At 49.2% G+C, this 265,220-nt stretch overlaps 2 protein-coding genes and 4 long non-coding RNA genes across 11 annotated transcripts; 2 read left to right on the top strand and 4 right to left on the bottom strand.

The window, feature by feature from the left end:
- Positions 1 to 8,954: 8,954 nt before the first annotated feature.
- On the bottom strand, positions 8,955 to 172,250 carry COL26A1 (collagen type XXVI alpha 1 chain). Of its 2 annotated transcripts, none has more exons than XM_072752960.1 (13): positions 171,674 to 172,250; positions 125,107 to 125,229; positions 98,146 to 98,243; positions 30,691 to 30,752; positions 23,871 to 24,027; positions 21,987 to 22,085; positions 21,221 to 21,373; positions 19,469 to 19,552; positions 18,142 to 18,194; positions 14,608 to 14,643; positions 13,278 to 13,325; positions 11,176 to 11,260; positions 8,955 to 10,410 (listed from the first exon to the last, which is right to left on the bottom strand). In XM_072752960.1, the coding sequence occupies exons 1-13, from the start codon at positions 171,829 to 171,831 to the stop codon at positions 10,250 to 10,252; spliced, it is 1,317 nt and encodes a 438-aa protein (XP_072609061.1). In that variant the 5' UTR covers positions 171,832 to 172,250; the 3' UTR covers positions 8,955 to 10,249. The 2 variants fall into 2 exon arrangements, with proteins under 2 accessions (XP_072609061.1, XP_072609060.1); XM_072752959.1 differs by having other exon boundaries at positions 98,146 to 98,249.
- A 1,639-nt stretch (positions 172,251 to 173,889) lies between these two features.
- LOC140598271 (uncharacterized) lies at positions 173,890 to 177,280 on the bottom strand. The gene is made up of 3 exons (XR_012000522.1): positions 177,146 to 177,280; positions 174,898 to 175,077; positions 173,890 to 174,027 (listed from the first exon to the last, which is right to left on the bottom strand). It is a non-coding gene; the product is annotated as an uncharacterized lncRNA (long non-coding RNA).
- A 29,608-nt stretch (positions 177,281 to 206,888) lies between these two features.
- IFT22 (intraflagellar transport 22) lies at positions 206,889 to 213,521 on the top strand. The gene is made up of 5 exons (XM_026019671.2): positions 206,889 to 207,026; positions 211,371 to 211,447; positions 211,564 to 211,653; positions 211,934 to 212,136; positions 213,023 to 213,521. Exons 1-5 carry the CDS (start codon positions 206,988 to 206,990, stop codon positions 213,169 to 213,171), a joined length of 558 nt encoding a protein of 185 aa, XP_025875456.1. The 5' UTR covers positions 206,889 to 206,987; the 3' UTR covers positions 213,172 to 213,521.
- LOC140598272 (uncharacterized) lies at positions 212,082 to 220,714 on the bottom strand. The gene is made up of 2 exons (XR_012000524.1): positions 220,580 to 220,714; positions 212,082 to 218,947 (listed from the first exon to the last, which is right to left on the bottom strand). It is a non-coding gene; the product is annotated as an uncharacterized lncRNA (long non-coding RNA).
- On the top strand, positions 220,348 to 238,294 carry LOC112935700 (uncharacterized). Of its 5 annotated transcripts, none has more exons than XR_003238212.2 (4): positions 220,348 to 220,418; positions 221,676 to 221,898; positions 226,520 to 226,783; positions 231,137 to 238,294. It is a non-coding gene; the product is annotated as an uncharacterized lncRNA (long non-coding RNA). The 5 variants fall into 5 exon arrangements; XR_012000523.1 differs by lacking the exon at positions 220,348 to 220,418 and adding an exon at positions 220,720 to 220,817; XR_003238209.2 differs by lacking the exon at positions 220,348 to 220,418 and adding an exon at positions 220,747 to 221,065.
- Positions 238,295 to 240,520: 2,226 nt separating this feature from the next.
- On the bottom strand, positions 240,521 to 245,813 carry LOC140598273 (uncharacterized). The gene is made up of 3 exons (XR_012000525.1): positions 245,693 to 245,813; positions 242,930 to 243,026; positions 240,521 to 240,932 (listed from the first exon to the last, which is right to left on the bottom strand). It is a non-coding gene; the product is annotated as an uncharacterized lncRNA (long non-coding RNA).
- Between the last annotated feature and the right edge of the window lie 19,407 nt (positions 245,814 to 265,220).

Here is a 265,220-nt window from a genome sequence, read left to right on the forward strand (position 1 = left end):
CAAAGCATTTGTTCTCACAAAGTGGAGGGCTGGTGCCCAGTAGGGCTCAGGCTAGCCTCCCTGCATGTCCTCCCTAATTAAGATGCACCTTTTTGGTTTTGACTTTTCAAAAAATTCTCCTTTTATCAACCACCATACGGAAGGAAAATTAAGGCCAAGGCCCTTGGTGTCCCATCTGTTAAGAGCCAGACCTGCCAGAAGGTTTGGAGCTGAGGAGGTAGGCAGTGAGGGGAGAGAGTAGTCAGTGATTTGGGCCTGTTATGTCCCAAGCACCTGGAGGAACGTCATCATGATCCTTAAGTAGCTGGAGGGTGGGGACAGCACGGCCACGTTTGAGAACGCAGCACTTATGTAACACAAAGCTGAGCCTTCTCTGTTGACCCAGAGAGAGCTGCTGCCACTGACAGACAGCAAAGCCACACTTCTGTGCTCTCTGAGGCTTCCAGCTTAGGTCCCAAGGGTCCTCCTTCCCTTTTTAAAAAATATTTTATTTATTTATTCATAAAAGAGGAGAGAGAGGCAGAGACATAGGCAGAGGGAGAAGCAGGCTCCCTGTGGGGAGCCCAATGTGGGACTCGAACCCAGGACCCCAGGATCACACCCTGAGCTGAAGGCAGATGCTCAACCGTGAGCCACCCAGGTGCCCTGAGCATCCTCCTTCCTGATCAGGTATTTGTGTCCAGCCTGGAGGGATGAGACCTCAGCCTGGGCTCATTTGCCAACAAAGAGGAGGAGTCCTACCTCTGGGAAGGCCCTGTGGAGCCTGAGCACTGGCAGGGTGAGGGGGTGGGGAGGGGCAAGGAGGTACTTGACAACCACTTTGAGCGCTGGATGACTGCAAAGCCACCAGCTACATGGGGAGAGCAAGTGGCCATGGTAGCTGTGGTAAGATGCAGAAGTCACGAGCAGATGGAAGCGGTGAGCAGAGATGGGACAACCCATCTCTGAGAACAGGGATGGGCACAGGACAGAGCCATGGGAGTCAGCAGCCTCCTTCCACCACTGAACCCCAGCTTAGATCTGGCACAGCTCCCCCCACCCCCACCCTAGTGTCCCCTGAGGTCCCTGTAGCCTTGCAATAAGCCCCTGTCACTTGAAGCACTTGGACCTGGGTGTGGTACCCCTGGCCTTCCACTGGGCACGTCTGTAGGCTGCCCTGCTGGCTCTGGCCTCCAGCCTCAAGCACTCACCACCCCTCCTCCCTGCTGTTCCAGGTTCAAGGACTCCTAGAGCCCCAGTGCAGGGGTCTTTCCTCACTGGTCCTGCCTGCCCACCTGAACCAGTGGCAGAGTGGTCTGGGGGGTTGGTTGGTGAAGAACCGAGTCTGCCCACCCATTCCCCAACTCTTTGCAACTGTCCTCTCCTCTCTGTTGCCACCATTCAGGCCTCATGTCCTTTGGCTGGAGGGCTTCTTCCATACAAGTGTCCAACTGTGTCTCTCCCCTGCTGGAAACTTCCATGGCAGCCCACTACCATGAGGACAAATCTTCACCTTTCCTAATCTGACCTTATTTTCCCTCCTCCTCCATCAGCTCCCAGCCCCTTTCTGGCAACTTCCCTGTGCTTCTAACACTTCCTTTCTCCTTCTCCTTCTCACACTGATGGGCCTTTGCACATGCTGGGCTTGCCCTGCCCCCTCCTCCACCTGGGTAACTCTACTCAATCTTTCAGGTGCCTTAGCTGTGTCACCTCCTTGAGAGGATGCTCCTCCCCCCAGGGGGTCTCCAGGCTCCTTCCTGGGGTCCCCTCACTGCTCTCCTTACTTTCCACACTCTAGAAGGCAGGGACTGGCTTACTCCAACCTAGGGACTGACCTATCGATGGGCCTGTCGGCGGAGGGGAAGGCTGGGGCAGGCTGGGGGCATCCTCCACCCCTACCCAGGGTATGCTGCTGAGTAGTGGTACTGGCAGGTGAGGCAGGGCTTTTCCTGGCAACCTGGCTTCTAATGAGGCCATGTCTATCCCCAGGGATGGATCAAGATGGGCTTCTACTACTTCTAACGCTAGGGGCTGCTGCACTCCCAGCACCCCGGAGACTGGCCCTGGACAGAGGCCAGGAGTGTTCACAAGTGCAAGTTAGTAAATGGGGGCGGGGGAGGTATGGACAGGCTGCAGCTGACCCCTTGGATGGAAAAATCTTGGAGAAGGTGCAGCCATGCCAACTCCTGCCAGGAACTCTGGGGAGGGAGCAGTGTTCGGCAGAAACCCTTGAGCAATAGAGCCCAATCCCCATAGTGTCCCCAGTGAGGCCAGGGAAGGTATGGGTCCCTCAACAGCATACAAGAAGCTAGGTGCCATGTTAGAACTAGAACTTAAGATTCCAGGGTCCCTTCTGCTATTCCGAGCCGCACAGGCAAGCTCTGGGTGAAGGGGGGCCTCTTGGCAGCAATCTCCCCCTGCCCCAGAGTCCTCAGCAGCTCAGACAAGGCTTTCCTAGAATGGCCCCCTGCAGAAAAATACTTCAAGCCAAATCGGGGAGCATCTTGACACCTGAGACCAGAGCTTCCCACCTTTGCTACGGATGTGTGTATCAGGTGGGCTCAGGTGATGGCCTTGGGAAGCTAGCAGAGGAATGCTGGGATAGCCAGAGACCCCAGGTTAGGCGTGGCCACCAGGTGCAGCCCCGATCATTTATCCCTAGAGTTGTACCAACATCATCCCATTCTCTGTGAGCCATGATGTCAGAAAGGTCAGGAGCTCGGCCTCAGGTGAGGGCAGAACAGCTCCACTTCGGGGGCAGCCAGGCCCGACGGCTGGCATTCTAGCACACTCACTGGTGCCTGGTATCCCTGGGGTCTTGCTGTGTCAGGAATCTTGTAAAGAGAAAACAGTGCTGTAAAGAGAGAACAGTGAATCTTGTAAAGAGAGAGGGTGAAAGGTTCTATCCCCCAACTCCAGCAGAATCCTTGAAGATCAAGCCTCAGGGTTTGGTGGAAATTTCTGGAATGTGCCAATCCTACAGAAAGGTTTTCAGAGCTGCCAGGGACGGACCATACAGGTCAACGCAGTAGTGAAGAGTGCAGGCTCTTGTTTAGCCATAAAGAGAAATGAAGCTGAGACACATCCACAACATGGATGAACCTTGAAATCATTATGCTCAAAGAAGCCAGAAGAAAAAGGCTTACATACCAGTAGGATTCTGGTATGTGAAATGTCCAGAATAGGCAAATTCATAGGTAGCACATTAGTGATTGTCTAGGGGTGGGAGGAATGGGGGCATTGGGGTACTGCTCGAGTGTACTGGCTTTCTTTTGGGGGTGATGAAAGTGTCCTAAAATTGATTGCACAACTCTGAATACACCAAAAGCCACTGAATTATACACTTGAAATAGGTGAGTTGAATGGTATGTGAGTTATAGCTCAATAATAATTTCAAAAACTCAGTTATGAGAAAGGGAATGTAGGCTGCAGGGTCAGATGGCCTGGGTTCAAATCCTGGCCCCACCACTTCCGAACTGGGCAACCTTGGGCCAGTCACTTAACCTCCTGCCTGAATTCGCTCACCTGCAAAATGAAGGTGACAACGTACCTGTTTTGTCGGGGTGGCGTGAGTCAATACGTGTGACCATCAGGGCTGTGCCAGACACATGGTAAGGCATCTGCTCCAAATAGTTCAGCCCTTTGATGTGGTGGAAGATGTAAGCCCCAAGACGTGAACAGACGTGCCCTAGGTCATTGTCGTAACAGCCTCCACACGACAAGTCCAAGTCCTCATCCCTGGAACCTCTGCATGTGACCTTATTTGGACAAAGGGTCTTTGAGGATATGATTGAGTTAAGGATCTTAAGACTCCCAGCTTGCCAGATCACCCAGATGGGCCCCAAATCCAATGACAAGTCCTTGTAAGAGATACAGAGGACGAGACAGAGGGGAGGAGGCCATGTGTGACGGCCAGCCCCCAGCCAGAGGGATGCCCAGAGCCACTGCAAGCTGGAAAGGGGAAGGAACGGATTCTCCCTGAGAGACCGAGAGACTGCCTTGGGAGCACAGCCCTGCCGACACCTGGATTTTGGACTCTAGCCTCCACAACTGTGACAGCAAGCATTTCTGGCAATCTGTTATGGCAGCCCTAGGAGCTGGTACAGCGACCCAGCCTGTAGTGTCAGAGCAAGAACTTTCAACTCCACTTACCACTTGGGACCCCCTTTGTTGCATTTACCTGCAGATTAAAAAAAAAAAAAAAACAGCTTCAATCCCAGACACCATGAAGGTTCTGGAAGTAGCTTCTGTGATCCATCCTCCTGATGAGGACACGGAGGCCCCACTGTCTACTTGCCCATGCCACACACCCATCGACAAGGAGGGAGGCGAGGCTAGAACATGTGAGCCCCGCTGTCTGCTTCAGGGCACACCGGCTCATTAGATTTACCAGCCACTGCCTGAAAAAGTATTTAATTTGCCTTTTACAATGCACCAATTGCAAGTTAATTAACTGGCAATTGAAAGTTATAGGTGACATTAGAATTTATTAATAACATTGGAAATAAATCTCCCTGGAATTCAAGTAATTGAAAATCTTATGAAATTCTCTTTTTTATCATCCATAAAATGGGTCTGGGAGAGAGGTGTTCCAGAAACTTCAGAGGGTGGCTGGGACTGCAGGTGTGGGATAATTGGGTGAGAGGGGACTTCTGCTCTGACCTGAGCCCATGTCGGATGCCTGCCTGCCGCCCTGTGCACCACCTCAGTCACTAGGGTCTCCTAGTGCCTAGAGCCTCCTAGGGTCGAGAAAGGGATCAGTCTCCTTTTGGGAATGTCCTGTGACTCACTGCAGTGATCAGAGTGGGGCACTGGGGACGCAGATGTGACCCTGCCCACAAGAAGGTCACAGCCTAGCGGGGTCAGCAGAGCCGTGAGGGCTGGGGCTGGGGCCCAGGGCCAGAGTCAGGCAGTTCCTGCCCATCTGGCAGAATAGCCCCTTGAGGGTCTTTAGACTTGCCAAGTGCAGAGTGAGAAGAATGTGCCCCCCAAATACCCTTCCTGCCCGGCCAGGAGTAGGCTTCCCAGTGCATCTTGGGAAGGGAGATGCTCAGAGGTGACCCCAGAGCCCCCAGGGGTCAAGCTAGTGTCTGGTTGACTTCCAGCCACACCCTGGTTCCCTCTCAGTCCCAGGAAACAAGTTGTACCATGTTTTTTTTTTTTAAGGATTATTTTTTTTTAAGATTTTATTTATTTATTCATGAGAGATAGAGAGAGAGAGAGAGAGAGAGGCAGAGACACAGGCAGAGGGAGAAGCAGGCTCCATGCAGGGAGCCCGATGTGGGACTCGATCCTGGGGCTCTAGGATCACGCCCTGGGCCGAAGGCAGGCACTAAACTGCTGAGCCACCCAGGGATCCCCAAGTTGTACCATGTTGTCTCGGGTTCTAATCCCTAGCATGTGCGGCAGGGAATGTGGGGTCCTATTGGAATGCCCTGGAGGAACCCCAGCCTGGACGGAACTAGGTTTCTGACCTACTTCCAAGATTTTGACCAAGGCCATCCAGCACCTCCTGTGGGAGCTCCCACATCTCAAGGCTTCATGGCAGCTGCGAATTTCTGCCTGAGACCGTCATGTGTCCCCAGGCAGAGGCAAAGCACACCCCCTTACCCCAAGCATTTACCTGCCAGTGGCTTCTCGCCGCTTGTGTCAAGAGGCACGTTACAAATATTTTACAACCACATAGCAACGATACTTAACAGCCAGATCTGGCTCTTCGTGCTGGATCAGGGTCCTGGATTCCAAGGGGTCTACAAGAGGGGCCAGGATGATGGGGGGCCCGGGGGTCAGCGCAGGGGTGTTTACCAGTAGCTTTGGCTGACCAGCCCAAGACCCTCACCATGTTGGGGCACTTGCCAGAAGTTACCCACTGACCAAGGGGGTCCTAAATTTCTGCTCTGGCAGGTGGCCGACTGAGGGTAGAGCAAGCAGGAGTCCCTGGCTGTGGGCCCCACACCTGCCTTGCCCAGGAGGCCATTGGGGGACACCCCCCCAAAGAGAGGAGACCTGAGTGAGGAGGCTGCCTCAGCGTGCGCCTTTTCAGTTGCCTTGCTCCTACCCAGCTGGGCCAAGGATCCCACAAGCCAGACAGGGCAGTCCCAGGCCAGGTCCCCCAGGACAAGAGAGACCATGGCTATTCAGGACCCAAGGGGAGGAGGCCTAGAAGGGAAGGTGTTAGTAAGATGCTGTTGTCCCCTGTGCTACCCCCCAAAATCTATATACCCACTAGAACATATGCACGCTCACAAACACATGCACACGTGTGTGCATACTCAAGCACATGCACACGTGTGTGCCCCTGAGTACATTTGTACATGTGCACACACTCATGCATACACACACATACCAGGGGCTGGAGCCTGTCAGTGTTTGAGAAGAAATGTCGGGTTTGATCTAGACGCAGGAGAGAGGTGCATGCAGCAAGCGGTGCCTGGAGGGCAGAGAGCAAGAGCAGACATAGGGAGCCTGGGGTTTGGGGTGAGGTGAGGTGAGGTGAGGTGAGGGCGTGGGCCAGTGCTAATTCTCCCTTATTAACCCCCTGGGTGGCTGGCAGGGGTAGGAGCTCCTTTCCCTCCCTCTCCTCCTGCACTGGGCTGACGCTCACAAGCCCCTCCCCCAGGGTGGGGGAAGAGGGGGCCGTCGCAGGTCCTGGAGGCCCAGTAACAGCATCCTGGCTAGGGGCTCTGGGTGGCTTGCTTCTCCATTCTGAGACAGAAGAGAGGACCAGAGAGGCCCAACTGGTCCCGTTGGACTACAGAGGAGGTGGAGGAGGTGATGCTCTGAGGATTTTGTCCAAAGCCAGGAGCCTGGCGTCCCTCAGGGCTGGAAGGGCGAGACCACACCCCCTCCGACCTGTTCTCCCCCTCATCCTGCAAGCACCAAGGGCCCCCACGTGGCTGGGCAGCCAGCACCCACAGGCCAGCCAAGGAGAGAGGCTCAGGCCCTGTTCCTGGGCTGCTGCCGAGGCACATGCAGCCTGCAGCACGGAGGGCGGGACCCTGGTGACCGGCCCATTTGCGGAGCCTTGGCTCAGAGCCAGCACCAGGGCAGCCACAGCTGATTTCTGAGCAGGGGGCAGCGCAGGCTGGCTTGCATCTCAGTAAGAGGCTCTACAGGCCAGAAGGAGGGAAGGGGCCAGACTGGCCATGAGAGCCTGCTGGGGAGCCGGTCCCCTAGAGGTCAGCTTCCTTCCCCTCCAGCATTCGAGATCCTCCAAGATCTGGCACCTGGCAGCTACTTCAGTTCCCCTGTGAGGGTTCCTTCACTCTGCTGCCCCCCCCCCACCCCGAATCAGTTCTGCTCCTCCTCTGGCGCCAGCCTTTGCTCACACTTGCCCCTCCTGGCAGTGCTGTTTCTGTCTCCTGGTTTATGTGCACCCCACTCTGCCTTCCAGAAGCACAGCAGCCAGGGGCACGGCCTCCAGTCTCCCACCTGTTCGGAAGCCCGGCTTCACCACCACTGGCTGTGCGACCTTGAGCAAGTCACTCAACTTCTCTGGGACTTACCAGACCCTCCACAAAATGAGAAAGATAGCTCTGAAACAGAAGGGAGGCGACATATGCCGCGTGTTTGGCACAGTGCCTCGCCTCATCCTTATGAAGGATTAGCTTGTGACCACTTCCCCCAGGGAGACCCTGTCCCACAGCCCTGGCCCTTGGGGCCTAGGGCCTCCCACCGGAAGCTGGTTCCCTCTACTCCCTTCCACACCCGGGAGCCTGGGGGCACCTGGGCACCCAGTCCTGCCTCCATGCTGGAGACACTCTCTCCAGACTCTGCTAGCCCCCCAAGGCTGGCCCCAGACAGTTGTGCAATCCAGGGCCAGGGTACCAATGAAGGCATCCCAGGTATCTACAAACTGAAAAGTTACGTGTTGAGTTAACCAGCTGATACAAAATATGCTCTATGCCCGACTTCGACAAACATCCTTTACAAGGACTGGGAAGGCCAGGCTGACTTCAGAATCCTGACCTCTCAGGGCTCAGCACTAGAACATGATGATCCAGGGAGAGCCAGGCCCTGGTCCTTGGAACTCGCACCTCCCTGCTCGCCGCTGTCCTGCCCCAAGGGGCTTTAGGTGCCCCTGTGGACACCTAGCCCTGCCCATGCTCAGTCTTCACCCTCCAAAAGTGGCAGCCCCCTGGTTTAAGAACGCAGACGTCAGGGGCACCTGGGTGTCGAGTCTCACATCGGGCTCCCCACAGGGAACCTGCTTCTCCCTCTGCCTATGTCTCTGCCTCTCTCTCATGAACGAATGAATGAAATCTTAGGGAAAAAAAAAGAATACAGATGTCAGTGGGGAAGTGGTCTGCCCTCGAGACATCCAGAGGGAGAGGCCTACATGGAGCCTGCGCTGACGGCCATGGGGGCAGCACACCTCAGGGTCCTGGGCAAAGCGGATCATCTCCCTTCCAGTCTCATCTCCTCCATGGGGCTGGGAGAATGAGAAGGGGTGGATGGCTCAGCTTGTCAGATGGGGTTCAGTCCTGTGGTGGCCCCAGGGGGTGAGGATTCCCCCAATAGAAGTGGGGTGCTCAGGTCAAGGGGTGGGGGCTCCAGTGAGCCAAAGGGGCAGCCTGGAGAAAAAACGGGGGCTCAGTCTTCCAGGGGAAAGCACTCCCGCTGCTGCCTGGCCAGCCTCCCGCCCCTGGGTGTATGCTCTGTGCACGGGGGTCACCGATGAGCTGTCCTCCTCGGCCCCTCCGAGCCTTCCCCGATGCCATTCTCCTGCCGCAGCACCCTTTCCTGTCGAGCCGATTCCCGCTGACCCCTGAAGCCCTTCTGAACCTCAAGGCTCCTCCCCTGGCCCCTGGTGGGTTAGCTGTCCCCTCCGTTGTGTTGCTGTGTTGACATGTCCCGTGCCGTGTGTGTGGCACCACCCAGGACGTGCCTGTCCCCACATCCAGCCACGTGGTCACTACATGTGAACTTCGGGGGCCGGCCTTCCTCAGTACCTGCGTCACAGGACACCAGACCCCCAGTGGGGAGAGCACCTTTATTGTCAGAGCATTATAGACTTCCCGCCCGCCTCTGACCACCACACCTCGGGCCCCAGGCCAGTCCTGCCTCTCACGGGGCACCGGGGCCTGGACGGCAGGGGGAGGTCACCAGGGCCTGGCAGGACCAGGCCACCCACTCCGGGGAGCACCATGGACACTGGGGACAGACGGCTCCTGCCCTGAGGGGAGACATGAGCCAGGGTAGCACCAAAATCTCTGAGTTTGCTGTGGAGACCAGGTCCTGGCCCAGCAAGAGAGGAGCACCAGGGCTGGCCCGGCTCACAGGGGACCTGTGGCCTGGGGTTTAAGCTGCTCTGGGGTCCCTGGCCTGGGCCCACAGCATCTCCCCCAGCGGGGCCTGGGACTTGGGCGGCTGTCCTATCTCTAGTTTGTCAAGGGGACATGGGACTTGCTGTACGATGCCAGAAATGGCCAACCCTATAGATTTCCAGAGAGGGCAAGGCTGCAAGGGATGGCCTTCCCAGTAAACCCTCCCTGCTCTTGGCTCAGGGGCAGGCCTGGGTGGGTTCTAAAACTGGGAGGCACTGGTGGGCGATGCCCATTTAGTATGAAGGCCTCTGCACCCCAGTGCTCCTCTCTCACTGTCCCCAAGTCCGTGGGACTGTCACGGGTTTATTCAGGGTCTCCCAGGCCTCTGAGAGCAGCTGCAGGCCACACACTGCCAGATCCTGGAGCAGACCCTGAGCCCCGGGGAAGGGGTCGAGGAAGGAGGCCCAGGACCCTGCCTTTCTTCCCTGTGGACCGGTCCAGCCTCCCCATGGCCCTGCGCCCACTCAGCTCCCCTGTGAAGACAGGAAGCTGGCAGGGTCGAGGGTTAAGGAACCAGGGGGCCTCGGCAGGTGATTTAAACTCACCGGGCTCCGTGAAAAGTGGGGATAACAAGCCTACCTCCTAAGGGTTAAATGAGACAATGCAGGGAAAGCTCCTTGGACAGGCCTGGACTCAGTAAATGATGAGTATTAGGATTATTCTCAAGCCCCACCCAGCCCACCCAGATCCCGTCTCTTGCAGAAAGTGAGGGTGGGGAGGGCAGGGACCAGGAAGGGGCCCCGCCAAGGGTGCTAGGGCCCTCTGGACTCTGCCTCTGGACTTGCCATCTGTCTCCAAGTCCCCCCTGGGAGCCAGTGTCCCACACAATCGTCGGTGCCTGGAGCCCAGTCCCGCTTGGGGTGTCTTCAGGAGCCAGCACGCCAACACAGGCCTCAGGGTTGGGTCTCTGGCAGAGCCGGGGCTTGTCCTGGAGAGCCGGCCTCCTACTGCCCGCCGCCGGCCCGGCCAGCGCTCCTCTGCCCAGAGTCGGGGCCAAGCAGGGCCGCGAGGGGGCCGTCGGGTGTGGAGCCACCACGCTTCATCTTCAGGTTGGCTCTCAGGGCAGCGTCTTGGCCAGAGCCCCCCTCGGGGGAGGCCAAGGGATCTGGAAGGACAGGAGGCGGGTGGGCTCATGGAGGGCCTTGAGAGCCCTCAAAGGCCCCTTTGCTTCTGGTGCCCAGCCCGCGGGGGAGACCACAGGCCCAGCGAGGACAGGGAAAGGCAGCAGCGGGCTACCTTGTCACACGGGTACCCACTCACTCATGCTTTCTCCCACTCATCCTGCAACAAATGCTGACCAGGGGTGGGCTCTAGGCCTTGCAGGGCTGCCAGTCACCACCCTGCCACCAGGGCCTCCCAGCATGCCAGAGAGAGACATGCAAAGCTCACGCCATAAGAGAACAGAAGGCTCTTCAGAACACTGTGGGGCAGGAGGGTGCCTTCACAGAGGAAGAGACCCTAGAGAAGGTCCTACCTGAAGTGGGAGTGGTGGTCAGCCAGCAGAGGGATTGGCCTGTGCAAAGGCACAGAGGTGGGGCGGGGAGAGGTTACAGGATGACTAGGTAGTGGCTTCGTGTAACTGGGCACCAGGCCGTGCTGGGGAGGGGCTTGGGACTTGATGTGCCCATCAGTCATGGGCAGTAGGGAGCCACTGAGGGTCCTTGAGCAGGGGAGGCGCAGGGCAGGGTCTGACTGGGATTTGGGGAAGACCATCTGACAGCCAAATGGAGGTGTCATCGAGGCAGGCAAAGCAGAGGCAACGGCAGCTGCCATGAGGGTGGCAGGGAGTAGGGAGGCAGGGGCAGAAGCGATCCCTAACTCTACGGACAGCTGTGGGTCCAGCTGGCCTCAGGCTCTGGTCACAGCTCACCATGGATCCCAATCATGTGCTCCAGGATGAGGACTCTCTCTGCCAGGATCTTCAGGGCCTCCCGCAGCTGCTGCACCCCCTCACCCTGGCGGGGAGGAAGCAGCCAGGGTCAGGGCTGGCCACAGGGATGGCGCCAGGGCCAGCCTGGAAGCGGCCAGCCCAGGCTTCACACCCAGACCTGTCCTCCTCATGCCTCGGTTTTTCCTGCTTCCGTGGCTGCCTGGCTGCTTCCCCCATGTGCCCTTCTTTCCAGAAGATATCCTGCCAAGGGCAGAGCACCTAGCATGGGTGGGAGAGTGTGGCTGACCTCCTTGCTGGCTCTGCACCAACCCCCCTCTGCTGCCTCCACTTCGAGAGTTGCTGAGAGTGGCCACCCCAGCAAGAAAAAGAGAAGGAATAGCCACTGCTTCTAGAGCATCAGCGAGAGTGCACGATGATGACAGGTCCACGTTGCTGGGGAGCCGGTCTACACCTGGGCAGACCCTATGCACCAAGACACATGAATGAGCTGGTTTATTGAGAAGACAGGTGACCAGGCCACTCTGAAAAGGAATGTGATGGTGGGGATGCCAGGGTGGCTCAGTGGTTGAGTGTCTGCCTTCCGCCCGGGGTGTGATCCTGGAGTCCCAGAATCAAATCCTGCATCAGGTTCCTCTCCAGGGACAGGAAACCCCCTGCATCAGGTTCAGAGCCTGCTTCTCCCTCTGCCTGTGTCTCTGCCTCTCTCTGTGTGTCCCAAATCAATCAATCAATCAATCAATCTTAAAAAAAAAAAAGTGATGGTGACGGGATCAGGCCCCACTCTGAAGTCAGCCCCAGAATGACTTCAGCCTTCAGCTGGCATAATGTGACAGCTGTGTCACGACGTTCAGATCAATCTAGTTTAAAACAATACAAAAGGATGGGGTGCTTGGGGGGCTCTGTAGGTGGAGCATCTGACTCTTGATCTCAGGTCAGGGTCTAGATCTCAGGGTTGTGAGTTCTAGATCTCAGGGTTGTGAGTTCTAGCCTAGCATGGAGCCAGCTTAAAACAAAACAAAACAAAACAAAACAAAACAAAACAAAACAAAAAACCGAAAGGAAACCAAAAAGTATCCTATAGGTTAAGGAGAGAGGTCCTCCCTCCAGGGATGCTAAGGCCATCAAAAGCCATACTGTGGGCGTGTCTAGGATGGGGGTGCCCCAGTGAGGAGCAGAAGGTCCAGGTCCCCGGCTAAGTCCCATGCCCCTGAGCCATGGGGATGCACTCTCATGGAATGCATGAGAAGAGCTAATGAAGTCGTAAGTACCGTATGTCTCCATACCCTGCCCCTGCAAGTGACCTATGGATCTATGCCCATGCCTTGGCACCCATATCTTCCTCCCCCCTGCCTCCTGTACCCACCGCAGCTGCTCTGGCTCCAGCCTCTCCTCCTGTCTCCAGTCTCGCAAGGGCCTCCCAAAGGGCCCCTGGCCCCCCAGCCTCTGCCCTCCAGCCCAGCCCACCTCCCCAGACACCCCAGGCTGGCTCATTAGAGAACGCTAGATGCCCCCTGTGCCGGCTGCTTCCTGAGCTCTGACACACCCAGGGGATTCTTGCTCTCAGCTTGCAAGGTCTCCCCTGCTGGTCCCATTGCCTTCATCCCCTCTATCCATCACCCCAGTCTTCAGGCGTCCCTCCTCCTCCTAGAAGACAATGGGTCCCCAGGGTCATGCCCGTGCTCCATCTGCGTCCCCTCCCCACCCCATCTAACCCTGGCCACCCCCTGCTCCCATCCTTACTCCCCCACCGTCTTCTCCACATCCACCAGCCATCTGTCTACCTGCCCACCGATCCTCTAGGCCACCAACTCCATGCCCAGGGGGTTTCCTGTCTTTGGAGAGGGACTCTGCAGCCTGCAGCCCAAAGCTTCTCCCCGGCAGGGTCCTCCCTGTCCTCTGCCCCCAGGCCAGTCCCCCATCTGCCGCTATGCTGCAATCATTACTTCACCCACTGGCCTCCCCGGGCAGGGACCCATTCACCCAGTGCCCTAGGTGTTGATACAGATGTGCTGGGCACCCGCCCTCCTGCCGGGACGCAGCCGAGGGGGCAGGTGGGAAGCATGGCCCCCAGAACCAGTTACCTCGGCAGCAGCTTTGTCCTCCTCTTGCCCCTTCCCGCCAGGATCACCCTAGGAAAAAAACCATGCAGTCAACAATGTCTTCTCGGGCAGACTGTGGGGGCTGGCAGGGAGTCAGGGCGGGTTGGGGAGGCAGAGCCGAAGGACAGGGGTGCTGGGTCCCAGACTCTGACAGCTGGGCCTGTGGGAACTTCTGTCCTGGGGTGAGCAGAGCAGAGGAGCACTGAAGGGCCCAGGCACCCCTGCGCGCCCAGCATGGGTTGGCTTTAGGGGCTTTACTGTGCTTCTGGGGTGCGGAGGAGCCAGATTTGAAACCCCACAAGCTCAGCTCTGAGCTCTGCCAGGGATCAAGTCCTTGCTTCTCTCTGCTTCCACCTCTAAAACACCGCCCGTAGTACCAGCCTCACTATAACACCCACGTGGAATCCTGTGTGACCTTGAGCAAGTTACTTGACCTCTCTGCACCACAGTGCTCCTGTCTCTAAAATGGGGTACTAATGCTGCCTACTTCACAGGAGTACTCGGATGAAATAAATCAGCATTTATGAGCTTTGACTGGAGCCTGGTGCCAGAAGTTCCGTGACGGGGCTCACCATCGTTACCAGACAGAAGCCAGGAGGAGACATGGCTCTGGAGGTTAATGCTCCTGGGTTGAAATCTTGGCTCCATCTTTGCCTAGCCATGTGACCTTGGGCAAGTTACTTAACCTCTCTGAGCCTTAGCTGCCAGTTCTGAAAAACGGGAACAGTAAAGTCCTGCTTTGCTAGGTCATAACAAAGCTTAAACTCACTATGGATGAAGAGTGCCTCCCCCGTGTCCAGCGTACAGTAGGTGCTCAGCAAAGCTCCATCCCTCCTCCCTGGCTCTACCCCTAACTTCAGACTTGGGCACAAGGAGGTGCCTGCCTCCTTGGCCCTGCAGGCAGGAGTTGAGACTCATACATTCTTGTTTCCAAGGGGAAATTAGAGGCCAGCTGTCTGCGCCTCTACCCCTGGAAGGTTCAGAGGAGGGAAGGGGCTCTGCAGGCCACACAGCAGGCTAACTCAGGGGTCTGGGCTCCCCAGAAGAGACCTGAGGACTCTCGTCCAACCCCCCACCAGGAGGCTACTTCAGTCCCTGCTCACAATGCCAGTGAGGGGCTCCCCAGTTTCCAAGGGCACCCCTTCCCTATGCAGGCTGCCCCTTCTCTGGGCAGGGTAGAATCAGGCCATATTTGGGGTGGCTGTGGAGCTGAGCTCAGACTGGGACAGACCCCCACCCACCCGGGACCCTGGGCCTGCGCCAGAGCCCACCGCCCTGGGAATGGCCCATCAACACAGCCGCACACACTTACAGCCGGTCCCGTCATGCCCCGCTCTCCAGCCAGGCCCTGCAGAAAGTCAGACAACACAGATGAGGCCTTGCCTGCACCCCTAATACCTCTGTCCTCCCCTCAGCCTCCCTGCACCAGGATGGGAGGAGGACAGCATGGTGGAGATGGGAGGGCCCCACCTGGGCCACCCTCCATTGGCTGCTCAGTGAGCCTTGGCAGAGCCCTTGGTATTCTCAGCTGAGAAATGGGCCCTAATGGTTGTCACATAAAGATGGCAAAGCCCGCACTGCCCTTCCCCGCCCCCTCCCCTCTGGGAGGGGCCTTCAGAGAACGTGTGACAGCGACGCCAATGGCGATGGTCCCACTCAAGGACTCTCATCCATGTCCAGGTCCAGCCAGAAGGCTCCCCACAGAAGGCTCCCCAGAGCCCAAACCCACCATATCCACAGCCAGAGTCCCCTTTCCCTGTAACAGAAACCCACACTCTGCTCCTCTGGTCAGACCCTGCCCCAGGGCCTTTGCACTTGCTCTTCTGCTACTGGACTGGCCTTTCTTGGTATCTTTGCATGGCTGCTCCTTCTGGTTCCTCAGGTCTCAGGGGAAGTATCACCTCTGCACGTTTGTCACACCCCACTTGCCTGGCCCCTTCACTCCATCACACAGCCTCATTCCCTTCTTTCCTGACGCTTCCTTCCTCCTCACTGCCTGCTTCCCCCATTCTGTCAGCTACTGCAGGGCTCCCGGGGTCCTTGTCCTTGTGCCCAGCACAGTGTCTGATGCCATAAGGCCCCAAGAGATATCTGGTTAACGAAGAACATTTATTAAGGGTCTTCTCGGGGCCTGGTACTTCGCATCTACTAACCCCTTTACTACAAGCCCACCCAAAGCGATCCTTCATCTCACAGGTGGGAAACAGACCCAGGGTTCAATGACTTGCTCAGAGTCACCCAGCTGGAAAGGAGGAGAGCTGGGCTTCAAGCGCAAGTCTGTCCTGCTCAGAGGAGAAAGTAGGGGCCACCTGGTTCCCCACCACTGTCCCTTCTCACTCTTATTTGAGCCCTGGGAGACCCCCCCACCTCCGCTCCATCCTCAGAGGCCTTGACTCTTTGATGAGGGAAGGAGATAGGCAGTGGCTGGGTCACCAGACTGGTCCTACTGTCCACAGTGAAGCCACGGCCTGGCTCTTCCATGGGGAGCACAGGAGGCTGGTGACTATTCCAACATGGTCAATATTTGGGCAAACCTTCGAATGTCTCTCCGTCCCTGTAGTGCGGGGGCCTGGGAAGGGACTGGAGCCTGGGGAGCCAGAGATGAGCTGGGCACTGCCTTGTGCCCTCAGGCCTCCTAGCCCTGGCCACAGGCCCTCAGCCTCAAAGAAAGACCACAGCAAAGAGGGAAGGGGTCAAGATGCCAGCAGCCCGAGGACCCCACGCCCTCCATGAGGACGCCTGCTCACGCCCTCTTTTTTTTTTTTTTTTAATTTTATTTATTTATGATAGTCACAGAGAGAGAGAGAGGCAGAGACACAGGCAGAGGGAGAAGCAGGCTCCATGTACCGGGAGCCCGACATGGGATTTGATCCCGGGTCTCCAGGATCGCGCCCTGGGCCAAAGGCAGGCGCCAAACCGCTGCGCCACCCAGGGATCCCCTGCTCATGCCCTCTTAAGGGGCACTGGAGGAACAGCTCTGACCAGGTCTCTTTGTTTTTTGTTTTTGCTTTAAAGATTTTATTTATTTATTTGAGAGAGAGAGAAAGAGAGAGAGAGCACAAGCAAGGGGAGCGGGAGAGGGAGCAGCAGGCCCCCTGCTGAGCAGGGAGCTCCATGGGGGGCTTGATCCCAAGATCCTGAGATCATGACCGGAACCAAAGGCAGACGCTTCACTGAGTCACCCAGGGGCCCCTGACTGGGCCCCCTTGAACCTCCTTGGAACCTCATGAGCCTAGGTCCCCACAAGGATATGGTCTGCACAGCCACCCTAGTGGTACTCCCCGCAAGGGCCTGAAGACCCTCATAAGAGACCGCCTGGCAGGATAAGGCTATCCCAAAGCACCCACCGCAGTCTTGGCAAGCTTTGGAGGCAGCAGAAGAAAGCCCGAGAGGGGCCCCACCCCTGCTGTGCAGCTCCGGGCAAGTGACTGAACCCCTCTGAGCCTCCCCTTCCCAGCACTGCTGGGGTTACAGGACAGCGTATCTCGGAGAGCAGGGGCACAAGTGGGGGGGCGGCCCGTGTCCCATGGTTCCTGACTTTGCCTGTTGCGGGGGGGGGGGGGGCAGCGGCCCAGGCAGCTCCCCCACCCCCCCCACCCCCCCCACCCCGCCGCCTCCTACAGCTCCTGGGGCTGCTCCCCGCACTCCCGCCCCAGGCCCTGGCATTCTCTCTTGCCCCCCCACAAGCCTCCTCCCTGAGGCCTCGCCCCGCCCCTGCCTGGGGCGCCCGGCTCTGGAGGGCCTGGACTCTGCGCAGATCAGGCCCGGGGGCCTCCTGCCGCCTCTGCAGCCCCCCAGGCCCTGCCCGCAGCCGGCTCTGCTCCGCGGCCGCCCTGTGCCCCGGGCCCTGGGCCCGGGCTCCTGCCACCCCACGGCCGGTGCACCCGCCCGCCCCTCCAGGCTGCGTCCTCCTGGGTAGAAGAAACACGGGGGATAACAGGCAGCAGATCAGGGTCATGGGACACCGGTTCTTGGATATCTAGAACATCAACTCTCCAAGGCCCCCAGGCCTGGCTGTAACCCTCAGCTTGGGGTGCTGGTGCCCTGGGTGTCTGGAGGACATTCACCAATTGTCTAAAGGGGTGAAGGGGTGTGTGGACTCCCAGAGCCAAGGCCCAGATTCCCACCCCTGGCAGCATGGGGGCCACCCCCTGCCACCCCAGCACAGCCTGATATCAGGGACCTCGGGGCAGTAGGTGGGCAGGCCTGAGGGTGGGGGCGACAGGGAGCTCCAGAAGCAGGACACGCACCCTTTCTGCATCTAGGTGGCCCCTCCTTGGTGTGATTTTTTCCCAGGCCCTGGGCTCCTGTAGCACTTTTTTTTCTCCTTTGGGCCCTCCTAACAACCACAAGGGAAACGCTGCATACCCCTCTCAGCAGCCAAGGCAGGCAGTGCCTAGAGAGGCTGCCTCTGCACCCAAGGTCACACAGCTGGAGAGGCAGAGCAAGCCGGGGCTTGGGGCCACCTCACCAGGCCTTGGGGTGCCCTCTCCCACACAGTTGACTCTTGGGGAGGACGGTGACAAGCTGGGGTGGACATTCTGTGATCTGTCTGTCCTCAGGAGGCACCTGGCCTCTCCTGGTCCCAGCTAGCTCATCTCCTGAGATGGGAATGGTGCCAACACCTCCCTGGCATGGGGAGTGGGCAGCAAAGAGCGGAAGCTGCTGATGACACCAGGGTCACACCCACCTTCCCCAGGTCCTTCCCTGGGTCCCGCCTGAGCTGAGCTGCAGACGGGCCAGCTGGGGTGCCCCTTCCTAAGCAAATCATGCTGGGAAGCAGCCTGGCTCTTCTTTCCTGGGAAGACAATGTCCCCTCCCCTGTCAGAAGTGGGGAAGTCCTTACCTGAGATCCGGGTACACCTGGGGGTCCTGGGGGACCATGTGGCCCAGGGGGACCTGTCGGCAGAGTCACAGATGGTCACTGGGGCCAGTCTCCTGCCCACCCTATACCACAACCTGCTCTTCCCTCAGGGCCTCATCTATGAGACCACCCCGCACCTCCACCCCAGCTGGCAAGTCTCCCAGCAAATCTTTCTTAGGTCTGCCCCTCCTGGGGACCCAGGATCTTCCCCTCCAATGCCACCCTTCTTGCTTAGTTACTATATCAGTGTCCTGATCATCCACTCTCCACATGGCCTCCCAGAGCCACTTTTCAGTTAGGTCCCTCCTGGGGCTCCTGAAGTCCTTAGCTCAGCCCCCCTCTACCTCACACCTCGATACTCTTCTGGAAAGCTCCTTTCTTTCTGCGTCTTTGCAGATGTTATTTCTTCCTCCTGGAGCTTCTCCATTCCCTCCAAAGCCCAACAAATTCTTTCCTACTGGTCTTTCCTCTAGTCTCAGGCTGAGCATCACCTCCTCCAGGAAGCCTTCTAGCACCTACCTGGACCCCTTCTCTAGGCCAGTCCCTGACAGGGACCTGCCACCACCTGTGGCCAAGGTGGATTTACAGGTCTGTCTCTGTAGGCCAGGGAGCGCTCATAGGGTCAGGCTAGCACCCTTCCTCCAGTCAGAGCAAGTACCGCCTCCCTCAGATACCCCCCCAGCACCTTCCCTCCCCTCCCTGGGGTATTCACTCAAATGCCACCTTTTAAGAGAAGCCCGGAAACTAGACCCTGGCCCCATGTAGGGAGTGCTCAGTGAATGCATGAAATATGAATGAGGGGAGACAAGGCACCCACACACCTGGTGAGCAGGCCAGGGGCCCACACTCCCCTTCCCTCCCCTCCAGTGAAGGTCCCTGGAGAGTAGAGGTCAGGCCAGGCCCAAGATCCAGCCCCCAGGGGCCCCAGGGCCATCCCCTGCCTCAGTGCCCCTGGTTTCTGCCGAAAGGCCCAGGGTTTCCTGCCTCTCATAGGCACCTGGCCTACCAGCCCCTAGAGCCACCCCTGTGCTGACCGCCTGCCTCCCCCCTCTATGTACCCTGGGCCCACAGGGGGGCAGCCCTGAGCAGAAACATTTGCAGTTCCTGTGTCCAGTCCCACAAGGGAGCTGCCACCCAGAAGCCAGGGAACTCACCTCCGGCTACACATGTGGGTTGGGACAGACCCAATCCCCAGTTCTCTGCCAGGGCCATGGGCCCCTAACTGGCCCCACGAGGCTCTGCGGCCCAGGCCAAGCTCCAAGGGGGTACCCAGTCCCAGCCAGACTGTGTGGCTGCCCTGTGCACTTACCTGGAGGGCCGGGGGGGCCCCGGGGCCCTGGGACGCCGGCCAGCACTGTGTCCACAGCAGCAGAAGCCAGCTGTGAGTCTCCGTCTGTGGGCAGAGTAAAGCTGCCTGTGACTGGTGGGGCAGGGCCAGCAGGGCTGGGGTGCTGGACCTGAGCTCCCCCAGAGCCAGGACAGGCACACCTGACTCCACTGGGCCTCACAGCAGCCCCGCCAATCAGAGGCTATTGCTCCCTTGGTGGCCAAAGCAAACAGAAGGGAAAGCCCAGAGGGCTTCTTGTAATGCACAATCTCCTTCCAGAGCATTCCAGGCCCTTTAGAGACTGGCCCTGCCCTACCCACCTCCCCAGTGCCCCAGGCCAGAAATCTCCTCCCAACACTCACTACCGGTCCTTTCTTGATATACCTAATTGGCTCACTCCTGAGGCGTCTCCTCCAGGAAGCCCTCCCTGCCTACCTCTTTGAGCTACAGGTCCCTGGGCTGCCGCTACAGGGCCCATCACTCAGCCTGGGGTAGGGGTGGGGTGTGTTAACAGCCCAATTCCTAAGATTTGGGTCTCTCTGGGGCAGGTCCAGTGTGACTTTGTCCTGCCGGGTCCCCAGAGCCAGACCCAGAGAAGCCAGGTCCAGGAAATGCCAGGGATGGGAGTGGCTACCCTGGGCCTTCCCTCTGCACCCAGAAGCCTGGACCACTCTTCCACGGGCGCACAATAGGTGGGCCTCCCTGGGGTGTCCCCACTCTTCCCAAAGCTCACAGCCAGCCCTCCCCTGGGGACCCCAGGGCCGGGGGTAAGGAGAGTCCCATCTGAGGAGGGCTCAGGGTGCTGCAGGTGGCTGGCAGGCAGTGCTGAGGTGTGCCCAGAGTCGGGCCGGCTGGAGCCCTGGGCCAGCTCCTTGTGGCCCGGAAGTGTGCGGCTGAGCCCTGCTCTCTCCCTGAGTCCTGTGCATTCCACTGCCTCCAGAAGGCTCTGCTCTCACCCAGTTGGGTCCCTGCACCCGCCAAGGGCAGCCCAGGGCCTCCGTTCTACTCACAAATGAGTCCCTCCCACCAGAGCAACTCCATCAGGGAGTATTAGCTGCCCCCGCTCTACAGGTAGGAAAACTGAGGCCCAGAGGGGTCAGTGGTAAAGGCTGTGTGCCTGGCGGGACAGAAGCACCAGCAGGAGGGGACTGGGGTTTTTCTGACCAAGATAAAGAGGTCCCCATCCCCCATAGTGCTTGGGATGTCACCAGCTTCTTAAACCTCCCTGCCCCATTTCCTAGGGCACTTAATTGAATGACACTGGTGCCCCCACCCCACTCTCAGGGCCTCTCTGTTCCTGCCATCCCCACAGGCAGGTGGATGTTTCTGGTTCAGAAACTCCAGACTGTGGCCCCTGGGGGCAGAAGGCTGTTTTGCTTACTAATGTAGCCCCAGTGACAAAAACCATGCATGACGCGTAGTAGGTGCTCAACCAACACTTAAGTGGCCTCAGTTCAGGGGATTTGCAAGGAGACGTGCTCCTGCTCCTGTCACCAAGTGGGGAAACTGAGGCCGGCCAGACACCAGAGTAACCTGTGGGGGATCAGGACCCCAGGAGCAGAGGCTGAGCACCGGGGCAGGGATGGGCCAGGCTGAGACCAAGAGCTGGGTTGGGGGCCTAGTATCAGCCCCCTGGGATCCTTCTGTGCCACCTGGCAGAGCCTGGCTCCCAGGCCGCTGCCTGGCTCCCTGCGGGTCTGCTTCCCCAGGGTCGTCCCGTGGGGGGGCACTCACCGCCCTTGTCCGTCGGAGGCTGCAGGGAGTAGAGGACGCCCTGGGGGCTGTTTGGAGGGAAGGCCGGGCTGCCTGCTGGGCCAGGGGGGCCGGGGGGGCCAGGGCGCCCCATCTCTCCAGGAAGCCCGCGGGGCCCTGGCGGCCCCAAGAGCCCTGCAGTGGGAGAAGGAGTCATGTGAGGGCTGGGCCTGGTGGCTGACCCCACAGATGGGAGACAGGTTGGTGGTGGCCTGTGGACCAGGCTCCCCAGAGGCCTGTCCTGGGATGTGAGTGAAATGGCTTTCCCTTCTGGCCTAGGGAACTCGGGTGCAGCTGGGTGGGAGGCAAGGGAGGCAAGGCCTTTCCCCTAGAAGGGCCTTAGCTCTGGTCGGGGCGCCGAGGGTGGCAGCCAGCCCAGACCGGCCATACACCTGCTTTCCCAGGACCTCCCTGCGGGACCCAGGGGGGATTGGGGAGCTCTCTACAGATGGTGTTTAAACAGCTGAGAACAGCCCCCAGGCCCCAGCCGCCCTATCCCTACGCCTGCACCCCCAGCTCCCAGAGCCTTGTGTTCCTCCTGCAGCCCAGGGTCAGACCAGGCCCTAAAGTCTTTGGGATGGGGTGGCAGTGGGGGTGCTGGTGGGAGGAAGCAAGCCTGGAGCCCCCCACAATGCCTATCATTCACCCCAGCAAGATCAGGGGTTATGAGATGCCTCACCTGGTCAGATAGGAGAGAACCCTCAGCCCCTCCCCCTAGTGGATAAAGTCAGATCTGGGGTGTCCTTACCAGGAGGTCCTGCTGGGCCCTTCTCTCCCGCCTGGCCCCGGTCACCTTTGGAGCCCGGTGGACCTGCAGGCCCTGGCGGTCCTGTCTGCCCCGGGGGCCCTGGGGAGAGAATGAGATGAGCCCTGAGAACACTGTGGGCCGGGCAGCCACAGGAGACCCCGGGCCTGCCCCCCCCCCCGGGCCATCTGGTAGGAGCAGAGACCTCATTACAGTTCACCAACTGTTTCTGTACCTACCGACTCCTACAATCTCCAGAGCTACTTGTCCCCACTTCACAGGTGAAGAAACTGAGGCTCAAGAAGGTATGGTCCCCTGCTCAAGGGCCCAGAGCCAGGCTGCAGAGGAGTTGGGACCCTCCCTCAGGAGTCCTGCTGTCTCTGCGCGCTGGGGGTCAGGAACTGCGCTTGTGGCAAAGAGCGCCCCACTGAGGCCTCCTCGGAGACCCCCAGGCAGCCCCGAAGCACCCTGGTGCCCAACTCACCGGCTCTCAGGGATTCCGGGGCTCACCTCGGTGTCACCATTTGTAGGGGTTGTGCCCCCCCTGGTGGCCATTTCTTGGAACTGCACTGTGCCTGGTGAGGAGAAAGTGGCCCAGGAGACCCACCCAGTGCCCCTCCCAGCCTCCCTGGCTGGGGGTTTGGGGCCTGGGTCCTCCGAAGGTTAGGAAGTCCCCCTTTTCTCCAGTCCCAGAAGGACTTGGAAGAAGTGGGCAGGGGCAGCTGCCTGGGTGTGAATCCTTGGGAGGTGAACCAAGGGACCCAGATTGAGATGCTCCCCACTCCCTTGAGCTCACCCCTCCTCCCACAGCCTCCAGCCCCATCAGAAGATCACAGTATCTGCTCCTCCCAGGACTGGGCGACAGATGTCCCCACTGCTGGGGGTTGTGCCCTCCCGGCTCTGCTCCCTCTCCCAACTAGACAGGCACACATGGGAAACCAGGCAGAGGACAGAGTGTGAGCTCAGAGCTGAGTCTGGGCAGGGGTGTTAAGAAGCTGTGGGTTCAACAGGGAGAAAGATGACGGAGGGAGAGCATCACCTGCCCAGGGCTCTAGTGGGCCCGAGAATAATCAAGACAAAATGCCCCCAGATCACAGGGTGACCCCTGGGGTCATTTATCTGAGCCTTGGTTTTCTCCTCTGTAACCCCCAAGCATTATAAACTTACTGGAATGATATTAGAAATGATACTTGTACAGCTGAGGGTGATACAGAAAAATATTTATTAACCGGCACAGCACAGATACTGGCATTCAGCAACCCTAACCACTCTGTCCTAACACTGCCACCATCGCCCAGGGCACAGCCCAATGCATAGAAGCTGCAGAGAGAAAATAGTCCTGACTTCAGAATCTGCCAGGAAAGGAGTAGACCGCAAGGTGGCTTCTGTGCCCCCACTCTAGCCAGGGAGTTCAGTGAGGATCCCCCCAGGAGGGGGTGGGAGGCCGTAAGCTCCCAGGAAAGCTGAGTGAGGAGGGGATGGCCAGGCTGGGGGCCTGAGGGCAGGTGCTAAGAAGCAGCGGGGCGGGCCATGAGGACATGCACCCCGCGGTGGGGTAAGAGGGTGAGGCCTATAGCAGTTTGGATGGGGTGGGTCTGTGGGGCCAGCAGCGATCTGGCTACAGCCAACTGCTTCCACGAGGGGCTGCAGCCCCAATGGCCAGAGCTTCTATTTTTCTAAGAGAAGCTTCAAATCCTGATTTTTGTGTGAAACCCCCCAGTTTTTGAGCTGTTAGCTCAGTTTTTCAAAATACCATCGGGGTGGGGGGGGGCGTTCTATCCAAAGGGCCTGCCGTGTGACCTATGGGTACAGGCCCTGGGAGGCCGTGTGCTGGGAGGCCGTCCCCGGAGAGGCTGGCTGGAGTCCTCCCCTGCAGGCCTCACTCACCCGCTGGGCCCGTGGGCCTTCTCCTTCTGGGCCCCGGGTGGGCGAGGGGGATGGCATCGGGGAGGAAGTCCTCGTTCCAGGGCGGCAGGGTGCTCTGGGGGACTGGTAGGTCATTGCCCGGGCCTGCGGGCTGCTCTGCTGCTTCCAGCAGGAGAACCTGAGCAGGACAAAGCAGAGGGTCAGGACCCCTGGGCAGGCTAGAGACACGCGTGCCCAGGGACACGCGCCCCCTGAGACCTGCAGCTGCCCAGGGCCAGGTGCGGGTGATCATACACACCACTGCTCCCCTTGCAGGAAGGTTCTGCTACCGGTGCCTGCCTCTTGCCACTTCAGGAGAGCCCTCCTGGACCGGAGGGCTCAAGCAGGTCACCATCGGGACATCTTCAGGCTCCCCGTACTCTCTAGAGAGCCCATCACCATGGGGGAAGATCTGTGGTCACCCCTCTTCCCTGGCTCCTCCCACAGGAGTTACTGAAAACATACCAGTGGGCCCGGCTTGGGGTGTGGTTTTTAGGACGAGCTCTAGGAAACCAAAAGGTGGCCACCTGGCCCAGCGTGGAAAGCTGCCCTGTCCTCTCCCCTTGACAGAGGTGGCAGGGGGGTCAAAGCCTGGGAAGACCCACGGCCTGGGTGGGGACACCATCTCCCTAATTCAGGTGAACCTGGATCCAGGCCCTAGAGGCACCTTGGAGTCCCTGCAGTCCCCCCATGAGGTCAGCAGGGGGCACTGTGCACCAGGGATCTGAGCAAGGCAGCGGGCAGGTGCTGAGACCCTGGGTAGGCCCCCCCAGGCAGAGAGGGAGACCCCACCCTCCCCACCGGCCTGCGGACCAGGCTGGCTTCCTGCTCCGCCCAGCTCGTGCCCCCAGTCTTTCCACCCTGAACTGCCCGGGGAGGAAGTCTGGTGTCTCAGGCTCCCTCCAGCTCTTGGGAGCCAGAACCCCGCATCCTGTTAGATTCCCCGACTCGCCTGGGCCGGGCCTGTGCACTTGGCCTTCCCCAGGCCTCTCCGGGTGCCCCTTGGCCTCTCCGCCCCCTGCCCCTCCCTTCACTCCTGAGCCCCGGGGAAGGTCTTGAGACTCCAGGGCCCCCTCCCCACCTCCGGGCAACCTGTTTGACCCTGCGGATTGACGGCCATCCCCTCCTGCGTGTGCCGGCAGCCCTGCCTCAGGAGAGACCACCTGGGGAGCGGGCACAGTCCCCCAGAGCCCCGCGCCCGTTATGTGCCACTTAATGGGGGAGGCGTGGGCCCTGCTGCCACAGGAGCTGGTTTGAATCCTGGCTCTCCCACTAGGAGGCCACCACCAGGTGGCCGCTGTGCATCCTTGTATGAGTGTTGGGACCTCTGGACCTCAGTCTTCCCATCAGCAAAATGGGACTGACCCTATAGATCCATGAGAGAGTGGGGGCATGCAGCACACTGTGCCCTCCGTGCCTCCTGCGATGCTGGCTGGTCACAGGGTCAAAGAGCTGCCTTCACGGCGCCCAGGCCTGGGCTGGGCTGAGGTTTCATGGGTGTGCAGCCAAGGAGCCCTCTGAGCATTCCCTCCCACCAGTCCTGCCCTGTCCCTGGACCTGAGTGACCAACCGTCCCTGAGGATCCTTGGGAACAAAGTGGCACCCTGCACCAGCTCTTAGGATCTCCATCTGTGTTGGATGGGTGGACTCCTGCCCCCTGAGGCTCTAGAGACCCCCCCTACCAGGCTACTTCTCTGAGCCCCTCCCCCCTCTAGTCCTTACAAGGGCCCCTGAGGCAGCTACATCACAGGTGAGGTGGAAATAGAGGCCCAGAGACTACAAGTGACTTGCCCAAGGTAGCCCAGCAAGTAGGTGTGGGGACCAGGGTCCCATGCAGTACCTGGGCCACTTCCCCACAGCTGGGCCACAGCCTTGGCTCTGGTGGAGCCTCACAGAGGCACACAGAAGGTAAGCAGCTGGCTGCCATCACACAGCAGCTTGGGGGTGGAACTTTATCGTCTGACCCTGGCATCCCCTCGGGGAGGGGAGGGTGATGATCCTGCCCCAGTCACTGAATGTCCACTGGGAAGTTCACCGAGCACGTCCATCCGAGCACGTCCGTCCGAAGCCCCGAGGTTAGGGGCTATGCGGCAGTGAAGGAGTGGGGGGACGGGGCAAGGAGACTTGGCTGTCGATGACACAGAATGGGGGGCTCAGGCCGGTGGGCTCAGTGAGGATGAGGGTACGAACTACCAGGGCCAGGTACCCCGGGCTTGGGGACAGGACAATGGGTGAAGGCAGGAGTGGGTCCCCTGGTTCTGGTCTGGCTCCCAGGACCGTGGGATTGCCATCAGCCAGTCAGGACACGGAAGAGGGCAGGTTTAGGGGTGAAGGTGATCAATACGGGGCACTGGGTTGAACTGCAGTGTCTCAGGGGGGGCCTCCAGATGGACATATTTACCAGGCAGTAGAGGGGTGGGAGCAGCTTTGAGGGCTCAGGGGAGGGGCGTCCACTATGGGCTCCTGGGATTGGGCCCAGGTGTTCCCCTTCCCTGGCAGGGCTCCAGACCCACCCCCAGGGGACCTGACACCTGCAGCTTTGCCCCTCCCCCTTGGCTCACTTCTTTGTGGGGCACATCCCATGCAGACTCGAAGGCCCACAGAGCCCATGGACCCAGGCAGAGGAGCCCCAGCCACAGCCAAGTTAGCATCAGCTCTGGCCAGAGTCCAAGCCTTCCTGGCCTGACCATGGCCAACTTCCTGGAGAAACTGATCCCACTCCCGCTGACATGACCTCACCAGGGCGGGCAGCAGCGGGCGTAGGGACTCAACACAAGAAAACTGTACTGCAGCCAGCCTCGGAGGCCAGTGGCCTGATGACATCACTGTGGCCTGGATGACTGGCCGAGAAGCCGCCCTCCTGCACAAGAGACCAGCTAAGTCGAGGCTTCTGTGGCCCTCACACAGAGAAACCCCCTCGGGCTCCCTTCCACCCCGTGTGGCCATGTGGTCTGTGAAGTCAGAGTGTAAACCGAGGGGGACGGGAAAGAGGAAATCAGGAAACTTTTGCCTACTGGCCTTCCACCCCGCAATCCCCCTACAGCCATTCTACGCTGTCCCAGGAAAAGAAGGTGACAGGAATCCCAGATCAGCTCCCAGGTCTGGGTCCTTTGGGAACTCAGGCACTCACGGGGTAAGTGAAGATGGAGCACACCTTGATGGCTGCCTGGCTCACGAACCCCTTATTGTGTACCTGTGGGTGTGCCCCAGAGGAGGAATCATGATTGGCCCGGTACCTACTTTCCCAGCTTGCCTGCAACGAGGAGGAGGCATATAGCCCAGTGCTGGGTGATCAGACACACGAGCCTGTCAGGCTGCTTTGCCAGAGCCTGTACTTCTTGCCTTTGAACAGGTATGAGGATGTGATGTCTTGAGCTGCAGCAGCCACTTTATAACCATGAGGCACTAACCATGAGGACAAAAGCCAACTCACAAAGGAGGTGGAGGCAGAGACTGTGAAGAGCCTGAGTTCTTAAGCCACCCAAACAATCCCAAGACCACCTTCTGGTAGACTTCTTGTTGAGCAAACAACAAATGTCCTTAACGAATAGGCTGGGTGTCTGTTCCTTATAGCTGAACACGTCCCTCCTGATACACCAAAGCAGGCCTTTTGTCTGAAAGGGCAAAAGCCTCGGTTTCCAGGCTTCTGAGCTACTGCTTTCTTTTGCCAGCCCTCTGGTTTCTGACTCCCCATCTGGAGTTTGCCTGCCTGGCTCTCACTGGCCTGACCACAGCCACTGGCCCCGCTCCATGCTGTCTCTGAGCCTGGCAGGCGCGCACCTGGCCTCAGCAGAGGCTGTCTGGGCAGCTAGGCCAGATTCCGTCCCCTTCCCTCTCCAGGCCACTGCCTCTCAGGGCCCTCTGACCTGGGCTGACGAAGCTCCCAGGGGACACTCAGGCATGCTAACAGGTAGGTACATAGCTGGAAGGTGATCCAGAGAAGAGACAGCAACTGAGACAGGAATCACCCATCTCTGACCTGGAAATCTGGAAGGAGTGTGGTGGCAGCCACCTCTCTGTACACCCCAGACTCAGACTACCTCCCCCCAACCTCTGCACCGAAGCTCACCCCTGTAGACCCACCCCGACACAGCCCGGTGAGGGGCAGCAAAGTGACTTCTGTTTCCATTCCACGGGGCAGCAGACTGAAGCCCAGAACTGAGCAGGGACCTGGAGAGGCAGAGCCATTCCTGAGCAGGAACCCTACCGCAAGCTCCTCCAACACATCCCACTGCCCCTACCCCCCACCCCTGGGGTCTGCAGAGGGGTTACGACCCTCACCGCAGAGTCAGGGGCAAGCCTCATGCCCGGCCTGCTGTCGGGGTAGAGCGAGGTGTCAGGGTGGGAGGACAGGGAGGAGCTGCACCAGGCAGGAGGGCGGGGGGCCAGGTGGGCGGAGGACAGCTAGCACAGTGCCAGTCCTCCCACAGAGCTGCGACTTTTAACACCCCGACATGCTGGGCCGGGGCCAGGGCAGGCTGTCACTTGACACTGCCAAACCACTCAGAGCCTCAGGTGTCTGGAAAATGTCCTTCAGGACAGCTGGCTTGGGGACCCCTCCTTTTTTTCAAATCTCGGGTGCCCCAGAATCTTCCACAGCACCCCTCAGCCCTCCCAGGGCTTCCCCAGCCCCAGCTTTCTCATGTGGGAGTGTCTGTTTCCTGAAGGCTTCCACCCCCATGCCCCGCAGAGCCACTGACCCCAAGCAGAGGACGGGGCCCCCCCATCCCCAGCCTGTGCCCAGGAGTGTGGGCTGCTGCCCCCCCCCCCCCCCCGCACCAGCAGATGGGCTTGGGAGGCCATTCATACCCCGGAACTTCTCATGCCGCGTGCTCTGCACGGGCATCTCTCACACACCTGTGCCTCCATCGGGAAGATGGGGACCCCAATGTGGCATAGGTGATAATGCAGAGCCTCTCCTCTGTCCAGTGCTGGATCGTTTTCCCAAGCCGGGTCCCACAGCCACATCATCCGAGGCCTCGGCTGCCCTTTACTCCAGCAGGTACGTTGCACAGACAAGGAGGTGGAGGTGGGAGCTCGGGCGAGAGCCACCTAGTTGATGGGTGGCAGTCCCACTTCTTTCTGACTCCAAGTGACAGTCACTGGCAGCCCCCATCCCACTGGGCAGATACCCTCATGGTCGGGCTTTCAAGGCAAGAGGCAGGGCCAAAGGGAATGTCAGGTTGGAGGGGGCTGTGAGTGTGTGTGTGTCTACATGTATATGCATATGTGTGTGTGTCTGTATGTGCACGTACTTATGTCTCTGTGTGTCTATGTTTGTGTGTTTTCCTGTGTGCTCGTGTGTATGTGTCTTATGTGTGTGCCTCTGTGTGTGTCTGTATGTCTGTGTGTGTGCCTGTGTGTGTCTGTGTGTTTGTGTGTGTGTCCATATGTGTCTTATGTGTGTGTCTCTATGTGTGTCTCTGTGTGTGTATGAGTATGTGTCTACTGGGAAGACCTGCCCATCGGGTTTTTCTGAGCAGGGACTTCAACTTCTGGACCTGCTCAGTGGTCTTGCTGGGGTGGGGGGGTGTCTCTCAGGCGACCTCAGTGCTCTGTCCTCTCCCTGGCCCCCCTGCCAGCAGGCCATGCTCACATCTGCCTCCTACGCTCAGACGCTCCTCCTGGGCCAGGCGACTCCAGTGGTCCCATGCCCCAAGAGGCTCCTCAGATATGAAAGGGTACAGAAACCCCGGGCCCGGGCCTGTCCTTCACCAGGCTCCCTGGGACGTGAAAGGAGAATAGGGCTCGTCCCCAGTCAGGGTCTGGCCCGCGGACCCCACAGCATTGGCTTCTTCCTGCAGGCACCTGAGACTCTCCACCAGGGCTTTCTCTGGCCACAGGAGCTATTTCAGCAGGCACGTGAGACAACGGACATGATGTGACAAGGGGGCACAGCCCAGAAGCGTCTCCTGCTGACGGATGGTAGAGACTGCCAGCTTCTTCGCCCTGGCAGCTCTGTCCCAAGCATGCTCTGCACTGTCTCTCGGAGGGGTCAGATGGCACAGAGCCCCGGCGCCCAGGAGGGTGACCTGGCTGCTACCACACCTGCACCTCGCATATCCTTCCCTTCTTGGACTTACTACTTTTTTTTTTTTTCCAAGATTTCATTTATTTATTTGAAAGAGAAAGACAGAGACAGTGAGAGAGAGCATGAGAGAGGAGGAGAGGGAGAAGTAGGCTCTCTGCTAGGAGGGAGCCAGATGTGGGCCTCGATCCCAGGACCCCGGGATCATGACCCTAGTGGAAGGAACCGACTGAGCCACCCAGGCTACTCCAATAAATTACTTGTCCTTTATTCAGTTCTTCTGCCTTTGAGGTGACCCAGGCCGCCACCTGATGTAGACAGGGCGAAAACTAACAGGTACCCGGCAGCACCTCCTCCATAGGCTTGTTGGTACTCAGCTTTGTGTGCCAGACAGGGAAGAAGAGGAGGAGCCAGGGTTGGGGGCAGCAGCTGTGGGGGTACAGGGGCTCCTCCTCTTTCCACTGAGGGGTCAACCTCTGGGCATCCAGCCCCCAGTCACTGGGACTCACACCCAGACCGGCCTGCTGTCTGAGACCTCCAGATTTCTGGCTCTCCCCACACCCCTTCCCGACCCCAGGAGGTTGGCGCAGCCCAGAGAAGGCTACCCAGAGCCACTGAGACCCCAGCGGCACCCAAGCTCGAGACCAGGCTACTCCGGTCCACTGGGCTCCCTAGGGCTGGGCTCTCTCCCCAGCCACGGCCAGCAGGTACCTGATGCGGGACCCTCACACACACCCGCCAGCTCCCTAGGCCGGGCACCCCAGGCCATCTGACCTTGGCCTCCAGCGTGGTTAGCCGCTCACTCATGTCGCTGAGCCGGGTACAGTTCATGCATTCTGAAAGAGAAGGGTGAGAATGGAGTGAGAGCAGGTGAGGGCAGCAGCCACCAGAGAGTAGCCTCTCCGCAGTCCGGCAGGCCAGGAGCTCCTGGATCAGCTTTCCTGGAAGACCCCGGCCCAGCCTTTAGAGCCTTATCTTCAGTGCCTCTTCCTCCAGGCAGCCTGCCTGACCTCTGAACTGCCTCTTTTCTGAGCACAGCACACTCTACTGTCCGTTTATTCAGCAAAGCGTCCAAGCCAGCCCTGAGCCAGCACCAGATGCCTCCTCGGCCTTCGAGTGCCATGAGGGTGGGGTCTTTGTCAATTTTATTTGCCTACAAATCCCAGGGCCTGGCACAAAGTAGGAGCTCAAAAAAAAAAAAAAATCCAGTAACTGATAAATAGGTGGTAAAGGGGATGTGCTGTCTTTGAGAACTTGTCTGGGGAGGGGGAAGGGCAAAGAGGTACAGGCTGGCAAGGGCTGCTCTAGGGCTGTAAGAACAGAATGTGCAAAAGAGTATCATGGGGCAGTAGCAATGCTAATTTGGGGTCAGGGGAGGCAGTAGTCAGGGAGGACATCCTGGAGGCAGGGGCATCCAAGGCGAGGCCTGAGCGATGCACATGACTGGCTAGGTGAGGAAAGAGGCTGAGGTCTGGAGACAAGCGAGACCAGGGGAGGGTCTGGCAGCAGCCTGTCAGAATCAGAGCAAACCGGGGATCCCCCGCAGCCCCCACGAGCGGTGGGCTGGGCCCTAACACCAGAGGCCTGGCGGGGGAGCTCTGGGCAGTGTCCCAAGGCCAGTGGGCAGCTGTTGCAGGGGCTGGACGTCAAGGTCAGATTTGCATTTTTAAAAGCTCACTGTGGCAGCAGCAGGTGCCGTGGGCAGGCGTGGGAGGGACTGGAAACCGGAAGGCCAATTAGGAGCCCAGGGACGGTTAACTCCCCAGGCATACATCTCCCTGGGCTACAATTATCTATTTATGTCTGTCTGCCCTGGGGACCGGAGCTGTTTAAAGAGTAAATAGACGGTTCAAAGCTGTTCTAAAGAGCTTTCATCGCTCCAGAAGTCCAGGGATGCCTAAATCCCTCCCTCTGTTCAAAGCCTGACCTTCCAGGAACCTCATTCTGGGCCAAACGGACACGGAGGTATCAGGGTAACTCAGTAGGTCCCACTTGGTGTCCTGGGGGCTGACCATCAGAGGCCCCGGGGCTGCAAGGAGGCCTGAAGCTCACCAGCAGTGTCCACAGCTGCCCCCCATCAGCACCCCCATCCTTGGAGAGCTCCCCAACTGCATCCCCGAAAGTAAATCCCCTCATTAATGCTTGTGGGCTGCAGTGGCGATTGAGACATGGGGGGACGGAGGGCTAGGGGTCTTAGGACCATGGTTCAGGCTGCATCCTCCGCAGGGGTGCCGGGCCTCAGGGCAGGGGGCCCGTCTGTTCACCAGCCCTCGCTGGGTTCACAAGACGTGCTATGCGGGCTGGCACAGGCCCCGTTCACCCTCATGTCCCTCCCCAGCTCCCCTGGGCTGGGCCCAGTCAGTGGTTTATAAGCATATTTTAAGAACAGAACTCTTTTCCCCCCTCAATAAAACCTTGTCTGTAACTCCGATACATAAAACAGATCAGAGACTGAGGCATAAACACTGAAGCTTCCAAACAACTCGAAGAATGTATACAGGGCAGGACTTCACCAAGGACCAGCAAGAGAGGGGGGTGGTGCTGAACCCACATGGTTCCCCCTCATTTCGCCCAAGAAAGGGTGGTGAAGAAAGGAAAAGCGATAAGAATCCACAAAGCAGGGCGCCTGGGTGGCTCAGTGGTTGAGCGTCTGCCTTTGGCTCAGGGCGTGATCCCGGGGTCCTGGGATCCAGTTCCACATCAGGCTCCCTGCATGGAGCCTGCTTCTCCCTCTGCCTGTGTCTCTGCCTCTCTCATGAATAAATAAAATCTTTAGGAAAACAAAAACAAAACAGACAGCTCAGGATTCCCAGGCCTTAAAATAAACCTTTAATGGAAAGACAGAGACCAAAACAAATCAGGTCCCACTCCCCGACCCACTGCCCCGACCCCATTCATCTAACCACCCACCACTCATCCCCCACCTACTTACCCTCGTCCCCACCCCCTCCCTCCACCCCTGTGCCTCCCCAACCACCCTCTCATCCACCTGGAGGCACCATTGCTGCTCAGGGATCCCTTGGTGACCCTGTGCTGACACTGATGAGGTGGAGGGCAGGGCATTATGAGTGAGGATGCCTGCCCTTCGAGCAAAGACCCAGGAACCTTCCCCCAGCAGCTGTGTCTTTCGGTCTTACGAGGGAGCAGGCATTGGCTCTGCAGGAGGACGGGCCTGAAGGACTGTGAAAAGTGACTTTTCTGCCTGAGTCCCAGGCCCCATCCAGGACCAGAGGGCACCACTCCACCCTGGGGACCGGCAGCAAGAGCAGGAGGCAGGACAGATGTGGGGGAGCTGTGAACTAGAACCCCAGCCTGGCCCAGTGAACATTCCAGAGGCGTTTAGGGGCTGTGAACAGAGCATTTCCAGGGTCTGAGGCAACAAACAGGACTCTGCAGGGGAGAAGGTCTGCAGAGGGAGAGGTGAGCCTCAGGCTCTCGCAGGAACCTATTTCTGGAAAGTATGTTGGGCCTGGGCCCAGTTTGCTCTGGCACTGGGCACCCTTCTTGGCCGGTGAGGTGCGGCTTGGCTGGCAGTGGGCACGGGGTGGGGGGGTCCAGTTTCCCAGCCACAGAGAGGCCCAGGAGGCCCAACCAGCAGGCAGGGTTGAGGCTGCCAGCTTGGCTTCCTCGTGCCACCTGCCTGGGCAGGCGCTGAGACCAGGCGGGTTTTATGGTTCCCCTGGCATTCTGTCATCGACAAGCAATTATATTATGTTTGTTTAAAATTTTCTAATGATTCAGGGGAGCAGTGGGGACCTAGAAATGGCACTGAGGGTGCTGAATGGCTCAGTGAGCAGACCGGGCCCTGCCCACTGGCTCTGGTTCTTGGTTTCCTCTGGCTAAGATGAAGGCTCTAGCTTCCCAAGATCCGGTGGGATTCCCATGAACCCAGCGCCCTCCCCAGCACGCACAGGCCCACAAGTGCCCAGGGCTGCAGCACATTCCTGGTGATGCAGGAGAGTGTGCCCAGGACTCTTTGCCAATATGTGTGTATTGAAGTGTGAATGTGCCAGGCAAACCAGTGTGTGTGAGTGAGTGAGAGGAGGGAGGACTCACTGCTTGGTGTGGTCGGTGGAAAGAGAACTATAAGGCCACTAACCCACTGTGAGCCTAGAGAGGGCCTCATCTGTCCTCTCTGCCCCTCTGTTTTCTCATCTGTAAAAAGGGTCTATACTGGATCAGCTCCAAGGGCCTGAAGTTCCTGGTCTCTTTGCTTCTGCCATCTGTGCCCCTGCCCCCCGACTCTCCTGCTGGGCTCTGTCCACCCACTGTAGGACAGAACATCTGCTAATCCCCTTGCCGTTTGCCTTCAGCCAGCACAGCTCCTGGTGATGGCTCTGTGTCTAGAATTCAGGACCCAGCTCCCAAGTGAGGCTGACTCTCCAGGCCTGGGCCCAAAGGGGGACTTTGCCAATTGCAGAGAAATCGAGAGGCCAAAGGAGACCACTGTGAGGCTGGGGTCATAAGACCCTGATAGAGGGAGCCAGGGCACACAGGTGGCCCTGTCCCCAGACACCTGGCCCCTTCTGTGAGAGGTCTGAGAGATGGATCCACAAGAGGGGACATGTGCAAGGTGGATGTCACCAGAAGGCCAACCCCAGCAGGGTCTAGTTGGAAGAAAGCACTACAATCCCCCTGTTAGAAGAAAGCTCCAGGGAGGTCCGTGGGGTCAGATGCTATGGGGATGGGGGCAGGGCTGGCCAGGTGTGTTCACAAGGGACCACAGGAATGAGGAGGTCCTAAGTGGCCTCAGTTTCCCTTGACAAGAGCTGGGCTGGGCCTAGCACAGATATGACTGGTACCCTTCTATCTTACTACCCTTGAGGTCAGCCCTGTTCTACCCAAGAGTCCAGTCTTGGGTCACACATTCTTTTGGTGCCTCCCTCCTTTCCCACAGAGGCCATGTAGGACCCTCCTCTACTGATGAGACTTTGGTCACCCTACTCTGCTGGAAACTGCTGTAGGGTGAGGGGGAGTCCTTGTCTTCAGTAGGCCCTGGTTTCTTTTGCTTTCTCACTCACACCCCACTGCCAGCTAGGCCACACCCCTCCAGTCAGGCCATGCCCCTCAGCTAGGTCACAGCCCCTCCAGCCAAAGAGACAAGACCGGGATGTGTGGTGACTTTGGGAGGGCTGCAAACTCCTGCACCCCGAGGCGGTTCAGCTCCTGGTGTCTGACTGTTTGTTAAATATGCATCAAGAGCCTCTAAAGCAAAAGACAAAGTCCAAAACAACAAACAGGAAAAAAGCAAACTCAGAAAACAGAGACAATAAGCAGACAGAAAAAGACTTCAAAAAACAAACCAAAACTCCAAAGTCCTTAGAGACAGGAGAAGATACCACATCCTGAAATCTTTGTGTCAGCCCATGAGGGACCCTGTCTTCCCTCCCACCTACAGAGGAGGAAGTGGACATGCAGTGAGTAAGGGGTTGAGCAGGGATGGATGTTGGAGTGTCTGCTCTCAGCCCCCAACTCCTCACCTTTACAAGATTCTTTCTGCGTGGCCTCACAGAGGCAATCTGCCCAAACAGACCTTGTACAGATCCCTGGCTTAAGCTCCTATGACAGGTAGGGGTCTACTTTGCCAGGAGGGAGATGGAGGTCCGGGGTGGAGGGAGCAAGCTAGCTGCAGGCTGGAGCTCCAGAATCTATCGAAGGTCTCCACTGGGCTGTGGGCCAGCCCCATGGGGAACAGAGAGGCTCTGGTAGCACCTCGACCTAGGATATCACCTTTCCAGTTAACTTCTAGGGAGCTGCGTATCCAGGTAATCATAGACACATTGGATTTCCTAAGCCACTTACCCTAAAAGGAAAGACGGAGAGGGCAAGGCCAGGCCAAAGGGGGAACCTACCCTGTGCTTCCCTTATACTTGCCAGTGCATGCCGGAGCAAAGAACCCCATCGGGGGCCAGGGAGCCTGCGGGTTGGATCAAGCTGTGGCTGCATGCCAGGCCCAGCCCTGGGGCTCATGGGCAGGACAGAATAATTAAATTCCATCCTTTTGTAGATCAGGGATCACAGAGAAGGCAAGATTTTTCAGGAACTTCTGCCAAGACTTTTATTGAAGAATAATTGAGTTCCTTCTTAGAGAGGGGGAGCCTCACATGGGTGTCCTCACGGTGGAAACAGAAATCCCCAAGGAGCCAACAGCACTGAAGCTTCTCAGAACACAATCGCAGCCAGCCATCTCATCCCCTGTGGGCATCCACATTCGCAGCCCCTGCACTGCAGTACTTCCTGGTGATGTACAGAATCGCCCCATGGGCAAAAGGGACAATGCTGGTGAGTGAAATCGATTCACCAGTGTTTACCAGGCACCTACTGGCTTAGAGAAAGAAATACCTGGGCATATTGCCCTCCTTCTGTGAGTGAGAAGGATGAGATTCAGAGAGGTTCAGCAATGTGCACAGCTTGTCAATCAAAGGCCAGAATTAGAACCCAGGACTTCCCTTCCCATGAAGCCATGGTGGCCTGGGCTATGGTACCCTGGCTGGAGCAGCAACTTTCAATGGATATGCAGACAGTGTCAGGACCATGGTTAAGCTTGGGCAAAGTCTGTGACTTCTGCACCTCATCACTGCTGACCAGGCTGACCAAATCTGTCTTCCACCCTCTCTACCTCCATGTCTAGCCCAGAGTTCAAGGTCAACGAGTCTGACCTTGAACCATGTGGACCATGGCTGGACCACGCCCCCAACCTTTGGTGTGGAAAGGCTGCACCTTTCCCCCAACCAAATCTAAAGAGGAATAATTAGAATTATTAGAATTATTCAAGCAAGATTGCTTGAATATGGTTTACAAAAATCAACCGCACTTCTATGTACTGGCAATAGACAAATAGAAAATTTCATTTTCTAATGATATCTTTCACAAAAGCATCATAAAGTTATCAAATTACTGAGGAAAAAAATCTACTGAAAACTATAGAACATCACTGAGAGGAATTAAAGAACTAAAGGAATGGAAAAACATACTATGCTCATGGATTGGAAGACCTGATATCATAAATATGTTCATTCTCTCCAGTTGACCTATAGAGTCAATGCAATCCCATACAAAACGTCAAAAGGTTGCGTGTGTGTGTGTGTGTGTGTGTGTGTAAACTGGCAGATGAGTTCTGAAATGTATATGAAAACACAAAGGTCCAAGAATATCCAGCGCAATCTGGAATAGAACAAAAGGGGAAGATGTATACTTCTTTAAATTGAGACCTTTAAAATTGAGACCTACTTTAAAACTATAGTAACTGAGACACTGTAGTATTAGTGCAAAGACAGACTCATGTTTATAGTCACTTCATTTATGAAAAAAACATGAAAGCAGTACCACAGAGAAAGGGTAGACTTTTCAATAAACAGTGCTGGGTCAAGTGGCTATCCAAATGGAAAAGAAAAATAAAAGAATTAGACCCTGCCCTCTACCCCTGGGACACCTGGGTGGCTCAGTCAGTTAAGTGTTGACTCTTGATTTCGACTCAGGTCATGATCTCAGGGTCATGAGATTGAGCCTTGCATTGCGCTCCCCTTGACCATGGAGCCTGCTTAAGATTCTCTCTCTCTTCCTCCATCTGCCCCTCCTCTCCATGCACACATGTGCTCTCTTTCTCTAAAATAATAAATAAATAAATCTTTAAAGAAAAAAATGCCACAACACACGTGAAAGTTGTTTCCAGATATACTGTCAATCCAAATGCAAAAGGTAAAACACAAAGAAAAAAAGGTAAAATACAGCTTTTAAAAGAAGCCATGGGCAACTACCTTCATGACGAGGGAATACAGATTTCTTCAACAGGACACAAAAAGCACTAATGTTAAAGAAGACTTTGCCAGAGTACATGGCATTAAAATTAAGAATTTAGGGATGCCTGGGTGGCTCAGCGACTGAGCATCTGCCTTTGGCTCAGGGCATGATCCTGGGGTCTGGGGCTCGAGTCCAGCATCAAGCTCCTTGCAGGGAGCCTGCTTCTCCCTCTGCCTATGTCTCTGCCTCTCTCTCTCTCCGTGTCTCTCATGAATAAAGTCTTTTCAAAAAATTAAGAATTTATTTTCATCACAAGAGAACGAACAGGCCTACCACCAAGTAGAAGAGGATTCTCGGAATACATATCTCCACAAAGTAAGATATCCAAAGGGCCAATAATCATATGCAGAGGAGCTCAACTCATTAGCCATATCAGAAAATGCAAATTAAACCACAGTGTGGCACTCCCACACCCCCAATGGAATGGCTAAAATTAAAAAGACTAATGATGCCAAAGTTACCGAGCATGGAAACCACGGGAATTCTCAGACAGTGTCCCTGGCGTGTCCATGATATAATCACTTGAAAAGACCATTTGGCAGTTTCTAATAAGGCTGAGTGGAAGCAAATCCATCCCTAGGTACGTATCCAACAAAATGAATAAATACTTTCACCAAAAAACATGTGCCGGAATGTTCCCTGCAGCATTGCTCCTAATAACCCCAAATTATAAATAACCCAAATTCCATCAGTGGATGCCTGGATCAACTGAATATTCACAAAGTGGAGCAGTCCACCATAATAAGTGTGTGCAAGCCACATGCAGCCATGGGGGTGAGCCTCACAAAGATAATGCTGGGTGAAAGATGACAACCCCAACGAGCACACATTGTGTGATTCCATTTTTCTTCAACTTCCAACACAGGCAACCAGCTCTGAGCACTAGCATGCAGGTCAGCAGTTACCTTGGGGAGGACACTTATGGGAAGAGGCAGGTGGAGGGCCTCAAAGGTGATGGAACTGTTCTCTTTCTTGAGGTGGGTGCTGGGGCACAGATGCAGTCCACTTGTGAAAAACATGTCATGCTGTTCCGTTCGTCCTAAACCGCCAATCTGACATGTCACCCTTCAATGCTTCCCATTGCCCTGAGGACAAACCCTGCCAGTGTGGGCTACTTGCCATGTTCTGAGTACGCAAACCCTTCTAGGCCTTTGGCCTTTGTTTGTTTTATTATTGCATCTAGAAATGGCCTCCCATTCTATTCCTTTGATCAACTAATTCCTACTTAAGTACCTCCTCCTCCTCCTCCAGGAAGCCTTCCATGACCACTCTAGGCAAACTCTGGCTCCTGCTTTCCCACAAATATCCATGGGCCCTGTACACATCTTGCTTGTGGCACTCAGCTCCCCTTGGGTGGGGATGGCCTTTTGTGTACCCCTCCTACCCTGTGGGTTGTACACCCCTTGAGGGCAGGAGCCACGTCTCATCCATTCTTGTATTATAGGAATAGGAGGCAGGCCTATAGCCCCGTCACAGGGGACTATCCTCTCAGGAGGTAAGCAGAACTAGAAGGGGACCCCCAGCTCACCATCCAGGGCGCCTGCCCTGGAGGATCTCAGTGGGACCAGGTGGGAGGGGAGGGGGCCGCTCTGTGGCTGGCTCTCCCAGGCACACTTGACAGGTCTGTTCTGGGAGCTTCCTCACTGTACGTGGCAAGTGCTGCTTTCCATTTCAAGTCCCAAGAAAATAGAAAGGGGTTTAAGGTAGAGGTGAGGAAGACATTTTGATGCTGAAGTTCATTTCATTCTGGCTTGCAGAGGGTCTGGCCCATGTGGTGCGATGCAGGCCATAGTAACGATAAAAAGAACTGGCAACTCATGTTCACGGAGCATTTACTGTGTGCCAGACGCCCTTCAAAGGGCAGACGTTGTGCTGAGGAATCCCTTGTCACCTAAGTTCGTCTGATTCCTACAAAGCTGATGAGATAGGAACCACCATTATCTCCATTTTGTAGATGAGGAAACCAAGGCACAGAGAGGTTGGGTAGCTTGCCCAGAGTCACACAGCTAGTAAGTGGCAGAGCCCAGATTCCCATCGAGGCAGTCAGGGAGTGGCTCCTGGCTCCTAAGCTGCACACTGGCCTGCCTCAGGCCCTGGCCTGAGAGAGGTCTGAGGTCCCAGGGGGCTTTCTCCTGGATCCCACACTGCAGTGCTCTGAAATTCCTCCAGACGCCACCCTGGCCCCTCATCCTGGCTGAGACCACCACGCCATTTCCTTTCTGAAACATCAGGGCCTTCGACTTCTGTGGGGAAACAGCAGGAATTAAATAAATGCATTTCTTTAAGAAATGAGATCCCTCCTACAAATACCTTATGTCCCTTTGCTATATAGGGGCTGACATATTCTCTTTGTTCTCCCCCAGAGGCCCCAACTAACAAGATAACCAAGCTGGCAGTGGCTTAGGTTGGGGGCTGCTGGGCCAGAGGGGCTGGTGCCTGCCTGGCTGGCTCGGGGTAGCATCAGTGGCTCCAAGAGGGTCAGGGCAGGAAGGGGTGAGGCAGGAGGCCAACCCACATGTTCCCCACCCAGTAATGCAGCCCATAAATGCAGACATGTAAGAATATGCACGTGAGTATGTGTGTGTGTGCACGTGTGGTGTGTGCACATGTGTGTACACCCAAGGGGTCTACAGGGGAGTATCTGTGCATGTTGCTTGTGGGCACGTTGCACATGTATCTGTCTGTCTGGTCCATTTCTGAGGCACGGGTGGAAGCCTGGAAACATTCCCCATTTATACAGAGCCTGGTGGTCTGCAAAGCTCTTTTACACCTTTGGTCTCACCTGGTACCTATGTGGCAGGAGAGTACCCACAATCCATGATCCCAATCTACACCTGTACAAAGGGCAGCTCAGAGAGCAGAGGGGGCTTTCCCAGGTCACACAGAGCTGTGACAAAACCCTACTATCAGGGCGCCTGGGGGGCTCAGTTAGTTAAGTGGCCAACACTTGATTTAGCTCAGGTCATGATCTCAGGGTCCTGAGATCGAGCCCCCTGTTGGGCTCTGTGCTGGGCGTGGAGCCTGCTTAAGATTCTTTCTCCCTCTCTCTCTGCTCCTTCCTCCCACTCTCTCTGTCTCAAAACAAAAAAAAACCCAGTGTCACTGATAGGAGGCCACGGGCCCTCCCACCCCACCTAACTCCCTCATGGCAACTCCAGGAAAAGGAACCCAAAGGAGCAACAAGAGGTTACAGGACAAGGGGCTGCGGGCCCCTGTTAGCAGCCCACCAGCTACCAAGGCCAAAGGCCAGTCCCCGCTGTGTGAGCATGTGCCTCTGACGGGCCAGAAGTGGGGTCTGCTCTGCGTCCTCGGGCAGGACACAGCCCTCTCTGGGCCTCCCCTGCCTGTGGGTCAGACGCAGGGATGTTGTCTGTAACCGCAGCCAGAAGGCCATCAGCTGGCCACCCCCTCTCTCTTTCTCTCTCTCGTGGGCAAAGGAGCCAGGCTTTGCTTCCTGCGAGCTGACGGACCCCATCAGGGCTCCTTCTCAGGCTGCTCTGGAGATACGTGATCCCATGTGAAGCATCCCACGTGCTGGAGAGGCTGCTTGACTGCTGGCTGGGTCTCGGGCATCCCAAACTCCAGGTGAGGAGTGGGGGGCCCCGTTCCATCTCAGCTCAGCTGTTCCCTGTCAGGGGGACCCTTGAAAAACTGAGACAATAGTCCCTGCCCTGTGAGGCCAGGCCAGGCTTTTGTCCCTGCCCTTTGGACAGTGGCCTCCAGAGACAGAGGTGACAAAGCTGCCCCAGGCCCTGCAGGCAGGAGCAGGAACCAGATCAGAGACACTCCAAAACCGGCAAGGTCAGGTACCTGTGGGCTCTCAGCTGGTGGGGTGGGGTCCCCGAAGCAGGGGGTACTTGGATGAAGGCAGTTGTGCCACCACTTGCTCAGTGGAGGGACTTCAGGTCATCCAGGGATGTCCCTCGGGACACAAAGGGATTTCTTGACCACAAAAAGAAGTGGTCCAGTCTTCCCTCGCCCTGTTCTGTCGTCTGGGGTCAGGGATTCGGTGGCTTCTCTTGAGCGCACTCTGAGCTTCGTATCGTTAATCCGACGTTATTGTTTGAAGTGTTGACTCTTTTTTCCTCCTCTAGAAACAGACTGTAAATATCTGTGGGGTCTCATGCAGCTGGCAGGTGGCATCGCCTGGGCCTGAAAGATGATAGCAAGCACAGCCGAGGGAGACGAGCTCTGTGACTGCTGGTCCATGTGACACCTAGAGTCAGTACTGCCATTGCTGTGTGTCACTGGGAAAGGATCCTTTTTAAGGAGGCGCCAAGCCCTAGGTCAAGGGTCAAGGGCCATAAAGCAAAGCTGGCTGACCAAGGGGCTTCTGGACCATAGAGTGGGGGTGGGGATGGGGGGGTTGTAGGGGGTGGGGACTGTCGTCTGACTCTACCCAGGGGCTTCTGAACTCCCGCGGGTGGTGAGCAGCACCCACAGCCTGGAGCTGGAGTGGGGCCTTCCCTACCTGCTGCACTGGTCAGGGCTCAGGATGAAACAGATAAGGCGTCCAAAAAGACAGCAAGAAGGGGGTGGAGCCTCTTTGGTCGTCAGGGCTCTCGAAGGGAAATGACAGCAGAGTTCTATGAGCTGACAGTTGTCACTGGTCTGTCCCCAGGTGGCAGGATTGGATGGGGCAGTGAATTGGGGGAGGAGCCCCAGCAGAGCGGAAGGAGACACAGGAGAGCAAGAACTGAACAGATCCCTCCCCTACTTCGGGGTGCCTCCTCTTCCAAAGGCAAGGTGGAGGCCCAAGACGGCTCGGCTTTAAATCAGGGTTCAGTGGGCTCCAGCTGTGGCCTCGGTCTTCTCTATCTGCCTTGTGATGCTGTTTAGGGGAGCCAGGAGGTGAACATGGGGCTCTTCCTGTGGCTTCCTGAGGCCAGATCCCAGGCTGGAGGGACCCCAGGCCTGCCCTCATGTTGGAGAAGTGCTCGAAGCAGTTTTCAGATGCTTTTTAAAAGGAAGAGGTCTTTTTCCGACACACACAATTGTTTCTGGGACCTTAGAGACAGAGAAGCTGCTCTGCCTGCCGGGGACGGGGGTGCACAGAAGCAGCTACCTCCGGCCCCCGGGCTCACGGCAAGAGGTGGACGGGAATTGGTGTTCTGACTTCTGGTGCTCAGACATCCAAGGGGGGGCTCACGTGAGGAGGCCCATCCCACAGCGTCTGGGGCTGACATACTTCTGCCCCCTTCCCCGCACACCCAGCTCTCAGGGGCCACCATCCACTGGTCAGCTGCCACCTTCACCGCTCCTGGCCAGCAATAGGTCTGGCTGGAGCCCTGGGCCACCTGCTCTCCGGTCACGACATGGGGAGGATGTCAGGAAAGAGGAGCTGGTAGGTGACAAGACTCCTGGCTCTCTCTTGAGGGGGTCAAATCTGGAGGGCCTGTCCTAGCAGGAGGCGGTTTCCATGGCAACTAGGGGACCACTGGGTAAGGCCCCTCCTCTCACCACGCAGAGACTTTCACCTAGGACGGATCAATTGGCTGTATTCTTCAGCCTGGAGGATCACTCAGATATGATCTGGTTCTTTCTTAGAGTTGTTTCCCTCCCTCACGACTGCCCCAGTAGTTTAAAACACATCTGAAGAATACATGGGCGTTTGTGCAGAATTTACAGGGGCTGCCTTGTAGCTTGAGGCGTTGTCATCTCTGGACCCTGCCCCCACCAAGCTGTGTGACCTTGGGGAAGTTCCTTAACCCTCTGAACTTCAGCTGCTTTGCTCAGAAGAGAAAACCAAGGTCACCTCATAGGGCCCTGAACCGGTCCGTTCGAGGGAATGCAGAATTAGCACAGAGTGCAGGTCTGAGAAAGGGCAATGTTTTTTGTACTCGTATTAGAAAGTAAATCTCCCATACAACTGAACGGACTGAAGAATCTTAGATCTATCTCACCCAGCCCTTTAGACAGATTAGAACACAGCTCTGGGATAGTAAAGTGGCTCATGGCCATGGTCACACTTTTAGGGCAGTGGTCATCCTAGAGCTAAAACCTAGTCCTGATTATGCATCTAATGAGCTTTGACTTTCCCAGGGTGGGCACATCATTAATCCTTCTTAGTCATTTACACCATAGTAAGAACGAGGCCATACATTACCACTGGAAGCACAACAGTTTACAAAGCACTCTCCCATTGCTCTCTCCTGTCAACAGAGCCTAAGAAGAAAATAATAAAATACTGTCCCCATAATTGAGAGGGGGAAGAGACTGCCCAGCCCAGGAAGACAAAAAGCGGTCTGGGATCCAGAAATGCCCATCCTCCTCAGTCAGCAGCTCCATCTGGGTACAGAGTCAAGGAAGAAGACAGAGTACAGCTACTGGTTTGGGGCTACATTTTCCAGCACTCAGACGCTGGTCTGCAGCCCCATCAACAGGGCTGGTGTCCACACCGGTCCCCTCCCAGGCTTCTGGGACTCACCAGGGGTGTTAGATGGGAGAAGGCTCAGGCCAGAAGCAAAGCCGTTGAAGGTAGGGAGACAGCCAAAGGCTGGCCTCGGTGTCTGGTGCTTGCCCTCTGTTCTCACAGCTGGCCTGGAGTGTGGGAAGGGTAGAGAGCCACAACTTCCTCCCTTCAGTTTCTCTAAGCTTTAGGGATATGGTGGTAGGGAGCTGGGGGTGCAGATTCTCTTGGGAGGGGGGTCTGTCCACGTGCAAGGGAAGGGCAGTCTGATCCGGTTACCCTCTGAGCTCCTTTCTCCTAGCTCTGCAGATCACACCCAGGCACGGCAGCCAGGGACACAGCTGGCTGCCTGGGAGGTGGGGGCCTGACACCAGCACATTCCAAGGAAGCGGTCCTGGCAGACCCCAGGGGCCTTGGGTTGGGGGGTGTGGGGTGAGGTGGGGAGGCCCTGGGGGAGGCTCCCAAACTGCTCACTGTCCAGCCACAGCTGAGTCCTGAAGAACAATGAGGAGTCAGGAGTGGGCGTCCCTAATGTGTGTGGGAGCATCCAAGTCTTCTGCTTCCTCCAACACCCCCTCAGCCCTGTGCGCTGGAGCCCCCTGGAGCCCCCGGAGCCCCCTGGAGCCCCGAGAGGCAGCTGTCCAAGACGAAAAAAGGATGCCAAGCTGGTGGGTGTGAAATACTATCTCACTGCGGTTTGAATTTGCATTTTCCACATTGCTAATGAGGCTGAACATCTTTTCCTAGAGTTCTAAGCCACTTCTCCTCCAGACCCTGAAATGCCTGTTCATGTCCTTGACCCATTTTTCTATGGGATCCTTCTGTCTTTTTCACACGGATTCACGGGAGTTCTTCCTATATTTCTGATCCCAACCCAGTGTCTCATTTTACACATGGCAGAGACGTGCCCCCTGTCCATGGCCTGTGGTTTTTGCTTTGGTTACACTGCCTTTTGTCACACCGACGTTCGGTACTTCCGTGCCTTTTATTCTTCTAACTCATGGTATTGCAGTGAAGTCCGGGGGCTGCCTCTGAATCCCATTCACGACTTTGAAGGGACACTTCTTGGGACTCAGGCTGGTATGATGCTGGCTTGTGCCATCGGTAGCCGGCATCTGCATGACCCGGAGGTCCTTTTCCTGCCTGGCTCGCCAGCGCTTTTTCTCATGAATAGGTGCTGACCTGTACTTTTTAAACGATTAATGAGCCGAATTACATGAGTAGATTTGCTAAACTCTGCTTGATCGTGATCTGTTACGTTTTTTCTGCGCTGCTGGATTTGAATAGTTAATCTTTTATTTTGGATGTTTCCACTTGAGTCACTTAGAGCTCCAACCTCAGAACCAGCTCTGCGGCCCAGGCTCCCTGTGGGAGCAGAGGCCCGAGACTTTTGATTTCTCGGGCTTACTTCTCCCCCTCTAGAGTCTAGACAGACAAGCTTCCTTGCTGCCTCGGGGAGCCAGGGGTGGACTTTTCCTGTCTCCTCTTTCACAGAGCTGCAGATCTAAGCATCTGCAGTACAGGGAGCCCCCAGCCCCACCCCCATTCTGACTCAGATATAAACCTTGGTCCCAGATTCCTGAGAATCTGGATCCCCACTCCCTGACACCTGCCATGGGTGAGTCAGCATCAGCAGAACAGAACTGTCCACTTCCTTAGGTGACCTGAGCTCCTGGAGCTTGAGGGGACCACAGTGCCTGGATGGGTCCTGCAGGCCCCCACTTTTGACCCCTGCTCTGGAGAGGAGGCAGAGAAGGGGCTGACAGCCTCATGCCCTGTTCTCTTCCTGCTAGTCAGCCAGCCAGCCGATCCAAATACAGGATAGGATACAGTATGTACGTGCTGGTACTTTCACAGTGATGTAGATGGAGAGGTCATGTGCAACTAGATTATGAAGAGATGCCCAGTACATGATGTTCCATTGTGGGTTCACATCTTTATGGAGCATGAACAGGGGCCCCTGATCCTTGGCCATAGTCAAATCCCTTGGGCCCAAAGTTCTTTACATAACACACATATGTATAATATTTATATGTATGTATAATATTCATACGTATGTATAATACTTATGTATATACACATGTTCACAAGGTATGGTGTGTGTGTGTGTGTGTGTGTGTGTGTGTGAGTCCCAAAGATCTTTTTAGCTCTTACGTCCAAGCTCTGCATGGGCACGATGAGTCTGACACTGGGATCACACACATATACAAACACATGTGTGTGCATACACATGCACAAACATGAACATGCATGCATATGCATACATGCACAGGCACACACACATATGTGTACCCACAACACATGTGCTTGTGCACAAACACACACACCCATCATGGTCGTCCTCTCTCTCTCTTTTTTTTTTTAAAAGATTTATTTATTTATTCATGAGAGATACAGACTGAAAGAAAGAGGCAGAGACACAGGCAGAGGGAGAAGCAGGCTCCTTGCAGGGAACCCAATGTGGGACTCAATCCTGGATCCCGGGATCATGACCTGAGCCAGAGGCAGGCACCCAACCACTGAGCCACCTAGGCATCCCTCTCTCTCTCTCTCTTTTTTTTTTTTAAAGATTATTTATTTATTTATTTATTTATTTATTTATTTATTCATGAGAGATACAGACTGAGAGAGAGAGACAGAGACACAGGCAGAGGGAGAAGCAGGCTCCCTGTGGGGAGCCCAATGTGGGACTCGATCCCAGGACCCTGGGATCACAACCTGAACCAAAGGCAGATGCTCAACCACTGACCCACCCAGGTGCCCCTCCTCTCCCTTTTTTTAAAGATTTATTTGACAGAGAGAGAGAGAGAAAGAGAAAGAATGAGCAGGAGGAGGGGCAGAGGGAGAGGAAGAAGCAGACTCCCCACTGAGCAGGGAAACTGATGCAGAGCTCGATCCCAGGACCCTGGGATCATGACCTGAGCCGAAGGCAGACACTTAACCAACTGAGCCACCTGGATACCACCATCCCCATCATGGTAGTCTCTTAAGGCTTCAATATAGGACATTCCAGGCTAATGCTTGACTCAAAAACCAAGAGGTGGAATGCCCTCCCTGAGGCCCCAGGGCTCAGTGGCATGCGAGGATCTGGAGGAGATGGCAGCAACAGTAGCCAGCTCTGGAAGGCAGGCTTGAGGCTCTACCTGAAGGGGGAAGACAGGCTTTCAGCATCAGATCCTGATGGCAATTCCCCAAATGGAAATGACCCTGGAAGGTTCTGGGACATAGACTCCTTCCTAAGGAAAGTGAAGCACTCACCTCTGCCCAGTATTTGGAGCAGTAGTTAGTAAATTACCTCACAGAGGTTCATTCGGCAAACACTGCTGAGCACCCTGGCCAGGAAGCACTGTCCTGGGCATTCGAGATTCAGGGAGTGAGAACATACACTCAGCCCTTGAGAGCTCCGCAGGCCTAGAGAGACCACCCATGAGACCATTATTAAAGCAAGCCAAGGGAGCCAGGGAGCAGGCAAATCCAGGAGGGCTTCCTGAGGGTGGCAGAACCAGTATATAAAGAATAAGTCAAGGGGCACCTGGGTGCCTCAGTTAGTTAACCATGTGACTCTTGATTTGGGCTCAGATTACAACCTCAGGGTTGTGGGATCGAACCCTGCATTGGGCTCTGAGCTCAGCAGGGAGTCTGCTCGAGATTCTCTCCTTCTCTCTCTGTCCCTCTCCCAACTCTCACTCTCTCTAAATAAATAAATAAAATCTTTAAAAAAAATCAGTAAATCAGAATTACTAGTACTAATGCTACTAGAAGTAGCACTTAGGCAGTTTTCAAGTCTGATTCAATTTATAATTTCCAAGATGATGCTGGGAGCCCGGGGCTCCAACTCGGGGCCACCCAGGCTCTGCCAGAGGTAGAGTGATCTGTAGAAGCAGGACCCATTCCTGACCGACCACGGAATCCCCTTCCCAACAACGGGGGCTGGTCTGCATTCCCAGGAGGCCCGTGAAGGCTGTACCTACAGGTGGTCCCTCAGTGAACACAGAGCCCAAACCCCATCTTATCTGGTTATGGTCGGTGGCCCAGAGAGGGTAGAGATCTGCCCGAGAACACCCAGTCAGTCAGAGACAAAGCTGGCCCAGAGCCTGGGACGATGTGAGTTCCCAAAAGTTCGCCACCCTGCAGCCGTCTCAGGCCAGCTCGGGGCTCCTCAGCCCATGGCCAGCTCCCTTAAGGCAAGTCTCTCATTCTCTGAACAACAGGCCCCCATCACCTGGGGTATAAAGTCCAAACTCCTAGGCTCACCCTTCAAAGCCCTGAACAGTATGGCCTCTGCACCCTCAGCCTGGCTCCCCGTCCTCCCCCTTCCCAATTCTCCCTGCATACTGCACTGGGTGGCCTGTGGTTCCCGAGGTAGCTCTCACTCTTCCCTGGCTCGTGGTCTTTGCACACCATCCCTGTAATGTGGGCCCTCTCGTCTCCATTGACAGACAGGGAAATTGAGGCTCCTCAAGCCCCCGTCCCAGCCAGGATAAGTGGCAGCGCCACCATATGAGCCCAGGAGGGGCTCCTGCTAGCTCCTGCCACCGCCTGGATGCAGCTCCTACAGGAGTGACGTCTGCTGAAGCTGGGTCCGCCCATCGGTCAGTTCCACTGTTTCATGATTTCTTCTGTTGGGGCTGATAATCGTAATAATTACAACCGACCCCCTCGGGGCTTATTAGGTGCCAGACCCTGCTCTAGGCACATTTCTTATACTAATTCATTTTATCCCCCATGATGCTGGCCCTGGCTGGGTCAGCCACCCCACTGGCAAGTTCACCAGCCTCAATGAGCACGTGTTCACACAGGCGTGTCTTCATGTGTGTTTTGTTCATGTCTGTCTCATATGTGGGAGTGTGGGCTGTGTTGTGTGGGCTGCGCCCCCCACTCCTGCTCCTACACCTCAGTCAGGGTTGAGCAGCGAAGGTGGAAGGGCCAGGGGTCCGTGCCGCTAGTCCAGGATCCCGGTGGGGGACAATGGGGAAGCCATCGGCCCCTGATGCTCTGCCTGTATTTAGCACCACTTGTTTACAGGGACACTGCAGCTCCCAGGCCGGACAAGACGTGGGACCTGTGGGCTTTGCTCAAAGGCTGCAGAGCCCAGCCTGAGTGCAAACTCAAGGAAGGACCAAAGCATCTTCACTTTCTACGTGAAAAGAGAGGAGAAGCTGTTTACTTTGACTGAAGACAAAGAAATAGACTCAGAGAGATGGCAGTTAGCCAGAATTACCCAAGAGAAGCTTGGGTACCCTGGACCCGCTCTGTGTGATCCCAGCCAGTGCTCCTTCCTCCACCCACCTTACCTCTCCCAGGCCAGGGGGGTTGGGCTATGGCCCTCAGCTGGACAGTCAGCACTGCTGCCTTGGACCAGCCATCTCAGTGCAGGCTGCAGCCCCTCAGGGGGTTGGCACCTGTAAGCATGATGACCTGATGATGGGGGGAGGTCCCAGGAAGCATCTCCAAGCATGAGGCTTCCATCTCCAGCATCCTCCTTGGAATGGCTGCCTCTATGACTTCTCAGAGCTGCCTGGAGCCCCACTTGGGCTCTGGAGACCAGGCCTCCAAGAGATACGGATGCTCACTGGCTGGGGCCCTTGGAGACCTAAAGGGAGGGAGCGCGAGTCTGGCCCATCCTGGGAGGTGCATGAGGCCTGTGGCAGGCCAGCATCTCAGCCTCCGCTGTCTTGAACGTGGAACATCTGAGGCTGGTGGGGAAAAGGAGAGGAGGGGAGGGCTGGATGGGGAGCCCACATCCCACACCCCTCCCTCTGCAAAGCCATAGGGCACTGGGTCACTAAAGCAATGGGAGGCTGGGGGTGGGTAAGGACCACATGGAGGCCAGGGACAGAGGAATGCTCAGGATAATACGTCTCATCTCATTGGAAAGGCAGGAGAGAATTCTAAACGTATCACCCAGCCACAGAGGCTTGACTGGGGGGCGCAGGGCTCAGCAGCTGTGCTAAGGCCAGTGGACACATAGAGGCAGGGCAGGAACAAAGCTCAGGATGTTCCTTCTATCCTTTCCTCATCCACCTCTCCATCGTGCATTTATTCAGCAGACCTTCACCATGCCCTGCTGTGTATTGCGGCTACAATATGCTCCTTGCCCTAGGGAGTTTCGAGTCCACTGGTGGAGACCCAGGGTCACCAGACAGCTACCGTGGTGTCCTGTGTGCTGGTGGGGGGTAGTGACATGCCATTTGGGAAATGGAGAGAGGAGCTTCAAATGCAGATGTGGTTTGTCGGTGGAGGCTCCCAGAGCAGGAGCCAGGAGATGGCAGGAGAACTGGCCAGGTGCAGGGGCCAGCCTGTGTGTGCAAAGGCCCTGCGTGTGGAGAGAGCCCAGCACACAGAACACAGGTCTCCATCATGTGGGGCCCTGAGAGTCTGCTTAGGTGCCTGGTATTTATCCTCAGAGTGGCAGAAGCTGATGAACAATCTTAAAAAAGGAATGAGAAGCCAAAGAGTCTTCACCCCAAAGCTTATGATTCTAGAACCTTCCCTCATAAGGGCTCCTTCAAAGACTTGAAAGAAACTTGGAATCAAGTGTTCACATATTCAAGGGATTTTATAAAAGTTTTCTACGGGTGCCTGGGTGGCTCAGTGGTTAAGCATCTGCCTTCAGCTCAGGTCATGATCCCGGGGTCCCACATTGGGTTCCTAGCATGGAGCCTGCTCCTCCCTCTGCCTGTGTCTCTGCTCTCTCTGTGTGTCTCTCATGAATAAATAAGTAAAATCTCAAAAAAAAAAGTCTTAAAAAATAATTGCACTGCTGGGTGAGTGTAGGGGGTGGACTGGGTCCATTTTCAGAGAGGAGGATCTCGCCCATTCCTCTGGACACAAATTGGCTCCTGGCATGCACAGGGTGTCCTGAAAAAGCTTGCCAATGAAGGAAGCACTGCCCCTTCCCCTTGGGAAAACCTTTCCCAGCCCACCACCATTTAGGTGGATCCCAAATGCCAAGGACCATTTCCTATAGAGAAGTTTCCTACTGTGGCTGATGACCATGACCCCTCCCACCTGTCCCCGTGGGATGGCAGTGCTGCGGGTAGCCGGTGACAGTGGGGCCCAGGAAGACCAATGGCATCTCATATTCAGTCTGACATCATCTGGGCTGTGGTTCCCAGAGACTAAAATTAGGCAGAGGAAATTTAGGATGTGGCTTCAGATTTCCAAAAAAAAACAGGGGTGAGGGCCAGAAAACAGATCATAGAAGAATTTTTGTGACTCAGTCCTAGCTAGGGGAAACAGACATGAGCTCTACTGATGGGAAGAGGCAAAAGAATCTTTTACCCCTTCCCTGTAAAGGGGGACACGAGCTCTCTGTGCTAGCACACTCCTCCCGGTGAGGGGGGTTCCCAGGTTACCCCATTTCACCCCCGGACCATAGAGATGCCAGGCCTTGTCCAAGGTCAGTCGGAAGCTGGCCAAGCTCCACTCAGAGCCCATATCCTCAGCATGTTGTGCTGCTCCCCAACAGCATTTGGTTTCTGCCCCATTTATGAGGTCTGAGGGGGGTCCCCAGGGGTCTGCTGCTCTGCCTGAATTAAATGTGGTGTATCCCTAAGGCCCAGCTGAGAAAAGCTCCAAGCCACTCTGGTGGGTAGGCAAATGCCCAAGAATTTAAAAAGCAACCACCTCCATGTGAAATGGGGCCCGGTGAGGATTAGGGGGTCCCTCTTCATTCTATCACCTGATCTGAAAGACTCTAGATGCAGGCTCCTTCATGAGAGCTCAGGGAACCCCCAAAAGGTTTTCACAGTCTTTGAACCCTTGGAAGCTGCAGAGCATGGTTATCCAGGCCTGGGCAAGTTCTAGAAGAAACCGTCTAAAGCTCTGGCCAAATCTGAGTAGGAGATGCACGACCCCCCTCTATGTCAACACCACTGGCTGTTGTCCAGTTCAGTTCCTCCTTTTACAGACGAAGAACTGGGGGAGGACTGCATGGAGACACTGACACACTCGCAGTGCAATGGATCGAAAGCAGAGGGGAGGGGAGAGAAAGAGCAGGGCAGAAAACCCAAGGGAAGCCAGGGGTAAGTGAAGGTTAAAAAAAAAAAAAAGGAAATGGGCAAACCACTATGATTGTCAACCACCAGATACAAACAGGGCTTGAGGTTTTCTAGAAGATGAAACCAAGAGTCACATCTCTAGGATCGAAACTGCCAGCTGCTGAACTTGCAGTGTTGGCAAAGATGTGAGGAGTTCCAACAGGGGCTTCCCCAAAAGGAGGGTGAGTGGGGATGTGGTGATGTCCCAGCCCTTCTCAGCAGAGATCTACATCAGCACTTAAGGAACCTGTCCCCAGGGCCTCCCAGCGAGAGCCTGGGCCAAGTTGTGCCCTTACCTGTCCTGTGGGCCATTCTACCGCCCTCACCTGGCTATGGTAAAAATTACAGGAGTAGGATAGCAGAAGCCCCACCACTCCCACACTAGGCCCAGCCCAGAGTTAGCAGGGGCTCTACACAGACCGGGGTTTTCTTCTGTGTTAAGAAAGGAAAAGGAGGGCAGCCCCAGTGGCTCAGCGGTTTAGCGCCTGCCTTATGGCCCAGGGCCTGATCCTGGAGACCTGGGATCGAGAGCCTGCTTCTCCCTCTGCCTATGTCTCTGCCTCTCTCTCTCTCTGTTTCTCATGAATGAATAAATAAAATCTTAAAAAAAAAAAAAAAGAAGAAGAAGAAGAAAGGAAAAGGACAGGTTATCACTAAGTACTGTTGAGAGGAAGGGAGGTGCAGGGTGGGCATCTGTTAGAGCTGGAACATTCTGGCATCTTCAGGACAGCAGTAATCACAGTGCGTGCCTGTGCATGAACGCACATGCACACACACACACACCTAACAGAATTGTAATCCTGGCAACACAGCAGAGACTTAGGCCCAATTTGGGGACTTCCTTTCCAACTTATTGGGCAAACTCTTTTAGAATTGCAGAATAAATCAACAAGAAGATGTACAGGAAGACTAGCATCCCCCCCCAACCCCCCACCCCCAGGGAACTGCAGGTGGAAAGTCCAACTCCCACACATGGCTATGGGGAGAATGAGCTAAGAGATTGTGTGGCCCCTCCAAGTTTTCAGGAGCTAAAACACAGAGAAAGGGCAATGTGGCCCCTGCAGAAACCAAAGGGGGAAGAGCAGGAAGTTGCGGCAGGGAAGAGGCAGTCCCCAGCTGGCAAAGCCAACCCAGAACTGGCCCACTCATGGCAATTACAACTCAGAACATAGAGCCTCTGAGACTGCCATACAACCTGAGTAGTGAGTAAAGCTGAGGTTTTACAAACAAGGACATGAAGTCTCAGACTGAATGCCACCCCTCCACCCCCCACCCCAGCACACTCTGGAAAGTGGCAGAGTCAGGAAAACACCCAGCTGAAAGAAGCAAAAAAGTAGAACATGTATTTTGGCCAACTGATTTTCTTTTTTTTAAAGATTTTATTTATTTATTCATGAGAGACACAAAGAGAGAGAGGCAGAGACATAGGCAGAGGGAGAAGCAGGCTCCATGCAGCAATCCCAATGCAGGACTCAATCCCAGGACCCCAGGATCATGACCTGGCTTAAGGCAGATGATCAACCACTGAGCCACCCATGTACTCCCCAACTGATTTTCGAGAAAAGTGCCCAGGTCATCCAATGGGGGAAATAATAGCTCTTCAACCAATGGTGCTGAAAACACTGGATATCTACATGCAGAGAATGAACTTAGACCCCTTACCTCACACCATATACAAAACTTAACACAGAATGGATCAATGAACTAAATATAAGAGTGAAAACCATAAAACTCTGAGATGAAACCACAGAATAAGGCTTCATGACCTTGGCTTTGGCAATAAATTCTTAGATATGACACCACAGAACAAAAGAAAAAATAGGTAAATCAAACTTCATAAAAATTAAAAATGTCTGTCCATCAAAAGACACTGTCAACAACCTATAGAATGGGAAAAAAATAGTTGCAATTAATACATCCAAAAAAGATCTGGTATCCAGACTCTAGTTTACAATTCAGCAAAAAAAAAAAAAAAAAAGATGAACAACCCAATTCTAAAAAGAGCAAAGGACATGAATAGAAAGTTCCTCCTAAGAAGATACACAAATGACCTAGACGCTCAACGCTACCATTTATCCGGGAAATGTTAAGTCAAAACCACAATGGGTTACCATATCACACCCACTGGGGTGGTTACTAATGAAAAAAAAATTTAAAACAGAAACTCACAAGTATCAACAAAGGTGTGGAGAAACTAAGAACCCTCATATATTGCTGATGAGAAGGCTCTGTTGCTAAGGAACACAGTTTGGTGGTTCCTGGAAAAGTTAAGCATCTGAGCAGCATACGACCTAGCAATTCTACTCTTGTGTATATACCCCTAAAAACTGAAAACAGAAGGGGGCCTAGACGGCTCAGTCAGTTAGGTGTCAGGGCCTTGATCTCAGCTTAGGTCTTGAGTTCAGGGTTATGAGTTCAAGCCCCGCGTTGGGCTCCCCCCTCGGCATGGAGCCAACTTAAAAAAAAAAAAAGAATTGAAAACAAGTACTCAGACAGCAAGGTGTACACAATGCTCTCTATTCACAGTACCACTATTTACAAGAGCCAAAAGGTGGAAACAGCCCAAATACCCATCAATAGATGAGTGGATCAGCAAACTGGAATATTATTCAGCCACAATAAGGAATAAAATACTCACACATGAGATAGTATGGATGAACCTCCAAAACATGCTGAGTGAAAGAGGCCAGATGTAAAAAGTCCTATGTTGTGCCATTCTCGATATATGACATATCAAAATAGATAAGTCCACAGAGACAGAATGTAGACTGGTGGTTGCCAGAGCCTGAGGGTGGGGTGGCAGGGAAACGGGAAGAACCAGCTTAATGTGTTCCAGGGTTTTCTTTCAAGTAATGGAAATATTTTGGAATCACAGAGAGGTGGTAGTTGTACAGCACAGTGAATGTACTAAATGCCACTTTAAAATGCTTAATTTCACGTTACATGAATTTTACCTCAAGAGGTTGTTTTTAAAAATAAATAAGGGACTCCTGGGAGGTTCAGTTGGTTAAACATCCGACTTTTGGTTTTGGCTCAGATCATGATCTCAGAGTTGCTGGATCAAGACCTGCACTGGGCTCTGCACTCAGTGGGGAATCTGCTTAAGATTCTCTCTCCCTCTCCCTTTGCCCGCTATTAAAAACAAACCAGAAAATCTATTACAAATCACAGGATATGCTTCCCTAGTCTGGATGCCCTGATCCCCCATCTCTTCTTAGGCTCCTCAGCCAGTAAGATCTCTCTAACCACCTCATGAAGAGGTCACACCAGCCCTTCTCCAGGCTAAGTCCCAAAAGGACATGTCCACCCTGGCCTCTTGGGCTTTGCTCTGCCGAGTAAGCCCCACCCTAGGAATGACAGACAAAGTCATGCCCTAATAGGAAAGTGTCTTGGTCTGAAAATGGTGCCACTTCTGGTATGATATATAAATCCCTCAGTCCCAGGTTCCTGTTTCCTTCCTTCCTTCCTTTCTCTTCCTTCCTTCCTTCCTCCTCCCTCCCTCCCTTCCTTCCTTCCTTCTTTTTTAAGATTTTATTTATTTATTTGAGAGAGAGAGAGAGAGAGAGAGTAGAGGGAGGAACAGAGGGAGAAGGACAAGTACTCCCCGCTGAGTGTGGAGCCTAACATGGGGCTCAATCCCACGACCCTGAGATCAGGACCTGACCTGAAATCAAGAGTCAGATGCCTAACCAACCGAGCCACCCAGGTGCTCCCATCTCCCTTCAAGAAAGGTAACTGCCAATCTCACTAGGGAATTCCTGCCCTACAGGCACTGCTTCTCTTTGAGGCTGATAGATAGCCTTTCTCACCAGCTGTTGGCACTTAAGCCAGAGGCAGATGAGATGAAGCATGATGAAGCTGAGGCCCCGAGAGCTTAGTGGGCTGTAGCCCTCCAGCAGGCTACAGAGCTGGGACTTGAATGCAGGCTTCTGATCCTCGAGATGGTGTGATGACCAATGCCCATTTTACTTCTTTCCTCCCAGAGTACAATCTCATAGCTCCCAGGGGAATGGCCATGATAGCAAGCAAAGACTCAGAGGGCAAAGCTCCAAGAACAACTCTCCCCACTGCATCTGCTTTGTGGCTCTGGGGCTTCCAGCCCTGTCCTCCCCATCACATTCTCAGTCCTAAGACCTCAGGGCAGGAACCAGCAGCCCTCAGACCAGCTCGCTTCCCAACCTCTTCTTGCAATCAGGCACAGCTAGAATCCTGGATCCTCCCTTACAGGCCTAGGGACCCTGAGCAAGCTTTTTTTTTTTTTTTAAAGATTTATTTATTTATGATAGACATAGAGAGAGAGAGGCAGAGACACAGGAGGAGGGAGAAGCAGGCTCCACGCCGGGAGCCCGACGCGGGACTCGATCCCGGGACTCCAGGATTGCGCCCCGGGCCAAAGGCAGGCGCCAAACCGCTGAGCCACCCAGGGATCCCCTGAGCAAGCTTTTTAACCCTGAGTCCCCAGTGTCCTCTTCCATAAAATGGGAATATGAATAAAATTGATATTTTTGTGAGAGATTAACAGGAGAGCCTCATGAGGAGCTCACTGTAGCAGTCAGTTCGTATTAGTTGTTAATACTCACATCCCCCCTTTACCTTCTTTTGTAAAGAAGGCTAACCTACCAAATAAATGACATTTACTAAGGGATATTTAATTTATTTTAGCATTTTGAACTGAGATCCCATTTAATGGCTACTTGGCTTAAAATCAGTATTAAATAGCAAAATGCTCAAAACGAGTCGAGGTGAATTTCAGGACAAGCTTTGGAAAGTTCGAGGGCCTGAAGATTCAGATCCAAACGCAACCTCTTTTCTGCTGGCAGGGAGCCCAGGGGCATCCAAGGGACTAGACAACTTTTGTTAGAGCTATGTCTGAGGGTCACCCAGGGACTGGGGAGCCTGGAGGTACGATGAGATGCTGGCCAATCAAAGAGGCAGAACAGGGTGCGAGAGACACATTTCTCAGCAGGGAGAATGTATGCCAAAGGACAGAAGTGAGAAAGAATATTACTAAAAGAAAAATACTAGTATGTTATTTCTAGGGAGGGTCTTACTATTATGTCCATTTTACAGATGAGAAAACTGATTGGGTGCATCTCCTCAAGTTCACATTCTTAACTGCCATGCCTCAAACAGCTCGGCATCATTAGAGGGTAAGATCTGAGTGGGTATAAGAAGTGCAAGACATGAGGGATCCCAGGATCTCACGTGCCACGAGACATTTGGACTCAGGACACTGCACATGCACAACCCCAGGGGGCACCATCACTGCCCACACATTATAGACCGGTAGGCTTATTACACCCACTTTCCAGCAGATGGCAGTCAAGAGCCTTGAGGAAGGGGCACCTCTTCCTAATCCCTACAAAGACACTGAGCACACACTAGTGGCAATGCTGTTTGGCTTATATCCAGAAGGGTCAGAAACAGGGAAGGGAATGTTTCCTTTCCATTTTGGATGGGACAGGGCTGGGGTGGTCCAGGTGCTTGGTGAGTGAGGTCTAAACTAAGAAATGGGCGTGGGCCAGAGAGGAGGGGATGGGTTCAAGGCTGTGCAAACAGAAGTACCCACAGGACTTGGGGATTCCCAGAACTGGGACAGCCAGGGAGAGGAGAGCACTGGGGCTTTGAGGTTTCTGGATTCAAGGGCTGCTAGAATGTGGCCCATCATGGAGCAAGGGGAGTCAGCAGTGGTTCTAGTGAATGGTGATGAGTTAGCTTGGATTTGCAGGGGTAAGGGGAGCTCGAGGATCTAAGAGGGATGGCCAGAGGGTGGTTGGTCATACAGGGATGAATCTCGGCGCATGACCTATCAATCGGGGATGCCAGCACTCTCACTGTGAACCCTATGAGGGTCCAGACCATCCTACAGAGCTATGGAAAGAAACCTAGGAGGGAGTGGGATCTTCCTGTGGTCTTGGAGCAAGTCAGGGAAAGCCATGATGCTCTTCCATCCCACCACCGTGGGACTCTGAGTCACTGTCCCCCTCTTGTGCGAAAATGATCCTTAAATATATTCTCCATGGGGGCGACAAGAGCCCGCTTAGTGATGAAAAGGAGTTCTTGTTTTTGAGAACAAATGGAGACCTGACGCCCCGGGAACACTGCAGCTGGCCCAGACAAGAAAGAGATATGGGATCCCACAGGCTGGAGACAGTGGGCACAGGACTGGTACTAAGGAGCCACCTCCAGCTTCTAGGCCAGCCACGCGGGCCACCCAGGGTCTGGGGGCCCCTCCTCAGCTCCCTCGAGCCAGAACTGCTGTCCGAGGGGGCTCGACGGGCGCGTCTGGACCAGGACCGGCTTGGTTTCTGCTAAGAGGCCCCCACCAACTCTTTGATTAGCAGCCAAGACATGCTTCTTTCCAAGTCAAAAATAAAATAAAATAAAGCATGTTACAAAGTGATTCCCTCTCCTCCAGCTCATTTTAATGTGGTTTTCAGCATTGGTTTATTGCAAGCAGCCCTGCGGACAGCAAACATGTGCTTGCAATATGCCTGTCACAGTCGGGACGGGATTCCAGGAGGTGGCCGGGCCACAACCATCAAGTCCCACAGGAAGGGAGTCAAAGGCAGGTCTTTGAGGATCAGGTCATCAGTGAGTCTCAAACATTTGTCCTACAGACTCTGAAGGGGTCTGCTTTTACCCTGTGTTCATTAAGGCAGCGGGGCAAGGGAGGGCCAGGGCTGGAAAATTCGAGCAGTGTGGGAGGTGGGGGTGGGGAGACAGCCCAGGATATGGCTTCTCCTGTTTCAGGGTTTTCAGAAGTGGGACAAGGTGGGGAGGCGAGCAGGAGACGGAGGCTCTAGCCTGTAACTACACTGTGTCACCTTCAGCGTATGCCAGCTCCAGCCCAGCTGGGCTGCCGGGTCTCAGTGTCCCTATGAGAAAGCGTTTGGCCTGGGTGCCAAAAGATGACTCCCAACTCCAACATTCTCTGCTTTCTCTGGGTGGGGACGGTGGAGCAGGCCAGGTGGAACGGCCCAAGGCCTGACTGGATCTTGTGGGGTCCTTGCAATTATGTGGAGTCAGAGCCTGCTTGAAATGTCATCAGGCCACCCCAATGTGCTGTCCAACTCTGTCTCAACATCCCCCACCGATGAGAAGCTCACTGCCTCTTGGGGAAATTGCCTGGGGGCACCTCTCCTTCTTTGTCCTTGGTCCCAGGTATGCTCACTAGTCCTCTCCTAGAGACCCTGGCTCCTTCCCCACCTGTGACAGCCCTTTAGATGTCTGCAGAGCATGGATAAGCCCCCCTGAGTCCTCGCCCTTGGCCTAACACTACCTGCGGGGCCTGAGGTCCAGGCCTGGCCATCTCAGGCTGGCTAGTGTGGCCAAGACCATGTTCTGCTGACCGGCCCCCTAATAGAGGAGGGAACGCTGTTTCTTGAGCACCTATGACGTGCCAGACACACTCTCATTCCCTCCTTGAGTACACTCCCTGTTCTACGATCTTGTGACTTGACCAAAGTCACCTGACTGGCAGGTCACTTACTCTTCTCCCGGTCTGCCTTTCTTCACATGCAAAATATGGGAATAACAGGGCCTGCTTCCTGGGACTGCGTGGGGAGCGCTCACCTGGCACCCGGCCCCCTGCCCTGCACTGGACATGGTGTCACAGTCAGTTCTGGGGCACCATGGATCCCCACAGAGGGCCAGGGGGCCAGCAGGCCCTCACAAAGACACCTCTCAGAAGGGAGGCCAAAGGATGCACTTTCTTTCCTTTCCTTTCCTTTCCTTTCCTTTCCTTTCCTTTCCTTTCCTTTCCTTTCCTTTCCTTTCCTTTTTTCTTTCTTTCTTTCTTTCTTTCTTTCTTTCTTTCTTTCTTTCTTTCTTTCATTCATTCAAGATTTTATTTATTTTTTCATGGGAAGCAGAGACACAGGCAGAGGGAGAAGCAGGGTCTCTGTGGGAAGCCTGATGCGGGACTCGATCCCAGGACCCCGGGATCATGCCCTGAGCCAAAGGCAGACACTCAACCACTGAGCCACCCAGGTGCCCCATTTGCTTTTTTAGGAGACCACAAAACCTCAGAGACTCTGGAAGACTCTCCAAGGACCAAGGTCCCAGCCTGTGGTGCAGGGACCTGGTAACTTCACCCCCCACACCCAGCCTATGAGACTCAGACCTGGGAGAGGAAGTCCCAGACACAGATCCTGCCCTTCCTGCCTGTTCACCCTTTCTTTCTACAGGCTGCCATAAACGCCAGACAGGCTTCGGATAGACACAGACCATGAAAAGTAAACTGCAGGTTGTGGCTGCCCACTGTCATCCCAGACTCTAGGCTGTTCCTGAATGGCAGTGGAAGGACCATCACACATGTTGTGCACAAGTGTGCATGCGTGGCTGCGCACACTTGTACACACATGGTGTTCACATGCAAAGGCATCCCCGGACCCCCACTCAGGCCCATCCATGCACATGAATGGACACACAGGCCTCTGTGTGCATGTGTGTATGTGTGTGTGTGTGTGTCTCTCTCTCTCTCTCTCTCTCTCTCTCACACACACACACACACACACACACACACACACACACACACACACCGCAGGCAGGGACAACAGTGGTCCAAGCCCGAGCTGGAGCCAGAGATTCCAGACAATAGTCAAGAACCTGGGCTCCAGTGCTTGGTGGCTGGGGACTGTGGGCAAGTCACCGAATTCCTCTGGGCTCTGGGGCCTCACATGTGTAATGAGTAAGTAAAAACAATCGTAAAACCCTCTGTGTGCTGCCAGTCACTTGGAGCCCTGGAGAAGGACCAGAGGAGCAGTGGAGAGATGTCTGGTGAATCACAGAGCCCAGCACACATGGTGCTTCTCACAGCAGCATGGGCGTCACCCCGACAGACAGAAATGCCGAAGCCTCTGGCGTGAATGTGGCAGAGACCTCTCCACCACCCCAAGTCGGGAAGAGCATAGATGGGGAGGGTGTGGGGCTTTGATCCCTAAATCCCGAAGTGTGAGGAGGAGTCAGCTTGTGGCAAACAGGGAGCACTGGCTCACACAGAACAGTGAGCCCAGGGGGACCAGGAGGCTGGGGTCCACAGGAGACAGAGGCCATGGCTCTGCCCAGAGCAGCCTCCCCACTTCCTGGGCTGACTGTGGAGAGAAAGGGGCAGCGGGAACCTTGCCCACAATCCCCTTCCCACAAAGCACCATCAATGTCAAACAACTGTAGGCACGCCTGGGTGGCTCAATGGTTGAGCATCTGCCTTTGGCTCAGGGCGTGATCCCGGGGTCCTGGGATTGAGTCCCGCATCAGGCTCCCTACATGGAGCCTGGTTCTCCCTCTGCCTGTGTCTCTCATGAATAAATAAATAAAATCTTTAAAAAAAAAAAAAGAGGGCTGCAGCATCCACCCGTCACAGGAAAAGGAGACACACCGCGCCACCCCCACACTGCCCCAGCTCCTTGAACGGGGGCCACCTCACTGCCCTCAGCCCTGACCGGTGCCCCCTGATTTCAGGCTAAAGGACAAAAGTCCCGTCCCTACTGCTGGCTTTCAGGCTCCCTAGTTCTTAGGGTCCTCTATTTTATGAGTGCCTTTGCTACTCCAAGTGGGGAAGCCCCACAGATCCAATTCTAGGGCCCCAGGATGAATCCCCCTCATGGATGCGAGAAGAAATAATGAAAAGAGCTGTATCAGGGGAGAGACTGCATGGTCCTGGCCTTGTCCCTAAGTAGGGTGAGCAAACTAAGGCAGTTCTGTGGGGAACAGGCAGGCAGGGCCCTGGGGAGCCATAGAAGGCACTGGAGCGGTTCACCCTGGAGAGGAGGAGGAGGGAGAGGCGAGTTTGCCCCAGGGCAGAGCAAGGAGATGGGTCCTTCTGGGGAGGGCTGCCCTGAGAGGGAGGGAGTGTCCATCCCCGGAAGTACCCAAGAGGAGGGTAGACTTGGTGGGCATGCCAAGGGGAAGGCTGATTCCCCAAGAACTCGTGGGCTGAGCTGCCCACGCACATGGAGACTGGAAAGGAGGCTCCCAGTCATGCCGGCTTCCCAGGCTGCAGCTGCAATATGCCATTCATGGGTCCCCGGGGATGACAGCTCCAGCCCAACCCCTGCCCAAGCCCTGTCTCCTCCCTGGCAGCCCCCAGTCCCTTTGTAGGCTCAGGCTCCAGTTTTGATGGAATTTCTGAGTCAGAAGCCTGCTGGGATGGAATGCTTGATAATCCCTCTGAGACTCAGTCTCCCCATTTTTTAAAAAAATATTTTATTTATTTATTCATGAGACACACACACACACACACACACAGAGGCAGAGACACAGGCAGAGGGAGAAGCAGGCTCCATGCACCAGGAGCCGGACGTGGGATTCGATCCCGGGTCTCCAGGATCGCGCCCTGGGCCAAAGGCAGGTGCCAAACCGCTGTGCCACCCAGGGATCCCCAGACATATCCTATGTGTACATACACCCCAAGAATACACATACTATGCACACAGAGCCCATGCTTGCTCACAAGGCTCAGGTTCACACCGGGCCCATGTGCACACACTCACGCACACAAATACACCACCAAGAGTCTGAGCACCACCGGGACAAGGCTCTGTCGTGAACATTGTGGGGATGACCCCAGTGACCATCCTGACAAAACAGAGCACACGGCAGAGCTGGAGATCTGGGCCTGGGGCGGAATCAGCAGACAGAGTGACAAGGGTCAAGAAGAGAGACAGCTCCTCCAAAGAGCCAGGCTTCCATCTGGACAGACCAGGGTAGGTGCTCTGGAGGAGCTGCCTGGTGAATAGAGAAAAAAAGGGTAGAAGACTGTGGGCTTGAGATGGGCCACCTCCAGGGGGCATCATCTCTAAGCTCACAGCCCCTCCAAGGCCCCCCGTCCTGACTCCACCCCTGCAGAGGCAGGGAGCCCCTTCAGACGCAGCTGGGTGGCAGTGGGAGCTGGAACAAGGCAGGCATGGGGACATGTGCAGGTCTCCAGAACAACAGCCCTCATGGCCACCACCTCATTTTCTCCCTAATCCTGCAGGCTTATTTCAGCTGACAGATTCCTAAGCAATATTTAACAGCTTCATTCAGATGAGCAGGGCAATTTTCTTTATAAGAATAAAAATAAAACACTTCCGGATATGAGGTCCAACTCCTGGGCCCTGCAGTTAGAATCTGATTTGAATGAAGCTGAGGGCCCCACCCCAGGGTTCTGGAGCTCAGGCTGCTGGACCCATGTCTGCAGGTGGTTGATTTACACCAGAGATATTAAAGACAACTGTGGCTCAGAGAGGGACCAAACACCCAAAAGGAGCTCCCTGCAAGTCTGTGATCATAGGGTTTGCTGTAAAAAAAACCCCTTCCTCCCCAGATCAGGGGTCTCTGCATAAGGCCAGGCTTTTTGGGCCTCACTGTGACCTGGGGAAGATCTTCTGAGACTCAGGAGGGAAGGGAGTGATTTGCTACTTCTAGCAAGGTGTAATTCGGCAGTTCTGACTGTGCCAGGGCCTCTAGGCTGCCTCCACCCCCATGGGCAGGAACATTTCCTACCAAATGAACTTCAGAAACAGGTCTTGTGCTCACTCTTCCACAACTAGGATCAAGGCAGAAAAGCTTGCCAGGCAAGTCAAAGGCCTGGTTTCAGCTGGCCACTCACTAGCTGTGTAGCCTCTGGCCATCCACTCAATATCTCAGAGCTTCCGTTATATTATCTGTAAGTGGGGATTGCAATCATAATATTATGCGTATTATTATGACATTGTATATGATTACATATTACATATTAATATGAAATATAATAGAATGTCATGTCGTGTAACATAACAAACCCTACTTCATGATGTTGCTGGAAGGATTGAGTAAGAGAATCTGCACAGCGTTCACATGACGCCCAGAAGAGAGACAGCGTTCACTAACCCACGTATCATTTCATGGATGTTCAGCTAGGAGTTTCCACCAAAGCACTGAGCTGCCAAATACCAAAATGAATTTAGAAACAAGCCATCATGCAGAAAGATCAAAGCAGGTGATCCCAGAACCTAGTGAACCATTTGCTCCATCAAAGATAATAAAAGGATTTAGAGGCTTTTCGAAGGTTTATTCAAAGAGCAAGGGGCATGCTGTGGGACTGGGGTGTCTGCTTCTGAAGTCCGGAGAGTGGGCTTCAAGGGATGGCTGTTGGGCCACTTGTAGAGCCTAAGGGGAGCCCCTTGCAAAGACACGACACAGGAGACTGTCAGGGGCCTCTTGCCCTGGAAAATCCTGGAGGTGGGAGGTTGGTTGGCTGGCTATTTTGGTGGTAAAACCAAGAATGGAAGGATCGATCTGCATTTTCAGAGCTTGTCAGAGCAGTGAATATGTAGTTGATTCCCCTGGACCATATACAGGCGGTGCCTGCAGTGAGCTGGCCAGGGCAGCCTCTCAGCTCCCGCCCACATCACAGAGGAACAGGCCTTAGCAGAATCAGAGGTGGCCTCCAAATTCCTGGAGGTAGAAAGAGGCATAAGCAACTGCCAGAAGGTGTGCCCAGGTGCTTGGGGGTGGGGGAAGCGTCTCTCCAAAGAGACGGGCAGCTCTTCTGTCCTGAGAGCAGAATCTGGTAATGTATGTAGGACAAGCAGCCACCCTCCTGCTCTTCTGGCATTCTCTCCACCTCAGACTCCCATTTCAACCTTGCAGAGATGGGGGACTGGAGCACGAAGGGGCAGATAAGGCGAAAACCCCATCTGAATAGCCAGCCTTGTAGCAGGCCCTGAGTGGGGAAGGTGGTGGATTTTGTTTTGAACCAGTTTGGGAGTTTTGATTATGACATGGAAATAGTCATTTCTGGTTAATGAAAGAGACTAAGTTTGTGACTGTGACTGTCAGACTTTCTCTTACCTATTGAAGGGCCAGATGAGTCACAGAGGTGCCCAGGTTCTGCTCAAGAGCAGGGCTAAGTCCCCTTGCTTGATCGTGTTTTAAAGGGGGGAATGTCTGGGTGGCTCAGCAGTTGAGCAACTGCCTTTGGCTCAGGTCATGATCCCAGGGTCCTGGGATCGAGTACCGCATCGGACTCCCCTCCTCATAGGGAGCCTGCTTCTCCCTCTGCCTGTGTCTCTGTCTCTCTATGCCTCTCATGAATAAATAAATAATCTTTAAAGGGAACTGAGGTGACAGTAATCTGACCACCACATGATGGCTAATGGCATTGTACCAGAGAAGGGCATGTTCATTGCTTGCTTTCCGGCACCCCATCCCCATCTCCAGGCAACAGCACCCCTTTATTTCAGGGACAGACCTTCAGCCTCCTGACTCTGGCAATGGGAGGTGCTGTCCCCTTACAAATCCCTGCCCCCTGGCTCAGCCAAGAGACCAGATGGATAAGTGACTCAAGTGGGCCAATCACAATCCTTCCCTGTGAGTTTATCCTTCTCAGCCTCAGGAGGAACCCCTTTTTCCTCTGGGGCCTCAATCAGTAAGGCCCTGAGTCTGTCTCACTCACTCTGTGCTCTGTGTTGGGGGAGAGGCTCCTTTGAGGGAATGAATGGGGCAAACTCCAGAGAAAGACCTAAACATGAGGAACAGAGAGACCTGAGAGGAGGGCAGGGTAGGGGGCAGGAGGGATGGCTCTTTGGTTCTTGTCCATCCCAAGGCTGGCTCCAGGCAACCTTTTTGTAGTTTGGTGGTGGGACTTTCCTGGTGTGCCTTAGGCTCCTATCTCTTAGAGCTAAAGGCATATAGAGAAATCCAGGAAAACAGGGAGGTGGCCTCCCTCCTACAGGGACCTGGTGGTCAGTAGAACCTTTCCTGCTGGCGGGGGCCAAGGTCTAACACACCAGTGCCAAAGACCCTCATCAAAATTCTGTTTGGCATAGGGCTCATGGGCTTGTACAGCTGCTTCATAAATATGATGTCATTTTGTCCTTCTGATGACCCTATGAGCAAAGCATGATGTCCATCTTACAAATGAGAAGGTGAAGTGATTTGCCCGCATGTCTTACTGCCGGGAATTGTCATCCTTTGGACTTGAACCCAGGTCTGCCTGCATCCCTGGCTTCCTCCTCGCCCAAAGGTGCCTCAGGGGGTACCCATTCACCAGTCCTGTGTTCATGTGGATGTGGTCAGTCCTGTGGATGCCAGGCCAGTGGCTGGCCCGGGACCTTGTATCCACAGCTGTGATCTCCATGTCCTTATAACCATGGTCCCCAGAGTGCCAATCCTAATGGACCAGATCTTCCTTAACCTCTGAACCTCATCTGCAAAGTGGGGTGATTATCCAGCCTTGCCTCCTCCCAGACCAAGGGGAACACAAACAAGAGTATGGGGAGCCGTGGAGCCCTGCCTCACTCCCTGTGACCTTAGGGGCGAGATGACAGACATGCAAGCTCATGTGTGTTGGCTCCAAGGAAGAACAGACTTCAAGCAAAACTGATCCTGAATGACATGTGAAACAAGCTTCCTTGAATCTGGCTGGGGCCTCCTTGATGGTCTACTAACCTTTCAGCCACAAATGGCACAAGGTCACCTTGCACAATGTCTGGTCCTATTTTGTTCATTCATTCATTCATTCATTCATTCTCCAGGTATTTTTGTAGTAACCGGATACAGCAGGGAACACAACAGAAGCCCTAGAAGGATCTACATTCCAGCTGAGAAAAGCAATTAGCATAATAGTAAAGCCAATTATGTAGTATGAGCTAGTATGTTGGGGGTGATAGGTGCCATGGAGAGAAATAAAGCAGAGGAAAAGAATAGATAAGGTGGGAGGCAAGGTACAGGGGTCACCTCATTAGAAAGCCCAATAGGAGAGTGTCTCAGCTGGAGGAGATAGTAAATGCAAAGGCCCTGCGGTGGAGAGAAAAGGGGGCTGGCGGCAGAGTCAGCCAGAGAGGCAGTGGGAGGCCTGAAGTTACACTGTTCCCTGGTTGCTTCCTCTCCCCCAACCCCCCTCTCCCCCAACCCCCTGTAGGCAGAAGCCAAGTTGAGGAAAGGCCCCACATACCTGAGAACAGATCAGGGTTCTGAGAGGCAGACATTCCCCAGTGCATTTCTAGGGCATGAAAGAAAGAGCCTGGGGAGGGTCCGGGAGCCCCCAATCCACCCCCACTGAGTCTGTGACTCAGACTCCAGCTAGCCCGTCACCATCATTCTTCCCTGGATGGTTATAAGGACATGGAGATCACAGCTGTGGACACAAGGTCCTGGGCCAGCCACTGGCCTGGCATCCACAGAAAGAGGGGCTGCCTCTCCCGCGGCCTCCCCCTCCTCAGCCCGGCCTTCCCAGGAAGGAGCATACCTCTGCTCCCCCAATCTGGAAAGCATTGAGGCTGAATGGCTCCATTTCAAGTGCAATTATTACAAACCCTTCAGGGAATGTGAGTTCCAAAATGAAATCTCTCTGTCAAAACTTTCATTAATGCACAGTTGCTGTGCGGGGATCGGCTTACACCCGTGCCTGCGAGCGCTCCATGGAGACCAGATTCTTGGGGGTGCTGCTCACAGGGAGCCAGCCCAGGCCCCTCTGGCTCCCTCAAGTTCGCAAACCCCAAAGAATCTGTCTCCAGTACGTGTCTCAAAAAAACAAACAAATAAAAAACCACAATAGACTTTGTCGTGGGAACGTCCACTCGGATTTCACCGAAGCCAGTGACAAACATGTCAAGGAACACACTCCTACATGCTGGTTTGTGAGAGTTCGCTGCAAACTCAAACCAACATCATGAAAAACTCAGGGATATGCAGTGTCTCAAGCAGGCCACACATGCTGCAGATAAGGAAACGGGGCCTTGAGGCCTGGGATGCTTGTCCAAGGCTCGCCAAGCCCAAGCCTGGTGCTCGCACCAACTCCCCAGGGGCTGCCATGCCCATGCGTGGATCTCATCTCAACCGTGCCACTCTGATGGCCTCCAGGACAGGCTGTCCAGGGAGGCACCAATGCAACCCAGCAAGGGAGGCAGCCCCAGGTTTAGTTTTCCTAAAAGGCAAACAAAGCACCTTAGTTTGGGGGAAATTCCTGGACCAGAAGCCCCAGGATCCCCCTTCCACCAGTCCACATGGCTCTTCTCAGATGGATGCTGGGAAATGAGGGAAAGAGCAGAGCAGTGACTCCCACTGTCTCTGGGCCCCCTTCCCCCTCTGAAATCTTCCTCCTAAAACACCGGAGAGGTCTTTCTGAAACAAGATCTGAGCTCTGCTTGCTTCCCTGTTCACTAACCTTGAATGGCTCCCCATTGCCAACAGGACCAATTCAAGTCAGGCTGGGCAGGCAGCATCACCGTGTCCAGCCTAGATCACACCCTACCCAAGCACCCAAGCTCCAGTGCATGCAAACTACCATTAGCTTCTCCCTGAAGCAGCCCCCGGGCCTTTGCATTTGCTGCTCCCTTTACAATCTTCAAGCATTCAGCATTCACAGGGTCTGACACAGAGATCTTAGCTACACAGCTTAGTGGCTCAGGGCACTGGCTATAGGTTCAAGTCCCAACTCCGGCACTTACAAGCTGGTGAGCTCAGACACACTCTCCAACTTCTCTCCACTTCGAGAGGTGAATTTTCTCCTCTACAGAATGATCTCCTCTCATGATAGTCTCAGGGATTAAGTGAAGATTAAATGCTTATAAAGCCCTCAACCCAGTGTCTGGTACATGAGCTGCCCACCACAGGTTAGGCAAAACAAGATGAATACAAAATGAGGTGAACCCTCCCCTCCCAGAGCCACAGGTCATGGGGCTCCATGGGGAGTGCAGAGCAGGGGTGCCAGCTGGGGTTGATGGCTCCTCTTCCAAAGTGGCTCCCTGACAGCCTGACAGTCTTGGTGGATAGTGTAACATCTCTTTAAGACAACACTCACTATCTTTTTGTCTCCAGGCCAGAAGAGCATCACGGTCAATTAATTTCTAAAACCGGGGCTGCTCCTTTGGGCTGTATTTGCTGGGAGAAAGGTTTGGAAGCAGAGGGGAAAGCCAGGCAGCACCTGACAAGGACTGATTCAGACAGGGGCGTCTTGCCTTCAGCAGATAAGGAACGTGTACTCTCTAATACGGGGCCAGGCCAAGCCAAGTCATGTTCATCCTATTAAAACCCGCACAGTTGCAGGATCTGTGCCTGGAGAGGAGCTCGGCCCAGCCCCCTGCCTCGTCTTCCTTTACTTAATTCACTCACTTGCTCATTCAACACACCTGCTGGTCACTATATTCAGTGTGTCTGCGTGGTCCAAACCGGGTATGCCTCAATGTCCTGCAAAAGCAGACAAAACCCAATCCTGGCCTGAAGGAACCCCTTCTATCCCTGACGCAGGGATAGAAATCAGGAATTTGCAAACAGTGCCGGGAAAGACAATCAGGTCTTTATTTGCACCAACCTCGAACTAAAAGGTAGCATTTCCTTCCATTGGAAAGTGGTCACAACAGCAGCAACAAAGCAGAGGAAGCACGACTGTATCTTGTTTCCCTATGGAATTCGCAGACTTCATGTTAAAATTGTTGCAGCTAGCTAGAAATATCGCTTACGCTCATCACTACTTTGAAATTCAGGAAGGCATCAGGCCCACTGTTAGATCTTGCTATGTGTGCGTTGGCCAAGGAGGACATGCCTTATTCTATATGTCGTTTGTATTTTTTAAAAGTTTTCGTTTGTTTTTTAAGATTTTTATTTATTTACTTATTTAAGAGAGAGAGCACAAGCAGAGGAAGGAGCAGAGAAAGAGAGAGAGAAGCAGAGTCCCCACTGAGCAGAGAGCCCGACGCAGGGCTCCATCCCAGGACCCTGGGATCATGACCTGAGCCGCAGGCAGACACTTCACCAACTGAGCCACCCAGGCACCCCAAAAAGTTTTTTTGATAACTGTATTCTGCAGCCATTTGTAGCCCTGCTAGAGTATTTTATGTGTGATTCTGGGAAATAAATAATAGAACATCATAAATATCATACATAAGAAGGTAGAATGAATCAGTATTCTGAGAAGAGATGCACGGGCTCCAACAGACAGCCAAAGGGTGTCAAGGCAGACCACATGGCACCCCAGTCTTCGTGTCATGTGGAGAGGACTCTGGCTGATGGGCCAAGCCTCCACCGCAGCCCTATTCCGGACCCCAGGGAGTCAGCGAGGCTTCCCAGAGGATGTGACTTCTGAGCGGGGCCTCTGCAGACAAGTAGAGCCTGCTGGGCAAACACAGAGGGGACAGGGTGGGAGCACTTCAGCCTAACTTTGGACGAGGGAGAGAAGAGGAACAGTCAGTTTGGTGGGGCGGGAAGAAACAGGGTGGGGGGAGAAGAGGGTGAGGAGGAAAGAAGAGGGGAGGCAGGCTGATCTGGGAGCAGCCAGGGTGAGGGTGAGGGCAGTTTGGTCTGCCCCGGCTTCTCACTCCCTAGTGCGGTGAGGAGGGAAAAGGATGCTCCAGGCTCAGACGGATCCTGTGCGACCCTAGCTCTGCACCTCCCCGGAGGCCTCTGATCAAAGTGACCGCTCCTCCCTGTGTCATAATCTTCTCCCCCATAAAAGGGGGATGACAAAGCCTGCCTTGTTGGAGGATAAATGCCATAGTTTTCAAACACCTGGCACCTGGTGGCTGTCCAAGAAATGGTGACAGAGCATCACCATTATTATCCATATTATTTTTTTAAAAGAGTATTTATTTTAGAGAGAGATTAAGAGCAAGAGCAGCAGGAGCAGAGAGAGAGAGAGAGAATCTCGAGCAGTCTCCGTGCTGAGCTTGGAAACTCACCTGGGGCTCGATCTCACGACCCTGAGATCACAACCTGGGCAGAAACCAAGAGTTGGACACTTAACCGAGCCACCCAGGTGCCCCATCCATCATTATCCATATTATTTTTACCACTATTTCTGTCTACAGGCTTTTTCCTTAAGAAGAAACAAAGAAGCCTTTTCCCTGAAAGATCCCGCTGTCTGGGCAAAAGGAAATGAGCAAGAAACATCACTTCCTCAAGAGTTCAAATCTTACCCTCTTAAATTCAACATCTGTGCTGAGGGGAGGGGTGGGGAGGCATGGAGGGGGCGGGGTTCAGGCATCCAATGTCTCGGGCTCCAGGCAAGGACCCCACCCTTAGCAGCCCGTCCAAAACGCAGTAGTCTCGCCTCCCATTACACCCGAGTCCCCACACCCTCAGGGACAAGCACCTGCCACACAACTACCAGTGGTGTGCTGGTAGATGGTTAACAACTGGCTCTATGGGGACAATCTTCATTTGCAGTGTCTGCAGCCTTCCACGGGGTAACTGCCCCCACCATGGCTTACTTAGAGCTACCAGCAGGACGCCACAGAGGTGGGAGGTGACCCATAAAATCAGCGAGCAAGTGGGAGGTGGCTCTGGTGTGGCTGACAGCACCCCGGGGGAAAGCATGATAGTCCCCATTTACACGTGAAGACACTGAGGCTCAGGGGGCCCAAGTTCACATAGCTAGAGACTCTGATCTGCCTCTGCTTTACCACGAGGACTCCACGCAAGCATATGGTTTTGGAGAGCTGGCAGGACACATGGATAGAGACCGTGGGGCATGCTGGTTATCGGAGCCAGCTGCAGGGGGCGCTCCGCCACCCACTGCCCCTGGGGCAGGTCCTGAGCCCCTCCCTTGAGTGGGGCAGGCCCCCTCAAGTGTGCCCCAGATGGTGTCCCCGGGCCTGAGCCCAAGGTGACCTGCCTGCTGGAGGCAGCCGGGGAGGAAGCTAAGCCTACATCCCCCACCACCCCCCACCCCCCAGGGACAGACGCATTTTTCGGACAAACTAATAGTCACCCAGCAGACTGTATTTACATTCCCCCTGCAAATGCTTTTTATTGTTTTGTTTTTTTCATTAACGACTCCCTTTCTTCTGAAGCAAACAAAAGCCCATTGTCCTGGCAGTTCCAGGGGCCCCGGAATGTTCCACTGGGAGCACCGGGATGTCTCTCTGCCTCTGGACACCCTGTGTCGGTGGAAGGATCCTAGGGCTGGAGACCTAGAACTCTTAACTGCCACCCATCTGGCCGCCTTGTGACCTTGAGCCAGTCATTTGACCTTCCTCGGGCTTGGTAGGTTCATCTTTGAACTGGGAGGCAGTGCTCATACCCACATCTCACACGGATGTCCCAAGAGTCATCAGAAGTGGATGTGACCTGCTCAGCGTGGGCGCTGGTACATAGAAAGTGCTGGGCGCCTGCCAGTCCAAACCTGACTGTGGGGCCTCAGCAGCAACAGGAGAGAGCGGGTGAGACAGTCTCTTCCAGCGCTGACTAGCTGGCCGGGTAACTACTGTCATTTGCTCCCAGGAGTGACAGAGAATGGATCATATCTGGCACCTCTCCTCCCAGCTGGGCTCTAAGGGCTGAGAAGGCCCCAGGCCTGGCCCTACAGCCAGCCCCCTACCCTGGCCCAGTCTCCCTGAGGGGGCCGGTGTGACTTTCTCATCTGTGGGATGCAAAGCACCTCCCAGGTTTCCGTGAGGAGTGACAGGGGCATCCCCAGCCCTGCTGAGGGTCCCCATATTCCGGCCCCATGTGGGGATATGATCTTGGCTGAAGAATTTCAGGGGTTAAACCAAGCTCCTCAACTCCGCAGACTGAAACTCTGTCGCCACATGGCAGATCGTAACAAAAGGGAAAAACCATGGCTCTCGTACCAATATAAAATGAACACGTGTCAAAGATTTTATTGAACGCATTAAATGAAGAGGGAACAAAGATGCTACAAGCAGTTCAAAGAAAGCTCGTGGAATCATAAGAAGATGTAGGCAAGCAAGGCATTCTGCACTGGGTTTACAAATAAATGCAAACCGGACCCATCCCTGGGGTAACAGCCAACTGCATTCCTCTGGACTCATTCAATTCATTGACATTAATATGGACGAGAACTGTTCGCATCATTTCTCGCTGTGTACAACTTTATGGAGCCGTCAGACAGCTCAAAGTCAAGGAAAGGTGGAAAGAACCCAGGAGGGGGCGCTGGGCAGGGCAACACAGTAAACTTCTCTCCCCCTTTAAAAGTCTGCAGTAATTGGGATGACTGGAATGTTCTGGATGAGGAAGGGGGTGACGGCCACGTGACTGCAATGAGAATGGACTTCATATTGCTGCATTGTGTACTGGAAACTGGTTAAAATGGTGAAACTTATGTGGTATATCTTACCACAATTAAAAAAAAAAAAAGACTCTGCAGTGTCAAAGTACTGCAATGGTCTCAGCAAGGACACTCTGGGTTTGCCTCACGGCCTCAAAGGCCAGTGTGGCAGAGGGCTCTGACGCCCCGGGAGGTGCTCTTTTCTGCCCAGAACCCATCCAGACCCAGCTTCCAAGAGTGGGCTTCCCTCACACACGGGAGGGTGGCCAACTAAAGGGCTGACATGCTGGCTGGAGGCCCTGGCCGTGGGGTGGTAGACTCAGGTCTGCATATGAGTGTGACATCTCAGATGAGGGAGGGGTGGCCTGGGGAGGGCTGGTCCTGAGCCCCTCCCCTGAGTGGGGTAGGCCCCCTGAAGTGTGCCCCAGATGGTGTCCAGAATGATGGGAGAAGACCCCAGCCCAGAGGCCATGTGGGCTCCCAGCTCCAGAGGCCTGGCAGGCAGCAGGCGGGGGGCAGGCATGGCTGGGGAGCTCTCAGGGCCAACAGAGTGAGGGGGCTAGGACAGCAATCCAGGCTGTCTGGTGAGGAAGGGGCTGCCTCACCAGGGAGGGAGAGAATCTCCCAGCAGGACAGCAATAAATGACCATTGCCAGAGGGGACACAGGCAGAGTGGAAGGGGCGCAGAAGCTCACAATTCCTCCTCAGCTTCCTGGGTATCGACCACCCTGGGGGCAGGAATCCCCCTGAGATCTGTTTGAACAGTGTACCCCTGGGTTCAGAGCCTGAGGAGTGTGTGCCAGGCCTGTGGCCCAAGGCACAGTGCACAGAAGAGACCCTTGTGCCTGCCATACCAGCAGGGCCTGATGACAGAGAACACCCCAGAGACCCTTCCCCCCCAGCCCCAGGCCTGGGCGTCTTTCTCTAAATCATACGAAGGCACCTTATGTATGTACTTGCTGCAGCCCTGTTCACAGCCCAACAAACAGGAGGAGGGGACCCCTCCCAAGAGGGGGACAGGCCTGCCCGCACATGGACCCCCACTCCGCCCTCAGGAACAAAATTTGTGGGTTTCTCCAGACCTTGTACATCTCCACAACACTGACTGTGTCTCCAGAGCTGGGGGATGACTCTGCGCAGAGAATGTCAGCCTCAGAGGAGGGGAGAGGCCATCGCAAGGTCGGCAGTGAGTGAGGACTCGGGTCACCAAGCTTGGCCTGGTGGCTCCGAAATGGCCTTGCTCACATCGTTTTGTCATCCTCTGGGAAGTACCTCCCTGGGGCTTCATCCCCCCTGGATGCCAGGGTCCAGGTTCTCTCTTCCAGGGGCTCATCATCTGTGGCCCAGTGGCCACAACCAGTCCCGGAGGCTTTGCCCATTTTTCGAACATCTGTGTCCCACCTCCCAGCCCCTCACTACTCAGTGTCCTCTGCTCCCCCCAGCACCCCTGGGCTCCTCTCCTGAGCCTGCCTGGAATTCCCTTAATTGGGAGCTGTTGGCCTGGGCTCCCTTGCCCCCTCTGGCCCCAGGACTGTGCTTGGGGTCGCAGTGCCTGTGTCTGATGACCATGGGGGCAAACACAGGACTCTGGCCTCCCTGAAGATTGCCCCAAAGGCTTCAGAATGAATAGTACAGAGTCTGATTCCAACATAGCATAAATTACATCCTGGAATCCATTACATTCTGATCTGTTAGGCAGGAGGAAACGTGGTCTGTAGCAAAATAAAAGACATCCTGGAACCCATTATGGACGCTGATAGAAGACAAAGGCAGCAAAAAAGGACATTATGGGATCGACGTGCCTAATAAAGGACGTGTTGGCATCTCCCTTCCACCGGGATGTGGATTAACAACAGATGTACTACACTAATGTCGATTTGTATGCTAATCTAAAACAACTGCATGGCCTTTGCAGACAGGAATTCTATAAATGCAGCCCGGGTCCTGTTCCCCACAGCTGCCGGTGGCAGGGGCAGTGGCTGGCTGGTGGGGACCGGCTCCAGCCCCTCCCCCGCCCCCTGCAAAGCCGCCTGGGGATGGGGGCGGGGAACTCCCAGCTCAGGCACAGCCCCACTGGCTCCCTCCACAAGGTCTCCATTGGGTCTGGCCTGCGGACCCCAAGACCCAGCTTCATGGGGCAAGACACAGACAGCCCTGGGCTCTGCAGGGGATGAGAACTGGGCTGGTTCCTCCACAGGACTAACAATCCCCAACCATCCCTTCCCCAAGGTTCAGCCGTGCCTGGAGGGTGAAGACGGATCCCAGAATCCCAGAGTCTCAGACCCGCTGAGATCACTTGGCCCTGTACACCGCCATCTGGGATGGGAGTCGAAGGCTGGGAAAGAGGATGTAACCTCCCAAAGTCACACAAATACAGCAGCCAGGCCTGGTCCCAGTCCAAGGCTCCTCCATCCACTCCCCCACAGCCCCAGCAGCCCCAGGTTTGTAGCAATGTGCTCTCAGGATGCAGGAACAGGCAGTTCTGTCCCACCCAAGAGCCTTTCCTGAGGCCTCTTTGGGGCTAGGCCTTGTCCTGGACCCTGGGGATAAAGAACTGAAACTGAAGACCCCCACAACCTGGCCAAAGCAACCATGCAATTGAAGGCAGCCACAGGTCAGTGGACAGACTTCGGGACAGGCTATAGAGCAGCACAGAAAAGGAAGTAGCCATGAGAACCATGTTCTTTCTGGTCCATTAACTCCCAAGCATATGTCCCTGGGGAGCCGGAACTTCTGTCAACCTGGAGCCCTAGGAGCTCTATGATGCCAGACCCTCTACTGACCCACACAGGACACATGCTCGAGTAAGAAAGAAACTTTTGTTGCATCAACCACCTGAAATCTTGGTGGCTCTTTGTTACCAAAATGTAACCTGGCCCATCCTGACCATTAAAACATCCTACAACACGGGCTTATTATAGGAATGGTACAAGATAATATATATTAGCATGACTAGCATAACCCATGAACACTAACTTTTAGTTTCATCGCTTTTCCCACCACCTCCTTCTCAGGATAAATTTGGCACAATTAAAGATCATAACTTGCATGAAAAAAATGAGCTGTTTCATTTTCAAAGGTCTCCAGCTAGGCCACACAAAAATATCAATAAAGAGAGGAAATATACATGCTATCAATGTAACCATCACAGCTAGCATTTACTGAATATGTACCATTTACTCCCGTAAATCCTTACCTAGTCCTGATAGCCCTTGGTAGAAGGCACCATTATTCCTACTTCAGCAAGGGAGAAATTGAGGCTTCAGGAGATTAAGTAGAGATCCTGGGGTATAGGAAAATCAGAAAAACCTCTTGCTACAAACACACAGAAATGTTAAATAAAATATGACAAAAAATATTTTAAATGCATTGTTGAGTTCCCAAGAAAGAAAGAAGATGCTTATAAAAATAAAGAGGAAACTAAAACTGAGTAGCCACCATATGAGCAGCCACTGAGGCTGACTTTGGGTTGGAGACTGGTTATCACTTCAGTAATCTGGCTGCTTCCGTGTGGGGCTTTCACACCCAAGTGTTCTAAGGGTCCACAAAATAAGGAAGGGCAGCAACCTCCTTTGCTAGAAGATTACTTGCCAGTCAGCATAGAAAAAGAATAATAAAGTCTCCCCCCTTACCTGGATTTAATCAGAAAATTTCCCCTTATGTGCCCAAATCTCAGACCCATGTGTTGTATAGGTCTAAGGTCTGAATTAATTTTAGGAACCCACAAACCAAGAAATAAAAGTCTATTCCTGCCTAGTGATACCCTGTTCAGTCTTGTAAAACTTTGGGGAAGAATGGTTCTGCAATTCAGGCTACAAGGGATTCTCAAGAAAATGAGCTGTGACAGAGGTGAGTGCAGCATGAAAAATTGCAAAACAGAATCACCTGGGTGGCTCAGGCAGCTAGGCATATAACTTTCAATTCAAGTGATTTAGAGACATGGAGAATGAGGATTTCTTCTGTCTATATATAAGGAGTTCCAGAGCAAAGAATAAAGAAAATGGTAAAGAGGCAACATTTGAAGAAATAATGGTTTAGGGTTTTCTGGAATGTGTTTAAAAATATACAGATCTTCAGGCAGCCCCAGTGGCCCAGCGGTTTAGCACCTGCCTTCGGCCCAGGGTATGATCCTGGAGTCCCAAAATCGAGTCCCACGTCAGCCTCCCTGCATGGAGCCTGCTTCTCCCTTTGCCTGTGTCTTTGCCTCTCTCTCTCTCTCTGTCTCTCATGAATAAATAAATAAAATCTTTTAAAAATATATACAGATCTTCATATATCAATTCAAGCATCACAGTGAGTCCTAAACAGAGAAGTAAACCTCTTCATATCTAAACAAGTCACAATAATCGGTGGAACACTAAAGACAGAAAAAAACTTACAATTAGCCAAAGAAAAAAGTTGACTTATTTCCAGAACATCTTCAGGAGATGTCTCCACAGCAACAACAGTGGCCAGAAGATGAAATAACATCCCCAAAGTGCAGAGGGAAAATCACTGTCAACCTAGAGTTTTATATCCAGCTAAACTATCGTTCAAGAGTAAGGACTAGAGATGCCTGGGTAGCTCAGCAGTTGAGCATCTACCTTCAGCTTGCATGATCCTGGGTCTGGGGATCAAGTCCCACATCATGCTCCCTGTGAGGAGCCTGCTTCTCCCTTCTCCTTCTATGTCTCTGCCTTTCTCTGGGTCATAAATAAATAAATAAATAAATAAATAAATAAATAAACAAACAAACAATTCTTTAAAAAAAAAAGAATAATGACTAGATAGAGTGATTTTTGGACAAAAACTGAAAGAAGCTAAAATTCAGATATACTAGAGGAATGCACATCTTTACAACAAAATATAGTTTCTCATCCATTAGGTACAAAAAATCAGGTCTGGTAACATCAAAAATTGGCTAGGATATGGAGCAATGGGGAAATTTTGTATACAGCTGGCAGAGTAGAAATTGGGACAATGGGTTTGAAGAGCAATTTGACAAATTCTAGAAAAGTTAAACATTCTCAGTCTGGGAAAGTCTTTGTTCAGGTACACAAGGATCCTAGGGTATTGTCTGTGGTCCTGCTTGTAATTGTGAAAAAGTGGAAGCAGTATGTCTTTCATGTTATGCATACATGAACAATATACACAACCACCACACACATCCTATACACACTCAGTGCCTGCACACATCATAAATGCAACACAGATACTCACAGTGCAGACAATAGACATACACATACACACACATAGCATGCTGACACGCCTCTGCTCCGTGAGTCCACCCTGTGACCAAGTGGCCCCGAAATCCCCCCTTGCCCTTGGTCTTTGAATGAGGACTCTTCTGCTGCCAAGCCAACCAGATGCCCACCTGCTTCTCATCATGTCCAGGCTGGATTCCAGAGTTGGCTGCAGTGACTCCATATTTTGATCAATTATTCATTGTTTCCTCCTTAATGAGTATTGATAGGGTGATACCTGATTTCTCATCCAGGATCAATCACTTACTATCCATGCAATTGATCTTCACCTAATCATCTAATTCCCTGAATGCTCACCAGGTGCTAGGCACAGAGTCAGGTACTTTCCAGGAAACCCTGTTCCTCCTAACACCCCTGCAGGATAAGCCTTAGTTTTCTCCTTTCATTGATGGAGAATGTGAGGCTCAGGGAAATCACTTGCTTATCCCAAATGTCAAAGCCAGTGACGAGGCCAGGTTTGACTGTAGGTCTGGAAGCTCCAAACCCCATTTTTTCCCCTTCTCTGGGGGGTGGTAGTCCTTGCAGACCAAAAAGCCACAGAGAAAGTTCCAACTCTCAGGCAGCTCATAGACTAGTTGAGAAGATACACATATAGGCAATTAAGAGAAAAAGAAGAAAGTCCCAAATTAGTGAGAGAAGCACTGAATGCAAGGCCCAGGCAGTAAATAACTGTTCAAAGCAGAGCAAGGCACAGGGATTCTGGAACATTCCAAGTCGACGTCAAGAAATGCAGACCCTCTGGAGGAAAACTCTGGGCCATGTTCAGTCATAAAGAACATTCAGGATGTTCTTGGGGGAACAGGGGACCTGGGGCCAAATGTACTACCTCCACCGCCTGAGGGTCCAGTGGGGCCCCACAACGCTCCAGCTGGAAGGAGTAAAGCTTTGCGCCATGGATTCCAGTGTTTATGGGCTCCTTAGAGCATGTGGGCACTTCATAACTGCAATTTGGTGGTGGAACATTTGGCTGAGGAAAGGGATGTCCTCATCCCAGCTGCTCTGTGGTCTTCTGGGGATCATTTGCCTGTGGCATGATGAACACAACACTGACCCACAGGTACCGAGATCACAGAGCTCTGTATCCTCAGCATGCATGGCCAACTCTCTTGTGGCAGCAGTGCCACCCGGGATCCAACGGATCAACCCCCCACTAAAGGCATTAGTGTCACGCAATGCCAGCCACCCTGTTCCAAAGCTCTGTCATCTCTCAGCCACACATCATTGGAGCAAAGTCCTTGTGCTGTGATGTATGTGCTGTCAGGGGACAGGCTCCTGTATTATGTTCCCCGGTTGCAGGTACCATGAAAAGTCACTGCCACATGCCAGAGTATCCCCTGCCTCAAATTTAAGGCCCCAAGGTGGGCGTCTTCAGCATGCTTTGTGTTCTATCCAACCCCAGCTCGGAAGGCCTTCATGTATATGATAATAAAATACCTATATTTGATCTCCAGTTCCTAGTACAAAACCCCTAAAACCCTTGGAATTTCCTGAGAGATCCGAGCATCTTTTGTTACTCATAACAAGCCCACACCTGGGTTCATGCTAATGAGGTGACTCTTGGTGGGGCCACCCCCGAGTGGCTTCAGGATGAGGGCTGGTCCTCAGAAGAACCAACCATGTGATTAGGGGGTTGGAACTTTCAGTTCCCCCACCCCCAACCTCTGGGGAGGGCAGAAGGGCTGAAGATTGAGCTCGTTCCCTAATGGCCAATGATTTCCTCCATCATGCCTATGTAATGGAACGCCATAAAATGGGGCTCAGGGAGCTTTCAGGCTGGTGGAACAAGGGCGTGATGGAAGGAGGGTGGTGCACCCAGAGAGGACATGGAAACCCTGCACCCCTTCCCCCCTACTCTGCCCTATTCCATTTGGCTGTTCCTGAATGCATCCTCTCTAATAAAGCCACAGTCATCATTACAGAGGTCTCTTAAGTTCACGGAGTCAGCCTGATGAATTATCAGCTTTGATGGGGTGTAGTACAAACCCACAACTTTATGGTCAGCAGGGTAGCAGAAGTTCAGGTACACCTGGGGACCTTGTAGCTGGCCTCAGAAGTGGGGGGCAGTCTTGAGGCCCTTTACTTTGTGGGGGCTGTGCTGATACCAGCGTCAGAACCAACCCGAAGGGCTGGGCGCCCAGGTGGCATCGGGGAATTGGAGAATTGGTGTCAGAAAAATGTATTTGGTGTCGGAAAAGCAAACAGACAAAAAAAAAAAAAAAACACAACAAAAAGGGTCCATCTCTGTTTCCATAAATACATTCCCTAAATTGCTGCTGGCAAAGCATTCAGCCCTTTCCAGAGGAGACTCCAGGATTTCCAGGGCAGGCCCCTCACGTCAGCACGGCACCTCACAGCCTGGAAGCCTTTCCTCTGCCTTGCCACATTCCTCCTCACCACAGCCCCCAGGAGGTAGGTCTTAAACCAAAAAGGCATTCCTTCTGCTTGACATGCGTGTCTACCGATTTGCTCTGCCAGGTCGTAGAGGATCAGGACATGGAAATATTTGTGCTGGAAGATTCTATCCCCTGCCCCCATTTTACAGATAAAGAGACTGAGCCCTTCTCCCCCGCTGCTGTGGGGCTGTGACCTGCCCAAGGTCCACTCAGCTCAGCTGGGCGGAGCCCCAGCTGCCAGCATCGGGCACTTCCCCGCTCCGGAGGAAGCGGCCACCTGAGACCAGAGACTGGGCCGAGTCCTAAGGGCCTTGCCTCCCCGCCTGCAGACAGCCTGAGCGGAAGTGGAAAGGGAAGTGAGCACCTCTCCTCCTCCCAGAACAGCCCTTCCCCACACGTGTTCAAGCCACAGAAATCTCTCGTTAAAGTTTTACAGTTAACCACTGAACATGCTACTTTGTCTTCATAATTTATACCTGATCTGGGTGTCTAGACATGACATCATGGTAAGGTATGCCTCCTTCTGCGGGAAGTTTACAGTAACCAGAGCTCGGTGTCGTTAGAAGGCCTTGCTCCGAGGCCGCCGGGAGCCCTGCTGAGGGGAGCGCAGAGCCATGGGCTTGCAGACCTCAAAGGCACCCCCCCCAGCAGAATGATTGCTAGAACCTCATTTCCAGAGAAGGAACCAATAGGCAAGGGCCTTACAAAGGTCACATGGGCAGGAACGGTCATGATTTGGGGCCTCAACACCACGAGCTCTGTCCCTACCACCTGCCACCTTCCAAATTCCATTCACGGGGTCTCTGGTGCTAATGGGCTGCCTCCCAGAGGAATTTGGCTGGACCCCCACCAGACCAACCTACCCTCTGCTGGTGAGGATGGCTCAGGCTCACTGGAAGCTGAGTCAATCCTACTTCTGTGGTCCCATGTCCCCAGGGAATCTGTAGGTGTAGGTCCTATATTGTGCTCACATCCTGGTCATAATCCCCAAAACAACAACAACAAAGGTGAAATCTCTCTCTCTCTCTCTCTCTCTCTCTCTCACACACACACACACACACACACACACACACCAGAACACAACCTCAGTTTTACAGTTCATTTGGTCCCAAGCATCCATAATCTAAAGAGGAAGATCCACCCCCCAAATCAGTCAGGTGTATTTCTAACACCACTGTGCCTATCATCACTGAGCAAGTGAGGAGCATAATAATCATAATAAGAACCACGTATTAAGGGCCTGCTGTGTGCCACGGACTATGTCCCCTTGTGTACTTTTTATTCACCTCATTTGATACACAATATGAGACATTTGTCATTGTGCCCACTTTGCAAATGAGGAAACAGTTTGAGACAGAGCAAGTGACTTGCCCACAGCATTGGCACGTGGAACCAGGATGTCGACCCTTGGCCTGGGTTGAAGTCCGTGTTCTTTCCACTGTCCTAGCAGCTGAGGGGTGCAGAACCCCTTGGCTGAGATAGACACACTGTGGCAGGCAGGAAGGATCCCAGCCTCACCTGGATGCCCATGCTGGGAGCTCTAGCTGGAAAACTGAACCACTTCAGGCAAAGCAGGACCACAAGGCGGAGGAGGGTGGTTGGCTGGGTGGAAGACCACTGCCCTCGTGGTGCTACACGGTGCCCCTGCCCTGATGCAGCTGGTCTGGCTCCTTCTCATATCTGGGAGGCCTTGTGTAGGTCCTCAGGGAGGTGAGGTTCTAGTCTCTGTTCTTCTTGTCCTGAGTATAAAACTGCCACACTCTGCCCATGGGTTTCTGGTTACATGGGAAGGGGCCTGATGCCTTATGTCACCACCATGCACTTCCCGATGTTCTGCACAGGAGCAGGAGGGCTGGAGCTGTCCCCTCCCCTTCTACACGGCCGGGCCCAGGGACTGCAACTCTGTTAAAATGGGGCAGAGAGAATGTTCTGGGCTCCCAGTGGCCCCTAAGCTGGTTTTGGTCAGTCCTGTGGCCTTGGAAGAAAAATCTTAGAATGGAGCCCTGAAGGCCCATCAGCTGCAGAGAGAAGCCCTGTGCCAGTCCCTGCGTAGTTCATGCACCAGCTCCCCAGGGCAGCAGAACCAGGACAGCTGGAGGCCACAGTGGTGTCTCTGGTCTGGTAAAGGATCAGGGAAACTGAGTGCACTCAGGGAGAGAGAGCAGAGAGGCTGCATGACGGGAGACTGCAAATACTCAGCAGGACTTATGCACAGCCACGTGGCCCGGGATGGAGTCCAATGAGACATGAAAGAAGCAGCCAGGGTGCCCTGGGTGGCTCAGCTGGTTAAGCATCTGATTCTTGATTTTGGCTCAATTCATGATCTCAGGGTTGTGAGCTCAAGCCCCATGTCAGGCTCCATGTTTAGTGCAGAATCTGCTTAAGATTCTCTCTCCCTCTGTCCCTTTCTTTCCCTCAAAAGAAAGAAAGAAAGAAAGAAAGAAAGAAAGAAAGAAAGAAAGAAAGAAAGAAAGAATAAAATAATAAGCAGCATTCTGAAAAAACTGAAGCACTCATCCAGATGTAAGGACTCCTAGGTGAGGGCTGCAGCTACAGCCTCTCTGGAGGCAGAAGGGCCTAGGTAGACCCTCCAGGCCATACAGTCCCTGCTCAATTTCCACTATCAGCCTTGAAATATCACCTCAGTGATCAAGGGCTAGAGGCAGGGACCCAGCTAACCCTCTGCCACCTGCCAGGGAGTTTGGGGCTGGAAAAGCACCAGGATCCATAAAGCAAGGGGCTCCTGGGACTGAACCCCCCTCTGGAATACCCACACCCTCAGAATCTGCACTATACCAGCTCTGCAGGCCAGGCATCTGCAGGTAGAAATGCTCCTGTGTGTGTGTCTGGTCCTCAGAAAGCCCCAGTGCAGGTGAAGAGGACATCTCCATGATCACAAATTCTGTGACCTTCTGTATGGAGGACAACAAAAGGTACAGATTACATGTCTCCTGTTTGAGAACTGGGGCACTCGGACTGCCAGGCAGCAGCTAAGTCCCTCCCTGTGCAGGCTGCATAGGTCCAATGGTCAGGCCCCCCTTCAGGATGCAGGGTTCACCCTCAGCTGCTGGGAAGCTGCGGGCTTGGCAGCTTGCCTCCATATGAGTCCTTTTGAGAATTGCCTCAGAGGAGTGTCCTCACCCAGAGTCATGGCCCTCTCTGGGCAGCCACATCCAATCATCAGCCATCTAGAGGGTATGAAGGCCCAACCATTTGGCCTCCAATTCAGGGCCATCCAGAAGGGTCAGAGCTTCCATAGAATGGGCTGAGGCCTTCACTGAGGCTGCACAGCAGCCCAGATTCTCATGCTGCTCCAACTACCCTGCTTCCCTTCCCATAACAGGTCTTGATCTTCAGGATACCACCAGTAGACCTCCCTCACACATCTCCCTCCCAGAACCTGCATCCTGGGGAACCCAATCTGCAACAGCTCTCTGGCCTCCTGACTTTCTCGATTCATTTGTCTTTGGCCCCATGACCCAACTTGGTCTTCTCAGGCCACAATGGGCAGAAGTGGGGCCCTTTCCCTATAGGATCCCTCCTCTTTCTAGAAAAGACTCAGCTGAAGGTCAGAATAGGAACAGGCTTTAGCAGAGAAATGCCTCATCCAATGAACCCACTGCTGGCTTGTTGATGGTGGCCTACCCTTGACCTCCAAGAGGTTTGGATCCCTCTTCTGGGAAAGGAGATTCCCTGTTGCATCATCCAAAAGATTGTGGGTCCCAGAAGAGTCTCAGAAAATTCACAAGCTTGACAATCGTCTCCCGTGGCATCACCCTGGCCCCTGCCACTCCCTGTGAAATGCCCATGGGTGAAGGAGAAGCGACCAGGGGAAGTGCTGAGAGCTCTCCTCATGTGCAGACAGCCCAGCAGCCGGAAGATGAGCCTGTGACCTGGGCCAGCCCCTGTGCAAGCGCTTCCCAGAAAAAGAAAAGGCAGGTGACATCTGTGGATATTTACAGCCCCACACAGCATGATGGGAGGTGTCGAAAGACGCCTGTCTGACAACAAAACCCATCCCAAGGGCTGGAACCTCTCCAGGGTGGGATGGAGTATCAAAGAGCCTAGCATCTCATCAGCAAGGCCATGCTGTCTGTTGAAGCTAAAAACAAGAGCAGATGCTCAACATAACAGGCCCTCAGCTCGGCCATCCCACCAGGCCAAAGTTTACCAAGGATGCCAGGAAGAGGCAGATGTCAGAAGTGACCGAGTGGTCAGGCCCCAAGGAATATTCTCTCTAGCTCAGCCAGTAGTGGCCGTGGCATCTTCCTCTTCCTGTCACTTGGCCTCCACTTTTCCCACTGGCTCTGGCAGAGCCTCGCATAAAAATCAACATTTCCCTAAGCCTCAATTTCTCATCTATACAACGAGGATAACTGTACATCCATCACCTGAACCTCATGTCTCACACACGTGAAAATTGCCTTTGTGATCATTCATTCATTCAAGGAATGAATCAGGTTCCAGCTTTTTGCCAGTGGTTGGGGAAGTAGAAATAAATGTGATGAGGACATGACCTGAAGACTCTCTAAGTGTAACTGAGGCAGAGGCCTGACCTCGCAGGTTGCAGAAGGCCCTAGAAGCAAGGAAGCATGAGTCAGGGAAAGTAGGCAGCTCTTCCAAAAAGCCCGGCCAAGAAGGGAAGCTCAAGGGGCCCCTGGGTAGGTGAGTAGGTTAAGCTTCCTACTCTTGCTGTTGGCTCAGGTCATGATCTCAAGGTTGTGAGACTGAGCCCCATGTCAGGCTCCCGGCTCAGTGCAGAGTCTACTAAAGATGCTCTCTCTAGCTTGCCACCTGCAACCCCCCACCGTGCTCACATGCACTTTCTTTCTCAAATAAGTAAATAAACCTTAAAAAGAAAAAAGAAAAGAAACTCAAGATGGGGTGGTGGCTAAAGGATGACGCAGATTTGACGTACTGATGGGAAGGAGCCAACACATGAGAAAGGTGGAACATACAAGAGACAGGGGATCCCAGCAGAGTGGAGGGAGTCAGGTTGGATCCAGAAGGTCAGCCCTGAGAGTAAGACACCTCCCCAAGGCTTACCTTCTGTGGGTTCCACAGCAAAGCAAATAAAACAAAACCCTTATTTCTCAGCATTGGGATCATCTGTGCGCTCTCCTGGCCCCACCACACCTGGGAGCTCCTGAGGTCTCCCCTTCATCAGTGTGACCCAAGCCAGTGCCTGGAACTCCCAGGTACTCAGCTAATTTGAATAAATGACCCTACATGCTCGTCCCTCCCCCATGGTAGGCAAGTTTCAGAAATGCTGTCAGACTCCTCGAGAATCGAGAATCATTTCCCTGAAGTGCTGAGCTTTGCAGACTGGCCGGGAGGCTGCAGCCTCTTCCCAAGAGAACACCTCCCGGCTTTGAACCCTCAGCCATTCAAAACACAAACACACTCATACACAGAGCTGGAGCCAGGGGTGAAATGTCAGCACCATTCTGGACTCAAATCAATCAGCTCAATGCTTGGCCGCACTAGCTAAGCCACCTCGCCTTGGGCCTGCCGTTGCCCATATGGAAGCACAGGGGATTCATTTCCTGTCCTGGCTACGACTCCAGCTGAAGCAAACAAAACAAAACAAAACAAAAGGAAAAAATCTCCTACTTGAGTTAAACTTATCTTCTGACGGTTGAGCCTATCAACTTCGTGGCAAATCTCCTCCACAACACCACATAAAGATCTGGCCTCTGGTCACCAAGGACCAGGCCACCCTAGATATTCCAAAAGGAAGCCAGCCAAGGTCCAGCTGGCCTGTGCCTTGTGTTGGGACAACTCTGAGTAGAATTTCCTGAGACCTCGAAGGCCCCAGGTGGCTTACGGGAAAGAGCACTCCCTTAGGAGCAAGAGACCCAGGTTTCCAGCTCTGCATCAGCCACTGCTCAGCTGGATGACCTTGGCCAAGTCTTCCGACATCTCTGAGCCTCAGTCTCTGCATGTGAGTTGGTCCATTTGGGCTGCTATAACAACATGGTGTCCGGAACCTCCCAGGTACTCAGGGCTTAGAAATGACAAGCATTTACTTCTCCCTCTTCTAGAGGCTGGTAAGTCCAATATCAGAGCTCCGGCAGTTCTGGTGTTTAGTGAGGGCCAGCTTCCTGGTTCACTGTGTCCTCCCATGGCAGAAGGGAAAGGAATGCGCTCTGGGACCTCTTTTAAGAGGGCACTAATCTCATTCATAAGGGCTCCACCATCATGACCTAATCAACCCCCAAAGGTCCCCTCCTTCTAACACCACCACATTGGGGAATAGGTTTCAGTGTACATGTTTGGAAGGGAGGACACAAATATTCAGTCTACAACAGCATCTACACCATGGAAATACGGAACAGCATAACCAAAAGCCCTTGCTAAAGAGTAAAGTGCCATTTCAAAGGTAAGAAACAATGGCATGATGATATGATGTTGATAAAGATGATGCTGTCACCTCAGCTATTTGCCAAGTGAGCTAACTGGAAGGACATCTCTTGCTGGAATGTAGCTTAAGGAACTAGTTTTTTTTTTTAAAGATTCATTTATTTATTTGAGAGAGAGAGAAAGAGCAGGGAGAGGGGCAGAGGGATAGAGTCTCAAGCAGTCTTCCCCTCTGATCGTGGAGCCCCACAGGGGGCTCGATCTCACAAGCCCTGAAGCCATGACCTAAGCCAAAACCAAGAGTCAGACACTCAGCCAACTGAGCCACCCATGCACCCCAAGGAAACTACTTTTTAAATTAAATCTAGAGGTGAAGTAATGGTACTATATCCCGCGCTTGATGCTGACTCCTTTGATCATGTCCCAGGTCATGTCCCAGATGTAGAGTCAGTCCACAACCTTGCCAGAACCCCAACTAAGTGCCAGGCCCTGTGCTGGGCACACAAGAGCACACAGATAATGACAACACCCTCTGCCCTCCAGAATCTCTCAATCCGTCCACAGCAGTGTAATCAGCAACCTTTCTAGAGGCTAATTTGGAAATAGGATTCAAAAGCCTTGGCCCAATGTATACCCCTTGTGGATACCCAATAATTCTCCATAGGAATTTATCCTAAGGAAGTGATTAAAGGTGTTGACAAAATTTAGCTGAAAAGATGTTCACAAAGTTTCTGTTCCAAAATGATGGAGTAACTTGTATCAGACTAACTCTACTTGAGGCAAAAGTTACAAGCTCTAGATAATTTTTAAAACAATTATATGAAGACCCTCGAGAGCAACAAAAATCCAGCAGACAGTGAAGGGATTCAACTTTTGCAAAAAGAGAATAGAACTTGCTACATTGGGGTGCCTGGGTGGCTCAGTCAGTTGAGCATCTGCATTCAGCTCAGGTCATGACCCCAAAACCCTGGGATTGAGTCCCACATTGAGCCTGCCTCTCCCTCTGCCTCCCTCTCTCTTTATCTCTCATAAATAAATAAAATCTTTAAAAATAAATTAATTAATTAAAAAAAACTTGCTACACTCATGGCTTTTCCTCTGAGGGCCAAATTTAGTTCAGGCAGCACAAGGTGGCCAGAACATAAGTCAAAAACTGCAGTTGTTTAGGCTGCCAGAGGATCTGGAAACTGAAGGAAGAAATCTAATAAAGAACAAGCTACATAGAGCACAGAGCCCCAAACTGTGTGTACAAACTCCCCTGAAGTCCTTGGCTGACCTCTGAATTGTGCACGTGTAGGGAAGACTCCAATGAGCTCAGCAGAAAACAACAGAGAGGAGGCTCTAAAAGCTGAGCAGAGATATCAGCTGCCACCCAATGGGAAGAGGAAGATTTAGAGCTTTAGCATCTCTGAGTCTGGAGCTTAAGTCTCTCCATGTAGGGCCTGCCTTTGCAACCACAGAAAGACCAAGCCTTAGGAGTAAAAACTATATCTCAGGCCTAAGGGATTTTCATTACCCACCCAGTAAAGCATAAAAACCAAGCCTTCACAAACAGTAATTTAACTGCTTACTAGAACAAAAATCAACATTCTTCGAGGAAACCAGCATCTCTACAACTTATCATTCAAAGTGTCCAATAGAGGGATGCCTGGGTGGCTCAGTTGATTAAGCATCTGCCTTTGGCTCAGGTCATGATCCCAGAACCCAAGGTTCCACATCTGCTGCCTGCTCAGCAGGGAGTCTGTTTCTCCCATGCCTCTCTCCAACCGCATGCTCTCTCTCTCTCTCTCTCTCTCTCTCTCAAAAACAAATAAATATAAATCTTAAAAACAAAGTGTCCAATATATAAGCAAAAGTTATTAACATGGAAGGAAAGAAAAATGGGGCAGTTGTGACCTAAGTCAACAGAAAATATCAACACAAATAAACCTTAAGATGACCCAGATTTGGAAATAGAAGACAAGGATTTTAAAAATAGCTATGATATATAAGCTCTAGTATATAAAATAAATTATGATCATAGTAAATGAATAAATGGAGAAATCTTATTAGGGAACTATAAACCAAACACACACAGAAATGAAAATTCTAGAACTGAAAAAACATTATCTGAAATGGGCTTAACAGAAGATTGTAGACGTCAGAAGTGTCAATGAATTGGAGGATAGATCAATAGAATTATCCAGACTGAAGAACAGAGGGGAAAAATGCAGAACCTTGATGATACTATCAAGCAATCTAACACATAAGCAAATGGACCCTCAGGAAGAGAAGAGAGAACAGGGAAGAAAAAATATTGACAAAATAATGAACAAAATTTCCCTAACAAAACAAACACACAAACAACAACAACAACAAAGCACACTGGCTTATATACCCAAGATGCTCAAAGGAGCCCAAGCAGAATTAAGAAAATCTCACCTGAAAAAAAAAAGGAAAAAAAAAAGAAAATCTCACCTGATAGCATCATAGTCAAACAGCTGAAAGACAAGGATAATGAAACATCTTGAAAACAGCCAGGGTGGGGAAACAAGACACATTCTAGAAGGGAAACAACAAAATGAATACAGCAGACCTCTCACCAGGAACAATGGATGCCCAAAGACAGTGGAATAAACAATCTGTTTAAAGTACTGAAAGAAAAAAAATCAACCCAGAATTATGAACTCAATGAAAATATTATTCCAAAATTGGAGTATTGGAGGTGATGTGGGAAGAAACTGTAACCCTTGGACATTGCTGGTGAGAATGTAAAATGGTATAGCCACTGTGAAAAAAAGTTTTGCAGCTCCTCTGCCAGTTAAACACAGAATTATGGTATGACTCAGAAATACCAATCCTAAGCAAAAATCAGAAAGAATCGAAAACAGGTGTTCAAACAAAACTTGTACATGAATGTTCACAGCAGCACTATTCACAACAGCCAAAAGGTGGAAACAACCCAAATGTCCATCAACTGATGAATGAATAAACAAAATGTGGTATATCCATATAATGGAATATTATTCATTATTCAGATATATGCCACAATTTGGATGAAGCTTCAAAGCATTATGCTAAGTAAAAGAAGTCAGACACAAAAGGCCACATATTGCATGATTCTATTTATATGAAATATCCAGAATAGGCAAATCGATAGAGACAAAACAGATTTGTGGTTGCCAGGGGCTAAAGGAAGGAAGGAATGAGAAATGACTGCTTAATGGGTATAGGGTTTCCCTTAGGGGGGAGAAAAAAGTTCTGGAACTAGACAGTGGTCATGTTTGCAAAACATTATGAATGTACTTAATACCACTGAATTGTATACTCCAGAACATTTAGAATGGTAAATCTTATGTGTATTTTGCCACAAATTAATCAGTTAATTGACTATTAAAAATAAATTAAGGCAAAATAGATAATAAATTTTTTTAAGTAGAGAGAATTCACTACAAGAAGACCTCGCTACAAGACATGCTCAAAGAGAAGGGATACTGAGTGGAGGCTCAGAGCTCTAGGCAGAATAAAGATCACTGGAAATGACTCTTCCCTCCTCTTTTTAAAAAAAATATTTTATATATTTGTTCATGAGAGAAGCAGCAGAGACATAGACAGAGGGAGAAGCAGGGTCCCAGAGGGAGCCTGATGTGGGATTCAATCCCAGGACCCCAGCATCACGACCTGAGCCAAAGGCAGACACTCAACTACTGAGTCACCCATGTGCCCATTCCCTCCCTTTTTAAAAAGATAATCTGTTTAATGCAAAAATTATACTATTGAACTGGGAGGCTTTTCACATATTTAGATTGTAAATATACAGCATCAATAGCACAAAGGTCAGTGGGGCAGATAAATGGAAGCATATTGTTTTTTAAAACTACTAAGAAATAGGGGATCCCTGGGTGGCGCAGCGGTTTGGCGCCTGCCTTTGGCCCAGGGCGTGATCCTGGAGACCCGGGATCGAATCCCACATCGGGCTCCCGGTGCATGGAGCCTGCTTCTCCCTCTGCCTGTGTCTCTGCCTCTCTCTCTCTCTCTCTGTGACTATCATAAATAAATAATAAAAAAAAATTAAAAAAAAAACTACTAAGAAATAATACAGAGAACTATAAATACAAACTCAATAAAGGAAAAGGTGCAATTTCTGCTTCCAGTCATGGCAGATCAGTTCATCCTGAACTTGCTCCCCCACCATAAACTAGAAAATTGGACAAAATTTATGAAACAAATATTTGTAGACATTGAATAGGAGGCAATTCAGAACAGTATTTCCTGAGGGAAGAAAACAAATGAGGCAATTCCTAGAGGCACCTTCCCGACCAGAGCTCATGGAAGGAAGAAAACAAGGTGCAACATGGCAATCTCTCTGAGCTCAGGGAGGCTGTGCCAACGTTGGTGGACAAAATACCAGAGAGAAGAGAATTATGGAGAAAATTATTCATTGGGTCAAAACTTACTGATCTGTACACTCCTGGTGTGTGTAAATTATATATACATAATAAGTTGTACATCAGTTACACCTCAGTAAATTTGATTTTTAAAATGCACAGATAATTATTAAATTAAGGAATAGAGCACATCAAGGCGCCTGGGTGGCTCAGTCAGTTAAGCATCCGACTTTTGATTTTGGCTGAGGTTGTCATCTCAGGGCTCAGTGTTGGGCTCTGTACTCAGCAGGGAGTCTGCTGGAGAATCTCTCTCCCTCTCCTTCTGCTTCCCCCCTAAAATAAATAAATCATAAAAAATAAACAAATAGAACACATGGATAGCCATATATCTGTTAAAGGAAACAAATTTGTTATCAAAATCTTCCCCACAGGGGTCCCTAGGTGGCTCAGTTGGTTAAGCACAGACTCTTGATTTTGGCTCAGGTCACGTGTAATCTCAGGGTTTTGAGATCAAACCTGACTTGGGATTCTCTCTCTTTCTCTCTCTGCCCTTCCCTCCTGCTTGGCTGTGTATGAGAGTATGAGAGCACTCATACTCTCTCTCTCTCAAAAAAAAAAAAAAAAAAAAGAAAGGAAGGAAGGAAGAAAGAAAGAAAGAAAGAAAGAAAGAAAGAAAGAAAGAAAGAAAAAGAAAAAGAAAAAGAAAAGAAAGAAAACTTGCCCACAAGAAACTACAGGTCCTCATAGTTTTACTGTGAATTCTATTAAATATTTAAGGAAAAAGTAATACCAACTACTTTACAAAAAAGTGATTTTATAAAATAGAGGAGGAGGGAAATTGTCCCAATTCTTTTTACGAGAACAGCATAACCCTCCCTCATCACCAAAAACTGGTAGATGTTACAAGGAAAGAAATTTACAGATAAATATCAAATACAGAAATAGAAAAATGGGGCATCTGGATGGCTCAGATGGTCAAGCATCTGCCTCCGGCTCAGGTCATAATCTCCAGGTGCTGGGATCAAGCCCCACATCAGGCTCCCTTCTCTACAGGGAATCTGCTTCTCCCTCTCCCTGTGCCTCTCCCCCTGCTTGTGTTCTCTCTCTCTCTCTCTCTCTCATGAATAAATAAAAAATCTTTAAAAAAGAAAATAAATAGAAAAATGAATAATACATCCAAATGTGGTTGATCTCAGTAATAATAATGTTATTCCCAAGAACAAAGGGTTGGTTTAGTATTCCAAATCAATGTAATTTGTCATATTAACAAAATAAAGGATTAAAAAATGATCACCTCAGGACAGAAGCAGAAAAAAGCATTTGACAAGATTCAGCACCACTCTTGATAAGGAGTCTCAACAAACTCAGACTAAAAGTGACTATCCTCATCTGATACACAGCATATATGAAAAAAATATACTACTAAAAACATACTTGATACTGAAATGGAGAACTTCTCCCCACCCATGATCAGAAACAAGGCAACTATACCTATTCTCCCACTTCTGTTTAACATCTTACCAGAAGTTGTAGCCACTCCAGTAAAGCAAGAAAAATAAAATAAAATGCATTCATAATTGAAAGGAAGAAAGCAAACATCTTTATTCACAGAGGACATAATAGTTTATGTAGAAAATCCAAAGAAATCTATAAATAAGCTACTAGAACTAATAAATGAATTTAGCATGGTTTTTACATATGAAGTTAATGTTAAAAATCAAATATATTTCTATATACTAAGAGAAAAATAAGTATGAAATGAAAATTTAGAAAGCAATCTCATTTTTCAAAAAATACCAAAACCACAAAACAGTTAGAAATAAATTTAATAAGAGACAAGCAATACCTCTACTACTCTGGAAGCTAAAAATTAAGTACCTAAATAAATGGAGAGCTATACTATGTTCATGAATCAGGAGACTCATTAAGATATCTATTCTCCCCAAATTGGTCTATAAATTCATCACAGTCCTACTCCCCATCACAGTTTTGTTTTGTTTTTTTTTTTTGCAGACATTGTTAAATTATATAAAGTTTTTATGGAGATGCAAAAGGACTAAAGTGTAAAAGTAGTCTTGAAAAAGAAGAAACTGCATTTCATTTTATTTCATTCCCACTAGCACAGCTAATGTTAAAAAGACTAACACACCAAATATTGGCTAGAATGTGGAGCAACTGAAACACACTTTGCTTGTGGGACTAACAAATGTTAAAACCTCTTTGGAAAATAATTTGGCTATTTCTTATCAAGTTAAACAACCCAGTTAAAAATGAACAAAAGTCTTGAACAGATAACTTCACAAGGAAAGATGTAAGAATGGCTGGTAAGTATGTCAGATAGACATACAAGATGATGCTCAAGGGGCACCTGGGTGGCTCAGTGGTTGAGCATCTGCCTTTGGCTCAGGTCATGATCCCAGGGTCCTGGGATTGAGTCCTGCATCGGGCTCCCTGCAGGGACTCTGTGTCTCTCATGAATATATAAATAAAATATTTTATAAAAAAGATGCTCAATATCATTACTCAACAGAGAAGTACAAAATAAAATCACAATGACAGAGCATTTCACACCCTCAAGAATAGCTGAAATGAAAAAGACTGACAACACCAAATGTTGGCAATGATGAGGAGCAACTGGGACACACTTTGCTGGTGGGAGTGCAACCTGGTAAAACCACTTCAGGAAACAGTTTGGGTCTTTCCTATAAAGCTAGACTTACAACCTGACCTAGCAATTCTACTTGTAGGATTAACCCAGGGGAAATAAAAACATATGTTCACAGAAAGACAAGGATGTTTGCAGAAGTTGTATTCTTAAAGCCAAAAACTAGAGACAATCCAAAGATCTATCCACAGGACAACACATAAATAATATTGTGCTTATTTACACAATGGAATAACATCCAGTAATAAAAATTAGTAAACTACTGATATACACATCACAGTATGAATAAATCTCAACAACATATTAATTGAAAGAAACCATGCACAAGAGTATAGATTATATGGTTTCATTTATATGAAGTTCAGAGAATAGACCAAACTGATTTCTGATGATAGATATCAGGACAGTGGCTGCTAAGGGATGAGGACTTTCCAGGAGGTGATGTTAATTCATACATGTATCAAAACTCCTAGGGGCGCCTGGCTAGCTTAGTGGTTGAGCATCTCCCTTTTGATTCAGGTCCTGGGATCAAGTCCTGCATCGGGCTCCCCGCAGGGAGCTTCTCCCTCTGCCTATGTCTCTGCCTCTCTCTTTCTCTCTCTGCCTCTCATGAATAAACAAATAATATCTTTAAAAAAAAACTCCTCAAAGTGTACACTCAATTAAGATTGGTGCCTATCAGAGTATGTAAACTTTATGTCAGAAAAATAAAAAAGAAAGAAAAAGAAAAAAGATGTTTACAGTAATATCATCAATAATTTAAAACTTGGGAGCAACTTAAACACCTTGCAGTATGGGTTTAGTTAATAAAGGGTATACCTGGGATGACTGAGTGGCTCAGAGATTAAGTGTCTGCCTTCTGCCCAGGGCGTGATCCTGGAGTCCCGGGATCGAGTCCCACGTCAGACTCCCTGCATGGGGCCTGCTTCTCCCTCTGCCTATGTCTCTGCCTCCCTCTCTCAATCTCTCTCTCTCTTTCTGTCTCTCATGAATAAATAAATAAAATATTAAAAAATAATAATAAAGGGTATATTCAAATTTTACAGCCATGAAAAATAATGCTATAGAAAACTATCTATTGACAAGGAGAAACATTCATGGTAAATCATATGAAAAAGAAAGTTATCAAAATAGTACAACCAAAGGCACAGAAAAAAAGATCTGTAGGCTTTTCACCAAAGTGACACTCAAGGTTGCCTTGACAGGTGTGATTCTGGGTGTCTTCACCTTTTCTAAGTACTGAACACGTACTTAATTTTTGTAATAAGAAAAAATATAGAAATATACCTATAGTTCTAGATACTTAGACACAGTTAATTTTCCCTATTCATGGTAGCCGTGATCTATAAAGTCACTGTGGTCTTGAATTAACAAATATGAACCACTATTCCTAGGGAGATACAGGGTTAGGCTCCTGCCAGCATCTGGTCACAGCATTTTTGTCAACTTGTTTAACACTAGTTGGGAGGAGTTCATCACTGTCCGTGCCTCCACAGGGAGCGGATAACTGGCAGCTGTGTGTTGAACCATCCTGGTCTCTGTCCCATGGGTTTCTTCTCCTGGAGGATTTGAATCCACACCTTTCGCTGTAATAAACCATAAGCCTGAGTGCAATTGCTTTTTGGCTCTTTGAGTTCTCCCAGTGAATTATCTGACCTAAGGGTGGTCTAGAGCCCTGTGGCCTGCATCTGTATCAGTGTCTCGAATCCCCTTTTGAATCACTTTTGCCAGGCTGCTGGTTAATTCACTGAGTTCAATCAAACATGTGCTCTTTATCTATTTGTCTGAGGTTTATGACTCAGACATCTGAGACTTACACTTCATTTACTGGATCAGTCCTTTAATAAAGAGAACATGAAGAGAGATTTAAAATTGTACATGCTTCAGCACTGCAGTGGTTTCCAGGGGAGGGAGGAAGGAGACCTATTCGGGCCGGGCTCAGTTACCCTTAGAAGAAACAGACAGGCTGCAGGGTGGTGAGCGACAGTTGGGAGGGGGTGGGGAGCAGACATGAAAACACTTGATTACAGCCAGCTGAGGCCAGGATGGGATCAGGGGGGAGCTTAGAGTCTCTGGCAGGTGAGAGAGGGGCCCCCAAAGCCTTCCCAGTGCTGAGCAAAGGCCTCTAAAGATGAGCAGAGGGACAGCTGGGTGGCTCAGCAGTTGAGCGTCTGCCTTCAGCTCAGGGCATGATCGCAGGGTCCTAGGATCGAATCCTGCATCGGGCTCGCCATGGGGAGCCTGCTTCTCCCTCTGCCTGTGTCTCTGCCTCTCTCTGTGTGTCTCTCATGAATAAATAAATAAAAATCTCAAAAAAAATTTTTAAATAAAAAATAGAGATGAGCAGAGAGAGGAGCCTACCCAGGACATCACTGGGTAGAGCCCAATGTGGTTCTAAAATGATCATTGATCATTTAGAGAGCCTTGATCATTGAAAATTCACTCAGTTATTCCACCAGTTACTTCAGGGTAAATCCATCAATTCCCTAGAAACCCCTGCCTGCCTGGCCCCTTGTAGAATCTGGACAGCATGTCTGCTTTGTTCAGTGGGAGGGAAAAAGTGGCTCTCCCCTCCCCATGGCCATAGCTTTGACCACAAAGGTAGATCCAAATCTAGGCTCTCAGGGCCTCAGGCCCAAGGCATCGGGGGTGAATGGTGGTCTCTCACATCAAGTATAGGATCCAGCCACCCACTTGATCACCTGGGGGGAGCCAGTCCTCCCCTCACTCCTGCACTCCCACCTGCCCCTCTCCTAGGAGAGACCCATGGAGGCTCTACACCCTCAAGTGTGCATCAGCTCCCCTCCGAGAAGTAGGCACCTTCTGAGTCAGGAAAGGTGGCACCGTTGAAGCCTTTCTTCAACTCCACATTGGGCCACAGGCCCCGCAAGGCATCATCATCATTATAATTACCATTCTGTCATTATTCTGTTATGTTCTTATTTATAACCCAAAAATCTTAGGTCATTTACAACAGAAGCATGTACCCAAAATATTATAACTTATTAGAACTTTATAATTACCTAACTTATAAAAGCAGATATGGGGGGATCCCTGGGTGGCTCAGCGGTTTAGCTCCTGCATTCGGCTCAGGTTGTGGTTCTGGAGTCCTGGAATCAAGTCCCGCATCGGGCTCCCTGCATGAAGCCTGCTTCTCCCTCTGCCTGTGTCTCTGCCTCTCTCTCTCTCTCTCTCTCTCTCTCTCTCCCTGTGTGTGTGTGTGTGTGTGTGTGTGTGTGTATCTCATGAATAAATAAATAAAATCTTAAAAAAAAATAAAAGCAGATACATAAGCCAAAAGTCAGTGTGTTAGGTCACAAAAAAGATGAGGGAAGATAATTTTCTTAATCAGAAAGTCAACGCCATGGAAAACCACCATTTCCAAATACAAAACTGACCCATGGGCCTCCAGGCTGGCCAGCTAACACGGGGAACAAGATGCTTTGTGACTTTGTCGGTCGGGCAGGACCTGCTTTCCCTGGCCGTGAGCACAGCTAGGATTCGCTGCCGGCCACCCCTGACCCACCTGAGTGCTGGTGTCTGGCCCCATCGGGCTGCAGAGGCAGGTTGAGACCAGGTCCAGGGGCCCAGAAGGAGGACCCCAGCCCTGGGCCCTGTCCCCTGTCCCCCTTCCTCCCTCTGGGCTCCAGCCAGGCAGAAGGGCTGGACAACCCGCCCACTGCCCACCAGGTCCGTTTGCCTCATTCTACAACGGACGTGGCTGCCGGCTGAACAGAGACTCGGTAGCCAGCTCTACCTGCCTCCATTCCAGGCTGAGTGGGATCCAGAGCAAAGACCCCTCCCTTAGGCCAGGACTCATGATGCTCCTCCACTCAACCGATGCACACGGGGACCTCACTGCGGTGCCCACTGGCAGGGTGGTAGAAACACCCAGAGACTCTGAAGCCCGTCCCCCTGCACCCGGTGCCCAGCCCTTGGTCCCGGACTCCCCAGGCCCCCCACAACCCAGGAGACTCACCCTCCTCACAGTTGCTCCCGGTGAAGCCAGGGCAGCATCTCCACTCCAGTGCTGTCACCGTGCGGTAGGACACTCTGTATGTGGGTCTGATCAGAGTCCTGTAACTAACACAAGGGCAGCATCAGGATAGTGTGAGCACCCATCCACTTGCTCCCCCACCACCTGCCATCCCCCTTCTGCAGAGAGCACCCAGCCCAGGCCTCTGGGAGCCTCCTGGGGAGTGGAGCCCATCATCCTGGCCCTGGCCCTGCTGGCTGTGTAGCCCTGGGCAAGTGACCACCCCTCTCTGTGTTACCCAACACATTATAAAGTCCCTCCCAGCTCTGCCTTCCTGCAAGTCTCCAAGCATGGCCACCTACAATGAGAAAATATCTGCCATGGACCGAACTGTGTCCCCAGAATTCATATGTTGAAGCCCTACCCACCCCATCATGTGACTGTGTTTGTATATAGGAGGTTATTATAAGGGTGGGGCCCTAATCCATCAGAACTGGTGGCCTTGTAAGGAGAAGAGGAGAGAGAAAGTGAGAGATTTCTCTGAGCTCATGCACACACCTGAGCAAAGGCTGTGTGAGTACCCAGTGAGAAGGCGGGTGGGCTGGACCTTACACCATTCATACCAGGTGCCTTGTTGGGTCTGAGGCCCCAAGACCCAGGATTTGGATCTCTCTTTCCAGTCAATGCCACAGCCACGGGGAGAGCCACCTGCTTCCTCCCACTGAACAGAGCAGATGTGCTGTCTGGATTCTGCAAGGGGCCAGGGAGGCAGGGATTTCTAGGAAAGTGACTGAGAAAACACATTTCTGTTGTTGAAACCCCCTGGCCTGTGATATTTTGCTATGGCATCCTGAGCTAAGACATTAACCAAGATGACCAAGAAGGAAAAGAAAACCATCCTTAGAACCTGTACAACTTCCAATCACTCAAAAGTTACTGAATTCCAATATTCCAATGATTTGTCCCAATCATTTCTTTTGGTTGATTCATCCAATGAACACTTATTGAGTGCCAACTACATGCAATACTAGTAGACTAATACATGGACTAATAGAACTGAGTCCCATCCTCGAGAGAATCATTAGCCTAGTGGATGAGAGAGACATGTCAATGAAAACTTACCGTCCAGTCATGGGACCCTTGCCCCTGGCAAACCACTGTGGATTCCAGGGCAAAATTTCACACTCCTGCAGTTTTGAGATTTTTCTTGCAAAAAAAGCTTGGGGCTGTTTTGCTAAACTTTGAGACATAAAAGTGACCAAACCACAATGAGCTATCCCCTCACTCCTGTGAGAATTACTACCATCAACAACACTAGAAAGGACCAATGTTGGCAAGGAGTGGACAAAGGGGAACCCTCATGCAGTGTTGGTGGGGATGCAAACAGGTGCAGCCGCTATGGAAAATGGTATGGCATTTCCTCAAAAAATTAAAAATAGAACTTCCATTTGATCCACTCCTGGGGATTTATCCAAAGAAAATAAAAACACTAATTCGAAAAGATACCTGTACCCCATTTCACTGTTGCCTTATGTACAGGAGCTGACACATGGAAACAACCTAAGTGTCCATCGATGGGGAAACGGATAAGAAAAGGTGATGTCTATATACATGGTGGAATGTTGTTACTGAGCTATGAAAAAGAAGGAAATATTGCCATTTGTGACACCATGGATGAACCCAGGTTGAACTTATGCTAAGAGAAGTAAGTCCGAGAGAGAAAAATAAATACTGGATGATCTTACTTATATATGGAATCTAAGAAAAAAGCAACCAAGATCATAGATATAGACAGGCTGGTGGTTGCCAGAGTCGGCGGGTAGGGGTGGGCAAAATGGATGAAGGCGGGGTCAAAAGGTAGAAACTTCCAGATGTAAAATAAAACGTAAAGGTCCTGGGATGCAATGTACCACATGGTGACTATAGTTCATAATACTGAGTTGCATATATGAAAATTGCCAAGAGAGCAGATCTTAAAGATCTCATCACAAGAAAAACAATTTCTGTAACTGTGTGTGCTGACAGATGTTAACTAGACTTACTGTGGTGATCATATTGCAATACATACAAATATCATATCAAATACTATACAGCTGAAACTGACATAAGGTGGAATGTTAATCATACTTCAATGCACACACACACACACACAAACATACGACCCAATCTCACAAAGGGGATAGATTTAGCTTTATTATTTGATTTGTGTGCACCATTAAAACTTCGCTGCTTGATCACGTTTGCACATCTTCCTCTTGAGAGCAAAGCTATATGACTTCACAAAATCCAAATCTGCTGACACCAAGCAACTTAATCGGCAAATGGAAAAATTATGAATTAATTGGTAGCAGCAGGCGTGACATTTCGAGTTGCCCCTGTTGACAGGAAAACACACGAGTCACGTCTCAGATTTCAGAAATACTGTGCTAAATCCGAACAATCCTGTTACACTAATTTCTCTTTTTTAAAAAAGTCCTCTCACTCATGTTTCATGAACATTCTGGCAAACCAGCTTCCTCCTGGAGGTCTGAGGGGGGTGAGGCTGTGTGCAGCCAGGAGCAGGAAACTTCCAGTGAGAAGCCAGGAGAGACACCCACGCTAGGACCAGGACAACTAGACCAGAGTCTAGTTGAGCTAGACTCTCAACTGCCCCCAGGAAGCGCTACAACAGGGCCAGAGGGATGGGGCTGGTAGAGGAGCAGTGTCATCATCGCCACTCCCTATGGCAAGTGGCCTGATGAGCTATCAGTGGGTTGATGAGCCGGGGTCTAAGGAGCACAAATAGATAAGGGATGGGTAACCACACACACACACACACACAGTGTCACATACGCACACCCTCCCACATGCACACACATGCTCCTATGCTTTCATGCTCACATGCACATGCACTCACATGCTTTCACACACTCAACACTCACAGGCACTTATTCACACACTCACACCCTCACACCACCTTCCTGCAGCAGATTACCGAGCCCAAAGCAGGCCCAGATAGGAGAGGAAGGAAGTTTTAATTTAGATAAAAGACACTAGTTTTGTTTTTTTTTTTTTAATTAATTCCTAGTATAAGATGTTGCTCCAGCTGAGAGGAGCAGAAAAGCTATGGAACCCCCACCCGGGGCAGTGTGCAGGGCAAAGAAAGGACCGAGCCACTGGCAGCTTGCATTCTGCCAAGTGAGCAGATGCCATGGGCGGGGGTGCCTCCTAAACCTCAGCATCATGGGGTGGATGGAGCCCTGGACTGTGGAAACGGAAGTCTCGGCCTTCGCCAGGCTTTGAGCTCTAACTCGCGATATAGACTTGCACACTTTACTTATGAGGACACCATGGAGCCCAGGATGCAGGGCGTGAGGCTCACTGGGAGGGTGCGTGTGCCAGGCACCCAGAGCAGGAAGCACGCACAGATGCTGGGTCTGCAAAATGCAGATCTGACCTCATTCCTCCCGGCCCACGCCCTTCGGCCACCACCCCTGCGATCAGGGGGGGTCTGGCTGCTTAGCCGTGAGTGTAGGCCCTCGTCCTGCTCACACAGCCTCTCCGGCCCCCCAGGGCCATAGGCTGCCCCTCCCCCTCCAGCCCACGAGCCCTCAGTCCGGGCATCCAATGCTGATAGACATCAGAATAGGTCACCTAAGAGCTGACAATTCACCATGGACCAGGCACTGTTCTGAGTGTTGCACATCTGCTGACACCTAACAGCCCTGACAGGTGGATACTATTACTAATCCTAATTTACAGATGAGAAAACTGAGGGCAGAGGTGTTAAGCAACTTTTTCAAGGCCACACCGCCAGAAGGACTAGGATCCAAACTCAGACAAAATCTGCCGAACCTACCAATACTAATTTGTGTTCGTCCGGTACAAGGGAATGCTTGTCCTCCCTACATCTGCACAAGATCCTGATCTCTGGCTCTGAACCAGAGGGAAAGCCTGTCCCCCATGGAAGGTTCCTCTCTGCTCATTCTGAGGGTCATAGGCTGATGATCTGTCTCACTCTGGGACCAGGAGGAACCAGATGACCTGTGACACCCAGCAGCAGGGCACACCAGTAGGTGGCGCTGCTTCACCAGCCCTGAGGGCCAGGGCTCAGACTAGCAGACCCCTCAGGTCTCCCCCGAGTGCCCTAGGCAGCAGCCTGGCCCCAGGCTGGGTTTCATCCTCCTACATTTGTTTTTTTGTTTTTGTTTTTTCCTCCTACGTTTTGTGAAGAACTCCCAGCTCTTCCACTGGGGTCCGGTCCACAAACCCAGTGATCTTCCTAAAATGCAGATCCGATTTTACGACTACTCTCTCTCAAAACCTTCCATGGCTCCCATGGACTAAGGACTAAGCTCTTTAAGTCAGTTCAGAAGGTCCTGCCTATCTTTCTAGGCTCCCTTCCTCCTGTCACCACCAGCCAAGGCTCCTACCACCACAGCACAACTTACTCTTCCTGCCGCTGGGCCTTTGCACATACAGGCTCCTCTGCCTACCTGCCCTTCCTCCTTTACTCTGCCTGAGAAATATTCCCAAGAGCCTTCAGGGTGTGATTCACCTGTCCTGTCCTCCTCCATGAAGCACCTGCCCTCTTGTCCAGGGTCCCCAGGCTCTCTGCAGCCCTCCCACAGCACCTTGTACAGAGCTTGGTTTGAACCCAACACTTATCTGTGCACTCAGCAGGTACACACGGAGAGCCTGCTGTGTCCCAGACAATGGAAACCTAAGTATGAAGAAGGCAGGCATGGCTCCGCTCTGCCACATAACCACACGAGGATGGACGACCACAGGAAGTTCTAGGAAGGGTAGTACTGAGGTCATGCCTCACATTAAAATGGGATTTTGGGGACACCTGGGTGGTTCAGTGGTTGAGCGTCTGCCTTCAGCTCAGGGTGTGACCCTGGAGTCCCGGGATTGAGTCCCACATCCCTGCATGGAGCCTTCTTTTCCTTCTGCCTATGTCTCTGCCTCTGTCTCTCATGAATAAATAAAATCTTTTTAAAAAATAAAATTAATGGTTTTTTTCATTTTTCTTAAAATATAATTTACATGAAGTAAAATAGGTAAGTCTAGTGTTTAGCTTAATAAACTCTTACCCATGTGTAAAGCAACATTTCGAACTCAAAAGTCATCCATGGCCCCAGGCATATCCATTCTGACTTCTCTGCCCTGGGATTAGTTCAGCCTGTTCTAGAATCTGATAGAAATGGAACCTCGCAACACGCACTAGTCTGAGCCCGCCTTCCTTTACTCATCCTTAGCCTGTGAGGTTCAACTGTGTTGTTAAGTGCAAGGGCATTTTGTTCCGTTCTATCACTAAATAATATTCCATTACATAAATATGCCATAATCTGTCCATTCTCTTGTTGATGACCATTTGGGTTGAGTCTAGTCTTGAACTATGACAGAAAAAGATGCTATGAGCATTCCCATACAAGTCTTTGTGAACACGTTTTTATTTTGCTGGAGTAGCTTCCCAGGAGCAGAGCTGCTCACCCACAGGATGGATACGTTTCACTTTAGTAGATGCTGCAAACAGGTGCCCCAAAGTTATTTGAACAAAGCAGTTCACATGCCGAGCAGCAGCACCTGGGGTCCAATTGCTCCATAACCCTGATCTTGGACTGCCCAAACTCAAGGGCTATCTATTGAATAAAACATTTATCCCATAAGCCACCACCAGTCTGTGGCGTTTCGTTACAGCAGCTCAAGGTGACTCAGAGAGATTTACATTAAGTTCTTAACAGAATTTCCAGGTAGGAGACGCAATACACGTTGGCTACTGTGATGGGTACTTTTGTGGGTCAACCAGACTGGACTAACAGGTGCCTGCATAACTAGTAATACGTCTGTGAGGGTTTCCAGAAGACACCAGCACTGAACTGGTAAGCTGAATCAGGAAAATCTGCCCTCACCAGTGCAGATGGGCATCATCCAATCCACTGAGAGCCAAAAGAGAACAAAAAGACAGAGGGAGGACAGGTTTACTCTCTTCTGGAGTAGAGACATCCATCTTCTCCTGCCCTTGGACATCAGCACTCCTGGTTTTTGGATCTCGGGACTTGAACTAGGAATTACACCATCAGCCCCCTGGAAGCACACCATGGGCTTTCCTGGGTCTCCAGCTTGCAGGTGGCAGATTATGGGACCGCCGAGCTTCCATAATTGCATAAATCAATTCCTATAATAAATCTTTTTCTACGTACCTTCATGTATCCTACTGGACCAGCTCCTCTGGGGAATCCTAATACAGCTACTGTTTTCAATTATAATAAATGGTAATGAAGCTACTCCTCATCAATTGCCCCTCCAGACTATGAAGTCCTCTCAAGCACAAGCTCATCTGCCTCATCTGTTATGGCCACATCAATAAATAACTAGGAAGGGAAATGCAAATCAAAACCACAAAGAGATACCAGCTCACACCTGTGAGAATGGCTTGTATCAAGAAGACAAAAGATACTAAGTGCTCATGTGGACGTGGGGAAGAGGGAGCCCTCGTGCGCAGCTGGTGGGAACGTAAATTGGTGCAGCCACTGTAAACAGTTTGGAGGCTCCTCAAATTATTAAAAATAGAATTATTGCATGATCCAGCAGCCCTACTTCTGGGTCTTTATCCAAAGGAAATCAGATCAGTATCTCAAAGAAATACCTGCACCCCCATGTTGACTGCAAATGGACAGCCGACATGGAAACAACCCAAGTGTCCATTGACAGATAAATGGATAAAGAAATTATACACATTCACACATACATCACAATGGAATATTATTCTGCTACAAAAAGGAAGGAAATCCTGCCATTTGTGACACCATGGATAAACCCGGAGGACATTATGCTGAGTGAAATAAGCCAGACTCAGAAATACAATGATCGCATGATCTCATCTAACAACAACAAAAGAGTAGAATTCAAAGTAACACAGAGTAGAATGGTGGTTACCAGAGGCTACGAGGTGGGGGAAAGACACAGATATTAATAAAAGGGTAAAAACTTTTAGTTATAAGACAAATAGTTCCTAGAAACCTAATGAATAATGTCACGTAATTTTTGTTCATCAAAAATCAAAGCAGGGCACCTGGGTAGCTCGGTTGGTTAAACATCCAACTCTTGATTTCTGCTTAGGTCATGATCTCAGGTTCACAAGATGGAGCCCCACGTCAGGCCCCATGCTCAGCTCAGAGTCTGTTTGAGATTCTCTCTCCCTCTCCCTCTGCTCCTCTCACTCGTGCGCTCTCTCTCTCTCTCTCTCTCTCTCTCTCAAATAAATAAATAAACAAATCTTTTAAAAAACAAATAAAATATCAATCAACAGAAGTACAAATACACACACACACACATACACACACACACACACACACAGCCTTGAGTGCCTCCATGAGGTAAGAGGGCAACTGTACGCTCCATTGCTGTGTCAAGACTGTTCCCAAGGAGCCGAGAGACCTCCCAGCCTACTCCCATCCCTCCTCCAGGAAGCAATCGGTTTCAAACCAGCATAGTCCCCAGGGCTCCCCAGCAGAGGCTGCACCTCTGCAGATCCGGGTGGTGGCAGCAGCCTTATTCCTTGGCAGCACCATGAAGGGCCAAGGATGAGGTCCAGGAGCGATCCCCACCACCAAGGCTTTAATGACTCTGGATGGCTATTGGAGGAAGAGCAATGAGATTGGCCTCTGAAGCCCAATTCTCCCCAAGGTGGAGATGCTCCTCTACCCTGTCTTCCTCTTGCCTCTGTGCTACTGCAGTGTCCATGTGGAGTGGACAGAAAACTCCACACCATGGCCCACAAGCCCTGAGTGCTGTGGCCTGGCGTCCACCAGCCTTCCTCCTTTGACCCTTGAGCCCCTTATTCCTGCTTTCTAGCTGTACTAGCCTTGCAAATCTCCAGTGTACTACATCCCTGATAACTTAAGGGCTGCTCTCTCTCTTTCTCTCTCTCTTGCTCTCTTTCTCACTCTGTTACCCAGTTAAGGCCCAGCCATCTCCACCCTCACCTCAAAAGCCCTCTCCTCCAGGAAGCCCTCAGGAGGCCTCTGACAAGCTCGGCATTCCTAGCTGGCTCCCTGTGCCCTGCCATCATAGCAACTACCCCAGGTTGCAAACTGTGTTCCCACGCCTGACTAGTAATTGGTGTTTGTGTCTGCCACACCACGGGCTCCAGGAGGGCAAGGACCTTGTCTGTACCTAGCATGCAGTAAGTGGGCAACACTGTGCACCCACTGACTGACTCCCATGACATGACACGGTGGTTCTTCTGGAGCCTGCTGGTCACACGCACATCCAAGACTACAGAACCACAGGGACAGGCTGGAGGAGGAGCCCCTGGCTGGTCCACAGAAAGTGTTATACACGTCCACTTTACAGGTACCAAAACTGGCGCAGGCAAGGAAGAGGAATGGGAGGGAGTTATATCTGCTGAAGCCCAGGGTGCTCAGCCCACGGACACTGTGAGTATCACTGTCCCATCTCGTGGATAAGGACAGAGTCCCTGCCTGAACCGTACAGCCAGTGGACAGCAGAGCCCCCAGTCGGTTTGCAGCACCAGGAAGTGGACAGGGCCGTCCCCACCCCGCATACCCCCCAGAGCCCATCTTTCCAGTCTTTCCATCATCTGCCCCACTCCACCCCCCAGATGCATCTAAAAGGCTCAGATGAGGCTCCTTTGGTTTCGCTGGCCGTGCTAAGATCCCAACATGGTGAGCGAGACACTGGGGCCTGTGTGTAGGGTGACCCCCACCCCCAACAAGGACAGCCCAGACCGACTTGGCCTGAGGGGAGCAAACATGCAGTCAGCAAGATAAACACAGGGCTTTCTGGCTGCTTTGTTTCTGGTTCGTTCCAATGCATTTCTGTCCATCTGTGTGCCTGGAGTGGGTCCCCGCCTCGCTGAGCCCTTTATAAAGTCGGGCCTGAGATGCACCAGACTCAAAGATCCCCTCCTACCTTGAAATTCTCCAAACACAATTTGGAGTCTCCATGTGGCATCTCACACCTCACTAGTTTGGTATTTCCCCCCCGCAAGATAACGCAAATCTAGAGAGTTCTGACCTCTCTGTATTTGCTCCCTCTGATAGTTGGATCCTGGGACTTCCCTCACTGTCGCCTGGCAAACTCAAAGACATATATATTCTCCTAGGGGTTGTGACTCACTCAATTAATATCCACTGAAACTTTGACTCTCCTCCTCTGGGCCTCTCCCATCCTGGGGTGCTGGGAACTCTACCTCCACCAAGTAGATCCTATCTGCCCACTACTCACCTCCCACCTGTCGTGGTTCTGCCTCCATCACCAACCTCCCACCAGTGGCAATGGCCCCTGACTGGTGCCTGGCTTCCACCCCCACCCTACTGCACCCTGCCTTCCACACTAGCTCCAGTTTTCAAAGTAGAAATTTCCTCCATAACCCTACATCACTTCTCTTTAATCTTAGGACAAACCCTTAGTATGACCATGAGGACTTCTCAGATCTGGCCACTATCCACCTTGGCTGCCTCCCCACTTACCCCTCTCTGAACTCCTTCAGGACCCCAGCAGCATCAGCCTTTGAGTTTATGAACCCACGGAGCTCCTCCCCAATGTCAGGACTTGTCATCTGTTGTTCCCTCTGCCTGAGATGCCCACTAAGTCTGGTGCAGCCCCCAAGTCTGGGCAAAAGTGCCACCTCCTCCGAGAGAACCTCCTTGACCAGCCGCCCTCAGTCTCACCCACCCCTACTGCAGGCTGGATCCCCTGGGTTTATACCGTCATAGAACCCTGGCTTGTCTTCCAAACACTCACCACCACCTGTGCAGTTATTTATCTGATAACTGTTCCCCCCCCCCCCCACTGAAGCTGCTGGCTGCGCCCCAGGCCTAGCTCAGTGTATAGCACATCACGTGCACTCAATAAAAATTGGTGGAATGAAGAAAACAATCAATGAAATGGTGTACCAGATGGAGACCCAGGCTGGGAACTGCAATGCTAGGCAAGACACCATGGGTCTCTGGAGGAGCTCAGGGTGTTGGGCTGGGGGACATCCCTGGAAACTGATGGCCAGCAAGAACAGGGAGACAGGGCACAGCCACTTCCACCAGTAGGGACCAGAAAAGGCTTCCTACATCATGGGATGCTTGGGGAAGGTCTGCTGAGCTGAGAAGGCAAGGAGGCAGCCAGGACCAGAAGTTGGTTTGGAGTAAGATTTGGTGTATTTGGGGAGCAGAGAAGGCACAGACAAGGCAGCTGTGAAGGTCCCCAAAGCAGGCAAGGAGTCTGGCCTAGATTTGTGGAGAGCACCCTGGCTGATGCTCACCAGGCCTTCCAGAGCATGCTCCTGATCAGCAAAATACGTTCGAGCCTGCAATATACATGTATTAACCTACCCACGTATATCTACATGCATTATTTACTGTCTTTGCATATATTAAAAATCAGTAGAGCTTAATTTCTCTCTTATTTTATAGATTAAAAAATAAACGGAAGACTTGATATGGTTTTCCAGCTTCTCAACAGATGGCCTTGTGTATGCATGAGAACACCCCTCCCCACCATGGGGAGGCCACCCAGGGACTGCGGCGCTGAGGACTGTCGTGGTCAGACATGGGTACTGGGTACTACCCATGTGGCTGGGTAGCGTCAGACAGGAAGGGGGAGGTGGAAGGGGGGGAATGGAATCAGGCAGCTGCTGGGCAAGAAAGAGGGGCAGGGCCAGGATGAATGACCTCATTTTACAGAAGGGGAAATAGAGGCTGGGGATGGCATGGGGTTAGACTGCAGCTTCTCAAGTGGCAGAGGTTTGACTGAACCCGGCCTCCTGGTGGGGCTGGTGTGTTCTTATCTTCTCCATTGTATGGAAGCTGACCCACCTGTGAGCAGTTGGTCCTAGGGGAAAGGCCAGAGGGCTGAAGACATGGAGTCCTCTAACGGCCCCCCAAATTCCTATAGCCACTCAACAGTTGCCCTGGAAAGGGTGCAGAGGTGTTTTGTGTTTCCCCCAATGTGGCCCTGGGAGCACAAGGTCACATGAGAGGGCATTTGAGAAACGGGGTTCCAGGAGGGATGAGGTGCCCATCTCTGGAGGTGCGTATTTGGAGGCCATGGCTCTTTGGTGTCCAAAGCATCAGGAGGAGGTCTCTCAGTGGATGTCAGCAGGGGGTTATGGTCTAGGCATGGTCAGCCCACAGACTCCAGCTGGGGGTACCGGTGCCCCTCCCTCGCTGGGCACTTGAGCTTGCAGGCTCCTGCCCTGGCCCCACTTCCTTACCAGGGACCACCGCGAGGAGGACCAGACTGGGAGGTACCGAGACAGGCTGGAGACTCAACAGGAAATGGGAGTGGGGGTTTCAGAAAGGGAGGCAGTAGATTATTAATCTCTTGATTAATAGCAGCGGGCCAGTGGGAGGGAAGGGGCTGTCCCACTGCTGCTCAGAGGCAGGAGGAGGGGGTTTTCAGGCTCTGGCCTCCTCCGCATCCCAGCCGGACATCCCTCAGTGCCAGACACAAGGGACCGTGGGCCCAGCAGGCAGTGTCTCCCACGCACTGGAGCCCAGGACCACAGTGCAGGGGGGAGTCCTGTGGCGGAGGGGCTCGCAGCGCAGACCAGCCCCCCCACCCTGCGGGGGTCCGCCTTGGTGAGCTGCTCAACCCACACAGGGCTGGCTGAGGAGGAGGGGCAGGAAGAAAGGCCGCGTTTGAAGAAAGTACTGAGTCCAGGGCTTCGCCTGGCCTTGCAGGCAGCAGGCGACCCAACCAGAGCAGGGAGGCTGGCTGGCAGGGGGCCGTCTGGCTGAGGGGAATGAAGGAGGCCGATGAAGCCCCCAAGAGTTCCAGCAAACCCCTCTGCTCGGCACATCTGGAAAAGGTTGGCTCTAATGCCATCAAAGAGCTCAGAGAGGGGCCAGGGAGACAGTGGGGCAGGGAAGCCAGGCCTAGGAAAACTTAACCCCCGACTCCCTGGGGCTTGGTCTTCCCGATCCTATCCAATCCGTTGGGCAGGTAGGGGGGGGCCTGGCCTACCCCCTCCCTCAGCAGCCGGGGGGCTCAGGAGGCCAGGAGGACAGCATCCATAATGCCAGACTGCTTGTTGCCCTGATCAAGGCACAGCCAGGGTGTGATTTCCACCCCAAAGCCAGAGGAGGTGTAGTCTCATTCCCCAGAAAAGGAAACCGAGGCACAGATTGCAGAGGCCCAGCTGGTCCTCTCTGCCTTCCTAGGGGTGCGGAGCTGGTTCTCAGGCCTCTCACTGTGGAGCTGGCTGCAGAAGGCCCTTGCCTGGCCCTCCCAGACTGTCTCCTCCCCCCACATCCCTCCCCTCCCACCGCACCCCTCCCTTAGTGAAATCCCCTCATCCCCCAGATCTCTGCGCCAAGGTCACTACCCCAGGGAAACCCAGGACCAGGTTTCATATCAGGGACACGACGGCTGTGACTCTTTGACATTCCCTACCCCCAGCAGGTCCCCAGCCCCATCACACACAAGTTCTGGAAGGGAGGAGGCCATGTTCTTGCACACCAGCGCCTGCTTTTAGGTGCTCAGGCAGCTCCACACAAACAGCCAAACAGACCAAACATGGGATCTGAGAAAGCTGAGGCAGGGACTTCTAGAAGTGAGACCAGGCCCCGGGGTGGGACCTGCTGGCGCTCTCTCCATGCCCGCTGCCTGCTGTCCGGGCTCCTAGCAGGGTCCTCCGGGCCTCGTGTTTGTAAATATTACAGATGTGTACCTCCACACACACACACACACACACACACACACACACACACACACACACACACTACAGAAATCCAATGTAGAAAAAAAAAACCCACCACAGAATGGGAAAATCCACACAGGACACAGCTGTATTACAGTTCTGTTCTCCTGCAGCAAGACGAGGGAGGCATCCTTCAAGGAACCTCGGTGTGCAGGGCCTCGGACTGAGTCCTGGGAATAACGGGAGGAGGATGTGGCAGGCCTGACGCTGAGGCCCTCGTGAGTTGGTAGGTCCCCTAAATCAGACCATGCCGGCATCACCGGGGTGAACCCACATGGGTGGCGGGGGCCCCGGCTCGCAGCCTTCCCCGCGGCTGCAGCTCAGTCAGGGCCCTCCCATCCCCTCCCCTCTTGCTGTGGTTCCTGGGCTCCTGGGCTCTGGGCTCCTCAGCAGCCCTCTGCCCTCCTCTCTCTCCACGACCATTCCTGACAGCTTACAGGCAGCTTACAAATATGCTCCTGTATCTTCCATCTTCAAAGCAAACAAACAAAATCCCTCCCTTGACCCCATGCTCCTCCCAGCCCCACTCATGCTCCCTGCATGACAAGAACTTCTTGAAACTTCTCATCTCTTATTTTCCTCACTCTGCCCCTGCTGTCTGTCTTGGCCTTTGTCCCCACCACTCCCCAAAACTGCACTTGCCGGGTTCCCAGCCACCCTGCCTTGGCAATTCTAATGGGCACTGAGCCCTCATCCTACCAGGTTTCCCAGAGCATTTGGGAGACTCAGGCTCTCCCTCATCCCCTCCCTCCAAAACTCACTTCCTGGGACACCCAGTTCTCCTGATGCTCCTCCTGCCCTGGCTGCTCTCTTCCCATCTCCCTAGCCAGCCCCCTCCTCCTTAGCCTCTGAGGTTGGGGTGCCCAGACTGTGTGGGGTTCAGCACCCCTTCTCCATCTAATCATCCCTAAGGCCACGTCCAGTCTCACAGTTTCAAATGTGGGAAAAAATGGGGTTTCTCTTCCAATTGATGGTGTGCCATGATTTAATTGGTTTGATTCTTAGGGATTGTAAGATAATGTACTTCTTCCTGCCAATGGTATCTTAGAGTCCATGAAATACAACATGCCCCGAGCCCTGGAATCTTCCTGGTACTCCAGACTTTTTCACTAACCTCTTACTCTCGCCCCTCCTCCCATGAATGCCCCCATAGGCATCTCCAACTTCACTTGGCCAAAACAGAGCTGCTGGTTTCCACCTCCGAGGGCTGACACCACTGGGCATCCCCAGGTTTAATAAAGGACATGCCCACTTAGCCAGCTGCTCAAACCAAATATTTAGGATTATCCATGATTGTTCCCTTGCCTTTCTGTGATTAGACTCTTGTCATTCCAGCTTCCAGACACTTGCTGAATTCACCTGGGAAGTGTCTCCCCACTTCCCAGCTAGCATCCATCCCCATGTGAGCCACCAATACCTTGCACCTGCCTGTGCCCACTGTTCCCACTGTTTTGCAAAACCTAAACCAGTCCATCTCAGGAACCTCCAAAAAGGAGAGAAAAAATATTCAAAGGCAGCAGAAGGAGGACAGAGTAAGAGATAAGAGCAGGTGAGAGCGGGGGCACCTGGGTGTCTCAGTGGCTGAGCATCTGCCTTCAGCTTAGGGCGTGAACCCAGGATCTGGGACCAAGTCCCACATCGGGCTCCCCATGGGGAGCCTGCTTCTCCCTCTACCTATGTCTCTGCCTCTCTCTGTGCTTCATAAATAAATAAATAAAATCTTTAAAAAAAAAAAAAAGAGCAGGTGAGAGCAGAAATCAATGAAATTGAAAAAACAACAGAGAAAAATGAATGAAACCAAAAGCTGGGTCGCAGAAAAGGCCAGTTATATGACAAAACTTTAGCAAGACTGACAAAGGGAAAAGAAGAAAAGGCATGAATTATTGATAATGGGAATGAAATAGATAATAGGACTATGCACATAAATTTAACAACTGAGAGGAAATGGACCAAGTCATCGAAAAACACAAATCACCCCAACTCACTCAATCTGAAATAGATCATTTGAATAGCCCCATAACTATTAAGGAAATTGAATTTGTAGCTTAAAAACTCCTTCAAAAGAATTCTCCAGCCCCAGATGTTTTTACTGGAGAATTTTTACCAAGCGTTTAAGAATTAATACCAATTCTACACAATCTCTTCCAGAAAAATGCAAGAAGAAGGAGCATATCCTAACTCATTTTATGATACCTTGATACCAAAGTCAGACAAAGACAGTAGAAAATGAGAAAACCAGAGACCGATATCCATGATGAATATAGACGTAAAAATCCTTAAACAAAATATTAGCAAGTAGAATCCAGCAGGATATTTCTAAAAATTATATACCATGGCCAACTGAATTTTATTCCAAGAATGCCATGTCGGCTCAATATTCCAAAATCAATCAATGCAATCACTATATTAACAGGCTAAAGAAAGAACATCACAAAATCATGTCAACCAGGGTGGAAAAAAAATATTGACAAATATCGGGCCCATAATAAAACCCTCAGAAAAATAGTAATAGAGGGAACTCAGTCGGCTTGATCAGAAACATCCAAGAAATCCTTACAGTTAACATTATACTTACTGGTGAAATGCTCCCATCCACCCCCTCACCCCTGCCCCCATGACCAGAACAAAGCATTCTTTTTTTTTTTTAAGGCTTTTTTTTGTATATATATTTTTTTATTGGAGTTCTATTTGCCAACATATAGCATAACACCCAGTGCTCAACCTGCCAAGTGCCCCCCTCAGTGCCCATCACCCAGTCACCCCAACCCCCCGCCCACCTCCCCTTCCACCACCCCTTGTTCGTTTCCCAGAGTTAGGAGTCTCTCATGTTGTGTCATCCTCACTGATATTTCCCACTCATTTTCTCTCCTGTCCCCTTTATTCCCTTTCACTAATTTTTATATTCCCCAAATGAATGAGACCATATAATGTTTGTCCTTCTCCAATTGACTCATTTCACTCAGCATAATACCCTCCAGTTCCATCCACGTTGAAGCAAATGGTGGGTATTTGTCATTTCTAATGGCTGAGGAATATTCCATCGTATACATACACCACATCTCCTTTATCCATTCATCTTTCGATGGACACCGAGGCTCCTTCCACAGTTTGGCTATTGTGGACATTGCTGCTAGGAACATCGGGGTGCAGGTGTCCCGGCGTTTCATTGCATCTGAATCTTTGGGGTAAATCCCCAGCAGTGCAATTGCTGGGTCGTAGGGCATATCTATTTTTAACTCATTGAGGAACTTCCACAGTTTTCCAGAGTGGCTGCACCATTTCACATTCCCACCAACAGTGCAGCATTCTTTCTGCTTTTCTCCACTCTTACTCAATGAGCGCTAGTAGTTCTGGCTAGAGAAAAGGTAAGGTGAGGAAATGACACATACAGATCAGAAATGAGGCAAGACCATCTCTACAGATGACATGATTGTCCTTAGGGAAAACAACAACAACAACAACAACAATGTCAAGGTATCTAGAGAAAAATGCCCAGAACTAACACATGAGTTCAACAAAATCAGAGGATACAAGATAAACACACACCAAAAAATCTGCACTTCTATATACTAGCAACAAACACAGGGACATTGGAACTGGAAAGTCAATTTTACCAATTTTACCGAAAAGTATTACTTACAATCACTCCAAAAGGGGGAGGGGAGAGAACAGGGTATATATGCTAAAAGCTATAAGAAATCAATGAAAGATGAAATAAATAAAAAAAGATCCAAATAGGAGCACCTGGGTGGCTCAGTGGTTGAGCATCTGCCTTTGGCTCACATCATGATCCCAGGGTCCTGGGATTGAGTCCTGCACGGGGCTCCCCTCAGAGAGCCTGCTTCTCCCTCTGCCGATGTCTCTGCCTCTCTCTCTCTTTCTCTGTGTCTCTCATAGATAAATAAAAAAAATCTTTTTTAAAAAAGATCCAAATAAATGGAGAAATACATGATATTCCTCAATTGGAAGACTCCACACATAGTAAAGATCAATTCTCTCAAAGTGGATTTGAAGGTTTAATGTAATTCCTGCAAAAATCTCATCGAGATTTTTGGTGGCTATAGATAGGATTATGCTAAAATTTCTATGAAAACACAAAGGAACTAAAGCAGCTAAACTAATTTTGAAGAGGAAGAATAAAGTAGGGGGAAAAAATCAGTCTATCCAATTTCAAGACTTATGGTTTCAGCAAGCAAGACCAAGTGGTATTGGCAGAACCATAGATTCATGTATCAATGGAACAGAACAAAGTACCTATCAGACCAACACAAATATGCTCAAATGGCTTATGACACACATGCAAAAGCAGTTCAAGAAAGCAAGGATGGGCTTTTCAGCAATGATGCTGGAGCAATCGGATAGCCACAGACCAACAAAAAAGAGAACCTTGCCTTAAACACCACACCTTGGGCAAACATTAACTCAAAAGGGATCATAGACTTAAATGTCAAACACAAAACTTTAAAACACAGGAGAAAATCTTCAGCTGCACTCCCAACTTTTACCCAGAGAAATGAAAATCCATATTCATGCAAAGACCTAAAGGTACTCAAATGTTGGTGACAGTTTTATTCAGAATAGCCCCAAACCGGAAACAACCCAGATGTCTTTTAACAGCTAAATGGTTAGACTGTAGGACATCTGCCCCGTGGAATACTACTCAGCTATAAAAAGAATGAATTGTTCGTACAGCCGGGATGACTCTCCAGATAATCATGATGAAGAAGAATCACTCCCGAAAGGCTACCTACTGTGTGATTCCATTCTTGAAATGACAAAACTTTAAAAGTATAGAACAAATGAGTGGTTCCCAGGGTTTTGGGAGGGCTTGGTGGCAGGAGGAAAGTGGGTGTAGCTTCAGAAAACCAGTATATGGGGTTCTGGGGTACAGAAAATACTCTCTATCCTCACTGTATTGTTGTCAAAATCTCGATACTCCAGTTGTGACATATTGTATAGTTTGGCCAGATGTCAGCGTCAGAAGGAACAGAGTGACCAGGATATGGGATCCAAAAAAGAGAACACATGGAATCTTTCTGTATTATTTCTTACAACTGTGTGTGAATCGACAATGCTCTCAAAAAAGCTAAGCAAACAGAAACGTAAATCAGATTATTTCTCATCTCTACTTAAAACTCTCATCTCTACTTAAAACTTCCCAATACACTGACATGAAATCCAAACTTTGGCCATGGAGTCTGCTTACACTCTCCTCCTTACCTGCTCTGCTTCTGGACACTGACTGCCTCTCTGTTCCTTCATCTAGGACTTCCCTGCCTCAGGGCCTTTGCACCAACTATCCTCACCTGATCAACATAGGGAGGCTCTATCTCCACACTCTTGCTCAGCATCAACATCGTCCTTTCAGGGTCCCTCTCATGCCTGCTCTAAAGTGGCCCAAAGTCATCTCCAATTACATCACCTCATCTTAATTTCCTACACTCATTATGGGGTGATATTTTTTTCTCATTTTCATATTACATGAATATAAACTCCATGAGGAAGAGGACTTGGTCTTACTCTCCATCATATTCCTCTCTGGCACATAGTGGTAGGGTTCTCCATGAATATTTACAGAAAGGGTGGCATTAGCAAATAAACACAAGCAGAGGTGGGACTCCTGGGGGAGAGGGCAGGGGCACATGCCAGACCCCAAGTGCATTCTGAATAAGCCTCAAAGTTTTCACAACCATGCTCTCCCTTCCATCACCTGCACACGTTTGTCATAAAAATGTCATCAGGATGTAATGAGATAATGTGCTGACTTCAGAGCCTTCTGCCAAGAGAGGCCTCACCAAGGATTATATCCATGCTGATCCCCAAATCTAACTATGCAGAAATGCAGAAATTCTGAAACTCCCTTCTCCCCAGATCTGGCCAGGGGTAGGCAGCAGGAGGATGCTGGCGCAGGTGCCCCCGCCCTCGGGAAGCAAACCAGCTCCTGAACTCTCTAGCCAGCCACTCCTCATCCACCTGACATCTGTGTCTTCTCAGAGCCGTACCAAGGCACTGGGGTTTATCACAGTCAGGCACTGGCTAGACACACCTTAGCACTGGCCCTGAATGCTGGAAGCAATCCCAGGTGGCAGGCCCTGTCATCATTTTTATAAATGAAACAAGGGAGACCCCAACCACCACCCTTTCTCTTCCTACCCTGCTCTCACCGCACACACTGTGTGCAGACGCACCCCACACCACCCAGCTCTGGCCACACCAGCAACTCCCACAAAGAGCCACCCTGGCCAGCCCTGGGGTTTGGGGTGTGCCCACCATGCACAGTCCTCCAGATTCAGGAGTGAGGCTAGTGCAGACCCAGAAGCCCTCAGGGCTATTTAGCCAGGTACCCAAAGAATGGTCCAGAAGAGGAGCTTAGGCTCCAGAAGGACACATCACCCTGGCCACACAGACTCCCTGCCCTGCGAGGAAGAGTATGGCTGGAGGAAGGGCCAGGGCAAGGGTTCCTCTCTCCTGGGTAGAAGGCCAGGTATCCCAGGAACTCTGCTCTGTGGCCCAGGGGGTGGGGGCAGGCGGGCTCCTGCTCATGCCCCGTCCTGCTCCACAGGCTGCAAAGGCAAAAAAAAAAAAAAAAAAAAAAAAAATACCGAAACCTGGAAGCTTCTATATAAATGCGGGGGTTGGGGCAGCCCGGGTGGCTCAGCGGTTTGGCGCCGCCTTCAGCCCAGGGCCTGACCCTGGAGACCTGGGATCGAGTCCCACGTCGGGCTCCCTGCATGGAGCCTGCTTCTCCCTCTGCCTGTGTCTCTGCCTCTCTCTCTCTCTCTCTCTGTGTCTCTCATGAATAAATAAATAAAATCGTTTTTAAAATTTTAAAATAAAAATAAAAAAGAATAAATGTGGGGGTTGAAATGTGGCAAGACACACTGGGCAGCCAGGACTATAAGCAAACCCAGGCACAAGACAGCTAGGGGAGCTCAGCTAGAGTTTGCCACCCTAACCTCAGAGCAGAAAAACACCAAGTTCGGAGGGTGCCCAAGCTAGCATCGCCCACTAGGGGCTGCCTCCAAGGTGGCAGTGGCCGTGGGGGTGGGGACGGCAAGATACCCAGGATCTGCTTCAGAGAAGCAGGTCAGCCATGGCCCAGCCTCAGCCTTCATTCCCAGAACACTTCTTACTTGACTTGATCCCAGGACCCTGCCTCACATCATCCTCCAACAGCCCCCCAGAGAAGCCTTCTACCACTGCCACTTTAGAGTCAGGGACATCCAGACGCAGAGGACAAATCCTGACCAGTGAGACATCCAGGGAAGCTTCAAGACGGTTCTGGAAAAGGCAGCACCCTTTGAGAGAACACGATGCCACTTCCTCTTTCCTGTTTGTTTGGGACACTGTTGTTAATGTCCGGAGCTGCTGCCGCCCTTCTGTGACCTTGAAGGACAACACAGCAGACACACGGGAGCTGGCTGAGAGTGAAGTCAAAGGAGCCCAAGATCTTGAGAATCTTACTGGTTCAGCTCGGAAGCATTTCTCCCAAACTGTGTTCCCATACTGAAGCCTCTCTTGGTAATATCATCCACTGCTTTCAGCCCACAGAATTGGGACACTTGGGGAAGAAGCACTTGAGGCACAGTGCTCCCAGGCACCTCCCAAGCTCCTCCTACCCAGAGGGTCTGCTCAGAAAAAGCCCAGCTCACAGACTTGCAGCAGACAGACTCTTCAGAAGTCTGTAAAATTTTAAATTATACTAAAACACACACAGAGACACACACACACACACACTACAAAACATAATAACTGCAGTGGGACAGGGTTACACAATCTTGAGCTTTTTCATACCTCACTAAATGCCCCTCACAGAGCACCCCTGCTCAGGGAAGCCCACAGGTCCAGGGGTGAGGTCCCCACCCCATCTTCACCTCAGGGCACCTTGCTCCTGCACGGCAGTGATGACACATATGAATATGTGCCTGCTTCTTTTTTTTTTTTTTTTTTTAAGATTTTATTTATTTACTCATGAGAAACACATAGAGAGAGGCAGAGACATAGGCAGAGGGAGAAGCAGGCTCCCTGCGGGAGGCCCAATGCAAGACTTGATCCCAGGACCCTGCGATCACATCCTGAGCCAAGGCAGACGCTCAACCACTGAACCACCGAGGCGTCCCTCTGTGCCTGCTTCCATCGTGGTTTGACTAATAATGCCCCTGCTGCCACCACCACCACCACCACCACCGGATCATCAGCAATCTGAGTTGGGGCCTGGTCTGGGTTCTTGCAGAGGGCAGGAGGCCTCCACAGAGCATGTATACAGGAGGAGATCAACATGTATTTATTTGGGGGAGTAAGAGAGCTGGGCCGTGAAACCTCAGGAGCATCCCTATAGGGCCTATTTGATGGGCCAGAGTTAAACCCAACCCAATCCCTTTAACTATCCTTATGACCTTGGGCAAGTCACTTTGCCCTCTAAGCTTCAGTCTCCTGGTGGCAAGTTTGTGGGTCAGTTTATAAGCCAAGGACTTTCCTCCACAATGAAGGGCATTCATTATTCATGGTTCATGGTCATGCACACGCTGTGCATGAATCCAAAGGGTTCTGACCTCTTTGGTCTCGTTTCTTCCTCCTGATACTGAACCATCAACTCAATAGTATCTCTTGAGCTCTGAAGGCCAGGCACAGAGGCCACGGAAGGGAGGGAGACAGTTCCTGCCCTCCTTTAGCCCCCGGGCTGGCAGGCAGAGAAGCCCGTGAGCATGCTGACCACAGAACAGACGTGGTGTTGCACACAGTGACCAGTGTGAAGATGAAGCAGGATAAGGAAGGGGCTGGAAAGTGACAGGGTGTCAGGGAGGAAAGACAGAGTCTCCAAGCCAGCAAAGGCCACATGGCCAGAGCCCAAAGAGCAGGGCAACTTGTGGAGGGCCACAGGGTCAGGAGGGTAACAGGGTCCATGTCACATGAGACTCTGATCAACTTGGAGAGGGGTATAGACTTTTACTGCAAGAGAAATGGAAGCTCCTGGAAGGTTGGGAGCAGGGCAGTGCCATCATCTGATAGAGGAAATGGAGGGGATGGTGGGGGGGGGGCGGGATGGAGAGACCAGCAAGCAGCTACTACAAATACAGGGCCTTTTATATGCGAAGCCAGCAAAACTAGGACCCAGGATGAGCGTACACATGGTGCCCCCCTGTCACTGGGGAGCTGGTGACAGTGCTAAGCCCCACTGTCCTTCCTCTCAGGCCATAGACAGAGGGGCTACACCCCAACCATAACTCAGATAGGAATTACTGGAGAGAGAGAGAGAAAGTACATTAAACCCTCATTCCTGAACAAATAATAGCAATTTAAGCAGCAATGATAATTGAGACCAGAAATATGGAATTCCTCTAAAGAATGAGCATTAAGTCTTTCTCAATAAAGGGAAGGCTCACGACAAATGCGTGTCCACTGTGACAGAACATTCTGTTCTGAGCGCCTAAGGCCAAGGAGAGGGAAAGAACTCTCTGAAGGCCTGTAAACACCCACACTGAGGACAAGACCCTGATGCTTCTGAAACAGTGTTCAGCTCATTGCCGCAGCCCAAAGCAAAGCGCAGTTGTGAGAAGCGGTGATCATCTGAAACTCGCTCAGTTGAGGTCAGCGGTTCAGTAGTTAGCTTGTTCGGCTTTTCTTAAACGTGCCTTACTGTGTTTAGAAAATATAAAAGGCTCAACTTGTAACTTTGACATTAGGAAAGCCAGCCCTCTTCCCAAGGATTTTTTAGCTAAAGGAATCCTGACAGTTCATTTGCTAAACCCAAAGCAATATAATGGTGCGTGCGCACGCGCGCACGTGTGTGTGTGTGTGTGTGTGTGTGTGTGTGTGTGTGTGTTGGGGGAGGGGTCTGCACACTGTCTTGCTTCCACCCTGGTAGCTGCCTGGGGGGATGTACCCAACACATAGGATTGTGGCTCAAGTTCAATTTGGCTGCAATCTGTAGGGAAAAAATAGAAACACACGACTCTTCACGTTTCTTTCTCAACTCTGAAGACAAGTATTTGCTTGCTAACATCAAAATACCCTGTCTTGAAAAGAGCCATTTCCAAGTTTGACTTCCCCATGCAAAAAGCAAGATGGTAGCATTCAAACTGAGGCAGGTGTAGCCTTGCTTCTCAATGGCCTACATTCAAGGGACGGCTGCCATGTTTCGAAGAGCGGGACAGCCACTCCTCACAGTCTACCCTGTCGGGGCCACCTACAGACCAGACTCCTAAGACCCTTCTCTCAGAAGATGCTTCTAGGATCAGGAGGTGGCGACCTGGTCATCAGAGGCTACCTGCTGATGAGTAAGGCAGGAAGGCCTGGGAACTCAGCTCCTGGGGACACAGGGGAAGGAAAGAGAGAGTGGGATCTCTCTGCCTTCTGCTGAAAAGGAAGGGAGGGTCAGCATCTTTGTCTTCATTTACAGATCCACTGGCCATCCCTCTAGCACAGGAGTGAAGAGCAGATCTCTCTCTTAAAATTTAAAAAATGGACATATCCATTTCCTTAGCCATTCCCCTTACAGAAGGAATCACTGTCAATACACTTGTATACAGTGTGGACACTGTATTATTAAAACATTATGAAAATTTAGAGGCACAGTGTGGGTGGCACAGTTAAGCATCTGGCTCCTGCTTTCAGCTCAGATCATGATCTCAGGTCATGAGATTGAGCCCCAAATTGGGTTCCAGGCTCAGCAGAATCTGCTTGAAGTTCTCACTCCCTCTCCTCCTGTCCCCCCTCCTCGTGCTCTCACTTGCTTTCTCTCTCTCTAAAATAAATAAATATATCTTTAAAAAATTATGAAAATTTTAAAGAATTAGGAAACTAGAAAATCATCATTTGCCAAGCACCACCATAGTAATTATTGCAGGCAGAATCATCCATGGAGAGGCTAAGATTAGGGGGTGGAAAGAGGATGAGAAACAAGATATTTATACAGACTCAGAATACCTCTCCACAAGATACCTGTAGATGACAAAGGGAAATGTAATTACCCAATAGTGAGGAAATCTGCCAAACACCCCCCACCCCACCCCCGCCCGTAACCAAGTGATTCACCTTAACGTCACCAGGAAGGAGGTCCACTGATTTGATGGACCCCTTAACAGGATGCCCTGAGAAAGGCACAGCATCACTTTGACAGTCTCCCTCCTGAAAATGCACTATCTCAGTCAAATTAAGGAAACATCAGGCCAACCCAAACTAAGGAACATCTGCAAAATAACTGGCCGGTCTGTTGAAAAGTATCAAGGTCATGAAAGACAAAGACTGAGAAACTGCCCCAGATTTGGGGGAAACTACAGAGACGGGACAGTTTAAATGCAAAATGGGGGGGGGGGGTGGATAGAAAGAGGGTATTATGGGACAGGTGGCAAAATCTGAATAAGATCTACACTTAATTTATAGTATTATATCATCATTAATTTTCTGGTTTAGAGAATTATACTATGGTTATAAAAGATTACGGATTGGGCAGCATGGGTGGCTCAGCAGTTTAGCGCCGCCTTCAGCCCAGGGTGTGATCCTGGAGACCTGGGATCAAGTCCCACATTGGGCTCCCTGCATGGAGGCTGCTTCTCCCTCTGCCTGTGTCTCTGCCTCTCTCTTTCTGTGTCTCTCATGAATAAATAAATAAAATCTTTAAAAAAAAAAGATTGCTATGAACTAAATGTTTCTATTTCCCCCTAAATTTGTATGTTGAAGCCTAATCGATGGGCAGCATTAGGAGGCGGGCGTTTGGGAGGTGCTTAAGTCATAAGCCTAAGGGTGGAGCCCTCATGAATGGAGTTGGTCTCATAAAAGAGACCCCACAGAGCACCCTCTACCCTCTGCCATGTGGTCCTCACTGGACACCAAATCTGCCAGCACCTCGATCCTGGAATTCCCAGCCTCCAGAAATTTAAGAAATAAATTGTTGTTTAAGCCACCCAGTCTGTGGTAGTGTGTTATGGCAGCCCCAGTTGACCAAGACAGGGAAGCTGAGTGAAATAAAAGATCTATAGAAATTCTGCTTATTATTTTTTTGCAACATTTCTGAAAATTGAAAATTACTCCAAAATAATGTTTTTTAAAGAAAACTGTAAAAATGTTAAAATATATATATATAAAATGATATATATAATGATATAATAATGATATATATAATGTTATATATAATGTGTGTGTATATATATATATATATATATATATAAAATGATGCTGATTGAAGCATACATAGCCTATAATAGTTAAAACTAGGAAACCACTGGGGCACCTCGGGGGCTGAGTCAGTTAAGCCTCTTGATTTCGGCTCATATCATGATCTCAGAGTTATGAGATCGAGCCCTGAGTCAGGCTCTGTGCTTTGCGCAGAATCTGCTTGGGATTCTCTCTCCCTCTCCCTCTGCCTTTCCCCTGCTCTAGTGTATGCTCTCTCTCTCTCTCTCTTGCTCTTTCTTTCTCAAATAAATAAATAAAATATTAAAAAAACAAACAAACTAGGAAACCCCTTAAATATCCATCAATTGAGGACATGAGGAATCAACGATGATCCTCTCCTTCAATGGAATGCTGCATAGCCATTAAAAATGAGGTGGCTCTTCAGAAATGATTGCAAAAAATTTTTGTGGAGGGAAGCAAGTTGCAGAACAAAAGAACATCATCCGGTCTTTGTTTACAAAAATATATATATATATGGCTCCTGAGTGCCTGAGTCAGTTAAGCGTCCACCCTTGGCTCAGGTCATGATCTCGGGGTCCTGGAATCGAGTCCCACATGGGGCTCCCTGCTCAGTGGAGGATCTGCTTCTCCCTCTCCCTCTGCCTCTCCCCCAGCTTGTGCTCTCTCTCTCATTCTCTCTGTCAAATAAATAAGTAAAATCTTAAAAAAAAGAAAAGAAGATACATATATAAGAGGATGTATAAGAGGAGAAAAGGGTCTGGAATAACACACTGTTAATATTAATAATGAGATTATGTAGGTGCAAGTAGAAGAGGGGAGAATGCTCATCTTCCACCCTATTCAGTTCTGTAACATTTGGACTGGGGCGGGGGGGCGGTGGACAGCGAGTATATACCACTTTCTTCATAATAATAATGAAAGATAGAATGAAAATTTAGAAAACAAACAGGCCACTCCTTCCCCTGACTGGCTCTGCAGCCTGCCGCCCAGGACCGGAATCATGGATCCCAGCTCCACATGCAAGCGGATTCTGAGTTGGCTGCATGTGAGCCCTGCAGGGGGCAGCACTGTGTCCGCACAAGACCGGACTCCTGGGCTCAGTCTCTCCATCCTTGGTAATGAAAACATACCCAATTCATCATGACTCCTGTGATGGTTAATTTTGTGTCTACTTGGCTAGGCCAGCATACCCAGATACTTGGTCAAACATAAATGGATGTTGCTGAGAGTTTTTTGATTGATATCATTGACATACTATATTAGCTCCAGGTTTACAGCACAGTGATTTCACAATTATATCCATGACAAAATGCTCACTGTGGCACGTGTAGTTACCATCTGGCACCATACAGAGTTAAATATTATTGACTATATTCCCTCTGCTGTACTTTTCACCCCGTGTGGCTGTTGTGTCGCTGGAAGTCTACCTCTTACTCTCCCTTCACCTATCTGGCCTGCCCCCACTCCTCTCTGTCAACCACCAATTTGTTCTCTGTATTTATGGGTCTGTTTCTGTATTTCGTTTGTTCATTTGGGAAGGGATTTGGAATTTGAGAAAGGTGGTCCCAGGCAGAGAGGGGGAAGGGTCTTTGAGGCAGAAACTCAGGGTTGGTCAGGTGTGGAGAGAGAGTAAACGAGGCTGGAGCTGGAGCACAGACTGGAAGGAAAGAGGACTAGGAAGCAGGTGAGGTGAGGTGTCAGAGACCCTCAATTCAGATTTCTCCCAGTGAATGCTGAGTAGCTGCCTGAGGGATGTGGGTGGGCGCTGGTGAGAGGGGCGGGGCCGAGAGGGGCGGAGCTGTGAGGACAGGGTGAGAGGGGTGGGGCTAGGGAGGTGGGGCCATGAGGTGGGGCCGTGAGGGGGAGTCCCTTCTCCCCACTTGCTGTCTATGGTGCTCTTCTCATCAAACGCCCACTCGATTGTGAGGTTCTTTCAGGGTGGGGAGCATGTCCCTTTCATCTTGCCCACACATATCCCCATGCTCTGTACACAGAAGGTGCTCCATAAATGCAAGCTCCGCTTGTTTCCAAGCGTCAACCCGCCTCCCGAGCAGCATGTGTTGAGGTTGGATTCACCCAAGGGGCCAGAAAGGAAGGGCAGAGCTGGCTAGCCCCACAGCCTTTACCTCACGAGGTTCGCACAGGGCCCGGGCCACCGGCAGCTCTGGTACACACGCTGGACCACTGTCTCTGAGCCGTTCTGCACCTGGCAGGACACTGTCCGCGTCACGGTGTGATGGCACCAGTGCCTGTGGGGAAAGCAACAGTCATGTCAGCCTATTCTTGAGGCGCTGCTGCAAGTCAAGGAGGGGTCCCTCCACAAGGTGCAGGGTGGGAGGGGAGAGCTCATTCTCCTGGGTAAGGGGTCCATTAACATCCTCAGTCCAGGCATAAGAGGAACAGAGAGTACCCACACCTCTTGACCACCAAGTCCAGGAATCCATCATTTCAGCCACCAAACCCTCGTAATGAACCCCTGCCCATTGGGAAATCCCACTCTGGTGAAGAAGCCTAAAAAGGAAGTGATTACAACCCACAGGAACACCAGGCCATAGGTGCAACCAAAGGACGCACACAGGGAACTATGCAAACAGAGCAAAGCACCCAACCTGAGTCCCAAGAAAGGCCAACCACCTGGATACTGAAAGATAGGAGTCAGCCCATGGCAAGTGCAATCACATGCGACCCAAAGGCTGGAGGAAGGAGAGCCAGGAGAAAGGAAGTGGCATGGTACCTGCCAGGCTAGATGTGGGTCTTACCATCAAGTGAGTGGAAAGCCACTGAAGGACTCTGACCAGGGTAATGACCCAATGGGTCCGAGTTTAGAATTTCTCTGATGCAGTGTGAGAAGTGTGGAAGCCTGAACTGGGGCATGGCAGTGGGGGGGCAGAGGACATATGCAAACAATATGGTGATTGGATCCAGATGGCAGACAACCACAGGCTCCCACTGACCCCCATCCCCCCAATCCTAGAAATTTAAAAACTAAAGATAAGTCCCTGTTGTGACATCAGCAAGATGGCGAGACAGAGGTCCCCCACTCATATCTCCCCTCAGTAACAATGATTTGGCAGCCATCCATGGATGAAAATGCCTTTGTGGGAGCTGTGGGATTTCTGTAAACCATACATCTTATAAGGGGTTAATATCTGAAACATACAAGAAACTCTAAAGTCAATAGCTAAAAGACAAATAATCTGATTTTAAAATGGCCAAAGGAGCTGAATTGACATTTTTCTAAAGAAGACATACAGATAGCCAAAAGTATATGAAAAGGTACTCAACATCACTCGTCATCAGGAAAATGAAAATCAAAATGAGATACCACCTCACACTTGTTAGGATAGCTATTATCAAAAGGACATGAGACAATAAGTGTTGGTGAAGGTGTGGAGAAAAAGGAACTCTGGTACATTCTTGGTCCCAATGTACACTGATACAGCCATAATGGTAGGTTCCTGAAGAAATTAAAAATGGAGCTACTGTATGATCCAGGAATCTCACTTCTGGGTATATATCCAAAGAATATCAAAATCTAGAAAAGATGTCTGCACTCCCATATTCATTGCAGAATTACAACAGTCAAGATGGAAACAACGAAAGTGCCCACCCATGAATGGATGGACAAAGAAAATGTAGAAAATACATACACAGAGAGAGACACACACATGATGGAATATTATTCAGCAACAAAAAAAGAAGGAAATCCTACCATTTGCAACAACGTGGATGAACCTGAAGGACATTCTGCTAAGTAGATAAGCCAGACACAGAGAGACAAATACCATATGATCTCATTTGTGTGTGGAATCCAAAGCCATCCAACTCATAGAACCAGAGAGTAGAAGAGGGGTTGCCAAGAATACAAATGTCCAGTTATAAAACGAATAAGTAGTGGGGATCTAACATACAGATTAGAGCTATATGTATGTATATTATTATATGTATATCATATGTATAATCATGTGATTATAGTTAATAATATCATATTGCATGCTTGAAATTTGCTAAGAGAGTAGCTCTTAAGTGTTCTTACAACAAAACAAACAAAGAAACAATGGTAACTATGTGAGGTGATAAATGTGTTAATAATCTGTAGTAATCATTTCACAATGTATATTAAGTCATCACATTGTATACTTTTGGGGGAAAAAAGCATAATGTACAACGTAAATATGCACTTCTTAAATTTGTTGATCATAACTCAGTAAAGCAGAAAATGTAAGTATATAAAAATAAAAATCAGATCCTAACAGCACTGGAAAACAAGAAGCAGTGGACCAGAAATTTTGAGGAGTGCTTGAGAGACTGGAAGTAGGCAGAACTAAGTTGAAAGAGGAAAGCCCAACCCAAAATACACAGGGAAGATTCCAGATTGGTGCTAAATGTGGGTGCAACTAGGGAGCAAGTGATATGGCTACTGGGTTAGGGGAGGGACCCAGAGTGACTGTCAGAGGACCATAGTACATGGAGTCAGACAGATAGGACCTATATTCCTACTCCTGCTGTGTCAAGAATCAGGCATTGGATTCACCTGCCTTGAGACAGGTGTGGTTGGAGAGAGTGCCTCAAAAGCTGATGACCTCCAGGAGAAACTGGGACTCTCTCAAGTTTATACAGCCAAATTCTTTTTTTTTTTTTTTTAAGACTTATGTATTTACTTGAGAGAGTGAGAGAGAGAGAGAGAGCACGTAGGGGGAGGATCAGAAGAAGAAGAAGAGAGAGTCAGAGAAGCAGACTTCCCGCTGAGGCTGAGCATGGAGCTCAACAAGGGGCTCAAACTCAGGATCCTGAGATCATGACCTGAGTCAAAACCAAAAGTTGGAAGCTCAACCAACTGTGCCACCCAGGCACCCCTACACAACTGAATTCTTGCACACTCCTTCTCTACCCTTCATCTATAGTACCAACCGTCCAAGAGTCAAAGCAGCCATAAATAGTAAAGCAAAGACGAGCTAGTGGAAACCCCCAAATACCAAGAATTTCAAATTATTCGAGAAAAAAAAGGCCAACACCATGAACGAAAAGCACCAACTCAACAGACAATAAATCACACCTCAGGAAGAGACAATAAAGCAAACTGATGAAGACAGTTTCTTAAAACATAATTAATGTCCCCAAAGAGATAAGAGAATTGTGCACTTGTAAAAAAAACATTATGAAATGGAAAAAATGAGATCTATTGGAAATGAAATGTATGACTATAAAAACCAAAAGCACAACAGATGGGCTGAAAAATCAGAATGGACACTAGAGAGTGAGCAGATGAGCAGGAAATCCGAGCCATGAACTTTTCAAGGATGCACTACAGGGGAAAAGGAGGTGGGAAGTGTTGGGGGGAAAGGTGAGAGACCCAGAGGACAGACCACGTGCTGACAGGGGTCCATTAGTAGCTCTGGAATAGGGGTTTGGAGAGAGCCAAGGAAAGTACATACTTGAAGAAATAGTAAAAAGAGAGTTCGAGAAAGACGTGATTTCTTAATCCAAAAGAGCCTACCAAGTGCTAAGCAAGGTGAACACAGACAGACATATGGTGATGAAATGTCAGAACCCTCAGGATGGAGACAAAACACCAAAAGCCGTAGAAAGGAAAGTAACACAGATTACCTACAATAAACTGAAATTAGAGTTCTTAGCAGCAGCACCAGAATCATCAAGAAACACAGTGTTTTCAAATTTCTGAGGAGAAATATCAACTACCCAGAATTCCATGCCCAGGCAAGCTCTCTTTCAAAGGCAAAGCCAAGATAAAGACATTTTCAGGGGTGCCTGGATGGTTTAGTTGGTTAAGCATCTGACTCTTGATTTCAGCTCAGGTCATGATTCATGGGTTGTGGGACTGAACCCCAAGTTGGGCTCTGGGCTCAGTGGGGAGCCTGCTTGAGGATTCTCGCCCTCCTCCCAAATAAATAAATAAATCTTCTATTTAAAAAAAAAAGACATTTTCATATACACAGGAACTTAGAAAGCTTACCAGTCACCTTTTCTGAAAGAATCACTGCAGGATGTACTCCAGCAAAGTAAATGGAGGATACAGAAGAAATATATTAAATATGAGAAGCAGTTATGAGCAAATAAATAGTAATAAGATTTAATAACAGGGGATCCCTGGGTGGCTTAGTGGTTTAGTGCCTGCCTTTGGCCCAGGGCATGATCCTGGAGTACCCAGGATCGAGTCCCAACACTGGGCTCCCTGCGTGGGGCATGCTTCTCCCTCTGCCTATGTCTCTGCCTCTCTCTCTGCCTCTCTCTCTCTCTCTCTCTCTCTCTCTCTGTCTTTCATGAATAAATAAATAAACCTTTTTTTAAAAAAAGATTTAATAACAGCCTAGCTCTACAATTCAAAGTGATCTCAGATGGAAGAGATCTGTAAGAGGGACAGAAGTGAAAGTTGCTGGAGTTTTTGTCTTGTTTAAGGAAAGGACACAGGTGCTATGCAACTTCAGGTGTAGCAGAAAAAGACACAAATATATCTTTCAATTTGAAAACGAATACTAGCAAGGATAGAAAGAGGTCACAAAACTGACAAACAATGAAAAAAATAAAACAAAGGAAAATTTAATTTATCCAACAAAATGCCAGAAAAGCAACAAGGTAACAACAGAAAACAAAATAATTAGAAAACTCTGGAAAGAGAAAGAAGAAAAGAATCAACAAAGATTCAAGCAGAAATGAATGAAGTAGATTTACTTTAAAAAGTGAGCCAACAAAACAGGTTTAAAAAATTCAAATAGACAAAGCTTATAACAATTCTTAATGAGCAAAAGACACAGAGGAGAATTTCAGGGATTTAAAATAATTCTTAAATATTATGTGTAATCTTGCATCAAAACTAAAATCTTGAAAATTTTCTAGGCAAATCTATATTACCAAAATTTGCAGTCAAAAAGCATAGAAGTGATTAAGTCCATCCCTCTCCCCAAAGGCACCAGGAGACCTAATTCAAAACCTGGTTCTGCCACCAACATTCTCTGTGACTTGAGCAAAGTGATGTCCTCTCTCTCTCTGAGCCCCAGTGACATATAAAAAATTCTACCTCTCATGGTTATTGTGGGGGCTATAGGGATAGATTCAAGTTCGTGGTGCATAAATCATGCAGCACTACCTAAGCCGAGGTATCACTGATTGGCTGGCTATCAAAACCCCACAGTGTCCATAAAAGCATAGGGACTGACCTTTCCATTTTGCAGCTGCGAGAAGTAGTGGGCAGTTAACCTCACTGTCTGTAGCTCAAACTTGAGGCTGAGCTGGGAAGGGAATCCAGTCTTTTAGCCCAGAGGATCAGCAGGGTCCCACCTCCCCAACACAAACCTCCACTCCTGCCTCTGCCAGATTGGTCTGGAAATTGTGCAAGATGTCAGTAGTCTGGGCCCTTCCTTCATCTCTACCAGGGAACATCAGTGCCATCTCAGGCATCCAGCCTGACTCTCTTGGGGATGCACCAAACCGAGGACAGTGCTCCATCCCAACATCCGCCCCTGTCGGCCTGGAACAGACAGGCAGTCCAGCCATCTAGAAATCACGCCGGGTCGGGGTTTTCTATAGGGAAATGAGCTGTGAATTGCAAAACATTTTCAAATGCCTCGATTCATCATATCCAGACATTTGATCTTTTAATGGGCTGTAAATGGCTTCCCAAAATCAAAACCTGGCCAAAAACAACGAAGAAGGCAGTCAGAGACAAGGGAAGAGGGATCCAGGCCTGCTCAAATGGAATTCAAAACCCTGTTCATCTCCAGGCCTCACGGTTCCAGGGAATCTTGGTGTCAGGCACTCGGCTCCCATGTGGGGTCCCTTTTAGGATCCCTATGATCTGAACATTCTATCTATGTCTCCTATTTGTGAGTGACATCACAGTACCACCCACTCCCACCCCTGCCCATGATGGGTGCATACTGGGGAGTAAACAGAGCTGTATGGACTAGAGAATAATTTCACCCACAGACTGGCTGGGCAGGAGACATACGTCCCTTTTAAGAGCCTTCTAGAAGAACTGGCCCAAGAGCACAGAATCTGAGAGTGGGAGGGCTGGTCCTCGAACTGCCTGGCAGTGAGGATGTCCTCAGGAGCCTTCATCAGGATGGGAAAGGGCTGGCATTATCTTTGGGAAGCAAATGTCTCTTTTGCACCTCCCCTCCCCCTCCCCAGCTGCCTTCTCATGGAGGGTCCTGGGTGGGAAACTCACTTTCAGCCTTGGAGATAGATGGCCTCCTGTCCAGGTCCCTTTCCTTAGGAGATGAGGTCTGCTCCCTGATGGGGTAGAGCAACTCTGCTCCACGAGACCCAGAGGCTATTCTTACAGCAGTCTTCACCACGGTGTTTGGCTCCATGGCTTGGCCAAGTTATGAAATTCTTAGTTTAGGGTCTTTTAGGACAACAAGTACTAAGTGGTTTCAGGAAATCATGGCACAGTGGAATGGAGCGCCTTCAGGACACTCCCTTGGCCCATGCCTACCTCTGAATATAACTAACCAACCAGTCTCCAGTGCTGCCTGCTACCCAGGGAGATGCCAATATGGCAGCTTTTCCTCCCCATAGCCCTGGTCTCACCCCAAACACCGAGCCCCAAACCTCCCCAGTTCTCCATCTGACCTTTGCTTTGGGACTTGATCTTACTCACACTTCCCCTCCATCCCCAGGACCCTAAGCTCCAAGCCTGAACCAAGCCCCAGGGCTCTGACAGTGCCCGCCCTTCCCTGGAGGATCATCCAGTCTGCCCCCTTGCTCCTGTCCCATGCTCTGCTCCAACCTTCATGTTGAGTCACTTCAACATGCTTCCCCTTGAACCCCAACATATAGGCCCTACTTGTCTGGGCAGTGGTCACACATCATTATAGCCCATGGGACACTTCAATCTTGAGCACATCACTCTCCAGACTCAACTGGATCCATGTTGGTGACCAGCACCACTAAACTGGTCCTTTTGCCCAGAACTCCCAGGAGCAAATTGCCACAGACTCCACCTTCTCCCTCCCTCACTCCCCATGGCCAATTAGCCCCCACACCAGGCAAGTCCCCCTCCTCTGCCCCTCTCCTGCTCCCTCTGATCTTGCACCTGGACAGTCTTGGTTCCTGGTCTCCCAGCCTCCAGCCCCATCTCCCTGCAGTGTCCTCTACGTGCCACCAGAGGGCACCCCCTAAACCACAAATCTGTCCTGTCCCTGTCACTTCCCCCCTCCAAACCCTCTCTTAGGGCCCCATCCCTCACAGCTCCCACCCACCTCCCTGGTACCACCTCCTACCCCCCTCCATCTTGCCACTCAGACTGTCACACTGTCCTCCCTGGCATGCCATCCCACCTTCTTCAATTTGACCAACTGTTACCCTACCAGTCTTCATTCAGTTCCATCCCCTCCTGGAAGCCCTCCCTGATCCCCTGGCCAGGAAAGGACTCCTGCCTCATGCTTTACAGGGTCCCGTGCATGCCCTATCTCAGCCCTAATCGTACTAGAAGACTATAGGCTCTCAAGAACGGTGGACCCAGGGCAGGCCTCATAAAGGTATGCAGATCTAACCCCGATGTCCTAGCAAGACCTTGTCTCATGCAATTGCACTCACTGTTTCTCGGGCTCTGCTGTGTGCCGGGTCCTGAGCCCCAGCAAGAGGTTGTGGTCACCCATCTCAAGGTTAAGGGTGTTGAGTTTAGGCCCCTCTCCACCTGGGCCTGATAATTCTAATTATCTGGCCATACCCTACCCCAACACCCAGGACCAGTTCCAGGGCTTCTGCCTGCCAGCTGGGCACACAGGAGCTCTGGGGGGAACTCAGGTATGCGGTCTGAAGGCAATGGCTGCGGGGATGAGCCATCTGGATGATGCTGAAAACATACACTTGGAGCAAAGGCCCTGGAGCTTACTTAGCTGGTCCCCCAGAGAGATGCAGGCAGAGGAGACAGGTCCTCACCCCTTCAACAACTCTGGCACAGTCAGCCCGCCTGGCTCCTGACCATGCAGAGACCCTCTCCTGTGGGCAGAGTCCAGCCCAGGACCCCAAGACCTGTTTTACAATTGGCAAAGCAGTCCCATGTACTGGTGTAGGCAGAGTTGTGTCCCTACCCCCAAATTCCTATGTTGAAACCCTAACCCTCAGTAACCCAAAACGTGATGTTATTTGAAGATGGAGTCTTGGAGCACCAGGGTGGTTCGGTTCATTAAGCTTCTGACTCTTGGTTTCGGCTCAGGCTGTGATCTGGGGTCATGAGATCAAGCTCTGTGTTGGGGCTCCACACTCAGCACAGAGTCTGCTTGGAAATCTCTCCCTCTCTCCCTCCCTCAGCTCGTGCTCTTTCGCACTATCCCTATAAAATAAATAAAATCTTAAAACAAAAAAAAGGTAGACTCTTGAAAGAGAGAATTAAGTTAAAATGATGTCATTACAGTGCACTGTGATCCAGTGTGACTGATGCCCTTATAAAAAGAAGAAATTTGCAAATATGAACACAAATATGTACAAAGAAAAGACTGTAAAGGTGCAGGGAGAAGGTAACCATCCGCAACCAGGCAGAGGGGCCTCCGAAGAAACCCCCCCTTGTCAACACCTCCATCTTGTACCTCCAACCTCCAGCACCAGGAGGAAATTCATTTCTGTTGTTGAAGCTGACTGTGTGTGGGACATGCGGCAGCCCCAGGAAACTAGCACGTACGTGATCTCATGTAATCTTTGCAACAATTCTCAGGTAGGAGCTCTACAGAGAAGGAGGCTGAGCCTCCAGAGGAGACAAGGTCACACACCGAGCAAGTGGTCATTTTAGACCTGGAAGCTCAGTCTTCAATTCTAAGCTCTATGCTACACCTACCTTGCCCAGGAGGATAGCAGACGCTTAGGGAACTAGTACAGTATAGCCTGGAAAGTTCTTATCAGCCAAGTCCCTTTGGGAGCCATCCCACCTGCAAACCAGGAAGCCGGAGGGACAGGCCCATCCCACATGTGAGGCCACTGGGACAACAGTGGTGGGCAGTTCGGGCCCCAGCAGAGCTTGTAGGGTGGTCTCTCCACTTGGCGCCACGCTGCCTGGAGTGGGTGCTGGAGGCAGCGCGCTGCTGACAGGAACTGCAGAAGACCAGGAGCTGGTAGGCAAAGAGGCCTGGGTCTGAGGAGGGAAGAGGGATCCAAGCTAGATCTCCCCAGCCTGGAGTGAGGAGCCAAATCTAACAAGATGAAACATGACCAGGCGAACATGGAATCTGGCACTGCAGCCCCAAAATCCACCAGACGAGCCCCAGATGGGGTGTAGAGGTTCTCGCCAACAAGAAGTTCAGCGTGTCAGCCGTGTGCGCTGGACTCCAAAAGCCAAAGGCAATCTCAGGCTGTCTTAGTGCAGAGTAAGTAATGTCGAGAACACCCCACTCCCCTCTGCACCAGCCCGGGGGGGGGGGGGGTGGACACTGGGCTGTGCCACCAGATCCCCCTCGACAAAGGTCTTAGCAGTCAGACCCTCCCACTACCTCCTCAGCCACCTGGAGCTGCCTCACCCAAGGTCCAGTTTTCTCTAGGGCAGCCCCTGCCCAGGGCCTGGTCCATGCTCGAGTTGAAGAGCCCAGCCATATGGACGTCAGGACAAGCCGGAAGGTCCGCTATAGCTGCAGGGCTCCCTGGGGAGGCGGTGGTAGATGTCACTGGGCCTACATCCCAGCCCAATGTCTCCTGACCCCTGCCTCTGTTCCCTCCTTTCTATGGTCATCAATCCCAGGACGCATCCTCCATGCTGGACCCCGTCTCAGAATCTGCTTCCCAGGGACTCCACCTGACATCTGCCATGAGCCCTAACTGGGAAAGAAACAAACTGACACCCAGGGAACCAAGAACAAAGTGGCCGATGTTCTACAGGCTGGGGGGGACAGAGAGGCAGACCCGTAGAGCAGTGAGCGCCCCTGGAAAGAGGACAGTTCAGAAGGCCACCACCTTCTGCAATGAGCAGCCCCCCTACAACAGTCGCAGTGGGTGCCCCATCCTGCAAGGGGGCGGTGGGCAGACACAGGATACCCACTCAGTGTGTAGAGGGTAAAGGACACGTGATCAGCCCACGAGGGGTTTGGAGACCCATCCTACTGGAAAAGAAGAGGCAAAAACACAGGTTGTTGTGGGGTTTTTTAAGATTTATTTATTTATGCATGTGAAATACAGAGAGGCGCAGAGATATAGACAAAGGGAGAAGCAGGCTCCCTGTGGGGAACCCAATGCAGGACGCTATCCCAGGTCCCCGGGATCACGCCCTGAGCCGAAGGCAGATGCTCAACCACTGAACCAGGCAGGCATCTCTGGGTGCCCCTCTTGTTAAAAAAACCTTCTGTGGGGATGCCTGGGTGGTTCAGTAGTTGAGCGTCTGCTTTCGGCTCAGGGAGTGATCCCGGGGTCCTGGGATAGTGTCCTGCATTGGGTTCCCCACAGGGAGCCTGCTTCTCCCTCTGCCTATGTCTCTGCCTCTCTCTCTCTCTGTGTCTCTCATGAAGAAAGAGAAAAGAAAAAAAAGAAAAAGAAAAGAAAAGAGAAAATAAAAGAAAGAAAAGAAAAAAGGAAAGAAAAGAAAAGACAAGACGGGCACCCAGTCAGTGGGGTTCAAGGAGGGCTCTCAAGTGGCAGTGTGGAGGGGCAGAGGCCAGCGGCCAGGCCCAGATACACGGACACAGTCTGTGAAGGTGCTCACAGAGATCTCTCCATTATCTGTCCCCCATTCGGACAAACGAGGTCCAATGCAGCCCCCCGTGGACTGCCACACAGCCTCTCCCAGCAAGGTGAGTGTCCCTGTGGTTCCATCTCCCAACCAGGTGACGGTTTTATGTGAGAATAACTGAGTGTATGTTCCTTTTGGTCCTCACGGGTTTTCAGGACACAGGAACCAGTAGGAGCGTCCACATATGCAGATAGATTGGCCTGTGTCCCCCAACACATTTTATTTGAACTGTCCATTCTGAGGCAGGACCAGGGAGGAATGTAAGTCATCTTAAGGTCACTGACTTTCACAGGGAAAGGCTGCTAATCCAAAAACCCCATAGCAAAGGACCCAATCTTTCTAGAAAAACAGGAGGGCGATGACGTGGACTTCAGGCTCTAACATGGGGTGTGTGGGTTCCGATGCACATTCGTGGGCAACGGGGAGCCAGCGCGCCCCTGGACCGCACAGCTGTGCCACTTCATACCTGTCCACATTCATTCTCTAGCACTTTCCATGGTGGGGAATTCCTGAGGCCTCCCTCACTCAAGACAAGGCTGGAAAGAACCTCATATGGAACATTAGCCACTTACGGATTGAATTTCCCATTCGCATGGGGGGCAGCTGAGGGAGTATACAATTTGGCCGAACAGACAGCGTGGTCTGGAGCATCTCAATCATGATCCGCGATGACTCCCATTAATAGGAGTGCCAGAGGCAACCAGACTTTGGTGCCAAATGTCTTCCGTGGGATCAGCATTCCTGCACACAGTTCGGGAGGCCACCTGCTGAGAAATGCTCTGGCGACACAGATCCCACTAGAGAACTGGAACTCACCAGAACTTTTGTGTAGTGAGGCGCCACACGTTTGTTCTGGACAGACCGATGTTCTTCACTGTCCACCTTGGACCATGAGGCATTGGGCCTGCAAGAGCTCTCTTTGTGTCCAAGATCAGGACAGGACCCAGTAATATGTCCTCAGTGGTCCTTCACAAGTGGACCATCTCTCAAAACCACCTGCTAACTCAGGTCCTACAGGGATGGGCCCAGGAATATGCATTCGTAGGGTTTTTTTTAACATTTTATTTATTTGGGAGAAAGAGTAAGCAAGCGAGCAAGCGAGAGACAGCAAGAGCAGGGGGAGAGGGAGAAGCAGGCTCCCCACTGAGCAGGGAGCCCGATGCAGGGCTCCATCCCAGGACCGTGATATCATGACCTGAGCCAAAGGCGGACACTTCACTGATGGAGCCACACAAGCGCCCCAGGAATATGCACTTGCAACAGGCTTCCCAGTGATGCTCTGTAAGGAAAATGACCCTACCCACCAATAGAGGTTGGAATCAAACACAGGAAGAAGAGTAGCTGACATTTACTGAGCACTTGGATGTGCCAGGCACTGTGGCAAGCCTCTGACACATTTCCCCCTGTAATCCAGTGGGGAGAGCTACCACCATGCCTGTGTCACAGAAGCAGCCAGCCAGGCTAAGAAGCTGCCCTGCCTCCAACAAAGAAAAATGTATGCTGAGTGATGCACTTGGTTAACGTGCTGGTACGGGCTTCTCTCCCTGCAGACCACACTTTGAGCAGCTCTGGAGGCCTCATTATCTCCCAGTTCTGTCTCCTGAGACATAGACTCTGGTTGGCCCAGCTCCTCTGTCCATGCCAGACCCCAGCAGGCCTATGGCCTTGGGTCAGATGTCCACACCCCAGGTCCATTTAGGTGTGGGAGCTCACATGGCACAGAACAGGGGACTTATGGCTCCCTGAAGCTGACACTCTGGAGGACTGTGTGCTTTAGAACAGACAGTGAGGGAAATGAGCGCCTAACTGACCTCTTGTGTATGACACATGTGTCCCCAGTAGTCATCTCCTCTTCCTCCTCCTTCTTTGCTAACAGACCCGTTTTCTTCAGACTCTGGGCATCAGTAAATTCAAGAAAGGTGGCTAATATCTAATCTCATTGGCTGAGGTGCGGAGATAGTCATTCATTTCTAGTCAATGACAAGAGGAAGTTAGTTAAGAGACTTGGAAAATACCATCACCCGTGGGGAAGGGAGGATTCAAGAAGAGAAGCTCAGCCCTATTTCCATACACAGTTGTATGAGGATGTGATGCCTGGAGCTGTGGCAGCCATCTTAGAGCTATGAGGGAAGACAGCCTAGGGAGAGCAGAGCCAAAAAAAAAAAAAAAGGCAGAGTCCTTGAGCATTCGATGCTGCCAAATTAACGAACCCTTGAGCCACCCATTTCTTAGTATGTGAAATATTAAATGACTTTGTGGTTTCAGCCTACATCAGCAGAGTTTTTATGACTCACATTTAAAAGCATCCCAGACAAAACAACCTGCTGTCAAAGAGTATGTAAAAATGTGAGGCCAGGAGGCCTAGCTTGTGTCCTACTTGCACCACTTACAACTTGCATGGCTTTGGGCAGGTCTCAAGTTGGGAGCTTTGGTGTCTCATCTGTAAAAATAGGAGGCCACTTTCCAGGGCTGCCAGAAGTCTCAAGAGCAATAATAACTCTATGGATGAATACAGACATATGGACAGCACACCTCTAGGCTACCACATCGGTGGTTAATACTGCAGCCAAAGGCCATCCAGCAGACTGCCTGCATGAGGTGCAAAGTCACTAGAACATTCCCCTGAGGGCCTGGCCCTTTTGAACTCAGAATGCCAGTCTATGAGAGTCTCACTGCAGCACTGTCAGGAGGAGGGAAGCTGCCCCATGAGGGAGGGGACACGTGCAAAGGCCACTGCTCTTAAGCTCCTGCTGCTGCCTGTGCACTGCTCCAAGAGTCTCCTGCTCTGTGAAGCAGACAGAATTTGGTTTAGGAATATTTTCCAGAAAGCATATTGCAATGGACTCGGATGGAGAATTATGAAAGGTCTGCTCTGCAGGATGTCCTGCAAAGATCGCCTTGTCCCAACCCCCTCTTTGCAGGTGAGACAACGAGGCCCCCAGAAGGGAAGGACCCAAGGTGGCACAGCAAGCTGGTGGCAGAGTCGGGACAAAAGCCAGGACTCCTGGTTTTAATTTTCTCCCATCCTCCCACAATCGGCAGGGAGACTGGTTCCCAGTGTTCACTTGGGGGAAAAAAAAAACTGATAAGAATCTGAAGAATGTGGCTGCCAAAAGGGACGAGGGTGGAATTTGGCATTCAATACCCTGAAGATCACACAAATTACAGCCCAGCAAGTCTCTGGTGAGTAGAACACCTTCTGGACCTGTGTCCATTTCCAAAAGAGCAGGGCTGCACGTCCACATGCTGGGCCCAGCTGGGTGGCCCCCCTGCAGCCCGCAGCTGGCTCTGAGTCTCTAAGGAGCCCCTCCATCCCCCCGCAAAGGGTGGGCCCGGGAACTTGAAGCAACTCTGATTCCGGCGGGGAATGAACACGGCATTCCGAATTAAATCCTGCTGTTTATGGAGTTTGCCTCTTCCTTGGGATCCCCGCTTCTCCTAGAGCCCTTTTTCTCCCCTAGCTCTTTGAGGCAGCTTGCCAAAAGCACTGAAGGCTGGCAGCTCAGTAAATGCCCGCAATGGGGAGCGTGGAAACATGAATTAGACACCATGAACCCTACACTTTCCACCTGAGACAAGCCAGTGGGTTCCAGAGGTCTTCCTGGAAGAGGAATCTGGAGCCCTGGGTTCACTGTGTGACCATGGATGGGCCCCATTCCTCTCTGGGCTTCCACTCCCTACTGGCAGCATTGGAGCTGAGAATGGTGGGGGGTGGTGGGAGGGACGGCAGGGGCCAGGACAGGAAGCGGGTGGTTATTAGAGGCCATCACACTCACCCAGACAGAAGGGCCAGAGTGACACTGTCTCTCACCCAGAAGTCAGACTGTTGGGAAACCAGACTGGCTGTGTGAATGGCTTCTTCATGTCCTCCAGCCAGCCAGGGCTAGGTTTCTACTATTCACGGGGCTGGAGGTGCCTACACCCTCTCCAGGCAGGTATTTCTGCAAACACCTGCAAAATTGTCCCCAAACCAGGGGCTGGATGAGAACTTCCGGCAAAATAAAGCCATTATGTGGGGCACATGGTGGGCAGGTACAAGCTGAGGTCCACCAGCCTAGTCTGCCTGCTGGGCTTCTGGAGAACAGATGCCCCAACTGAGCTCCCGCCTTCCCAGCCCCTGGTCCCATTATAGCACAGGGTGCCCATCCATGAACAGGGGCTGACTGAATGAACAAAGAAGGGGCAGTGGCGGTGTGGATGCAGGTTCCACTCCTGTTACCCTCCCCTGAGGTCTGGCCCTCCGGTGGTCCTTCTCCCCAGCCTGAGCTGTGCCCCTCCCCACTGCTGGGCCCAAGCCCACAGCAGCAACATTTATAAAGGCCTCTTCCTCCCCACTCAGCCCCTCCTCTCTTAAATCTTTGCTATCCCCTTTGGACAAGCTGGACTCTGGTCCCCCCTCAACTCTGCCCACCCACTCACAGCCTCTGTGCACCCCCTCAGAGGGGGGGTACACCACCGTCTCTTTCTGTCTCTGGTCCCTGACAGCAGAAACCCATCCAACTTGTATCTCCATGGCCGCAGCGGGCACCGAGTGGGGGATAAGTAAAATGTCTGCGAACAAGAGAGTTTGTGGGAGAATTAAATGTACATAACCTACATGTTGGAAGAAACAAGTTTAGGATCCTGACTTGCAAATGTTAACATACCTTACCACCAGATTCTTTCCCATGGGAAAGCATCTTTGAAATTAGAATCAAGGCCCAGAGAAAAAGGATTCCTTATCCAAATATCTGCTATCCTCACACTTAGAGACTACATATGATGCATGAGGGAAAGGAAGCTGCAAATCACCACAGGCAGATGTGTTTGAGAAAGAATCACAGCTCTGACCAGCCAGGTGCATCAGGAGGGGCCCAGCCTTCTCCTGGCTGTCCTGCAACTGTGCTGTCACCAGGAGGTACCCTGAGCAGCCTCACATTCATTCATATACTTCCCGGGATGGTACTTAGGCATCGCATGGAGGATGCACCAGCACGTCCACCATATTCCACAGCTCTACACACATACTGTCATCTGCAATCTAGAAGATTCCAACCCCCAATGAACACCTTAGAGCCCTTCCCACACCCCAGGGGTCAGTTCCACCCCTGAGTGAGCAGCCCTGCCAGTCTTCCTTGGCTTCCTGCATCCAGTCCAGCCAGGCAACTGATTTAATCAGATTGCCACCCATTTATGGTCTCACAATGATGAAGGCCTCAGGTCAGCCGAGTCCACACCCCTCCCCTAAGGAGTCCCTCAGAGAGCTTTACAGAGTGACAAAAAATTAGGGAAGGATCTGGAAATCCATTTCCCAAGGCATAGACAGGAAAGCAGGAATGGGAAGGTCTGTAAGGCACAGAAGCCCTCAGTGCTGAGCCTGGCTCACAGTGGGGCCACGAAGTCAACTGCCGCCTCTGCTAACGATTGCCGTGTTTAGGGGTCAGGAGGTGAGAGCTCAGACCATTCAGGGCTCAGTAACCTGCTGACTATAGGGGCCATGGACAGTCAAGCACCAGGCGACATGTGGATCTGGCCACCCTGAACCCAGGAAGGGCCACCAGCAGGACTTAGCTGCTGAGAAATTCTCTGGGGACAAATCCTCAGCCTGTGAGTCAAGAAATAGGGTTCTCATGCTGGCCTTGCCTGTAACTCCCCAGGTGACCTTGGGCAACCCCCAATCTCCGTGCCTCAGTCTCTTGTTTAAAAGCAACAGCCTCAGGCCGAGACTTTCCAGCTGACAGTCACCAATTGGCTGTAAAGTGGATGAGGGAGGAAACAACCCAAATGTCCAGCATGAAGAGAATAAAAGGATTTGGCATGAGAGCCTGGAGCATGTGGCTCTTGGGAGAAAGATCTATGAAAGCATAGAAAACATGAGAGTTGGCGGGGGGCGGGGGGTCCCAGGCATGGCCTCCTGATCCCTGGTGAGTTGAGGGGTGGAGAGGGATGGATGAAAACAGACAAGACAGCAGCGTCTACACTGTGATTCTGTGTACAGGGAGCTCAAAAACAGGTGGAGCTGTCCTATGGTGGGGAAACCACAATAGTGGCCACATCTTGGGGCACTACCGGGACACACAGGAGCTTCGCAGGTGCTGGGAATGCTCGCTCTGGATCAAAATGTGATCAGGTCAGGTAATTATGCACCTATGGAGAAACTCATCAAGCTGTATGCTTAAGATTGTATTTTTTTAAAAGATTTTATTTATTCATGAGAGACACAGAGAGAGGCAGAGACATAGGGAGAGGGAGAAGCAGGCTCCCTGCAGGGACACCTGATGTGGGACTCAATCCCAAGACCCCAGGATCATGACCTGAGCCAAAGGCAGACACTCAACCACTGAGCCACCCAGGCATCTTTAAGATTGTATTTTATTGGACAGTCCTACCAATTGCACTTCATTGTATTTAAGTGATTTAAGTGATGCTTTGAGGGGCACCTGGGTGGCTCAGTGGGCTAAGCATCCAACTCTTGATTTCAGCCCAGGTCATGATCTCAGGGTCATGAGATCAAGCCCCGTGTCCAGCTCTACTCTGGGCGTGGAACCTGAACCTGCTTAAGATTCTCTCTCTCTCTCTCTCTCTCTCTCTCTCTCTATATATATATATATATATATATATATCACCCTTCCCCTCCCCAATCTATAAAAAAAAAAAAGTAGTTATGCTCTGAAAAATAAAAATAAAAAATAAACCAGGATAGGGCAATTCTAAGCCATTTGGTCAATTAACATTTGTGAAGCCCCAGCCCCTGATGCAGTCACTAGCTGACAGAGCTGCAAGGGAGGCTTGAGGTCTCTGGGTCTGCAACCATGCAAAGAACCACAGAAATAGGAGGCAGGTAACAAGAACAGACAAGGACCTGGGTGCTGGTGCAGCCCTGAAAAGGAGGTGCCTGGCTTTGCCTGCAGAAGGTCAACTCTACCCTCCCACAGGCACTCTGACCCATCACGCCTCAGCCCAGCCCCTGCCATTCCCTCCCATCCATGGGCTCCTGTCCATCCGTCTTCACCCTGGCTCCCCCACCTCCTGGTCTTGCAGCCCTGTCTGCCCAGCAACACCAAGGCTGGGCCTGTTGATGGGACATCCGTCCCCCAACCACATAGCCTGGCACAGCTCTGTCCCCACCTCTGCGGTTCTCCTCTCCCTTCCCCCTCCTCCCCGCCTACAGGCCACGCCACCTCCTGATCCACTGGAGCCCTGAGCCCACAGGTGGGTGAGCACCTGGCTTCCTCCCCAGGCCCCCAAACTTCCCGCTTACTGGCTCAGGGAAGCAGGGACCCTCTCCACCCCTCAACTCACCAGGGATCAGGAAGCCATGCCTGGGACCACCACCACCCCCCCCCGCCACCTCCCAACTCTCATGTTTTCTATGCTTTCACATCTATTCTGCACTAGATCTTTCTCCCAAGATCTGCATGCTCCAAGCTCTCATATCAAATCCTGGTCCCCACTCCTGGGGATTACAGTCCTCTCCTCTTCTTCGGGGCCACAGTTCTCAGAAGAGGAGGCCACACTCCCAGGCTCAGCATCCTCTGCCCAGAGTTGCCCCTCAGCCTGCTGGCCTCCTGTCCCCTCCTTGCTACTTAACTACACCTCCACTGTCTGGCCTAGGGGCTGTTCTCCATCCTCCTCGTCCTGGCTCTTGGTAACGGAATATTTCCCAACCCCTGCCTCCTATACTCTGAGCTCCAGCAGCTCCAGCTTTTCTCCTCCCTCTCTGAGCCTCATTTAGATGTTAAGGTTGCCAGGTCCCTTGAGGCTCTGTGCCCACCCTGAGGGAGCTCATCCGCTCTAGGACTTCCCCCAGGAGGCCCTGCCCATTTTCACCAGGATGTCCCAGCATGGCTAGGTCCCCAGGTTCAAATGCAAGCTCAGCACCTGGCACCTCAAAACAGTTTCCTTTCCAAGGACTCTCTTCTAGACACCCTCTCTCCCTGAACCCCTCGCCCACCGCACAGCTTCACGCCTCCCCCCACCAGGCCGGGGCCTACCCGGTCACTGCTTCCCCTCTCAGTCCTGTGCGTGGTCCATCCAGGGCTCACGGGTCCCTCCCAGGACACATGAAATCGGATTTCCTCCAGACTCCCAATGCTGGTGCAGGGCAGGGATGGAAAGCACCAGACCGTGCAGACTCCGCGTCCCCCCCCCACCATCCAGCATCAATCTGACTCCAGGCAGCGCTGAAGAATAGACTTTCATCTGGAGGATGGGCATCTGTGGAGGCCTGAAAGTTCTGGAACTGCCAGCGGGGCAACCCTGTGGGGCTGGAGCGGTCCCAGGGGAGATGGGGAGGGTGGTGTCCAGCCTTGGCCTGAGGCCAGAGGAGCCATCAGAGCAGTTTTTAAGCAAGGTAATGACAATGGGAACATAGCTGAGTTCCAGAAGATTCCCCCTAGCAGCCCCAGTGTGGACGGCCCCAGGACGGAGATTGATGGAAGGCAAACGTCCCTGCGGTCGGGCAGCCCACCTTCCCCTCACCTTTCCCCTCTCCTCCGGCTGCTTCTCCCAAGGCCTCCGGGCACCGCCGTCTGGCCGCAAGAAAGGCACAAAACCACCAGGCAGGAATCGCAACTCTCTCTTGGCATCTGGCTCTTGGTTTGTTTCTGCAGAGCCATTCCCCCTCGGGCCCCACTGATGAAAGGGCTTCCCTCCCTGAAACCCCTGCAGACAGACGGGTCCCACAGGGCCACCGGGAAGGACGGGCCTCCGCACCTCTCCTGGTCCCAGGAGCCCAGCCACCACCACCACCGCAGGGCCCAGCAAATGCACTTCTGTTTGTCTGTGGCTCTCACCGTGGGATCAAAACACAAAATTAAATCCATCACGAGCCACAGAATGCTCTAAACCAGGCCACCCAACGGTCACACACGAGAAAGCTGCAAACTAATGACTTGCAGTTTTGCTGCTGGAAAGGGTTCTTTTAATCAGTCCTGTGGTGGGATTGCTGAGCTTTTTGGTTAGAACTCCTGGGGATAAGGTTTTCTCCCCTCCAGGAGAGACCTCACAGTGGGACATTTGGAAACATGTGACAGTGAGGCCTGGAAACCTGCTTTTTTTCTTCTCTCTAAACCACTTTTCTGGGGCACCTGGGTGGCTCAGTGGTTGAGCATCTGCCTTTGGCTCAGGTTGTGGTCCCGGGGTCCCAGGATCAAGTCCCGCATCAGGCTCCCCACAGGGAACCCACTTCTCCCTTTGCCTGTGTCTCTGCGTCTCTCTCTGTGTCTCTCATGAATAAATAAATAAATTAATTAATTAAAATAAACCACTTTACCGAGATACGGCTGACATATGAGAATTGCTATATGTAATTAATGGATACAACACGATGAATTCAGAAATAAACATAAACTCCACAAACCAGTACCACCATCCATCTGCACCATAAACATACCCATCCCCTCTTTTTTATTATTATGGTTATTTTGTGATAAGAACCCTTAGGTGAGGGCTATCCTCTTAGCAAATATTTAAGTCGAATGTACACTATTAACAACAGGCACCTGGCTGCACAGATCTCCCAGACACTCCTCTTGCATAACTGAATCTCTGTACTCTTGACAAGCACCTCCCGGATTCCTCCCTCCTCCAGCCCCTGGCACCACCCCTCTAGCTCTTGGCTTCTACAAACTCGACAATTTTCTTTTACATTTTTAAGTTTGACTATTTTAGGGGCGCCTGGGTGGCTCAGTTGGTGAAGTGTCTACCTTTGGCTCAGGGCGTGATCTCGGGGTCCTAGGATGGAGCCCCGCATCGGGCTCTCTGCTCAGTGGGAAGTCTGCTCCTCCCTCTCCCTCTTGCTTGCTCTCTCTCTCTCATTCTCACTCTTTCTCTCCAATGAATAAATAAAATCTTTTTTAAAAGGTTCAGTTTTGGGATCCCTGGGTGGCGCAGCGGTTTGGTGCCTGCCTTTGGCCCAGGGCGCGATCCTGGAGACCCGGGATCAAATCCCACATCGGGCTCCCGGTGCATGGAGCCTGCTTCTCCCCCTGCCTGTGTCTCTGCCTCTTTCTCTCTCTGTGTGACTATCATAAATAAATAAAAATTTAAAAAAAATAAAAATAAAAATAAAAATAAAATAAAAGGTTCAGTTTTATTATTTCCGATCACTCATATAAATAGAATCATGTAGCATTTGTCCTTCTGCCTCTGGCTTATTTCACTTAGTATACTATCCTCTAAGTTCATCCCTGTTATCCCAAATGGCTGGAGTGTCTTCTTCTTAAGGCTGAATAAAATTCCATTGTACATAAATACCACATTTTCTTCACCCATTCATCCATCGATAGATAGAAACCTGCTTTGGGGTGACAGAAATTTCCAGCAGCTCAGAAGACCAGAAGGTCTCCTGGTGTCTGACCCTCAGAAACTCAGAATCAGAAGAGAACAAGAGTGTTGTGACCATTCTGCAGATGAAAAGACTGGGGTTCCGATGTGATGTATGGCCTTGCTGTTGCTGCTATAACAAATTACCTCCAACTGAGTGGTATAATAGGGCATGTATTTATTATCTTACAGTTCTGGAGGTTGGAAGTCTTAACTCAGTCTTGCTGGGCTAGAGTCAGGGTATCAGTGGCCTGGTTCCCCCTAAAGGGTCTGTGTTCCTCAGTCCCTTCCTCACATCACACCCCTAGGTTCTGTTGCTGTGTCCCCCAGTCCCTCAGACCCTCTTGCCTTCCTCCTAATGGGATCCTTGGGAATTGGGTTGTGTGCACCCAGATAGCCCAGGACCCTCTCCCATCTCAACATCTGCCAAGTCCCCTCTACCATATCAGGTCACTTATTCACAGGCTCTGGGGATTGGGACGTGGACATTTTGGGGGGCCATTATTCTGCCTCCCACACATGGCTGGTCCCCAGGCCACACAGCCAGGAGCTGGCCACGCTGTGCCCATGGAGGGAGGCACTGTTCTGACCAGTGAGAACTAGGTCACAAACCTTCAGCACGCTTTCAGGGTTCCCAGACATCACCATACATCCGGTTCTTGGACACTTGGTTCCTAGTTAATACAAAGGGTGCACAGGTCAAAGGAACAGAGTAGACGTCCTGTAGACAGGATACAGAAGGTGGGTGCACATGGCTCAAGAATGCAGACCCACCACCCTCAGGGCACCTCTGCTCCTACTGTTTCCGTCAACCTGGGAACCCTCCCACTTCTGCACCCACCTCCAGAATCCCAGCTCTGCCAGGGAACTCACAGCAACTTCTCACTCTTCTGCCCAGAAGGACCTCCTCACCAGCTACTTCCATCCTCCTGCTCCCAGGCTCACCCCACTCCCTGCCCCCGTGCTCCCACACTACTCTGCTGTGCTCCTACAATGCACCTGCATACCCACAACAATGCAGACACATACATACGTGGCTCTGTCCATACCAGACCACTCATGTCACCTCATGTGTACTCAAAGGCTCGTCCTCCAGCCTCAAGCCCCAGATGGTCAGGCAGCTGAGTGGTTAGGGGCATGAACTAGGTTCAATCCTGGCTCTGTCCTTAGTAGCTATGTGACGGGGACAAACTGTTTAATCTCCCCCTCAGTTCCCCTACCTATAAAATAATAGCACCTAGGGGTACCTGGGGGCTCAGGCAGTTAAGCATGCAACTCTTGATTTCAACTCAGATCCTGATCTTCTTATGAGTCAGGAGATCAATCCCTGCATCAGGCTCCACACTCAGCAGGTGTCTCCTTGGATACTGTCACCTTCTGCCCCTCCCCCGTTTGCATTCTCTCTCTCTCTCTCTCTCTCTCTCTCAAATAATCTTTTAAAAACAGTAATAATAGTTTCTAACCCATGGATCATTGTGAGGAATAAATGAGTTAATGTACCCAACACATGACACATAAAAAGCACGGATTTAGTGTTGTAGTGCACAGGATAGACTCGGTCTTTCTGCTCAGGAAGCCTGTAGTCTAACAGAGCACATAGATATGAAACAAATCATCAGTTAAATAATTACGGAGTTAAGCAGTGTACAGCAGTAACACATGCCCCTGCCTGTCTGAGACCCACATGGGTTCACAGCAGCTAAAAGCAGTGGCTCCTGAAAACCCCAACTGCCAGATCAGCACTCACTTGTGAGTTGACAACACTCAAGTATGAGCTCACACAGGACCTGTGTATCAGCTGTGTTTCTCACTTCTATTAACTTGATGCTTTAACATTTGCCTACATGCATATGCCAGACATGCCTTGTTCTGGACAAGCCGGGGATACGCCTGAGTCACCTTGCAAAAGTCCTGCTCCCAGGGCATGGCTTTCAAATACAAACCAAGGAATCCAGAGTCCACACCCAACTGCCTCCTTTTTTGAGATTCTCACATTTAGGGCCACTACCCACCTGCCCTATTCACCCCAGGGCCAGGTGCCACCCTCAACCAAGGACAGCCTCTACACCCCAGAGCCCCCTGAAATTGTTCAAACTAGCCAGCCTAAGCCTCCTTACCTATTCTCACCTGTTCCTTCCAGCAAAAGCCACAGCAAGGCTTCCCGTTCCACCCCACCCCACCCCTGGCGAACTCTGATGTTTCTTCATGCAGCCCTGTGTGGCCTGGCCTGCCTTCTATTCTTGGGAATAAGTAATAAGTAATAAATATCTAGACCTTACATTTTCTATTAATACAGTATGCTTTAGAATACTCTACCACTCTGTCAATCTAAATACAGACCCTAGGCTGCATGATATAGAGATGGCACAGGATATGGAGTCAGCAAACCTCAATTCCAGCCCTGGTGCAGCCACTCCCCAGCTGTGTGACCCTGGACCAATCCCTCTTCATCTCCCAGCCCATTCAGGGGCCGGGGGTAACAGGACCTGTACTTGCAGTGAAAAATAAACACGGGCAGGCACAGTCAGCCTAACGCTGCAAAAGGTCATGTTTAGTTCCAAACTGAAGCCCACAGAGTTTGAAAGTCCTCTAAAATTGGGTCCAAACACAGAGATCCGCTCCCTCCCCCAGAGAGTCATTGGGAAGACCTAGGTGCAGAGCATCCAGGAAGATAAAGAGTCTCCTTTCCTCTTGAAACTTTCTAAGTCCACAGGGCACCAGTGTCCGTGGGTGGCTCAGTGGTTGGGCATCTGCCTTCAGCTCAGGTTGTGATCCCGGGGTCCCAGGATTGAGTTCTGTATCAGGCTCCCCACAGGGAGCCTGCTACTCCCTCTGCCTATGTCTCTGCCTCTCTCTCTGTGTCTCTCGTGAATAAATAAAATCAAGAAAGAAAAGAAAAGAAAAAAAAGAAAAGAAAAGAAAAGAAAAGAAAAGAGAAAAGAAAAGAAAAGAAAAGAAAAGAAAAGAAAAGAAAAGAAAAGAAAAGAAAAGAAAGAAGAAAGAAAGAAAGAAAGAAAGAAAGAAAGAAAGAAAGAAAGAAAGAAAATCTCCTGAGTCCAGCTATCACTCAACAGGACCTGAACCGACACACATCCAAAATACTCCTAGCTGAGGTGCAGGGGCGCAGGGGTGTAGGGCTCAGGGCGGGTGGAGGTCACAGCCCCTGCCCAGGATGAAGGCACAGCCCAGACAAAGTCAGTCCCTCAGGAAGATAAACACCAACCAGAATCCCCACCAGGCCCCGGCCCTCGCAGCACAAACGGGTGACTCCCATCCCCTCCCCCAACATACACATTCTCACATGGCTCTTGTGTGTGAGCAAACTTCTCAAACCAGAGAAACTCCCATCTTGAGCTCGAACTCCCAGAGAGGCAAACAAGCCCATGTTTTTCTTCACCATCTGCTCCAGCTCTGTGGGGTAGGCCCCTCCCCAAGCCCCCTTTCCTTCCGCCGACCCGTCCCCCACTCGGCTTCCGTGACCAGAGCCAGGCCCCGCTGACCTCCGCACAGAAGGCTCTGGTTAGCAGGGCAGGCCAGAGGGGCCGGCCAGGGCGTGGGCACCAGCCACAGAGGAGACCTGAGAGACAAACACGCTCCTGAAGGAGGCCTGAGGCCACATGGGGAAGAGAGGGGCACAGAGCTCCAGGGGCTGTGAGAGGCCCTCTCCACACAGCCCAGCTGGCAGCACAGCCCCTGGAGTGGACCGACCCTCAGCTTCCCAACTTCACAGAAGGGGTTCCCAATCCTGGAGACAGCACCAGATATTTACATTGAGGCTGTCTCAAGGAATGTTCTGGAAAGCTCTCCCCCTTCTCCACCCACTCCCACTTCAAAGGGAGAAGCAAGACCCCTAACGCTGGTGGCCTCTGTGGCTTCTTTAAAGTGGCTTCTGGAAAGCGGGTCTGGCAGGAACAAAGCAAAGACAAGGACCTCACTCTGGGACCCTGTCTGAGAAATTAGAGACCTGCTCTGGAGGAGGGACGAGGCGGGTGCCTCAGTTTCCTGAGTGGGTCAGGCACTCACTCATGCATCACGTATTTGTCCCTGGCTTTCATCCCCAGCTGTTTGCATCTGTGACTGGACTGAAGTTTGTCATCCCAGACACTTTGGGTCTTTGCTTCCAGTGGGTGTCCAACCTATATGAGCCCCTGGACCATGTGGCATCTGTCTCAGTTAACCCCACAATTCCTAGCATGTAGGAGGCCCACCTAGATCATTTGAGATTGAATTCCCTACACAAAACAGCAGCTTCCCCTATCCTGGGGCCTTTGGAAAAAGGCTCTGGTTTTCATCTTCCCCAGGTTATCCCTCCCCCCCTCCCCCACACGAGATCCTTGTCTTGCTCGCAAAACCCTTCCCAGTTCAGCACAATTCATGATGTTGGTTAAAATATCAAGTCTAAAGTCCATATTATTGAAGTTATGGTTACACTGGAGAGAAAGGAAAGGAATTTCTAAGAAGCCAGACCCTAATAGAAAGTATGAATTCATAGCAATAAGCTCACGTTGCCAAGCTTATTGATCCTGGCAGTCTAGCCTGAGGAGGGTGGGAAGTCAGGTGGGAGACCCTAGTGTAAATTAGCCCCACGGCAGAGGTAGACAGGAAAGGTACATAGATGTCTCAGCCTTGGCCCTGGGGCAGAATTCCTGACACCAAGCCTCCTGCATCCTCTGCCTTTTCTCAGAAAGCTACTAAAGGATGCATTCCGTTACAATGAAGGAGTAAACCAAAAATTGTGGATATAAAATGCAGGAAAGAGGGGGTCCAACACAGGGGAGAAGCTTGGGGCAAAAGAAATCACTCAGATGTTGATGAAGAGTAAACCCAAGATTGTAGGTTTCAGTTTCTACCTGCCCAGATCTCAGCAGGTCAGAGGTCTGGGCAGTAACCACTCCAAAGAGATGAAAGTGTCGGAATACCTAACGAATTACCAGAAGGAAATCTGCTCAACTAGGGGAGAGTTTACAGATGACTTAATAGCCTCATAGCAAGGGATGCCTGGGTGGCTCGGCTGGTTAAGGCTCGTCATGATCCCTGGGGTCTTAGGATCGAGTCCCACATCAGGTTCCCTGCTCAGGAGGGAGTCTGCTGACCCTCTCCCCTGCTCATGCTCTCACTCATGCTCTCTCTCAAATGATAAATGAAAAGTCTTTTTAAAAAAAATAAAAATAAGGCCAACTGGGTGGCTCAGTGGTTGAGTGTCTGCCTTTGGCTCAGGGCGTGATCCCGGGGTCCTAGGATCAAGTCCCACATAGAGTCCCTGCAGGGAACCTGCTCTCCCTCTGCCTATGTCTCTGTCTCTCTCTCTCTGTTGTTTTTTTTTTTTTTTTGTCTCTCATGAATAAATAAAATCTTTAAAAAATAAATTATACATGGGCAACTTTCATAAGTATTCAAAATTTAAGCTAAAAATTAAAATATATTTTAAAAAATTAAAATATATGACCCAGTAGACATAAAGTCAGGTGCTTGAAAGACTTCTGTTGTTTACTTGTCACCTCCAATTTCGAGGTAGAGATGATGACTACCTCTACTTTACAGATGAGGAAATGGAGAAGAAACAGCTTTTTGCCAGTCATGCAGTGGGCAGGTGGTACAGGCAGGACTTAAACTGTGGGTCAGACTCTTGGTCATCACACTACACCCCCCTCACAAACAAAGCCCTAGGCAAGATCTCCTCCCTTGTGCTAAATGATGGCTCAGCCTCCACAGACCATGAGAGAGGGTGGTGGTAAACAGTGATCATTAAGACATTCTCAGGGAGCGTTACTATTTGCCATTTCACCGCTGGTCAGGCTGTTCTTACCTCTCTGCAGACTGATGCCTGCTTAAGATTCTCTCTTTCTCTCTCTCTCTCTCTTTCTCTCCCTCTGTCCCTCCACCACCCCGCATGCAAACACTGTCTCTCTCTGTGTCTCTCAAAAAAAAAAAAAAAATCAGAAAATAACAAGTGTTGGCAAGGATGTGGAGAAATCAGAACTCTTTTACACTGTTGGTAGAAATGTAAAACAGAGCAGCCGCTGTGGAAAACAGTATGGCAGTTCCTCAAAAAATTAAAATAGGTTACCATACAACCCAGCAATTGCACAGCTGGGTATCTACGCAAAAGAATCAAAAGCAGGGACTCAAAGAGATATTTTTACAGCCATGTTCTTAGCAGCATTATTTTCAACAGCCAGAAGGTTGAGGAAACATAAATAACCCATCAACAGATGGAAGGATGAACAAAATGTGGTCCATACATACAATGGAATATTATTCAGCTGATGCCTGGGACAACATGGAGAACATGATGCTAAATGAAATAATCCAGCCACAAAAAGGCAAATTCTGTATGATTCCACTTATATGAAGTCCCTAGAGGAGTCAAATTCACACAGACAGAATAGTGGTCGTCCAGGGCTGGGGGTAGGGGGTTTGGGGAGTTACTGTCTACTAGGCCTAGAGTTTCTGTTTTGCAGATGGGTGGTGGTGATGGTTGTACAACCATGTGGATGTGTTTAATGCCACCGAACTGTACACTTAAAAGTGGTTAAGATGGTAAATTTTATGTTATGTGTGTTTCACCACAATAAAAGAAATAAAAAAACTTAAAACTTAAAAAAAAACGGAATTACAAATGATTTCTTCCTTTCCACGGTTTCCATATTTTCCAAATGATCTGTAATAAATATAATCAGGAAAATATAAACTTTTGTTTAAAAGCAAATGTATCAGGCTCCTTTCACCTAAACATCTGTGCTGGCCACCGGAGTCCAGGCCCCCACCGCTCCCAGGCCTGCTGGGCCGAGGGCTTCCATCAGCTTTCTCTACCTGACACCAACATTTGGTTTCCATTCCCGGCTCTTCACATAATTCTTGGAGATCAGCTCCTGCTGGTTTCGGGTCCAGCGGAAAGAAAGCGGCTCTTGGGAGGGTCAGCTTGCATCTCATGGGGGTGGATTTGGCTTGGCCAGTGGTAAGCTGTCTTGCCCAGACACCCCCAGCCCCCAGAGCCCATCCATCCTGCAGGCTACCCACCCACTGTCAGCAGGGCAGGTGAATTTCCTGGTGCACTGTAACCCAAGCCCCTCTCCACTCCCCCCGGGCACGGCCAGGCTCTGTTATTAATCTCAGGGCAGATCCTATGTCCAAAGCTGAGACAGCTGTCCCCACGTGCAGCTGCCCCAGGCCAGCAGGCAGACAATTTCCAGCACTACTGCCTCCTCGTCAATGGCCAGGCTGAAAATCGGGTTTTCTGCCCAACCCCTTGTTTGTGCAACTGCCTGGACCCTCATACCCGATCAGGGTTCACCGGGCTCCCTGTTCACTCCTTGGTTTGTCCCAGGTTAGAATACAGCCCTGAGCTCATGAGCTTCTGAGTGAGTTGGACTTCTTAGCCTGAGAAGTAAACACAGTGATGTCCCAATTGGTCCTGTTGCTGCTGAATCAAGAAGAGATTGTTTTACCTCACGGTCCATGCTCACTCCTGGGTGACTTGCCCTGGCAAACAAAGCCATCTAGGAGGGGGCTCTTGACCCTGAGCCCAGCTGCAGAACAAATATGTGACACAAGAATAAAGCAAGTTGAGACAGGAGCAGAGGAGAGCTGCTCACGATTGACACACAATCCAGAATGCAGCATGAGCAACCCTAGGGACCACTCCATGCTGGACTGCAAGTGCGACACAGCCCTGATTCTAATGGCTCATTTAATGCCTCCACAGGAACTGGCCACATAAAGATTCGCGGATATGTAGACTGACGCAAGTTAACAGCAAACTTGACTGTGGCCAGAGTGGGGATGGCTCCCCAGGAACCTGGCGGTTTCTGATGCCAATCTGCTGACTTCAAAGTTCTGAGCATTGGGGCTCACCCACCATAGTCCACCTTGGCTGAGCCTGCCCACCTAATCACACCTAGCAGATGTCCACCCAGTAGGAACCCACCTGGCTGGATCACCTATTTCTGGCTCTACATTGGCAGATGCCAGGGACATGGTGATAACCAAGGCAGACAATCCCAGAATCTCCTAAAGTTTCCCTGCTGGGGTGTCTCAAGATCCCAGACACTCGCAATTTTGACCCTCTGTATTCTCTGGGACACAGGTATTACTCAATCCTATCTGTCTCTGTGATTCCTCTACAAGAACATTGTCAGGTGCAGAAGGATCAGAATTTGTCTACACAGCCAGCCCCCAGCCATATGAGGCAACTGGACAGCTAACACTTGAATTAGTGGGTGTGACTCTCTAAGAGTGCCACACTAGTCTGAAACGCTGCCCTCTCTTCCTTCGGAATGCTCTGGGCCACTTGGGTTTTGAGGGGAACATCATCTACCTGCGACATTTGTGTGGAAGGAAACACACACACTGAGACTCTAGGACTCTACCTCAAAACCTCAGAGAACCACCTGAAAAACCATTAAAATATATGTTTTTAATGCATGAAGGTAATTGGATATAAAACCAACATGCCCCAAATCAACAGCTTTCCTATTTGCCAGACATAAACATTTACAAATGTCAGGGAACAAAAAGAACTCATTCACGATAGCAGTAAAAACTATAAAACGCCTGAGAAGAAATATAACAAGATCTAGATAAATGGAGCGATATACCTCGTTCCTGAAAAAACACACAATACTATAAACATCTAATTCTATGAATCCATTAAGTCAACACAGCCTAGATTAAAATCCCAACAGCATGTTTTACAGTACCAGAAAGGATAGCTATAAAATTCACCCCAAAGAAATAATGTACAAGAACAGCTAAGACTATTTTGATAAAGATGAACAAGGAAGGAGGAACTGCTCTATCAGCTAACAAGACATACAATAAGGATACAGTAGTTAAAATAGTGTGGTTTTGGCACCAGATCAGATTAAGAGTTCAGAAAAAGGGCTGTGCTGTGTATTCAGGGAAATTTAGTATATGATAAAATTGGTATTTCAAACTACTAAGAAAAGGTGGATTATACAATAGAAGCATGAGGGGAGGTTTGGGGGGGAAAACTAAAATTAAGTCCCTGCCTCACAGCTACATAAAAACTTGGGTGGGAAGGCCATGCTCTTACTATGGCTCTTCATGTGAGGCTGGGTCTTACTAGGCTTTTGAGGCTCCAAGCCACTTTCAGTATTAACACTGTTTGAAATGCAGGACTAACCCAACTCTCCAAGGACCCAAATGTCTGATCCGCTTTTCCTTTTCCATTTCTGTTTGTAAATGGGCTAAATACTGACCCACACTTGGGATGCCTGGGTGGCTTAGCAGTTGAGCATCTGCCTTCAGCTCAGGGCATGATCCCAAAGTCCTGGGATCAAGTTCCGCATCAAACTCCCTGCATGGCTCAGGGGTTAAGCACCTCCCTTCAGCCAGGGGAATGATCCTGGAGTCCCAGAATCGAGTCCCACATCGGGCTTCCCACATGGAGCCTGCTTCTCCCGCTTCCTATGTCTCTGCCTCTCTCTCTCTCTCTCTCTCTCTCTCTCTCTCTCTCATGAATAAATAAATAAAATTTTAAAAAATAAAATAATAATAATGACACACACACACAAAGATGTCCTCATCCTAATCCCTGGAATCTGTTATTTTACATGGTTAAAGGGACTTTGTGGGTGTGATTAAATTAAGGGTCTTGAGGTGGAGATGTGATCCTGGACGATCCGTGTGGGCCCAACCTCATCACCAGAGTCCTTATGAGATGGAGTGCAAGAAGATCAGAGTCAAAGAGAGAGATGCTACAAAGAGAGGCTGGAGGGTGCCCTTTGAAGATGGACAAAGAAGCTATACCTTGACAGATAGTCAAGGAATGCAGGCAACCCTCAGATGCTGGAAAAAGCAAGGAAATGGATTCTTCCTTCTAGCCTCCAGAAGGACCAGTCCTACAAATCCCTTTCAGCCCAGTGAGACCCATTTTGGACTTCTGACCTCAAGAACAATAAGGTAATAAACCTGTGTTGCTTTAAGCCACAAAGTCTGTAGTCATTTGTTACAGCAGCAGTAGAGAGCTAATACAGTTTCCAAAGCAGTTAGTCCTTTGCTGGATACTCTGCATAACCCAGGGACTCTCTCAGAACCTGGATATGGCACCAAACATGACAGACAGGACCCCTGCTCTCAGAAAACTCAGTCTCAATGTAGACAACTCTTAAGTAATTATCTTAGCTTTTTAAAAAAAAAAAAAAAAAAGATTTTATTTATTTATACATGAGAGGCACACAGAGAGAGGCAGAGACACAGGCAGAGGGAGAAGCAGGCTCCATGTGGGGAGCCCGATGTGGGATTCGACCCCAGGACCCCAGGATCACACCCTGAGCTGAAGGCACACGTTCAACCACTGCACCACCCAGGCACACCATCTCTTAAGTAATTATCAAGCAATTAATTATAGGATTGACTTAGAGTTATAATGAGCTTCTAGGTCTGAGAGCAAGCTCTAAGGGCCTTTAACTAAAAGGACTGGCCTCACTTTGGGGGATAGCAAAGTTTCCCTGAGGATGTGATACTTAGGCTGAGCTCAGGAGTTAGTTAGCTAGGCCAAGAGAAGCAGAACGCCGAAAGCAGGAAGCAGACTGAGGTTACAGGGAGCTGGGTGAGCAGAGGACCCAGAGAGGCAAAGAGCAGATTAGGGGGTCTCCCCAGCAAGCTCAGCTACCTTTCCAGGAAGGTGCACATACATGTTCAGGGCTCTTACATACAGAGAGCCAGAGTCTGAGCTAACTGTCATCATCAGCCATGCGACACAAGAGAGAAAAGAGCCTAGCAAACCCTGTGCAGCCTTAGGATGCATCGCTGCAGAAACGGGGGGTGCCCGGACAGGCTGAGCCCTCTCAAATCCAGAGAGTCAGCCGTGTGGCCAAGTCAATCACAGAGGCTCAGGAAGAGGAAAGTGCTGATTCCCCCAAATAAGCCCTTCCAGGGCAGCAGGAATGACAAAAATGTCAGATGCCAGAGGCAACTGGCCAGGGCGAAGACAGCTGGAGCCAAATCAGAAGGAAACTGCCACTTTCTGAGCAGAGGCTTCCCCATTGAGACGGTGCTCGCAGGCCCTGGCGCCTCCGGGGCCCCACAGGGCCAGCGGGGTCAGCGGACAGGACACCCCGGGTGGCCCGGCTCCAGAGCCTGCTCCCTAGGGAAGCCAGAAGCTTAAGCCTTGTGCAGGGGCTCCGAGCAGGAAAGACCCTCTGCAGGGCCTCCGGAGGGGCAGGGACTGGGGGACTTCTCAGCAAATGCTGCACACTCCCTGCCCTTCCAAAATGAGGAAGGGGGTAGGAGGACCAGATACTCTCAAACAGAGACAAAATGCTTGGGCTGGCAGCTGCAGCCAATCATGGGTGCGAGCAACACACACACACACACACACACACGGACACACACGGAGTAAACACACACACACACACACACACACACACACACACACGGAGTAAACACCCATCTTCCTGCAAGCGTTGGACCTCCCCCTCCACCCACCTCCCGTAGTCTTGCTCAGAGAGGTGGATGTCAGGTAGAGCCCTTGTCAATGGGCAGGAACGTGCCGGAGTAATAACTAGTCTGCATCTAACAAACCCACTTCCTCATTCAATCCCACCCAATCCTATTAGGTTCATGTTACCCCAGAGGCATCGAGTCAATGAGAAGAAGGGCCGGCTCAGCTGTGGGTCCTCCAATCAGGCACGATAGGCTCAAAGAAGCCCTGTCTCCCCACCTGGGTGGCTCAGTAGTTGCGTGTCTGCTCAGGGCGTGATCCTGAGGTCCTGAGATCGAGTCCCACATCGGGCTCCCCACATGGAGCCTGCTTCTCCCTCTGCCTGTGTCTCTGCCTCTCTCTGTGTCTCTCTCATGAATAAATAAATAAAATAGAATCTTAAAAAAAGAAAAGAAAAGAAAAAGCCTGTCCCCCAATCCACATTCACAGGGTCTCACTCTCTGGGATGGGAAGTTCATCAGAACTCCTGGGCCCTTGGGGATCCCTGGGTGGCTCAGCGGTTTAGCACCTGCCTTCGGCCAAGGGCGTGATCCTGGAGTCCAGGGATCGAGTTCCGCATCAGGCTCCCTGCATGGAGCCTGCTTCTACCTCTGCCTGCGTCTCTGCCTCTCTCTGTGTGTGTACGTCTCTCATGAATAAATAAATAAACTCTTATAGAAAAAAACTCCTGGGCCCTCTGATTTCACCATGGGCATCTCAGACCCCCCTTCTCCGACCCCAGCTGAGGTTCAGCCGGAGTGTGGCCTTGAAAACCCCAGCAGGGTCCTCAGGGATTCAAGAGACAACAGGACCCTTACTCCCGTATTTCCCTGGTCCCCGGAGCACCAGGGTGGGCCACTGCAGGGGGAGTCTGGGAGAAATGCCCCTGGTGAGATTTCTCAAGACCAGCGCCCGAAGGGCGAAGGGTGCTATAAACCACTGACACAGTAAATCTGACCCACTAGGCCAGCGTTTTCCAGAGCGTATCTTCTGGAACACCATCCAAACCAAACGCTCCTCAGAAAAAGAGGTGAGTGGCCTCAATGTCTGTGAAACCACGTTTCCCAGGCTTTGCAAGGCCCCCCAGCACCCGGTTCAATCTGGGAAAGCCTTCATCATTGAAACGAGCCATGGAAAGTGCTTCCTAGGTTTTGTTCTAAGCACCTTGTGAACATCAGCTCCTGGAAGCTGATCAGATGAAGTTTAAAGGACCTAAACGATCAATCGGATGAAGAACGATCAATCGGATGAAGAACGATCAATGAAAAATAATCGGATGAAGAAAATACGACCATCATCCCCATTTTGCAGATGAGGAAAGGTCAGATGACTCAGCCAGGGCCACCCAGACCCCGGATTCACACCCTCCTTCCTTATCAGGGAAATTCACTTCCCAAACTGGTTCTCCTAACTGCCATTAACCGCTGGCAGGACAAGCTCCAGAAACCTCACTACAGGCCTTGGGGAGCTGGCAAAGGTCAGCAGGCCAGCGAAGGTCAGCAGTCTGTAGCCACCTCTGGCCTTTATGCAGAACACTCTGGAGCCAGCTGCAGGGGAAGTGGAGGAGAGGCTCAGGAGCAGGGAATCCCTGGGAGCCTCAGCGGTCTAGCGGCCTGCCTTCAGCCAAGGGCGTGATCCTGGAGTCCAGGGATCGAGTTCCGCATCAGGCTCCCTGCGTGGAGCCTGCTTCTCCCTCTGCCTGTGTCTCTGCCTCTCTCTCTCATGAATAAATAAATAAATAAAATCTTTAAAAAAAAATTTTTTAAAGGAGGTGGGAGCCCCACCTCTCCACCACCCACCCCCACCTCCCCGAGAGTTACAGAATTAACCTGGATCGAGTCCAGCTCCTCTCAAGGTGGTCTTGTAATGGGCCACCAAAGAACCATCTACACCCTGGTTTCTGGGAGGTAAGGAAAGGAAGACCAGGCAGGAAAGGCCGGGGACCCTTGACTCCTCAGGGAGGAGAACAGCGCGCCGTGTGTCTACTTCCTTAGGATCGGCTGCAGGATTCCCGAAAATCCTCTAACAGTTAGTTATTGTTACTCTATTCCCTGCCCCAGGCAGAGTTGGTCAGGGTCCAGCTCATACACTCTCGAAGCGGCAATGAAGTGTCGGACCCGTTCAAGCCAAGAGAAGCCTGGAGTAGTGTTCTTATTGCCATAGGAATTGTTTCTCTGGGAATGGATTTTAAAATAACAGACAAGCTGGGGGCGGGGGTGGGGAGGAGAGGAGATTCAGAAAACCCTGGGGCCTTGGGAAAAAGTCTCACCAGATATTTACATCGAGGTCATTCCGTGTGGTTTTTCAGGCCAAGGCCCACTTGTGCACCCATTTCTATTTCAGAGGAGGAAGCAGGACTGCATCAAGCAGGTTGCCTCCATGGCTCCTTTAAAGGCGGCTTCCAGAGCTGACCTGGTGAGGACAAGGGGCAGACAAGGACCTCCCTCCTGGACCCCTCAGAAGGACAGAACTGCATGAGGGCAGAGGCCGCAGCCTCCATTTCCCAGAGGAGAGAGGTCAAGGTCTTTGTTCATTCATTCACTCAACAAGCAGCCACGGAATCCTGACGTGTGCAGGCCCATGGCTGCATGCCACAAAAGCCCCATGGAGGAAAAATACAAGTATTTTATAAAAATGCAAGGTGCATTGAACACCATGCGTTGCTGACTTCTCAAAGCTGAGAAAACGCTGTGGTCTTTGCAAAATTCCAAGGAGCAAAGCCGCCGGCTCCCAGCACCCCCCAAACACTGGGCAGGGTCAGAAGCCCTGGTCATCAACCTTCTCCTGCCCATCAGCGGTCCACCAAGTGGCCCGGAGTTGCCGACACTGTCTGTTAGCTGGCTCTCCTCCCACCAGCAAAGCTAGCATGAGACCCACTGTGACCACGTCTAGACATAAACCCCAAACTCCTCAGGGTGGCAGAAAGAGGCTTTGCACTCAGGCTGAAAGGGCCCAGCCTGCTCAGCGCCTGCCTGATGCCCTGGATCCAGCCATTCTGAACTCACCCACACTAACACCTACATAACCACCATCATGCCTCCCAGCCCTGACACGCCGTTCTGTCCACCCAGAACACCCTCCCGTCACTGCCGATAACACTCCCGTTTATCCTACAAGACCCACGTCAAAAGTGACTCCCTGGGAAGTGTTCAGCATGCAGCCCCGATCCATCCACCAGGCCAATGCTTCCCACAGTATGGAGTCCGGGACACCAGCCTGACATAGTGCTCCCCAGAAAAGGGTGCCATGACCTCGTGTGTTTGTGAAACACCCCATCCTCACAACCTCTGCAAGGTACAGGACACAGTACCCAGTCACCAGACAAAACAGAGTGTTTCCTAACATGTTTATCTAAGCACTGTATGGACTCATTTAAACTTTGGAACAACCTTACGAAGTACACACTGTAATCCTCATTTTACAGAGGATAAAACTGAGGCACAAGACACCCAAACTCCCTTAGACAACTGCCAACATCCCTTGCCCACCTACCCCACTCAGCACACATCACGCTTGCTCAGGGGTCAGCCAGCCCTAACCAGTCTCTAAGGCCCCACTGATCACCATTCATACAATAGGTACTCAATAGTAGCTCCTTGGAGGTAAGGCGCCAGGAATCCTGTGATCCAGTCACAGAGACAAGGCCTCCCAGATGTGATCATTCCCTCCCAGAGCTTGCAGAGGGCCTTTTGCGCATGCCTTCGGGCAGCCTGCTCTGGCCCGGGGTGGGGGTGCGGGCAGGGCTGGCTTAGGCACTCTTGTCCCAGGTAGGCTGCTCAGGGCCACAATAGGGAGCAAACAGGTAGGAAAAATGATTCCATCTGCAGGGAAAGAAAATAGGAAGTGAGTTCTCAGGGCGAAAACCACAATCACAGATCCAAGAGGCCCAGGGAGCTGCCTGCAGAGCAGCGAGTTCAGTCCTGGAAAGCTTCCTGAAGGAAGCAGCTTTGTGGCTGCCCTATAAGACAGTGGAGTAAAGTCTGGGGGCGGTGTTCCGGGTTAAGAGGAGACACATCAAGGACTCAGCTAGGCTGAAACAATAAGAAAGAGAGTTCAGAATCAGAGCAGAGGCAGGAGAGCCAAGTCTCGAAGGGGGATGGGTAGGGGGTGGAGGCAGCAAGGAGCCCCCCACATTCCCCCAGGGCACAGGGTCTCCCAGGCAGGTCTTAACCCAGAGGGGCTGTGGAATCAATTTTCTGAGTCTTGGCAAGCACTTTTTTTATGAACTCGATAGAATACAATAAAAAAGAGAGTATCACATATGGTAACAGTAAGTATTACTCTGTGAAACTTGTTTCAGATGCACGAGTGTGCATGCGCAGGCATTCTCAGTCACCATATAAAAGGTATTTCTTCTTCTGGGTCTTGATGAAAGAATCTGAAAAGACTGTTCCCTTCGCAGTGCTTCTTAAACCTGGCTGCATGATAAACCACCTGGGGAGGCCACTAAAACACAGACCTTGGGCCCCAGACTTCCTGAATCATGGATAGGCCCAGATGGGCCTTGATTCTTTCATCTCCCAGGTTCATCTTGATGAGCCAGACAGCAGCCTGCAGCTCTGGGGACACCACACCTTAAGCACCGGAGCAAAACAGGCTATGTAATTTGTGGGGCACAGTGGAAGAGGAAAATGTGGGGCCCCTCATTCCAGAAGCTGGGGAAATGTTCTGGAAAAGGTACTAAGTTACAAAGCTTTCCCCCCTTCTTCTGAGACCTCCCTCACAGGTGGGTGATGGAGGTCCCCAAGTCTCATGGGGGATAAAATGCAGGTGTAGCAGGGAGGAAACTGGAAGGGAACATTCAGACACAGCCTAATGTGGTCATTGTGATGGAGTCTTTTTGATCAGGGACATTGGGGGAAGGGCCATCTAACTCTCAAAGACGGGGGTATACATGTGGAAACTTACTCCACTTCTCCCCAGAGGAAACGTGTACACAGAACAGGTTTTTCTTTTTCTTTTTCCTTCTTTTTAAAAATATTTTATTTATTTATTCATGAGAGACACAGAGAGAGAGAGGCAGAGACATAAGCAGAGGGAGAAGCAGACTCCCCAGGGGAAGCCCATTGCGGGACTCTATCCCGGAACTCCCAGGATCACGCCCTGTGCCAAAGGCAGACACTCAACCATTGAACCACCTAAGTATCCCAGAACTGTCTTAAATCTAAGCAAGAAGAGCCCCACTCTCAGCTCTGTGCTTTCCAGGGCTTGCATCCAGCCTCCGGCTGGCCACACCCTTCCCCACAGGCAAGGAGGCTGTGGGGTAGAGGGCACATGATCCTCAAGACCACAGCCACCCTTGTAGACCAAGTGCAGGTACCTTGGGGCCTGGGATTCCCTCCCCAACAGCTGGACACACTCAGGCATGAGGTAGGACTACGCTTGTTGCAGTTGTTAGGGCAAGGTGGGAGGTACCAGGCTAGACTACAGTGTCCACAGCGTGTGCATGAGGCCCCACCAGGGGCAAGGTGTCAGATGGAACAAGAAGAGAAGTCAACAATAGCGCTCCCTGCGCTGCCCAATTCCAGCCTAAAACTCTAGGAGTCTGAGTTCTAAACATGAGCCTGACTCCCCGACCCAGTCATTAGGAGGGTAGGTTTGTCAAGGTCAATGATGGAACAGATTTTATTTAGTATTTAGACAATATTTAGACATATGATGTATGGGCTCCATCTGTACCCTTACCACAGACTCTGCAAATGTGAGGGATGGGCCAAACTTGTAGGTGGTATAGGCTGCGGAAGTCTACTCTCATTCCCACAAGGCCACTTTGCCCAGAATTACTAAACTGGCTATTCAAAATGTACCCCAAGGGGGTGCCTGGGTGGCTCAGTCTGTTAAGTGTCCAATTCTTGGTTTCAGCTCAGATCATGATCTCAGGGTCCTGGGATCAAGCCCAACATCGGGCTCTGCACTTACCAGGGAGTCTGCAAGAGATTGTCTCCCTCTCCCTCTCTCTCTGCTCCTCTCCTGCTCATGCACTCTCTCTATATATTTTTTTTACATACATAAATATATATAATATATAAAATATATATAATATGTATATAAAATAAAGATTTTATTTATTTATTCAAAAGAGACACACAGAAAGAGGCAGAGACATAGGCAGAGGGAGAAACAGAATCCCTACAGGGAGCCTGATGAGGGATTCAATTCCAGGACCCTGGGATCACAACTTGAGCCAAAGGCAGACACTCAACCACTAAGCCACCCAGGTGCCCCCCTCTCTCTAAAATAAATAAATAATACATTTTTTTAAAATGTACCCCAAGAAAAAATTGTTGATAAGGATGCCAAATGTTATAACTCCTATGCCAGGAAGTTCTACACTATCAGAATTATGCACACATTTGCTGTTTAACCCAGGAAACCCACTCGTAACAATGGACCCTAAAGATCAATTTGCAAAACTACAAAATGAATACTGCACAATGACATATCATGGGGGCATTATACATGACACAAATGGTTAAAACAACACAATGTCAATCAGTGAAGGGCTGAATAAACTATGTCATTCACACCATGCACAACTACGGAGCCATAAAAAGGAACACAGGAGAAATTGGGCATTCTAAGAGGGATGGTGGTGATGCTCACACACTGTAATTGTAGTTCATACCACTAAACTGTACACTTCAAGATGGTTAAGATGGTAAATTTTATGTAATGTGTTCCTTTACCACAGTTTTTTAAACTGTGAAAAATGAACACAGAAGATATCTCCACATGGAAAATATCTATGCTGTAGAGCAATCACCAGAGCCCACCAAAGTAGTAGCAAAAAGCCAAGTGCAGAACAATGCAACTGGTAAACCACCCTTGCATGAGGGAGGAGGAAGTTATACATATGCATGCGCATGCACACACAAATGCTTACATTTGCAGAAAGGAACAATGGAAAGATAAGCCAATTCAAAATATGACTATCTACAAAAGTAAGGGAGAAATCAGACAAGTATTCCAATAATTAAATGAAAAAAAAAATGTCAGGGACACCTGGGCAGCTCAGTCAGTTAAACACCTAACTCTTGGTTTCAGCTCAGGTCATGATCTCTGGGTCCAGGAATTGAGCCCTGCATTGGACTCCATGCTCCCCCTCCCTCCCCCTCTGCTCCTCCCAGCTCTCTCTCTCCCTAATTAATTAATTAATTATTCAAAAAAGAAATGTCAGGATTCGATTAGGACAAGTTCGCAGCCCTTAATGAATGAGCAATGAAGACAATGATCATCAAAACCTGCTGATGTCACAAGAGAAAGAAACCACCAGATGTAGTGTGACTCTTGATATGATTGTTGGCAGAACACTACAAAAAAAAAAAAAAAAAAGAATACTACACAACCAACAAGGGACTTTTGCCAAAATAATCATAAGGGGGAGGAGGAGGAGAAGGAACCAAAACCCACTCAAACCTCTATTTAATTTCCAGTATTTTGGAAATATTGAGGACAGAGGAACATGTTAACAGGCACCATAATCAACACTACCCTTGAAGAAGGAAAACTCTACCAGGCAAAGAAATTGCAAAGAGAAGAGAAGAGGAAACCAGTAGACAGTGGTGTTTTGGTGAAACAGCCAGCTTTCCAGGAAAAAAAAGTCATGTCTTCCCAAATTAGCTCAGGCCACCACCTATAAAATACCATAGACTGGTGGCTTAAAAGATACTTATTTTTCACAGATATGGAGACGGGCAAGTCCAAGATCAGAGTGCCAGCAGATTTAGTGCCTGGTGAGAGCCCTCTTTCTGGCTTGCCAGTGACCACCTGCTCTCTGTGTCTTCACGTAGCAGACAAAGAGAGAGAGCTCGTGCCTGGGTTTCTCTTCCCTTTCTTACAAGGACAGCAATGCCATTATGAGGACCCCAACCTCACAACCTCATCTAAACCTAATTACCGCCCCAAGGTCTACCTCCAAATGTCATCATATTGGCGGTAGGACTTTGACATACCCCAATGTGGGACTCAGTTAAAGGACCCCAGGATCACAACCTGAGCCAAAGGCAGATGCTTAACCAAAAGCCACCTAAATACCCCTGGGATATAGTTTAAAATGCTCCATATGGGGGTGCCCAGCTCGCTCAGTTGGTAGAACATGAGACTCTTCATCTCAGGGTTGTGAATTTGAGCCCCATGTTGGGCATGAAGCCTACTTAAGAAATAAATAAATAAAACAAAATGCTCTACACACACAAACAGAATATGTGTGTTGGAGGACAGAGGGGAGTAGGATAAGTGTGGCAAAGTGCATAGTTAACAAAGCCCACTCAGAGTACAAGGGGGTTTATTTTGCTCTCTACTTGGGTATAGGTTTACAACATCTGCAGAAAAAAAATATTTTTTTAAGATTTTTATTTATTTATGAGAGACAAAGAAAGAGAGGCAGAGACACAGGCAGAGGGAGGAGAAGTAGGCTCCCTGCAAGGAGCCCAATGTGTGACTCGATCCCAGGAATCTGGGATTACACCCTGAGCTAAAGGCAGACGCTCAACCACTGAGCCACCCACGCGTCCCAGAAAAAAAGTTTTATATGTTGCATTTTTAAATGTCTCCCAAATCAAAATTTTTCAAGTCCAGAGAGAACAGTGGTTCCAAGTGGGTGTGATTTGGCCCCCAGGGTACATTTGGCAGTGTCTGGAGACACTTATGGTTGTTTCAGTTGGGGGCATGGGTGTGCCCCCAACTGGGTATTCAGTCGGGAGAGACCAGGGATGTTGCTGGACACCCTGCAATGCCCAGGACAGCTGCATGACAAAGGGTTACCCAGTCCTCAGTGTCAAGGGTACCGAGGATGAGAAACCTTGAGACAGAGGTGAGCAGAGTGTTCTAGGTGCTCATGGGAGAGCATTCCAAACAAATCAAACAGCAGATGCAAAGAAACAGAAATAACTAACACAGTATAGCTGGCATAGAAGACAAAAGTTGGGCTTTAAAAAGGCAGCCTTTGTATGAGATGCTGGAGAGAGTGGATTTTATCATTAAGGCCAAGGATGCAAATATCTCACAGTTGCCTCCACTTCCCTGTCCCTCAGGCACAGAGACATCACTCAATGCTCTTGGTACTCCTCACAGAGCCCAGACTCTACCTCAGAATCCTTCTTAACCCACTGGCCTGGGCAGCTCCTACCAGTGACTAAGAGTTGACCTAAGAATTGAAACCTGTGTGCCAAGCTGATGCAGGCGATGGTGAGCCACCATAGGGAATCAGAGGAGAGTGGCCTCTACTGCAGCTGAGAGAGGTCCACTGGGCAGTAGTGCAGAGGAGAAAGACGGATCCTTATAGAACTAAAACGCCCCCCACCCCCCCAGACAGGGGCTAAGTTGGTCACGGACCAGGCTACACAGCCTCAGCATCATAGGGCTGGCATTTACAATGCCCCATCACCAGGTACCCGGGCAGAGAGGCAGGAAGCCCCGATGCCAGACCCCATCACCACTACCAATGAGCAACAGCTTTGCTAAAGCAGATCGACAACTCTCCTGACCCTCCACAGAAGGCTGGAGGGTCCCCCAGGGGCCTTTCTGGGCATCTGAGAGACAAGGTCAAGGGGACAGGAAGTTGAAGGTAGGAAGGTCACCAAGATGGAACAAGCAGAAGGCTAAGAGAAGACAGAGTGAGCAAAGGAAGGGTCAGCCAGGTGAGCGAGGGGTGGGATGGAAGAGCCTGAGTCCAGAATTTATGGCACTGACATATTGAGGTGTGAGGAGGTTCCTCCTGGGAAGTGAAAGCCTGGCAAGGCACAAGGCCAAGGACAGTGGCTAAGGTGCAAGAGGGGGGCAGGGCAGAGGGCGACTAGAGTAACATGGGGTAGTGGTGATCAACACACCTGGACATCCAGGTGCCCAGAATAATGGCAGAATGGGGGAGGGGTGCAAAGGGAGTGGGCAGCCTTGAGAGAGCGTGGTAAGGTTGACAAGACCACCCAGGTACAGCCACAAGGATGGAACAAGCCACCAGCTGGTAGGGTGTAGGAGGAACTATTACTCACACAGTAGAATCAGCACTGTCCAAGGTGTGACCCGAAAAGAAAGCAGCTAGCACACCCAGATGATCTGCAGGAAGAGCTGATCAGTGGGGCTGCAGGGTGAGGGGCAGCCTATGGCACAGAAGGCCAGAGGGCCAGAGGATGGCCGTGGGAGCAGGCCTGTGCATGTGGTTAAGCAGCTCAGAATCTGTCCTGACCACAGTGAGAACAATCGAATGACGTGGATCCGTTTTTTGCAAACCCAGCATTTCTGTGCACTCCTCCAGCTCTTGGGTGTCTTGCACGTGGGGGCTCCCAGCAAGCCTCATGCCCAGCATCCTGGGCTCCATGTTATCCTCATCGTGCAGACCAGGACACAGACTCAGGGAGGTTAGGTTACATGTGCAAGCCTATGTCGTGAATTATGGGCAGAGCCCAAAGCCCCCACCACGCCGAGGTGGGAGGAGCAGTGGCCCTTAGACTGGCCCTGCCCCAGGCCGGGGGTCCTGCTCTAGCCTCCTCTAGCCGTGCCCCTCCCACCAGATGACGAGGCTGTGGGGCCAAGAGGATATGCCCATCCGGGCCATCCTTCCAGGCAGACCCCGCAGCCAACATGCCCCCTTCTAGGTCAAGGAGCTTGGAGTGAACTTGGAATGAACTTGGACATGCAGCTTGAGGAGTCCATAAGCCTGTGCGTAAAGCCCCTCACAGTGTGGGAGGAATCCACCATAGAGGGTGGGCCAAAGCCAGCCCTCCCCCACCACCATTTTCCAGAACAGAAATCTAAGGCATCTATGAATTCCTCGTTGACCCGGCTTTCCAGGTCACTGAGAAGGTACACTCACCAAGGCTGGTGGACAGAACCCACTCACCTAACCATCCGCTAGACTGAGTCATAGCAGGTAGACATTTAGCCCTACAGTGTGTGAGCTCCATGTGTTCTCATGCCTCGGCACTATACAAGGGTAAGTGCTTTCTGGAATGAGCACTCTTCTTCAGGGGAGAAGCAAAAACCAGCTTTGTCCTATGTCCCCTGCCCCACAAAACCACTCTCTGGACATACTCATTCCTTTCTCTGCTGAAATCTGGGCAGGTCCCACATATCTTCTGGTTTCTCCTACTCAGAAGACCACATCCACTCCAAAAATTAATATTAAAGCTTTATCTCTTGGGATGCCTGGGTGGCTCAGTGGTTGAGTGTCTTCCTTCCGCTCAGGTCATGATCCCGGGATCCAGGATCGAGTCCCACATCAGGCTCCCTGCGTGCAGCCTGCTTCTCCCTCTGCCTGTGTCTCTGCCTCTCTCTCAGTGTCTCTCATGAATAAATAAATAAAATCTTTTAAATAAATAAATAAAGCTTTCTCTTTTATCTAAATTAAAAACTTCTTCCTCCAGACGTGTAACACGGATAAGGCTAGAACCCCTTGTCTGGTCTCACTCCTTATGCCTTGATCACTCGCTGCTTCTCTGGCCCCTTTAGGGTTGGATAAAGAACAGAGGTGAAGAGGAGACAACAGACAAGAGAACCCCCAGTAAATATCTGTGGCAGAGAAGGGAGGGAGACAAGGAGGCAAGGAGAAAGGGAAGTGGGTGAAATTTGCATACTTTAAAGAGTTTCACAAATGTATTAGGCTTACTAGGGTAGAATGGAAAAACTGGGGCAGGGGATTAGGGGCTCTGTTTTCAGTGCAGGCCTGCAGGTAGATTAATGCTGCATTTCCCTTCAGGTTTGATTTGGCATCTGAACAGCTCTATGGCTGGCAAAAATCATTAGTGGCTCACATGCAGGGCTGCTAGACCAGACCTCTGAGGAAATGGGGTCCTTTTTTTTTTTTTTAACCAAAATTACTTAAATAGACGGATCCACCCTGGGCTTCAGACAGAGGTGATCAGATCAGAACATCCTGGGTTAGGCAAGATGTCCACAAGCACATGTCAGACCCAGTTGCCCTGCCCAGAGGCATGGGCATAAGCAAGTACACACGCGCACTCACACACACACATGTGTGCACACTGGTGCACGCAGAGGAAAGAGAACACAAACCACATCCAAAAATCAGATGCCAACAGGAGCAATACCGTGAAATAAAGGAAGACTTTCAAGAAGTCTTTCAAGATTTGTCAAGAAACAGCTCTGTCATTTGGCCCATCGACGGAGACCAAGCCACTGTAAACACGCATACGGAGCCAAAGCAGAGGCCAGGGCTGTGAGGGGCACTGCGCCAAACGCTGTCTCCAAGTCCTCTGCTTCTGGGGCTTTTGAACTTCTTGGATGCAGGGCACCTGTGACTGACCGTCCATGAGACACAGAAGCGGGTGACATCAGGCCAGCTCAAGCCTGCAATGCCCATGCTGGGGCTGTGCCTAGCAACGTTCAGTTATGCTCCGGAGCATCAATCTCAAGCATCTGGAACCTGCCCCAAGCCTCCTTAACATCTCCTAGTATCCTATTTGGGAATCCATTTTCCCAGATTTATCCAGATCCTCCCTAATTTACCTTCTCCCGGCTCCCATCCTTGGCAAGAGTTCTGGAAGATGACCACAATTGTTTGGACCTCTTTTTATTTATGCTAAAACAATCCCTTCCAAGTTTCTGTGGTGGTCCCCAAGCTCCAGCCCACCAAACACTAGAACACCAGTCCCCATTCACTCAGTTTCCCCATCGACTTCACCTCTGGCTGTTCTCAGCATGCCGGTTCCACCCTGCAGGAGCCTTTTTTAGTTTTCCTTCCCACACCTTTTAATTACAGATATAGTACATGAATATGCGCTCCTTGTAAGAGATGCTAACAAGACACCAGTAGAGGGAGGGAAAAAATGAAAGTCCACCCACCTCACCGCCCTCTGCCCTCCAGCCTCGGGTCTCTCCATATAGATCACTGCAGGAAATGTTTGCCCACGAGCTTTTTTTCCTGGGCATTGAAATACCCATAAATCCGAGTGTTTTTTCATGAATGAGATCACGTTATACATATTCTACAACTTGAAAAGTTTATTTTTTCAGACTATTCTCATATGGAAGTGTGCAGAGGCCACACTACTGTGGGTGTTTGGAGAATACTACTAATAGAAGCCATGGGTAAGTATTTCCAAACAAAATCAGGGAAGTAAAATTGTATGCAAAGTTTTCCAGAAGCACTTTTTTTTTTTTTTTTTTTTTGCTTTTCTGAGTCTCGCCTTACCCAGCCATTAAGTGTACAGCCCGCCCAGCACAAAACATCCCAGTTTCCCGGGGCCCTAAGACATTGCCAGGATTCATCTTGGTAGCTCACTCGGGTTTGGTAAATAAATACCAGGAAGGAGAAAGAACTGGGACCTGTCTCTTGCCTTCCTCCCTAATAATCAGCAGAGGGGCGCGGCAGAAAGCACAGGTTTTGGAGAAAGCAGGCAGAAGAAGGTCAGTCCTGAGTTGCCACAAACTTGGGGACCTCCCTCTGGGGCTCAACGTCCGCACTTCAAGGAAAGATAATGCTGTAACCGATCCCCCTGGAGTGGTTTTAGGATCAAAAGGCGTGGGGAGTCCCGGTGAATGCACGTTGTGTGCTGCAGGGAGCTCTTACAGCCGCGTGAGTTGTAATTATTAAATGAGGAAAAGCTAGATTCGAGGGGGCTGCGCAAACCGGGCGTTGGGCAACTTTTGCTCGCGTGCTTAAGCGTCGTTTTCGCGTTTTGCGGGGGAGGGGGGCTCAACCGCGCGGTGGGGAGGCGCCGGCCCAACCGTCCCGGGGATGGCCAGGGCGCCACCTGCCGGCCGAGGAGGAAGCGCCGGCGCGTCCCGGCACCTCGGGCGCCGCGACCCCGCGCCTCCTCCCGCCCCGCCGCGGGTCCATCCGAGCCGAGCCGGGGTCCGGGTCCCCGGGCGGCTGGGGGAGGCGCAGCCGAGGCTCCTCCGCGTCCCCGGCCCCCCAGACGGGACAGAGTCGTCCCTCGGGTGTCCCCGCGCAGCCGGCAGGAGAGGCGGGAGACCCGGGCGCTCGGCCTCGGCAACCCGGGAACCTGCTCCCCAACACAAAGCCGCGGCCGCGCAGGTGAGCCCGGCGGAGCCACGTGAGCCGGGAAACACGCGGGGACCGAGCCACGGTCGCCCCCGCCGCGCGCCCCCGCCGCAGGTCCCGGCGCCGGGAGCCGGAGGGGCGAAGGCTGGGAGCGCAAAGAAAGGAAGAGACGCGGTGGGCGCGGCCGGAGACCGCCGCCCGGGCCCGACCGCCCGGATCCGCGGGGCCGCGCAGCCCCCGCCGGCCCGCACCGCCAGCGCCCAGCGCCCGGCGCCCAGCGCCCGCCCAGCCCCCCGGCCCCGCGCCACTCACCGGCGGCTCCCGTAGCCGCTGCCGGGGGAGCCGGCGCCCGGCTCGGGGTAGCCGTGCTGCTGCAGGGCTGCGGCCGGGAAGGGGTACAGGAAGCCGGTGGCCAGCGCCGACCCGCAGAGGCAGCAGCACGCCCAGGGCAGGAGGAGAGCCAGCTTCATCTTGCGCAGCCGCCCGGGGGAGCCGGAGCCCGGGCGCGAGGACAGGCGGGAGCGCAGCCGCGGCCGGACCGGACCCGCGGCCCCCGCCGAAGGCAGAGCGGGGGAGCCGGCGAGCGAGCGGAGCCCGGCGACGGCTTGGAAGTTTCTGGGGGGCGCCCACGCCTCTCCGGGGCCGCCTTTTCAAATTCGGCGAGGTGGGCTCTGCGCCGTCAAAGGGGGCGTGGGGCTTTTTCATTAACCCTCGGCGGCCCGCGGCCGAGGAGGCGCCGGTGGCTGGCGCGGGGTCCGGGGAGCCGCGCGCCCGGGAACCTGCCCCGGCCCCTGCGGCCGCGCGCACACGGGAGCCCTGTGGGAGCTTCCTAGCCCAGCCGCGTTCGGTCCGCAGACGCTCGTGGGGCGTCCGCTGCACCTGCCCGAAGCTTTTTACTCCCCACCACACTGCCCTCTGTATTAGGGGGCACCGTTCCCATTTATCAGAGCTGGAAACCGAGGCTCACGAGAAGTAGGCCCAAAAATAACACGATCCTGGCCCAAGGCCCTTTGGACCAAACTATTGACCGCCCAGGCTTGCCTCGAATCCTCTTCCTGTTCACCTCCACCCTCTACCTGGATAGCTGTCTCTCCAAGGTGAGCCCAGAAGGAGGAAAGGGCTGGATTTGGCGTGAGAAGTTGTCCCTGGAGTCACCGGGTTCATGAGGCATCGGATCTGAAAAGTAACTGAGTGGGGGGAGATCTAATACAATCCCGCCTTTTAGAGATGGTTCAGCGGAGTCCCAGATCCCATGCTGAGCCCATCACCAACCTGGCCCCAAGTTGGTCTTTTCTGGACTGCAGGACCCCCACAGCAGTGTACCTCATGCGAGACACAGGTGGGACCTGAAATCCAGCCTGTGCGGGACTCCCCAGGTTGGGGGTCTTTCTAATTCTCTCCCAGAGGATCCCAGGGGCTGGCAGAGGCCCTGAGGCCACCTCTGGCTCTGTTAACAGTGGGGAGCTCCTAGTCTGTAAAATGTCTGTACATCTGGAGAAAAGTCATCCAATGTGGAAGTGCTTAATGGGCTGCAATACATTTGGTAAGAGAACTGTGGGATTGGTTTCAGAGGAAGACAGGAAGATGGCGTTGGGAACTAGTCAGAAAGGCCCACTCCCATGGCTTTTGCCCTCTTTTTTACATATCCCACCGGTACCCTCTTGAGTGTATAGCCCAAAATATATCCAACACTGCTTCACCCTCTCCCCAAACTACCCCTCTTTCTCCACTCAGTTTGTGCAAATCTTGCCGAAGCCTTTTCAGTGGCACCCCCACACTTCCCAAGTCCCCAGTCTGAGAAGGACTCAGGATGCATGAGTCCATCTCTGAGTGGGCAACACATTATGGGAAGCATCACTTGGACCTAGAATGACTTCCTTTTCATCTTGCTCTCCATCCACCTCTCGAGATCTAAAAGATTTGGAGAATTTGAGGTATCGGGGTATTTTCACGGCTTCCCCCAAAACTGATCCATGCTCCCTGGACAGTTGGCCAACACCCAGTAAGTGATGAGGTCATTCCTCATCTCCCAGGAATTTGTAAACATTCTTTCTTCTTCCTCTCCTTTACTTTCATCATGAGACAAGAGAATTTCCATGTTACTGTAAATAATCTTTATGCTGCAGGCGTGACAGTAAAGAGAACAAGATTATTATTTTAAGAATTTCCTTTTTGGGGCACCTTGGGTGGCTCAGGCAGTGAAGCGTCTGCCTTCGGCTCAGGTCATGATCCTAGGACCCATGATCGAGCCCCGCATCAGGCTCTCTGCTCAACAGGGACTCTGCTTCTCCCTCTGCCTGCCCCCACTCGTGCTCTCTCTCACTATCTCTGTCTCTCAAATAAACAGATAAAATCTTAAAAATAAAAAGTAAATCAAAAAAGAATTTCCTTTTTATCTTAAAGTCACTTTTTCCAGGGCCACAGGCTGTACCCCAGCTAGAACGACCTCAGAGAGGACAGAGTAACACTACTCCATACACTGCTGGATTCTTTTAGAATGATAAGCTGTAGGAAAAGAATTCATTCATCCCAGCAACTTCCGGACTGAGGCAGTTGTCTGAGTTTGATCCTCCCCTTCACATCTAGGACAATAAGTTCATTCTGGCCCCATGACCGCGTACCAGGCAACTTCTGTGTGTCCCGCGCTGTACTGCGTGCAGTGAAGGCTAGTAGAAAAGCAAGTAACATGGTTGTCACCCTCGGGGTGCTTGTGCCATTCTTCAAGAAGGCTTCCCCCCCACCCACCAGGAAGGCTCTAAAATGGCAAAAGTCAGCCAGCAGTTTGGACAAATGTTCTGCAAACAAGAGGAAGTTCCATTTAGATGGTAAGAGATAAAAATACAAAGATGCATAAAATCAAGAAAAGAAATATATCTCCCACACAGCCCAGACCCCAGAAGCCCCATGTCTACTCCTGCCCCCCCCCCCCCCCCATCCTCATGCCCTCAAACTTGCTGATAACCTGGAGTAAACTCCCCTCCCTGGTCCTTCCCAGTGTCTTTATTTGTAAAGTGAAAACCGGACTGGCTTGTCTCTGAAGATCTTTCCAGTTCTGGTCTTCAGAAACTCACTTTTCCCTTCATCCTCCACTCCTCCCCTCTCCAAGGCAGCTATGGATATACCGAAGCTGATTAAGCTGTCACTCCTCTAGGCAAGATTTTCAGCTGCTGCAACCCCCTCCCCACCAGCAGGGCCATGGAAGCCAAGAAGAATGGAGAAGAGTTCAGCGGCATCACGCTAAACTCCCATCAGAGAAGCCAGTGAGTAGAATCCAACTCCAAGTCCCAGCTGTGTGACCTTGGACAAGTTACCTAACCTCTCGGAGCGTCCTCACTGTAAAATCAGAGTAATGATAACGGCACGTATGTTTGTTTGGGTTTGCTAAAAGAATTTAATGAATTATTCACACGAAGTGCCTGAATGCTGCAGGTAACACTTTATAATGCTCGATAACTATTAATTATAATTTGCTTGGCTTTGGTGAGGGATTAAATTGAAGAACACCACCCTTCTCAAACCCCCAGGGTGGAACTGACCAGAGTGTGCAGAGCTTTCTCAGGAGACTCGGAGTATGTCTTCTTCCATCTTCAACAAATTAAAACAAAAATTTATTTTAAAACAAAAGGAAGGCCACCTGGATAGCTCCATTGATAGATCATCCAACACTTGATCTCAAGGTTGTTGGTTCAAGTCCTACATGGGGCCTGGAACCTACTCTAAAAAAAGAAAGATAAAAAATTTTAAAATAAAAAATCAAATATGGGGATATTATTGCATATTATGTGCAATTTGTGTTATATTTTTAGATAGAACATACTTGTGGTGGGTGGCAACCGTGGGAAAGTTTGAGCACCCTGAACTAAAGGGCTAGGCAATACCCTTGTAACTGAATGGTCCTCAATCATTAGAATTGATTGGCTGGTCTTGTCACCGTGGCACACAGCACTTGTCTCAATATTACACAACTATGCCTGTGGCACCCCTAAATACACATTAACACTTTTGGGGAGGCAGATACCACCATTCCCAAGAGCCCCAGAAATTGAGCCATACTGGCTCAGAGCTAGGGGCACCTGGGTGGCTCAGTGGTTGAGCGTCTGCCTTTGGCTCAGGGTGTGATCCCAGGTCCTGGGATTGAGTCCCGCATCTGACTCTCCGCAAAGAACCTGCTTCTCCCTCTGCCTATGTCTCTGCCTCTCTCTCTCTGTCTCTCATGAATAAATAAGATATTTTTTAAGAAAAACGGGGGTGCTCAGAGCTGGGACCCTATCTACAGTGCTGGGTCTTTCCTCCTCTCTCCCTTGATGACCTTGGGGGATCGCATAACCTGTCCCTCCCAACCTCAATATAATAAAACCCCAACAAAAACGAGGATTGGCGGGGCTTTAATGAGTGCCTCAACTGTTTGCCACAACTCTAACATGGACAGGCAGGGGTTCTCAGAATTACCATTTTTCAGACAAGAGGTTGAGAGAAGGGATTTGTCTAGGACCCTATACCCTTCCTCGTTTTGTAAGTTGAAAAGTGCCTTAAAAAATGACTTGTTTGTACAAAGAGGGATCAGATTTCTTGGTAAAAGGAGACAATCCCCCCCCCCCCAACACACACACACACACACTCAAATAGTGGGCTCCTCCACAACTCTATTGTGAGGACTTTCTGATAAGAAAAATATCAGTAAGCATCCTCTTCCTCAGACAAAAAGCAGATCTTCTGTTCTGCTGAAGTCAGCAGAATGAACCACTGAACAGAGAAGTAAATACTCATCAAGCCGAAGCCAAGGTAAATATTGACCTTCTGGCATGATAAATCCTTCTGTTAATCTAAAACAGAAATCTCCCCCTCCCCCTCAAATGCCCTATTGGTCGTGGATTCTGCAGTTTCCCCCAGAAGTTCAGGGAGGCAGTGCAGGCACAGAGCAGGTTTCCTCTCATTTCTCCAACAGCCCCTAATCCCAGCTGTTCCGGATCCCAGGACAGCACAGCAAATGGGCTGGGTTGATTCAAGGTAGTAGGACAGTCACAATTGAAGGGCTTCTTTGTTCTGCTCCAAGCTTTCTATCCTTGGCCAGGACAGGATGCGAGCAAAACATGGATATTCTGGAAGATGTGAACCCTCAATTTTTCTTCTTTCCCTACATACCTCCACAGGCATCCAGCCAGGCCCTAAGAAAGGGGTCGCTTCTTTGCTCAGCAGAACTGCGGGCATAAGCCTACCTGTTTCCCCAGACATTGGTCTTGAAATAGATATTCAGGGGCACCTGGTGGCTCAGTGGTTGAGCGTCTGCCTTTGGCTCAGGGTGTGATCCTGGGGTCCTGGGATCAAGTCCCGCAGTGGGCTTCCCACAGGGAGCCTGCTTCTCCCTCTGCCTGTGTCTCTGCCTCTCTCTGTGTGTCTCTCATGAATAAATAAATAAAATCTTAAAAAATAAAATAAAAAGGAATAGATGTTCAGAAGACAGCAGATTGGTTGCCTATCACAAGCCCATGATCTCAAACAGAATTTTGAAAGGAAAATGAACCCCCCATCAAAAAAGTGTCAAAAACAAAACCTAAAAAACACCCAAAAATAGGGAGTCTGCCTAATTGCCAATGCTGAAAGCCCAACTCATATGGTGATAAGTTTGCTCCCAGATGTAGCCGCAGCTAAGACAGTGCTTTCCCAAAGAGCTTAACGAGGAGGCTCTGTGATAAAGAAAGAGGATGAGTTACTGGGCTCCGTCCGCTGCTGTAACGGAATACCACAGACGAGGGGGCTTATAAACAACAGAAATTTCTTTCTTACAGTTCTAGGAGCTGGAAGTCCAAGATCAAGGGGCTGACAGACTCGGTGTTAGTTGAGGGACGCTGCCTGGTTCATGCATGGCCGTCTTCTCACTGTGTCCTCACATAGCAGAAGGGACAACAAGGGAGCTCGCTGGGGCCTCTTTTATGAGGACACCAGTCCTGTTCAGGAGGGCTCCACCCTCTTGAACTAAGCACCTCCTAAAGGCCCCACCTCCTGATTCCATGGCACTAGGGATTAGGATCTCACCGTGTGAATTGGGGTGGAGTGGGGGACACCAATACACAGTCCACTGCAGGGGACTGAAATTATAAAATGATGAAGAGGCAACACCCAGGAGAGTGTTGGCTTTACCCTGGTGCAGAGATGAAGACGGTGGGGTGTTGAGACACAATGACGCCACATAACGATGTCCCTCCCACAAGTGCCCAAGCTGATGGGGAGCTCTGCCCGGGGCTCCTCACCCCATGCCCTGCCCGGTGCTGTGGCTCAGCACTTGGGGCTCCCACCATGAGAGTATAGAAAGGCACATCGACCATGAGTGGCTGGGAAGAGTGGCCGGGGCAGGCAGGAGGGGCCACAGGAGGGATGCTGGCCTTGGATGACAGAAGACTAGCAGGATGATCCAGATCTCCCAAGTCGTGCAGAAGAAAGGAATCAGACTTGTTCTTTGAGCCTCAATGATGAGTTGAGGGCCAACAGATGGACAGCATCAGCTGAACATGAGGAAGAGCTTCGTTCATGAGTCAGGTAAGTAAGTGGAGCCTGATTCCAGGCCCTTGGGGGCAGGAAAAGCATCTAATGGGTGGAGGAATTTCCCCCAAACAGGCCTGAGCAAGTCTGGTGGATGTCACTAGGAGCTCACCAACATCCAGATCTGCCGTCCTCTCCGGGCACACAGTCCCCCTTGCAGGTGGACAAGGCTGTGTGACTAGCTCTGGGCACTGGGCATGAGCTGAAGGGACCATGTCACTTGTGGGCAAAGAGAGATGGGGGATGTGGCTTCTCGAAGTCTTCTCTGTGTCCCTGCCACAGCAAATGTTCCCTGGGTAAGGCCTGGGTCAGCCTGGACCCCAGAGTGCTGAAAACTTTCCCCCGCCCAGCCCATCCTCTAACGGGCATTGGACAGCCTAGCTTTGGTCAGCCACTGAGATGCCAGGGGTAGCTTATTACTGTAGCATCACCTGGACTTTCCTGACTAGTCCGTATGTCTCTGCCTTAGTGGCTTGGTGTGAAGGGACCCTTGGCCCTGCAGAGGTGGTTAGAAAATCTTCTCCTATGGGCGAGATTGTACCTTTTGGCGCCTGTTCATCTACATCTTTGCAGGATCTGGATCATGTCCCTCTCTCTCGCTTTACCAGCTGTGTCTGCCACTCTCGCTGAGCAGATTCTAATGCATGACACACCGAGGGGCACAGGGAAGGCTCTGTGCTAGGCCTTAGAGGTGCCCTGCCAGGTTAGACATCGGTTTCACTCTCAGCCAGACTTACAGGACCCTTAGGAAGGATGTGAATGAGAAACACTGTCCCTGATGCCCTGTGATCCAAAGTTAGTAGCTCAGAGGAGGCGGGGGTTGGGGGAGGAGTGGTTCTGGTGACAGGGAAATCCAAGTGAACTCACGAGAGGCCTCAAAGCAAGAGGAGAGATTTGGACAAAGGTGAGAGGCGAGGGAGGGCATGAAGAGCAGGAACATGGCAAGGGGGAAGGGCAGGATTATGTGCGGTGCAGAAGGGCTCGGGTTAGAGGAGCTGGGATGGAGCAAAAGGTGCCTCCCTAGCTCCATACACCTGTGCACACTCTGGGTACCACACCTGTGTACATGCACAAACCTCTCAGGAGCCAGAAGGAAGCTACCCTTGCTCCCAAAGGCGGTTGTCCAGGTGAGTGAGGGCTTTATATTTCTCTGTGGTCTATCCCCTGATGCCTTTCTCCCTCAAACACCCACCCCAACTCTAGGGTTCCATCCTCACCTCAGGGCTTCCCTGGAAGCCCCGGGTTCAAGAGAAAATCCATGAGGAGGACTTGTTTGTGGAAATCTGAAGACCAGACTCAGGGCTAGGGTGATGTAGGGAGCCAAGTTCTTCTTAGAAGGAGGTCTGAAGTCAGAGGGCAGAGTGGGGGTGGGGATTCAAGTGGGGGAACAAGTCAAAGAAAGGTGTGTGCAAAAGTCTAGCATGACAGAGGGCAAGCCCTGGACCCAAGTGACCATCAACAGGGTGGTGCTGCCACCACTTGGTCCTGTTTCTCTGAATGCTCAGTCCCCTTGGTGGCCATGGACCACCCCTCGGACATCTGTGTCCTCATCTGCCAGCAGCCCTCAAACTCAGCAGGTTAAAAGCTACACTCCACTCTCTAGAGTCACTGCCTATCCACATTTGTGTGAATTAGGGAAAGGTGCCTGCTATTTTCTGGGTGGATATAACCCCACTCAGGCTCAGCCTGCAGAGCCCAAGATGGATGTCAGCACCCCGTTGCCCCTCTACAGCCCTATGGGCCAACCCCACCCCTGGATCTCCTCTACCAAGCACACACCACTCCCCCTGCCCCATATCTGATCTCCTCTACCAAGCACACACCACTCCCCCTCCCCCGTATCTCCAAATGATCCATTCCCTGCCTATCCTCCCCCACTTCCACACACCCTTTCTCCCTGCTCCAGCCCCACAGCAATATTCCCTCCTTGGGGTGAGATCTTTCCCATCACCATGACTGTTCCCCTTTGTCTGGAATGCCCTTTGCAACAGACTAAATGTTTCTGTCTCCCCCCAAATTCACGTGTTAAAACCCTAATCCCAAGGCAATGGTATTAGAAGGTGGGGCCTTTGGGCTGTGATTGGGTCCTGAAGGTGGAGTGCCCTGAATGGGAATTAGTGCCCTAATAAGAGAGACCCCAGGGGCCTGGGGGTTTGGGCGGCTCAGTGGGTTAAGTGGCTGCCTTGGCTCAGGTCATGCTTCCCGGGTCCTGGGATTGAGCCCCACTTCAGGCTCCCTGCTCAGCGGGAGTCTGTTTCTCCCTCTGCCACGCTCCCCCCACTCATGCTTGTGCTCTTTCTCTCTCTCTGAGATAAACAAAATCTTTAAAAAGAGAGAGAGAGAGACCCCAGAAAGCTCTCCTCCCCCTTCTGCCAAATGAGGAGATGGACATCTATGAACCGGGAAGTAGGTTCTCACCAGACCCTGAATCTGCTGGCACCCTCCCGGCCTCCAGAATCATGGAAAATAAATGTCTGTTGTCCATAAGCCCCCAGTCTGCAGTGTTCTGTTACAGCAGCTTGAGCAGACTAAGATATCCTCAGTCTGTTTCCCCACCTCCTCCGTGAGTCTCTTCCAGGCTCCAATGCTTCACCAATCTCTCCAGCTGGGGTTGAACCTGTTTGGTGCTTCTAGAGATCTTTCCACAACCCTCTATGCCCACATCCATCTTCTTATGCCATGCTTACTTCTTCTTTTTCTTTTCTTTTCTTTTCTTTTTTTTTTTTTTTTTTTAGATTTTATTTGTTTATTCATGAGAGACACACAGAGAGAGGCAGAGACACAGGCAGAGGGAGAAGCAGGCTCCCTGCAGGGAGCCCAATGTGGGACTCGATCCCAGGACCCTGGGATCACAACCTGAGCTGAAGGCAGACACTCAACCGCTGAGCCACCCAGGTGCCCCCATGCTTACCTCTAAACACATCTGTCATCTCCCCTACAACACAACACACCAAAACCAAGGATCATTTCCCGTTCATCTCTGTATCCCTGGGCCTAACAGACTCCCACTCAGGCAAAGCTTAGTCGGTATAAGCAGGCTATCTGAGCACATTAGTGAATCATTTGCTGACTTCCCCCACGCCCCCAGGAAGAGGAGAGAGCTGGGGGCCAAGCTGCCCTCCCAGCGATGGCTTCTGGGAGACATTCATGCAAGTTTTGTGTCCTGGGTAACCATGACTATTTACTGTGTGTACTTTGTGTGTAACAAAGAGAAAGAGAGCCACAGATGAAAATGGCAGGTGGGTCCTGTAGATGACCAGATCAAAGAAGGAACCTGCCATTCATTCCAAGGACTTGTACCTGCCCCACTCACGTCTCTACCCAAAATTATTGCATTTACTACTTAAGCAAGGATTGTCAGACATAATCATCAAATGAAAAGCCTCCAGGTAGCCTCTGGAATATCAGCCTGCCATCACCTGAGAAAGATTTACCAGGAAGTCTTTGTGGCTTGTAACCTAAAATACCTTCCCCCGGCTTCTGGGAAGGCATGTTTTGCTAGAAAACCAGACAGGAAGGAAGACCACATTCCCTAAGTGTGGCTTTGATACTAAGACCCAGAAGAAAGAGAATGAAAACGTTGCTCCACTTGATAAAACCATATTGCCATTTACTATCATGAAGTGTCTGTTTGAAGTCAAAACAAGTTCTAGATAAGCCCTTCATTGAGAAACCAGAAAAAAAAAGTGGGGGGAGGGGGAGATAAAAGCAGGCAGAGTGGAACTCTGATTAGAGAGTCATTAATTAAGACCATGAAAGTCCCGTGGTGTTTCCTTTGATTGGAAAAATAGGTGGCTGCAGAATTAAAGGCTTTGGGGGAAATCTTTTCATGCTAAACAGAGCCAAAAATTAATTCTAGGATTTTAAAATTAAGGCATTATCAAAGCTAAGGCATTGGTTGTAACCAGAAGACCATGTCAATTTAATCAGTCTTATGGTGGGGGAGAGAGAGAGAGCAACTTGTGGTTGCCAGAGGGGAGTGGGTGGGGGGCTGGCAACAGAGGTGAAGGGGATTAAGAGCCACAGACTTCCAGCTATAAAATAAATAAGTCACGGGGATAAAAAGTACAGCATAGGGAATGTAGTCAATAATACCGTAATAAGTTTGCATAGTGACAGAGGGTAACTATTTTGTAACATATATAATCCTGGAGTCACTGTTGTACACCTGAAATCAATGTAATATTGTATATTAACTAAACTCCAAGTAAAACAAGAATTTTTTTAATCTTATAGGGGAGCAGGGAGTCAAAGTAAATAACCCATTTGGTTCAAAGCCCTGTGCTGCCGTCTTGCTCTACTTGGAGGCACTTTCCCATCTGGTCTGTATGCTCACACAGAGCCACCCCGAGAGATTATGTCATGGGGAAGCAGCCTCGTAGTCTGGGGTGCACCTGCTGATACTACACAGAGGCTGCCCTGCCACCTGCAGGTCCTCCCGCAAGCATCCAGGTCCAACTGGACCCCAGCTCAGACACTTACTATGGAATACAGTGGACAACTGTCTTAACCTCCTTGAACTTCAGATTCCTTGTCTCTATAAGATGGAAAGGGTATTCTCACCTCGGGTCACTAGGACCTACATTCAGGTCATGCCTATATTCATTCTTACATACAATATTAGAAAAGGGACTTGCCTACAGAAGCTCAACGTGTCCTGTCCTCTGCCTCACTTCCTCTCTCCAACCCATCCCTAAGTGACCTTCAGAAAAGGTGGTTCTAGAAAGCAGATCATGTCATTCCCTTCCAGGCCTTTGGAGGGGGTGCCAAGGATTTGGATTTGATCTCATTTTAAGCCTGATACCAAAAATCCCTCTTAGATTCATCCTCTGTCTCGGCTGCTCTCCCTCAAACACTCGCAATGGCTCCCCATTGCCTACAAAATAAAGTCCGAACTCTTCATCACCTGGCATTCAAAGTGCTTCATAATCTAGCCCCAAACTACCTTTCTAAAATCATCTGTCACCGTTTACATACATAAATCTCAGAGCAAGCCACATACACAAAGTTTGTATACATAAATCCCAGAGCATATACACATGCTTGGGAAATTGTAACAGCTAAGGTGAGATTGTTTGGGGCTCGGTGTCCAGAACCTAGAGGCGAGGGTCACAGTCCCTGGAGATAGATAAGTGAACCCACAGAGAATGGCACCCAAGGCAGCCAATCAGAGAAGACATGAGCAAGAGCTAGAGGTGAGGCCAGCTGGGCTGTGCCAGCAGGGACACATCATTGAAGGCCAAAGTAGCTCCACTCCCAGGGTCTGAAGCATCCCTCACAGAGTTTAAACAGAGGCCAGAAATGATCAAGTTTGTGATTAGGAAGCTCTCTCTGACTACAGAAGGTAGAGCAAACAGGAGCAAGGAGTTTGGAGCTGGGAAAATCCTTGCAGAGGCTCTTGCAGAGAAGTGTTCACAGTGCAGCTACAAGATGGGCAGAGGTGGTGATGAGAGAGCAGATAGAAAGAATTCCCCCAAAACCTGCTGACCACTTGCCCTAGCCACCACACATGCGGCTATCGAACTCTTGAAAGGTGGCTGGTCCACCGCAAGGTGAGCTGCAGGTAGAGCATACACACCTGGGTTTAAAGAATTCGTTCCAAATTCTAAACAGAATGGGAAAGAGGAGCCTGGCTGGCTTAGTTGACGGAGCATGTGACTCTTGATCTCAGGGGTTGTGGGTTCGAGCCCCACACTGGGTGTAGAGATGATTTAAAAACAATTTTTAAATCTTTAATAAATAAGGAAATAAAAGAATGTAAAATATCTCACTAACTTTTACATTAGTTCTATGTTGAAATGATATTTTTTATATAGTGGGCTAAATAAAATTGTTAAAATTGATTTTCCTTATTTCTCTTAAATGTTTTGAACGTGGCCATTAGAAAATTCAACATCACATATAGAACTTCTAGTATATTTCCTTTTTATTTAATTTTATTTTTTTAATTTATTTATTGAAGTTTGATTTGCCAACATATAGTATAACACCCACCTCTGTTATATTTTTATCAGGAAGTACTAGATTAGAGAAAGCACGGGGGGGGGGGGTATCTACGATGACTCTGGGTCTCTGCCCAGGAGACAGAGTGATGATCATGGTGATAATGGGTCACACCCACAGCCCCAGCTTACTGGATGCAGGTACTGTCCCAAGCACCTTAAATCCTATGCTTTTTTATTTTTCCCAACAAGCTAATGAGGTACCATTATAATCTCCATTTTACAGATGGAAAAACTAAGGCATGGAGACCTGGGATTCAGACCAGGCAGTCTGACCCCAGGGTCTAGGCTCTTGGTCACCGCGTATACTGCCCCCTTCTAGAAGTGCCATGAAGTGAGCCTGGGAATGGGGGAGCAGGCCTACAGAGAGTTATAGAAGAAAGGAGGCCCCTTGGGGATGTACTGAATGTGGATGTGCTCTAGGGTATCCAAGGAGGGACAGACCTAGAACTCAGGAGGCAAATCCATGGAGGCAGAGACAGTAAAGTCATGGTGGCAGATCATAAGGAGCCCAGGAGAGAAGTGAGCCAGGACCCATCTCCACTCAGCCTGCCCTGCACCCCTTCCACCCTCTGAGGCCACCCCCTACATATACGGAATCACCAATTCATCGCTTCATTTGACAGATATTTATTGAGGGTGTAGAACATGCCAGGCACTTAACCATTAGAATTTTTTTTCTTTGCAACAGGGAAATTGTTTGAAAGAAAGCCATAACAAAACCAATAGAATAACTTAAGTGAGGAAGAAAGAATTGTCTACATCCTAGGAAACCAGTGTCTATAGTGGTCCATCCACCCTGTGTCTATAGTGAACAAAATGAACAAGACCTTGATATCAAGATACTCCGCTCAGGGGTTCTGGCAATAAACAAGAAAGCAACACAGGGATTCCATTTCTACACTTTAGGTGTTGGAGGACACTGCTTTAGATCGAGATGTGGGTGCTGGCCTCTCTGAGCCAGTGATACTGGAGCAGAGACTTTAAGATGGGAAGGAGAAGCATGGGATGCTCCAAGGGGAGGGAACAGCAAATGCTGAAATGTCACATGTTCAAGGAGAAACAAAGAGAATGGTGTGGCTGGAATGGAATAAATGGGAGGGGGGATTGGGAGGGTGGGGGTTCGGATCAGGGGAAACCAGAGGAGAGACGAGAGTAGAATCTGGAAAGCAGTGTGGAAGGTAGGGGCAAGTACTGCCCTTGGATAAGAGAGGATAGGTGTGGATTTGGACTTCAGTGTGCTCTCTGGGTCCACAGGGCCAAGACAGGTGTTCCATTCTGAGTGGGTGTCTGGGACCCATGTCCCATCACTGTTGGCTAGTCCACATCTCTCATACATCTACCCATCCCTATTTACTTCCCTCATCAGGGTCGAACATGGTTCAGGGGGAAGAGGGGTCCCAATATTTTTTAAATGTTATACCTGGAGTGAAAGAATTATGAATTGTAAGGGGTCTTAGATCTGATATCCAATCCCAGGTGCAGGTGCCCTGAAGCGCTGGCTTTTCTCTGTTTGCCACCCCTCTCTGCTGCACTCAGCCTGAGAGCCTGAACCTCAGACTGGATCACCTGGCTGCTTTTAGTCCAGCCAGTGGGAAGAATCAGCAAAAGAGAGGAACCTGGGGGGTGGGGTGGGGTGGGGTGGGGGAGCAGTGAGAGCTGGGGGTACATCTTCCCTGCTCCCTCCCAGCTTCAGACCCAAGTTTGTGACAATAACCTGTCCTTCCAGGACTCCAGCTGCTGCCAGAGGCCCCTTCCAGGCTCTAGCTCCCAGGAGACCACAATAGCATAATTCCCAACATGCTTCCCCATTTCTGGTTTGCTCCCTTAACTCTGTCCGTTTGTCTATAAGGCCTCCTTCACTGAAGCCTCTTCATTTGAACCTTCCAAGATCCATTCCGTTTCCTGCCAGGACCCTGGTGCAGCCAGTCCATAGAAGATAAAACTGGGACCCACAGAGAGCTGTGTAACTTTTCTGGGTAGCCACATATGTTTGTATAGGTTGCAGACTGCACAATTTCAGGAGCTGCCATTCACATTGCAATTCACATTGCAATGCATGAGAATGGTTTGCCCCAGGTTTATGCAGAACACATTTTGCATAGCTGAACCTGATGGCCCTGAACTTGGCTAAGGTCAGCCAGCTCCTGGCACTCGTGGTGGGGTCCTGATCCATCCCCTATGGCTATTACATCACTCAGGGTGGCTCTCCACTCTGCCATACCTCCTGTGAGAGGCGTTATATGGGGCTGCAAATCGCATTTCACCTCTTGCAGTTCGGGGATAGCTCAACCCCTGGCACTTGCACATTTGCAGAGTCTCTCTGAAGAACAGGACAAAGGCCGTCTTGGCTTCTGTTTCGCAAACTTCTTATCATTGATAATGATGAAAACCTTTGAGTGTGTTTATTTTAAGGGTAGAATGACTAGCATCAATAATTTGGCCCTGGTAAGAGTTGATTAAAAAACCAGACATCTCAAAAACAAAAAACAAAAACCTAATCAGCCAAAGAGAAAAAACTTGGTTTTTTTCAAAAGTGTGATGGTAGATAGAACAAACATGTAATAAGGGTTTAAAAAGCTCTTCTAGGGCTGGGTGGCTCAGTCAGTTAAGCATCTGCCTTCAGCTCAGGTCATAATCCCAGGGTCCTGGGATCAAGCCCCACATGGGGCTCTCTGCTAACCAAGGGGTCTGCTTCTCCTTCTCCCACTGCCCCTCCCCCTGCTTATACTCCCTCTCTCTCTCTCATTCAAATAAATAAAGTCTTTTTAAAAAAAATAAAAATAAAAAGATCCTCCAGAACTCACTGAAAGTGTGATCTCCAGACATTGTGTGCCATGTAATGTGATACAGCAGGAAGTACCAAGCACCATCAACAAGGAATTTTTCCCTTTTAAGTAAAAAATGGAGCCTCAATTTAATCAAGCCTCTACGTGTAACCATTATTTTTAGTAAATACAAGAGACAAGGACAAGTCAAATGCCAAAAGGAAGCACTTGGCAAAGTCCAGATGCAAGGCATTCTATGGGCTAGTTGACCCAAACAACTTATCCAAACATGAATAGCATGAGGAAAAAAAGAAGGTAGGTATAGATTACAAGAGACACCAAATGCAATATGGATTGGATCGTGGGACAGAAAAAGGACATTGGGGGGAAAAAAACTGATGAAATTCTAATAAACTAAAGTTTAGTTAATAGTAACATATCGATGTTAATCCCTTCCTTTTGAAATGTGCCATGGTTGTGTAAGATATTAACATTAAGGAAAAACTGGATGAGAGATACAGGGGAACTCTGTACTGGCTTTGTAATTTTCCTTGAAGTTGCTTCAAAATTAAAAGGTTAGGGTTTTTTCTGTTTTGCTACTGTTTTTGTTTTTGTTTTTTTTTTAAGTAGGTTCCATGCTCAGGACAGAGCTCAATATGGGGCTTGAACTCATGACCCTGAGATCAAGAGTAAGACACTTTACTGACTGAGCCACCCAGGCACCCCTTTGCTCTTTGATCTTTTTTTTTCTTTTTTTAAGATTTTAAAAAAGATCTTTGATCTTTTTTTTTTTTTTAAGATTTTATTTATTCATCAGAGAGAGAGAGGCAGAGACACAGGCAGAGGAAGAAGCAGGATCCATGCAGGGAGCCTGACATGGGACTCGATCCCGGGACTCCAGGATCACGCCCTGAGCCAAGGCAAGCGCTAAACCGCTGAGCCACCCAGGTATCCCCCTTTGTTTTACTCTTAAAGAGAGAGAAAAAGAGAGAAACTTAAAAACTCTAACAGTCAAATACAATGGGTGGCCCTTGTTTGGATTCTGGTTTGAACAAATCCATTGTAAAAAACATTTTTTAAATTCTTTTTTAAAGATTTTATTTACTTATTTATTTATGACAGACACAGAGAGAGGCAGAGACACAGACAGAGGGAGAAGCAGGCTCTCTGCAGGGAACCCCATGCCAGACTCAATCCCAGGACCCCAGGATCACGACCTGAGCTGAAGGTAGACACTCAACCACTAAGCCACCCAGGTGACCTGTGAAAACATTTTTAAGTCAATCAGGGAAACTTGAATACGGATTGGATATTGGATGATATTAAGGACCCATTGTTCCTTTTATTGGGTATGATAATGCCATAGTGGTTATGGTTTTCTTTAAATCCCCAATCTGTTAAACATATGTGTATACTAGTAAGATGGCATGATGTCTGGAATTTGCGTTAAAATACTCCAGAAGAAGAAAATGATGGTAGATAAAATGAAATTGAAAACGGCTGATAATTGTTGTAGCAGATTATAGGTACATATTTTAAATTGTCCCTATTAACAAGTTAAGAAGAAGAAGGGGGAGGCAGAGGAGGAGGTCTGTGCCCTCCCTTCCCTGTTGAAGCATCTAGAAGCTTCCCTCTGAGATGGAACGGGCTGGTCACCAACTTGCTTTGTTCCCTGATCAAGAGTCACTGGCAAGAGTGCCTGGGCAGCTCAGTGATTAAAGTGTCCCACTCTTAATCTCGGAGTCGTGAGTTCTGCCTTCATCTCAGGTCATGATCCTCTCCACCATTTTGAGAGCCTTCAGTTGAGTCAAAAGATCTCTTCTCAGATAAGAATTTGCCAAACAAAAAAAAAGAATTTGCCAAACATCTCTGACCTTTCCAAATAACTGGCTGATAACAGGAGAGCTGTGGAGTCGACCTTCCATGCCTTGTTTCCCCGGGGGCCTCACATCTGACTGTCCTGTGGCCCTGGGTTTCTCCTGCCCTCCATGTAAGAGAGAGCACACCTTTGATTATGATCTGCTCTGCTGTCCTGCAGCCCAGCTCCCTGTCCAGCCCTGCCATGGCCCAAAGCTTGGGAGGGGTGTTTAAAGGAATCATTTCCTGATTTATTAATCTTCACACAAGTACACTTGGTTTTTGCAGAGCAGAATTAATTAGCTAGTCGGTTTATATTTGACAGCACCACACAACACAATCAAGCCACTTTCTGGCTCCCCAATGGTTCTAATTTGTAGTGATCTCAATACCCTTTTTCTGCAATTTTTCACGCCTATGGAGAAAGACTGGTCCATGGAACAGTACGACACTGGAGTTGGGCCAGGTTTGCACAGTTATAAAATCTCACGGTGATGGAGCCCTGCCCAGGTAGCAGAAACCGAGCAGAGTTCCTTGGGTGAGTTAGCACGTCTATCTTTGCAGTACTTCTACAAAGCAGGTGCTACTATTTTGGCCATTTTGCGGGCAGGAAAACTGAGGCACAAAGTGGTTACGTAACTGGCTCAAGATCACCCATCTGGGAAGTGGTGAAGCTGAGCTCTGAACTCATGCTGTCTGGCTGCAGAGCACAAAGTCCCCACACACCCAGCGCTGCCTGGCACAGCTCCCCACCCAACAATAGCCAGGGACAGCAATGCTCCAGTCTGATTGGCTGTGATGTTTTTCTGATGGTCCTTGAGCCGAGGGGATCAAATCACTCTGTTGTTGACAATGATGATGCTGTTGGCTTTGTTTTCAGGTTGGTTGGTTTGTTCGTTGGTTGGTTGTTCCGCTTGAACGAATTCACGTCTGACTTTGATGTCTGGCTATGAATTAATGCCAAGCATCTTCATTATCTCATTTTATTGCTCCAGGAATCCCATGACAACAGATACTATCCCTATTTGATAAAGACTCAACCAAGATTTAGGCTGACCCGAAGTCACATTGCTAGGGTTTAGAGAGACTCCAGAAAGCCTAAATTGCCAATGGCTACAGGTAATGCCTCTAGCTCATAGTCTAAGGAACATGACTACCAGCCAAGAGATTCAAAGAGGAAAGATGGGGACCAAACCCAGCAGTGTTCTCCCAGGGGCGGCCAGTGGGAAGAAAGCCCATAGGCAACCTGTCTTCTGTTCCTTATTTCATTGCCTTGTGCTGTCCTGCCTTGCAGGCACTGTGACATGAAGAAAACCATCTTCCCTTCCCAAACAAGCTTCGAAGTTTGATTAGACTATCATGGTAAAGGGCTTTGAAGGGCAGTGATGTGGGGAAACACCCTGTGTTTGTAATTGGGTTAATTCCCAGGAGACTTTGGATGAGATTAGGGCCAATAAATGGGTCTGCTCAGGTCGCTGGGCTGTTTTACATGAGAAGGGAATTGTTTCCCAAAACATGTCTGCTAGAGGGGCTGCCAAAACCACTCAGCTATGCTCCACACCCAAGCATGTCTTCCTTCAGTCTGGCCGTCAAACAAGGAAAAGGGAACTTAGGCGGTCAGGTCAATCAGATTGGTGCATGAAATGTTGACATGTACTTAGACATGAAAGTGTGCCTTTGGGCAAACACAATTACAGAATGTTTTAGAACATGACTCTAATATGTAAACTAAAGTGGGAGGGAAGAAGAAAATCAGATTAATAGATGAAAAGTATCATCAAACCAGACAATTGGAATGAAAGGAACATCCCAGGGCATTTTGTCCAGCCTCATCCATGGTCAAGTCTATTCCTCCCCTCCCAGACTACTTTCCTGATGAGGCCAACTGGTCACCAGCCCATGTCTGAATACCTGTACCCGCCGGGCAGGTTCTACATGAATTGCCAGCTGACAAATAGGAGAAGAAACACATATCATGGCAGTTAGCCAATGTTTTTATCATAATTTTCCCTATCCCAAGCCATAGGCATTAGTCTGGAACTTTGAGAGTTAATTTTATGATATACACTGTTGATGACACACTGCAGGGAAACAGGGGCTGTCATGCTTTAGTGGTGGAAGCCCAAAATGGCACAGCCTAGACAGAGGGTAGATTAGCTCAACTCATTCAAATCCAAAGTGCTTATATTCTTTGACTCAGCAGTCCCATTTCCGGGAACTTACCCTACATATTCACCAACACAAGTCAGAAATGAAATACACACAGTGCTATTCATGGCAGCACAGCTTACAAAAGAATGTGCACCACCAAGGGTACATCAGAACGGATCTGGTTAATTAAAAGTGTGGTACATCCACACAGTGGAATACTATGCACCAGTACAAAAGGAACAGGCTGCTCTCCCTGTGCTGATATGAAAAGATTTCTGGGTTCTGCTCCTAAGTGAAGGAGAGAAAGGTGTTGGGCAGGCTTGTGTAGAGTATGATGGCTTTGTGCTATAGAGAAATAAGCTCATATATTAACATTTGTTGATATAAGGAAACAATGCAAGACACATGAAAAACTAATAAAAATGGTCATCTATTAGGGCATCTGGGTGGCTCAGTCAGTTAAGTGGTTGGCTCTTGATTTCAGCTCAGGTCATGATCTTGGGGTCCTGGAATCAAGCTCTGTACTCAGCGAGGAGTCTGCTTAAGGGTTCTCTCTCTCCCACTCCTTCTGGCCCCCACCTCTCCGTTGCTCTAGCTCACTCGTGCTCTCTCTCTCTTTCAAATAAATAAATAAATCTTTTTTTAAAATGGCCCTCTTTCTGAGGAAGGAGGTGCAGAATGGGATGGACTGGAACAGTTCTTTTTCTAACATTCTTATTTTGAACCACGAAAATTTATTTCCTATTTAAACACACACACAAACACAAACAAAACAACATTTAGTCTTGAGTTTTATGGAAGAAAGTTAGTGAGCAGATATGAAAGTACCCATGTTTAAAAAAAAAAAATGAAAAGAAAAAAAGAAAGTACCCATGTAACCCAAGGCCTCCTGCACTTTCTCTTCTCCAAACCACTCCTCCCTGCCTCCCAGCACCATCCAGCCTTCCAGCTCAGTGATCCACCTGTCTCATAGAACTCTCCATCCCTCCCATAGGGAGAGGAGATCTTGCCTTTTTCTCCTTTCTTGGCTCTTGCTGTCTCCAGAGCCTCAGGCTTGGCCCACAGGCTACTGAGGCATCGACAAATGTGAGGGAAGGGCTGAGATCTCCTCTTGGGCAAGGAAGGCGATGGGGGTCCCACCCCATCTCCCTACCAGCCGACCTCATGACTGGTTTCCTTCCTCATGACTTGGGAAGCAAGCACATCTCTCCAAGTCAATAGGAATTGTTTCAGAAGACAACACAATCTAGTCTCATAGTTTGCGGCTCCTCTTCCCCGTGCTGGGTGCCAGGCAACACCCTCCAATCAGGGTCTTCCTGATCCAACTCTCCAACCTGTGAAAAGGGCTGAGTTCTCCTGCACTCTACTACATAATAATTCCTTCTCCAACTATAACCTATGACTTAAACGTATGGTATTAAAACAACAAAACCTTCAATCCATACTTAGTGGCAAAAATGAAAGCCTATACAAATAATTATCTTACTTAAAAATCAAAGGGTGCATTTTATAATATGTTAACTAGTATTAAGTGACTTATTATTATTATTATTAAGCATGTGTTTCTGGTGTTTTGACACCTAGAGCCTTGTTGACCCTGGAGTGACTGCCCTCCTAGGGCTAGCTAATTCTCAGAGACAGGAAACCACTAGCCTGCTGAGTGTGCCTTTCATATGCAAACCAGCCAATCCAGAGCCTGTATCCCAGCCACCTCCTTTATTAGACACACTCTGGATCATTGTCCTTCTGTCCTAATCACTCCAGGGTTAAGTGCCAGAAGCACTAGAGATAGCCCCCCTAGACCCCAGAGCCTGCTGAAGTTATTCAGACTACCCAGCCTAATCTTTTTCCTGCTGTACTCATTCTGTTCTGAAACCACAATAAAGTTTCTTTTACACATGTTCCCCTCACTTCCTCTGCCTTGTGGGCAAGCTGGTGCTTCCCTGTCTGCCCCCCATCATGGGGGAGACATGGTGGAATGTATACCCTCTTTGGGGAGCTGTAACAAACCATCTTTTCTTTTCTTTTCTTTTTTAAGATTTTATTTATTTTTTCATGAGAGACAGAGAGAGAGAGGCAGAGACATAGGCAGAGGGAGAAGCAGGCTCCATGCAGGAAGCCTGATGTGGGAATCCCCGGACTCCAGGACCACACCCCGGGCCAAAGGCAGGAGCTAAACCGCTGAGCCACCCAGGAATTCCCCAAACCATCTTTTTCAATGACAGTCCTCTCCTGATCTGTTGGCCTCACCATATGTGAATAATAATAAAGCCTACATTATATGAGGGTGGCATTTATTCCAAAAGGAAGACTCTAGAATCATTTTAATTAAATTTCTTTTTTTTTTTCAAGATTTTTTTATTTGACAGAGAGAGAGAGAACACAAGCAGGGGAAGCAGCAGGCAGAGGGAGAGAGAGAAGCAGACTCCTTGTAGAGCAAGGAGCCCAATGCGGGGCTCAATCCCAGGACCCCAGGATCCTGAGCTGGGCCAAAGGCAGATGCCTAACTGACTGAGCCATCCAAGCCCTCCAACCTTAATTAAATTTCAGATTAAAGCCTGGCCCAAGGGGTGCCTCAGTGGCTCAGTCAGTGAAGCATCTGCCTTTGGCTCTGGTCATGATCTTGGGGTCCTGGGATCGAACCCCATGTTGGGCTCCCTGCCCAGCAGAAGTCTGCTTCTCCCTCTCTCTCTGCCCCTAGCTGCCCCTCTTGTGCTCTCTCTCTCACTCTCTTTGTGTCTCTCTCTTATAAATAAATAAAATATTTTAAATAAATAAATAAACAAATAAAACAAACCTGGCCCAAGAGGAGAGAATGCATCTAATTTGAAACTGCATTCAGAAAGTGAGTCTTTCCATGAGTGCATAAAGTCTGCAGGGGCCACATGCAGAACAAAGTGGTCCACAGGTGAGTCACAATCATCCCCAAACATTGTCCCCTACAGTGTCACGCACCTCCATGATCTGATTTACTCTTGAACATAAATACAGTGCAGAAAGTGTGTAAACAAAGACCTCTCTAGGTAGTAAAAGCAGTTGGAATTCACAGCTGCTTTTTACACATACAATAGCCTCCGTTTTAAGAAAATATAATATACTATACAGGATTTCAAGTGGACTAAGTCACAAAAGCAGGAAATGAGCAGGAGCGAAATAACTATCAATAAAGAAGTTACAGCAGGAAGACATGGTGTGTTAGTTAGAAGCATTAATTCATTGGTGAGAGATTAAACATCTAATTGCTCCTTCCTTACCAAAACAAACAAAAATGCAAAGGAAGACCACAAAGTTTTAGTGCTCAAAAGGTACACTTGGCATAGTGGAAAAACCTTTATGATCAGGAGCATGAAGAGAGGATCAGTCCAAAGCATCATGGAAGTGTTACAAAGACCCAAGAGTGCTATAGGGGTGGTAGGCACCAGATATCAACCACCTGCTGTGCACTAAGGCTTGCACTAGATTGCTTGTACATCTCATCTCATTCAATCCTCTTACCGACTATCCGGGACTGGGCTAAGCCCCATTTCAGTGGGTGGAAAACTAAGGCTCTGTGTTAGTTATCTGTTATTACACATAAGAAATTCCTCCCAAACTTGGCAAATTACAACAACCAACAATTGTTCTCTGATGCTCGGTTTCAATAGTTCAGGAATATGGATAGATCTGGGTGGTTCTGGCTCAGGATGTCTCACAAGGTTGTAGTCAAGTCAAGATGTTGGCTGGAGCCAAGGGTCATCCCCGCTTCCAAGATGGCTCACTCGCATGGCTGTCCATGGATGCCAGTGTGTAGGCAGTTTTCAGCACACAGAGCTCTCCACGGGGCTCTTATGTCCTGGAGACATAGCAACTGTTTTTCTGCAGAGTGACTGACCAAAGAGAATGCTACAATGTCTTTGCAGGACTTATCTTCAGAAGTCACATATCCCTCAACATCTTATTGGTTACATAGGTCAGCCCTATTCAGGGTAAGAGAGGACCACAGAAAAGCTTATAAACCAGAAGATGAGGATCACAGGAGCCATTTTGGATACTGGCTTCCACTGGATCCAAGAGTGTAAGTAATTTTCTTAAGATCACCTCGCTAATTTCAAATTCGACCTTACTCCAAAATCAGCATTTTTTCTACCACACAACTACCTGTCCAAAGCCCAAGTACAAGATATCACCTAATGAAGACAGAGGGGCCAGGTTAAACCACATCCCTGTTTGTTAGGACATAACTCAGGCTTTCTATTGAGAATTGATGAAAAATAATCTTTACCTTATTGATTTTGCCCTAAGCCAAACTTGCTGAACCTAATCCCCAGCTAGAGCTTTAAAATAATAATAATAGTGGGGCACCTAGGTGGCTCAGCTGGTGAAGCATCCAATTCTTGATCTTGACTCAGGTCTTGATCTTAGGGTTATAGGTCTGAGCCCTGTGTTTTAAAATTTTGAAAATAAAAAGTAAAATAAAATAGTAATGGTAATAATAAGGGATGCTTGCAATTATAAAGAGCAGAACACTTGCAGGTTACAAACCATTTTGCGATCATTCCTGTCTTTGAGAGTTGGCCTAAATACATTCAGATCTCTGTGCTGTAGAAGGAGGTGATTGAAGGACATTTTTATTCCTTTGAATAACAGGAAATCCACCATTTATTCTTTAGTAATAAAAACTCCATGTGTAAGAATTGTGACCGTGGAAGGTCAAATCAAATTAAAGATTTTATGACTAGCGGTTATATTAAATCTTTTCAACAATTTATAGAAAGGATTTGAAATATGTCAAACGTATTTCTTTAAGTTTTTTCAAGTGAAAGGTTTTATTGCATCAGTCACAGAATTGAGAGAAAAATTACTCTTAGATCATCCAGTATTGGTCCTGCCAATGTCATATTGCTCCCCTCAGAACCAAAGACTGGGTATTAAGCCATCTGAGGTCAACCTCTTCTAATTAAAATGAAAGTCATAAAGCAAAGTATTCCAATAATCCACAATAATAATAATCCTAAATTTATATGGTGCACATATCCAAGAAATGTAAAGCGGTTCACATTTTTTCTTTTTCTCACCTGGAAACAAAAACTAAAACCCCAAGGCAAGTGTAAGGGAACATTCATTAACTTAAATATATTTATAGAATAAATGAACCTGCCTGTGTGTGTGCTAGGAGAAAGGGAGGAGGAATTGACATTTAGAGAGCACCTACTGTGTACCAAGCTTTGAACTAGGCCCAGTGGACCCAAGCATGAATGACAGCTTTCTTTCCTTTTTCTTTTCTTTCTTTTCTTTTCTTTCTTTTCTTTTCTTTTCTTTTCTTTTCTTTTCTTTTCTTTTCTTTTCTTTTCTTTTCTTTTCTTTTCTTCTTTTCTTTTCTTTTCTTTTTTCTTTTCTTTTCTTTTCACTTCTTTTCTTCTTTTCATTTCTTTTCTTTTCTCTTTTCTTTTTTCTTTTCTTTTTGAATTATGCCTTTCAAAGAAGCCATGCGTTGTTAAGGGATGTAGCACCGACCAGTGACATAAAGTAAAGCCAGGAGCTGAGGGAGCCCAGGCTCTGGACTGACACAGCTGGGGCCGGCTAGGAGAGGCAGTACCATTTCTGTGCACAAGGGGGTGTGGCATCTTTTCACACAGAAAGGAGAACTGGAGCGGTTATGAAGTCCCTTGCTTCCGGTCTCCCCAAAGTCACTTCCTTTTTAGTAGTAACTACAACTGTGATTTAAAATGAGATTATATAGGGGAACGCGCATGATGAGGTGAAAAGCACTGTCCAGATTTGGTCTTGTCATCTAGACTAGGAACTGCCTGGGGGCAGGAACTAGGCAGATCCATCTCTGGAATCCAGTGTTTATCCAAGTGTCTGGCACCAGGTCTTCTAAAGCCCCAGCTAGAGATCTAAGTATATGTTTCGTGCCCTAAAAAAAGCAGAAGACAGGGGGAAGGTGAGATTTCCCCCCAGTTTTTTCAGGCGTGAAAGGAACAATGTTTTTGAGGCTCCTTAGACTTTTGAAACTTTTAATTTTTAAAATAAATACAGAAGGAAGTGTAGACCATTTGGTGGTTATGATGGGATACTAATAAAACAACCAGGGAACATGTAACAGTGCCAAAAAGTAAAGAAGTGCACAGAAAGAAAAATTTCAAAAGGACACAGACACCAGCCTGAGGGAGCTCCCAATGGCCAAATCAAGGACTATTTGAGCATCAAATAAACAACGATGGTGATAGAGCATAACCAAGTGAATAAAATAGGAAATCAAGAACCAGGAGTGTGTGTGTGTGTATGATATAGAAATACAGGGGCAACTGGGTGGCCCAGTCAGTTAAGCATCCAACTCTTGCTTTGGCTCAGGTCATGATCTCAAGGTTGTGAGATTGAGCCTTGGGTCAGGCACTGCACTGAGCATGGAGACTGCCTAGGATTCTCTCTCCCTTGGCCCCTCACTGCTTCCCCTTCCCCCAGCTCTCGTGCATACACACTCTTTAAAAAAGAGAGCGAGAGAGAGAAATACAGGGGCAGGTATAGACACTGATATAGATAGATAATGACATGACCCAGCAATTCCACTCCTAAGTATTTACCAAGTGTAAATATGTCCACACACCGTGTTCATAATAGTCCCCAAACTATAGACAGCCCAACCCACATAACCATCAACAGGTGAACAGGCAAACAAATGATGGTATATTTATACACGGAATATGACTCAACAATAAAAAGGAATGAACTATTGATAGACACAACATGTATAAATGCCAAAAATATTATGCTGAGTGAAGGAAGCCAGACACAAAAGAGTAAACGTTGTGTTATTCTATTTATATGAAATTCCAGAACAGGCAAAACTAATCTCTAGTGCCAGAAAGTACAACGGAGGTTTCCTGGGGCCAGGGGTGGGAAGGAATTGACCACAAAGGAACATAAGGGAGCTTTTTGGGTGATGGAAATATTCTGGGTCTTAAGTAAGATGATAGTCTACACATTTTTCAAGACTCAAAGAACGTTAAAATGGGTACACTTTAATATATGTTTATGTTTAAATGTAGTTATTCATAACTAAATAATGTTGATTGCTTCAAAAAAGGACTGACTCTACGGCAAAGCATTTGTTGTTCTGCAGTCTTTCCTTAATTGCAGGCATGACGCCTGGTGGCACAGCAGCTACCTTGTGACTATGAGGTAACAAGCATGAGAACAAAGACTAAATTAAACCTAAAGACAGCAGAGAAAAAAGGCAGAAAGAAGCTGATGCTTGAGGCCAATTTTGAGCTGCCAAGCCCTCCCTAGACTGTCAACCTCCAGACCTTGTCACTGTAAAGGTTTTGTTCTTTCAGTCAAATTAATCCCCAGGCAAAATACAAAGTCTCTCTCATCCAAATTATTTCCACTCCACCTTCATTTTTCATCAACTGAGAATGCATCCCTCCTCCTTCTCCTTCAGAACCCCAAACCAAGAATTCAAGCACATAATCTTCAAAGGTACACTTTGGAAATGGCCACTATGTGAAGTTAATTATGACCAGAGGCATCATGGAGCATTCAAAAGGACCAAGAGGAATTGGGAAAACAGGCTGAGAAACAGCACAGAAATCTTAAGAGACATGAGAGGATGAGGGGGAAGTACCCACAGCAGATGTGGATGGGAAGTTCTATATGAATATATATAAAAATATACATATATAATTGCATAGTTTTCAGTTTTCTGCTAAAATGTTCAATCTTGTTTTTATCTCATTTAACCTCCCTATCTTTTACTTTAAAAATCCTATTTTTTTTAAGTATACTATACTAAACATAGAAAATCTGTTTCTGATTAATTCAATAATCTAAGATCCTTGGTGTGTTTCTATTGTTTGTTCTTTACAATTTTTTTTAAGATTTTATTTATTTATTCATGAGAGACACACACAGAGAGGCAGAGACACAGGCAGAGAGGGAAGCATGCGCCCTGCAGGGAGCCTGATGTGGCATTCGATCCCAGGACCCCAGGATCATGATCTGAGCTGAAGGCAGATGCTCAACCACTGAGCCACCAGAGCCTGGTGCCCCTCTTTATGGTTTTTCTTTCCATGTTGCTTTGTCTTTCATGTGTTTGATTATTTTTATTACATGCTAGATATGGTTAATCCAACACTGTATAAATAATTTATGGCCCAGGATGATATATACCTTCCTCCAGAAAGGATCTATGTTTCCTTCTCCCAGGTACCTGGGGCACTAGCAATTTTTGATGGCCTTTACACAAATACAAGAATTATGGGTGCCTGAGTGGCTCAGTTGGTTAAATATGTGCCTTTGGCTCAGGTCATGATCTTAGGGTCTTGGGGTTGAGTCCCACAATGGGCTCCCTGCTCAGCAGGGAATCTGCTTCTCTCTCTGCCCCACCCCTCCACTCATGCTCGTGCTCTCTTTCTTGCAAAAATAAGTAAAATCTTAAAACAACAACAAAACAAGAATTATGAAAAGCTAAAGCTGAGCCAACATCCCTGTCAGGACTTGTCTACTTCCACTTTATCTTAATCCTAAGGTGACCCCCAAATGAAGAGAGGTTCATCAGTGCCCTTTTCACTTGGCAGAACTGAGTTTTCATTCCATGGCCTCAAGTCTCAAGAAGTTCTACTGCTCAGTCTAACAGCTGCTTGGCTGTTACCTCTGAAACAGGCAAAAACATCCAGGGAAGTCTAACCTCAAATATGGGACTCACCTCCCTGGGCCTTCATCCTCCTCTGATCCTGGCCAGGTAATTCTTCACTATTCTCTTCTTTCCCTGGTACCTCCAGGCAAATAATTTTTTATTTTTTTAGCTTTTTAATTTATTCCACAGTAGAAGAGCTGGTCCAGATTATCTAGACTGCCCTTATAGGCAGCACAAACTCATCTTAATCAATAAATACATTTAAGGTGGCAGAGATTTTTATTTTTTTTCTAAAGATTTATTTATCCATTTGAGAGAGAGAGAGAGCAAGCACAGGTGTGCAGGGGGATGGGTAGAGGGAGAGAATCTCCAAGCAGACTCCCTGCAGAGCTTGGAAACCTGACCCATGAGATCACAATGTGAGCCAAAACCAAGAATTGGATGCTCAGCCAACTGAGCCACCCAAGCGTGCCAGGATTTCTTTCCTTTGTGAAAGCTATTGTTAAATTGATGGGGTTGGGAAATCAGCATCTTACAATTACCTCCTATCATAGGCAGCCTCTAAGATGGCCCTAAATGATACATACATCTTGATATTCATGCCCTTATGTAATTCCTTCCATTTGAGTGTGGACTGGACCTAGTGATTTGCTTCCAAGAAATATAATACGGCAAATGTAATTAGATGTCAGTTATAGGCTTAGGTTATAAGAGACTATGGCTTCCCTCTTGCTCATCCTCTCATTCTGTTACCTGCTCACTCTCAGAGAACCCAGCTGCCATATTATAAGCCACCCTCTGTAGAGGCTCATATAACAAGTAAGGGAGGGAGGTCCCTGACCAACAGTCAACAAGGAACTGAGGCCCTCAGACCAATAGTCTATGGAAACTGGATCCTATCAACAGCCAAATGAGTGATCTTAGAAGCGAATCTTCCCCCCCCCCCGCCACCAACAAACCTTGAGGGGGCTGCAACACCAGCCAACATCTTTTTTTTTCCTCAAAGATTCTATTTATTTATTTGTTTGAGAGAGAGAAAGAGCAAGAGCAGGGGAAGGGGTAGAATAAAAGGGAGAATAAAAGGGAAGCAAACTCCCTGCTGAGCAAGGAGCCTGCTGCGGGGCACCATTCCAGGACCCCAAGATCATGACCCAAGCAGAAGTCAGATGCTTAATTGCCTGGGCCACCCAGCCCCCGGCCCCAGCCCCCTAGCCAACATCTTGATTGAAGTCTAATGAAAAACCCCAAGACAGAGGCATCACTAGGTCATGCCCAGCTTTGGACCCACAGGAACTATGAGATATAAATGTTTATTGTTTTAAGCCACTATGTTTTGGAGCAAATTGTTACATCACAATAGATAAGTAGTAGACATCCAATTCTCTTTTTAACCGACTCTAGTCATATTTTCTTCCTCATCATTCCACCGAAACCATTTGTCAAGATTACCAACTGTCATGAAAATATAGGGGCACCTGGGTGGCTCAGTGGTTTAGCGTCTGCTTTTGACTCAGGGAGTGATCCCGGGGCCTGGGATCCAGTCCCAAATTGGACTCCCCATGGGAAGCCTGCTTCTCCCTCTGCCTATGTCTCTGCCTCTCTCTCTCTCTGTCACTCATGAATAAATAAATAAAATCTAAAAAGAAAAAAAAGAAAAGAAAATATATACTATTGACAAAAATGAATGCTGGTAGAATGTTAAGTATTAAAACAACCAAGTGGCAAGGTAGTCTGGCAATAGCTGTTGAAATCTAAAATACACATATACTTTGACCCTGCAATTCTTTCTGTTCCATGGGTTCTATAGACATAAAAGCACCAGTCTATAAAGGTATACATTCAAAAGCATTATTGCAGCATTGTTTTTAGCGTCCTTAACTGGAAGCATGTTCAATGTCTATCATTAAGAAAACATCCAAGGGGTGCCTGGGTGGCTCAGTCCATTAAGTGGCTGACTTTAGCTCAAGTTCTGATCTCAAGTCCTGGGATCAATCCCTGCATCTGGCTCCATGCTCAGCAGGGAGTCTGCTTCTCCCTCTGCCTCTTCCCCAGCTGTACTCTCTCTCAAATAAATGAATAAACCTTTAAAAAAATCTGAATAACTGTGGTAAATTCAGCCTCTGAGAAAGCATACAAGCTTTGAAAAATGTAACAGAACCACAAAAAATGATTCTTAGCAATTCCTAGGGTATTGTCAAATTAAGAAAAAAAAAATATAGGGGCATTTGGGTGGCCCAGTCGGTTAAGAGTCTGCCTTCGGCTCAGGTCATGATCCCAGGGTCCTGGAATGGAGTCCCACGTTGGGCTCCCTGCTCAGTGGGGAGCCTGCTTCTCCCTCTCTCTCTGCCCCTGCTCATACTTTCTCACTCACTCTATCTCAAACAAACAAAATGTTAATATAAAATAAAATAATTTTTCCCTCTCTCTCTGCCCCTGCTCATACTTTCTCACTCACTCTATCTCAAACAAACAAAATGTTAATATAAAATAAAATAATTTTTAAAAAGCAAGTTAAAATTTCAAAAAAAAAAAAAAGAAAAAGAAAAGAATTTTAGTATATGTGCTGCCAAAGAAAACAAAATATAGAATAATACTTAGGTGGCAGCCAGGCTGGCTCAGCGGTTTAGCGCCCCCTTCAGCCCAGGGCCTAATCCTGGAGACCCGGGATCAAGTCCCACGTCTGGCTCCCTGCGTGGAGCCTGCTTCTCCCTCTGCCTGTGTCTCTGCCTCTCTCTCTCTCTCTTTGTGTGTCTCTCATGAATAAATAAATAAAATCTTTTTTAAAAAAAGAATAATACTTAGGACTCGATCCCATTTTTGTAAAACAATACCCTCCAGAATATTCTGTGTGTGTGCACACGCATGTGTTCAACTAGTGCATCAAATGAACTGAATTTGATAGGGTTATTTATTCAAGCAACTTTATTCCTTTTCATAGCTGTCTCCTTTATACCCTCTCCTTAGACTAATTAATTCTTCCAATTTTAGATGAAATCTCAAGCACTTCCCATAATAACTTTTTAATCAATCACTGGTAACAGTAAGATATAATCCAGCACTGGTGCCCTCTGGAAGTAGCAGACACCCCATACTACCTTGCATCCCACTGGAGATCTTTTGGGGGACCCTAGCACATGAGGGCTCTAATTTGCTTCTTCCTTATAGTGATTAAAGCTTGCAATGTCCTCCCTCAGCCGAGACATCCAATAGTCCAACTTCTTTGGAAGGTTCACCTCTTCCAGGGGTTCTCACAGGCAAAATCCAAAATGACTCAAGGTCAACTCCCTCCCTATTTAGGTCCCTAGGAAAATCTCCTGTATTCTGGGCAACTCCTGATATATCCTCTTTCTTTCCCTACCCTCTTGCCTTGGAGCACATCTGCCCATAGTTTCTAACACCCCAATACCAAGGAACACATTCTCTGAAGCCCCAGTTCTCACTTGACCAAGCTGAGCAAACAGCACACTCTCCATGGATAATTTCCAGGTTATATGCTAAGTCCTATAGAAAAGGACTAAAATCTGGAACTTGCTTAACATCTATTGTCAACCTTTCAAGCTTTAGCCGAAATTGGGATAGTCATGTTTTAGTAACCTGTCACAGACCTATGTGCATATAGAGCTATGGAGAATGAGATCTTTTAAATGTGTGGTGAAAAATATTGAAGGACACTCCCCAGGTTGTTATCATGGACTCCTTGCTGGGAGTTTACTCTTCACTGGAACAAAAACTTCAAGTTATAGGGAGGGAAGCAGAGAGGTCAAGGGTGAGGTCAGGGAGCCAAGCAAAAAGGAAAAACAGAAACTGCACCAAAAGAAAGCAAGCACATGATCATATTTAGCCATTTTTACAAAACTACATATATGTGCAGACATAACTATTTATGTTTAAAGTTAAAAGTATTTTTAAAAAACAATCAATGACCTCCACCTTATCATATCTGATGGTCGACTCTGCCTTCACCTTCCTTGACCTCACTGAATCCACAGATGCATTTGACCAAAGGATGACTCCCTCTCTTGCAACACTGTCCTCACTTGGCTTAAATGAGGCTATACTTGGCTAGTTTGCCTCATACCCCTCTGGACATTCCTTTTCAGACCTCTTTGCTAGATTCTCCTCTAAATAGCAGTATCCCAGAGCACTTTTTGTCTTACACTCATCTTCTGTGCCTATACTTATCCTTACTCATTCTCATTTAGTCCATGGCTTTAATGGTACTTCACGTGCAGATTAATATCTCCTCCAGATTTATATCTCTAGTCCTGATCTCTCCCATCAGGTACAGAATCTTATCCTATTTCTTCCTTAACATCAAATAGGCATCTCAAAACTAACATAGCCAAAACAGAACTCTTTTTTTTTTTTAAGATTTATTTATTTATTTGAGAGAGGGAGAGTGTGTGTGTGCGCGTGTGAGAGTGCGGGTGAGCAGGAGGAGGAGCAGAGAGAGAGGGAGACAAGCAGACTCCCTGCTTACTGAGCCATCCAGGCACACCAAAACAGAATTTTTTTTTTAATATTTTATTTATTTATTCATGAGAAACAGAGAGAGAGAGGCAGAGACACAGGCAGAGGGAGAAGCAGGCTCCATGCAGGGAGCCTGACACGGGACTCAATCCCAGGTCTCCAGGATCAGGCCCTGGATTGAAGGCAGCACTAAACCGCTGAGTCACCTGGGCTGCCCCCCAAAACAGAATTCTTAATCTCCCATCCCTAACCCTGCTTCTCCCCCAGCCTTCTCAAGTCTGGAAATAGCAAAACATTCACAAAACCCCATAAGTCAAGGTCCGAGGGTCATCCTTAACTCCTCTTTCCCTCACATGGGGCATGTAATCCATCAGCTACTCCTGCTGTCTCCACTTTCAGAATGTGTCCTAATCAAGCTTCCACTGCCGCCATCAGCATCCCTCTCTCAAGTTACCTGTTACTGAGTTGGCATCTGTAGGTCACTTCTGTCCCATTTGCTCCACATAGCAGCCACTGATCACCTTTTTTTTTTTTTAAGAGAGAGAGTGTGTGTGCATACAAGCGAGCAAGCTGTGGAGGGGGCTGCAGCAGGAGGGAGAGAATCCTTTTTTTTTTTTTTTTTTTTTTAAGATTTTATGTATTTATTCATGTGAGACAGAGAGAGGCGGAGACATAGGCAGAGGGAGAAGCAGGCTCCCTGCAGGGAGCCCAATGTGAGGACTGATCCCAGAACCCCAGGGTTCATGATCTGAGCCAAAGGCAATGCTCAACCACTGAGCTACCAGGCACCCCGGGAGAGAGAGAATCTTATGCAGGCTCCACCTGGGGCTTGATCTCACAACCCTGAGATCATGAGCCAAAATCAAGAGTTGGATGCTTAACTGATGAGTCATCCAGGCAACCCAGCCACTGATCACTTTTAAATCATCAATCATATCATGCCAATCCCCTGCTCAAAACCTTCCTGATTTTTCAACCAGCTCTTTCCTAGCCAAGGTCAACCCTCCTTTCCCCCACTCCCACTCTGGCTCCTTGGGGAAACTAATGTGCAAAGCTACAAACTACATTTGCCAAACTCCTTTGCAGTTAGGGAGGCCATGTGATCCAGTTCTAACCAATGAGACATAAGGAGAAATAGCAGGCTAGGGCTTCTAAGAAAGTCACTGTTTTATTGAGAAAAGGGAAGAGTGTGAGGCCTATATGTATCCTTTGATCCTGTTCCCCTTTATTCCTACCTGAAAAGCAAATACCCAAAGATAGAGCAGCCATGCCAAAGATGCCCGGACCGGAAGGGAGACGGGATATCGCTTCTTGAGCAGCTGCATCAATCTTTGGATAGCCATCCCTAGATTTCTTGTTACATGAAAAAAGATAAATTCATTACTTGATTAAATTGCTGTAAAAGAGTTTCTATAGCCAGATACAATTCCTGGCACATGCTTCCCATCACCACCAGAATAAATTCCCAAAGTCTTACATGAACTCTCCAACAGCATACCCTACCATGCTCCCTTATTCTTCCTGCACCAGCCTCATGGACTCTCTGGGCTGTTCTTGGTACATGCCAAGTTTATTTCTGCCTCAGCATCTTTGCCCTTGCTGTTCTGTTGGCATGCTCTTCCCCAAGATCTTTCACACAGTTTGCTTGAGCCCTCTCTTCACTCAGCTTTTTGCTTTAATGTCACCTCTGTGCCAAGGTCGTGCTTGGACTATTCCAAAATTGGCTCCTTCACATTCCTTAACTCTTTAGTAATTTATCTTTATTCATAGCACTTACCACTAACAAAAATAATCTCTGGGGATCCCTGGGTGGCGCATCGGTTTAGCGCCTGTCTTTGGCCCAGGGCGCGATCCTGGAGACCCGGGATCGAATCCCACATCGGGCCCCCGATGCATGGAGCCTGCTTCTCCCTCTGCCTGTGTCTCTGCCTCTCTCTCTGCGTGTGACTATCATAAATAAATAAAATTTTAAAAAAATTAAAAAAAAAATCTCTGCCTGATAGTAGGTATTTTATTTTCTTGCCTAGTTCATGTCCATCTGCACCACTGAAAGGAAAGCTTCCAGAGGTACAGACACATGCCGCATACCTGGAAGAGTGCCTGGTACAAAGTAGGCATTCAGTCAATCAATCAGTCAATTCATGACATCTTGAAATTGAGGTAGACTCTTCCTTACACTTCATTCAGCAGTTCTTTATAATATGAAGACTATATAACTATACCACTAAAAGTTAAAGACACGGCTTTGGGTTATTTATTTATTTATTTATTTATTTATTTATTTATGATAGTCACAGAGAGAGAGAGGCAGAGACATAGGCAGAGGGAAAAGCGGGCTCCATGCACCGGGAGCCCGACGTGGGATTCGATCCTGGGTCTCCAGGATCGCGCCCTGGGCCAAAGGCAGGCGCTAAACCGCTGCACCACCCAGGGATCCCTATTTTGGTATTTTTTATCATACTAGCACTTCAGGGACCTAGCGAATTTTGTCTGGACACTTAATTTCATGGCCTCTCCCGAAATTCCGGACCAACTCCACAATTGAAGGCTGAACTACTGACTGAATTTTGCAGCGAAGCGTCCAGACATCTGCAAGGATACTGACCTAACTATGCCCGGGCATTGTCCTTTTGGCTGCTCCCGGATCACCCAAAGCACAATCAGGGGTGAACCCATTCAGAGACCAGAGACGCGTTTTTTTTTTTTCCCTCTGGCCTTTTTTCTAGGTTAGAGCGGGGCCATGACAAGCCCGATCACAAGGTGGACGGTATCATGCCGGAGTGATGAGGGCGTCAGAAGGCCTGCTCCCAAACCCAGCTCACCAGCTGCATGGCCAGTCTGAGTTTTCCGGGTTACAGGGAAGAACACATGTCAGGAAACTGCAATCAGCCCCTCAACACACAGAGGGAGGGGCGGCACGTGTGAGCTCTGGGGTACTCTCGGCTCAGACCCGAGTTTCTGGCTTCCCTCCCGCCGTCCCCCTAGGCCTTGCGCGCCCACTCCCTGCCCCAAGCCCAAGCAGCCCGGCCAGGGGCGCCTGCGCATCTGAGAGCCTGTGCACGAACTCCTCCGCTCCTAGTCCGGCGCGCCGCGGCCCCGCCCACTCCCATCGGCCCCCGCGGGCCGCTCCCGTTGCCCTGGAAACGAAGACAGCCAATCGACTGGGCGGCTTCCGCTCCTCCGCGCCGCGGTGGTTCCCGCGGGCCTGCGGTCGTCCGACCGCGATGCTGAAGGCCAAGATCCTCTTCGTGGGGCCCTGCGAGGTGAGGCCCGGCCGGCGGGGGCGGCGGGCGGGGCCTGGGCTGCTGCGGGGCGACCCCGGACCGTACCTCGCACCGGGAGCCCCCGAGGAGGCGGGAAACCTGTCCCACCGCGCCCACCCCGGGGTGCGCCGCTGGCCTCAGCGTGCACTCGGCGCCCCCAGACCTTGACCCCGTTTTCGTAAGTCCTGAGAGTCGTGAGTGGCGTTTTGGAACCCGAGTCTAGGTCCCACGACTCTCCTTTGCGCCTGAGGTTGGCCCTAATGATCATGCCCGTCGGACAAGAAAAGCAGACAGGAAAAGACCGACCATGACAAGGTCTTTGAATGGTTGGCTCATAGTGTCGGGGATGGGAGTGGGGATGGGAATGGGGGTATTAGATCTACGTGTGGACGTCACACCGTACACAGGAATAAGATTCCCAGGGACCAAAGCTAAATGTATAAAACAACTACCGTGGAAATAGTGAATCTTATCCATCTTCAGCACTCATCCCAATTGCCTGGAGGGCTTGTTCAAAACACTATATGCCAGTCCTGCCCCCAGGGTTTTGATTCAGTAGGTCTGAGAGGGGTCCGAGAATCTGCCTTTTACTGATGCTGTTCGTCTAGGGACCACGTGTTAAGGAGCACTGTAATCAGATGCATATATGGAGAGAAATGTTATTCAGCTTGAGATACGGAAGGTCGTCTCCAAGCACAAAACAAAAATGAAGAAGCCTTGAAAAAAATGACAGCGAAAGTAAGCCTGGGGAAAGTATCTGCAAAATAACATTACAAAGAAAGGATTAACAGGTAGAATGCACAGGGGAAGTCCCTGCACACAAGCACAACTGGCCAAGAAGTATAAGAGGATGTTCAGCCTCAGAGTCAACGGAACACGAATTAAAACAAGAAGATGATGCTTTATTTGCCCATCAGATTGGATAAAAAGGGGTTAGAACACTGATAACATGAAACATGAGGATGCTTCTAGGGAAATGAGTACTTCAGGATTCTGTCAATGGGACTATAAATTGCTAACAGCTTTATCGGCAATCCAAATATTAAACTTTAAAACATACATAGTGGGGCAAGGTAGTTCAGTGGTTTAAGCGTCTGCCTTCAGCTCAGGTCATGATCTCAGGGTCATAGAATCGAGCCCCACGTCAGACACCCTTCTCATGGGGGTGCTTCTCCCTCTCACCTATGCTCTCTCTCAGTCTCTCTCTCTCTCTCTCTGTCAAGAAAGTAAATAAAATGCATCTGACTTTAGTGATATTTCAAAAAATGAAAAAAATAAAACATGCATAGCTTTTAGTGCAGCACTTACATTTCTCAAAATCTTTAGTAGCTGGATACTTACCTATGTCCCCCAGAGGCCATTTATGATATGAAACAGTTGGAAACACTCTAGGTGCCCATCAATAAGAGAACGTCTAAGTAAACTAAGGGACGTGGTTTACTGGGGAAGACTCCAGAAGTTACCCAAAAGGAGGCACATCTGTGTGAAGTGATGACGTAGAGAACTCGCTGAGACATAAACTAGTAAGTGAAATAGACAAGTAATAACAGTATGCACAGAATTATGAAAAGTAAACCATAGATATTTTCTTTTTTTTTTTTAATGGAAATTCTCAAACATACAAAGAGAGAAAAAAAATAAGGAACTCCTAGTACTCATCAACTAGCTTCAACAACCAGGATATATTTCCACATACACTCTGTCTCTACCTCAGTGCTCTGCAGATTGGCCAGCCTTTCCATTCCTTTTAACATATGCCCCCTTCCTGGCCTGGTGCCATCCAACTAGTTATCCTCTCTGCTTGGAAGGCTCAGGTGACTCCTTGTCATCCCAAATCTTGGTTTAAACTTCACCCTTTCAGCCTTCATCACTTGATCACTCAGCTCAAAGTCCCTGTGGCATTATCCTGCTTGATTTTTTTTTAATTTTTTTTTTAATTTTTTATTTATTTATGATAGTCACAGAGAGAGAGAGAGAGAGAGGCAGAGACACAGGCGGAGGGAGAAGCAGGCTCCATGCACCGGGAGCCTGATGTGGGATTCGATCCCGGGTCTCCAGGATCGCGCCCTGGGCCAAAGGCAGGCGCCAAACCGCTGCGCCACCCAGGGATCCCTATCCTGCTTGATTTTATCCCCGTGCTTAGCACTACATCTTGGGTTCAGCAGTACCTGGCAAGCTAGGCACTTAAAAATACCTTATGTGCCTAATACTTTCTTCATTTTCCTGGAAGAACGCTTCTCCTCAATCAATTGGTTTTGACCAACATGTATGTAGAGACTTTAAGGGCCTACATGAAATACATAAATATACTTTTACAAGGTTTTATGTATTCCTGGAGTGACATATACATTTAAAGGTATGTTAAAGATATATGTTAATTTGGAAATACTGTTTTATTCCATATTTGCATTTCATGACACAGCTTTACAATGCAAGCTCCTTACCTGGACCTTTGACACCCGAGTGGATCTTATGACCAAAGCCACTTTTCAACCACATGACAGGGTGCCTGGCTGGCTCAGTCAGAAGAGTGTGTGACTCTTGATCTCGGGGTCATGAGTTTGAGCCGCACATTGTGTGTAGAGAGTACTTAAATAAATAAACTTAAAAAAAAAAAAACCCACACACAACAAAGCACACCATTCTGAGCAGTTTAGGATATAAGTCCTTTTTGAAGCTGTGTATGACCCTGTTCCTAGAAATGTATTCCAGCCCAAAGAGCCATTCCTATAATATCAGGCCATTTGCTTTATTTGTTAATCCTATAGATAAATATTCATGATCTCCACAAACAACCACTCAGCTGTATTTTTTTTTTTAAGATTTTATTCAAGAGAATAAGAATTCGAGAGAGAGCACAGGAGCAGAGGGAGAGGGAGAATCAGTCTCCCCACTTAACAGCTTAGGAGGGAGCCCAATGCAGGGCTCAATTCCAGGACCCTGGGATCTTGACCCAAACTGAAGGCAGAGGCTTAACTGACTGAGCCACCCAGATGCCCCTCAACTGTGTTTTGTTTTGGGGTTTTTTTAAGACTTTATTTATTTATGAGAGACACAGAGAGAGGCAGAGCCATAAGCAGAAGAAGAAGCAGGCTCCCTACAGGGAGTCTGGAGTGGGACTCAATCCCAAGACCCCCAAGATCACAACCTGAGCCAAAGGCAGATGCTCAACCACTGAACCACCCAGGTGCCGTTCATCTGTGTTGTTTTTATTTTTTTATTTTTTTTTAAAGATTTTATTTATTCATGAGAGACACACAGAGAGAGAGAGAGAGAGGCAGGGACACAGGCAGAAGGAGAAGCAGGCTCCATGCAGGGAGCCTGACGCGGAACCCAGTCCCGGGAACCCAGGATCATGCCCTGAGCCAAAGGCAGATGCCCAACCACTGAGCCACCCAGGCGTCCCAGCTGTGTTGTTTTAAGTGACATTTAATTTGTGAGGCCACATGCTCAGCAAAAATTACTAAAGCCATATTAATTACCCTCCACTCCACTCTTTCTGATTCTACAAGCCTCCAAAACTGGCATTAATTGAAATGACTCTAGTCAAACAGTTGTTCAAAATAAAGTACTCAAGAGAGCAGGGCATAATTTCAGAGATTCTTAAGAACTCAAGTGTAAGAGATTTCCTTTCTTCTGAGGAATAATTTGCAGAGAAAAAAATGCCTTATATCCAAGCTTGTACAATATTTGCTAAATGAATGATGCGAATGTACAGAAAATATCTGAAAACAGATACAAGTTACCACTTTTGGGAAGAGACTGGACTGGATGGACAGATGGCTACTTTAGGTGGAGGACCAGGAGGGCTATTTTTTTAAGAGGACTGTGTATGACTTGTATTATTGAGGAGAAACAGCCCTGTGTGAGAGTGTGGCATGGCCAATCCCTGTGGGACCTAGCTCTGACCTTGAACTTCTGTGTGACCTTGAGGAACTCCCTTCCCCTTTCTGGGCCTCAGTGGCTTTATATCTGTGACAGACTGGTTTCTTGATGTGGAAAGAAACACAACAGGAGAGAGACTCACACTAACAATTCTTTTCTGTTCTCAGGTAAGTTGACTGAGAGGCAGCCAAAGAAATCAGTGTAGGTTGTAAGGTCAAGCAGCGACAGAGCCAGCATCAGAACCCCATGCACGCCAGGTCCCAGGCCAGGCTGTGCCCACCACATATAATAAGGCAGCAAAGTCTACCGAGCCACAGAGAACCCTCTGCCTTGGTGATCTCAGGGTGGCCACGGCCCACACTCCATCACACCCAGTTCCAAGCCAGCGATTGGAGGGCTCGCTTATGGTTTACTTTTCTGCTCTTCAGCAAAGACCCTTTATTATCTTCATTCCCACAGAGTGGAAAAACCGTTTTGGCCAACTTCCTGACAGAATCTTCTGACATCACCGAATACAACCCAACCCAAGGAGTGAGGTGAGCCCCGACAAATTGGTTTCCCAGAGAGGCCCAACCCCAACTTTTGGTGGTGGTGGCGTTCCCAAAGTATAATGTTTCCAAAGTGGAGATGCTACTGTTGTTTTCCTTTCTAGGATCCTGGAATTTGAGAACCCACACATTACCAGCAACACCAAAGGCACGGGGTGCGAATTTGAGCTATGGGATTGTGGCGGTGATCCAAAGTACGTTTCCTTGAAAGAGCAGCTGCCCACCAACCACCTTGGACTCTGGCCCAGCACACTTCCTAGCATGTATTAGGGGCATGATCAATTATTTGGTGACATGCATTGCCCTTGGAACTTTAATGATTGGGTCATGACACAATGACAAGCCATCCATCAGTTAACACGAAGACATTATTTTTATTTTTTTATTTTTTTATTTTTATTTTTTTAGGAAGACATTATTTTTAAACCAGACCTGCCACCTGACATTCACCAGGTCTCCTTTTCTGCCTTGTAGGTTCGAGTCTTGCTGGCCGGCTCTGATGAAGGACTCACACGGAGTAGTGATCGTCTTCAATGCTGACATCCCAAGCCACCTGAAGGAGATCGAGATGTGGTATTCCTGCTTCGTCCAGCAGCAGTTTTTACAGGACACTCAGTGTCTGTTGATTGCACACCACAAACCAGGCTCTGGAAGTGATAAAGGAAACCCGTCTTTGCGTAAGGAGACCGCCATTTCTCCCTTCTGCTCTTGTCTTGAGTGGCCTGGGCATTTGTGTATTGTTCTGTGTCTTTGAAACCAGCGGTGATGTGCAGTTATTGAGCACAAGTGTCCTTGACATTTGTTCTTCCTGCTATGTAAATTGGGAATCACCAGGTTGGAAGGTCTGGCAAAGCATCCAGGCCAGGACAGAGAGACTTTAAAAGCAGGCAGACACATAGGACACCTGGGTGGCTCAGTGGTTGAGCGTCTGCTTTGGCTCAGGGTGTGATCCCGGAGTCCCAGGATCAACTCCCACATCAGGCTCTTTGCGTGGAGCCTGCTTCTCCCTTTGCCTGTGTCTCTGCCTCCCTCTCTCTGTCTGTCATGAATAAATAAATAAAATCTTTAAAAAAAAAAAAAAAAAAAAAGCAGGCAGACACCAAGATGGAAAAAAACTGGTTTTAGCTGCTCATCAGTACTTTTAGGGACATTCTTTCCTGACTGATCTTATCTCAAGAAAAAATCCCAATTAGCACGTGACACACACCCTTTACAGAGGGTTCAAGGTGCTCATGGAAAACAGCTCATGATATGCAGAAATCTCTTCCTTTCTGGCATAAGAGGACCTGGAAATAGCTTGTAGAGTTGTTATTCCATCAACAGGTGGCAGTGTGGTAGCACTCTTTATTGAGCACCTACTGAATGCCAAGCACTATGCTAAGTGCATCGGCAGTGGCATGTGATAAAACCTTTATCTGTTAAATCATGTCAAGCAAGACACAACTTTATTTTTGGCCTTTAGAAAGTTAAGCAAATGGGCTTCAGTAAGATTCAGGTCACTGGGAGCTAGAAACGGCCCCTCGTTAAAAGTTCACGCCTAATTACATTATTTTCCTTTTTAAGCAACCCCCTTGAACAAGCTGAAGCTGGTGCACTCGAATCTTGAGGATGACCCTGAAGACATCAGGTTGGAGTTCATAAAGTATTTAAAAAGCATAATCAACTCAGTGTCTGAAAGCAGAGACCGGGAGGAGATGTCAATTATCACCTAAGCAGCCTTCATTCTGATTCTTTCACCTCACAAATAAGGTCAGCTGTTTTCCCAGGACAGACCTGGAATCTTACCCAGCTACTGATATTTTCTTCTCCCTGTGGCCGTAGAAGAGATTTTCCTTATCTGCTCTAAGGTACCAGTCAGCCAGGGAGTTGACTCATACCATTTGTCCTCTGTCCTAAGTTCAGTTGAGAAAATCCTATTATTGAATTCTGATTCCTTTGCCTCAAACCTCTCCACAAGCTGGAAAACTGAGCTGTTTTTCTTTCCTCTTCATATATGTCAAGTGATAAAAATTGTGGAATTGTAACTGTCAGAACCAAATGATACAGCAGTTTAATTCATGTGTATTGGTTTGAATGTGATTTTCATTCCTTGGTTCACTCAACAAATACTGACTTGTGCTACACTGCTCTGGCTATTGGTGATATATAGCATGGACAAAACAGATAAAAATCTTCACCCTCACAAAGCTGCCATTCTGTTCCTCTAAATAACAGTGAGGTACAGTCAAAAACTTAAGCCCTACACTTTATTTTTATTTATATATATTTTTTTAAGATTTTATTTATTTATAGAGATGCAGAGAGAGAGAGAGAGGCAGGGACAGAAGCAGGCACCATGCAGAGAGCCTGACGTCGGACTCGATCCAGGGTCTCCAAGATCATGCCCTGGGCTGCAGGCGGCGCTAAACCGCTGTGCCACTGGGGCTGCCCCCTACACTTTAGATATGGGGAAAAAATGATAGATTCTTCCTTTTTTTAAAAAAAAAAGATTTTGTTTGTTTATTTATTTGACAGAGGGAGAGAGCACAAACGGGGAGCGGCAGGCTCAAGGAGACTAAGAAGCAGGCTTAGCAGGAGCAGGGAGCCTGAGCAGGGAGCCTGATGTGGGTCTCAGTCCCAGGACCCCTGGATCATGACCTGAACCAAAGGCAGACACTTAACCAACTGAGCCAGTCAGGCACCCCTAGATTCGTCCATTTTCTATAATTGGCTTAAATCTCATACATTTAAGCATAGTGATGCTAGATAGTGAGGGAACCTAGACTACATCTGATGCCAAATAAAAGTATAATTGATCCTCCTTCATGGTTCTGTGTTTGCAGATTTGCCTACTGGCTAAAACTGATTTGCAACCCCCAGATCAATACTCACAGCATTTCCACAGTTACTCAGAGTGGCAAAAAATGTGAATCACTGGTCATGAATGTTTTCAGCCAAGGCTGAACAAGACCACACTCTGCCTTCTTGTCTCAGCTCTCATACTATACATAAGTGTCCCTGTCACAGTCTAGTGACATATTTTCACATTTCTGTGCTTTTGTTAGTGGTTTCGCTGTTTACAATGACCCCCAAACATGGTGCTGAAGCTCTGGCTAGTATTCCTAAGTGCAAAAAGGCTGGGATGTGCCCTATGGAGAAAATTAGTGCTTTCGATAAGCCTCATTTCAGCATGAATTCTAGTGTGGTTGGCTGGGAGTTCAATGTCAATGAATCAACACAGTATATTAAACAAGGTGTCTTTAAATAAGCTTCCATAAAACAAGGTTGCATATTGATGGTTGACGAAAATGTGATCAGAGGCGCACAGGAACTTAACCCTGCGTTTCCCCAGAAGCCATGGTTTGGCATTCTCTCATCCAGTGCGCGTGACAACTTTACAGAATATAAGGACTGTGAGTAGTGAGAATCAACTGTTTTTCCATCTCTTGCAAATTTAAAAGTTTCCAAGTTAGTTCAGTCTCTGGGATAAGGTTACAGTCTACTTCCTCACCTTCCTTTTCCCCAAGATGGTATCAGGGTGCCTGGACAGTTTGTGCTATGATTGGGGCAGCTGTTCCAAGGGCAGGTCCTATGGTTCCCTTTTTAACTTCTGTCAAGTTGTCAGTGGCCACCCTACTGGCCACCTCCTTCAAATCCAAGCTTGGTACAGCCCCTGGCATGGGTTTTCCCCATGGAACCAGGGGTCCCAGGCTGGCTTGGCCCCATCCTGGCTGAGCCTGGCCCTGCACATCTCTGAGAGCCAGCTGTGTTCTCCAAACAGGCCAGATTTTTGTGGATCTATATGGCAGGATCACTGTACTCCTTGCCACAGTTGGCCTATCTGATCCATTCTCAACCCTCAGCTTCCTGGGAGAAAAATAGGATTTTCAGGAGAATCGAGAATATAGCAATAGGTGAATATTCTCAAATATTACCCCTGTTAAAATAGTAAGAGATACAATATTCTCATTATAAACCTACAAGGTGGGCAGCCCGGGTGGCTCAGCAGTGTAGTGCCACCTTCAGTCCAGGGTGTGATCCTGGAGACCTGGGATCAAGTCCCACATTGGGCTCCCTGCATGGAGCCTGCTTCTCCCTCTGCCTGTGTCTCTGCCTCTCTCTCTCTCTGTGTGTCTCTTATGAATAAATAAAATCTTTAAAAAAAAACCAAACCAATAAGGTTTACTTGATCACTTAGGACAAGTTTATTGGTTTTTTTTAAGATTTTATTTTATTCATGAGAGAACACAAAGAGAGGCAAAGACATAGACAGAAGGAGAAGTAGGCTCCCTGTGGGGAGCCCTATGCAGGACTCGATCCCAGGACCCCAAGATCATGACCTGAGTCGAAGGCAGATGCTCAACCACTGAGCCACCAGGTGCCCAGGACAAGTTTTGTTTTCTGTTTTTTGGTTTTTTTTAATAAATTTATTTTTTATTGGTGTTCAGTTTGTCAACATACAGAGTAATACCCAGTGCTCATCCCGTCAAGTGCCCACTTCAGTGCCCACCACCCAGTCACCCCCACCCCCCGCCTACCTCCCCTTCCACCCAGAGTTAGGAGTCTTTGTTCTGTCTTGTTCGTTTCCCAGAGTTAGGAGTCTTTCATGTTCTGTCTCCCTTTCTGATATTTCCCACTTATTTTTTCTCCTTTCCCCTTTATTCCCTTTCACTATTTTTTATATTCCCCAAATGAATGAGACCATATAATGTTTGTCCTTCTCCAATTGAATTATTTCACTCAGCATAATACCCTCCAGTTCCATCCACGTCAAAGCAAATGGTGGGTATTTGTCATTTCTAATGGCTGAGGAATATTCCATTGTATACATAAACCACATCTTCTTTATCCATTCATCTTTTGATGGACACCGAGGCTTCTTCCACGGTTTGGCTATTGTGGACATTGCTGCTATAAACATTGGGGTGCAGGTGTCCCAGCGTTTCATGCATCTGAATCTTTAGGGTAAATCCCCAGCAGTGCAATTGTTGGGTCATAGGACAGATCTATTTTTAACTCTTTGAGGAACCTCCACACAGTTTTCCAGAATGGCTGCACCAGTTCACATTCCCACCAACAGTGCAAGAGGGTTCCCAGGACAAGTTTTGAATTTAACAATCCTGTTACTCTTTTTAAACTTGGTGTAAAATATACATAACATAAAATTTACCATTTTAACCATTTTTAAGTGTACAGTTCTATGGCGTTCCGTGCATTCACAGCATTTGGGCACCCATCACCACCATCCATCTCCAGAATGTTTTTATCATCCCAAACTCAAACTCTGTATCCATTAAACACAAACTCCTCATTCCCCCTCCTCCCTCCCCTGGGCACCCACCATTCTACTTTCTGTCTCTAATTTCTGTCTCTAGGAACTTCATAAAAGTAGGATCATATAGAATTTTAAGTTTTGTGACTGGCTTATTTCACTGAGCAGAATGTCCTCAAAGTTCATCCATGTTGTAGCAGGTGTCAGAATGTCCTTATTTTTTAGGGGTGAATAATATTCCATTGCATGGATAGATTACATCTTATTTATCCATTTATCTGTTGGTTATTGTAAATAATTTGCTAGGAACGTTAGTGTACAATTCACCTAGGATTTTTTTTCAAAGATTTCTTTTTTAAGTAATCTCATGGCGCTTGAACTCACAACCTCAAGATCAAGAGTTGCATGCTCCACCAACTGAGCTGGCCAGGCACCCCACCTACGATATTTTTTTTAAGATTTATGTATTTATTTGAGAGAGACAGAGAGAGAATGGAGGAGAGGCAGAAGGAGAGAATCCACAAGCAGACTTCTTGCTGAGCACGGAGCCCACCACAGGGCTTGATCTCATGACCCTGAGATCATGACCAGAGCTGAAATCAAGAGTTGGACGCTTAACTGCCTGAGGGCCCCCCCAGCACCCCCCACCTAGGATATTTTTAAAGATTAGCATTTAAACTCTCCAATATTTTATTTTCATTTAAATATCCTTGATAATCTAGACATCATTACCAGCTTAGAAGGTAGAATACACATATATCTTGTAAAAGGTTTCTTAAGATCCTCAGGGGAACTTAATTTGTAAATATTCCTTCAAGTAATACATGTAAAAACAATGTTTATATTGTCCTAACATCTAATTTGTAAAAAAGGCAAAAGTGTTAATGCTCAGAGTAAGCAAATACGGTGAGTTCATAGCTTATTGTAAAACTGAGTTTGCTTTAATCTTAGGAATTGTTGTTCATCCATGATTTTTCTATTTGGATTCTTTTTTTTTTTAAGTTAGCTCTAGGCCCAGCATGGCACTTGAACTCACGACCCCAAGATCAAGAGCCACATGCTGTACTGACTGAGCCAGCCAGGTGCCCCTATATTTGGAATTTTTTTCAATATAGCCAACCTGAAAACACATTAAGGAGATCTAAAGTTAAATGTAGGTCTTTTCCAGTGAGAGGGAGAGAAAAATAGAGACACTTAAGACATGAATCAATAGGCGTGGGTGCTCTTCACTTTGACAACAGGAGGTTGAAATGGAGCTGTGTGGGCAGTCTGTCAGAGAGAATGGTATTTGCTAATAATGCCACTTTCCTGGTAAATTTAGATTGAACTACAGTCACCTCTTAGCAAACTGCCTCGTTACCTGTGAGCACATTTTAAGTCCAGGTTAATTTCCTTCTGACCTGCTCTTTGGGGGGAACATGTGTAAGGAACACCTTAAAGCCAACTATAGCAAATCATCTTTATGTAATAGGGGCAGTAAGAATAATTGGTCTGAAGAACACTGCTCCAGAACAAAAAGGAATTATTTTTATCTGATTGTTGATGATAAGCCAAGAGTTCAACAGAAAAATTAATCACATTTGCAAAGACGATTTTTCCAAGTAATGAAACAACACTTACACATTCCAGAGATCAGGTCCTGAGATCTTCGGGGGCTGTAACTCAGCCTACCATAGATGCCATTCACTGAGGCACTAATGAAAGAGGAGCAGGCTTGGGGGGAGGTAAGAGGAGATGACAAATAACTAGTTCAAGATAACCCAGCAAGTTAGGGTTGTGGGGGCCAAGTTCTGTCCCTGTTACTAACTTGCTGGGTAGAGCTAGCATCATATTATCATGTTCCCTGAAACCAATCAAATTAGAGAGTATCAAAGCTCCAACTTGGTAAAGAAAACCATGAGTTAGTCACCTAACATCACAATTTGAACATTCACATCTCCGAATTGCTCAGGGAAGCTCCTGAAGATTGTTACACTTTTTGTGGAACACTAAAAGAACCTTATGCCACAGGAGTAGGCTAACTTAACAAAGAGCAGAGACTTGCTGGAAACTGAAGACATATAGGAGTTAAAAAATATGTACCGATTAGGGGGATCCCTGGGTGGCTCAGCAGTTTAGCGCCTGCCCTCGGCCCAGAGCATGATCCTGGAGTCCCGCGATCGAGTCCCACGTCGGGCTCCCGGCATGGAGCCTGCTTCTTCCTCCTCCTGTGTCTCTGCCTCTCTCTATATATATGTCTATCATAAATAAATAAATAAATATTTTTTAAAAAATTTTTTTAAAAATATATATACCGATTAAAAGAGTAACTGTACTGCTTAAGAAAATTACTCTGAACTATGACTCTTAGATCTTGACTTCATCCTACCCCACCTCCTTGGTTGAGAATATCCTGGCCTTGGCTGGTATTTTCTCAACAAATGTGTTCTTTCCTTAAGCAACAAATGAAGGATCCCTATTTAAAAAGCCAAACCCAAAGAAATAAAATTAGTGAGGAGGGAGGAAATTCTCTGCTTTTGAATGTTAAGATTACTGATTTTTGATGTGACTTTGAAACTGCTTTATCTTAAATAATTCTCTACATTTATGATACTGGCCATTATTCCTACCAAAGTTAAAAGCCAATGGAAATGTTGTGTCTGCCAAGTATTCCCACTTCAAAAGGAAAGTTTGTGGTGCTTTGATGTGAGCAACACCTCATCTATCTTCCTGCAGTTCGTTCCTATCTAGGCTTTCTGATTGGTTTTAAAAGTATGCCACCATTCTCAAAAGCCTCAGTGCAGATCTACCCCACACTTAAGCAGCTCTTTGGATAGGGCATAGTTTCAGACCTTTGACATTCAAAATGCTATATAAAATAAAAATAGCTCTTCTATTTTACATTATTTTCTAGCTGTAGTGTGTGTGTGTGTGTGTGTGTGTGTGTGTGTGTGTGTGTGTGTGATAAGTACTTTATACAAGAACCATCCTTCTTTTCTCTTTTGTGTGACTTTACAAGGCCTGGAAATACCTAGGTGTGTTGCCCATAGCATGCAATGAAATTTTGTTTTGTTTTGTTTTTCTTTTCTTAGGTGTGACTTGGTTTCTTATTATAGGAACCTACTTCAAGTACTTTTCGAGGATATTTTGCAAATCCAAATACACTTGGAATTTATCACTCTTTTTGGCGATGCAACTGGTCAAAGCAAAAAGTTGTGCTTTGCACTTTAAAAAAAAATGGTGACAATGGTTTTAAGGTATCAGTGGCAAACAGGATGAACAATTTTTTAAAATGTGGTTCTTACGTATGAGGAGAGCAGCCCAAAACAGTTAATTCAAATATCTACCAGGAAGGAGCGTCGACTTGATTCTATTAATCGCTGGAAAGCCTAAGCAGAGCAGGAGCGATTACTTTGGTGGCCCTGTGCAGAGATGACTTAAGGGGAACATGACTGGGGGCAGGTTGACAAGGAAATGCAGTGTCTGAAATATAGCACTGAGGATTGGCATGAAGAAAACGGGACAGGTTCCTAAGCATTTAGGAGGTAAAATTTGTGTTTGAGCGGAGCCAAGAAGGCGTTTAATCTATCTAGCGTGCCAGGTTTATCGCAGGTGCTCAGTGGCATGTTAATCAATTACTATCTTTCCCATAGGCCTTAGGGCAGCGTCGCCAGCCTCTCCCAGGGGGCTGTGCGATGCTCGCGCTAGCCCTGAGCGTCCGTGAAAGAGGTAAACAGGCGGGGATGTACTCTTTAATGTTGCTTTATAACCAAATTTCCCGTTCTCCTTTCCTCCTCTATCCCTCATCTCTGTCTCCTGCTCCTCTGTTCACGGGCTTCAGAAGCCCAGATACCCAGGACTTGACTCCTTTGGCAACAGCTCGGTGTTACCGTTTTGGTGCCGAGCGACCGGAAGCTGGAGTGCCCTCGGCGCCTTCTGGGAAATGTAGTTCCGTCTTCCCATGGCTTCGGTTAGGCGTAGGGGCTCTGTGTCCTCTGGCCCCAGAACCAAGGCCGGGGCGGCGGAGACACGTGACCGTCCCGTCTGGAAGCTCTGCGGCCTGTTGTTCCGCGCACAGGACCAGGCCCCCAACGGTTGCAGAGCCGACGAGCCCGACTCGTTTCCATGGTGACCGGCTCGCCGCAGAGGCCTCTGGGAATTGTAGTTGGGCGGGTGCCGGGCCCGTGCCGGGGTCCGAGCGGTGGCCGTTACCGCTCAGCCACCGCTGTGGTCGAGCCTGGCGGCGTCGAGGGGCCCTCCCTCCGCCTTGCCTCGGCCTCCGGGAGCCCAGGCAGGCGAGGGGCCGCCGGAACGGCGGAGTGTGGGCCCTGGCTCCGGGGAAGGTATCCGGCGGGCGTTTTGCGCCGGCTCGCACGGTGGGTCCCAGTGATGAGAGCCGCACTCGAGCACGGACGGCCTCGAGGGAGCCCTTGGTCCCGCCTCTTCTGCTAGAGGAGGAGGAACCGAAGCCCAGAGCTAGGCCGGGCCCTTGTCTGTCTGCTCACGCCTTACTTTCCAGCGCAGAGCCGGGCCTCGCAGAGCCGGCGCCCAGACATCTGTCAGGTGTCATTTCTTTCTAATGATTACAAGATTTAAAAAAAAGAATTTTTTTTTTAAAGAAGTGGACCTATAGATGAGACTTATCAGCCAAATGCAACCTGTAAGCTTTACCAGGATCATGAGTAATGACCAATTAATTGTGCAGTTTGTAAAAATCAGGTTAATTGGCGATATGATAGTGTTTCAACCTTCTAGTTGTGAAAAGGCTGTTGGGGTTATGCTATAAAAAAGAAAAGGGTCTTAGAGACAACTGCAGGTCTTATAGCCAAAATTTTATGACATCTGCTTGAAAACTGGCCTGGCGGGCAAGGGGAGACCCGAATGGTGAGGAATACCTGAGAGTGCGTTGTACCATTTCACGGTCTATAGTGGTATTGAAAAGGACCCCCTAATCAAGGAGTTTTATTTCACTTTATTGTGTTTCAGAAAGTTTCTGAAGTTTGAAGCAGCTCAGGAAGAGTTTCTCTGAAATGTAACCCCCACACGGCACAAGTGAACCTCCCTGGGGCCATCTCCCATCAAGAATGAGCACAGCAGTCAGGGGGGCTTGTGTCCCAGTGCTCCCAGGGCCGTCAGAAGCAGGACAGAATTCCGACCATGAAGGTGGAAGCAGAGGACCACTTGTGGGGGAAAGAGACCATGCTGCCAGGTAATCAGCCTCCCAACCGAGAGCTGGCTGGTCTGCACTTCAGGGAGTTCTAGGACCAGGAGGCTCGGGACCACCCTTCAAGGTTCTGAGATGCCCCTGGGAGCTCTGCTGCCAGTGGCAGAGGGCACAGCAACAGCCTGCGAGTTGCCCATCCTGGAGTTACTGGAGCTGGAGTAGCTCCTGGCCATTCTGCCCAGAGGCAGTAAGATGGGCTGCAAGTGCACCCCTGAGCTATGGTGGGAGTCATGCTGGACAGTGGGAGTAAGAAAATGAACCAGGCCCATGAGTAGAAAAGAGGACTAACGTGTGAAGATAGGGAGGGGTAGGTTATCCAAGGAAAACAGAGGCCACATCTGTTTTGGTCCAACACTGTGCCCATGTTCCTCTTTGCTCTTCCCTGGTGTCTTTGGGGATCCCATTAGATTTTGGATAATTTCCTAGAGTTTTTATTTTTTCTTCCCTGACATTCTGATTCTCATTCCTGTGGGAAGGTGCTTCATTTAGTTAAGTCCTAATTTAACCCACTCAAATCTAAATCATTCTCTGCAGGAACTATAAAACATATTTTTCTGTCTCAACACATCATGTGCAGGTTTCACCTTTCTGACCAAACTTCTGGCTCCTGGAGTTCCCTATCCACTATGTTCTTGAAACTTTGAAGTAAGGGCTTCCCCATATCCTTTCTGGATACTGTCTTGCAGAAAGACTAGGAAAGACTGTTCTTAGCAGACTTGCTATGTCTGGGGATGACAAATCCAAAGTCTGAAAAAATTCTCCGTCTCAGCAGACGCCTTAGGCTCACCCTCGTAAGAGGCCCTGAGCTAGAACCACCCAACTCAGCTTGAAGCAGTGGGGAGAGGTGGGTTGGATTCAGAAAAACTGGAACTTCTAACTTCTGGACTGTTCTGATGGCTTTGGGGGCAACTAGACAGACTATGAGAAACTAGGACATTTAGGGTAAAGTTCCAGAAATATGGTCCTATTAGTAGGTCCTAGTTATATTTAACATAAATCAGTTATTTTTATTTTATTTTTTAAAGATTTTATTTACTTACTCATGAGAGACACAGAGACAGAGAGAAAGAGATTGAGAGAGAGAGAGAGAGGCAGAGACAGGCAGAGGGAGAAGCAGGCTCCATGCAGGGAGCCCGACGTGGGACTCGATCCCAGGACTCCAGGATCACACCCTCGGCTGAAGATGGTGCTAAACCGCCAAGCCACCCAGGCTTCCCAGTTACTTAGTTTTTAAGATAACTATTTTATTGAAACTTGAATCAAAATTTAATTTAAAATCACCAAGTTGTACACCTTACATATACACAATTAAGTTTCAGTTCCCAACTCTACCTTGGTTCAGCTGGGGAATTTTTTAATAAAATTAAATTTTAAAAATTTACATTATCTCTGGGAGAAAAGATTATGAAGAACGTTCTCTTTGAATGTTTCAAGTACGTAACATTTATTTTTTGCAATGAACAAATAATGCTTTGTGACCAGAAAAGAATCATTTTAAAAGAAATACAATGGAAGAAAAGGTCTAACAAGACATTTTCTTAAAAAAAAAAAAAAAGTAATTACCTTTATTTCCTTTAGAGCTCCCTATTTTGACAGACAAACAGAGAGAGAGGCAGAGACACAGGCAGAGGGAGCAGGCTCCCTGCAGGGAGCCCGATGTGGGACTGGATCCCTGCTCTCCAGGATCATACCCCGGCTGAAGGTGGCGCCAAACCGCTGGGCCATCGGGGCTGCCCTCTATTTTCTTAACCATCTCCATGACAGGAAGTTCTCTGGAGGAAGATAGCATCCCCACCCCCAGCACAAGAATCCCCACACATCACCAGTGGGCCCCAGTTCACACATGGATCTTGAGAACTCCACCCCTTTCCACACCAGTGGTAAGAGGCAGCGTCCTCTGGGGAGGAGACCAGGGTCTTCGATCTTTTTCTTGGGTGGTCGGTCCTGTGTTGAAAGCAGGGCTGATATGACAGCCTACAGACCTGTGCTGGGAGTGGAGTGTGATCATCCAACTAGCAGGAGACTTTAATTTCAAAGAGGTACTGAACTCCAGTTGGAGCACAGCAGGGAATTTCCATCATCCACTGGTGTCCCAGCCACAGCTGAGTGTACTAGGCTGTTTTGAATTCTGGTGTGCTAGCTAGCTAAAGCACACTCCATGGTGTGGCTCATGGAGACCTTTGTTGACAATAATAGCACCTTTCTTCTTTCCTTCGTGTAGCCTGTACTGAGCATTTGAAGGGAACCCAGGAGATCCAGCCACCTTGGGTATATGGAGGGGAGCCTTCTCAGTTGGGAATCAAGAGAACAGACCCAACAAAGCAACCATCCCAGCCCAAGGGAGAAGCAGGCGGTGGCGGGGGGGTGGCCTGGGCACGCTCCTGTCTCTTACTTCAGAGAAGAGGTTGTTAACCTCATTGTTCGCCTGCTATAGATTCTCAGAAGTCAGTACAATTTTTTGTACTCAGACTGTAAGTGCTCATTGCAAAGCCAAACGACACCGCTAGGGGGCTGCTGCTTTAGATCCACAGTGCCCCTGATCTTGGCAGGAGCCCAAGCGGCCAATAATGGACTTCACAGATTCAGACACGTCCATGGTCACTTACATTAGGTGACCACAACATCCCTTTCTGTGGAAATGTGGTTTGACTGCAGAGCTCCCCTGCTGAAATAACTGACACATAGGACAACTTCTAGAGTTATCTGTCACCACCGGGATCTGTGGGACACAATCAGGGAGGCCATAGGCTGGCATGACGTTTATCTGGTGCCACCAGAATGGATGGGTGGATGAGTGGTTAAAGTAGTGAAATACTTCTGGACTGGTTGGTGAGCAGCTGCTGCTCCGTGTCCCAGAGTGCCCTGGCAGCCTCCTGGGCCACCCCAGCGACTCCCTTCTGACTCTCAGGTGCTTCCTAGAGTCCAGCATCCAATTGCTATCGCCTGGCCCTACAGGAGGCTTCTGGATCTCCAGATGAGACCAGCATCTGTCCTAATGGGTCAGTGTTTAGGTTCCAATTGTAAAGTGTAATATCCTCCTTACTTTTATACTGTCTCAGTGCCTGAGCTCTTAAAGGGCAGCTGGGCAGCGTAGCTCAGTACAGCGAGAGCTGGAAACAGCTGGATTCAGGTCCTGGTTCTGCTGCATACTGGCTGTGCTGTGCCTCTGTTTCCTCCTATGTAAGCTTCAAGGAGGAGAAAGTGCTTTGTAAACCATAAAGTGCCTACATGTGCAAGTTATTTTTTTTAATTATGATGTATCAGGAGTCCTTTGACCAACACAGGGCTACACCCTCAAATCCAGCTCTGCTCCCTCTGCAGGTAACCCTTTCCACAGTTACCTCAAGCTTCGACCCCAGGACACCCCTTCTTAGGGGTCACTAACCTTGGCCCTTTGGGGCAGCTTCCTCAGCCGCCCGCCTCCTGCACATATGCTGCGTGGCCGGGAGAGCCCAAGGTCTATCCAAACTTCTCAGTATTTCCTTCTTGCCCTGCCTCCATCCCCACCACTTGAATATTAGGATATTTTTTTTTAAATTTTTTATTTATTTATGATAGTCACACAGAGAGAGAGAAAGAGGCAGAGACATAGGCAGAGGGAGAAGCAGGCTCCATGCACTGGGAGCCCGACGTGGGATTCGATCCTGGGTCTCCAGGACCGCGCCCTGGGCCAAAGGCAGGCGCCAAACCGCTGCGCCACCCAGGGATCCCGTTTTTTTTTTTTTTTTTCTTTTTTTTTTTTTAATTTTTTATTTATAATATTAGGGTATTTTTAAAAAATATTTTAAAGCTCCTGTTTTTTTCTTCATCTTCTACCCAGGTTTGTAAAATAACTTGGGAGTGTTCTCCTTATAAAAGTACCATATGCTCATGATGGAACATTTGAAAAAATACAAATTGAATTTAATAACAAATAGAACATACTTCATAATCTTACCATACACATAATATTTCATAATGTGCTTTTTTTGTTAAAGACTCGTTTATTTTAGAGAAAGCGAGAAAGAGAGCATATGTGCAGGGGGAAGGGCAGACGGAGAGGGAGAAAAATCTCCAGCAGACTCCCCAGAGGGCCTGGAGGAGGGCCTTTTTTTTTATTCAAATAAGTCTCAATTTTAATAAGATCCTCTACACATTTGCTACTAAAAATTGAAATAGCACATCAAGAAAATTACAATTTCTGAAAACCAGAAAAATCTACCTTATGCACACCCTCCCCTAATTATACTCTAACCAAACCACCCCAAGTTTTCTGTGTATTCCTTCTGCACAAGTTACTTGGCTTCCGATTTTTTGATGTTAGGTTTTATCTTAATGACTTTAGGCTTCTGGGGTCAGGCTCAATCCCAGGACCTTGAGATCATACCCTGAGCCAAAATCAAGGGTCAGCTCCCTAACCAACTGCAACACCCAGACCACCCTCATAACCTTGCTTTTTTTTTTTTTTAGAAAAAGTATGATCATTAATTACTTTTCTATACTTCACCTTTCCCTGCTGTATTGTATGTCATAGTTTATTCGGTCTATCCCCAGCAGTGAGTGTGCATTTTATTTCCATGGCTTTTCTTTGCAGAGCAAACAAGTAACATTTGAATTTTCAACATAGGATTCCAGATGGTGAAGGTGTAAGGACAGGGCGTTCAACCTTGTTCAGATCAGGAACGTGCTGAAAGAAGATCCACGGGTGACGCTTCACAGGTACCAGAGCTGGGAGATACCTCAGAATGTTCCAGAACCTTAGACCAGCATTAGGGAACCTCCAGACGGGAGGTCAAGCAGCTTCCCTGCCCAAGAGAAGAGTTCTCAAGCTGGAGAGGGAAGAAGCAGCCACAACAGTGATATGATGGAAGTGACCAAAACTCCAGGCCAGGTGAGTGTCTTGTTCCAAGTTAGAAAAGTTGTACAGCAGAGACCCCATACATGTAGCGTATGTGGCCACAGCTTCTGGGCAGACCCAACTCTTATTCAGCATCAGCCTGCCAGGAGAGGACCCTCCTGATCACCAAGAACCTGGTGGTCAGGCCCACCTGCAAGACCAGGTCAGAGGGGCAGCACTCTGGTGAGACAGGCAGAAGGGCAGGAAGGACATAGCTAGAGACACAGCAGGGAGGGCTCCTTCAAGAGGCCTCATCCGAGACAAGGGCCCTGGTGTGGCCTTGCAGCTGGTTGGAGTTGTGCTCCCCCGGAGTGCAAGGCCACAGGGAGCTGGCTCATCACCCAGCCACACCACTATCAGCTGAGCTGCTCAGCCTCCACTTTGAGTCACCTTTTTGGCCACTTTTGTGTTGCATCTGCCTTTAAAGACAAAAACAATGCATTTATTCTCTTAGCAACAAAAGTAATTCATGTCTTTAACAGTTTTAAAATACACCTAAACAAAATGAAAAAAATTAGTCATCTGTTCAGAATCACTGGTAACATTGTCTTTCTCATATCTGTTTCTAAGCATGTATGCACATTTTCTCCGTTATTCAGATTTCTCTAAAAACAGCAGCAGCAGCAAGCTGAGTGGGGACCCTCCTGGGGTCCCTCCTGGGGTCCCCAGCCACCCTGGCTCTCAGGGTGGGAAGCAGTGAACACAGTGGCAATACCCTTCTCGGCCACAAGAGGGGGGTGTTTGCTCACACACACCTGTACCCAAGCTGCCTGTTTTCTGCTCTAGTCCAGGATTGGCAGCTCCATCCAAGGCCCGTAATGAGTCCTTGCTTCATTGCTCCTTCTGCTCACTGCCTCTCTTGGAAACCTTCTTGGTGCACAAGGGGAAAAAAGACCATGCCTGCCTGAACTGAGGAGCCCTTGGACAGATCTCTCCTCTCCTCACTGTGGCAGCCTTGGGCTTCCCAGGGAAGGGATAAGCCACAAACCTGCTTGGGTCATCCCCAGACTTAACCCTCCTCAGGGCTTTCCATTGTTCTCAGGGTGCATTCTGGGCCCTGTGCCTCCCCACCTGCGCTGTTCCCTCACAGACGCTAGGCTGGCTGGCTGTCGGCGGCCCCTCTCCCTCTGCTCCATCACCAGCAGACCTTCCTGCACGTTCTCTGTGCAACAGGCAGAGCCTTCCTCTTTTGAGTCTTAGCCAACAGGTTACTTCTTCCCAAAAGTCACTCTCAACCCTGTGAATCTGGGTTATGAGATTCTCCTCTGTGCTTTCACAGGGCCCAGTACTTCCCCTTTCAAATCACATAGCCTGCTGCTGTTTGCCTCCTTCTAGAATGGAAGTTCCATGAGAGCACAGACCATATCACTCTTACTCACATCCCCAGCAGTGAAGTACAGTGCCTGGTGCTCTGCAGGGCTCAATATAGATTTGTTGAGCTGAGCAGATGAAGGAGAGTCTGAGCCCTTCCCCATTGCCTGAGGTAGAGTGTAGAAGCCAGTCTACTTCCCTCCTTCCATTCCCCCTTCCATCTTCCTTCCTTCCTTCCTTCCTTCCTTCCTTCCTTCCTTCCTTCCTTCCTTCCTTCCCTCCTTCCCTCTAATCTTCCTTCCATCCCTCCTTCCATCCCACTCTATCCTCCTTCCATTCCCCCATCCCTCCTTCCATCCTCTCTCCCATCCCCCCCTCCCCCTCCCATCCCCTTTCCATTCCCCTCCATCCCTCCATCCATCCCACTCCATCCCCCTTCCATCCCTCCTTCCATCCCCCTCTCACCCCTTCTTCCATCCCCCTCTCACCCCTCCTTCCATCCCCCTCCCTCCTTCCATCCTCTCTCCCATCCCTCCTTACATCCTCCCTCCCATCACCCTCCCACTCCTTTCCATCCCCCCTCCCATCCCCTTTCCATTCCCCTCCATCCCTCCTTCTATCCCCCTTCCATCCCTCCTTCCATCTTCCCTCCCATCCCTCTTCCATCCCCCTCCATCCCTCTTTCTATCCCCCTCCCATCCCTCCCTGCATCCCCCTCCATCCTCCTTCCATCTCCTTCCCATCTCCTTTCTATCCCCCTCCCATTCCCTTCCATCCTCCCTCCCATCCCCTTCCATCTCCCCCTTCCATCCTTCCTTCCATCCACCCTTCATCTTCCTTCTATCCCCTGCTCCCCCAGATCACCGGATGCCTTCCATTTTTCCCTTGCTTCTCTGGAAACAGCCTGAGCATGAGCACTGCTGAAGGGCCAATTGCCTCCCTGTGGTGGTGGGAAGGCCACTGCATGAGGAGTGAGATGACCAAGCCTCAGGCTCTGGCTCTGCCACTGACTAGCTGTGCCCATGCCTTATGCTCTTGATTTACAAGGTGGCACTAACGGGCACCAGGCTTGTGGGGTCCCTCCAGGAATGATACGCTTGCCTGACACATGGCAGCAGGTCAGGAGATCAGACTTCTTCCTCTCTCGTTCCCCAGTGCTCTCCCCTAAAAGAGCCTCCTCCCCAGACTGTGGGACACAGACTCACTCCCCTGCCATCTCAGAGGCGCTGCCATTTTCCTGGTTCCCTTCTCTTCTCCCCATGGTCCCCCGGGCCACTTATTGCCTATACCTCCTCCTCCCCTGTCCTTTGCCCCCACCACATAACAGTGCCAGGGACAGAGCAGAAGAGATGCTGAAAGGGCACTTGTGGAACAGTTGAACAAATGACTGAGCCAGTCAGAGCAGCCTCCCCTGGGCTGTGTTCGCCAGCATGGAACATGTCACGGCAGTAACCGGCCTGTCAGACAGGAGACAGGCAGGGCCTATGTGAAGGCACGGGTGCCAGCTCACCCTCAGGAGGCCAAGGCAGGAACAAGAAGGGTGACCCCAGACTTTACTAAAGACTGACAAGGAAGGAGGAGGGATGATGTCCCCATTCTGTTCTTCTGCTCAGCCACTGTGGACCCAGGGACCCCAGGAACCACACTAACTTGGCTGTCACCTGACCAGAAGGTCCTACAGGGCATCTGCATTCCTCACAGCCAGTCTGTTCAAGTTTGGCAAAATCCTTCCCTAGAATCTGTTCGTTTTTCTGTGGTAGGACCATCTTCTAACCCGTGTACTCAGGCCCACGTGGCACATACACACACACACACACCCCATGAGCTCCCTCATTCATGGGAGCCTCAGCCCTCTCCCCCATCAGGATCTTGGGAAGATGAATGAGGGCTGATTTCTTCTCAAATGATCACCGCCCTCAATTGATTCTGTTTACAAGGTTGAGCTCCTGAATTGAATGGCTTATCTGCTGTTGGGCGAGGTCTGGTGCCTCACTGAGGATGTCACCTTCATCCACATGGTCCGGCTGACGTGGCTTGTGTTCTTTATGTGGCCCCGCACCCTTCCCCATGACCTTCTCATCTCTGAATGCTGCTTGTCTCCTCCTAAAGATTTTCCAACGTCTGTGCCATTCACAGGGAATCTCTCTAGGATGCAGCAGGAAATGAAGGGAAACTTTTCCTCATTCATAATATTCAAAGATTTCCTCTGTATGAACTCTTTGATATCTTGCCAGAATTCTGTCCACACTTGTGGCCACATGTACCATGCCAGTGGAGTGAGGTTTGGCCTTAGAGTCAGCAGAAAGTCTTGATCCCAGCCTCCATGGAGCAGCCGTCCTCCTGGGATGGCCCCCATAGTTCTCCTGGGGGCTGGAAGGCTGAGCACTGGGCACTTATGGGCTGTTCTTGGTCCTGGCCTCACAGTGTGATGACCTCATATGAAACCAAGAGTATCACAAGTCCCCATTTCCAAGCAGCAAAGCTGTGTGACTGCACTGACCTCCTAGCCCCTGGCTGTCTCCTCCTGTGATGGCACAGAGGAGGAGAAGGTACTACTCTTACAAGGCTGTGAGGAGTGAGCTATTTCCCAGCGCCCGTGGTCATTGCCCACGTCACAGGCCCCCTCTGGAATGCAGGCCCCCCCATCCCTGCTCCGAATTTGCCCCCCCCCCCCAGCCTGGCCTGAAGCCTACCTCTTCCCTGAAGCCTTCCTGGGACTTTGTAGGCCTGAGGGTGGACTCTCCACTCTGTGCTTCATCTTTTTTTTTTTTTTTTTAAGATTTTATTTCTTCATGAGAGAGACAGAGGCAGAGAAGCAGACAGAGGGAGAAGCAGGCTCCCTGTAGGGAGTGCGATGTGGGACTCAATCCCAGGACCCTGGGATCATGCCCTGAGCCAAAGGTATAAGCTCAATCCTGAGCCACCCAGGTGTCCCCCACTCGGTGCTTCTATGAGAGTTCACAGCCCACAAAACCCCTTAGTGCTCACGCGACGCTCTAGGCTTTCATGACATTTTTATGCCTTCTTCTCAAACAGACTTAAAGGCAGCTCTTTGAGGAAGACTCACATCCTGTCCTCGGTATTCTCCATGACCCTTCTGAGCACCACAGGATTCGGGTCGGAGATGGGGCTGTGGCTGTGGCCACTGCAGTGGAAGCAGCCGCCAGACTTGTGGTTCAGCACGGCTGTGGGCAGAGATGTGCCCGTGACTGAAGATGTGGCCTGCCTTCTCGGGGATGGTTGCCGTGCCCTTCCAGGTCACACAGGAAGAAGGTGATCTCATCCTTGTTGCCACCCCTTGTCCCCACCCCCAACCCCCGCCAATGCCAGCCTGGCCACCCAGATTCTCCCTGCTGCCAGCTGCAGCCCCAGCAGCAGCAGCAGCAGTGAGCATGGGGCTAATCCTGGGAGTGGCAGCCAAGCAGCTGGTGGTATTGCACAGCTGTCCGTGCAGTGTCCTGATTAAGTCTGGCTGGCGTAGGGACTCCCCTCGGCATGAACTTACAACTCTTTGAGGGCAAGGCCTGTGTCTGAAGCATCTCTGTGTTCACAGTGACTGGCTTAGTGTCTGGCAAAGAGCAATGAAGTATACACCTGGCATGCAGTAGGGGGGTGCCCCTGTAGTTACCAGCAGCCAGGGAGTTCATGGCGGGATGGGGAGAACAGATGTTAGTGACTGTTCTCAAGTGTCCCCCTGAGCCCTACACTCCCCAGTGAGTGCATCCTCCCCTTGGTATGTGGCCAAGTCCAGTCCAAATGCACACGACGCCCTCTTGTGTTTTGTAAGCTGCAGAATCCGTCTTCTCCCCTTCCCCCTCACCGCGAAGAGGGGACGCCCAGGGTTTTATATAGCCTTGGAAAGCTCTCTGCTGCTTTCTTTTAAAGCAAGATAAAAATGTTCTAGGCCAGATAGTAGGAGCCGGTCCCGAGGGCTGGTGCTGCCCGTAGAAGCACATCTCCTAGGAGCTGGGGGCTGCTTTCCAGTGGTGGAGATGTGATTAGGTCATCGAGGGTTAAGGAGAGAAAGAAGGGGAGGACCCTTGCCAGTGGCCTGTTGGTCTGCTTACCAGGAGCTCACGAAATTGTCTTTGGGCAGAAGCACAGCTGGCCACCAGGTGTCTGTGCTCTGGGCTTGGAAGTTTGTAGCTGGAGTGTCATTTACAGCGGGTCTCCAGAATGCTCTCTCAGATGACTCCCCTAATGACCATCCAGAGACCTGACTGAATGGGAATTAATGCAAACAGGGAGAGGAGATCGAGATAATCAAGTGAAGGTGTCAGGGGAGCAGGGTGCTGGAGGGGCTGGTGGCTCTAAGCTTGGCTCTCCTAGGGAACTGATGAAGGCTCTTCGTAAGAAGCGACTCCAAAGGCTTCTAGAAAATTGCTCAAGAAACTCGGTGTAGAAGGGAAGCTGTAAAGGGCTTTGTGATATGTAAAGGTGTACCCCCTGTCCCCACTAGTCCCTCGTGGAGGACACCAGTAGAGCTCCCCATCCAGAACAGCCATGACAGGCCCTTTGATTCTCGCTGAGCAGCCGGGCCTCACTGGGCCTCTGAGCCCACTCAGCACATGTGTGAGGCTCTGACCAGAACAGCCTACCACCCTGCATTTGGTGCCTGTGTGGCCAAGGGCTTCACATGCAGCACCCCTTTGTCTCCCCCCCACAGCCCCGGGAAGTAGGATGTTCCTATCCTCATGTTCATTTTAAGAAAATAAGACTTAGAGAGGTTAAATAACTGGCCCAAGGGCATACAACAAATAAGTGGAGGAGCAGGGTTGCTAATCCAGATTTGCCCATCACTCAGGCTTTAAGATGCTACTTCTCCCCTTGCAGGATTTTTCCTAGCATCGCCAGAATCCCCAGTCCACTCTGTGTCTCGGTTGTATGGCCACATTGAAATGGTCCTCCTTCCACAATCCCTTCTGCAGCCTGTTGGAGCCATGCTATGGTTTCTAAGAGACCAAGTCAAGTAGGAGCTGAAGGTCCCGATCCCCAGGGCAGCCATAATCATGAGAGACATCACCCTGTCTCCCAGCACTCACTGGAGTGTCTGCTGCGGGAATTTGGGGAGGGTCTTGAGTCATGGCAGATGCAAGAAGCTGTGATGTCTGCTCTCAATTCTGTGAGTCAGGTAATCCGACAGAGCAAGGTGGGGACGATTTCTTTCTGCGCCGCCGCATCTGGGCCTCAACCTGAGAGGCCCCAATGGCTGGATTTAGCTAAGGGACTGTGGCCATGGCATAGGGGCCTTGGTTCTGTCTGCCAACTGGATCCCTCCCCTCTTCTTCACACGGCATCCACTGAAATGGGGTGGAAATGTCCAAAATGGCTTTTTCACTTGTGTGTCTGGTGCCTCCATGTTCTCCCTTACGGCCTCTCTGTTCATGAAGTAACTTCATCTCCTTATATTGTTGGTCTGGGCTCTACAAAGCCCCTGCCCATGCTCTTCCTCATGCCACAGTACCTGTCCTGCCCCGAGCCCCTTCTGTGGTGAGCTGCCACCTTCGGCCTCTGCTACCATGGGGCTGTGTTGTGTCACGTGACCCTGCCCCTTGGTCCCTCCCCACCACAGGTCACTGGACCAGGATCCACTGTAGGCTGGCCAGTGGCTTCTGAAGTCACTTGACTGGCTCAAAAATAGAAGGAAAGCCGGTCAGACCAGTCGGATTCCCCTTTGGGGAAATGTGAACCAAAAACTCAGACCATATCGGCACAGTGCTTGTGTGACAGGATAGTGTTACGGCACCTAGGGCCTCCATGGACCGAGGTGCTGGCCAGAGTAAGACTAAAGAAGGAACTTAGAGAAGGAAAGCCATGACACGGAAAGAACTCAGAGTGGAGGGAACCATGAACCTGTTGTGGGCAAAGGGAAAAAGGACGGCCGAGCAGAACTGGGACCCGTGGAAGGCCAAGGGTGGAGCCTATCCCAGAGGTGCCGTCAGGTCCCATAGCTCCAGGGCCCACCTGGCCCCTGTGAGTCACTGTGGCCAGCTCCTTCCTTATTTCCCTGGCCGTCATTTGGCTTAGAGGTGGCCATGCGAGTTCATTCTGCCAATAAAAACTAGAAGAAAATGGGCTGGAGGACCTTCTGGGAAGAATTTTGCTTTTTGATTAAAGGAAGGATGGCCTGGCCCTTCTTCTTTCTGCTTTGAACATGGATGTTTGAGGATGTGATACTTTAGAGCAGTAGCAGCCATCTTGGGACCATGAGGCAACAAGACCAAGGGAAGAAGCCAACATACCAAGGTTGGCCGAGCAGACGGACAAAAAGAGCCTGGGTCCTAGATGACATCGTTGAGCCACTATACCTATCCTGGAACCAGCTACTTCCAGTTTTATTGATACCTTAATTCAATGTCTTATTTTCTAAGCAGATTTCTGCTATTTGAAGCCGAAGATGTTCTTAGCCAGTGTAGCCCTCCTCTGAACCTTTTGGTCATCATTTTCTTAGAGCCCCATGGCTCTTGATTTAGATCCAAATGGGAAATCACCCCAAATTTAGATAGTGGAATCTTACTTGCGTGGTAGGAAATACAAGTCAAGATTTCTAACAGCCTACAGAGCAAGTTCAACACTTAGTCCCAACTCCCAGAGCCTGTTGCACACAAGAAGAGGTAGCCTCAGGAACGTTCTAGGTATGTGAGCATGAGCCTTCTAAAATGGGGCTCAATGATGAATTTTGGGACACACAAGTGCCATAGGGGCAGAAGGGAAGAGCCTAAGCATGGGCCAGAAAGCCATGGAAGGAGCAGCAAGCTGGAATGGACAGCTGGCGGGTGGGTGGGCAACACTTCTACAGGAGGCCAAGGTCCACAGCAAGATTTTAGAATTGCCGAGTACTGGCTGGAAGGAGTTTATGGCAACTGGAACTAAACTGGTGGAAAACTGGGCCTTCTACTTACCTCTCTAGTCAGCCTTCGTGACATTTTAGATCCTTATTAGATTCCTAACAGGGACCAAATCAAGGCCATTCCCTGTGTGGGGACACTCCCATGTTCTTCACGTTCTTCATTCTTTGTCTCTTCTCCACCCCTCCCTTTTTCTCCACCATTTCTTCCTGTCTTCTCAGCAAAGCTAGGAGCCAGAAATGCACAAGATCTGAATCTCTTCTCCCTCAATTGGAGAGGAAAGATAGTGGGAGACAAGGGTGTCTTATGGACTTCGAATGCGAGTCTGGGGATAATCCTAGTTGGCTTGGGAGGTGGAAAAGGCGTAGATTAAGCTGTCTTCTGCCCCAACCTTGATCAAGCAAGGGGGATGGGGGTGCTTCCTCAGCATTACACAAAGTGTGCAGTCTTCCCTTCCCTTGTGCAATGGGATGTTGAACTCGGAAACTCTAGATCTTCTCTTTTGATTTCTCGTTTCACGCACATGGCACAGATAAACTGGCATCCTCCTAATGCATCCTGCCAATATTTCATTGCATCTAGAATTTGAGAAAAGTCTCAGCCACCTACTTCCCATCCCCACATCATCAATAGTAGAGGCATGTGTCCCATAGAAGTTCATCAGATAAATGGGATCTAAACACGATGTGATATAGTGACCCTGGAGTTTGTAACCAGCAAACTCCACAGCTAAGCCTCTCCCCTCGGTGCAGCCCCTGTGCACCCTGCATATCTTAGGAGTCCTGCCCCAAAGCTAAAACCAGGCTAACCCCGACGCTTGCTCACTGTGTTACTTCATCCATTCAGCAGAAGTGTATTGAACACCTAGTAGAATTACAAGCTAAGCTTACAAAGAACAATACTATTAGGAAGATAAGTCGTTAAAGGCACACAGTTTCTTATCTAATCAAAGGAAAGAATGAGAACTTTGGGGTGGAAGAAGCAGAAATGGGGTAACCGCCTACTTTATGTGACTAATGCTTTACCGTGATGCTTAATACACCCTGAATCTCCCCTACCCCCACAGTTGGCCTGTATACCATGAAGGTTTCTCTGGAATCCAAGAAGGAGAACTGAAGGCTTTTCCTCCTCCCTTGGTAATCAAGGGTTGTTGTTTTTTTTTTCCTCCAGTATGAATTGGCCTGATTACAAATTAAATGTCCTTTCATAGTCTATACAACATGAGAGTGTCTTTCCCGTGACCTCTTCAACAGCAAGAAAGGGCTACACTGTCCCCAGATGATTTTCCATGTTGATTATGTTCACAAGCTTCTCTTGAGGGTGAATGACGTCACATTCAATCCCCTCCCTGCTTCCCCTAGATAGTTCTCCATATTCATTACCTAAGACTGGCTCAAGTCCCAACGAAATTAGCTGCCATTGTCTGAGGCTGGAACCTGGATTGTAGGTTCTTCTTACCCATTATGCTTGCAGAGCCTCTCTCTGCTCTGAAATCCCAGATGTCTAATTAGTTGTGAGCACTGCCTGAAAGCAGTTTCGCATCCATTACGTGCATGCGGTTTTTCTCCAGTGTGAATTCTCTGACGTTGAATGAGCTCTACCTTCCCAAAAGCCCTCACATTCATTGCATTTGTAGAGTTCCTGTCGCTTGCGAAGGAGTTGATGCCCTGCGGTGCTAGAGTGCTGGCAGGGGGCTTCTCTGCCACAGATAAGGCTTCTTTCTAAGATGAATGTTTCAGTGTTCAGTAGGATGGAAGCCCTGGCGAAAGGTGCCTGTACTGATGATGGGGTTTCTCTCCAGGATGAGCACTGTAATAATAAGTCCTGAGTTCTAAGATTTGGCCACATTTATTTTGGGGATTTCTCACTTCTCAAAGGTACAGACAGAAGTGCAAATTATCCCCATCTGCATCCCATTCATGGGATGGAGTCCCTCTAGGTTCTCTGGGATGTCTCCCTAGTCACAGATCTCTCCAAAGTGGGGGACCAAGTCGTCCTCCCATAGGGACCTCCTTACTGCTTTCACCTATGAGTCTATTGCTGCAGAAAGTTCCTGCTCTGGGCCAGCCTGCTCTGTGTCCCAGTCTCACCATTTAAAATCCCAGCAAATGTAAATCCCAGCCATTTTGTCTCAAAGAACCAGAACATGTCCTGGATGGAGAATTTAAGATTTAGGGAGAAGGTTTAAGGGTCAGAATGTCTTTAGGTCAATCTAGAATATGGTGGGTGTTATAGATGGCTGGTTACTTATATTCTCTTTTTCTTTAATGTACCCTCTTTTGGTCACACTGAGAATGTACCCATTAAAAATACCTTCTCCAGTGACTGGGAGGGAGCACATAGGGACTTGCAAGGCAGCTGTTCTCCCTCTGTTCTTTGATCTGGATGCTGGTCAAATGGATGTGTTCACTTTGTGAAGATTCCTAAGTAGTGTGCATAAGACTTAACGCGCTTTCTATGAGAAAAGTTAAAAGTGAGTAACTTCCTACTCCTGAGCAGCCAGCAAATGAGATGTAAGCAAAACTAGGCCTCCATGAGAACTCGTTAAAGTGGGGGACTTCCAGAGCAGAAACTTTTTGCCTTTTCCCTGCCGGCCCCCTTTGGCCCCCTTCTTCTCCTGCATCCTGGCATCCTGGAGGTGATGCCTGAAGGCGCAGCAGCCATCCTGGGAGCATGTGGAGGAGAGCCACATGCAAAAGCTGGCACAGGGAGCCTAAGGAAGGTGTCCCTTGCCTGTGGCCTTGAACTTCTTACCTCTGGAACTCTTACTTGGTTTAATCTAGGCAATGAGAAGTGATACACGTTTAGGTTAGGCATCTTTCCCTGTGTTCATTGCCTCTTACATTTTAATTTTTTTCACCTTTTGCAAAAGTTCTGTTCATTGAATTGTATTGTCCCTTTGTGTGTCAGCTGCGTTGCAGCCATCCTTCCAAATTTGTTGTTTGTTGCTCAAGTTTGTGGGGGTTTTTAGGCCAAACAAATTACTATATTTTTATTTTATGGCTTCTGAATGTTGCACATTTATACTTTTCCCACTCTATAGAGCTGTTAAAGCATTAATCTTTTTTTGCCAGTTCAGTATGTTTGGTAGTTTCCTTGTTGTATGTTAAAATCTTGGATCCAAGTGGAATTTACCTTGAGATAAGGCCGGGGTGGGGGAGTGGGGGTGGTGAAGGTCTGGCTCTTCCCTACCCTCCCATCCTCTCTCAGCACTGTCTGGGAAACAGCTACCTTGTCAGCTAGTGAAATGCCTCTGTGATTATGGGTTCAGTTCCCATTGGATTGTGGGTCTTTGAATTTCTATTTCATGTCTGTACCTTTTCCAATACTCAATTATTTTAACTAATTTTCTCTATAAGTTGTTTCTGTGTCTGATGAGGCTCCCACTTAATTGCTCTTTTCTAAAACTCACGTGACGCTAAGGTGGGTAACTGAGGGTTGGTGATAGTCACTCAGAGATTGCTGTGATGTCAGAAACTGAACAGAGCCTTCTGGATACAGATAATATTCTAACAATATTCTTACTCTAAGCAACCTCCTCTATTCCTCTGCAATGTTTTCCTGGAGCCATTTGGTAAGCAAGACAGATTTTCTCGTAAGAATTATTCATATCCAGGGGCACCTGGGTGGCTTAGTCTATTAAGCACCTGCCTTTGGCTCAGGTCATGATCCTGGAGTCCCAGGATTGAGCCCCAAGTCAGGTTCCCTGCTCAGCGGGTAGTCAGCTTCTCCCTCTGCACCACCCCCCACCCCTGCTCATGTTCTCTCTCGCTTGCTCACTCAAATAAATAAATCTTTAAAAAAAATAATTACTCATATCCAGAAACGTAGCATCAAACAAGTTCCAATTCTGACAAATATGTCATAAAAGCAAAACCATAAAACTGAGGATGGTCTTTAGTAATATAAAAGGGCAACCTTTTGCTTCAAGTTCTATGGGGACTCAAGATGATAATATCACAGGCCTCCGTGTGCTGTGAAGGCTACACAAAGCACAAAACATTGTCTGGTCTAAAAAGAGCCCTATCTGTGTCAAAAGAACAAATATTGCATTAACAAATGTGTTTCCCTTTTGGGAATTTAGGAGATTAATGAGGAAACGATGTATAAGATCCAGGTTTCTTTTTAAGATTAACTTTCCAGGGGATCCCTGGGTGGCTCAGCAGTTTAGCACCTGCCTTCGGTCCAGGACGTGATCCTGGAGACCCAGGATTGAATCCCACGTCGGGCTTCTGCATGGAGCCTGCTTCTCCCTCTGCCTGTGTCTCTCCCTTTTTCTCTCTCTTTCTCTGTCTCTCATGAATAAGTAAATAAAATTAAGATAAACTTTCCAGAGAAAGTGAAAGTGATTTGTTTCTTCTGATAAATTTCCCAAAAGCAAACAGAAGGATTCAGAAGAATTCCATCGCTCTTTTTTTTTTTTTAATTTTTATTTATTTATGATAGTCACAGAGAGAGAGAGAGGCAGAGACACAGGCAGAGGGAGAAGCAGGCTCCATGCACCGGGAGCCCGATGTGGGATTCGATCCCGGGTCTCCAGGATCGCGCCCTGGGCCAAAGGCAGGCGCCAAACCGCTGCGCCACCCAGGGATCCCGAATTCCATTGCTCTTACAGATGCATAGGATCTTTAGATTTTTCCTAAAAATGGCTATTATAGTATTTAAAGGCTGCATTAGGACATCAGTTTTGAGTGCGTGGAAGTATTAAGAGAAATAGTCTCTCAAATCATGCCTTTGATCTTTTCTTTGGCACATAAATGCTTCATATTGGTGTAATGAGCAAAATGAAATGTTTGGAAAAATATGGGTCCAGGATAGTTTAATTCCTCCAGTAAATCAGAATTTGTGAAAAATGATATGATGGAAGTGTAAAATAAAAAAAAGAAAAGAAAAAAAACTATATCAGCTGCACATAGTGACTTCTTTCAAAGAGCACAGCATGAGGTGGGGGTGAAAAGTCACTGCTTTTTACAGGAGAACCCTGATAATCCCTGTCCCAGCCAGGCGATGAAGGTCCACACCAACAGTGATCAGGCTTGTTGATGGTATATACCCTCAATAAAATGTGATGGCAATGGCCCTTTACCACTGTTGTGGTCTTTGTCCCCAAAACTTACAATTCCAGTCTAATGAAGAGAAAACATCAGAGAATCCCAATTGAGGACCTTGTGCAAAATATCTGACTCCTCCAAACCGTCAAGGTCATCAAAAATAAGGAAAGTCAGAAAAAAGCTGTCACATCCGAAAGGAGCCTGAGAAGAAATGACAGCTAAATGGAATGCTGAATCCTGGATGGGATCTTAGAACACTTTGAAAAGGACATTAGGTAAAAACTAAGGAAATATAGGTCAATGGTAACTTTTTTTTTTTTGGTAACTTTATTTAATAATATATTAATATTGGTTCATTAGTAATAACAAAAGTACCATAAGACATGTCAGTGGAGGAAACTGGGCATATGGGAACTCTAATATCTTCCAGACTTTTCTTAAAATTAAACTATTCTAAAATAAAAATTTTATTTAAAAATAAGCTAAAATCATCAAACTATTAGAAGAGGTTGATGGTGGTTACAGATAAGATGACATGGATGCAGTTCTCTTTTCTTCTTCCTACAGCTCAAACCCTGGACATAATGTCTAATGCAAATAGAAGATGATTCTGGAGGGTGGAGAGAACATCAAGAATTTTTTTTTAAGATTTTATTTATTCATGAGAGACACAGAGAGGCAGAGACACAGATAGGGGGAGAAGCAGGCTCTTTGTGGGGAGCTCGATGCGGGACTGTATCCCAGGACCCCGGGACCCTGACCTAAGCCAAAGGCAGATGCTCAGTCATTGAGCCACGTAGATTCCCCAGCCCTTGTGGTTCTTACTATGATTTCAGGATGCACCTCAGCAAAACCATTGGGGAACTTTGAAGAACACAGTTTTTTACAAGTCCCAGAGGGTACATGATGTACTTGAGGGCCATGCATGAGGTCCTGGGTGGAGAGAGAGAGAGAAAGGACTTAGGGCTCTGCCCTTATTGAGGGTGGGGTACCTACAGTTTCACAGTTAGCAAATTTATGGCATAAAATCAGGAATTAGGGCACAGAAAGGAAGAAATGAGATCAAATGGTCAGTTAATCTAGGTTACTTGGGGCTCTCTATAAGGAGAACTGGTGGGGGTAAACTGGTTCCTTACTAGTTGAAAACAACTGGCATCTATGCCATCCATCCACTCAGACATCCACTTAATTCAAGATTCATGTCTTTGAAATGGATGCCACAGCAATGAAAAGTTTAATGTCAAGAGAAGCACTCAAAACAAGTAAAAATGAAAGTGGAATTATAAAAAATGTTCAGACAACCCAGAGGACATTCACCAAGATAGACTGCTTCCTGGATCATAAAACAAACTTCAGCAAACTCAAAAGAATTGAAATCATATCAAGTGTGAACTTTGACCGCAGTGGAATCAAACTAGAAATCAGTAATGGAAAGATAGCAGGAAATTCTCCAAACACGTCGACACACACATAATCATGCGTCAAAAAGGAAGTCTCAAAGGAATGGATCATATTTAACTAGGTGAAAATGCAGCATATCAAAATTTGTGGGACACAGCCAAAACAGTCCGAGAGGAAAATTCATAGCACCAAATGTTCACAGAAGGGGCTCAAATCAATAATTTATGGTACTACCATGAGAAACCAGAAAAGGAAAAGCAAAATAAGCCCAAATAAAACAGAAGGGAAGAAATAAAAGCCAAAATCAGTAAATGAAAGACCTAAGAACAACAAAAAGGCAAACAAAAAGCTGTTCTGTGAAAGATAAGTGAAATGGGTAAGCCTCTAGCAGGGCCAATAAAGAAAAGACAACGAAGACACAAATTACCAATATCAAGAAGAAATCTTTGGGTGGCCACGAACTGGCAGATCTAGGACAAGGAAGCAGGCATGTGAGGATCCGGGCAGGAAGCCTCACACTGACTCTATTCCAGGTTCCATGATGTGCTGTAAATTCCTAAATCTAGGCTGGCCCACCAGGGAAAAGGAAGTCTCCAGAGAAGAGGCTAGTGGTGAGAATGACATTCCATATCCACCATTCAACTCTGATCTGCCAACAAAAGTGGCTGAACATGTGTCCAAGATTCAGCAGATCAAGGCATACAACAAGATAGTACTAGGTTAATGATCGGTCCCCTGATGATAGCCACTGAACATGCCCAGCAGTGCCATGATAATAATGCCTGTAGAGTAGCAGTGGAAATATCCCTCTTGTAGTATGTTTTAGGAGAATCAGTCCCCTTTCTCCCAGCGCAGGGCCTGTAGCAGAGCAATCTCCCCTGATTCTATTATCCAGAAAACCTACAATAAAATATATACTCCTCACTCAAGCCACCCCACCCCTTAGATCTGCCCCTCACCTTGAAGAGAAGATCTGCAAAACTTTTTTAAACAATCTACTTAGTTCTACCCCTTGAGAGAAATCCCTGATTAATTCTTATCACCTCACCAGTGCCAGGGCTCAAAAACTGGGCACCTATGCTGAGCACAGCACAGAGCAAACCATGGAGGGAATGGTATGGAGGGAAGCAGAGGACATCTATATGGATGATTTTCTAGCCACTGTCAACTCCGGTCAAAACAATCACCAGAACCTCCAGCGGTCACTTCCTCATTCAGGTTGTACCCAGCCAGGTCATTCCAAAGCAAACACATGTGAAAGACAAGCACAAGACCCACCATTGAGAACATAGAGTTGATGATGGGCAACCAGTAAATTTCCAGTGCTTAGGGAAAGAAGTCCCACCATCATTCCCATGACACCTGCCGCTCCCAACATTCCACTGAAGTCTCAGACTAGCACACTATGTGGATGAGGCCATAACCTAATCGGGCAGTGGGGCCTAGCACCCAACACTGAGACATTGGTAAAATAACTCCATCTCCATAGATTCAATGTGGAAGACTAATAAAGGGGTTTAGAGTCCTACCTTGTGGCTATGTAGCAGGAAGCAGCTCTCATGGCCCACAAAGCCACGGACTGGCAAGTCATCCACCACAAATTCAAAGCATGACAACCTTGGTGTCCTGGCACACATAGAAAAAGCCAGTCAGGAGTCAGAAGAGGCCTCCCCTGGCATAGGATGAGAGCGGGGGTTTCTCAACCTTGGCACTACTGACATTTGGACCAGGTAATTCTTTGTTCTGGATGGGGCTATCTTGACATTGGTAGGATAGTTAGTAGCATCCCTGGCCCCTTCCCCCTAGATGCCCTAGCACCTCACCAATTGCGACAAAATTGCAATGACCTTGGCAAATGTCCCCTGAGGGACAAAATTGCTCCCTGTGGAGAACCACTGGGTTAGACATGGTATGTTGGAGGTCTCCAAGAAGGGCAAGTACAATCTGACAAAGTCAAGGCCTAGGGCGAGGAGAGAAGCCAGGTGTAAGAAGGCTGGGAGTACGCTAAGGGGAAAATCTTAAGAAAGGATTCACTTGGGGCTCCTGGGTGGCTCAGTGGTTGAGCATCTGCCTTTGGCTCAGATTGTGATCCTGGGGTCCTGGAATCGAGTCTCGTGTCAGATTCCCCACGGGGAGCCTGCTTCTCCCTCTGCCTGGGTCTCTGCCTCTTTCTGTGTCTCTCATGAATAAATAAAATCTTAACCAAAAAAAGAAAAGGCTTCACTCAAGGGAAAGCATGACACGGGGAGGTTAGAGAGCACAAGAGCCAGTTAAGAAAGGGCCAAGAGGTAGGTATGAAAGGCAACAGGACTACATGGGAGTGATAGTTGGAATCTTATTACCAACAGAGAAGCTTGGAGTTAGGAGCCCTGGGCTCTGATATCAGCTCTGCAATTTTCTGTCCACGTGGCCCCGAAACAGGCACTTGTGAGCAGGAATGTTTCTTTGTCAGCTGAATGCACAGAACAATGCCTGCCCTGCCTGCCATACACGGCAGTAGTTAGAAATCACATCAGATTATTTCCATTAAGATGCTTTGAAAACAAAAGAAGCCGCAAGGAATAAAATACTGGCCATTCCTACAGACTCAGAAGACCTTAAAAGGAAAAGAAAGGAACATTGTAAATAACTCTACAGGTATAAATGCGACAACTTGGATGAAATGGACCAATTCCATGAAAGCTACAAACTACCCAAACTCCCTCAATGTGACACAGATGAGTTTAGAAGTCTTTTAACAATTTAAAAAACTGAACTCTTAGTTTTAAAAATACAGCCCCCTGTCTCAATGGTCATACAACTGATTTGATGATGCACTGGAAGGACTCACAGAACCCCATGTAAAGTTATACTCAAGGTTCGGATTTATTAGAGCAAACAACAGAATGCAGGAACAGCAGGAAAAAGATATAAGCAAAGGCTGGAGAGGTCAAATGCACGCATGCTTATCTCTCTGCGGGGATAACACAGACACACCTTCCCTGTGTGCCAACAGTGGGAGCGATGTGAGATGTCCTGGGCCAGGAAATACTGCTTGAGCCTTAGGGTCTAAAGATCTCAAACCGAGCTGGTTGCATACCTGCCATGCGAGCCAGCAGGCACCAGGGAACCATCATGAATCCTTATGTTTACCTTTTCTTTTTTTTTTTTAAGGATTATTCATTTATTTATTTGAAGGAGAGCGTGCAAGAGAGCATTGCACAGAGGGAAGGGGGAGAGGGAGAAGGAGAAACAGACTCCCCTCCCCCCCCCAGCAGGGAGCCCCAATGTGGGATATGATCCCAGGACCATGGGATCTGCCAAAGGCAGATGCTTAACCTTCTGAGCCACCCAAGCCCACCCCCCTTTTAAATGTAAGTAATCGCTACCCCCCCCCCCCGCCCCCGCATATGGAGCTGGAACTCACAACCCTAAGATCAAGAGCCTCATGGTCTTATGGCTGAGCCAGCCAGGCGCCCCTCTTTATGTTTTAAACACACTGACACCCTGGCTCTTCTCAACCCACTGCTCTAGGCATGTAGAATAACATCTACCCGCCGCCCCCACAGCTGTGCAAATGTTCCAGGAGTTCTGACAATCTGCCCAAAGGGTCATCACCATGGATACACAGATAAGTGAGAAACGGGTGACACAGAGCTGCCGTGTTTGCTTTTAGCTCGCATTCTCAAAATTGAGAAAATTGAGTTTTGAGAAACCCTGATCTGGACAAACAGTTCTCAGATGTGACATGGAAAGCAGGCTCCGTAAAGGGGGAAAAAAATCGCTAAATTTAATTTCTATCAAAATTAAAATTTTTGCTCTGCAAAAGACCCCATTAAGAGGATGAAAAGACTAGTTACAGATTGGGATGAAATATTTGTAAACCACATATCTGACGAAGGATTTATCTAGAAAATGCGAAGAACTCAGTAATAAACAACCCCCCCACCCCAGATAATCCAGTTGGAAGATGAACAAAATATATGAACAGACGCTTCACCAGAGGTTATAAAATGTTCAACATCCTTAGCCATTAGGGAAATGCAAATGAAGATAGCACTTAATCATCTATTAAGTGGCTAAAATGAAAACTGGATCTCTTCCACGTTTTCTATCTGCTTTTGCTAAATGCCTGGGGCACCGCCAAAAACAGAACCGCTTTCAGTGAAATTCCCCCTTGAGCGGTCTTGTACCCCCTCAAGGTGTAAATTGAGTCTTCTTTTCATCCGGACGCCTGGGCTTGGTTTACTGTCTCACAGGAATCTTGCCCCTTGTGCCAAAAGAACATAGATATATGTCTGGTGTCACCTTACCCTGAGCATGTGTGGTGCGGGGGTTACGGGGGTGTCCCTCGGACTTCACACTGCTGTCCTTCTCCAGCTTCCAAGGCCAGTGAGCAGAAATGCAGCTCAGTTTCACAGCAGCTCCCTGCAGAGTTGGCAGAGGCCTTCAGGGCAAAAGCAGTCCTAAGGGTTCATTTACACACCAAACACCACAAAAGCAAACACTGAAGCGAGTGGGGCGATATGCATCTAAAAAGCTTCTGCACCACAGAGGAAACCCATCAACAAAATAAAAAGACAACCTTGGAATGGGAGAAAAGATTTGCAAATCATAATCCTGGTAACAGGTTCATCTCCAAAATATATAGGGAACTCCTAACACTCAATAGCAAAAAACTCCAATAATTCTGGAGTGGCCCAGGTCATGATTCCATGGTCCTGGGATGGAGCCCCTCATCCTCATTGTCATACTCCCTGCTCAGTGGGAGTCTGCTTCTCCCTCTCCCTCTGCTGCTCCTCCTGCTCCTTTTCTCTCTCTCTCAAACTCCACAACAAATAATCCAATGAAAAATGGCAAAGGACCTGAATAGACATTTTTTTCCAACAGGACATGCTATAAAAAGGTGCTCAACATTACTAATCAATCAGGGAGATGAAAACCCAAACCACAGTAAGACATCACCTCACACCTGTTAGAATGGCTATTATCAGGGTGCCCAGGTTATGCGTCCAACTCTTGATTTCATCTCAGGGCATGATCTCAAGCGCTGGGTGTTGAGCCTGCCAGGGATTCTCTCTCCTTCTGCCCCTCCCCTCCTCAAAAGGAGGAGGAGAATAGCGATTATAAAAAAGACAACAGATAGCAAGCTTAGCAAGGATGTGGAGAAAGGGAACCATCCTACTCTATTGGTGGGATTGCAAACTGGTGCAGCCACTATGGAAAGCAGTATGGCAGTTCCTCAAAAAATTAAAAATATGATCCAGCAATTCCACTTCTGGGTATTTATCTGAAAGAAATGAAAACATTGGGACACCTGCACCCCGATGTTTCTATCAGCAATGGCCACAATAGCCAAACTGTGGAAGGAGCCTCGGTGTCCATCGAAAGATGAATGGATAAAGAAGATGTGGTTTATGTATACACTGGAATATTACTCAGCGATTAGAAACGACAAATACCCACCATTTGCTTCAGCGTGGATGGAACTGGAGGGTATTATGCTGAGTGAAGTAAGTCAATCGGAGAAGGACAAGCAGTGTATGTTCTCATTCATTTGGGGAATATAAATGGTAGTGAAGGGGAATATAAAGGAAGGGAGAAGAAATGTTGGGAAATATCAGGAAGGGAGACAGAACATAAAGACTCCTAACTCGGGGAAACGAACTAGGGGTGGTGGAAGGGGGGAGGAGGGCGGGTGTTGGAGGGGAATGGGTGACGGGCACTGAGGTGGACACTTGACGGGATGAGCACTGGGTGTTTTTCTGTATGTTGGTAAATTGAACACCAATAAAAATTAATTAAAAAAAAAATAAAAAATAAATAAAAAATAAAATAGCAGAGGAAAAAAAAAAAAAGAAATGAAAACATTAATTCGAAAAGATATTTGCACCCACATGTTCACTGCAGCATTATATACAATAGCCAAGGCATAGAAACAGCCCAAGTGTCCACTGATGGATAAATGGATAAAGAATATGCCACACATACAGAACATAAAGAACATGCACACACACACAGAAATATTATTCCACCATAAAGTGAAATAAGTCAGATAAAGACATATACCATTTGGTCTCATGTAGATGTGAAGTCTTTTTTAGAAAGATGTTTTATTACTTTTAAGTAATCTCTATATCCAGTGTGGGGCTTGAACTTCCAGACCCAGGATGAAGAGTCACATGCTCTACTGACAGAGCCAGCCAGGTACCCCTATATATGAAATCTTTTTTAAAAATGAACTCAGAGATACCAAAAATAGGTTGGTCTGTGGCTATCAAAGGCAAAGGCAAAGGGGTAGACGAAATGGGTGAAGGGGGTCAAGAGGTACAAACTTCAAATTATAAATGAGTCCTGGGGATGCAATGTACAGCAGGAGACTACATTTAATAATGCTGTACTGCACGTTTGAAAGTTGTTAAGAGAGTAAATCTTAAAATTTCACATCACAAGAAGTTATAACTATACGTGATAAACGGGTGTTAACTAGACTTGCTGTGGTGATTATTTCACAATATATACATCATTATGTTGTACATTTGAAACAAATATGATGTTACATGTCAGTTATGCCTCAATTTTTTAAAAAAAGATTTTATTGACTTATTCATGAGAGACACACACAGAGAGAGAGAGAGAGAGAGGCAGAGACACAGGCAGAGGGAGAAGGGACTCGATCCCGGGACTCCAGAATCATGCTCTGGACCAAAGGCAGGCACTAAACCGCTAAGCCATCCAGAGATCCCATGCCTCAATTTTTCAAAAAGAGTTTTTTATGTTTTGTGTGTATGTGTGTTTGCCACCTCTGAGTCATTTGGTCTCCTAAATTATAGCCTGGTAATTCTTTGCTGTTTTGTTAGGTCTGTAAGCGCTTTTAAGATGTCTTATTGGACTTCTTTTTTAAAGATTTTATTTATTTATTCATGAGAGAGGCAGAGACATAGGCAGAGGGAGAAACAGGCTCCCTGTGGGGAGTGGGACTTCATCCCAGGACCCAGGATCATGCGCTGAGCCAAAGGCAGATGCTCACCACTGAGCCTCCCAGGCGCGCTTCTTATTAGACTTTATCCAACATTGTCAATTGTCCTTCCTAGGAAAGTGGACCCAGATTACCTAGAAAGTAGAAATGTCCACAATGTACAAAAAACATCCTGTTCACTCTGCTCAAAACTCCCTTCTCCACTTGACTTGCTTTTCCTTGAAGACTCAGCCCAAGCAGGACCTCTACTAAAAGTTCCCCGTATCTTTTTTTTTTTTTTTTTAATTCATGAGAGACACAAACTGAGAGGGGCAGAGACATAGGCAGAGGGAGAAGCAGGACCCTCACAAGGAGCCCAATGCAGGACTCAATCCCAGACCCCAGGATCAGACGGGAGCCAAAGGCAGGTGCCCAACTGCTGAGCCACCCAGGCATCCCCCAACCCCCACCCCCGTATCTTCTAAGCAGGCTTCCCCAAACACTGTGCTCATTGTACTATCACAGCCTTTGTCATTCTGTGTTGTTGGTATGAGTGTCTAGAAGCACTGACTGGGTCTTTCATGAAACAAACTTTTTTGGAGTGCCTACGTGGATCATGCACTAGGCTTACGAATGTGAACTCTAGTCCATGACACCTCAAGGAAGTCAGCTGTTTATGAGTGAGTGTGATGTGAGCTTTGGAAGCTGGAGGTAGAAGAGGCTCAGTGGCTCAGGTCATGATCTTCTGGGTCCTGGGGATGGAGCCCTGTTTCGGACTCCTTGCTAGTGGGGAGTCTGCTGGGGATTTTCTTCCTCTTTCTGCCTCTCTCCCCACTTGGGTATGCACACTCTCTCTGTCTCTCTCTCAAATAAATAAATCTGTAAAAAAAAAAATAAAAAGCGCTCTTCCCTTGGCATAAGCCTCCAGTCTCCTGGTTTTCCTCCTACTTAGGCTATTCTTCAACCTTCGTTTAAATTGGTTTGGTAGCATTTCCCTGAGCTCACCTCCTTCTAACCCTGCAGTCTAAGGGGGCAACTGCTTTCTTGCCTCTCCTGTCTCTGATAGCTCTCAAATGCTCACATTCCTGCACAGGAAATGCTCCTGACTCTGAAGCTGGTCTGTCCCCAGCATGCGAGTTTCTAATCTTCTGAGGCACATCCTTCTCCCTGGCTCTCTGTATCCATCTGTTACAGTGGCCTGGCCATCCTACCATCAGGTATCTCGGTCTCCATCCCTCCAACCCCCTCTTAATCCAGACTCTTCCTAAATCAGCCCTCAGCAGGACCAATGCAGCTCCCTCCTTCCCTCCTGCCATCCTCCCCCCTGCTGCCCGAGTGATATTACTAAGATATAAATCCAATCAAGCTATCCTCCTCCTTACAACTTTCAATGGCTCCCCATGGCCTAAAGCATGAAGTCCTAGCTTCTTTAGCTTAGTACACAGGCCCCGCATCATCTCAACCCTGCTGCCTCTTTAGCCTCATCCCTGCCATTCCCCTATTTATATAGAGTCCTTCAGTTTCATTTCTTTGGAAATCCTTTATGACTTATTGAGCACCTACTTATTTTTTCACGCAATGTGCGTTATTTCATTTGATCCTCAAAATAATATGAGGTGGCTATTTCCATTGTATAGATGATAAAACTTAGGCTGACAGAGGTTGAGACATTTGCTCAAAGTCATTCATCTCTTAGGTACTGGACCTGGATCCTATCCAAGAATACATCTCTAAAGTGTCATTCTTAGTCTTTGCAATAAATTGTGTTTGCTTCCTTTCTGTGCCTGGCCAGCTACTGTTCCATTTTCAAAACTCAGCTCTGCAATCACCTTTGAAAACTTTAAGGAACTTCAAAGTCTTGCATTTGAAACCATCCACCCCCATGCCCTGATCACAGGCATAACTGAATAAGAACACTTGTGCCCATCATACTGCAATAATTGCTCTTCTGCACCATTTCCCCTTACCAGAAAGCCAGTTTGTGTTGAGAAAGGTCTGGGTTTTTCTTTATTGTTGCCACACTTCACATAGTGGCAGGCATGCGGTGGGTCTTGAGTAGACTTACTATATGAAATTTCTGGCTCTGTTACTTGCTAGAGCGTGTAAACTTGGGGAAGTTATGTCACCTCTTCATGCCTCAGTGTTCTCATCTGAACTCACATCCTTATCTGTAAAATAAGTGTAATAATAGCCACTATGGAATGTCACTGTGAGGATGAAGGGAAAATTTACCTCCAGGCTGGCATACAGTAAGTGCTCAACAATATATACCCCAGTCTGGCCAGAGCAGGGAGGAAGGTGTGATAGGGGCTCACAGGTGTCCAGTCTTGCCCCTCACTTAGCACAAGACCTGCCACCCCACACACTTTGAAGGCCAGCTCTCTGCCCCTCCCTCCAGCCCTTCTAGCTGCACAACTCCCTACAGAATACCCCATAGGATTTTCGGAATGGGAAGGGGCCAGAGAGCTGTTCAGAACCTCAGTGATCACAGGAGATAGACAAGGATCTTTGTCTTAGCGCCTTTTGGAATTAAGCGCCAGTATCTGAAAAACTGTCTCTGCACTCCACACTCAGGGTAAATGGCAGAAGCAGAAAGGCCCAGAATACACGCGGTTTGTGTGGGGATCAGATCCCAAAAGCTCTGGAAAGGAGAAACTGAACCAAGGGAGAAGCATGTTGTGCACTCACCAAGACTTTGTAAAGAACGTTTCCATAGAATTGTAAAAAGAAACGAGCCCTCTCATGCAAAATGACATTTGCGTGTTATATTGGTCTGCTAGGGCTCTCGTAACCAAACATGGCAGACTGGGAAGCTTCAAAATCAGAAATTTATTTTCTCATAGTTCGGAAGGCTGGAAGTCCAAGATCTAGTCGACAGGGTTTTTCCTGCTGAGGCCTCTCTTTGGCTTATAGAGATGGTCTCCTCCCTATGTCCCCACAGTCTTCCCTCTGTATGTGTGTATGTGTGTCCTAATTTCTTCTTCTAAGGGCACCAGTCATATTGGATTATGGGCTACCTTACCTCATTTTAACTTAATTATCTCTGTAAAGACCCTACCTCCAAGGACAGCCATTCTGAGATACTGGAGATTAGGTTTTTGACATGCAAAGTGGGACAGGAGCCACAACTCAGCCGTGCAACACATGCAAGTTTCAGATGCTTCAACATGGAACAAAAATCTTCCGAGTATATAAAAAGTTAGCTAAGTTACAAATTTTTTCAGGCTTTTTTTTTTTTTTTTTTTTTTTTTTTACCACTTTCATCCCATTTTGGTTGTCAAATCAATAAAAGTCTCAAGGTTTTAAAAATAGCTGAACCATTTTGACATTCAGGAAGGTTTGGTGCCTTCTCAAGCTCTTAGATTTGCCCAGCTTGATATGACCTCATGTTTCAAAGGAAGCTGCCTCTGTTCAGCACTTAGTCACAGCTGGCCTTCTGGAACATCCTCAGCATCTGAACACATCCAAGTGGTGGGAGGAGATGTTTTTTAGACTGGAACATTTTAAGTAATCCAACTCACGCAAACGTTCTTGAATGACTGAGCTACCTACCTTTTTACCAGAAACAGATGATTTTGCATCATAATTCCTTTTTTTAAAAAGTTGCCCTACCACATATAGGAAGAAACAATAGTGCATAGAAAAACTGCTGTGGACTGAGAACCAGGAAGACCTAGGGATTTTGAGAAAGTCACTTCACCTCCCTAATCCTGTTCTTTCACATGAAACATGAGTGGGTGAATTAGACACCTTCATGTCCTTCCCACTATAAAATTCTAAAAGTTAAATATAAAACAAACATACAGCTTCTGCCATATTGGCATTCTCCTAATTCATGCTTAAAATACAGTTTATCCCATTATTTTTAGAGCTTATGCCTAGTTACCCAATTATTACCAATCTTAGGTACCCCATAGCAATGCAAAGATGGAACTCATGGGGGTGAGCAGTCTGGGGGACTCAATCCTGAACATATGATAGTGATATTAGCCCACAGCCACAATTCTGCCCCTGGACTCCCCCATCTCATTCAAACAGATTCTTCATTTTTTTTTTTAAAGATTTTATTCATGAGAGACACAGAGAGAGAGGCAGAGATATAGGCAGAAGGAGAAGCAGGCTTCCTGCAGGGAGCCCAATATGGGACTTGATCCCGGGACTCCGGGTTCGTGACCTGAGCCAAAGGCAGATGCTCAACTACTGAGCCACCCGGGTGCCCTGGATTTTTCATTTCTTTTTAATTTTTCTTATTTATTTGGGAGAGAAACAGAGTGAGAAAGCACACACAGGGAGAGGGAGAAGCAGAGTCCCCGCTGAGCAGGAAGCCCTACATGGGACTCACACCTATGACCCATGAGATCATGACCAAAGGCCAACGCCCAACTGACTGAGCCACCCAGGTGCCCCCAGGTTCTTCAGATTGGCCCTCAACACCTCATGGAGTTCCACCCCCATGACTTAGAAAGGTCCTTGCTTTCCCGTATTTATGACTTGAAGGATCTGATGAAAGCTATGGCTTCCTTCTTCCCCCCCCCCCAAATATAAATGTGTATGTGTTTATATATTACAGTTTTATAGAGTTCAAGAATCTTTTCAAGCCTACCCATAGACACTGTCACCCTCCCCTCCCAGGTCAAGGACCCTGGAGGTCTGCTGGGACTGGTGGGGTAGCAAAGTGGGTGGTGTATTGAGTGACTAACTTTATCCTACTCTTAGGAAAATAGAGCTCATTTAAAAACAGATAGATTATAACAAACTTTTTAATCTGCAAAAGCTTGGCTATTTTTTGTCGAGTGATTTGTGGGATTTTTAAATTTTTGGTTTTTAAACTATTGTATTTGTGTTTTTAAAGCTACCTTGTACTTTTGAGTAATCTCTACAGAACGAGTGTGTAAATATGTGTGATATTAACTAAATGGGTGCACATTTTAAAACATACTTTGCATCGTGTTTTGTCTTAATCATTGTCCTAAAATATGTGTGACCTACTTTACCTTCTTCATAAAAATCCCAAAAGTATGGGGTTGAGAAAGCTTCTGGGTTAGTGAACATATCTATATGCCAGGAGGGTGGCACACCCCAACTCCAGGAGGACAGAAGCTCCAGAGCTCAGGATCCTTCTGGACCCCATCCTATGTATCTCCTCATCTGACTGTCCATCTGTATCCTTTATTATATAATAAAGTGGTAAATATAGGTAATTGTTTCCATGAATTCTGTGAGCTGTTCTAGTAAATAATCAAATCCAAGGAAGGGTGGTTGAATTGAATTGACTTGTGGGGTACCCAGGTGGTACAGGTTACAGATAATTGCCTGGTCGGGGCGGGGGGGGAGAACAAGCACACATCTGGTGCTGAGCGTGTGATGATAGTGAGACAGTAAATGAGAGACACAAGGGGAAGAGTGAGTTTTACATGGGCTGAGGCTAGGGCTGGGATTACAGAGGAAATGAAAACATATTTGGAAGTTACACTATATGTTTTCAGTAGGTGGAGAGTGATTCAAAAGTTTGATGACAATATTATTTTCTACCACCTTCATGAAAGCATTGTTATTTTAAGATAAATCCCATGCTAATAAGATAGACCCTTTGAAAATTGATTTGATTTCTTTGAAAATGAGCGCTTTCTATCCAGATCAGGGTTTTCTGTTTTTGGAAAGGTGAAGCTCCTTTTCTTTCCCCTACAGCCCCATAGCCCAGTGGCCTGTTGCTGGTCAAGCTCAAGAGAATAGAGATATGGGTTTAATGATTCAAATGTTGAAAACATTTCAAGTCCCATGATGCACCACAATGTGTTGCACTCCCTACTGTTCAGATAATCTTGGCAAACTATACAGAAAAGGCATTTCAGGGGCACCTGAGTGGCTCAGTTGGTTAAACATCTGACTCTTGATTTTGGCTCAGGTCATGATTTCAGGGTTGTGAGATGGAGCCCTGTGTCAGGCTCCACACTGATTGCAGGGTCTGCTTAAGATTCTTTCCCCTTCTCCCTATGCCGCATCTCCCACTCTTGTTCTCTCTCTCAATCTCAATCTCCCTGCTCCCCCTACCCCATCAATCAATCAATCAAATCTTGAAAGAAAAAAAGAAAAGGCATTTCAACAGCAGTGAGCTTGGAAATAGGCCAATAAAGTCTTGGGATGACCATAAAGGGCCCTATTGATGAGATTCAATGGATAGTGTACCTTACGGTGTTTCACATGGTGTGAAGTATCTCCACATCAACATCCTGCAAGACCTGGAAGGGCTCATTTGCAGGGAATACAAAAGTCCAGCAATGATCTCAATTATCTGCTATAAATCAGGATTCTGAAGTAAGAGTCTCCTTCAAATTAGATTAGTATACATCAGTTCAGGTTCAGTCAGAACAAGGAGCAACACTGAGTTGCATGGTAAATCCCCTAGAGTCTTGATAACAAATAAAAACCAACAAATAAATAAAATGGTCCCTAGATACATCAGCACCACTTGGAATTTGTTTAGAAATACAGATTCTTGGGCCCTACACCAGACCTACACCAGACACAGAAACCGGGGATATGATCTAGCATTCTCCAGGTGATTCAGGTGCATCTCAAATTTGAAAACCACTGTTCTAGAACTCAAGTAAAAACCTGAGTTTCGGTGTCAACTTAAGGCAAGTCTAAATAGTGAAGCTAACAGGAGCATCTGTGTGAAGCAGTGATGTAGGGTTCAGAAAAGGGAGCATGACATAAGGCACCCTTCCCAAGCTAGTCCTATTTGACTAGGGTGAATAAATAGCTGGTTTGCCAAGATGTACCAATTTACTCCTATTGTTCTCATGCAATGATTGGTATCATCACTGTCTCACCCTTAAAAGTGCCCCTGTTTGGATAATAAGTTATATGGCCACCCTCTCATGTCCCCTCTGTGCTCCTGTTCTTGCTCTATTTGTGATGGAAAAATGAACCTTGGGCTATCCAAGGTCAGTTTTAGCTCTTGAAGTCTTTGGAGCAGAAAAAGGAAATGACCAGAAGGGTGGCCATGAGTTGGCCAAAAAGGACTCAGAGATGACACTTCTCAAGAAGTTCCTTTAAGAAGGTAGATAAAATAAGGGTGCCTAGGTGGCTCAGTTAGGCCAACTGCCTTTGGCTCATGATCCCAGGGTCCTGGGATAAAACTTTCCCCACTTGGGCTCCTGCTCAGCAGGGAGTCTGCTTCTCTCTCTCTCCCTCTGTCTCTCCTCCCCACTCATGTTCTCTCTGTCTCACTCAAATGAATAAATAAAATCTTTTTTAGGGATCCCTGGGTGGTGCAGCGGTTTGGCGCCTGCCTTTGGCCCAGGGCGTGATCCTGGAGACCCAGGATCGAATCCCACATCGGGCTCCCGGTGCATGGAGCCTGCTTCTCCCTCTGCCTGTGTCTCTGCCTCTCTCTCTCTCTCTCTCTCTCTCTGTGAATATCATAAATAAATAAAAATTTAAAAAAAATCCTTTTTAAAACTTACAAAAAGAAGGTAGATAAAATAATCTCAACGACAAGGATGATAATTAATCCATTGGTTATCAAGTAAGTATATCCAAATTAAAATACTGAGAAAAAGGAAAAGCACTTCCCATGGGAATTTTTATTTTTATTTTTAATTTTTATTTATTTATGATAGTCACACAGAGAGAGAGAGAGGGGCAGAGACACATGGCAGAGGGAGAAGCAGGCTTCATGCACTGGGAGCCCGACGTGGGATTCGATCCTGGGTCTCCAGGATCGCGCCCTGGGCCAAAGGCAGGCGCTAAACCGCTGCACCACCCAGGGATCCCTCCATGGGAATTTTTAAAGCTTAAAATGTCATGTAAAGCTTAAGGCAGGACGCCTGGGTGGCTCAGCGGTTGAGCGTCTGCCTTCAGCTCAGGGAGTGATCCCGGGATTCCAGGATTGAGTCCCACATCGGGCTCCCTGGGAGGAGCCTGGTTCTCCCTCTGCCTGTGTCTCTGCCTTCTCTCTGTGTCTTTCATTTCTTTTAAAATCTTAAAATAAAATAAAATAAAATAAAATAAAGCTTAAGGAAGCTCCTATTGTTGCAATAGCCCAGAATGGCATTTTTTTTGTTTTTGTTTTAAGATTTTATTTATTCATGAGAGACACACACAGAGAAGCAGAGACATAGGCAGAAGGAGAAGCAGACTTTCTGCAGGGAGCCCGATGTGGAATTCTGTCTCAGGACCTCGGGATGATGGCCTGAGCCAAAGGCAGACACTCAAACACTGAGCCATCCAGGCACCCCTAGGCGTATTTTATTATTGGTTTGTACTGATGTATTTATAGAATAAGACTTGCTGCTTTTAGTAAGATTGACCAGAATAGGAAAATGTTCAAATGGAAAATTCTGGAAGTTTTGTACTTCAGTAGAAAAATAGGTCTCCCCCTATTAATATAATTAAGTAAATTCATAAAACAAAATCTTACTTTAACAACAGAAATGTTTGAGCAATCAATAAGATACATTTTCTTCTCAGAAATAACATTGGGTAACAATCACTGGAAACATGAAGATTTCCCCCAAAAAATTGAACAGATGTGACTATACCTCTATCCAGGATTTCAATTTAATTTGGAACCCAGAGATAACTATTATGATAACATCTGCTTCTGATAAAAGTAGGCTGGGTGATTCAGCCCATCTCTTCTCCTGAGGAGACTAAAAAAAAAAAAAAAAACCAGGTGGAATATAACAAACATCCACTTGAAGGCACCAGAGAGCTAACAAAAAAAGTGAAAAATTACCAGCCCCAAGTCCCAGAAAGGACAGAGGTTCTGCAATGAGAGCCTGGCCAAGAGAGCTGGCTGCCTCTCTCCTTGGGGACATCCCCCAATTCCAGACCGTTGTTGGCTGGAATGTCCATCAGCTTTTTTTTTTTACCATAATATTGAAGTCAGTTATACATCCTGCAAGGTGCACAGATCATAACTTTACAGCTCAATTGATTTTTTAAATTGAAGTATTAACATGCAGTGTTACATTAGTTTCAGACGTACAATATAGTGATTCAACAATCCTATAAATTATTCAGTGCTCATTGCATTAAGAATAGTCACCATCTGTCCCCAAACAACGTTATTACCGTCTTATAGACCACATTTCTATATGGACATTTTTGGCTCCATGACTTACTTATTTTTGTAACTGGAAGTTTGTGTGTGTGTGGTTTTTTATTTTTTTAAGTATTTATTTATTCATGAGAGACAGAGAGTGGCAGAGACATAGGCAGAGGGAGAAGCAGGGTCCCTGCAGGGAGCCTGATGTGTGACTCAATCCCAGGATCCTGGGATCCGCCCCCCACCCTGGCAGCCAAAGGCAGATGTTCCACCGCTGAGCCCCCCAGGCGCCCCTGTAACTGGAACTTTGTATTTCTTAATCCTCTTTATCTATTTCAGCCATCCTCCCACCCACCTCCCCTATAGCAACCGAGATTGTTCTCTGTATTTAAAAATCCATGTTAGTTTTGTTTCTTAAATTCCACATATGAGTGAAATCATATGGTATTTGTCTTTCTCTGACTTATTTCACTTAGCATAATACCCTCTAGATCCATCCATGTTGTTGCAAATGGCAAGATCTCATTCTTTTTTTTTTTAAGATTTTATTTATTTATTCATGAGAGACAGAGAGAGTGGCAGAGACACAGGCAGAGGGAGAAGCAGGCTCAATGCAGGGAGCCTGACATGGGACTTGATCCCGGGTCTCCAGGATCACACCCTGGGCTGAAGGCGGTGCTAAACCTCTGAGCCACCCAGGCTGCCTGATTTCATTCTTTTTTATGATTAACATTCCATTGTGTATATATAAGACATCTTCTTTATCCATTCATCTATTGATGGATACTTGGGCTGTTTTCATATCTTGGCTATTGTAAATAATGCTGCAACAAACATAGGGATGCATATATCTTTTTGATTTAGTGTTTCTTTGGGTAAATAGTCATGGAGTTACTGGATCATATGGTATCTCTATTTTTAATTTTTTAAGGAAACTCCATACTGTTTTCTTTATATATTTGAGAGAGAGAACAGAAGAAGGGGGAGCAGCAGAGGGAGAGGGAAAAGCAGACTCCCCACTGAGCAGGAAGCCTGATGCAGGACTCAATCCCAGGACTCTGGGATCATGACCTGAGCTGAAGTCAGACATTCAACTGACTGAGCCACCTAGGTGTCCCTCCATACTGTTTTCTACAGTGGTTGCACCAGCGAGCATTCCCACCAACAGTACTGAGGGTTCCTTTTCTCCATATCCTCCCTGACACTAGAATATTTTGTATTTTAGCCATTCTGACAGGTGTAAGGTGATATCTCTGTCCATTTTAATTGGATCATTTCCTTGGTGTTGAGTTGTATGAGTTCTTTATGTATTTTGGGTATTAACCCCTTATTGGCTATATCATTTGCAAATATCTTCTCCCATTCAGCAGGTTACTTTGCCCTTCTGTTGGTGATTTCCTTCACTGTGTAAAAGCTTTGTGTTTTGGTATAGTCTCAATAGTTTATTTTTGCTTTTGCTTCCCTTGCCTGAGGAGACATACCTAGAAAAATATTTCTAAAAAAAAAAAAAGAAAAGAAAAATATTTCTACAGTAATGTCAAATTACTGTTTATGTTTTCTTCTAGGAATTTTATAGTTTCAGGTCTCAGGTGTAGGTCTCTAATCCATTTTTTTAATAAAGATTTATTCACGATAGACACACACAGAGAGAAGCAGAGACATAGGCAGAGGGAGAAGCAGGCTCCGTGCAGGGAGCCCAATGTGGGACTCAATCACGGATCCCAGGATCACACCCTGAGCTGAAGGCAGATGCTCAACCACTGAGCTACCCAGGTGTCCTTCTAATCCATTTTGAGTTTACTTTTGTGTGTGGTGTAAGAAAGTGGTCCAGTTTTGTTCTTCTGCAGGTAGTTGTCCAGTTTTCCCAGCACTGTTTGTTAAAGAAATGGTCTTTTCCCCATTGCATATTCTTGCCTTCTTTGTCAAAGATTAATTGACCAGATAAGTGTGGGTTTCTTTTGGGCCTCCCTGTTCTATTTCATTGGCCTACTTTTCTGTTTTTGTGCCTCTACTATACTGTTTTGGTTACTGCAGCTTTGAGATATATCTTGAATTCTGGGATTGTGATACCTCCAGCTTTGTTCTTCTTTCTCAAGATTGTTTTAGATATTCAGGGTGTTTTGTGGTTCCATCCAGAGTTCAGTTCTGTGAAAAAATGTGGTTGTGTTTTGATAATGGATTGCATTAAATCTCTAGGTTGCTTTGGATAATATGGACATTTTAACAATGATGGTTCTTCTGATCTATGAGTATGGGATATCTTTCCATTTGTTTATGACCTCTTCAATTTCTTTCATCCATTAAATATAGTTTTTGGAGTACAGGTCTTTTACCTCCTTAGTTAAGTTTATTTTAGGTATTTTATTATTTTTGGTGGGATTGCTTCCTTAATTTGGCTTTCTGCTACTTCATTATTAGTGTATGGAAATGCAACAGATTTCTGTATATTAATTTTGTATCCTGTGACTTTACTGAATTAATTTATCACAGCTCAATTGAGCATAGGCACCCACTAGAGAAACTAGAACAGCATCCCAGAAGTCCCTTCACTATCCTTTCCAATCTCTACCTGCCCCCACAAAGAAGGACCACTAACACAATTTCTAAAATAAAGATGCCATTTGTCTGGTTTTGCATTCTATTTAAATGCAGTTGTGCAACATATAGTTGCTCTGGTACAAATGCACAATGGAAAAATCTGCAGCAGTGAAAAATGTGACAGACTGAAGTTATATACAACAACATCAACAGGACATTTGGCAAGGAAAGCCAGACACTAAAAAGTAGAAGTTTCAAAAAAAAAATCCCAACAAAAGTAAACTATAGCATTACATATGCATGCTTAGTTTGGGGGTAGGGGGTGTGGCCATAAAAATCAGGATATTGGTCACTATTAGAAAAGTAGGGGACTGTAATTTTGGTAGTAGGTCCAGGTTGGGGAGGGGGGCTTTTGGCAACGTCCTATTTCTAAATTGAGTGATGGTTACATAATGGTTCATTCTCTAAAATCACTGAACTGTACATTTTGCTGTGTGCACTTTTGCATAAGTGTGCATTATACTTCAAAACAAAAAGGTCTTAAAACTGCTTAGCTAAGTGGTAGGACTATAATATAGCTTGGTTACCCTGGGAATTCATTTAATTGCCAAAAAATGTGAAAACTGGTGATCGGTACCAGCTAGGGTCCATCTGAGAGCAATCTGAGCCACCTGGCAGGTTCAGTGCTAGCCTTTATTTGGTAATTTTCAACTGTGAGGATGAGAGAGAACCTCCACTACCTCACTATATTATATATTTGTAGCAAATAATAGAAACCAACTTGAGTTAGCCTAAAAAGAGTATGAACCTTTACCCAGAATCTACACTAAAACCAGAATCCTGAAAAGACACCAGCCCACCAGGATGGCTCAGGATGGCTCTTTTTGGGTTCTCAGGTTCTCTTGTCCCTGCTTTTCTTTCCATATTCACTTCATTCTTGTCTTTTTGTATATAGATGGTCTCTGTCCGCTTTTCTGTTGCTATGTCCACAGAGCAGGACAAGGGCTTCCCGCAGGGCTGAATTTATTTATACCTCACGGCCAGCCACAGACAGAGGCCTGTCCCAAAACTAACTACAGCTAAATCCCAAGACAGAGTGTGGCTGACCCCTCCTTACCCCAAAACTGTGCACTATCCAGGTGGTACGATGCCATTCTTCAAAGAAATGGCATAATGATGAACTGGGAGGATGGTCCAAAAAAGAGTCTGCTTCAGAAATCATCTCCCAAATGGTGAGAGAGCAGTAATGAATTGCACATGTCATACACACAGATGCTTGTAAAAAGTAACTGTCCTTATATTTCAGACAGTCGGGAAAGAGAATGGCTTCTAAACAAAGGGTTCCTTCTGCCCACCTGCCATTGTCTAATTTGGCCACCCCAGATAGATTTCTTATTTAAAATAATTACTGGGACACCTGGGTGGCTCAATGATTGAGCTTCTTCCTTCCACTCAGGGTGTGATCCTGGGGTCTCAGGATCGAGTCCAGCATCAGGCTCCCCGCAGGGAGCCTGCTTCTCCCTCTGACTGTGTCTCTGCCTCTCTCTCTGTGTCTCTCATGAATGAATAAAAATAAAATCTTTAAGATAAAATTTGAGTTGCAAACGCAGAGGCTACACACGTGCCCTCCAGAAACCCATAAGCTGCCCTGCTCTTCACTTCTTAACCATGACGCTATGGATGAACAATTATTTAAAAAATAATGAAAGAAAAAAAAAATGAAAGGAAAGGCTCCTGGGTGGCTCAGATGGTTAAGCGTCTGCCTGCAGTCCAGGTCAATATCTCCAGGTCCTGGAATGGTGCCCCGCGAGCCCTACAGCAGGTTCCCAGCTTAGCAGAGTGTCTGCTTCTCCCCGTCTCTCTGCCTCTCCCTCTGCTTGTGCTCTCTCAAATGAATAAATAAAAATTAATCCATCAATTAATTAAGGTAGATAATTGAGGTGATATAAACTTTAACACTTGAAGACAACTGCAAAATGGAGCAGAAGGCAAAAAGCTTTGATAAGATAAAGAGTAAAGAACACGGAAGAGAACGATAGAAAATATTTGATTGGCTGGGGCCATCTAGTCAACATGGCTTGGGATGAGAAGGCCCAAAGTTGGCCTGGCATTTGGGGATTGGCTGACTGCATAGACTGTTTCTGAGCATTTATAGGGACATAGAAGCTATCCAAGTTTCGGTGCGCTGACAAAGTACCTAGGGCAGGAAGGGTTCCATCTTGGGCCTAGAAAGTTAGCCTATCAGAATTGGTTTTTTTAATGATATCTATTTGGGAGAGAGTATGAGCACGAGCAGGGGGCAAGACAGAAGGAGAGAGAGAAGCAAGTTCCTCGCTGAGCAGGGAGCCCAACTCATGGCTCTATCCCAGGACCCTGAGATCATGACCTGAGCCAAAGGCAGATGCTTAACCACTGAGCCACCCAGGTGCCCCTCAACGCAGTCTTACTACCAATAGACTCTAAATGTGTTGTTTGGGACTTCTGATCAACTTACATAGTCAATGATCTCTCTTAATCTACCAACTATTTAAGTAATTAAATCTACTGACATGCAACACAACGTAAGTAATTCTAGGCCAATTAGCTTGAAATCAATTGCCTAAGATAATTCACTTAGAGCCATTTAGAGCCAATGGTTTCATCAATCTATTAATACATTTACTTATAATCAATCACCTAAACGCTTATTTTCCCCAGCTTTATGGAGCTATAATTGACATATACCATCGTGTAAGCTTAAGGTACAACATGATTCAGTACACATATATATTGTGAAATGATCACAGTAAAGTTAATATGTCCATCACCTCACATAATTACCCACTTGTGTGTGTGTCTGAGAACATTTCAGGTTTACTCTTTGAGTAACTGTAATTATATAATACAGTGTTGTGAATTATACTCAGCATGCTTTACCATAGATTCCCAGAATTTATTCATCTTATAACTGGAAGTTTGTACCCTTTGGCCAACATTTCCCCATGTCTCCTGACCTCCTGCCCCTGGCAACCACCATTCTGCTCTGTTTCTATGAGCTCTGCATTTTTGGATTCCATGGATAAGTGAGATCATACAGCATTTTTTAATGTACTTATTTCATTCAGCATAATGCCTTCAGATTCCATCCATGTTGTCCCAGATGGCAAGATTTCTTTCTTTTTAAGGCTGAATAATAAATATTCCATTGTGTGTGTGTATCATATTTTCTTTATCTATTCATCCACCCAGAGACAGGTTATTTCCATGTCTTGGCTGTTAATAATGCTACAAGAACATGGGGCTACAGATATCTCTTCAAGGTAGTGATTTCATTTCCTTTGGTTATACACCCAGAAGTGGAATTTCCAGTAATCTGGTAGTTCTGTGTTTAATATTTTGAGGAACTGTCATACTGTTTTCCATAGCCGCTGCACCGAGTTACATTCCCACCAACAGTGCACAAGGGCTTCCTTTCCTCCACATCCCAGCTGGCATTTGTTATCTCTTGTCTTTTGAATTATAGCCATTTTAACAGGTGCAAGGTGATATCTCATTGTGGTATTGATTTTCATTTCCCTGATGATTAACCCCTTCTCAGATACGTGATTTGCAAATAGTTTTTCCTATTCCGTAGGTTGTCTTTTCATTTTGTTGATGGTTTCCTTTGCTTCCCAGAAGCCTTTTGATTCAATATCAGCCCACTTGTTTATTTTTGCTTTTGTTGCTTGTGCCTTTGGTGTCATATCAAAAAAAAAAAAAATCATTGCCAATGCCAATGTCAAGAAGCTTTCCCCCAACATTTATTAAATAAAATGATTCCTCCTCATTTGAGAATATTTATGTTTTTACATGCATTTTTTTCTCTTTCACCTGGTTTTGAGTATTTCCTGGGGTTTTTGGTCAATTCATTAAGTGTTTTTACACCTTATATATTTTAAGGAGGCACTTAGTAGACAAAATGTATTTCATATAGGATATATGGAATTAATTATGCTTTTAGGAATATTTTTTAGTTTTGCCTACATTTGAATATCCAATAATCTTTTTTTTTCTAGTTCTATGCTTGAAATCTTTAACAAATTAAAAACAAACAGCAACTGCCAAAATACAAAGACATCTAAAACACAGCAAAGCCAAAAAGTCATAACGACAATAACAAAAACTCATTTACAAAATCTATCACAAAATAAATATTTTACACTGAACTAAAATTAAAAGGCCAATATGTTAGTGTTTGGCTTATTAGTCTGGAGATCCGTAGGCAAACTGACCTGCTCCTCTCCAAATCTACTCAATTAATAAAATCATTACTTGTTGGGGCGATTTTTTTGGTTGAAAGGCATGGAAAGTCACTCACAACCTCTCCCTTTCCTTTGCAGCCCGGTACATGCTCCATTATCTCCCCAACTGATAGCAACAAAATGGAACTTACATGCAAATCATGGCTAAATTAAGAGTTGTGGTTGTTAAAGCAATGAAATGTTAATTACAAGAGAATCTCGAAAGCTGGGGTGCCAGAGTGGCTCAGTTGGTTAAGCCTCCAACTCTTGATTTCAGCTCATGTCTTGCTCTCAGGCTCACGGGATCAAGCCCCACGTAGGGCTCCACACCCATGATCCTCTCTTTCTGCTCCTCCCCCTGCTTGTGCACACATGCTCTCTCTCTTTCAAAAAACCCAAAAAGCAAACAAAACAAAACTAAACAAAACTCAAAAGCTTCCTGTCTATATGGCGGAATCTTTACCCAGTAAACCCATTTTCCTGTAATTCTTCAGCATGACATTCTGGAAAAAGGGCCCTCTGAACCTGGTCCAAGCAACTCCATTCATATTTGGTGATGTATACAGCCATATTCTGGAAGGTCATTGAGTCCTGAAAGAACTCATAGAGTCAGTAATCCAGTAGCTCAGAGCCAGACAAGGGCAGTGTATAAGGTTGGGTTGAAAGATGCTCTGGTTCTTCTTTTGGCAGCTTGAATTCATTGCTGAATGAAATGAATGAAAACTCACTGACCCAGAAAATTCCCTTATCTTTTTCTGATTTGTCCTTCTTCTTCTCTTTCCCAAATCCTACAACCAAAGTGGCAAACTGCAAAGGTGATGTTATTCTCAGAATAGACAAGTAGAAAAATCACACCTAAGTAGTTTAAGGTACATCTGTTGTTTGAAGAAAAAAAAAAAAATCCCTCTTTATAACTATGCCATCTCTCTCTAAAATTCAGTTATTTGAAAAAGTTACCTAAAATAATTGAAACTATTCACCCTCCCAAATAAATGACTTTGTAGATAATCACCATCATTGAGAGGTAAAAT

Source organism: Vulpes vulpes, chromosome 3 (assembly GCF_048418805.1).
Source record: "Vulpes vulpes isolate BD-2025 chromosome 3, VulVul3, whole genome shotgun sequence".
Taxonomy (NCBI): Eukaryota; Metazoa; Chordata; class Mammalia; order Carnivora; family Canidae; genus Vulpes; species Vulpes vulpes.

Coding starts and splice junctions, on each gene's coding strand:
- IFT22 (XM_026019671.2), top strand. CDS start 206,988: ATGCTGAAGGCCAAGATCCTCTTCGTGGGGCCCTGCGAG. Junction 211,448..211,563: donor AACCCAACCCAAGGAGTGAG/GTGAGCCCCGAC, acceptor TTTCCTTTCTAG/GATCCTGGAATTTGAGAACC. Junction 211,654..211,933: donor GATTGTGGCGGTGATCCAAA/GTACGTTTCCTT, acceptor TCTGCCTTGTAG/GTTCGAGTCTTGCTGGCCGG.
- COL26A1 (XM_072752959.1), bottom strand. CDS start 171,831: ATGAAGCTGGCTCTCCTCCTGCCCTGGGCGTGCTGCTGCCTCTGCGGG. Junction 98,250..125,106: donor CCCTGTGCGAACCTCGTGAG/GTAAAGGCTGTG, acceptor CCCTTGTGTTAG/TTACAGGACTCTGATCAGAC. Junction 21,374..21,986: donor GGGCCCAGCAGGACCTCCTG/GTAAGGACACCC, acceptor CTCCCACTGCAG/GGCTCTTGGGGCCGCCAGGG.